Here is a 288358-nt window from a genome sequence, read left to right on the forward strand (position 1 = left end):
GACTATTCGGACTTGAGTATTTGGCAGACAATTTGTCAAAAATGAATGAAGCAATATCTCATGATTTTGATTTGCATTTCCCTAATGACTAGTGAATTGGGCATCTTTTTATGTGCCCATTGGCTTCTTTGTCTTCTTTGGAGAGATGTCTTCTTTGGAGAGATGTCTATTCAAGCCTTTAGCCCATTGTTAAATCAAGTTTTCAGTTTGTTTTTGTTGGTTTGTTTGTTTGTTTTGCTACTGAGTTTCAGGACTTCCTTATATATTTTGGAAACTAATCCCTTATCAGATATTTTACCTCATTCTGAAGGTTGCCTTTGTTTCCTTTGCTGTGTAGAAACTTTTCAGTTTGATATAGTCCCACATCTATTTTGCTTTTGTTCTCTCTGCTTTTGGTGTCATATCCATGGAATCATTGTCAAGACCAGTGTTATGTATATTTTCTGTTATGTTTTCATCTAGGAGCTTTAAAGTTTGGGGTCTTTTGTTTGAGACTTTACTCCATTTTGAGCTGATTTTTGTGTTATGGTATAAGAAAAGGGTCTAATTTTATCCCAAGTCTGTAGAATGGCTATTATCAAACCACAACAACAACAAAACAAACAAACACAAGACAACAAGTGTTGGCAAGGATGTGGAGACATTGGAACCCTTATACACTTTTGTTGAGGATACAAAATGGTACAGCCACAAGGGAAAATAGCATGGTGGTTTCTCAAAAAATTAAAAATAGAACAACCATATGACTCAGCAGTCCTACTTCTGGGTCTTTATCCAAAATAATTGAAATTGGGATCTCAAAGAGATATTAGCAATCCCATGTGCACCGCAGTGCTCTTCACAATAGCCAAGATGTGGTAACAACCTAATTGTCCATTGATGCATGACAGGATAAAGAAAATGTGGTATATACATACAATGGAATATTATTCAGCTTTAAAAAAAAAGAAATCCTGCAATATGGATAAATCTTAGGAACATTATGCTAAGTGAAATAAACCAGTCAGAGGAGAAATACTGCATCATTCCACGTTCTAAAAATAGTCAAAATCATAAAAGCAAAGAATAGAATGCTGGTTGCCAGGGGCTAGGAAGAGGTGAAAATATGGGGTTGCTAATCAAATTTCAGTTAAATGAGACGAATAACTTCTATAGATTTGCTGTACAACATTGTACCTATATATAACAATACTGCATTGTATACTTAAAAACCTATTTGAGAGTGTAGAGTTCTTACCATTGTTCTTACAATCAAAAATACAAATAAATAAATGAAGTGAACCTGTCACTTCAAGAAAAACAAAAGGTAGTATTTGTTGTCAATGATAAAATGTAAGCTCTCAAACAAGATGTAGAATTCTGGAATACTTATTGCCATCATCATGAGCATGTCAGTTTCCCAATATTTCAATACTCTTTTGATGTGATCAGTGATAATAGTAACAGATGTGATTATTTAATATAATGAAATATGTCATGTCATTGTTTAGAGGATCCACATAACTTGGTGAACCAATATTCTCCTTATGACCAATCTACAATGTTAGAAAATCCTGCAGGGCTAGAAGGTCCATTCAATGATTTTTTTATATAACACTGTACAAAACTTTTATTGATACTATTTCACACTCTATGTTGCAATCAAATTTTAAGACACTACCTCTTCTAGAGTCTTGGTATAATATCAAAGAAGAAATACCCATAATTATCTGACAAGGCTATTAAATTATTCCTCCCTTTCTAGATAGCATCTTTATGTGGCCAGATTTTCTTCCTATAATTCAACCAAAACAAAATGTAGAAAAAGAATGATCGCAGAAGCAGATGTGAGAATTCACCTGTCTTCTTTTAAGCCAGACATTAAAGAGATTTCCAAACATGTAAAACAATGCCATCTTCTTATTTGGGGAGGAAAATATAGTCATTTTTCATTAAAAATATGTTACATAGTCTGGCATATAAATATTTATTATTGCTATTGTAAATACATTAACAAATATTTATAAAGATTCTCTTTTAATTTCTAACATGATGAATATTAATTGATATTGCCCAAACAAACAAAAAGCTCTTTGGTCTCAAAGGTTTTTAAGAGTGTAAAGGGGTCCCAGGACCAGGAAGTTTGAGAAACACTACTTTAAAGCAAATGGTTTCTACTTCTTCTCTCTGTTGGTAATACTAACAGAGAGCTTAGAAGAAGACACTGGTAAATCAAAGACATACTGGAGGATGGATATCCAAGTACTCAGTCTTTGCACTAGCTCAAGGTTCACCAGGTTCATTACTGAATCAGGTTGGATCTAGTAGTAAACCATTATAATTACTGGTAATCAGCTTTCAATATCTTATTTGTACTAATTTCCCCAGTTCCCAAGGGTACATAATCCCCTTTTCTTTTCCCATTTGGCTTCTCAATGACAATTACATATTGTTTTGTAAAAGGCAGGGGATATTCCCCACAATCCATCAAAAACAAAGCCAGTTTGCCTTGACAGCTACTGAGGGCATCACTTGTTTGAAGTGCTTTCTTCTACTTCTGAATAGCTCTGGCCTTCCTTTTTGGAAGCAGTTGAATTTTCCACAAGTACACATGTGTTAATATTAAGCCTTAGAGCTTCAGGACGTCCCGAAAATATTTCTATTCATAGTGTTCCACATCCAACAAGTTGAGGATTTTTACAATCCAGCTATTAGAAATGAAATTGTTTTCATGCCTGGATCTATCTTATTTTGTGCAATTAGCTCAGAACCATAAATAATAAGCTTAGTTGAAAAGTTAAACATTCACTGAAGTGTGCCATTGTTAAACTTAATAAATAGGTATTGGAGACCTACTAAGCACAAGACCCTACATCTAAGTTTCCATTTAATCCTTTCAGCACCTCTCATTCTTCCGAAATGGGCACTGTTATTTCAGTCTTACAGATAGCAGAGCAGAACCACAGAGTAAGAAACCTGCAGAGCCAAGATTTAAAAAGGTTTGTGGGCCTTCAAATTGATAAGATCTGTAGGTAACACAGAGTGGATACAGTAGAATAGGAAAAGATTAAAAGTAGCAAACCAGTTAGGAAGACACAACATTGTCCCAATGAAAGGCATTATGATGAAATTCTATTACTGTTTTTCTTTTTTCTCTTGAAGAAAGATTCAGAAAGTTTTCATGTATTTTCCTGATACAATCTCTCAACACATGGTCAACAGAGTTGGCAGTATTAGTTCAGAAGGACTCTCAAGTTTGGTGTTTCCCATTTATTATTGATTTGTAAATAACCCTTGAACAATTGCTAGGAAAAAAACAAACAATTTATGCTAGATCAGGTGCTGTGTTTTTTGCATTTTAAAAAAGTCAACAATCAATGTATTTTCACTCGACACTAATATAACAATCAACCTAACCTTCCTGACTAAAAATCTCAATCTGTATGTTTTTGTTTTCTTCTTCCTCAGATTCATAAACTGAAGTCTGAGGAACAAAAGCCAAGCCTTTGTTTTGAACTCCATTAACAGGACATCTTGAATACTGAATCACTATCTCTCTAGGTGTAAAAAGTAGAATTTAGTATTTAGTATAGGTCTAATCTCAAGTATGGAAAGGAGATGTCGATAGAATGAAAGATCCCATTCCATTTTTCATGTTTAAAGTGTGACCTCATTTGAGTATTAAATTCCCATTTGTTGAAAAAATAATAATTTAGCAAAAATGCTTATAGAAGAGAACCCAAATGTTTCTAAGTTTCCAAATTTGGATTTTAAAATGTAGTAAATATTTTAAATCACATTTAAGTGTGTAGCAGTTTTTGAAAAATGATCAAGTTGCTCTACTGCATAAGACCTTCCTGGACTTCCCTCCAGGTTCAGGATAAAGTTGCTATTCTTGCATTTAGCCAAGAGGTGACATGCTGCTGCCCATGCTGACTCCATGGCCTCAGGTCTCCTTGAAACCCAGCTTGTCCCTTTATCTCTCTCACCATACTGGTATATTTCTAGTTGCCTAAATATGATGTATTATTTCATATTTATCTGCTAATGCTCACCCTGCTTCTCTTTTTTGGAAAGTTCTCCCTCTCCCCAGTTTTGTCTGACTGCAGAAACACACATATTTCCTGAGATTCACCTCAAGGGCCATCTGCTGACATGAAGCACCAAGGCTAGAAGCCAGGAGAGTCTAAGAAATCTTTTTTTGAGAAGCCTCCTATCTCCATCCTGCCCTCAGCCATACCTGAGCACATTTCTTCCTGTTGGCTGTAAATGTATTGAATGCTCCATCAGAGCCCTTCTTCTAACACTGACAAGTTTACATCCATGTTTCTCCCCATAAATCTATCAATCTCTCAAAGGCAGAGACCTATTTTGTTGATCTTCTTATCCTGGGCATATGTGACAAGAGTAGGCACATATTAGGGATTTGGTAAATATCTGTTGAACAAATGCAGAGATTTCTTTCAGTCCAAAAACTTTCCCCATTTGCTTAAATTTATGTAATACACATTAATCAGTATTCTGATTTAAAAAGGTAAAACAAACACTGAGATGGAACCCAGAAATTCTGACCTGTGATCACTGGGGGAACTGATTTTTTTTAAGTTAGTTGATAAAAATAGTATAATTTGAGGAATAAATGTGATTCAGAAGCTAACTGTTGATATCTTAGTTTGAATTATATTCAAAACTGAGTTGAGAGGGCAGACAGCAGAAGCAAGAAGAAATACAATTCTGCAGCCTGTGGAAGGAAAACCACATTCACAGAAAGATAGACAAAATGAAAAGGCAGAGGACTTTGTACCAGATGAAGGAACAAGATAAAACCCCAGAAAAACAACTAAATGAAGTGGAGATAGGCAACCTTCCAGAAAAAGAATTCAGAATAATGATAGTGAAGATGATCCAGGACCTCGGAAAAAGAATGAAGGCAAAGATCCAGAAGATGTAAGAAATGTTTAACAAAGACCTAGAAGAATTAAAGAACAAACAAACAGAGATGAACAATACAATAACTGAAATGAAAAATACACTAGAAGGAATCAATAGCAGAACAACTGAGGCAGAAGAACGGATAAGTGACCTAGAAGACAGAATGGTGGAATTCACTGCCATGGAACAAAATAAAGAAAAAAGAATGAAAAGAAATGAAGACAGCCTAAGAGACCTCTGGGACAACATTAAACACAACAACATTCGCATTACAGGGGTCCCAGAAGGAGAAGAGAGAGAGAGAAAGGACCCAAGAAAATATTTGAAGAGATTATAGTCTAAAACTTCCTTAACATGAGGAAAGAAATAGCCACCTAAGTCCAGGAAGCGCAGAGAGTCCCAGGCAGGATAAACCCAAGGAGAAACATGCCAAGACACATAGTAATCAAATTGACAAAAATTAGAGACAAAGAAAAATTATTCAAAGCAACAAGGGAAAAATGACAAATAACATACAAGGGAACTCCCATAAGGTTAACAGCTGATTTCTCAGAAGAAACTTTACAAGCCAGAAGGGAGTGGCATGATATACTTAAAGTGATGAAAGGGAAGAACCTACAACCAAGATTACTCTACCCAGCAAGGATCTCATTCATATTTGATGGAGAAATCAAAAGCTTCACAGACAAGCAAAACCTAAGAGAATTCACACCACCAAACCAGCTCTACAACAAATGCTAAAGGAACTTCTCTAAGTGGGAAACACAAGAGAAGCAAAGGACCTACGAAAACAAACCCATAGCAATTAAGAAAATGGTAATAGGAACATACATATCAATAATTACCTTAAAGGTGAATGGATTAAATGCTCCAACCAAAAGACACAGGCTTGCTGAATGGATACAAAAACAAGACCCATATGTATTCTATCTTCAAGAGACCCACTTCAGACCTAGGGACACATACAGACTGAAAGTGGGGGGATAGGAAAGATATTCCATGAAAATGGAAATCAAAAGAAAGCTGGAGTAGCAATACTCATATCAGATAAAATAGACTTTAAAATAAAGAATGTTATAAGAGACAAGGAAGGACACTACATAATGATCAAGGGATCAGTCCAAGAAGAAGATATAACAATTATAAATATATATGCACCCAACATAGGAGCACTTCAATACATAAGACAACTGCTAACAGCTCTAAAAGAGGAAATTGACAGTAACAAAATAATAGTGGGGGATTTTAACACCTCACTTACACCAATGGACAGATCATCCAGACAGAAAATTAGTGAGGAAAGACAAGCTTTAAAGGACACAATAGACCAAACAGATTTAATTGATATTTATAGGACATTCCATCCAGAAACAGCAGATTCCACTTCTCAAGTGCACACAGAACATTCTCCAGGCTAGATCACATCTTGGGTCACAATCAAGCCTTGGTAAATTTCAGAAAATTGAAATCATATCAAGCATCTTTTCCGACCACAATGCTATGAGATTAGAAATCAATTACAGGGAAAAAAACGTAAAATATGCCAACACGTGGAGGCTAAACAATACATTACTAATAACCAAGACAGCATTGAAGAAATCAAAGAGGAAATCAAAAAACACCTAGAGACAAATGACAATGAAAACATGACGATCCAAAACCTATGGGACGCAGCAAAAGCAGTTCTAAGAGAGAAGTTTATAGCAATACAAACCTACCTGAAGAAACAAAAAAAAATCTCAACTAAACAATCTAAACTTACACCTAAAGGAAATAGAGAAAGAAGAACAAAACAAAACCCAAAGTAAGTAGAAGGAAAGAAATCATAAAGATCAGAGCAGAAATAAATGAAATAGAAACTAAGAAAACAATAGCAGAGATCAATAAAACTAAAAGCTGGTTCTTTGAGAAGATAAACAAAATTGATAAACCTTTAGCCAGACTCATCAAGAAAAAGAGAGAGACGACTCAAATCAAAAAATTAGAAATGAAAAAGGAGAAGTTCCAACGGACACCAGAGAAATAAAAAGCATTATAAGAGACTACTACAAGCACCTCTATGCCAATAAAATGGACAACCTGGAAGAAATGGACAAATTCTTAGAAAGGTATAACCTTCCAAGACTGAACCAGGAAGAAATAGAAAATATGAACAGACCAATCACAAGTAATGAAATTGAAACTGTGATTAAAAATCTTCCGACAAACAAAAGTTCAGGACCAGATGGCTTCACAGGTGAATTCTATCAAACACTTAGAGAAAAGCTAACACCCATCCTTCTCAAACTCTTCCGAAAAATTGCAGAGGAAGGAACACTCCCAGACTCATTCCACAAGTCCACCATCACCCTGATTCTAAAACCAGACAAAGATACTACAAAAAAAGAAAATTACAGACCAATGTCACTGATGATGTAGATGCAAAAATCCTCAACAAAATACTAGCAAACAGAATCCAACAACACATTAAGAGGATCATAGACCATGATCAAGTGGGATTTATCACAGGGTTGCAAGGATTCTTCAATATACACAAATCAATCAATGTAATACATATTAACAAACTGAAGAATAAAAAACATATGATCATCTCAATAGATGCAGAAAAAGCTTTTGACAAAATTCAACACCCATTGATGATAAAAACTCTCCAGAAAATGGGCACAGATCTACCTCAACATAATAAAGGCTATATATGACAAACCCACAGCAAACATCATTCTCAATGGTAAAAAACTGAAAGCATTTCCTCTAAGATCAGGAACAAGACAAGGATGTCCATCTTGCCACTATAATTAAACAAAGTTTTGGAAGTCCCAGCCACGGCAATCAGAGAAGAAAAAGAAATAAAAGGAATACAAATCAGAAAAGAAGAAGTAAAACTGTCACTGTTTGCAGATGACATGGTAGTATACCTAGAGAATCCTAAAGATGCCACCAGAAAACTACTAGAGCTAATCAATGAGTTTGGTAATGCTGCAGGATACAAAATTTATGCACAGACATCTCTTGCATTCCTATACACTAACAATGAAAGATCAGAAAGAGAAATTAAGGAAACAGTCCCATCCACCATTGCAACGAAAAGAATAGAATACCTAGGAATAAACCTATGTAAGGAGGTAAAAGATCTGTACTCAGAAAACTGTGACACTGATGAAAGAAATCAAAGATGATGCAAACAGATGGAGAGATATACCAGGTTCTTCGACTAGAAGAATCAATATTGTGAAAATGACCATACTACCCAAAGCAATCTATAGATTCAATGCAATCCCTATCAAATTACCAACAGCATTTTTTACAGAACTAGAACAAAACACCTTAAAATTTGTATGGAGACACAAAAGACCCCGAATAGCCAAAGCAACCTTGAGAGAAAAAAACGGAGCTGAAGGAATCAGACTCCCTGACTTCAGACTATACTACAAAGCTACAGTAATCAAGACAATATGGTACGGGCACAAAAACAGAAATATAGATCAATGGAACAGGATAGAAAGCCCAGAGATAAATCTACGCACTTATGGTCAACTAATCTATGACAAAGGAGGCAAGGATATACAGTGGAGAAAAGACAGCCTCTTCAATAAGTGGTGCTGGGAAACCTGGACAGCTACATGTAAAAGAATGAAATTAGAGCACTCCCTAACACCATACACAAAAATAAACTCAAAATGGATTAGAGATCTAACTATAAGATCAGACACCATAAAACTCTTAGAGGAAAACATAGGCAGGACACTCTTTGACATAAATCAGAGCAAGATCTTTTTTGACCCACCTCCTAGAGTAATGGAAATAAAAACAAAAATAAACAAATGGGACCTAATGAAACTTAAAATCTTTTGCACAGCAAAGGAAAACATAAACAAGATAAAAAGACAACCCTCAGAATGGGAGAAAATATTTGCAAATGAATCAATGGACAAAGGATTAATCTCCAAAATATATAAACAGCTCATGCAGCTCAATATTAAAAAAGCAAAGGACCCAATCCAAAAATGGGCAGAAGACTTAAAGAGACATTTCACCAAAGAAGACATACAGATGGCCACAAAGCACATGAAAAGCTGCTCAACATCATTAATTATTAGAGAAATGCAAATCAAAACTACAATGAGGTATCACCTCACACCAGTTAGTATGGGCATCATCAGAATATCTATAAACAATGAATGCTGGAGAGGGTGTGGAGAAAAGGGAACCCTCTTGCACTGTTGGTGGGAATGTAAATTGATACAGCCACTATGGAGAACAGTATGGAGGTTCCTTAGAAAACAAAAAATGGAATTACCATATGACCCTGCAATCCCACTACTGGGCATATACCCAGAGAAAACCATAATTCAAAAAGATACATGCACCCAAATGTTCATTGCAGCACTATTTACAATAGCCAGGTCATGGAAGCAACCTAAATGCTCATCAACAGACAAATGGATAAAGAAGATGTGGTACATATATACAATGGAATATTACTCAGCCATAAAAAGGAATGAAATTGGGTCATTTGTAAAGACGTGAATGGATCTACAGAGTGAAGTAAGTCAGAAAGAGAAAAACAAATATCATATATTAACGCATATATGTGGAACCTAGAAAAATGGTACAGGTGAACCAGTTTGCAGGGCAGAAAGAGACACAGATGTAGAGAACAAACATATGGACACCAAGGGGGGAAAGTGGCGGGGTGGGGTGGTGGTGGTGTGATGAATTGGGAGATTGGGATTGACATATATACACTAATATGTATAAAATGGATAACTAATTTAAAAAAATAAAGCAGCATTGTGAAATTAACTCTACTGGTTATACAAACTTTATTTTTTTAAATTAAAGTATTTAGTGCTTTAACTAAAAAATATGGGATTTTATGCTTAAAAGATAATATATTCAAGATAAATATATCTTGAATGAATTAATACATGAGCTGATGAATCAATGAAAGCAAATAAGTCTAAACTATTCCTCTGAATTTACAGATAATAAAATTGATATCCAAGTAGTTGCAGAACAATGACAAATAATCCAACATCATGGCTCTTGGGTCAGTATCTACTGTGTGGTATGTATACTATAAATACTATAATGATTTTGGGGAGATGAAGCACAGAGTCAGGGACATAGAACCTCGGTGCAGGACAAGAAACATTTATCATAAACTTAATATGGACCTGGCATTTTGCTTTGTGCTGCAGATACAAAGAAGGAATGAATAAGCCAGAGTCTCTCATGAATACAGTCTCACAGAGGATAAATACCAAACACATATTTATAGTGCAATACGATACATAAAGTGTTAGCAAAACATGAATGAGGGAGCAATTTCACCTGTGGGTAAGAGAGGGATGAAGGGAATGCTACAGGGAATAGAAGACAATGGAGCTGCCTCTTGAAGAGTGAGTAGGTATTCTCCAAGTAGACGGGATGGGGAACCGCATTCCAGGCAGAAGACACAAATGCTAGCTCTTCTGATGCCACTGAGATAATGGAGCCACATAACAAAGTGCTGCAAGAACAGAACCAAAGCTGACCTTGGCCGGGCACTACCACCGCACAGTGGAGAGAAGCATTGTTTCCCTCTCTAGCCACTCCAGAGTGGAAAGCCAACATGCCAGGAGCTCTGAAGAATCTCAGGAGAGTACAAACAAAGGAAAGCCATCTGTGTGAAGGGGATGGGCCCTTCCCTGTGGCTAACATGTCAACGCACCTAGGTTGGAAATACCTCACCTGAGCCGAGAACAGGAGACAGCCAGTAATGCACTATAAACTCTAGGTCGACGCCATATTATTGCTTCCTTGCTAATTCACTTATTTTATTTATTTTGCTTGATTCATTTTTGCATAGGTTCTTTTTGTAATTTTTTGGACATTAATATTTTAATTCACAGAAAGCATTCTTTATTCCAAGGGGTAAAAAAAAAGAGCTGGGATTTTAATGATATCAGTACATGCCATATATCAAACTTCATGTTTCACCACAGCCTTAGATAGAAAAACACTACACTGATGTGGGTTGCTCTCTAAACTTGATCATATCCACCATTAGACGTTTAGGAATCCTGAGTTGAAAGAGGCTGCACAGAACAACTACTGTACACTGACTACAGGTAAGTCGTCTCAGTGATGCACTCATCCCTTCACTGGCAGTGGGGGCCTGTAGTCAATCACCTCACCCAACTCAGTTCCCAAATAACCACAGGAAGTAAGAGATCACGGCGTGTGAGAGGCAGGAGGAGAAAACAATAGATTAGGATAAAAACATTTCAAAATGGACATTGGGATAAAGGAAGTAGATATCTGAGACAGCAAAGAAAATGACCCAGAGAGCTAGAGGAAAGAAAGTTACATAACAAACCATACAGGAGATTAACAAAAGTTTCTCCAGGTCTATTATTGCCTTTGTCCTCTTTGTCACCACCACTACCGGCACCATTATCACCATCATCAACATCATCAGGTAGTACTGCCTAGTGGTTAAAGCCTCAAGAGTAGTTTTCCAAAGCACTTACTACTGTTAGCCTTGAAACCCTCTAATTATTAGACCCTCCAAGCCTCAATTCTCTCATCTATAAATGGCGAAAATAATAGCATTATTATTTTCAAGAGCTAACTCAAGAGCTATTTCGGAGAATTAAATAAGATCATTCACATAAAGTTTCAGCACAGTACCTGGCCACAGAATAGACTCAATAAATTCCATTGTCATCACCACCATTAAAAAAATCCCTGATTGCCAGTTTTGTGTAGCACTAGGCAATTCAAGGAGAGAGTCATATATCTCAGACCAGACATCTTGTGATGTTCACCCAAGAGATAGATGGATATGAATTATCGATTGGACTGCTTTTTCACAATGTGGAAATTGGTTTAAATAAACAGGGATATTTATATTCTCCAAAGCATTTCTTGGATTTTCTACAAAATAGCACTGAAAGGCATTTTTTTCTTCATAAAACATTATAACTCTGGGCAGTTTGAGAAATTAAAGAAGTTGGAGTTTTTTTTTTTTTTTTTTTTTTTGTCCACTCTGACTTGCTTGATTTTTGTTTTTTTTAACTCTAATACACACTTCTTCTTGGGCAAACTCCAACCAGACAGATATTTGCCATTCCATTATTGTTTTAAAGTGTTAGCCCCAGACACATAAGCATTGTTGGAATGCAATGAAAAAAAAATCTTTTAAATCTCAAATGGGGTAATAAACTGCAGCCAGAAGCTAATTGTCCTGAAACTTGAGCTTTTATAACATGTTACTACTGTAGTGGGACCACTCAGCACTCCTTTGGTGGGGTTGTTGTGTAATTGGTAGTAGATTACGTTGCAGACATATTAAAAAAAATAAAGCTGTCAAATCAGACATTTCTGCTTATTACTGTAGACCTCAGCATCATTCTCAAAGCAATCAGTGCATTTCATCCATTAAGCTATTGATCGGGGGTATTAATTCATATAAGGTTTAACTACTCACTGTGGACTTTCTCTTGCCAACTTTCTTCCCCCCAAGAAGTCCTGAAGTGTGGCCGCTCCTGTCAAAAGAAATGAAACATTAATAAGAACCAGCAAGGCCAGAGGTGAGCTAGAAGCTGGGCCATGGTGTATAAAGGCTTCACATTCTTTTAATTCGGTGCTGAATTATATGTGCAAAAGGAACAAATCACCCAGTAGGATTCTACCAAGAGTCTGAAAGAAACACAAAGAAGGGTATATCCATCAAACCTTTGTATTGAATGTTTGGATGTGAGAATACTGTTTATTTTCAGATTATATATTTGGTAGTCACTTTAGAGTCAATAGTAACAGGGACTTTCAGTAATACCCCAACCGAACTGTAAACTCACAGGAGGCCAGGGAAACGATCACACTCACCTGCCAAAGTCTTAATAAAATTAGGTCAAGACCAGGGAAGAGTATGCCTGAGCCCAAAGAAAACTCTGTGATAAGAACGTAATACCGCTTCCTCCAAGCCTTAATCTTTCTGCTGTGTTCAGTTCTCTTGTTTTGTCCTTTTGTTTCCTCCTCCACTTTTTTTGAGGCTCCCCCCCTTTTAGGGGAAATCCATATCAAAATAGAGGAGGAGACTATTACAAAAGAGAATTGCACGATCACAAAAGTTTTGAAGTGAGGTGTGAATCTAAAGGCTGATTCTGTACCTCCTTAATGGAAAATAATTTTACTCCCCCTTGAGTTCCAATTTCCTCCTTTGTAAAATAAAGATAATAATACCTACCTCATAGAGACAAGATAAAGTATAAAGGGAATAGCATACATAAGTGGCCAAGTAGAATTCTTAGCACTAAGGTGATAATCTGTAATGGGTAAGAGATGCTGACTATGATTATAAAGAAGGAAATAAAGCCCACTTGATCAGTTTGCATAGTCATTTTAGTTAACTAAAGTCCCAAAGCAGATTTGAGGCCTAGATCAACATCAATATCCCCCAAACTTTCACGCAATCCTGTATGTGTTTTGCTTTAGTCACCTGCTGGGCATTTGCCAGACTAATTTTTAAAGGTAATGGCAGAGTAAGCCTGGCCAGAGGAGGAAGAGAGTACCCTTGATGTGACTCATAGCTGAAAAACCAATCCAGCTTAGAGAATTTGGGAATAATGTTTGGAACCTGAATATTATTGAAGTATTTTCAGGCTGCCTAAAGGATTCTCTCAAACAGATTCAAACAATTCACTTAATCAGATTTTGAATGACTCTGATAGTAAAGAAAAATATGGTGGAAAGAAAAATCATAGAATTGAAGTTGCTAACTTTTACGTTTTCTCATAGCCTGAAAACAGTCCTTATCCTTATATTTTTAGCATTTTTTTTAGATTTCTTATATTTATGGCATGTTTGAGGTTTTATAAAACATGTCCAAGATCTCAGCTGATTCTTACCACACTCTTGTGAGGCCCTTTTTATTACTATCATCATCACCAATTTACAGCTTAAGCTCAAAGTGGATTAAGCAACTTGCCCAGTTATCTCATCACTGGTGTGTTGCAAAAACTCAATTACAACCCAGAACTACAGATACCAAGTCAGGGATATTTCACCAGAGGATTAGAGGTGGGTTTATAATCATACTGCTGAAGGCCACAGATCATCTTGAGCAGGCATCCTTTAATCCAAACCTCTTTGGGAGGTATCTTTTGACTCTGAAAATGTTTCCTATATAAAAGTCTCCAGGTTTTTGAGAATCTTCCAGCTCTAATATACACACACACACACACACATATATATATATATATATATATTTTTTTTTTTTTTTGGTACGCGGGCCTCTCACCGTTGTGGCCTCTCCCATTGCGGAGCACAGGCTCTGGACGCACAGGCTCAGCGGCCATGGCTCACGGGCCTAGCTGCTCCGCGGCATGTGGGATCTTCCTGGACCGGGGCACGAACCCGTGTCCCCTGCATCGGCAGGCAGACTCTCAACCACTGTGCCACCAGGGAAGCCCTATATATTTATATATATATATATATATTTATTTATTTATTTATTTTTTGTGGTACGCGGGCCTCTCACCGCTGTGACCTCTCCCGTTGCGGAGCACAGGCTCCGAACGTGCAGGCCCAGAGGCCATGGCTCACGATCCCAGCCGCCCCGCAGCATGCGGGATCCTCCCGGACTGGGGCACGAACCCATGTTCCCTGCATCGGCAGGTGGACGCTCAACCACAGTGCCACCAGGGAAGCCCAGCTCTAAAATATTTTTAAATACACAAAATGTGTATTTTTTTAGTAAGCATGCTAATTTAACTTTAAGTGAGTATTATTTATCACAAAGAAGACTTTGCAAGTATTCCAGACATATTGCCATTCATTCATACATACAAAAATATTTTAAATAAGCCTCTATTCTGTACTGGGCAGTATTCTGGGCTCTGTAGATACAACAGTGAAAAACAGACAATAATCTCTGATCTTTTGAAGCTTACATTCTAAGTAGAAGAGATGAAATATCTAAAAAGTACACTATAATATTTGTCTAATGATGTAAAGTATATAGAAAAAATCAAAGGGGGAACGGGATTAGGGATTGCTGAGATGCTATTTTAAATAGGGTTGTTTGGATGTGTGGAGATGTCTCAAAAAACTGAAAATAGAGCTACCATATGACCCAACAATTCCATTTTGGGGTATATATCCAAAAAATAAAACAAGAGCACTAATTTGAAAGGATACATGCACCCCAATGTTCAACACAGCATTATTTAAGATTGCCAAGATATGGAAGCAACCCAAGTGTCCATCAATAAGATGAATAAAGATAAAGGAATACTACCCCACCATAAAAATGAATGGAATTTTGGTACCTGCAACAACATGGATGGACTTGGAAGGTATTTTGCTAAGTAAAATAAGTCAGAGAAAGACAAATACTGTACGGTATCACTTACTTATGGAATCTGAAAAATACAACAAACTAGTGAATATAGCAAAAAATAAACAGATTCATAGACATAGAGAACAAATCAGTAGTTACCAGTGGTGAGAGGGAACGGGGCAGGGGCAAGATAGGGGTAGGGGATTACATGATACAAACTATTGTGTATAAAATGAGCTACACGGATATACTGTACAACACAGGGAAGATAGCCAATATTTTATGATAACTATAAATGGAGTAAAACCTCTAAAATTGTGAGTTATGTTGTACACCTGTAACTTATATAATATTGTACATCAACTATACTTCAATAAAATAATAAAGAAGTGAGAAATCTCAAACAATCAATCAGGCAATAGGTTGTTTGGGAAGACCTCACTGATAAGATTATATGTGATCAGAAAACTGAAAAAATAACCAAACAGGATGACCTGCTAGAAGGCTATTGAAATATTCTGGGTAAGAGATGATGGTGGCTTGGACAGAGGCAGGGATGGTGCAGACAATGAGAAATTTTAGAATCTGAATGTATTTGGAAGACAGAGCCAATGGATTTGCTAACAGTTTAAATGTACGTATGAGAAGGAGACATAATACTTGGCCTAGACTCTGATAGGTAAGCGTCCCCAGTTGAGATGGTGAAGACAGAGGTGGAAGCAGGTTCGGGAAGGAAAATCAGATGTTCAAAGTGTTAGACATAATTAAGTTTTAGGTGTCAACTGGATACTCAAGTAAGAGTCTTGTATGTAGGCAGATATTTCTGGAGTTTAGAGGAGAAATCCTGTTGGATATAAAAAATTAAGCGTTGTCTGTGTATGGGATGTACCTAAAAACCATGGAACTTAATGACTTCTAGAGAGTGTGAGTAGATACAGGCAAGCCTCAGAGATGAATCCTTGGACACCCCTGTGATTAGAAGTTGGGGAGATGCAGTGTGACCAGCAAAACAGACTGAAATGAAGATCAAGAAGGCCAATCCTCAAACAGGTAGGACATACTTCTGAATCTCCTCAGTGATGAGACATTTACCTTCTGTTTTGTTGGGGGTCAGGAGTGGAAGATGGGATGGGCCAGGGAGAGGGTGGGCATGGAGAGAGACCAGCCAAACACCATTTGGAGCCAACTCTAAAGCAACAGAAAATGGACCAAACAGAAACATGTGAAGTGTGATTAACATGGAAATCTACTGATTTCCTTATGGGGCTCATAAAATGATTCAGAAAGCAAGCACATGCAACTCTGAGAGTTTGTATTATGTATAGATCCTCATACTTCACTTCTGATCACTCATTTTCTTTGTTCTTCTCTATTGCGTCCTTTAAAAACAATGATGTAATTCTATGTTCCCTTATCTCCACCTCTTTTTAAGTAAATTCTCATGTTTTCCCAAATCTCTTGATACTGAAATAAGAATTTATTGAGGGCTTGGCACAGGTCTCAGTGAACTCCGTCTACTCTTTCCAGGTCCTGCTCATGGTGTTTGTATGAGATGTTCCCCTAAACAATTACTGAACATACAAATCAACTGCTTAAATTCGGAGAACATCTCTGCAGTATGAGTTCATGTGATCTGCCCCTAACATTAAATAGGAATAAGACTTGGCAGTTCCTCAAAAAGTTAAACATAGAATTTCCATATGACCCGGCAATTCCACTCCTAGGCATATACACCAAAGAATTAAAAAGTGGTTCTCAAACAAATACTCGTATGTTCATAGCAGCATAATTCACAATAACCAAAGGTGGAAACAACCCAGATATCTACCGGTGGATGAACGGAAAAACAAAATATGGTATATACACACAATAGAATATTATCCAGCCATAAAAAGGAATGAAGCACTGATGCACATTACAACATGGATGAACTTCAAAAACATTTCACTCAAAAAAAGTGAAAGAAGCCAGATGCAAAAGGCCACAGAGTATATGAGTCTATTTTTATGAAATATCCAGAATAGGTAAACACATAGAGATAGAAAGCAGATTGGTGGTGGTCAGGGGCTGAAAAGTGACTGTTTAATGGGAATAGGTTTTGTTTTAGGGAAGCAGAAGGGGTGATAAAAATGTTTAGAACTTGATATGTGTGGTTGTTGTATAATATTGAGAATACACTAAACACCACTGTATTGTATAATTTAAAATGGTTAATTCTGTTATATGAATTTTACCTCAGTTAAAAAAGAAGTGGACCCACTCTAGATCAGAATTACATATGTGTGTATAATATGTTTATATGAATAAATAAATACATGTTTATATATTTATATGTCTCAAAACCACAATTTTCCTCAGCACAAAGCTAAACCTTCATATGCTGATTCAATCTTCCACATATGATTTCAGCACACTTGGTAGAATGCAGCACTTCTAAGGATGTTTTAAAATGTTTTGATTTTTAAATTTTAAAGTAATTATAGACATATCGGAAAGTTTCAAAATGCTGCAAAAAATTTTTGTACATTATTCACTCAGATTCCCCAAATGTAAACATTTTTTTATAAAACATAAAAAATCTAAAACATGTTTTAGTGATTAAAAATGGGTAAAATATGCATACATATGTACCCTTATATGTACATACATGTATACTATCTATATATACATGAAATATATATTTTCACGTTTATATTCATTATGTTTTACAATGCACGTATGTATGCATGCATATAGGTGTGCATATATCTATTTATATTCATGTATATAGATGTGTACATAATCATGAACACATGTATATGTGTACATGCACATACATACATCATAAGCATATGCACATGTATATGTATGCATATGTTATGTCTGTATATATACACAGTCTTTTTTCTTAGCCATTTGAAGAGACATGCTGCCCCTTGACTCATATACTCAGTTTATTTCCTCAAACCAAGGATATTCAATTGTACTACTATAACACAAGTATTCAAATCAGGATGTTAATATTTACAGTAGTAAAATCTGATCTATAGTTCTTTTCAAATGTCACTACTTGACCTAATAATGTACTTTTTAGCAAAAGAAAAAACATACAGTTGAAATGTATGTAACGGATTGGAATGGAATTGGTAACTAGCGGTTTTTGAAGACCTTCTCTTATATTTAGCTCATTGCATTTTTAATCACCAAGATAATATATTATGCAGCATGCCTGGGGTGCACGAAGATTGGATTCAGGAATTAATTTCATTCAATTACTTAATCCCAAATGTGGGTGCTTTTACATTGTGAAACTATTAATCACTCTTTTAAAGAATAGAAGGAGGGCCAAAAACAAAAAAAAAAATCATAAGGGTCTGAATATCTTTCAGCCTAAAAGTGTTCTCTGTTTACTTTTTCTTTGATCATGAAAATCCACAGGCAGCCATAAAAATTTAACTGGAGCTATAATTACTTGAAACTTTCAGAGTGTCTCTAAAGCACTTTATAACAACCTCAAGTATCATAACGATATTATTTCTACTTTTCTACTTATAATGAAAACAAGAGTTGTGAGTCCTATTCATCATTTCCACATGAAAAAACAGTGGAAAAACCAGTGTGTTTATTCACCTAGAAAATGCCCAGATGGGGTTTATTAACCACATTTTAGTTACTCATCTTTATGACTCTCAAATAGAGATAAGATAAAATCACAAGGACCTCCCAGATGACAGGTCCAGCAAAGCCACAGGATTAGAGGGAAGCTGGGTATTCCATGACTGCCTCCATAGACAACAACAAAGTATGTTCAAGGTGTCAGTTCTCTGGAATTTTTCACTAATTTAAAACCTAGAGCCAGTTTCACACCACTACCCATGATCTAACTGGCATATCCTCTCAGTATTGAACTGTTGAGGGTACCAGTCCTGCAAATTCATGTTAACGTAAGCTATGTATATTTACATTATATATATGTAATATATGTATATGTGTTTCCTAAATAAGGCTTGCTCATTCTATCTATCTATCTATCTATCTATCTATCTATCTATCTATCATTTTTCTTTAAAAACAGTCTGCTATAAGCAACTAAAGTCAACCATACCCTCTGTTAAGACAGAGACCCAAAAGAGTATAATGCATCTTTGGGCATAAGAAGCTTACAGTCTAGATGGTATCACTGACCTGTAAAAAGATAAACCACAGGCAGCATCAATAGTTCTCTAACATATGTCTGAACTGAGGGTTGTGAGATCATGAAGAAAAGTCTGGTTGAGACTTCTTGGATTAATCTGGGAAAGTTTCACAGAGGAGGGGATATCTGAGTTGTGAAATGTTTATAGCTGGATAGTAATTTGTCAGGGGAAAGAAGGTTGAGAAGGACATTTACATATATAATAAAGAAATATCTATCTCTACATAAAAGACATCTATCTCTCTATAGATCTATAAACATGCATATAATAGATATAGATATATACATATACACATACATACAAATATGTGTATACATATATACATATGGAATACATACATATACATACTGAGAAGTGAATGGTGGTTAGTCATGAAAAAAACATACATATACTTAATATTTATATTTATAATTTGCAGTTAAACTACTTAAAAGATCAAGAAGACATAAAGGCCCAGGGTACAGGATAAGTGAAGTCAAGTGCTCTCTGATTTCATGGCTTCTTCTGGGAACCCGGGAATAATACCACAGTCCCTTCTAAAGAGTATCCTGCACCTTGGTCATCACGCTCTATCACGTGCCCTAATAGGCCAGCCAAGGTTGACTTTAACAGGAATACACACCACACCCAACAAAAAATCAATCTATAAACAGGAAGGCATTCTATTTATTAGCCTAGTATAAGGGAATCGGCCCTTACTGGATGGTGCTGCATGAGTCACGTTCCATCTTCCAGCTTCCTTTCCTCTGCTATCAGCATCTTACCTCCTCTTTATGGCATCTGGTCACAGACAAAACAAAGGAGAGGCTGTGAGATGGAGAAGGAAGTTGTGAGTCAAGCTCTGACTTCACCTCTCACGACTCTCCCCTCACGGACTCCTCTCCAGACACACCTGGCTTCCGACTCCCTCGGGGACTCCACACCTGCTGTTCCCACTGTGATATCCCTTCCCCAGCCTGGCTCATTCCCTCCTCTTATAGGTCTTTCCAACAATGCCGCCTTTCAGGGAAACTTTCTCAGGGAAGGGTGGCACTTCTGGCCACTCTCCCTAAAACCCTACCCCCACCACACTTCAAAATCCCCTTCCTGTCCTCACTATTTTCTTCCTAGTGCCTATCAGGGTGGAACGTACTGTATCTCGCCCCATCATCCATCTTTTTTCTATTTTGTCTCTATCCTGCATTAGAATGTCAGCTCTCTGAGGGCAGATGTTGTGTTCATTCCTCTATCCCCAGTGCATAGACAAGAGCCAGGCACTTGGTGGGCACTTGGACAAGTAATCCTTTATTCCCAACTCACCCCAGATCCATTTTCAGCCCTTCTGTGCCCTGCTCTGTGCCCTAGGAGGTGAACTCCTGGGGACTGCATCCATTGTTAGATGGCTTCTGGGTTCTTCCAGCCAATGGGAGGCACTGTGAAGATGGTGTAGGGATGAAGGAGATCAGAGCTGCCAGTGCTCTGATCCTCTGGTAAAAGCAATCCCTCTTCTCATTCCTTCTACTGTGGGGGTGTAATGGCTTCCAGCTGCTCCTAATCTCTGGGTACTGCATCTTCTCTAGGTTTCTACTGGTAACCCTGTCCACATAGCATTAAGTAGATCCTTCATCAAAATCTTTTCATTTGTACCATCTGTGATGAGCTCTCTTTCCTGCCAGGACTCTGCCTGACAACTCAATAAACACTCTTTGAAAGACGGTTTGAATGAATGTAAAATCTTGGAGTCCTTTGAAACTTTATTGATTGGCTTTGGCACTGGAACTGCCACTGGAGTGACAATGAAGGAGGGAAGGCTAGAAGTGAGCAATGGGAAGATGACTCCGGAATGTCCAACCAAGCCTTAAATGTGTGTACGTAACACTACAGCCACTGGTTGAGGAGTAAAGAAAACTCAGTTCACCAGCAAGCTGTTCTTACTTCAGTATGTCAATCATTTTTCTTGTTATTTTGTATGTCAGCTGAATATTTTTGTGCTGGTAAAATACGGTGTTTGAAACAGACCATAATACTCATAGAGTGTGGGGGCACAGTGTGAGGGACAATTAAATCGTCGTTGAATTCCAGTTTGCTATTTGACTAGCTTGCTTAACTTTTCTGAGCTTCACTTACTCATTGACAAAACTGACAGAAACTTCAGGGGGGAGTTAAAAGTATGAAGATATGACTTATGGAAAGTGCTTTTCACAGAATTTGCTCAATAAATGGTAGTTTCTTCCCTCCTTTTCTTCCTTGTTTCCTTTCCCCTTTTCTCTGCCTCTCTTCCTTCTTACTGAACTGCCTCAAATAAAATGGGATCAGAGAGATTTTTCTTCTGCTAAAACTTTTAAATTCTTGATTTGAAAAAAAAATCCGTTCAATAATATTTCTGGTCAGGAAAGAGAAGGAATCTATTCTTGGTGGACATTCCGACATTCAGGTACAAGAGGAGGTTACAAGAAAAAGAACGGGAGTCAGAGAAGCGACTCTGAATAGTCACCCTCCCGACATAAGGCCTCCAAAAACAAGGTCTGCCCCACGCCATACAATCAGCTCGCTATGCTTGACTGCTTGGCAAGTTAAGCAATATTCCACAAGCTTTAGAGTTACATACCACTGGATCAAAATTGAGCCCATTTCAAGATACTGAACAAGAGAAACTTGGCTGCTTTTCTTTGCCATAGGGGAAAATGGAGGGGCCTTCTTGGAAAATGATTGGTGTGAAATCGTTAGTTATAGCTTTAAAATTTACCACTTTATGTGCATGTTAGGAAATATACACGTTTCCACTCCAACATACACCTTCCCCCTTGTCTTATTCTGTTCATAAAGCAAAGGGCAGGCTACAGAGGTAGGAGAGCATTAGAGGTTTTGCTTCCAAAAAATTGGACACACCACAGGATGCAGTAACAGGACTGAACACACTTTGAAACTAAGAGCTGTGTTTAGGAATACACACATCCTGCGAGCCCACTCGCAGGCAACAGCGACCATGGGTGTGTGTTCTCTGCATCCGCCTTCTTGCGCTCCTGTGTCCTTTCTGTGACAGAGCAAAGGAAATCATCCAACAAATCATAAGACTGCAATGACTGCTAAATCTACGTAGCTGCTAAATGAAGCTATGTGATTGTAGAGAGAAAACCAGCTCTGAACTTTGAAGGCCAAGACGACAGCAGTGAAATATTTCGATCACTTGCAAAACGACAAAAAACAAAACAAAACTGGAAAATGAGCACATCCCAGATCACGAGGATGGCTTGGGTCCTGCGGAAGTGTTTGCCCCACTAACCTAATCTCTCTGTCTTTAATCACGGCCCCCACTGCCTTCAGTTATCAAATACTCACCTTGCAAGACTCAGCACAATATTACCTGCTTCGTGATACTAACCGCCAACTCCAGGGAGAATGAACACCCATCAGAGATATTTGCAGCCCCTTGTAACTTTATCATATCCATCCATTTATATTACTCTAGTTAACCAAACTATCAGCCACATGAAGGCAGGAACCACTCTGTCTTATCACTAAGCCTGCCACCCCCAACTCATGTCTCACATATAGCAGATGTTCAATAAAAGCCTGTTAAAATAAGTTCTGTGCTTTGACTCCCCCTATAATAACGTTCAGTGGCCCGTTGCCTGTTGTCCGTGTGTGCTGACTTACGGCAGGAAGTCCATCTACTGTGACTGAAACAAAAACCCTGCAGGGCTTTTGTTGTTTTGCTTTTGTTTTTGTTTTCTCCAGTAGCAGGACTGGATTTGCTCTGCTTAACCACATTTTTATTACTTACTCAACTCCTGACCCACGTTCAGATTTACTGAGTAACTGGCTGGATTTAATGCTGTAATCTGAACTGATCTCAGGAGCACACTTCAGGGTTCCAGGCAAACTTCAAGTGAATGTTTACGCCCTTCTCTGGAGGGCCTCACTCCTGTGCAAAAGGGCTCCAGTAAGACTGATAAATTGAGGTCTCATATTTTCGGGGAAACTCTTGAGCTAATTAATATACATTCTTTATCTGAGGGGAAAGTTCCTACCCACTGGAAAGGTTAAGAAAGAGTCACAACAATAACTGGCTTACTGGCTTTATTTTCACTGTAGGTATTCCAGAAGGCTGAGCACTATTTACTAATTTCCTGACATCCATACAGTCCTATTAATGAAACAAATATTCTATAAATTCAAAAAGAAATTTGAAGGTATAAACTCCATGATAATAATAAAGGAGTTATATTTTCACTGTGCCAAATTTTTGAATCTTCTGAATTTTATTTCCTAAATGTCTCTGAAGATACCTATCCACTTTTGTCTGTATTGCCTCTTGGCCCAGTTACCAACATTTCACACCCAGACAACTGGAGAGACTTAGCCGGCCTCACCACGTTCTTGACTGCCTCAGCCAGAATGATCTTCTGAAATGCAGGTTGAATCAAATAATTTCACTTCACTTCTGCTCCTGCACTCACCTCAACCCATTTCTTTAAAAACAGTTAGTGGCGGACTTCCCTGGTGGCGCAGTGGTTGAGAGTCCGCCTGCCGATGCAGGGGACACGGGTTTGTGCCCTGGTCCGGGAGGATCCCACATGCCGCAGAGCGGCTGGGTCTGTGGGCCATGGCCGCTGGGACTGTGCGTCCGGAGCCTGTGCTCCGCAACGGGAGAGGCCACAGCAGTGAGAGGCCCGTGTACCACAAAAACAACAACAACAACAACAACAAAAAACAGTGGCTTCCTATTCCATTCAGCACATAGACCCAAACCCCTGATGTGGTCTCACAGGCTCTGTCTATTTAACCTGCCTCCCCAGCCTTTTTTCCTGTGGTCCAGCCACACTGCCTAGTCAACTCCTGCTTGACCTTTATATCTGTGCTTCTCAAACTTTCACATGCAAAATCATCGTCTGGGAAACTTGTTGAAACAGAGATTCCTGGGCCTCACTCTCAAGGGAGACTCGTTCAGTAAGTCTGGGGTGGGGCCTGAGAATCTGCATTTCTAGAAAGCTCAGGGCATGTTGATACAGCTCCAGGAACCATACTTGGAGTAGTATGGCTCCAATCTCTACTCCCTCATTTTCCCAGGAAAGCCTTTCCAACTTCTCTTACAAAGATCCAGCTATATGTCATCATAGTACAACCTGTATGTCATACATGGCTTTCACCACCATTGTAATCTTGCCTTAGTGTGACATCTGACTGTTTCTGCCACCAGTAGGAAGCTTTATGATGGCATTTGTGGACATTTGCTTCCATGGTATCTAAAAAGAAGTATTTTTAAATGTATAAGTACATAAATCCTGAATTGTCCATATTATTTGTCTACTACTTCTGTTGGAAAAATTAGTTTGTTGTACTAATTGTGATATCTTAATGAATTGTAAAATGTCTTTACTATGTTCCCTACTTCTCTGAAAAGAAGTAGCGATTACTAAAACATACATATGCATAACATTCCAGAACAAAAAATGGTACCATAAAAAAAAAGAAAATTTAGGTTTGCCATTTCTCATTTCTTGTAAGCACAAATATATATCAATATCTATATACAGGTTTAGGAGACAAGTCATATGAATTGACATATGCTCTGACGTCTAGCATTGTTGACAAATGAAGGAGATGAGATGGAAAAATTCACTTATTTTGACAGGTGTCAACATTGCTTTGAAAGAAAGTGCCAGTGTGCTTTACACATACACGTTCCTTATGTGTTTCTACTATGTTTAGGGTTAGATTTATACAGTATATTGTGGAATAAAAATCATCTACTCTAGACATTAAAAATAAGTGCTCTTTAGGCAAAAGTTATATAAGATTATTATTAAAACTGTACTCATTATACAACAAATATTTGGCATCTATTATGTGTTCTTTTTAATATGACTGATAAAATGATGTCTAAGGCACATTCCTATCCTCAAGCAGTTTACAATGGGGACATGGTCAAAATCCACTACAAAAGAGCTTAATATGTAATACGTGCAAAATAAAGTTTACAAAGTGAAGAGAAGGGAATGATCACTTCCTGTAAGGGAATGGGGGAGAGCAGAATGTTTCACAGAAGAATAAAACCTAAAGAGGAATTTGGTTGTTGAGTAGAATTTTGATGGGTGAAGTGGAAATAGGGCGAAGAAAAGGGACAGCTGTTCCCAAAAAGAACATCGATATCGTAATTAAAAACCTAAAGGCCGGCATGGACTGGGACATGTTAAAAAATGCATTGTTTGAAAGGCTGGAATTTGGGGGTTCACTCATGACTGCAGCACAGCTTAGCTTGTCCTGATTTCCAAAGCGGGGTGCCTTGTATGTGAAGAGCCTGGAGCCTGAGCCAGGGCCCTGAACTCTGGCCTCCCTTGGTCCTACAAGGACGCAACCAAGTGGTGTCCTGAGTTCTATCCACATTTGTTTTAGCCTTATTTTCCCTTGACAGCCAGTCAGTCACCTCAGCCAACAATGTTATCACTTCTTTAGTTCTTTTTCCATAGTATCATGAGTAATTCATTGTGTTTAAATAAGGTTCCTTAATCGGGATCTTCTGTTGACTTTTCATATGAAACAAAATCATTTCAAATATCCGGTCATTACTGAGAAGCCATTTTTTGTCAAAAAACATTACAAACATTTTTCGTAAAACTCCTTGTCGCCAGTCTCTAACGTCTATTTATCTGTTCCTTTAGCAAAACATCACCCAGTGTCTCTCTGTGGCTGTGGAGCAGATGCTGTCCACGTCCGTATTATTTCAGTGCACGCTGCCAACTTCCAGCTGCCAAACCCTGCCTTTTTTTCCCTTATGGGCTTTCTCTTGCAGCTGGAGCATGTTTTGCCACCCAACTGGTAGGAGTAATTGACCCTAATTATCATAAAGAAATAATGTTACAAAATGGGGCCAAAAGTATGTGTAGAACTCAGGGAATTCACTGAATGCGTCTTGGTGCTTCCATGCCTGGAGATAAGACTGAACGTGTGATTTCAGAGTTGGATCAGCCACAGCTGGACAAGGGCGTAGTAAACAAGACAAACGTCTGAAGGCTCCCCTGGGCAGGCAACCAGCAGAAATGTAGGGCAAGAGTGAGGAATGTCTAGGATGTGTAGAAGACAGGGAAGAAAATATCGATGGCAGCCTTGAGACCAACTGAAGCAGAATGTAGCTCATCCCTCTGTTGTAAAGATTACATTAAATTATTTAACAAACTGCCTCTGGCCCCCACCTTGAGGAATCAGCGCACGGCACAATGAAATTAACATGGGGCACGAGGGTTCTGGATGGTGCGAGGACCCGACGGTAGCAGATGACGCGTGAGCCCGCAGTGCCCATCACCTTCACTGCTTCAGTGCAACTGCCAGCACCCACACTTCTTGGCCGAGTGCACTTTGTTGCTTCTGGGGGGTGTTTTGCTCCCAGCAAAGTGGAGTTGTCAGAGTATTAAAAAACCTACAATCAATACTATTGATTGGAGTTTGTCTCTAATTTCCCCAATGACCTCACCCTTCTTGTAGGATGGCGCTAAGCCATGTGCTTTGCACGGATTCCTAGAGTTTCCCCAGTGGGATTAAACTCCATTTACCCACCATTGTAACTGGCTTGGTAACACATTCTTTATTGGCTGCTTTCCCTTGCTTGTCTGGTCTGTCTTCCTCACTCTCCTGTGGGTGTTTTCTGTCATTCCCCAAATAAAATACTTTCACTCAAATCCTTCTGCTTCTGGGGAACCCAAACTAAGGCAGTCTGGTACTTGTCATTTGGTCATACTGTTGGCTGTTGCCGAGGAAATGGAGTAGATCTTGACTTTAGGTCAACAACCCTCCTGGAAAATGTGGACGGGAGGACAGAAGGCAAGTCATGTCACTGGCAGGAATTCCTTCTCTACTCTTTATCAAGGGCACCTGTGAGGTGGGCTGGCTGAAGCGGCCGATTTCAGGCTACTCCTGGCATATTACCTAGATCCTCATGAGAAATAACAGATTATAGAAAGCAGTCATGCTACCATCAAGTGATTGCATCACAGTTCGTGTGGCAGAGGGATGCAAGCCATAATTATTTTTCCTTTCATAGGTTTTTATCAGATACTGACCAGTTCACTTCAAAATCTCACAAAACAGCTGTATGACATCCCCTACCTGTAACCTCACCCTTGTGGTACTTTAAATGGATTGATATAGGAATTAGATCAATCAAATGTATCAGTGAACTCAGCTTACCTCATATGCTTGGAATTAAGCTAAATATTTCAGACCTTGACTCTCGTAACGAGCATCAGCCACTAAAGGTATATACCTGACCCAAGCTGGACCAGTCCAGTTCTCCCCATAAATTCTGAGCTGAGACGTACAAAAGCTAGTAATTGAGGGCTTCCCTGGTGGCGCAGTGGTTGAGAGTCCGCCTGCCGATGCAGGGGACACGGGTTCGTGCCCCGGTCCGGGAAGATCCCACGTGCCGCGGAGCGGCTGGGCCCGTGAGCCATGGCCGCTGGGCCTGCGCGTCCGGAGCCTGTGCTCCGCGACGGGAGAGGCCACAACGGTGAGAGGCCCGTGTACAGAAAAAAAAAAAAAGCTAGTAATTGAAATGGGAAGTTCCACTGGGCAACTGAAATGGAAAATTCACCTGACAAGGCCCTACTAAAATCCATGCACAGTTAAGAAAAGACAGCTAAGTCCTGGAAAGCGGAGAGCAAGAAGAATGAAGCCCATCTGTAAGAGGAAGAAGAGCTGGGCAGCTGCAGATGCCCAGAAAGTAATCCTGTTTTTAAAAGCTTTTTGGTGCCTACTTCCAGACTGTTATGTGGTCCTGCTGTATTTCTTTCTCTTGGATCTACGGATACCCCTGTACCTTAGAACAATTTTCTCCCATTGGCCTTAAGTTAACTTGAGGGATTTTTCAGTTGTTTGAAACTAAAAGAACCTTGGTTAAAATAAGCACACTTGACTCTGAGCTCAGGGAGAATGGAGACCATCCCTTCCTTGGTTTTCAGTGTCTCTAACTCAGTCCTTGGCACATAGTGGATCCTCAGTATGCACTAGTCAGGAAAAAAATGAATTAAACACATTAATAAACTTCAGGAGAAGCACTGAGAAGCATGTATACGTTTTTCACAATGTGAAAAGCCTTTCCACCAACGGAAAGTGGCTAACCAGTGTTCATCCACGTACAGGGCTGGAATGCTCATGCCTTAGGTTTTGTTTTAATCAGTAATTGCCCACTCATTTAATCCATTTGAAAAACAGTCTTAACCACTGCTCAAATTATTGGCGTGTGTTTCTCCAGGATATGTAGTAAGGTATTAATTCACCTTGAAACATTTAGTTGTCTTTATCACTCTCAGATGTTCAAAGCGTCTGAGCAGAGGAGAGGGATGAAGTGGAGTTTAAAACGGGTGAACCAAAGAAATGAGGTCTCAGTCTTTGGCAAATTCAACACTTCATCAAACCCGATGGGAAGAGTGGGGTGTTGCGGGCTGTTGTTTCTTGAGATGTGCATTAAGGAAAGACTAAATTTAGCAAATGCGAGAAAGTCCCTCTTGTAATGTTTCATGATTGTTACAGCATTTGGTAACTTCTGTTCCCCGCTGGCTGTGATGTGAGAGGCTCTCCCCCCACCATGTCCCCCCCATGACAGCAATCTCTAGTTGTAAAACGGTAAGACCGTCAGCCAGCAATAATTTGCAATCCAAACAGACTTGACGCTCCCTGACATTTATTGAAACCTCAGACCCCGTGCACTGGTTTCAGTTTTCCTCCCCTTGCTCTGTTTTTACAGACAGACAAGTGCTTAGGTTTAGGTTTAATAATGAGGAGAAATTTCTTCTTGGCCTACTCTTGCTTGTGTTGGCTGCACCAGGGCTTGCAACAGACGGGTGGTTGGAGTTAATTACGCTAAATGGTGAGAACATTATTTGACCCTACTGGTTCAGCCCCAGAGGCTGTATGCCTCCTTACAGACACGGGCAGATGGAATGCTTCACGGCTGGGCAGAGGGCAGAAGCCATGCAAAGAGAGAACCCAGCTCAAGACCAGACGTGGGTTTCTCTCCTTAGCAAAGCTTGGAACTCTGCACTGTTTTATAAATATAAACCAGTGAAGCACACAAAAACATAGTGCGACAGCAAGGACTAGGAAAACACTCCTTTACCAATGGAACTGCTCTCAAAGGGAGTGATCATCTTCATGTATGATACATCACATCCTTTTTCAAGAAAGAACAATAGGAAGACTTCATAACGAACTTGACTCTGATAAGCCAAAAGGGGAACTGTTATCACAAATGTCATTGTAGGAGACCTGGTGACATATTACAATTGTATTACAATTATATTTGACAGCCAGTGATAACTGCATATTTAGCTTAGTACATAAAACTTAGTACCTGCAAGCGTTCTTATTGCTGCCATTTCTAATGATGATGGTAACAGTGATAACAGTATACCCAAGTTCTTGTCCTAGGGATAATCTGTCATTCATGATTCTCAAAAGAAAAATTGACAGATACACCTAGGTGTAGCGGTGACTCATATATAAATAGTTTGTTGAGCCATTACAACATAGCTTCAGATGTACTAAAAGTGTGACAAGGCCAGAGAGAGACAACATTAAGTTGATGACTTAATACTGACAAGATTTTTGTTCCTAGATTTGTGTTTTTCTGTTGCATGTCAATTCTGTGCAGATCATTCAGAAGCTCTTGGAAATCTCTAAGTAGTAATGGCTTAGGTGATCTGTCTGGCAATATTGATTCCATAAAACAGCATTATACAATACCATGCTTTTAAAGGCCTGCTGGTATAATTGCTTAAAGCTGCACTGTCAAATAATTTCTGGTCTATGACACAGTTTATAAAACCCACCAGGATAACAGCTCGGAGGGAAGGGGTGAGCAGGATCCTCAAAGGTATTTCCCACTCTTATCTAACAGGAAGTGGTTCAGACAATTCTTGACCCTTATTCTATACTCTAGATAGCTTCCTTTTCTATACTATGGTGGCTACCATCTTCTCCCTTTTTGCCCATGCTCAAAAATGGTCTCTAGTAAGAGAAATGATATTATACCCCAGTACACCAAGGGTTTCTTGGTAATGTATCAGTTGGAAAATAATGAACTAGGATTGAATTTTAATTTAGGTAAGGGCCCTGATTGCATCTCTTTCAAAGCAGCATGATTCGCTCTGTTCAGTGACCACACTCCACTGCCCTAGTCCTACTCAACTAACATCAGCTTGGTTGTCACTACATTGTGTGAGCCAGCACGGGTAGTTAGTGCGACCCATCTTCTCCCATGCCGAAACTACTCAATGCATAGGTACTTGGTGAACTGGCAGCATATGGTCACAAGTATAATGTCTGTATCTGGAATGGGATGGGATACACAATTACCCTGTGGTGCTTAAACCTCATAAAATGATTACTACAATTCATATAAGGAGTTTTCTTCACAAAATGTTTATATAAGCCAAGTGTACAATGCAAATTTTCCCCAGTAAAAGATAATTAGAAGTGGTAGGGTGTGCTGTTAAAATACAGATACAATGGAATTTGAGAGTTTAAATATTGTTGTGTCACTATCAACTATAGGTAAGTAAGGAGCAAATGTAGGCATAAGCGATACTTAATAAAAGAGTTGGGGCTTCCCTGGTGGCACAGTGGTTAAGAATCTGCTGCCAATGCAGGGGACACAGGTTCGTGCCCCGGTCCGGGAAGATCCCACATGCCGCGGAGCAACTAAGCCCGTGCGCCACAACTACTGAGCCCACGCGCCTAGAGCCGTTGCTCCGCAACAAGAGAAGCCACTGCAATGAGAAGCCCACGCACCACGATGAAGAGTAGCCCCTGCTTGCCGCAACTAGAGAAAGCCTGCGTGCAGCAATGAAGACCCAACGCAGCCAAAAATAAATAAATTAAATAAATACATTTATTAAAAAATAAAAGATTTGACATGTTTTTTAAATGAAGAAATGGCATTTATTGAAGTGATTGCTTTCAGAACTAAAATGATGGCAGCTCTAGGATAGACTTTACTGCAACAGAGTCTGTGAGACAGGATCAAGGCATGAGGGAAATCCGGGATTGAACACTATGTAAGAAGCAAGGTTAAGCAAAAAGAAGATAGGAGCAAAGACAAATAAAATAAATACTATTTTAAGCCCAAGAACAAGGATTTCAGGATAAAGTGGGAGACCATTGCTTTCTGTGGTATTTCCTAATCACATATATGTATATAAATATATAAATACAGATATAAATATATGTATACATATATATATGTATCAGTGGAGAGAGGATCGGCAAAGACTCAACGCTAAATCTAAACATTCAAAGTCTTTTTGTTGATGTTTCCTTCAGTTATTTTTGTTGGCTTCTTGTTTATTTCCAAAAAGAAATCACAGGGGAGAGCTGCTGATAGCAGAGGAAGCAGTGTGGAAAAGGTGGTAGACGTGAAAGATCTCAGACCCTTCAGAAAAATACCAGTGTGGGGTTGAGCCCACCGAGCAAGGCTGAGGGCTGGCCACAGCCAGAGAGCTGTGAGGGCCGTGTGCTGAGGGCTTGACATACCTCCTGTGTGCAGCAAGATGGCCTTGAGTAGTTTACTTAGGAAGACAGCAAGTCAGATTGGTATTTCAGAGAAATCACAAGAGCAACACTACAAAGGATGGATCAACAGGTAAACTGGACTACCCGTGAGAAGGCAGTCTACAGGGCACTGAACAGGGTCTGAACTAAGAAAGAGTAGGAGGCATGGCAGCTGGGAAGTTGGCAGGATACAACTGCAGAGGAAAAGCCTGTCGTGATTTACGGGCTTCTGATTTGAGTCAGAGTGGCTGGTGGAGATAAGAACTATAAAGGAAGGAATAAGCCCTGAGAAAAAACAGATCTGAGTTCAGATTTGAATATATTAAGTTTGAAGTTCCTATGGGCAACAAAGCTCAGATATCACGCATCTAATAAATATCAAAGCCAGGATTCAATCTCAGTTATATTGGACACCAGTCTATGGTCTTCTTATGTGCCTTATATCTCCCTAGAGAAGCAACTAGGAAATATAAGTGTATAATGAGTTATTATAAAATAGGTATAAGATGTGTAGAGGCAAGAGTTATTCAATATATTCATAAAGGCAGGCTATTATATCTATCAATTTATATTTTTGCTTTTAAGAGACTTTCTCTTATCTTACAAAAATAACTACTTGTGAGGTAACATATTCACAAACACTTGGCAGTCAAGGCAGATTAATTTAGAATGTTAGCCATGTGTTAAATTTCTATCCTCTCTTTCCTTCATCTAGTACAGAGTTAAGTGCAAGAAGCTCAGGACAGGAACTCCTGAGGGTTGTATGGATGGAAATGAGGCTGCTAAGAATCAATGAAAATGGAAGGATTCACCAGATGCAAGTATTCATCCTTCCAGCAGAATTCTATTCTTAATACTCTCTCATTTTCAAGCAAGTGGATTTTATCTTTTTCAAAATGATCTGTTGTAATGCAAACTTCTTATTCTTTCAAAGATAAGATTTGATGAAGACATAAGCCTTCAACATTAGAGATTTAAATGAGATTTAAAGATTTAAATGAGGATATAGACTTCACCATTAGAGGAGAGATGTTAGTCATAATTTTAAGAAGCAAAACAGGCTGAAAGATTTATGATAGCACTTAGAAACACAAGCCTTCAGACTGCGTGCCCAAGCATGACCAAAGAGCAGGTAATAACAGATCTCACTAGACACTGTTTATTTAATTTAACATTATTCTGGCAGAGATGTTTTCCCTGCTGGATAGAGTTCATTTTTTTTTTTTTGGTAGCTCACTTTTTTATTTGGTAATGTCCAAATATACAAGAATAAGTTTGTCATAACAGAAGGCAATGAATGCAAATTCAGAAAGTCACCAAATCATCCCAACTCAGTATATGTTCTGGAGCTGTGGTTTTAAGTTTTCTGCATCTGTTCCCTTCTTCCATACGAGCAAAGAAATAAGCCATCCCTACTAACACAGAAAGGACCCTAGAGAGGAAATCCACCATTGAGGACACCAAATCTCCCCATTATTTCTCCTTATATTTGCTTTCTTTTTTTCTCTCTACTGCTAACACACATACACACACAATCAAATAATAGTAATCTTCTCTTCTCCTTTCAGTGTCTAATTAAAGTTTCCTGTGTTGGAGATTACAGCAAAGCCTGGATAGAACTGTGTAAAACAAGATATGCCAGTATTAATGATTTCATACAGAAACAATTATTCTTTTTTTAAAATTTATTTATTTATTTATGGCTGCATTGGGGCTTTGTTGCTGCGTGCGGGCTCTCTCTAGTTGTGGCGAGGGGGGGCTACTCTTTGTTGCGGTGCACAGGCTTCTCATTGCGGTGGCTTCTCTTGTTGCAAAGCACGGGCTCTAGGCACGCAGGCTTCAGTAGTTGCAGCACACGGGCTCAGTAGCTGTGGCTCATGGGCTCTAGAGTGCAGGCCCGGTAGTTGTGGCCCACGGGCTTAGTTGCTCCGTGGCATGTGGGATCTTCCCAGACCAAGGCTCGAACCTGTGTCCCCTGCATTGGCAGGTGGATTCTTAACCACTGTGCCACCTGGGAAGTCCCGAAACAATTATTCTTGAATACTCAGCTGACAAAAATAAAAGATGGCCTTGGAAAGACCACACTGCATACATGCTCACTTAATTTTCTGCTTACATCACTTTCATCTTAATGTAAAAACAGGGTGCAAAAAATTGTCATGCTACTTAGTTTTATATATACATAAAATATAATTAATTCATTTTTCATTAAGATGAGACATAATTTAAACTTAGTGAGGCTATTAGCTTTAATTAGGCATTTTAAAAACTAAAACCGTCAAGAAAAGGAATTAAGTTATCCTCTGTGGTGGTGACATTATCTCCAATATGTATACGAAATAAATAATAAAAATTATTGAACTGAAAAAATTGCTCTATGATTAAAACTTCTGAGCACAGTGCTAACAGATTGATAGTGTTCATGAAACTCTATGAATTAAGAGAATAACCTACTATAATCTACGTTCAGACATGGGTAATGCTCATGACAGATGTCTTCAGGGATCAAGGATTCACTATCATTGCTCAGGTGATTCAAAGTGATTACATCACATCCAAGGCACTGCTCAGGAATTAAGTTATCCTAACTGGAGAACCAAAGTTTAGGAAAAAGTCATCAGTGAAGACTGGAAAGTAATCAGGAAAGCCTCGAGGATGTTTAGACTACCCAGAAAAGGCGCCTACTTTGACTTGATTCAACACTAGAACTCTCCTTGATGCTCAAAATATTGTGAATAATGGCTTATACTTAGAGATGAGATAGTAATAGTTTCTAATTCTCCATTATTTTCGGGAAATTTTCACTCAGAGATGCAGATATCTACTTACTCTTCACCGCCTTTCTCTTCCCGACTCTGTGATGCCCTCTGATGCCATCGTCCTTGCAGTCAACACAGAATCACAGCTTCCACTTGTTTTTGACTTTTCCTCTGTTCCATCCTCTATGTTTTGCCAGACTTTAGGTTATGTCAACACTGGTGTCTCTGAGTTAGAACAGGGGTTTGCAAACTTTTTTTGGTGTAGTGCCAGATAGCAATGTAGTCTTTGTAAGCTGTAGTCTCTGTCTCTGTCACAACACTCAACTCTGCTGTTCTAGCACAGAAAAAAGCCACAGACAATACATAAATAAATGAATGTGGCTGTGCTCCAATAAAACTTTATTTACAAAAACAGGCAACAGGCAGATTTGGTCCAAGGGACAATACTTAGCCAACGGCTGAGCTACAGCATGTATATTATTTTTCACACCCACTGTTATACTCTAAATAAACTCACTAGTTCACACCTATATCACTCTGCTCTTTTGTCTCCTTTTATTTCTTGTCTCTTCCCAGCCAAAGCTTCCCTGCATTGTCATAGGAATCTTCTTTAAGTGTAACTCATTCATCTTGTTCTCTATTGAGAAAAGCATTCTGTGAGCCTCAATTATCTCTAAAACCAAGTTTTATAGTTTTTACAGAATCAAGCACCAACCTAGTTTTATGCCTTACCCCTAATATTTCAGGCATACCTGTCCTTCAAATAGTCCTGCTCCTTCTTGCAACTATTATTTTTCTTATACTTTCTCTTCTGCTTGGAATAGTCCTCTCCCTATTTTTACCTGTCAAAGCCCTATTTGTAATTCAAGGCCTTCACACCCTTGTCAACTATTGATGACTTAACCCTGTAAATTGTCTACAGGGGAGAGCTAAAATTACCTGTGTAGAGGGGACCATCATGGAAAAAAATTTGAGATTAAAAATGAGCCAAAAGCAGAATTTTGGAAATTCTGAACAGGAGGGGATTGGTGTAAAAGACACAAAAGAGCACTGGGAAAGACAGAGGGAGACTCGAGGAAGCATTTAATGATAAATTAGCATTTAGATAAATCACCATGTCTAACACCAAGTATCATGTCATTGAATGAATGCATCATAATACACCTAATCTAAAATATTCTTATATGATGAATGCAAATTTTTTATCTTTTACTGTTGTAAACAACAATGTGAATGGAAGTCTATTTATTTAACAAGTATTTGAATAATTGCTTAGTTACTACCATGTGTCAGACACTGTATAGTCATCTCTGTAATTGACAGTTCTTCCTAGTAATCTGTTATCCTGGAAATAACCCTTGAAGATGGGCTTTCCCTCCAATGCCTAAAGTTATAGTAACGATGGGAACATTTTACCACAGGATTGACTCATGCTGAAGAATTCAGTGGTGAGAAGATTGACAGACCTGTCCGGTGAGAAAGTGAAGAATATTAGTTGAGAAAATGACCCAGGAGATGATAATCTTTATATGTTAATCTTTTGGTTTTAGATGCTCCAGGGCAGAATTAGAGAACATATATACACATACTGTACTCAGTATTATTTGTGAAATAAAACAAGATAGCATCTTCTAGATCACAGGGAAAAATCCCAGTTCCACAGCTTTTTAAGATTAAATGCTTTGGGAAATGAAACAGGACTGATTTGCCAATGAAGATTGTTGGTTTGTCTTGGAGACATGTCCATGGCTCAATTTCTCTTATGTTACACGATATACACTGCCAGTGAAAAAGGAAAGCATTAGAGTTGAGAATCATTCTAGTAATAGAGGAGACCTTATCTAAATTGAAGAGATACATTGAACTGATATAGGCAAAAAAAGGTCTGAAGTGAGTAGAGGGAAATGAGCTGTACAACTGACAGCAAAGAGCTTTATAAATGGGAAAGTGTCTTGATTTCTCCTTGGTGGCTACATTTATCTTCTTTTTGGATTCTTTTAGACTTGGAGTTTGACTGCAAATGGATATCACTGAGGGCAGAAGTCTCAGCTCTCTAAAATTTGGAGTCAGTACAATAACTTTATATGTTGAGTCCTTTACACAGTTACCTCAACTGTCACTAGAAGAAAAGAAATGCATAATTAACTTCTATGGAAATCATGATTTTTAGCTGAGAAAGACCCTCTATTTAGACTGTGGACAAACATAAATGTTGGTTTACTGTGGGAAAAGACAGACTCCAGGCATTACAGTCTCAAGCATCTAACAAAGCAAAATATTATTTCAATGAGTGAAGGTGGTCAGGTGCAAGTAACGTAGGATGTGAGTCATAGTTGAAGGCATGGTCAGTTGAAGAGTTAGCATCTCCACATTTCCAGAAGATTGCAACCATGGAAGACTATGGTATCAACATGATAAATCTGATACTCAAAGAAAAGATGAGTTGTCAGATGTGTAATATCTGCTCTAAAGCTTGACAGTCATGAAATATGCTAGTAACTTTTCTGTTAGTGATGAAGTTGTTCACATTAAGTCAGCTGAAGTAAAGGAGCTGCCACTGATAAGTTATTTGTACTTTACATGAATAAATTACTTTGTTTTCCCAAATCTCTATATTCTTCCTGTCTGGCAGATGGCCACCTTCTTATTGTGTGGCCTTTCCTTGGTGTGTGTGGTGAAGAAAGAATTCTCTCTTCCTCTTCTTATAAGGTCAATCCTATTGGATTAAGACTCCACCCTTATGACCTCATTTAACCTTAATTACCTCCTAAGGGTGCTATCCCCAAATATAGTAACATTAGGGGTTAGGGCTTCAACATATGGATTTGGAGGGGGGCACAATTCAGTCCACTGCACTACTGAGTCCCATTGGTCCACTGGACTTGCTTCAGTCTGTGTTTCCAGTCCTGATATATCTGAGGCATAGAGACATCAAAAAAATCAGATAATGGAGTAGTGTGTTCATACATAAAAAGATGCAAAATAGGTGATTCTCCATGTATTAATGGATCCATGAGGTCAATTTCCCTTTGCAGAAAAAAAAATTGGAAAAAAACTATTAAAGATCAACCTTTCCAGAGCACTGGAAAACACCCAAAGGCAAGCAAGAACTTGAGAAGTACTTGTTCATGAAAAAGTACTACTGCATTGTGGGAAAAGAAAAGAAAAGAAAAGAAAAAACACAATGAGCTTTTGGGATTCTTGCCTAAGGGATTTCTCTGCCCCCAAGTTCCAGCATCAAACTTCTTCTGCCCAGAGGTGGTGAACTTGGTTTTGGGTAGGTGGTAAAGTGAATAGGCTTTTAATGAGGAGATTTTGGAAGCAAGAGAACCATAGAAAGGCTGATATAATCCACTCTCTGGCTGACTACTAGACTACATATGCATGTGGGAGACACCAGAGAATCTGGCAAAAATCAAAGGCCTGGGGAGACTTGTAAACTTATTATGCCTTTGTGTGCATTCCCCAGCCCCCACACACAGCTTGGGTGGCAGAAGGTGGACACCTTAGTGACCTGAGGAGTTTCAGTACAGCCTCTGCCCAAAACACTGGCTGACCAGGAAAGTGCACAGACACAGGGGAGACTCCTAGAGAACTAAGCACAAAAAACAAACAACAAACAGCGTAGCCTTCAGTAGTTGCACACCATCGCAAGAAAGACACATTTTTTACTTTGTATCTATGCATGTTAATAGCCCACTAAAACATAAAAAATGTATCTCTTAGAGGAAAAAATAAAAGCCAGACTCATTATAATGCATTATCTAAAATGCCTACCTTTAAAGCAAAAATTACTAGACCCATACCCTTGAAGAGAATGTGGAGAAAGGGAACATTAGTGCACTGTTGGTGGGAATGTAAATTGATGCAGCCACTATGGAAAATGGTATGGAGGTTCCTCAAAAAATTAAAAATAGAGTTATCATATGATCCAACAATCCCACTTCTGGGAATATATCCAAAGGAAATAAAACCAAGATATCAAAGATAATCAGCATTCCCAAGATCGTTACAGCATTATTCACAATAGCCAAGGCACGGAAACAACCTAAGCACAAAACAACAGAATAAAAAATAGGTGATATGCGTATCTATCTATATATAGATATAGACAGACAGATATATATATATATAGGAAAAAAAGAAGGAAACCCTGTCATCTGCAACAACATGATGGGCCTTGAGGGCATTATGCTAGTGAAGTAAGCCAGAGAGAGAAAAAAAAAAAATACTGCATGGTATCATGCATATGCGGAATCTAAAGAAAAAGTCAAACTCATAGAAACAAAGAGTAGAAGAGTGACTACCAGAAGCCAGGCGGTGAAGGAAATAGTGAGAGGTTGGTAAAAGAGTACAAATTTTCAGCTATAAAATGAATAAGACCTGAGGAACTATGATAAAACATGGTGACTATAATTAATAGCACTGTATTATATAATAGAAATATGCTACAGGAGTGGAACTTAAATGTTCCCACCAAAACTAACAAACAAACAAAAAGTAAATTGAAACTTATGCCTGATGGCCCAGATGCTGGATTTAGCAAAGACTTCTAAGCAATTGTTATGAATATGCTCAAAGAATTAAAAATATACTAAGAGTGAATAAACATGTAGGGACTCTCAAGAGAGAAATAAAAACTATTAAAAAGAAAAGGATCAAATGGAAATTCTAAAGCTTAAAAATGCAAAAACTAAAATGTAATAATTAACTGGATAGGCTATCCAGCATATTTGAGATGGCATAAGAAAGAATCCATGAACTTGGAAAATAGACCAATAGAAATTATCAAGTCTGAAGAAGAGAGACAAAAACTTAAGGAAAACAGCACAGATCTTAGAAATCCATGAGACAATGTCAAGTACTCCAACATATATGTAATTGGGAGTGGAAGATGGAGAGGAGAAGAAAGGGGGAAAAAAATAAAGAAATAATGACAGAGAAATCTTCCTAAATTTGGTGAAAAGTATTATCCTTCAAATCCAAGAAACTTAACAAATACAACCAGGAAAACATAAAACAAAACAAAACAAAACACACAAAGACACATTATAATCAAACTGCTGAAAGACAAAGAAAAAGAAAAAATCTTGAGAGCAATAGGAGAAAAACAATACATTATGGGAGAAAATGGTAGGATTTATGGGTGATTTTTTCAGTAGAAGCAATGAAGTACAGAAAACACTGAAATGACACAGGGTTGAAAGACAAAAAACAATCAAAAAGTGTTGACCAATAATTCTATACCTAGCAAAACTATTCTTCAAAAATGAGGGTAAAATAAAGACATGTCTGAAAAAAAAAAAAAAAAAGCCTGACAGAATTTGTTGGTAGCAGCTTTATGCTACAAGATATACTAAAGGGATTAAGACTAAAGAGAAATGATACCAGATCATATCCCAGATCCACAAGAAATGGTACATATATGCAGAAATATAAAATATTGGGGAGACTTCCCTGGCGGTCCAGCGGTTAGGACTTGGCACTTTCACTGCCAAGGGCCCAGGGTTCAGTCCCTGGTTGGGGAACTAAGATCCCGCAAGCCTCCAGGCATGGCCAAATAAATAAACTAATTAAATAAAATATTGGTATATACATACACTAATCTTTGCTTCTCTTAACTTCCTTAAAATACATATGACTTTCTAAAACAAAAATAATTTGAGAAATTAGAGCAAACATTTATTATTGGGTCTGTAATGTGTACAGATGTATGAAAACAATAGTATAATGTTGGGTTGGGGGAGCTATTCTAATACAGAGCTCCCATGCTTTACTGGAAATATTTCAGTATTGACTTGAAACCTATCGGTGTAAGTCAAAAATACATAATGCATACCATAAAGCAACTATTAAAATAATAACATGAAGAAATATAGGTGAAATTCAATAGATAAATTAATATAGTAAAAGACTGTTTATTGTATGGTTCATTCAAGAAAAGACAAAATAATTATGACAGAAAGCAAATCAGTTATTTCCCAGGGTCAGTGCTGGTGGCAGATACTGACCACAAAAGGACATGAGGGAAATATGGGAAGGGGTTAGGAGTGTTCTGAAACTTGATTTTGGTACTGGTCTCATTACTGTATATATTTACTGAAACACAGAATTGTACATTTAAAGTGGATGAGTTTCAGTTTATAAAAATTATACTTTAATGAAGTCTCAAAGAAGGAAGTAGACAGAATTGCAAAGTCATTACGGTCTTTAGTATGTATATACATATGTATGTATGTGTATGAATGTGTGTGTGTGTGTGTGTGTGTATGTATTTGTGTTTCATGACTTTCATTTCTTCTGTGAAGCAGTATTTTATTCCACTTCACAATCTCTGGACTTTTGCTTAACAATACTGATGAAAAGCTGGCTTAAAAATTATTTTCTTACCTACTTCCTAAGTAGCTCAAAGTCAGTGTGCTAGTGGAGAATTGAGGGCTACAAATTAGCATTCATGACTTTTGATGAGCACAATGTCTGCTAAACTCTTTGGTCACATAGTGAGAGAGTGTGGTATGTATTTTAATCTGAGGAAGAAATTCAGTGTTATATTGTACAATTCCTCATGGACGAGCACAGAAGAACATAGCCAGGATACTTTAATTACTGTTAGTTTTGACTGTGGTCGTGGTCATGAAAGCATTGTTGGTGGTGGTGACACTAGCAATGATGTGACTAGTGATAATAGCAGTAGTAGGAAGCACGGGAACAGTGGGAACATTATTATAAAAGGACAGCTGACCAACATATAAATACTTCACATATATTCACTGTCTTCCCTGGAATCCTTTGCCCATTCATCACCGCCATTTGCTTTTAGACTTAGTAATCCAGTCACTGTCTATGGCTTTTCTCACAACATAAATGGAAAAGATCAGTTCAGTTGGCACCTCAATGTAGCTCTCCCCTCCACCTCCCATACTGCATGGAAGTCTATTCTAATGTGTGCAGCTCTTTTAGTAAACCAGCTCATTGAGGGTTGACATTTTACTTTGTGTACAGCAAGAAGGCCATGAAAAGGAAACATTAATCTGGCCATACTGTTTCTTAATACTCAAGATTTTCAGTGGGAAATACTGCATCGACATGCTGCTTTGTGGGCTTGTGACATCTTATTGTGTTTTATTTTGTTTTCTAGGTTTGGGCACTGTGTTGCCTGGGGAAGAAAGGGAAATGTCTGTTATTGCTTGCTAAACATCTACCTTGTAACCAGCCAAACCACAGGATCTAATCCCAAGTTGGGGAGTTAACTTCTCAAGGAAGGAACCCTGTGGCTTACATTCCTTTTGAACATAGCCTCCTGAGTCTCCATGTGTTTCCACCTAACTTTTCTGTGTGCACATCAATATGTAGAGCCCAGTTCCAGATTTGGTGCTATTGTAATCTAGGTGGTTTATTTGAATTTTCTTTAAAAGGAGAGATAGCCACCAGCTGGATACGTCTATCTATAGTGCTAAGTAGACTGGGGTCAGAGCACAATTTTCAAGGTCTATTTTATAAGTTGTTTTCCCTCTTCCTCTGTGTTGTTTCTGCTTATCTCATCCTAAAAGTAGTATTCATTCATATATTCGTTCTTTCAATAAACCTTTTAAAAGACTTCCTGGAGACACTTCTGAAGGCCCTAGTCCTTTTCTAAGGCACTGAGGACACAAACATAAAATATATAAGGTATGATTCTCATCCTTCAATAACCTACAGTCCAGTGTAGGTAGACTCTCTCCATCAGAGTACCTGAAGCAAACAGATAGAACATTTAAATGAGGTGCCTGAGAAGAGTTTCACGGAGACACTATTTACAAAGGATTAATAGAAAGCAAAAAGGCATCACCCCATGGTTAGTAAGATCAAAGATTCCTTATCATTGCTAAGACTGAAGAACAAGGGTCATACATGTTTTGTACATGGAGAGACCCATATAGGAAGACAGTGATAGAAGAGGAGCAATATCCTTAGGTCGAGAAATAAAACCTCTGAAAACCTGTGGCCAGCAGACAAGGAGCTAGCAAGTTAACTCTCCCCCTCTCATGCCACCCTCCCATCTGTTGCCAGTGCCTTTCATTGGTCAAAGTCCACTGGAAGCAAGGGGCAAGGAAACTTGGTTGATGCGGTCTGTAAAAGTCAGTCTATTAAGAAAAAGGCAGGGACAAGAAAAACACAGAGTGAATCTGGAGAGACAAAGAGAAATCATCCAGAATACAGACATATCTGACAATGAAACCTTATCATTAAAGTTGCTTTAAAAAAGGACTGAAATGATTAGTTATACAATCTAATTAATTGATCCACCTATCTATGATGGATTTGTTTTATTATTTTTTTATTAGAAGAAAACAGATACCAAGCCATAGCCATGAATTTGTAAAATCAGAAATAGTAAGGCGGCTGATTATTGGATACTATTGTTTTCAGAATAATCATTTCCCTATAACGTGACACATTGCACAGTTGTTCTTTTTTTTCAACCTCTATGCACATTTCAATTTTAATTTTGTTAGACAAATACAAATGCATATTAAAAGAGTGTGGAGAAGTAGACAGGAGGTCAAAATGGGAGAGAAGAGCAAAAAGAGAGGAGAGAGATTCAGAGGAAAAATGACAGTGAGAAGGAAATACTCAGTGCAATTGTAGATGATTTTGAATAACCCTAACCATATCACTAGAAGTCATTTTCTGCTGAGAAATGCGAAGTTCAGGCAAATAGCAAACCCTTTACCTCCTTTACTTCCTCTGCCTTTTCTTTTCATGTTGCTACGACTTTGATTTCTCTCCTCTCTTTTTCTCTTCTTGCTCTACACAATATCATCAAATCATATGCTCCGAACACCATCTGTGTTTACAATGCCCATATCTATAAATATATAGATCTAACAAGATTTAACCTTTATCTTTCCCCCAAGATGAAGACCCATATAGCCAAGAAATTACTGGACATCTCCGCTTGGATTTCAAACACATACCTCAAACTCAATGTGTTTAACATCATATCAACCATCTCTATAATCAAATCTTTACCATTTATCCAAGCCAGAAATTCAGCATCATCCTCGAATAGGCTTCCACTCTCATTTTTACACATTTCCAAATGCAATCAGGTGTTGATTCCCTGCGTTTCCTACAGGCTGTCTGACCCCATGCTTTCTCCTGCCTTCCAGCATCTGTAAATACTGTTCACACTTTCTTTGTCCTTTCTGTCCTCCCTCCAACTCAAAATTCTAGAGTTCAGCCTAAACCTTCCATAACCTCAAGTCTGATTTCAGTGACCCTCTTATGTCATCTTAATATCCTGTCTTAAAATCCTCTTATTATAACATTTTCACACTATATTAAAATGACCTTGTTTCATATATGCCTCATTTACTAGATTAAATCTTCAGGAGGGACAGAGTTATATTTATTTTGTTCTCAATGGCATCCCTAGTCTCTAGCATCATGTCTGGGTCAGAGCAGACCTACAAATATTACTTGAGCGAAAGGATGTTTTACTTTGTTTTTCTTTCTTTTTCTATACAACTTAGCTATTATATCCAAACTTAGAATACTACTTTTAATGTACAAAGGGTTTTCCTAATTTAAGCTTTTATGCAAAGTAATTTCTTTCTGCCTCCCTTTCTACATGGAAATCAAGCTCCAAGTTAGTGAATCTTAGACTAATGTTTGGCATATTAGGTTAAACTGAATCAGAGCCATGTTTCTCTGCCCATTGTAAGTCTCAGACATGAATATCCATATGATATAGTTCTGTTTATCAGAGTATATATACCCTTTCCAGGTATTGGTCTCTATTTCACCAGTGTATGATCTTAAAACTTGATGAGGAGGCTTCTAAAGGGATACTATTCTGATTATTTAGTGTGCACTTCAGTTTGTTGGGGGGGTACCTCCGCTGACCTCTCTCACTTATATTCTGAGTTATCCAGGGATGCAAAGACAATTACAAACCTCTTTTGACCTTTTGAAAAACAAAACCTATCTTCTGAACTAAATACATTTAGAAATTGGACTACAGCAATATCGGGCACCTGGACTAATGAGCTTACTCTCAAAAATCTATTAAGGAATAAAATACAGCTGAACCATGCACTGTGTTAACAAGCTGGAACTTGGGTTACATTTGACTATTGATTCATTCTCTGGCATCATCACCTGTAGGAATCTTTGCCTCTCTTTAACCTTAGCTGAAGCCACAAACATTGTCTGATCTTGCTGACACCTGAGTTGCTCTCAGAATGATGAATGTGGAAGCTTTGGAGAGGTAATAAAGTCACAATATCCATAATCTGAAACCACCTCAAGGGCTAGCCATGAATAAACTTGAAGATCTGGTGAGCACAGGGCGAGCCAGCAGCCTAAGCATCTAACATCTATTGCTATTCATAAGGAATCTCAAGCTGTCTGCTCAACTGAAGAGGGGATGAAAGGACATTTAGGTCTTCAGTATACACTAAAGTAATTGCTTATGGTGTTTTGTTGGTTTGGATTTTGGTGGTGGTGGTAGAGTAGCAGAATGGGCTTCAGTCTCCCTTATATTTACTTTACGTCAATATCTTCTTAATAAGGCATTTTATAAATTAGTCAATATCTATTGGGTACCTCCTGGGGGAAAGGACAGTAGGAAAGGCTATTTTATAAAGAATTATAAAATATTCTCTCAGTCTCTTGACCTCAGCTTTTGGTCATTATCTGTTCATATCTGGTCAAAATTTAGGTAGAAGCCACTGATACTTGAGAGTAATAATCCAAGACAGTGGTTCCAATCTCCTGACTATTCAAAGGCCATCAGAATCATCCAGGAACTCTTCAGAGAACTCATTCCCGAACCCCCTGTCCCAGATTCAGCATATCTGGAGTGAGGTTCAGAAACCTCAGTTCAAAAGCCCTCCTGAAAACCTAACATAAGGCGTATGTCTATCTTCTATAGTCTAGATTCCATAAGCCTCTGTATCAAATCAGATAATAAAAAACCTTGCCTGCTCTTCTATGTTCTTTACATCTTACAGAAGTGCCCTCTTGTAGTTTGTATTAATATATAATATTAATATACATTATATATACAACTGCACATATATTTATATACATATATCTGTGTAGAGACAGATAGATATCTCTCTATATATTTGCCCACCTCATTATTCAATACCATATAATTTCTACTATGAGAAGTTCTTCATTGGTTTCGTGTCACAAAGCAGTGTCTGTCCTGGAGAGCTATCTGATCTATAACTAGCACATGCTATGCAATGCTTCTCTTTTTTGCTTTATCTGACAAAGTGATGAAATTTAAGCTCAGGAGCAATACTTTCTTTATTTGGGGGATGGCTATATGTTTCCCATTGCTACTCATTAACTGACTCTTTAATTTTATGATTCTATTGTATGCATGCTTTTAATTATACACCTTTTACACCTTCTTTGCAAACAGATGTGACACTAATTGCAAACGCATGAAATATGGGTAGAGATGATTCAGCCAGCGTGAGAGAAAAGTTGGGACAGAGAGCCAATTCAGTCATCGCCATGCCAGACTAAACTGATTTGCTATTTTGATAGTACCTTGAAATTAGTAAATAATGGAAAAATTTTATAACTTGACTTTTACCAAGTTGTCTGCCCTCCAGGGTAACATTTTCCTTTAATAAATCAATAACAAAAATCTGAGACCCCAATCTATATGACTTCAGTGTGCCCAGGGCCTTTGAAAGAATTCCAAAGCATCCCTAAAAGTTGCTTATACGTCCTAATGGTTGTTTTTCACCTCTGACTCCGGACTTCTGTCCTTGGCTTCACAGCCAATAGCCGTTTCAATACTATTCACACAACTACCACTCTCTTTGGCTGCTTCCCCACACTTTTGCTTTCCAAAGCACACTAACACAAGGCTGTCCCACATAACAGGAAATTAATAAAGCTTCCGTCTGCCATAAGAAAATCACAATGTCAAAATAGAGGAAATGTAGAAGTATTTCTCCCCAAGTCAGTTCATAGGAAGTCTCCTCCTGGCTCTCTTTCTTATTTGCCCCTGGCTGGGTCACAGCATTATGTCACCTGCCCTGTGTGACAGTGTCTCTCACATGGACCTCAAACCCCATTCCAACGCCTCTAGCTGAAATGATCAATTTATAACAATATCAGGTAAGATGTGAAATGTTCCAATGAAAGCTCCCTTTTCCGTTAATAAACAAAATAATTAGTATCACAGTCCGAAGCATCTATATTTTTATTCAGTGATTCAGTAGATACTTGTCCATGGGCAACAGAGGCGTACCTTCTGGGGAAGAATTTTTCTTAATGGAATATTCTGAGCCACACTTGGAGACTTAGGAAGGAAAAGGTCAATTTTTAACTCCGAATGTTATTTGATAACTGGTTATAGTGATTATATATGCAACTCTGAGGGTTTAAAGATGAAGGCTTAAAAATAGAGACAGCTTGAAACAGCTCTTTTCATAAAGTCCTTGAGAAAATTTTGAAACCCTAAAGTGGCTACATTGAAAACTATGTATGGAGTTAACAGTGGGGCGAGAGGGGAGTCTTTCTACTTTGCCTGTTGGAAGATGCAGAGGTTACAGATAAATTCAGGTATGTGTGTATAGCCTGTACTTCAGCAGTGCCTTGAGCTCCAAGATGGTCTTGAGCAGTGGTTAGATCTTTGTATTGGAGACGCGTGATCCATCAGAAGTATTGGCTCTATTGGCAGATAGTTTCTCTGAAGTGGCTTTAAACCTTAAGCCAACTTCAGGAAAAAGGGCATAACTGTGGGCATGGGTGCCATGTTGATGGACTGAGCTGTGAGGCAGCTTAGCAAGCCCCAGATGCCTGGGCAGCACACACGGGTCTGGGTCAGGAAGGGAGGACGCTGTGACCTAACTTCAAATAGCTAACGTCATCCATGCCCAAAAGCCAGTGAGAGCACCCTTAAGGATTCCTGGAAAGATTTAGAATTTATTGGATATTTGGACAGAGATTTGTAGAGGACAATAGGTCGCACTGTATGTAGGAGGGCATACATGATTTTTATGTAAGTGTGACCCAATTCATACCCCTAGGCTGGTGTGGTCTAAAGAAACAATGGTTACATAATTTGTACTAACTCTGACACAGTCTTAGCCATTGTTGGTTAGATACAGTCATAGATAAGGCAGCAGGAGCTGGTTAATGTTGAGTGTAGTCAAACCTGGTTGAAAAGTTATATCCTTTTTCTTTAAATTTATTTTATTTACTTATTTATTTTTGGCTGCATTGGGTCTTTGTTGCTATGCACAGGCTTTCTCTAGTTGTGGCGAGCAGGGGCTGCTCTTCGTTGTGGTGCGCAGGCTTCTCATTACGGTGGCTTCTCTTGTTGCAGACCATGGGCTCTAGGCACGCGGGCTCAGTAGTTGTGGTTTGCTGGCTCTAGAGCACAGGGAAGTCCCAGACGTTATGTCTTAAGAGCACTGATTAAGAACTTTTTACCACTCTATAAGGGATTCTTTAATAAACTGTTACAAGGCTCTTCTACTTTTGGCTTTTCAACAGATTTTGACTAAATAAATAAATAAGTGTATTGTGTGCATGCAGGTGTGTTTGCCATAGCAGCAGCATTATCTAATTTGCTGATGACACAAATCTGGACAGGGCACTTAACACCACAACTGACCCAAAGATTTAATACAAGCTCACCAATCTTAGAATGATAAGTCAAAACCTAAAAGAGGAAATCACATGGAGATAAATCCAAAGTATTTTTTCTTTTAATCAATTACACAGTCACAACATGATGGAAAGAGCACTGTGGAGGGAACCTGGTTTCCAGCCCTTGCCCGGCCATTAAGTTAGGTCAATTTAGATAAATTAGATCTTGAGAGAGAATGTAAATCTCTTTATCTGTAATATGACTAGGCTTTGAATAGGTCATCTCTGAAACTCCTTGAGACTTAATTATGAGTGTTGTCTGGCTTTGTTTACTGGAGGAAAAGCACACAATTTAAATCCAGCTGGTGTCAATCCGAGGTCTACTGTTTAGCAGCTATGTAAATGTGAACAACATACTTAAATTCTCTGAGCCTCAGTTTTCTCATCTGTAGGATGGAAATCATAAGTATTTTCCAGAGTTTGAGGAAGTATAAAGTAATGCATATGAAGCACCACAACAGAGCCCAACACAGAGTAGAAAATAATAGATGTAAGTTCATTCTCTTGTCTCATTTTCTTACTTCATAGTCTAGTAGAAAGAAACAAAGAAAGAAAGAAGGAAAAAGAGAGAGAGAGAAAGAAAGAAAAAGAAAGAAAGAGAGAAGGAAAGGAAGAAGGAAAGAAAGAGAGAAGGAAAGGAAGGAAGAAAGAAAGAAAAAGAAAGAAGGAAAGGAAGAAAGAAAGGAGGAAAGGAAGAAAGGTTCAGGGAGAATTTTCTCTGTTCAGAAATTTAAATGAACTAACGATATAATATTTACTGCCCCAAACCCTAACATCATTATCGTTCACACCATGTAAGAAGAGTTCTCTGCTGATTTTTATATCCAGGAGTGATGTCTCCAAATCAGATGCTTGTATTTTAAGATGAAACATGCCAAATTAGAACTTATTAAAAGAAACATCCTATAGAGAGAGGGGAGAGCTGTGGGAAGGTGTGACATACAAAGAAAAACACGATGTATCATGGAAGACATACAGGTTGTAGAGGAAGACTGAAAAATTCATAGAAGTATTTTTAGTACATGGTAGTCCATGACACTGAATAGAGAATAGTCTGGTTTTGTGCTCCCTTTGAGAGCCAAGTTAGAACCAAGTAATCGATCAGACAGGAGGGCAGATTTCAACTCAACATGAACTAAATATTACATCAACGCAATACGTCTAATATTGAAAGGACTCAGGACTCAGTGAATTCCCTATCGCTAGACACCTCAAGAAGATACAGATGACCTTCAATCAACATGGTAGAAAAGAATCTTGCACCGGGGTAGAGGTTGAACTACACGATATTTAGATTGTCTTATAACTCTGAGACTCTATAATGCCAAGAAGAAAGTGGGTTGACAAGGATTACATTCTGCAAACCAGTTTCATCAGAACTGCTGTGTTGTGACCTGAAATATGAAGGTGTTTTTCACAAATAAGACAGCCTTCTTCCCAGCACAAGAATTTCCCCTGAGGAATTCTCTGATGTTGGCACCTTTCAAAATAGTGCTTTGGCAACATCCATGGGCCTGGAGCAAACATTTCCAGACCCCATCTGGTTTGTTTCCTCCTCATCACCCTAACACTTTTCCTTTCGCCAACACACATTACTTGGCTTTATTAATTAGTTAGAGTTACTGTATATTTACCCAGATTCCCAAATCCTTGATCCTCATTCTCGAATCTCTTCCTTTACACTGCTGAGTGCTTGCCTGGTGTGGGTACAATCCTTTACATATAGTTTTTGGCTCTGGCTTCAACCACAGACATTGGGTTGTTTTTTTATTGTCATGCCTTTAGGAATGACAGAGGAATGTGGAGAGGGCTGAGAAATGGTCAGTGAAACACACATTTTGAGATCTCTGCTTCTATTATCACAGCTAAAGCTATAAGCATCGGGGGAAACTGAAAGTTCATGGCCTGGACCGCGATACCTTCCTCTTCGCAAAGACTGGCTTCTCTTTGCCGTCACTGCACATCTCGGGGCTTTGGCTAATAGATGTTATTCAAATGTGCCTCAGTTTTAGAAAACCTGATGCAGTGGACAGTCTTCTACGATGGCTGCTCATCACCCTCACCCTCTGTTTTTCACACCCTTGACACTCCTCTTCCCTTTGGTGGGGGCTGGGCCTAGTGACTTGCTTCTAATGAGCAGAATATGGAAAGGATGGGATGTTAGCTCTGTGATTACGTTACAAAAGCCTGCAGTGTCAGCGCATACCTCTCTCCCTCTCTGGCTCTGATGAAGCAAGCTGCCAGGACCGCGTGGCACATAACTGAGCTCGGACTCCATCCAGAAAGCCAGGAAGGAGCTGAGCCCCTCCATCCAACAACCAGTGAGGAACTGAATCCTGCCAACAACCTGTGAGCTTGGAAGTGGATCTGTCCCCAGTTTACCTCTGAGATGAGATCACAGCCCCAGCCAACACTTTTTTTTTTTTTTTAAGATGTTGGGGGTAGGAGTTTATTAACTAATTTATTTATTTTTGCTGTGTTGGGTCTTGGTTTCTGTGCGAGGGCTTTCTCTAGTTGTGGCAAGCGGGGGCCACTCTTCATCGTGGTGCGCGGGCCTCTCACTATCGCGGCCTCTCTTGTTGCGGAGCACGGGCTCCAGACACGCAGGCTCAGTAGTGGTGGCTCACGGGCCTAGCCGCTCCACAGCATGTGGGATCCTCCCAGACCAGGGCTCGAACCCGTGTCCCCTGCATTGGCAGGCAGATTCTCAACCACTGCGCCACCAGGGAAGCCCCCCAGCGAATGCTTTGATTACAGCCCATGACCAACCCTGAAGCACAGAACCCAGCTGGCCAGATCTGTATTCCTGACCCACAGTAACTGTGAGATAGTAAATGCGTATCATTTTAAGTGACTAAGTTTTGGGGTAATAAGCTATACAGAAATAGATAACTAATATACACTTGCTATAATAGATAAAAGCCCAAGACTTTGGGAATTATTTGTGTTGCTACAGAATTAGCTCTAGGGCTCTTTCTAACCTAGGTACCTTTTGAGAAATTAAGTATTGCGTATCTTTGACTATTAGGAGTGATAAATTTAGAGTTAAAAGAAAATATTCATTAACTATTAAAAATTAACCAGAAGGTACAATAGAGCATCTTTATAATTTTCATGTGTATCAGTCAGGATTCCACTAGAAAAACAGAACTCCTAGGAGGTAGATATTAAGTGACTTATTGCTAGGAATTAGCTGACATGTCTATGGGGGCTGGCCAGGCAAGTCTGGAATTCGCAGGGCAGGCCATCAGGAAGGATAGGCTGGAACTCTCAGGTACAAACTGAAGCTATAATCCACAGGCAGAATTTCTTATTCTTCTGGAAAATCTCAGTTCTGCTCTCACAGCTGTACAACTGATAGAATTAGGCCCACCCTGACTATCTAGGGTAATCTCTTTTACATAAAGTCAGCTACTTGTAGGCTTTATCACATCTAGAAAATATCTTCATTGCAACACCTAGATTAGTCTGCAACTGAATAACTGGAGTCTACCTAAAGCTGACCATCTCTTCATGAAATTCAAAGTTACCATCAATCATTTAACTCAAAGGAAAATACAGAAATGTGATTCATAAAAATTTGAAATGTTCGTACCACTCTAGTAACCTTCTCCTATGAAAATTAAAACAAATGTTTTGTTTTAATCTTAATGGAGAAGCTTATACAGTTGAAAAGTTAATATAACCAGGTCTACAATTAACTTGAAAATGTGCTCTCCCCCGCGGAATGTTATTTTATTATATTCAGAACTCTGAGAGCCATATTTGAATTAACTTCAATTATATAAAACTATTCAAATATTTAACTTGATATTTAATTATTTTCTAAATTTTCAACTGGTTACATGGTAGAAAATGTTAAATAAATATTATACACATGTTTTATATCATTCTTATTGATAAAAAGAAGGAAAATGCGATTTAAAATCTGCCGAATAGTCAAAAACATTAATAAATTTTCCTTTGACTTATTTACTAGGTCTTCAAACTTGTTCTTTATTATCCAGCAATGGAGCCATCTTAGGGGAAAATGGTACGATAAAGATTCTTTCCCACTTTCCCAGTCAATATAGACACTACTACCATAAATAAGAAGTGACTGGGACACTAAGCTATATAAACTGTGGCTAAATTACCTATTGTCACCAAAATTTAAGGTCATTTTATATATTATTCATATATTCCTTCATTTTGCAAATATTTATCAAATGCCAGTAAGGGGTTTAGGCACTGGCAATAGAAAGATTCTTCCCTTTAAGCTGAAAATAAACAAACAAGCAAATAAACAAGATCTGAGTGAACACAAAAAAGTGATTAGAGAGATAACCAGAATATTGCATTTCTATCAAATGAAATAAACCTGATTTGCCTGGATCCTGGTTCTTATAAAGATACATCTTCAAATATCCCACATGAACAAATTTTATCAGGTATTTGCACTCCCTGAGAGTAGGAGCTACCAAAGAGTGGCTAGAAAACCCAGAGGGGAAACTTGGAACATCGGGAATGAAGTGCAGCAAAAATGGTAAGTATCTCGGTAAACAGACTCTTCTTTTTGTGAATTTAAAGATATTTTAGTTAAAATCAACATCTCAAGGTGGCTTACTCCTGAAATGTGTGCACTTTCTGCTCCTGCAAAAATAGCCTTGAGAGGACAGGGACTCATGGCAACTATGTTACATCAAGTACAATAAGCAGCTGGGAACATATTCAGATACATGGTATTGAGGGCATTTTGAGATACTTTTGTTATTAAAGAGACCTTGGTTCATTGTAGAATTCATAAAGACTTTATCAGAGAGATTAACATTCCACTGAGTTTCACAGGGTGGTGTGTGGTTTCCACATTGTGTAGGATGTGGGTGGATTATACTCATACCCCACCTCCCTTTTCTCCCCCCTCCTTCTTTATTTTCCACGTCAAACTCATGATAAAAAAGCTAGTTTATGTGATACAATGCAGTCTACTCATTGTGAGCTACCTGCAGATTCTTCCGGAAGTTTGAAGCTGAAATCATTTTGTTCACTTTAAATAAAATATAGATATAAATAATATAATTTAATAAAATAAAACATATTTTTGGCAGCAGAAAATCTGAAACACATTAGAAAATACCTATTTTCTTGCAATCAAATTTGAGCCATTAAAGTATATCCACTCCTCAGTGATCCACAAGCATAGATTGGTTTTTCTAACAGATCCCCTCCAACCTCTCCTTGAAAATGGATCCCTGTTTGTTTTGTTCACTGCTTTATAGGTAATGCCTGGCACAAGGCACAAACAGAGCTAATATTCGGTGAATTAATGAGGCGTTTTCAGGCATAGGTAACAGCAAGCAGATTCCTGTAGGCTGTTGGTTTTCAGTATGACAGCAGCCAAGAGCTGATCAATTAAGGAGGGTGGATTTTGCCGGGGGAAAGGGGCCAGAACTCATTTACCCAAGTCATAATTTCTTAGACTAATAGGACCTCCTATGTAATAAATGCATATATTCAAATGCCTACCTAAGAAATGGTCATCACCATTAATAGCTTTAATAGCTCCAAGAAAAGTCAGGGAATTTGTCATTTAATCGCAGTCCTACTGCTAATTTCTGGTATCCTTAGACAGGTTTAGACCTCAGTCTCCTCACCTATTAATTGAGAAGTCTGGGCAATGATTCTTTGTAGCTCAAGATCATGCCAGCCTCAAAGAGCTCTAGAGTCAAGTGGCAATCATAGAAAAAAATATTAAGTGAAACTTTTCTCACTTCAAAGTTTTGTCTGGGGCCTGGCTACCTCCGCCTGCCTCAGCATTAATTTGCACTTCTAGAACACATAATTTTTAAGTGATGAAGCCAGACATATTTTTTAAATAAACAAAAACAAACCAGGATGCAACATCTTCTGCAGCTAATCCACAAAGTAGATAAAGCACATGCGGGTCAGCAAGGAAGTCCAGCCACCGACAAAAATATAAACAAAAGTACGAAGACCATCCTAGTTTATTCTCTTGTTCAGAGTGAAAACAAAGATTAAAGTGGCGTGAAAAAAAAAAATCCCTGAAGCAGTGACCACTGTCTAGAAATATACCCAGAGTTTGGAGTTTATTTGGCATTTGCTACTGTTTTCCATATTATCACCACCCAAGTGATGGTGTCTCTAAATAATGGAAATGCTGATAGAAATTCTAATAAAATCTGAGAGCAAAATTCTCCCAGACAGGTTCTACAACTAATCCCCCATAGTCATCCTTTTGTTTCTAGAACTGGTGTTAAAGCCACCCAGTGAGGGACAGGAAAACTATACAGACTCCTGTTCATTGTGGGCACTCAAAACCTCACCACCAAATGTAGGTTCTGACTCTCTGCCTAGCACAGCTTTGAAAGTTTTGCCATGAAGTCCTAATTACTAAGTAAATGTTCACTCAACATTTCTCCACAAAGGGGAGAAAAAAAAATAGTGAGAAAAGAGAAAGTGGGAGAGAACAAATGTTGCTTTGTTAGGGAAAATACATATTCTAGTTGTACTCTTAGGCTGAAAATTATTATTCCTGCTCATAAAATTGATAATTACTTTATTTTAAAAAATGACACTTTCTGTGTTTCTAGGACTTTTTGTACAAACACCATCCCCCTCCTATTTCACAGTCTAACCCCCTTGAAGCCTACCCCACACTTTATAAATGAGATGCCTTTCCAGGCAGTGGTATTTGCCAAAAGGCACAGTTTCCAAAATCCTCTTGACATTTCACAAACCATGACTGCTTCACCTTTGATTGGAAATCAGTTTTGTTTCCAACCAGAGGTGCTGATTACAGACAATCCGACTCTCTGTTAGACTCATGAGGGACACAAGCAAATTGAATGTTTAGGGTTTCCCTGAGGGGTTAATGGTATCTTGGGAGGCAAAGCTAACTAACAGGTATGTTGGTCCCAAGCTGTGTATACAATAAGAACATACATACAATAAGGTTTATATTCATGATGGATTTAGTATAATAAACAGCATAAGCAAGGATACAATAATAAATAAATCATCTGAAACCTCAATTTTTCTCTAGGTTTTATGCCTTGAATACCATGTAATACTTTCACTTATACCAGGGTTTCAAAAATCTCATCACTATGGACATTTGGACTGGATCATTCTTTGTTGTGGAAGGCTGTCCTGTACACTGCAGAATATTTGACAGCATCCATGGCCTCTACCCAGTAGATGTCAGCAGCTTCCCTGGCACATCTGTGACAACTCAAAATGTCTCTAGATATTGTCAAATGTCCCTGGGGGAAAGAGACAAATGCACCCCCAGCAGAGAATCACTGATTATGGAGTAATTTGATTATATAAGTTGATTAAATTGATGATGGAGTAAGTAAAAAATGTATTTTTTTTCTTGTAGAGGATGGGGAATCCGAATAATGATGTTCTTCCTAAGTATGTCACCTCATTATCTAAATGATATATGTGATTTCAGCATTTATCAGCCATTTCTTGTAGGCAGCTCCAAGGTCTGCTGATACTGTAGCAGCAGTGGGGTAGGGGAGGGGACAAGGGAGGGAGCAATTTCCCTGGGTGGTCCCAAGGATGGACAATGCCCAAGTCCAATGATTGAGAGGTTGTAATGACTTGCTTTAGAATCATCTTGCCAATACTCTCTGGTGAGCTCACCAGAGAGTTGGTAGATAGAGCTTGACTAAGTGGTGGGTCTTCTGTTCTTATTCAGAAACACCACGAAAAAGAGATGGGCCCCGATAGCAAACCCTGCAGCTGGAATGCGTACAATTAGACAAGAGGCTCTATGGACCCTGGGTGGGGAGTGGGGAGAAAGTCCCCCATCACTTGTGACTTAACTCTTGAATCTTCCTGAAATGGAGAAAACAGCAGTCCATGCAGAATCTATAAATAGTTGTATAAGTCAAAGTTCCTTTTCAGAAGAGAAAAAAAGAAATAAAACATTCTCTGGAGAAAACATGATCTTTTCTCCATGTTTTAGTTGTCAGTTTTGACAAGAATGATACAAGCTAATTAAATTTTTGTTAATTTATTTTGTCTGATTCAGTGACTGCCTGTCACACAAATCCCTCAATAAGTAAGATTTCTCTCTGCTATAAACTTTCTTCTCTTTCTCTGAAATGCCATTAGGTAAACGCACGAAAAGTGGACCTGTTTTACTCAAATAAACACTAAAAGCACTTAAACTCGATCCGCCCTCAATACTTCAACTCCTCATGTCTGTTTTGGAGAGGAACTAACTCTTTCCAGCTTATAAATCTCCAATTGGGACCATTACCCTTTAAAAAGTAAAAGCCTTTATGCAGATAAAATACAAAGATGAAGTTAAGAAATTGATGGTAGATAAAACAGAGGAATACGTTGCATTCCAGCTCCCCTTGAAATTCTCAAGAAATATTATGTCACATCATTTCTCTTTGAATTAAAATTTGAGAATGACATTGTGTAATCACTTCAATCCTAGTTATCTAGAAGGATTAAAATATTTTTTTTCTTGTCGAGAGTAACATGATAAAGTCACGGTATCATGAAAGACATGATGTTTGAATCGCCATCAACATATTTGAAAGGTATGGTTATTTAATCGACCTTTCTCTCCTGCACCATCTTCACTGAAAGCTCAGTTCTTCCTCATCTTTTCAGATTTGGCCCAAACATCACCTCCAAGGCAAATCCTGCCATAACTGCCTCTTCCCTCTGCTCCTCCTGTCGTGGCCACCTTAGAAGGACATATTGTGCTTAGTTTCTCTCACTCTACATGGCAATTTCTTGCATGTCTGTTAGATAACTACAGTTCCTTTAGAGCATGTCCTCAAATCACTCACTTAAAGGGTAAGGATGGGAAAAAACAAAAGGAGTAAGATGTAGAGCAAAGAAAGAAGATGGGTGGGAAGGAAGAGGGAAGGGAGAGAAAGAGTCTTTTTTTAAAAATATAATTTAGCTACTGGTCCATCCTTCAGACAAGAGCAAATCCCACCATCACATTTCTGTGGTTTCTTGGGGCTCATACATGACTTTGTGGGTATTCATTAGCATTATACAAAAGATCCACCAGTATATATTCCCTGGACACTACAGATTTGATAATATTCAGAATCAACCTTTAGAATCTCAACAAAGTTTTATTGGTTTTGGTTGCTGCTGTTTTCTTGTATATCCAAAGCAGAAAAGCATTCATTATACATTATGTTGAGATGATAATATTGCAGTAATAACTTATCCATTGAATACCTGTTTGTCCCAAGCACTTTCCTACACAGACTTTCCTAAAACTCAGAACAACCCTGTGGGATAGGCACTGTTTTCATTTCCATTGTAAAGATGGGAAAACTGAGGCAAAAAGAGGTAAAATAAGTTGTCCCTGGTCACACAGTAAAGAAGTGGCAGAGACCAGACTAAAACCCAATGGAGCCCATGCTCTGGACAGCCTAGTGATGGATTGCATGACTATTAGAAGTGGCTTCAGTATAATCAATCAATGAGTATTTTATTTGTTGACATTTGATAAATCAGTGTTGTGTCACACTTATAATTTAAATTTAAATAGAAAGTCAGGGCTTCCCTGGTGGCACAGTGGTTGAGAGTCTGCCTGCTGATGCAGGGGACACGGGTTCGAGCCCCGGTCTGGGACGATCCCACATGCCACAGAGCAGCTGGGCCCATGAGCCATGGCCGCTGAGCCTGCGCGTCCGGAGCCTGTGCTCTGCAACGGGAGAGGCCACAACAGTGAGAGGCCCGCATACCGCAAAAAAAGAAAAAAAAAAAAAAAGAATGTCAATAAACCATGCTCTAAACGTTCCCTTTTCTGTGCTCTCACAGTAGATAAACTCTTCTGTCACGCCTTATTGTTCTTTGTAAACATCTGTACTTCTTTCCTAGACTCTAAGCTTCCTAGGAATTTACTCATTATCACATCTTTCTCTCACAAGTTCTTTTGCTGAATAAAATAATTTTTTAAGATAGAGTAAAGCATTACCTTCTCACAACCTAGGGGCAGGACAGGAATAAAGATGCAGACGTAGAGAATGGACTTGAAGACATGGGGAGGGGGAAGGGTACGCTGGGACAAAGTGAGAGAGTGGCATGGACATATATACACTACAAAATGTAAAATAGATAGCTAGTGGGAAGCAGCCACTTAACACAGGGAGATCAGCTTGGTGCTTTGTGACCACCTAGAGGGGTGGGATAGGGAGGGTGGGAGGGAGACACAATAGGGAGTGGATATGGGGATATATGTATATATATAGCTGACGCACTCTGTTATACAGCAGAAACTAACACACCATTGTAAAGCAATTATACTCCAATAAAGATGTTAAAAAAACCAAAAACCAAACAAACAAACAAACAAACAAAATTCCCTTCTCACTGCCCACCATAAATACCATTATTAATTCATGTATGTATTTGTCTAATTCTACTGGCTCCCATGTTCAGGGATACAATATTAACTTCAATTTTTATCATTCTTATAAACCTTTTAAATTCTGTATAAGAAGGAAAACTTTGTGATGAGCTTTCTTAGCCTCTGGAAACGCCTTTAGAAAACTAGGTTGCGAATTTTAATCAAGGGAGGTAAGCAGAGGCTGTGAGGCTCACAAAATCAACAGAATTCTTCAGAAACACTTCAGAATTTTCTTCGCTTGGGATCAGTCATTTTGTAGGAACGTCATATTCAAAGAGCCTTTGACTGCCAGTACAGGAGTTTTGTTCTGCCGCCTTGCATAATGTGGTCACTTCTGCATAAAGGCACCTGCGTGTTTTAATTCTTGTTGGCAGCACAACACTCCAGTACGTGACTTTACACTCGTAGACGCTCGGGCACCTTAGCTGTTCCCTCTTCCCCACACCCCACTTCTCTTCGCCCTTCTCTGTGGCTGGAGTTCATGGACAGAACTTCCTGCCCTCTCCTTCAACTCAAACTGAATATCCGGGGGCAAAAAACTAAAGAGCAGTCCATTACCTAAGAGATGGTGTCACAGATCTGCTGACTCATCTTGCGATGCTGACGCGCTGGTAACCAGAGCCTCCATCAGTACTGTTAGCACATCTCAGGTGAAGGGCATGACACTAGGTGATGCTCTCTTTAACTGTGTTCCTTTCATTTTACCTCCCTTTAAGTCTGCAGTTGTTAATGGATATCCCCCTACCCTAGACTTTGCGAGAGACGAAAAGGGGCTATCTACAGAATCACTGAATAAGCATATACCATGCTGGCTAAGCACCTATTTGGATTACTGTAGAGCTGCCATTTGACCAAAACCACTAGTGGGGTGAGACCATATTGGCATATGAAGGTGGGTAGCAAGCACAGGGCAGGATGCCAGCCCTCTGTTCCTACTTGGTACCTCAGAGGTGGGGGTAAGGTCCACACGTCTCCAAAAAGCTTGTTGTCTGCTCCCCTCTTCCAAAGAGGGTCAGGCCCATTACTTAATGCAATAAACTTCCAGCAGAACATGAATGGTAAAAGCATTCCCTATAGCCAAGCTCCTTTCCAGGCGCAGAAAGTTTGTAGGGGAAAGAGGTGGATCAGAAAGTGAGCTCCGAAATATGAAGAGCCTCTGTGTACGGTTCGGAATTAAGATTCCCCTGATTTAGTCACTGGGTTATCCAAATTTGGGGAAATGAATATTACATTACACTTATAATCTTCATTTCCTCTCCAACCTCGAGTGTACCCCAGCGCTCTTACTACAGCTGCCCAGGGAGAAGTTAATGTCCGTTCCAGACCAGAAATACCGGGGCTTTTGCATGTCTTAGCCTAAGGCTCCTAATATGTTGGCTTTTGCCTGACCACGCAGTGATTTCCACAGTTTGATGGGAGAGGAAAAGTGGCCCCATTTCCTTGGAGAGGATGCAGGGATGAGCCAGAGCTGGGTCCTCAGTCTGGGGACATAATGGATCATATCCTAGGTTCATAGTCTCCTAATCCCCTCCCACCACACCCCAATGGCTGCAAATGTTCAGTAAATTAGCCTCCAATGTGATTAGTCACTTCATAAGTGGCCTTTTTTGGGGAAATTCGCCAGGACAACTGTTGAGTGATGTCTCAATTTATGGCCCAAGGGGGACAAGGCATCTCTGGGAATGCCATTAAGTGGAGAAAGACGAGTGTAAATGTACCATTTTCTCCTTTCGGTGGTAACTTTAAAATGTTTTTAAGTATTTTAGGTCCCATCATGATGGTATTTCTGCTGCCCATGGAAGAAGAGATGGGGGCTCCGGAGGAAAAGAGGAAAACACTTAAACAGGGCTCCTGAGATTTCTTCACTTTTACTGCATAAGATAGTTCTTTTCCTCCCTCTTTCATGGAAAAAACAAAAGCATTCTGCTCTCAAAACTTGGATTCTGCAGTAAAGGCTGCAAAGATATAATAAGGATATAATAAAATTCTGAAAGTGGCTGATAGGAGTGAATGCCTGTGCGGGACACGGCATAGCCCATGGAGACAGTGGAATCAAGGACCCGAAGTCCACAGGGCGCTCCAGGGCACAAATCAGGGAGGTCTGGTGAGCTTTCAGGCAGGATTAAATTGTGAAGAGTATCTACCGTGTTCCTGTTTCAACCCTTTTCCTTCCCTTTGGCCTCTTCAGCTCTTCACCAGTAAGACGGAAATAAGAAGCGAGCCACAGGGCCTGAGGTGGAACCTGAACATAGACTAGGCCTGTTCATTCAACAACATCCTGAAGGTTATGGCTTTTGTCACAGGCAAAAAGCAAACTCCCTACTGCCTCACAGGATAAAAACAAGGAATGCAATTTGGCAAAGCGTTCTCAGATTAGCTGGAGGAGAGAGCACAGCTGCTTCGGAAACGGCCCTGTCTCGATGTGAAACCCCAGAGGCCCTCCTGTCACTTCCGGCCCTGCCTTATGGCAGCACCCATCCTGGGCATGGAAGGGCCTGGTCCCATCGACTTGGGGGTTCTCAGCATCTCATCTCTAACAGGAGTGGATAGAGCCTTTGCCTTCTCTACCCCTCCATCAGGCTGGCTTCTCTTCACCCAGTGAAGCCCATCAGCTCTGCTAATGTATCTGCCATACTGACACGGCGAGGTGCAGAAAAATACACATAAGGGCTTTCTGTGCAAGATACGGATGGAAAGCATCACCATTCCTATTTAATAATGATATTTATTATTCTTATATATGATTTTATTTTAAAAAATATATCAGGTAACCACATACCCCCCGTTTTTTAATACTGTCCTAATGAGAGGCTAGGGACAAGATGCTTGTGCAGGAAGTTGTAGAACAATATACGTTAATTCTAAGACCCTACATGATGGAAAAAGGCAGCATTGGGTCTGTGACCCAGGCCCATGCCTACGTGGGATAAAACGGGGATAAAAATATCTGCCGTCATCTTTAGTTTAAGAAGATTCATTTTAGGGCCTCCCTGGTGGCGCAGTGGTTGAGAGTCCGCCTGCCGATGCAGGGGACGCGGGTTCGTGCCCCGGTCTGGGAGGATCCCACATGCCGCGGAGCGGCTGGGCCCGTGGGCCATGGCCGCTGAGCCTGCGCATCCGGAGCCTGTGCTCCGCAAGGGGAGAGGCCACAACAGTGAGAGGCCCACATACCGCAAAAAGAAAAAAAAAAAAAAAAAAAAAAAAAAAGAAGATTCATTTTAATTCATTATGTGTATTTGTGTGTGTATGTTGAGAGGGTGGAAATGGAGAAGTTAGAATCGTTGCACTTGGCTGTGATATATGTCCTTTATAAATAATCAATTGTTACTATTGAGCCTAATTCATTATCAAACCATTAAACCTCTTGATTATTATCTCCCAATGATCCCTTTTTAGAGCAAGTCTCTAGTAACAGACTCTGGACACATGCAATGAAGATGGTAGAAACTGGCAAGGCAGGTCCAGAGCTTGGCACACACAGGAAACTCACCCAGTTAAGAGAGGGTAAGAGATGAGCATTCCGCACCAGTCCTGAGGAGGACAGGCCAGTGTGAGGGCAAGGCACGTACGCCATAGACAACCTTCAAAAATCAGTTACTCAGATCCTGTTTCCAGTTACGCAGGTCTTATTCTTTCTAGATTATATAGAACATCTCATATATTTCTTATTTGATCCTCATATTCTATTAGATGGGCAGGGAAGACATTATTACCCACATTTTACACTAAGGAAACTAACATAGAGCCCAAGGTCACACAGCTTGTAGGTGATGAAGCTGGGACATGAATTTAGGTCTCTGGACATTGAGAAGGCTGGTGCCCTTTTCCACAATCTATTTTTAGAGCCATCTACTTGACACTGCCCAAGCTGTGGCCAGAATAGCCACCTAGAACGGAAGTACTTCCTTCGGTGATCCAAGCGTGAGTTCCTCTAGGGGCTCACAACTCCCTCCCTGAAATGTCAGGTGAGATGCTGGGGTATGAGCCTATGTGCGTTCATCTGTGGGGTAAGCCCTTAGCTTTCAACAAAAGAACTGGAATCCCAACGATGTTTAAGAACAGCTGTTTGAAGAAATGTGGGGGGTTGCCATTGCACGTAATCACCACAACTTTTCCACCCAAGAGTCCCTCAAGAGGACTTACATGACCAGTAGAAAACAGGGCAGTGCTTGTGTTTGTTCTCTATCTACCTCAAAACCACTGTGTAAACACCTCAGGGACTCAAAACCGACATGGAAGGCCCTACCCCTTCCCCAGCAGCCCTTCCTTGTGAGGAAGAATACATCCACAAATAGATGAGAAGGAAAATGGTGGCTTTGATCCCTGACATTTTAAGTTGTCTGCAGTGAGATGTTTTTCTCTCTCAAATATTGACTCCTTGGATAAAACGGGGATTGGACTTCAGCAGGATGTCAGAGTTCGAGACAGGTGGGGCAGGGGTAGAGAGGTGAATTGAGGCAGTGAGCAGAGAGAATGCTCCTTGACAGGATGTGGCAAGATGTTTATCATTCAAGCCACCAAGGGCACAAATTGGCCAGGTCTGGCAGGGGCTGGTGTGTTGCATTTCCAGCCTCAAGCTTCTGCCAAATCACCTTAATCCTGACATGTCGAACATTCGCTGCCTTAGCACAGGGCCTCCCTGGAGATCAGCGGCTGGGAAGCAGTGCTTCCTCTCCCAGGTCAGACCGTCCAGACATGGTCCATCAGGGGCCTGGTCTGTCCGTCAGACTCTTTTCCATTGTCAGTCACCAGGATTCAGAATCACGAACAAAAATACCCCGGGAGCTCTTTGGTTTTCCTCTGACCCTGCAGTCCAGGAAAAAGGATGTCTACCGCAAAATTACTCTGTTCGAGATGCAATGTGGTCTAGTCAGAAGCCTTTGGGGCTGGAAATTTGGAACCTTTTCTTCAGAATCAGGGTCTATCACTAGTTCTGTGACCTTGGGCACTTAATACAAACTGCTAATTCAAGGAGAGCTAAACTGATATAGCTGCCTGGCCTTGTGAAAGCTTTAGAAATAGTGAGAAAATACAGAGACTGGACCATAAATGAACAGAAAACTAAAAGCCAAATTATAGCTTAGCTCCAGCCAATGTACTGCATGTTCTAGTGTGTATATTGTGTATTGACTTTGTATTGGTTTTGTCTTATCTCCCCAAGATTCATATTCCCTTTGCCTCCATCTGCATTATGATTCTTTTTATTTCTTTTATATTGCTACAATATGCACATTTTTAAAGCCATCTTAAATCATTTTTAAAACATACATTAAGAAAGGGAGAGAGGAAAGGAGGAAGCGAAGAAGGCTGGATGTCGTTCAGCAATACCCACACTCATTTCATCACTATGCTCGCTGAAACCTCAGTCAATGCCTCCTTCTCTAAAGATCTGAAAGCTAAGTCATGGTTCTGCTTCACCCACAGTCCTGGCATTATCATGGATGCCAAGGACAGCCGTCAACATTCTGGCCTCTCAAATGCTTGACCTCTTGATCTCCACTGCCCTTCAATTCCACTCCACCATCTACTTCATCACCACTCCATACCACAATCTAGACTTCAACTCCTGGAACTTTTCCATGCCTGAAATTGTAAATTCAGACACACCACTGATATCAGTTAAGCCTCTGTATATTGCAGGTAACAAAAGACGGTTTAAACTGTAAAGGGAATTTATTGGTTTATGAAATAGAAAAGCCCATTTGTTGGAGAGATTTTCAGGCTAGATGGATTCAGTGACTCAATATGATCTTCTTCAACCCAGTTTCCTTCCATATCCATCCCCTGCCTTCCTCAGTAGCATCTTCAGGGTGGAAAATTATGTGTTGTTCTGGACTTCACTCTGTGCCCCACCATTAAGAAGGTAAAACGTTAAGTCCCTTTCCAGGAACATCCAGAAAAGATCTTCACTCTCACTGATGCAAACTGGGTTCCATACTCACCCGTGAACTAGAAACACTGGCTCATAATTGGATTCCTGTATACCGATTAGCAGAGGCCTAAGACATATATCTAAACTCCTAGAGCCAGTAGAATTAGCTCTGCCTATCATATACAGGCTGCATGAAGGAAGTATAAATACCAAAATAAAAGCTGAGCGACTTAAAAGAGAAGGGGAGCAGATGGCGGGTAGGTAACAACAGCGTTATGCATCACTTTCTGAAACATAGTCCCCCATTCTTCTGCTTCTCCATTAATCAATCTAATGTACTCGTCCTTTGTCTTCATCAGGACCCCTAGTCTTAACCAGCCCCAGATGGTAGCCACTAGCCACGTGTACGTATTCAGACTTCAATTAATTAAATAATAAATAGAATTTAAAATTGTTTCTCAGTCCCACTAGCCACATTCAAGTGCTCAATAGCCCCACGTGGCTCACAGCCACCGTATGGAAGCATACAGACCTACGACACTCCTGTCATTAAGGGAAGCTTTGTTGGACAACATGACAACAGCTCTAGTTCTTACTGCTCTGATCCCTCCTGCTGACCAGCACCTTCCTATTAATACCTTTCCTTCCACTTGAGACCCTTCTTACCAGTATCTTCAACTTACTTCCTCCATTTTCCTTTTCATTCACCCATCATGGAAACCCCACCTCTACATGAATCCAACTGTCAATGTTGTTTATGTATATACCTGGACTGCCAAATGCTACTGGAATCAGTCACACACACGTGCACACCGGGTGCCTCACAAATTTAGTCTCCAGCCTCACCCAGACTCTCGGTGCTGCCGAGCAGTCTGTGCTCCTGGCCTACTGTCTCTCCTCTTTCCTCACAGTCTTTGATAAACCTTTTCTATTCTCCTCAAACATGCTCAGTGATTCTAAGAACATGGCATTACTTTCTTCCAAGGAAGAAATCCAGTATGCCTTATCAACACATGAACTGCAACTGTACCTAATATTTTTTCCTTCCTTCCTATCATGTCAGCCTCTACTACCCCGTGTTCCAAATTCCTCCACTCTTGGCTAAATTAAAACCTTTGTTACCTGTAACTTAAAATCCTCCCTCTTTATCGGCTTCTTGTTATCATTCATACCTACTCACATCATTTCCATAATCTTCAAAACTTTCCATGACCTCAAATCCCTCTCCACCTAAGGCTGTGACTCTTTCTTTCCTCTCTCCCCCAACAACCAAACTTTTTTTTTTTGTTTGTTTGTTTGTTTGGCCACGCCGCACAGCATGCAAAATCTTAGTTCTCAGACCAGGGATCAAACCTGCGCCCCTTGCAGTGGAAGAGTGGAGTCCTAACCACTGGACCGCCAGGGAAGTCCCCCAAGCATCTTGAAAGATATACCTATGCCTTTTCTTCTTCCTCATTTCCCATTTAATATGCCCCAACTTTCTGTAACCTGACTATGGCCTTGAACACTATACCCAAACATCTTTTATAATACCATATCCAATCCACATTCATTAGGTCTTGACTAACTTAGCTTCCCAGCAATATTTGGCTTGGTGCCCTATCCTTTTTTTTTTTTTTTTCATGAAATTCTCTTCCTTTGACTTCCATTACAACACAGTCTTTTAGAGTGCCACTAGGGTGCTTCTCCTCCCCTCAACCCTCCAGTGTTTGAAGTCACCAAGATTCTAAGCCTCTTCTCAATCCATTCCCTCACCCTGTACTTTGATTTGATCTTAATACCTGAACCTACAAGTTTGTGCTTCAGCTCAGATCTTCTACTGGACTTCGGACCTACACACGCAGCTGCCTACAGGCACAGCTCCACGTGAATGCCGTCAGGCTCTCAGCCTGGACAGGACTAACCTGACTATGTGCCTCCCTGTCTATGTCCCCAGTTCCTGTGGCTGAAACTAGCTCTCTATTCACTCAAGCCAGGAACCTAGGCATTATCTTGACATCCTCTCACAAAATTCCGGCCATTTTCCCATCTAAAGAGCTACCAAATGTGCTTAAATGTTCTCAATGTCCACTGTCATCCCCCCAGTCATGCTAAAATAACCTAGATTACTGTATCAACCTCCTAACTGGTCTTTTGGGCTTATTCCTTCTCTAATCCGTTTAGCAAAATGCAACCAGAATGAATTTTTTAAGGACTGTCTCCTAAGTAAAATCCTTTGTCCACTTCTCTTCTCTTCTTAGAGAAACTCTAAGAAGAAAAATGACTTACACTGCTCTCCATTATCTGAACACTGCTCATTTTTGTCACTTTGACTTTTCCCTACATTTTACATATCCCAGATAAGTTATGAGAAAAAGCACTGTATGGAAGCTAAGAGTTTGGATTCTAGTCCCCATGATGTGGGTTCAAATCCCAGTTCTCTTTTCATTGGTTTCTTCCTCAGTAAAATGTTGTTAATCATAGTATTTACCCTGGAAGGTTAATTTGAAGATAAATTGAAGTAATACTATAATGTCTGGCATATAATATATATTTAATAAACATTTTTCAAATTAAAGAATGAACTATAGTTTTAAAAAATAAAATACCTTAATAACAATATATTATAGGCTAGATCTCTTCTGCATTAAGTGTAAAGAGGCATGGTATTAATATATGAAAAGAATGTATATTGGCCATGAGTTGAAAGGAGATATATTTGGAACACAGAACATTTTTTATCTTGTAACAGAAAAATACTACTTATTGAAAGGCATTAGAGAAGAAGCATTTAATTATTAAAACTAAGGTAAATCTAGTATACATGTAATAAAATACTAATAAGACCATAAACAAAACATAACTCCTTTATGGTACTTTCTTCTTTGTGGGAAAAGAAAACAGAAGAAAATATGAAAATAAAGGTGTAATAAATGTCAAGAAATAGTAAGTGCTCTGAAGAAAAAGGTTAAGGAGAAACACATTAAGGAGATAAAGCACCGTGGGCAGGCAGGGTGCTGTTGTAGTTAGGGGGTTAAGGAAAGTCCATCTGAGTCAAGGGCTGAAGAGACAGAGGGAGTGACCCCACACCATTCCAGGCAGAGGGCACAGTATGTACAAAGCCTTGGAGGTGGAGCAGGCTTGGTTTGGGCAAAGAACTTTAAGGAAATCTATGCAGCCACACAGAATGAGCAAGGGGAACTGGGAAGGAACTGGGAGGAATAGACAGGAGACAGATTACATAGGACCTTATAAGTCATGGCAAAGACTCCGATGTTATTCTACTTCCTAAAGAAAGCCATAGAACTCTATAATCATGCATGGTGAAAAAATAATAACTATCAACTGTAGTTTTCTGTTGCTTTCATTACTTGTTATTCAGTGTTTAGCTGTAACAGATACACACAACAGTAAAACAATTTCAGCTGAATTGTCTGATTGCTTCTGTGACTATTTAGAGGAGTCCATATGTGAACAATCAGAGTCTATACTCGGATTAGTTACCATATAATGTGGATACCAAACGAATTTACTCAGTGGGATGCTTGGAACATAGCATTATGATCACACGTTATCAGCCATCTTCCGCTAAAACTGTATTTTCTCCACAGAGAAACAGTAGCAGGCAGATTTGTCATAACTTGATGCCCCAAATAAAAACCATAATAATCTCATGAAGGGGTAAAATTTCTTGCAAATTTTATTTTTCTTGCAGTATCATTACTTAGTGTCACTTAACGCCACATTTTCTTCTTTGAACATAGGATGCTAATGAGATGAATGTATAAAGGTATTAAGTTTAGTACAGAAATTGTGACTCTCACCTGCAGGATTTCTCTTGTTAAAAAACCCCAACATCACACTGAGCAGGAGTGTTTGAACTCTGGATTTTTAGTATTATTATCTTGCTACTTGTCAATAAGGAAATAGCTCATTTGAATAAATATAAACGAGAACACCAGTGACATCACCTTGACAGATTTTTCATTTTTTGTAAGCAAATTTACTGAGAGAAAGAAGCAAGAAACTGCCTATCTCTACACTTCCCTTTGTTCTCATCAGATTTCAGGTGTTCTGTGGAATAACACTGGCAAGCAAGGTAGAGAGATTTAATCACATAAAAGCAGGGATCAAACAGGATCCAGAACTACTGATTGAAAAGCCTATTTACTTGCAAGGATTACATTATGTTTTCAAAGGTTGTTTTGTACTTTGAGGAAAAAAAAAAACCCTGCATACTAGTTTTCATGTCAATTACAAGGACTTAATTGTTTTGAAGCAAAGCATATGATTTATCAAGACACATTGAAAGTATCACAAAGTCAAGCTTAAAAGTAAGGTTGTAACTGGTACCCAGCTGACCTGGCCTTTCCTCAGCCTCTAAAAAAGAAAGAAGACTGTACTTGTAAATGTTTTCATGTATAATATTTACATTTAGATCAGAAAGAAACAAATGGGCAACTTGGCCCCAAATGTCTACAATATGTGGGCAGATGTCAGCTTATGGGGTCACTTGAATGGCATTTTATGGCCGAGGACACACGATTCAGCCTGTTTCAGTCCGTTTGAGCAGCATGTCAGTTCCATCACTCTTTGCTCTTGGGCATATGGTGGGATGTCATTAACCTGGGAGACCAACGGAACCATGAAAGTGGAACCATATGTGTTGTAGCAAGAAAAAGTTTATTTTCCTCACTATTCCATTGCAAGTATAAATGTATAATTTCTGCCAACCATTCCTTTACACATTAAATATTATGTTAACATGCTGATACATGTACTCTAATTAATGTAGCATTGGGGTACTCAAACTCAGCACTGGGTAGGTCAGGGATGAACCCCCTGAGTTTGAACCAGAGAACTCGGAGATGAAATATGAGGGCAGATGGACCAAAGAGCTCCAGGTGCATCTTTCATCAGCATGTTTAACTAATGCACAGCAATGAAGGAAAGGCTCTTGGTCTGTCGTTACAGGGGTCATATCTACCAGGACCCTGGATACTTGACACCATCTGGAGCCACTCCCAGCTACTATTAAACAGGGCTACTTAATGAGGAGAGTTGGAATATGCTGGTGAACGTTGCAAGTTATTATTTTGCCATTTAATTTCATGCAGGTTTCCGTTTCCACTTGGATTTATGAAGTTATCATGGTATTACTCTTGACTTTCTTCCTCCTAATTTCAACAGACTGCTTTATCTAACTGAAGGTGTATTTTATCAGAAGTGCCTTACATGTTTAACTGTTTCTTTTTAAAATATATTATTCTTTGTAAGCTTCAAGAATTACAACTTATATTTGTGAAGACACTTAGGGCTTCCCTAGAAAGTTGGCCATATGTCTCTGAGCAGTCAAAATACCTGTAAGTTTGTTACATGTTATTTCAGTGTTTGGTTTCAGATTTATGTTACATAAAAACAGGAATGGCTGATTGTTTCAAATGAGTTGAACAGTGTCATTTAAGAAGGTGAAGTCATTTAAACCTATCTGTATTGAGTCCTTGTCTATACATATATACATATATATATATATATTGCAGGTTTTCATATTTCTCCTAGAAGCTATAGGAGAGGCAAAGCCTGAATTTGAAATAAGTTTGGAAATAACTACCAGGGTGTTTTTGAACAAACACAATTTTTTTTCCTTCTGTGCTTATTTCGTGTTCCAAAGACTATGTTCCCTTTATCACATAGGACTCACAGACTGGCCCACCATAAAAAGATTATTTGGTGTTTGTCAAACTTGTGAAATGTATCTCAATGCAACTCTATATGATGTGTGTTTGTATGGATTCTGTTTAATCTTCTTTGTGTCATGAAATGGTTTAGTGCATTGTAAGTAAAGCAACAGACTTTATCCATGCTAAATTTTTCTAACAACCCTGAGTTAACCTTTTTGTAGAAATAACTTCTATGCATAATCTTAAACAACTTTTGTTAAATTTCAAAAAATCCAATCTCTGTATCATAGTGATTTCATTTTCACTCCTTTAAAAAGATGAAGTCTAGACACAAAAGAACACATATTATATGACCCAATTATATGAAATGCCCCAAAAGCAAATATGTAGAGACAGAAAGTAGATTTGCAGTTGCCTAGGGCTAGGGTAGGGATAAGAGTGACTAAATCAGCACGATATTTTTTTAAGGGGTATGAAAAGGTTCTAAAATTAGATTCTGGTGATGGTTCTGGTGAATAATTTTGAACATTTTCTCCCCCTTCACAAAATATAAAATTTACATATTTGTTCTACTTGACTAATTATACAGTCTGGTTTAATAATATGTGAAAATATATCATCTGGGGATTATGCACATTGTTCATTTTGTCCAAATAAATAATACTCCATTAGAGAGTATGTTGTTTTGCTAGTGCCATTTCTCATGCAGCTGTGGACTCCTTTAGGTCAGCTACTATAAGCTGTGCAGAGAGGAGTGAATCTGCTTCAGCTGAACCAGGTGGTAGCTAAGGTAGCTCTTCCCTTGGCAGTGGCAGAGGTGGAAGAGAGTGAATGGAAACAGGCAAGGTATCTCAAGGGGTCACCTCCTATTGATGAATGCAGGATACATGACAACCCCAATCAAGGAATGTAGAAATACACACCATCATCCTTTTTATGGGAGGAACTGAAAAGTCAAATGTCAAGGGGCATGGATGCTAGAGGAGCCATTGTCTGTCTTGCAGTATTTCCCAATGGGAAGGGATGCAAGGCAATCTACTTGAAAAACTAGAGTCAATAGGAGGGCTTGGCTCACTTCATTCACTTTTAGACTCTTGTGGAATTTCCTTCTCCTCTTTGGAGCCTGGGTTTCCCATCTATAAATGGGGGACAAATATTTTTGCTTTTTATTTTTCATCATCCAGGAACATATCAGTAAATGTGTTACTGCTACAAGGGAATCACTATGCTTCCTGTAAGCATCCACATTTTCCTCTGAGTCCACTGACTGCAAGGCAGGGAGAAAAAACTGGTTTGCAGCTTCCTTTTTGTTAGTTATAATAGTGATAGAAATTTGGATTCTTTAACTACAGATGCTCATAGAAGTTAGAAGTATCATTTTCCCCCTTAAAGAATTAAAATGACATGCTTATATGTCCTCTCGTTTTTTCTACTTCTTAAAACATTGAAATGTTTCCCCATAGTGTAAGGGGTGTTAGTTCAAAAGAAATATATCAGGCTATGGCCATTAAGCAGAGAAGTAAAGGGACAGGGAAGGAGGCCAGCTTACACTCGAATGCTTTATTTTCTGAATAGTATGGTAATTCATAATTCCTAGGATGCAAGAGTCTTGGCCTTGAAATGTGTCAAATCAACATCACAGACTTGTATTTTGTCCCCATGATAGTCTCCTGATTATTTCTAGGAGTCCCTGTCTCAAAGAGGATCACGTGGCATCCATCATTCATCCTTTCCTGATCAGTGTGTCTGATCATGTGCCTCTTGCTGAGGCCTCTGTTGCATGTGAAGGATCTGGAAAGCGTTTTATCATTGCCCCTGATGCTGACCTACGTTTGGGTCCCCTTCTTCACACACACATCAGCCACTGCTGCCTCTTCCAGGTAGTTCTGCTCTCAGGTGTGCAGTGCAGCTCTTGAGAGGCTGGTGTCGTCCAATGCTCTCTGCAGCCACATCTTGCTTCACGCAGAAATGAGAGGATGTTTTTCATCCCCTGGTAGGTAAGTGTGCCACCTGGGCACTCAAACAGTACTATTTCCAACTACATAGGGTATTTTCGATGAACTGTCTCATTTTCTGCTTTCTACAGCTCTCTCCTTAGGGTTTAAATATATCACAGACTTTGGCATTTTTTCTTTTAATGAATACTTCCAACTTATTCTTCAAAGTGGCTTCTCAATTCATACCTCACCAGCACTGACAACAGTGACCATTTCTCCACATCTTCACCAACCCTCACGTGCCTTGGCAGATTAGATGGGGTCTTAAACAGCCTGATATGGGGAAAGAGCTTCTGAGTTAAGACTGAAAGAAGTGTAAGAAGAAAGGGTCTTAGCCCATGCAGTTCCTGTCTTAGCCCATGCAGTTCCTGTTAGCCAGGTATATTAGTGAAGGTTCTCCAAAGAAACAGAACGACAAGGAAGCTCTCTCTCTCTCTCCCTCTTGGATTGGCTCATGCAGTTATGGAAGCTGGCAAGCCCAAAGTCTGCAGGGTTGGCTGGCAGGCTGGAGACCCAGAGAAGAGGCAATACTGCTATTTAAGTCCAAAGGTCGTCTGTTGGCAGAAGTGCTTTTTGCTCAGAGGAGGTCAGTCTTTTGTTCTATCCAGCCCTTCAACTGATTGGATGAGGCCCACCCACTCCATGGGGGGCAATTTGCTTTACTCAAAGTCTACTGATTCAAATGTTAATTTCATCCAAAAACACCCTCAAAGAAACATCCAGAATAACCTTTGATCAAATATCTGGGCACTGTGGTCCAGCCAAGTTGACATGTAAAATTAACCATCATACCAGGTATTGTTTGAGTGGATTCCTTGTGCCCATTAAGGGCAGAGAAGTAGTAAGAAAAAATCACTGCAGCTGAAGGGGCCTCACAACCTGGAAATTAATATTCAGCAGTGACTAGAGCAGATGGTTTACTAGGGACTAGTTAAAATGACCTTCTTCTCAGTAGATGCCTGCATGGATTGAGGAAAACTAATGAACACCCCCCACCAGCTTGCAAATACATAAGCCCTTTAAGAGTTTGTTATAACTAAAGGGCAAAGCTGGATAGAGAGTCCTTGACTTGACTGAAGTCTCTCCCACCTAAAATATGTGTGACTCAATATAGGATTGCTAAACTAGTCACTAAATAAGATCTAAAAAAGAAAAAGAAGTGATCCAAGTTAAACTGAAATCATAGGAAGAGACTGTTTATTCCTGCTGATTTTGAAGACTTTGTCATGGTCTGACCAGGTCAAGTATCCTGTCTAGGTAACGTTTGATTCTCTCTCCATTCACTTGCTGGACTGCCATTCACAGATTTACTGCCTTTATTTGAACTGTGATATCAGCTATCCAACAGCAGAGCTGATTTAATAATACTGAACATGTATTCTTCACAGAATACCTTATGGCTGTTGTTTTTGTGACTTGCCCATAGCCTAAATTGGTCAGAGATTCATTAAGACCTCCAAAGCGGCTGGCCAGGGGCCCCAAAGGAAGGTGTGGAGATTAACAGCCTCAAGTCGAGGCTGTTAGAGGATGTACTTAATTAATAGTGACAAGGGATTACTGGCTCCATCACCTTTCTGGATGTTCTTGAACCACATATACTGACACTGGTTTATTTTTGTTTGCATTATCGAGTAAACTCTAGAAACTCAGTAGATTTACAGTCTTTCCGTCCTTAATTCAGCAGGACCCAGAGGCCCCAGTTCTCCTATAAAAGTATGCCACTGATATCTCCTGTAGTAAACTGCTTCTGAGGTTTTGGGTAGGAGGCCTGCCTTGCCCATTCTATGTGTTCTTTACACTTTTTCCTTGTGCTGATGGTATATTCTTCCCCTCCTTTGCTCCTATTCCCTTATTAATATCTTATCAATGTCTTACCTATGGCACCTACAGGTCCTAATCGTGGCACTAAAACTAAGTTGGGGCTTCCCTGGTGGCAGAGTGGTTGAGAGTCCGCCTGCCGATGCAGGGGACGTGGGTTCGTGCCCCGGTCCGGGAAGATCCCACATGCCGCGGAGCGGCTGGGCCCGTGAGCCATGGCCGCTGAGCCTGCGCGTCCGGAGCCTGTGCTCCGCAACGGGAGAGGCCACAATGGTAAGAGGCCCAGTACCGCAAAAAAAAAAAAAAAAAAAAAAACTAAGTTGGCTTTAAGTTTCTAACTTAGAATCTGCAGTGCAGATCAGCCATGGTGCTAAGTCTCTGGGGTGCTCCATGTAGTGGCCTCCTTCTGGGAACCCTGAAGGTATGTGTGAACAAGACATGGGCTAATAGAGGAAAGAAGTATTAGTCACAAATAAAATATTCATTAAAGACAACTAAACTTTTCCTCTATATAGTCTTGTCATGGATTCCCAGGCACTTTCTGACTTTCATTAGCCTATGGTATATATGGAAATATGTATTTGTCCGATTACTTTTTGTTATACATGGAGTTACTCCTTCACATATGAAATTTATTTAGAAAGTGAAACTCAATCTATTTAAAATATCTATTAAATCATTTACATCCATATTACAATACAGCTTGAAGGAAGCAGAGTGAGTTTTGAATGTTAAGTTATTAAGCACTTTATAAATGACTCAATATGCTGTTAGGAGTTAGTGCTTTTTAATAGAATTTTTTTAAAAAGCTAATAACCATAATAACTTCATGTATCTTGAACCTTTGAGCTAAAGTTTAATTATTTTTTAGAATAGCTAGTAAGATAGTTAGGTCCTTAATCATTATACTCATTTTATTAGTTGGAGAACTGAAATTGGAGAAGTTATCCCTTGTTCAAGATATTTATGAATATTGCTATGGGAAAATCTTCTCTGCTATGTAACTGAGAACTCTTTTCACTAAAATAGTAGTTTGTAAATAGGGTTGCCAGATTTAGTAAGTAAAAACACAGAACACAAATTGAATTTTAATTTTTTTAGCATAAGTATATCCTATGCTCTATTTACAAACCACATTCCACAAAGTGAACGTTAGTAGGTCTTCAGAGTCCATTTATGGACACCTTTGGTGGGAGGAGGGAAGGCAGGCAAGGCCCAGGGTATGCCCATCTCCCCCCCCATTCAATCAGAAAGGTTGTTAGCTTTTATGCACGGTTTTCTTTGATGAAAGTTTTGAGTCAATAAAAAAGAAGAGTTTAAGAAATTTTTTTTTAATGCTAGAAGACTTCTTCCTTCACTGTGTGACAAGGGGTTTGATAAAAAAGAAAGAAGAGCTTCAACAGAAATGGACACATATATTTGCTGAGAATTAAATGAAACCTACATTTTACAATTTTAAAGCAATAACTTCAATCCCTGATGGTTTGAAAAGAAAAAAAAAATAATTGTAACCAGAAGGAATATAATTTATATGTTTATGTGTTTAATTGTAACCAGGAAGAAACATATTTTATAAAGCAACTCTATTAGAATCAATCAGGACATATGTGTATATACAAATACACACATGATACATGGTACTGTGTGTCACACACATTTTAGGAGATACATAGATATAGAGATAGAGATAGAGAGCGTCTGTGTATATGAATTAGGACGTACCTAAATAAGAATAAAAATTGTGTGAACATGTTGCATCCTTTATATAGAAATTTGGTCTTTCAAAAAAATCTATTTTATTTCTAGCCAAAATTTATTTATTTCTTGTATAAGAAAACCCTCAAAACAAAATATAAGTTGCCTACAGTTTTAAAAATAAATCTATTTGTTATCACCTACTGCAAATTAGCAGCAAAAGCCATACGATGACATCTATTTACTTCTCAGACTTTAAGAAATTAATTCCTAGAAAAACAGCAGAAGCAGTGAGGAGTCTACCTGAAATCAGAGCAAAGTATCCTGGTGGTTTGGACAGACCGTAAGCAGTGCTTTCCCTTTGGTCTTACCAGCTTGGCCTGTGCACCAATAGTAATACCATTTCAAAATGGACCCATTTCAGTATATGAAATATATATACAGTGATTCCTGTTTATATTACGATAGCAGCACTAATCTATTTTCATAAAATTATACTATTTCGAGTTAGAGTAGGAAACAGCAATAAAAAGGCAGTCTTGATTAGACCAAGTTCACATCCAGTATTAGAGGCAAAAATGGGATACCTGTGCTTATATTTGCACCAATATGTATAGCTGTTTATGGGGAAGAGAGATTCAAAATGAAAGAGAGTGGAGGACAGGAGACTGAGAGTGGTACTGCATCTCATAAAGAAGCATCTGTCTCCAGATGTGATGTGGGTCACACACAGTCTCTGCCCAGGACGGTGGGCAGCCACATTCCTGGGGCTGAGAATCCAAGTTCCTGAAGTTCCCGTTCTAATTCTTGATCTTAGGAAAATAACATTCTCGCTGGAGGCACAAAAATATGCATGCACACAGTTCATAAAACATCTTCCTAAAGAGTGCAGTAAGGGGAGAGGAAGAGGGTGTGGGGAAGCACCAGGAGAAATGAATGGTCCCTTAGAATCGAGGAAATGCTGTTGGTGCCAAGAGCCTGCCAGGGCCACCTCTGAACACCCATGGGGCAACTTTTGGTGAAGTGCTCTGGGTAAATATTTGAGTACCTCTCCTCCTCAGCACTTTGATCAATACACTGCTCACTGGCAAATTTTTCCATAGGTATGAGTGTACCGAATCTTTTACATCTCCCTGTGACTTTCCTGGAAAGGGAAAGGAGTAAATGATATTGTCAGCACAGATTTTAAATAAGCAAAAATGGTTTTCGCTTTTCTTCCATTATTCTCCAGGCAGTCATTTCACCAGGGAGTAAGGGGCTTTTACTATTTTCTCAACATTCCAGTGGTGAATCTATGGATCTATCTAGGAGAGAAGCACAGAGGCAGCACTGCATGGAGTCAGACCACCGGGAAGAGCTTCCTCTCAGGGAAGAAATTACCTGAATTCACAGCCACACATGAAGAGAGAGAGAGAGAGAGAGAGAGAGAGAGAGAGAGAGAGTGTGTGTGTGTGTGCGTGTGTGTGTGTGTGTGTGTTTTGGGTATTTTCCCATTTGAATGGCATCGAACATATTTTTTTTTTTGGTCATGAATTCTGACTTTTCTCTAGGCATCTAGAATGTGGGCTAGAAGGGAGAGTTCAAGCTCTAAATTATGAATTCAAAAGATGTAAAATAGAGTAAAATTCACTTCTGCATTGTGTCAGTCCTGCTTGCTTCTAATTACATGAAAGCAGAATCGACTGCTGGCTATACAGTATGTTTCAAGAAGAACTTGCTTCAACATCTCAAAATACTTGCATCAGAGCTATCTTGGGGAATAAAGAGTGCAATGCTGAAGAATAAACCTGAAAACAGGTTAAAAAATTAAAATATTACATTAACCTGTTCCCTTCCAGTTGAAACATCCTGTGATTTGATAGTGCTTTATCTAGCAGAGGACTGGAAGCCAGAGTATGTGGTTTGGATGCCTGGATTGTGTAATACACAAGACTGTAAGAAACTGCTGGCCAGCGTCCAATCCACAGCACTGAACTAAATCAAGCCCCTAAGAGGAGTTCTTCCCAAGGAAACGGAAAACAGTAAGAACCAGAACCAATTGGCTTCTACATGCCGGATACTTTTCTGAGTACCAATACAGGTATTAGCTAATTTATTCCTTATACTGATGTTATGAAGTAGGCAGTAATATTGACCCTATTTTACAGATGAGAAAACTGAGCTCCAGTAACTTGTTCAGGCTCATCTAAGAATTGACAGAACCAGAATTCTTACCCAGGCCATCAGAGGAGGAAAATGAGAGGCAACTTAGCAACAATTCTATACGTCCTCTCTCCAACCTGTGAGAGCAGGGTCAGAGGACAAGTCAGCAGTAAAGACCGGTTTTCCTAGTGAGGGCAAGTCTGAATGGGGAGGAGCAGATGGGTACCCCATGGACAGTTGAGGCCATCTGGGTTCTTTGAAGGAAGGTAGGGGTGCCAAAGATGGAATGTATTCTCTTACACACTGTCCAAAGCCCCTATCAGCCATTCCTTTAATAAACAAAACCCCCTTTATTCCTTTAGGTGGAATCCACCTTGATGCCAAAGAAGAAAGATATGTTCTCTGTGCTTGAAAGGACGTGGAAGAGATAAGCTGTGTGACACTCATGACCAGATGGAATTTTCCAAATCCCAAGTCTATTCATTAGTGCAGAAGCAAATGCACTGCCATTCCTATTGTATTATATTAAGCAATAAACCAACCCCACTGCTCTAAATCTCCAAAGACTATAAGAAAATTTACCAACCCAATGGATAATTACACATTATCAGCAGTTTCTCTGTCTTGGAGTAATGGCTCTAGTAAGGCAAGGTTTTCTTTCCAGTTAGTAGAAAATAAAAACGCTTTGTTGTCTGTAGTCTTCTGCGGTACAATTAGCAAAACACTGATTAATATGTTTTCTTTTTCAACGTTTTCAATAATTTAGGTATGGGACCTGAACAGGATTGTGACAGGCAGCCTGATAAGGACATGGGTTCTCTCAGGAAATCATCAGCCTTCCATTCATGGAAGGGGAAGTGGGAGTATCAGCAGCTAACACCCATGATGTAACCTCAAGTTTCAAAAGCTACTCAGGAAGAGAAGCCAACTCTCAACTGAAGCTGCTGTGGATTCACTCTGGAACTCCCAATTTATGAGGTCCAAGGACTTGATGATATTATATCATTTCTATTCTGCTCATTTCTTGAGATCCCACTTACTACTGAATACCAGACAGTGGGCTATATGCTTAAGGACAGTTACAACACTGGAACACTTTATTATTATGAGAATTTTTTATTTACTTGCACTTTGGGACTTAAAGCCTATTCCTGACAGAAGTTGAGATTATTCCCCTGTTTATAAGGGCCAGCAGGTCAAACTCGAGTGTTGCCAACTTTCAGCAGGAAGTTGAAATAAACGGTCATTGAATGTACCAGCATTTAGCAAATTAACACTGATATGGAAAATATCTAATGGAACCAGATAAAAATGCTAATAGAGATACAATCTGGATGATAAATGTATGGGTTATTTTTACAACGAGAATTTTGCAATAATAAGTTTCCCTTATGGGGAACTCCCATAAGGTTAACAGCTGATTTCTCAGCAGACACTCTACAAGCCTGAAGGGAGTGGCACGATATATTTAAAGTGATAAAAGGGAAGAACCTACAACCAAGATTACTCTACCCAGCAAGGAACTAATTCAGATTCGATGGAGAAATCAAAAATTTTACAGACAAGCAAAAGCTAAGAGAATTCAGCACCACCAAACCAGCTCTACAACAAATGCTAAAGGAACTTTTCTAAGTGGGAAACAAAAGAGAAGAAAAGGGCCTACAAAAACAAACCCAAAACAATCAAGAAAATGGTAATAGGAACATACATATCAATAATTACCTTAAACGTGAATGGATTAAATGCTCCAACCAAAAGACACAGGCTCACTGAATGAAAACAAAAACAAGACCCATATATATGCTGTCTACAAGAGACCCACTTCAGACCTAGGGACACATACAGACTAAAAGTGAGGGGACGGAAAAAGATATTCTATGCAAATGGAAATCAAAAGAAAGCTGGAGTAGCAATACTCACATCAGAAAAAATAGACTTTAAAATAAAAAATGTTACAAGACACAAGGATGGACACTACATAATGATCAAGGGATCAATTCAAGAAGAAGATATAACAATTATAAATATATATGCACCCAACATAAGAGCATCTCAATACATAAGGCAACTGTTAGCAGCTATAAAAGAGGAAATTGGGCTTCCCTGGTGGCGCACTGGTTGAGAGTCCCCTGCTGATGCAGGGGACATGGGTTCATGCCCTGGTCCGGGAAGATCCCACATGCCGTGGAATGGCTGGGCCCATGAGCCATGGCCACTGAGCCTGCGCGTCCGGAGCCTATGCTCCACAATGGGAGAGGCCACAACAGTGAGAGACCCGCATACCGCAAAAAAAAAAAAAGAGGAAATCGACAGTAACACAGTGATAGTGGGGGACTTTAACACCTCACTTACACCAATGGACAGATCATCCAGACAGAAAATTGATAAGGAAACACAAGCTTTAAATGACACAATAGAACAGATAAATTTAATTGATATTTATAGGACATTTCATTCAAAAACAGCAGATTACACTTACTTCTCAAGTGCACACGGAACATTCTCCAGGACAGATCACATTTGGGGTCACAAAACAAGCCTTGGTAAATTTAAGAAAACGGAAATCATATCAAGCATCTTATCTGACCACAACACTATGAGATTAGAAATCAATTACAGGGAAAAAAAACGTTAAAAAGACAAACACATGGAGGCTAAACAATATGTTACTAAATAACCAAGACATCACTGAAGAAATCAAAGAGGAAATCAGAAAATACCAAGAGACAAATGACAATGAAAACACGACAATCCAAAACCTATGAGATGCAGCAAAAGCAGTTCTAAGAGGGAAGTTTATACCAATACAATCCTACCTCAAGAAACAAGAAAAATCTCAAATAAACAATCTAACCTTACACCTAAAGGAACTAGAGAAAGAAGAACAAACAAAACCCAAAGTTAGCAGAAGGAAAGAAATCCTAAAGATCAGAGCAGAAATCAATGAAAGAGAAACGACAGCAAAGATCAATAAAACTAAAAGCTGGTTCTTTGAGAAGATAAACAAAATTGATAAACGTTTAGCCAGACTCATCAAGAAAAAGAGGGAGAGGACTCAAATCAATAAAATTAGAAATGAAAAAGGAGAAGTTCCAACGGACACCGCAGAAATACAAAGCATCATAAGAGACTACTACAAGCACCTCTATGCCAATAAAATGGACAACCTGGAAGAAATGGACAAATTCTTAGAAAGGTATAACCTTCCAAGACTGAACCAGGAAGAAATAGAAAATATGAACAGACCAATCACAAGGAATGAAATTGAAACTGTGATTAAAAATCTTCCAACAAACAAAAGTCCAGGACCAGATGGATTCACAGGTGAATTCTATCAAACATTTAGAGAAGAGCTAACACCCATCCTTCTCAAACTCTTCCAAAAAATTGCAGTGAAAGGAACACTCCCAAACTCATTCTCTGGTGCCACAATCGCCCTGGTATGAAAACCAGACAAAGATACTACAAAACAAGAAAATTACAGACCAATATCACTGATGAATATAGATGCAAAAATCCTCAACAAAATACTAGCAAACAGAATCCAACAACACATTAAGAGGATCATAGACCATGACCAAGTGGGATTTATGCCAGGGATGCAAGGATTCTTTACTATATGCAAATCAGTCAATGTGATACACCATATTAACAAACTGAAGACTAAAAACCATATGATCATCTCAATAGAGGCAGAAAAAGCTTTTGACAAAATTCAACACCCATTGATGATAAAAACTCTCCAGAAAGTGGGCATAGAGGGGACCTACCTCTACATAATAAAGGCCATACATGACAAACCCACAGCAAACATCATTCTCAATGGTGAAAAACTGAAAGCATTTCCTCTATGATCAGGAACAAGACAAGGATGGCCATCTCACCACTATTATTCAACATAGTTTTGGAAGTCCTAGTCATGGCAATCAGAGAAGAAAAATAAATAAAAGGAATACAAATTGGAAAAGAAGAAGTAAAACCATCACTGTTTGCAGATGACATGGTAGTATACCTAGAGAATCCTAGAGATGCCACCAGAAAACTACTAGAGCTAATCAATGAATTTGGTAATGTTGCAGGACACAAAATTAATGCACAGAAATCTCTTGCATTCCTATACACTGACAACGAAAGATCAGGAAGAGAAATTAAGGAAACAATCTCATTCACCATTGCAACAAAAAGAATAAAATACCTAGGATTAAACCTACTTAAGGAGGTAAAAGACCTGTACTCAGAAAACTATAAGACACTGATGAAAGAAATCAAAGATGACACAAACCAATGGAGAGATATATCATGTTCTTGGATTGGAAGAATCAATATTATGAAAATGACTATACTACCCAAAGCAATCTACAGAGTCAATGCAATCCCTATCAAATTACCAGTGGCATTTTTACAGAAGTAGACAAAAAATATTAAAATCTGTATGGAGACACAAAAGACCCCGAATAGCCAAAGCAGTCTTTTCTTTTTTTTTTTTAACATCTTTATTGGAGTATAATTGCTTTACAATGGTGTGTTAGTTTCTTCTGTATAACAAAGTGAATCAGCTATACATATACATATATCCCCATAGCGCCTCCCTCTTGTATCTCCCTCCCACGCTCCCTATCCCACCCCTCTAGGTGTTCACAAAGCACTGAGTTGATCTCCCTGTGCTATGCGGCTGCTTACCTCTAGATATCTATTTTACAGTTGGTAGTATTTATAAGTCCATGTCACTCTCTCACTTCGTCCCAGCTTACCCTTCCCCCTCCCTGTGTCCTCAAGTCCATTCTCTACATCTGTGTCTCTATTCCTGTCCTGCCCCTAGGTTCTTGAAAAACATTTTTTTTTAGATTCCATATAGTATGTGTTAGTGTATGGTATTTGTTTTTCTCTTTCTGACTTACTTCACTCTGTATGACAGACCCTAGGTCCAACCACCTGACTACAAATAACTCAATTTCATTTCTTTTCATGGCTGAGTAATATTCCATTGTACGTATGTGACACATCTTCTTTATCCATTCATCTGTTGACGGACATTTAGGTTGCTTCCATGTCCTGGCTATTGTAAATAGAGCTGCAATGAACATTGTGGTACACGACTCTTTTTGAATTATGGTTTTCTCAGGGTAGATGCCCAGTAGTGGGATTGCCGGGTAGTATAGTAATTCTACTTTTAGTTTTTTAAGGAGCCTCCATACTGTTCTCCATAGTGGCTGTATCAATTTACATTCCCACCAACAGTGCAACAGGGTTCCCTTTTCTCCACACCCTCTCCAGTGTTTACTGTTTGTTGATTTTTTGATGATGGCCATTCTGACTGGTGTGAGGTGATACCTCACTGTAGTTTTGATTTGCATTTCTCTAATGATTAGTAGTGTTGAGCATTCTTTCATGTGTTTGTTGGCAATCTGTATATCTTCTTTGGAGAAATGTCTGTTTAGGTCTTCTGCCCATTTTTGGATTGGGTTGTTTGTTCTTTTGATATTGAGCTGCATGAGCTGCTTGTAAATTTTGGAGATTAATCCTTTGTCAGTTGCTTCATTTGCAAATATTTTATCCCATTCTGAGGGTTGTCTTTTCATCTTCTTTATGGTTTCCTTTGCTGTGCAAAAGCTTTTAAGTTTCATTAGGTCCCATTTGTTTATTTTTGTTTTTATTTCCATTTCTCTAGGAGGTGGGTCAAAACGGATCTTGCTGTGATTTATGTCATAGAGTGTTCTGCCTATGTTTTCCTCTAAGAGTTTGATAGTGTCTGGCCTTATATTTAGGTCTTCAATCCATTTTGATTTATTTTTGTGTGTGGTGTTACAGAGTGTTCTAATTTTATTCTTTTACATGTAGCTGTCCAGTTTTCCCAGCACCACTTATTGAAGAGGCTGTCTTTCTCCATTGTATATTCTTGCCTCCTTCATCAAAGATAAGGTGACCATATGTGTGTGGGTTTATTTCTGGGCTTTCTATCCTGTTCTATTGCTCTGTATTTCTGTTTTTGTGCCAGTACCATACTGTCTTGATTACTGTAGCTTTGTAGTATAGTCTGAAGTCAGGGAGCCTGATTCCTCCAGCTCCATTTTTCTTTCTCAAGATTGCTTTGGCTATTCAGGGTCTTTTGTGTTTCCATACAAATTGTGAAAATTTTTGTTCTACTTCTGTGAAAAATGCCATTGGTAGTTTGATAGGGATTGCATTGAATCTGCAGATTGCTACCAAAGCAGTCTTGAAGGAAAGTCCATAAAACTCTTAAGAGGAAAAGATAGGAATACCACTCTTTGACATATATCACAGCAAGATCTTTTTTGACCCACCTCCTAGAGTAGTAGAAATAAAAATAAAAATAAACAAATGGGACCTAATGAAACTTAAAAGCTTTTGCACAGCAAAGGAAACTATAAATAAGATGAAAAGACAACCCTCAGAATGGGAGAAAATATTTGCAAATGAAGCAACGGACAAAAGATTAATCTCCAAAATATATAAACAGCTCATGTAACTCAATATTAAAAAAAAAAACAAAGAACCCAATCCAAAAATGTGCAGAAGACCTAAACAGACATTTCACCAAAGAAGACATACAGATGACCAAGAGGCACATGAAAAGCTGCTCAACATCACTAATTATTAGAGAAATGTGGATCAAAACTAGAATGAAGTATCCCCTCACAGCAGTTAGAATGGGCATCAACAGAAAATCTACAAACAACAAATGCTGGAGAGGGTGTGGAGAAAAGGGAACCCTCTTGCACTGTTGGTGGGAATGTAAATTGATATAGCCACTTTGGAGAACAGGATGGAGGTTCCTTAAAAAACTAAAAATAGAATTACTATATGACCCAGCAATCTCACTACTGGGCATATACCCAGAGAAAATCATAATTCAAAAAGACACATGCACCCCAATGTACACTGTAGCACTATTTACAATAGTCAGGTCATGGAAGCAACCTGAATGCCCATCGACAGACGAATGGATAAAGAAGATGTGGTACATATATACAATGGAATATTACTCAGCCGTAAAAAGGAACGAAATTGGGTCATTTGTAGAGATGTGGATGGACCTAGAGACTATCATACAGAGTGAAGTAAGTGAGAAAGAGAAAAACAATTATCGTATATTAATACATATATGTGGAACCTAGAAAAATGGTACAGATGAACCGGTTTGCAAGGCAGAAATAGAGACACAGTTGTAGAGAACAAGTGTATGGACACCAAAAGGAGAAAGTGGGGGGAGGTGGTGATGGGATGAGTTGGGAGACTGGGATTGATATATATACACTAATATGTATAAAATAGATAACGAATAGAACCTGCTGTATTAAAAAAAAAGTATCAGAAGAGTATAAAGAACTGCCATGTATTCATCATCTTATGGGAAATGTTTTATATTCTGACTTACACTTTTACTCTCAAAGTTTCTAAATACATATTACTCTTTTTAACATTGAAAAACAAAAATGATAAATGCCTCCAAAAAGTGGATTCAAATTAATAATACTTTTTTATTACAAGGAGGCTATACTTTATATAAAGACACCAACACATAAGGTAACATGACTGACCCATCCCCAGTTCTTTCCACCAGAGGGTCAGTCTCACAAATGAAGGACATGCAAATTGGCAGTGGGGGGAAACTGAGATTGCAATTTTCTGCTCTCCTCCTGGTTCTGGAAGGGTTAGAGCTTGGCAAGCACAGTATATACTAAACAAACAGCTGGAGTCCCCACCCCTATTCAGCAGCTCCCCTCATGACTTTGCAGAGAAAGTGACTAGGGACTCAATCCATGCGCGTGACTGTGGAGAAGCAAGAGTGCAGCACCCACTTCGAGTCCTCTGCCCACAGGGAAAACGGGGACATGAAACATAACTGTGCTCTATTTAGAAGACAGTTAATTTAGAAATGTGCAATATGTTGAACAGGCACAGAACCAAACCAAATGTTTGCAGTAATAGAAATTTCCATATGCTGTACAACATTTAAAATGTTATTTGCCAACACTAGCCTTCAACAGCAGGACCTTTCTCTAGGGCTGAAATGACAAGCTCTATCCAGCCGCCAGTACTAACACTGATGTTACAAACTGTACACTATGTGCCCTAACGGCTTGTAGGCGGGGGGCCTCCCTCCCCTCCAGAACTGCCCATAGCTTAAGCACTCCCGCGCAGCCCTCCCATACCGCAGGTCCAGGAAGGCGATCGCACAGAAAGAACTGAAAGAAAATGACTTTTCAGTGTAGAGCTGCAGATAGGGCACTTTTGAAAGTTTTGCTTGGGATCCCATCATTTCACATTAAATCAATTTTCTAGAGTTATTCATAGTAGTATAGTTTTATGTTAATAAGTACAATAGTATCAAGCATAAATAGAGCATTTTTCCTTTTTAATATGATTGTCATCCTCCCTTTACAAGTAAGAAAATTGAAGCAGAGAGAAAATTAAGGAATTTCCTAGCATCACATAGCTAACCACACAAAACAAAAAAACAACTGGCAGATACTCATTGACATTTGACTGCTAGGGATTAACAAACTAAAATAAATGAGAATTCAACCAGCATTCAAAGCATTTCCAGGTCTCCCTGGCCATGAAGAGACAGAGAAAGAGAGACAGAGAGACAAAGATGATAACGTCAGGCATCAACAAAATTGTGGTATGAGTGAAGTGCCTTTGCAAGTGACTTCCGACACTTCTTAGCAATCCTCTGCTTAAAATTCCCTCACTCCCATCCAGTGAAGCTACTCAAGGGACCAGCCATCTTGACCCCTGTGGACTTAATGCTGACCAGTGCACGTGCTTTCTTTATCACCGACTCTGAAGTTGACATCTGATGATTCATTTGTTCAGGGACATTGCTCTCAAATGAATTTTTTCATCTGCACCCCAGGCTGTCCTGCCCAACCAGGCCTCCTGGCGAGCCGAATTCCACTCCCACCCTCCTTTGCTTTCCGCCATGCTAAACTCTGGGCATTTCAAGATGCCATTGGATCAATCTACATTAACATGTAAGGTAAAGAATTAATAGAAATATCCAGTATCCTGTCCTACTCTCCAGAGCACCAGCTGTACATTTTAAAAATTTTATTGAAGAAAAAAATATGTATATATTTTATAACATATTTAGAAAGGTGCATATATCAAAAGTACACAGTGCTGTGACTTTTCACAAAGTTGAACACACTTGCGTAAGCAGCATCCAGACCAAGACACAGAAGATGTGTCCTCCTCACGCTTCTTCTAGTCACTGCCTCTCAATGAAGGACGACCACTACCTTGATTTAAAATAGCACAGATCAGTTTTGCCCATTTTGTTCCCTATATAAATAGAATCATATAATATGTTTTTTGTATGTCTGCCTTCTTTCACTCAACATTATTTTCATGAGATTCACTCATATTATTGTGTGGAGTTGGAGGTCTTTATTCCCCTTGTTTTTCTACAGTGTGCAATTGTGTGACTATAGAACAATGTATTTACCCATTCCGTTATTAAAGGGCATTTGGTTTGTTCAAACAGAGCTGCTACAAACAGAGCTGCTGCGTGAACATAACATAGTGAACATATGGACATATTTGTGATGGCTATAAACCTTGGAGCGGAATTGCTGGATTACAGAGTTTACACATATTCAGCTTTATTAGATACAGCCAGTTTTTCAAAGTGCTTTTATGAAAGTTCAGTTGGCTACGGAGCTTATCAGGTCTTAGTGTTTCCTTTCCCTTTCATTTTATCCTTTTCGCTAGGTTTACAGTGGTATCACATTTTCGTTTTTATCTGCGTTTTCCAGGTGTGCCTTGCAGGAGATGCTCATAGAGATATCTACTCTAATTCAGCATCCTTTCCCTAGAAATGACTTTCAAAGAAGGGATTATAGGTATTCTAGATCAACTTTCCTTGGCAGTGGAATTAATGACATTTGGGGCTGGATAATCTTTTATTCGGGGCGGGGGGCGTCTTGTGCATTGCAGTATGTTTAGCAGCACACCCCACAGCTGGGATGACCCAAAGCATCTCCAGACATCACCAAATGTCTGTGCTTGGAGGGGGCAGGTGGAAATATTGCTTGGTTGAAGACCATCGTTCTAGGTCTGTTTGGCACATTCTTGGAGATGTGTCAGTCCCTGCAAAACCTTAGAGGTTATGCTATGCTGGAAAATGTCTACACAGAACCAGCACAGTAACAAGGCCGCACACAGCCCAGAAGAGCGGGAGGCAAAGGAGGAAAGTCCTTTAGGCTGTCTGTGTTTGTCCCATGATTAAGGGGGCAAAAGTTCATTTGTAATACTTCAAGAATGTGCAGTTGCCCTGCCACCATCATTCCAACTGAAAGTCTCTGAGATTCTTCTGCATGCTATCCAGCCACACTGAATGGAAACACAGTCATTCAGAAAGCTCCTAGCCAGCCAGGACCTGCCATCAGCAAAAAGTGGAAAACTAAGCAGCTGAGTTGGATTCCTTTTATTTTGTAAATCTGCAATATAAAAGGAAAAGCAAGTTTCCAGAAAATGTTTTTCTTATTCAACTTCTTTAAGGCAAATATACTTTGAGGCCAGTATTTTTTTTTATCAGCAAGGATGTGTGTATGTGTGTGCGTGTGCATTAACAAGGGGGCAAATAGGTATTGAAGTCTGGAGATGAACCAGAGTGTGTGAGTCTGATTCTATTAGCAATGTTGTCCACCACTGTTTGTAATGGGCTGAGGCCTCTGGAGCCAGATTTGAATCCTGGCTCTGCCACAGAATGCTGGGTCATTTCATTTTATTTAACCTTCTTGTATCCCAGTTTCCTCATCTATAAAATAGGGTTTATGAGACTAACCTATCTCATAGGGTTCTTTGAGGAGTAATGAGTTAAGTGTTATAAGACACATAGAATAGTGCCTGACAAGGGCAACACTTAATAAGAGTTGGCTGCAGCATGTTATAAAGAGATTTCTCAACAATCCTGTGGAGTAGGTAGTGTTACCTTACCTTACAAAAAGAATTTGCTGACAAATTCTCTACGTTAACATCCTGGACTTGATGGAATCTATCCCAAACTACCTTCTAGTTTTCTCTCTCTGGACTGATATTATGAATCCTCTCAAGGGAATAATAGATATCCTGACATTCTCAAATATACCCAGAATTTCTATGCCTTTTATTGATATTATATGTTTATACTATTTCCTTTGAAAGAAAAGCTCTTCTTTCATTCTACAAAAACCCCACCTTTCTACATTCAGCTCAAAAGCTGCTGCTTCTATGAAGCTTAACCTGAGCTTCTTTTTTTAATTGAAATATATTTGACATATACATTATACAAATTTAAGGTGTACAGCATGTAGATTTGATACATTTACACATTGTAATATGATTGTCATTAATTACAGTAGCAGTTAGCACCTCTATCATGTTACATGATTATAATTTCTTTTTTGTGGTTGAAATAATTAAGTTTGCTATTATAATACAATATTGTCTAAATTCACTGTACTGTGCATTAGATATCTAGGACTTATTTACTACTTATTTGTACCCTTAAACAACATCCCTCTCATCCTCCTGCCCCCGAGCCCCTGTAAACACCATTTTACTGTTTTTATAAGTTGGATTTTTTAGATTCCATATGAAATTGATATCATTACAATATTTGCCTTTGTCTGACTTATCTCAGTTAGTATAATGTCCTCAAAGCCCATCCATGTTGTTGCAAATTGCAGGATTTCCTTCTTTCTCATGGCTGAGTAATATTCCAATGTGTGTGTGTGTAGACATGAGCTTTTTTTAGTACTAATTTCCTCCTCTTTCATTTTATTACATAGTTTCTTTTACTCTTTCACTTTAGGACCTTCTACCTTGAATACTGTTTATCAGGCATTTGCCTATCTCTCTCACTGCTTTATAAGCCTCTTGAAGTTCCGTATGTGTGCTACTCACATTTTTGTACCCTCCACAGGACCCTGCACAATGGCTTCTACCTGTTTGGCTTTTCCAAAAATATTTTTAAATTTAATTATAACATATACAGAGAAATGCATCAACTGTAAGTATTCAGTGATAAATTTTCACAAAATGGACATATCAACTAGAAGCCTCTGTTATACTACGATCCCCCAGTAAGGTAATCTTCCTGAATGCTACCCATGTATGTTTTACCTGCTTTTGAAATTTGCACGCATGGAAACATATAGTCTGTACTTTTCCTGTCTGGTTTCTTTCCTCCAACATGATATTTGTGAGATCCACCATTTTCTGTATGGTGGTACTTTGTTAACGGCTGTATATACTATTCCACTATACAAATGTGCCGCCAGGTATTCATCCATTCACCTATTGATGGACGTTTACATTGTTTCCAATTTGGGGTCATTATGAATAGTGGTGCTATCAACATTCTTGTGCATGTCTTTGCTATACACATGTAAACATTTCTTCTGGTTATATATCTAGGATTGGAATTGAGGCATATGGTATACACATGTTCAATCTTAGTAGATACTGACAAACACTTTTCCAAAGTGATTGTACTAACCTCCCAACAGTGGATGAGAGTTAAAATTGTTCAATATCTTTGTAAAATCTTGGTATTCTTAATTTTAACCATTCTTGTGGTATATAGCAGTGTCACATCATGGTTTTAATTTGCATTTCCTGGTGAACAATGAGATTGAACATTTTTTTATGGGTTCAGCTTTTTGAGGTGCCTATTCAAGTCTCTTGCCTATATTTGTATTGTGTTGTCTTTCTTTTTCTTGTCGACTTTTAGAAATTCTTTATACATTATACAACCAAACACTTTGTAAGTTTTATGTGTTGTAAATACTTTCTCCCAATCTATGGTTTAATGATGTCTTTTTATGAACCAAATTTCCTAATTTTAATGCAATTAATGTATCAATCTTTTCATTCATGGTTCATTTATGGTTTCATTTGATTCCTAAAAAAGAAATCATTGTGAACCACACAATTACAATATAGTTTTCTAATTTTCTTCTACCAGTAATCAAAGAGGGGTGAAATATATATATATATATATTTTCTTTTCCATATGCATCACCCATTGACCAAACGTCACTTACTGATATGCAGTGCTACCTTTGTCAAAAATCAAGTGTCCACATATTATGGGTCTTTTTCTCACTCTCTGTTCTGCTCAGTTAGCTTAGTTTTCCTTCTATCAATTCCATGTTCTTTTAAAGCCTGTAATTTTAGATTAAGTTTTGATGCTCACTAGTGTATGATCTCCAAATTTTCAAGATTTTTAGGACTATTCCTGAGCTGCAAAGAGAACCTATCTTCCTCAAATCTGTATTCTAGTGGAAGAAATAAATAGTAATAAAAATAAACAATGTTATTCATACAATGATAAGTACTATGGAGAAAATCAAATAAAGGAAGGGGTTAGAGAGTGATTGGTCCAGAGATTGGGCAGTTTTTCGTGGGACACTTCAAGGAATGCCCCTCTAAAGAATGATGTTGGGGCTTGTAGTCCAAGAGAAGAGGGAGAACAAAGCTCTGTGATAGGAATGGAAGGGAAGGCTGAAGGAAGGGCAAAGGCCAGTTTGCTTGCAGGAACGTTAGTAAGAGTGACAGAAAGGAAATTGGAGAGAAAGGCAAGAGAGAAATCCAGCAGGCCTGGCTCGGGTGATTCTGTCTCATTCTAATGCTGAACTAATAGTAAACCTTTTTTCGGAGGCAAAATTGGCAATGCTTATAAAAAAAACCATAAAATATCTTATATTTAACTCAGTAACCCCATTTATGGAAATATATTCCAGGAAATTTATTCTACCCTTTATCCTGCATAGATTATTTTAAACATTTCCAGTTTCCAAAAATTCCGTATCCCACCTCCCTACCCCTACGATAGTCTCTTCTTAAAGGATGAACCAACCCCCTTTGTTTCAGAAAAACTGATCTGTTAGGTCAAACTCTTTCAGGTCTGCATTTTGACCCGACATCTCTTCTTTATACCCACCCTGGCCTCACTCCTCCCTTCCCCTCTGGGGAGGTGCCCTCCTGCTGCTGAAGGCCAGTCTCTCCTGCACACTCTGATCTGTGTTCTCCTCCTTCCTCCTCTGCAATCCCGTTCAGTTATTTCTCCTCAGTTGGGATCTTCCATTTCTCCTTCTCTACCAACTCCTTCCCTTTGACAATTCAACTCACTCAGAAGCCATCCACCATTAAAGAAACAAAGCAAAAAACTTCCCCTTCCCTTTTCTCTCTTGACCCTCTTAGCCAACTTTCCTCAAAAGTGATTCTTTACTTTTACTGACTGTATTGTCTCATGTTCATTCATTCCCATAGTTTCCACCATCTCACTCTTGCTCCCATTGTTGCATTGGAAAATGCTCTGGAAAATATTTCTAATGTTCTCACTGTTACTGCATCTTTTTTTATATCCAACCTTTTTCTGTGGGTCTGCTTCAGGGGTGGCTTTGATCAGAGGGAGCACATGAAGCCACCAAGGAAGCAGGAAATGTGTGTCCTGAATGTTTTATTGTCCTCTCTGTGATGAGGCCTTTAATTACTTTGTTTTACACTCTTCTTGGTGGAGATATTATACGCCATTTATAAAAGAACAGTTGCAATACCTTAGATTGGATTAACTCCATGTGTAAGTCCTAGAAAAAACACTGGAGTCCAGGTCAACAAGCAAACCACCTGTGATTAGAAAAGGGAAGTTTCTGAGTGTCGGGCAGTATGAGGAATTGCTCATGCCAGAGTTAGAAGGTAGAAAACCTCTAGGATGTAACTCTGGACATCTGGTGGTGCACGCCAAATGGCAGGAGAGTGCGCATAAAAGAAGATAGGGAGGAACTGAGACCTACTTTTGCTGTTCATAATTTAACCTGATGATCTACTGAAAGCTGGAGTATGTGTGCCTGTGTTTTCTTGGGGGGAGGCCTGTCCTGTCTTTGTTCTTGTCTAACTGAGGACTGTATCCTTGTGAAGCTGGGCACATAGACTATTTTATGAAATGGAAAGGCAAAAAAAAAGTATTCACCCAGGCAAGAGATGCCACCTTCTATTCATTTCTGATGCATCGTTTCCTAACACAGCCACCCCAACTGCAGGATAAAGTACATAGAGTAAAATTATACAGACTTGCAAAAATTCTGATTTGAATTCAGGGTATTAATAGCAGGAGAAACATTCTTCTGGGAGTAATCTCGGTGTTATATTTACCTTTGGTTTGCGAATATTTGCAGTGAGGAATTTCAAATGCAAATATTTTAAAAGTATGGCATGTTGGTAGAGAGACACTGTGGGCACTTCTGTTTTCCTTAAAAAAAGGTTTTTCTTGACTTTTTATTGGAATCCTAATGAGACCATAATTACGACAGCAAAAGGGGGAAAATGCAGCTGTTAAAAGCTTGGTGTTACTGTATATATAGTCCTTGCATTAAATAAAAATTTTTAAAAACCTGAAGCCATTCAAAGAGAAAAAAAAGATGATTGAGCAAAATAAATCTTAAACACTGTATATCCTTGGTATGCATAGATTTTTTTTAATGTAGATTTTTTGAAATTTGGTAGTCATGTTTCCTCTTAACTTTTCTTTTCATTTTAACTGGACTATAGTATAAGAGACTAAAAGAAGACCAACGTTTGCTTTTGTCCCTTCCACATAGATCCAACCTCTCCAAACCTAGGTGTTATGATTATGAAAGTAAACATTTCCAGAGGCTAAAGGTTCAATTATTTTCTCAGCTACACCCCTATTTAGAAGTTCTGGATGTCTGTGCATGGGAGAGACTATATCTTTTAACATGTAATGTACATGAGGAAGGGTTTATCTTTCAACAGAGGACTTGTGATTACAGGGACTTTCACCTTCTGGTTCAAAGCACATGTTTGTATTTCTGCTACACTTGACCAAAGGAAGCATTATGTCTCTTGAATAGATGACCATAATAAATTGGGTACATTCAATTTAATTTTTTTAATTAAATGGTTCCAAAATGTCACCTTAATTCTTCTGGTCATGTCCTAGACCTAGACTCAAGCAAATAAATGTTTTTTAAAGAACCAAGAGGATGCCCAGAGGTGATCCTAAGCAAAAGTGTGCTCAGATGGACTGGTCATGAATGGCACTTATTAACTTGATAGACATTTTCAACCAGAAGTTGGGGTAGTGATAATCTAATCCAAATCCTCCCTCTTTTCCTTTCTCTGGTTGAGAGAACGACGCTCTGTGCATTAGCTAAACAGTGGAAGAAATACCGACTGGCAAAGAAGAGTGAGTCTTCCAAGGACTAAAATGGCGATTCACTTGAGCCCTGATTTGTTCCTGAGCTTTAACCAGCACTTCCTCAAGGGGGTCTAAAGGGCATTTCCACAGGTTTGACTCCCTTCCTTGTGAATTGGAGTCTTCAGGATACGGTTAAGATGAGCACTGAAAACCTCCTCACATCTCACTGTGCCCTAAAAGAGGAGGACACTGTTATTATGGCTAATAAAGTACATTTATGTCTCAAACTCTGATTAATGTTGAGTCTCCAATACAACCAGCCAAACAGTAACCTTTCAGATGGATATCTTAGGAGCCTAAATTTCTCAGCTCTGGAACAGCTGAACTGCCACCATTTCCAGAGTTTACAAACTTATAAAATGCTGTGTTCTTAGTTTGGTGACTGTGTCCGCTTATGTGACAGATGAATAATGCATGTCTGAACTAGCTGTTGTCAGAGAGCTGTTATCTTGTCATAAATAACACAAGAGAGGTAGGTACCTTCAAAACGAGCTAAGCTTATGTTAGAGTACTGGGATTGAACGACGAGGATGAAATCTGCTTTGCACGTATTTACTAAATGTAGACAACAGTATTTATTTTGGGATTTTTAAATAACTCTATTTGAGAAATGTAGCATATTCATTTTTAATGTGCATTATTGCCAACTTTTTTTCAGATTTGGATACACCCCACCCCTCCGCCGCTCATCCCCACAACAGCTCCCAGCACTGGTATCCGTTTCTTTCCCACTCCAAGAATCAGACATCTCACAAAAAGAATACTAGCTACTGGGCAAAAGGTATTTAAACCATCTCTCCTTTTTCTAAAAGATTTTTAAGTGATCAGACTTTCTTGAAATGGAGATTATAATTAGTGCTCTGATATAACCAGGATAATGAGAAATATGGGTATGAGAGGTGACGTTTGCCTCTGAGTGCCAGATGGAATTATATTGCTTTCCTTGCCTTGTCCTATTTGTTACTCTGTTCTTTCTGAATATGGAAAAAAGCAGTTGCATGCCACACCTGTGGAGCCACTCACTGATGAAACAAAAGGGTCACACTATCTAATTTTTCTTGGCGCGAGTGGGCCGGTAAAACACCTTCCTTTTATCCTCACTCTATATCACATTACATATGCACAGGAACTCAAAAAGCATCCAAAGAATCCAAAATAAACAGTAGTAATATTGACAGTGTCTTCTATGATAACCCTTCTACTGGCTCACTCTTCACCCCTATAAAATTTTCTTTTTTAATAGCAGAGTTTTTTTCCAATTTCAAAGTAAGATATATTTACTCTGAAAAAAACATCATAAAAAGAATAAGGCATAAAATTAGAATAACTCCCAACATCCAGAGAAAACTATTTTTTTCATTGGGGGGGTATATTTTTTCATCCTGTGCGTGTGTGTGTGTGTGTGTGTGTTATATGTGTGAATTTTTTTTTGAATTTTTGACTTTTTTATACAGCAGGTTCTTATTAGTTACCTATTTTATACATATTAGTGTATATATGTCAATCCCAATGTGTGTGAATTTTTAAAAATAATTTTGATCATAACACACTCATATCATGTTGCTATTTCTTAGGTTTTATGTCATTATCTAGCAAATATTGATATGATTTTTAATCTGATTCTTAAAAACATGAACTCCTGTACCGTCATGTATTTAGTCATTCCCCATTTGGACATTCAGTTTCTCATACCAGCACCTCTGTTGCTATCACTGTCAGAAGCAAAGTCTTATACAGCTCACTCACCTCTGAATATGCTGAGTTTCTATGGCCTAAGGCTAACCACAGCCACTGGAAGAATAACTCGCGAGGCAGAGATAAAAGGCATGGGGATTACAGTTCATCAAGCTCGCTCCTTAATGCTTTACTAGGAGAGTCTCTCCTCTCCCCATCTTTAGGTCTTTCCTTTCTCTCTAGAACCACATCCACATCTTGCTCTCTCAGCTCCCCTCCTTTACTTAAGCCTATTGTTTTCTTTGATCTGCAGCATCCGCTGAACTCCGGTTTAACTTGTCAAGTTCCAGTTCCCCCTAGCTAACCCTACTCTCCTGTGGCCCATATCCCACCACTGCATCCTGCTATAATCACACAGCTTTGCTTTATCTTCAATTATCTTTTGCTTATCTCCCATGAGCCCCTTAGTCTTAGCTCAAGTTGCCATAATAAAATACCATAGACCAGGTAGCTTAAACAACAGAAATGTATCTTCTCACAGTTCTGGAGGCTGGAACATTTGAGGTCCAGGTGGCAACAGGGTCGGTGTCTGGTGAGACTCCTCTCTTTGGGCTGTAGGTGGCTACCTCTCTCACTGTGTCCTCACATCACCTTTCCTTGGTGAATGAATTTGGAAAGAGATCTCTCTTCCTCTTCTTATAAGGCCACCAATCCTATTGAATTAGGACCCTCCCTTATGACCTCATTTAACCTTAATTACCTCCTAAATGCCCTGTCCCCCAAATCAGTCACATTTCAGGTTAGGGCTTCAACATATTAATTTGGGGGGGGGCACAATTTAGTCCACAGCATCCCCTTCAAATAATGTACAGATTTTTATCAATACCTTGACAATTGCAAATTCCTTCCAAGAAGAAATGCTCATACTCCCAAAATGATGGCAACATCACTCTGAAAGCAGGACCTAGCGCAATGCAGATGTACTGACAAATCACATTCAACTCCGACAAAGTGTGTTCTCATAAGCACTCAGAGGTACCTTCAGTTGCCTGTTGCCCCAGATCATTTCTCTGTCTTAAAAATGGCACACCTCAGATGCTACTTCTGATTACAAAGCTGTCTGGCTCCCAAGTCATAAAACAGCAGCAAATGTTAACTAATCAATGCTTTATGGCTGTAATTAAACCACGCACTTACAAATAAAATGCAACACTTAAAATCAGGTCCCAGTTTCTCAAAGCTACATTAATATTTATAAAACGATTCTTGCAGACAGGCACATTCTTTTACTGCTTATTAGGGCACACAGTATGCACACAGGGGCAGTAAATTCTTAATTACCATAGAAGTTGAAGACCAGGGTTCCACAGTCCCTCAACCTTGTCTCAACAACTTCCCACCTTCTGAGGCCTCTTTTATGGATAAGCTTCTGGTCTCTTCCACTTCCCTACCTTTCCATTCCCAAGAATGCTACCTTAAGAGTTATCCTCTGAGAGAAAGCTGGAGAACAGTGACTTTCCCTTATGACTCCATGGAATAAATGGAGCAAAATGGGTCATCCTCATCTCAGGGAGGCTCCTCTACGAATTCTGCAGCTCAGCTGGTGATAATTTCTCTCCCTCAAATCCCACCCATAGCTGTTTCCACCAGACCACCACCATCATCTATTATTAGCCAATATAAGACTTGTAATATCTCAATGGAATTTTTGTAGGGGTAAAAATCACATACTTATATAATGGAGGTGGGAATTGATTTACATTGCGATGGCATGAGCTCTAAAGCAGTACAATATTTTAGAAATAGTCATTAGCCCAAAAGGAAATTTTAAGTGGTAAAAGTGAACTAACCCCACCAGCTAGCAATATAACAGAGCAGAGAGAGCATAACACATTTGGCCAAGTTCATATCCATATGAGCTTTGAGACGTCACAATCTCAGCCCCTTTTGGGGGCTCAGGTTCCTTTTATACTTGGCAGAATGTTATTTCCCGATGCACAGAGAGCAAGAAAATGGTTTTTGGGAAGCACTCACAGGGTTCCAACAGTATCAACTAGCTTCTTATACAACTGTTTGATGATCTAACTTGAAATTCATCAGAAATATACTATTATATTTACTTCATGAAAATGTTCTTTTCATAGAATTATATACTAGGTAGGGACCTTTGGGATTATCAAGTCTAAATCCCTCATTACAGATGAAAGTACGAAGGTAAAGTGAAATTAGTTGTCTGTGGTTGATCAATTATATGCTCAGGAAAAAGTCAGCTGACTAAAAAAGTATTATTGCCTCTGTGTAGAATGGATTCAGCTATAGCTTGTATGTATGAGTACTTAATAGAAACTACTGACAATGACGGTGGAGGAAGTGAAAGAAGGGGCAATCCTGACCATTGTGGATTAAGAATTCAGAGCACAGAAATCAACATCTACTCCATAATATTCTCACAATCTGCTATGGGGGCTCAAATGCCCACCATTAGAATCCTCCCATGGAACTGAGATCTTTATCACCATAGAAACTCAGTTAATATGAAAATATTGTATATGTAGAATGAAGGCTATAATACGTTAATTAGCTCATTCTTGTATTAGCATGAATTAGATTATCAACATATATAAGAGCATATACATTGATTGGGAACAAACAAAGGGAAATTGGAGAGCTCGGGTATCTATTCCCTCTGCCTAATAAAAGCAAGATGGTACAAAGGATGGGATGTGCTGGAGAGTTAGGACATTTGAGGATTGCGTGGCAGAAATATGAGAAGGGATTTATAAAAGAGAGTCAGAGAGGTGCCACAGAAGAACCTTGCCTTCTTGGTCGTTCAGAACAAGATCATGGGCATCTGTTTGACTAATAAGAAATACTAAATTCATTCTAAGCAAGCAAACATGAGAGGAAATCAGTGGTGAATTAAACAGCAATCTGCTTAAGGAAAAGAACATGGAACTTGGGGTCAGATAGACATGGCAGTACAGCATCTATCTTCTAATATATCAATAGCTCTATGGTCTTGAGAAAACCACTTAAAATTGAGCATCGATATCGTCCTATGTAAAGCAAGGATAATGTACTCTACAGGAGTTGCTACCAGAATTGTGTCTGATGTATATATGGTAGATATTCAAGGCCTAGTACATATAAGAACAAAGGGGAAACTTTATGTTGCTGGAAACGTACAACTATAAATGGAACATTCCCCATTGCCAAAGTCCAGTCCGAATATCCCGTAAAATCCTCAAAGGATGGGGCTTCCACCCTCCTACTCCCACCCAGTTTCTATGCCAGTCTTGCCACTTTCTTCTTTGCAATATTAAAACTAAGAAACCCTCTTTCAGTCAACAAAATGCCTGATAAGCATCACTTAGGAAGACAACTGTTTGCAGAACCAATAGATCACAAAGCCTGGGGAAAGATGGGGACACAACTTAGAAGAACTTTCATTTCACTTCATTTCTTCTGCCCACAATGTTTATTTCTTTCACAGCAGCAAAGGGCTTGGTGCAGAGTAGAGAGAAACTAGAGAGTGTAGGACTCTCACTCCAGACTTTCTGGTTCCTCCTGACAAAATTCTGAGTTTCACTGATGCATCAATGCTCGCTTGATATTTATTTACCATATTGTTATTACCACAGTGACACTCATCACTCCACTACGTCATCTGTAAAATACACTCAGCTAAGGTCTTGCCACAAGTTCAAATGCCGGAAGAGAAATGCCAGGAGATCAACACCTGGCAGCACCCGGCCTTCAGAAAGGAATTATTTGGGAACTGTATGTCTACTTCCCAAAGGCTGGGAAGCACCCAGTAATTATCTAGAGGAATGTGTGCGGTTTTGGCATTGGAGTTTGGCAGATAATGTTGGCAGGAATGTGGCTGAGGACACAGACTCACTGGCTCTCATGATAAAAAAAATCAATAATGAAATTAAAAAATTTTTCTTTACCTATTTATTTTCTAGCACTATGATTTTATAGTCTTGAAGATGGTATTTTTTTAAAATCATTGATGAAATATATAATATTTACATTTTATTCAACAAAGAAAAACTCCACAGATCCCTTGATTGCCCAATCTGATCCCTGCATGTGTCTGTGGCGTCCTGACACACCTCAAATGGAATCCTTATGTAGTTGAACACTGTATATAGGTAGTGTGCTTGGGTGAGATTCTTCGTGTTGTCAGATATCACTAGCGAATACTTTTAGGTGATCATCTTTAGATACCCCAGTCCCCCACATCTATCATATGACATAAAAAATAGCTTATGGACATCCTCAGTAGTTATTGGGAGCTATGAAAGGACTAGTTTGCATATTACTAGGCTGTCCTCCATCACATTAGAGAAGTCACATGGTGAGCAGACCCCATTCAGCCTTCTCTGGTATCCCCAGTGGTCCCCTCCAAACCCACCGGAACGTCCACAGACCCCAACCCCTATGCAAGTCTTCATCAAGAACCAACCTGAATCATCTTGTTCTTCTGAGCCTTTACCAGCCATGTGGCTGCTCTCTCAGACCCAGCTTCCATCACTCAACTGGTAACAGTAAGTTTTGTTCTTATTTGAAGGTATAGCTATGTCTATATCCATCTGTCTGTCTCTCTACCTATAAACTTTTTCAATAGTAAAAGTAAATATATTGTTTGTTGTTAAAATTTAAGAAGATAAAGAGCCTAAAATTAACATAAAATTGGGCTTTCATATGTATACAATAATAGATACTTATGAAATTAAAATCATAATATAGCACCATAAATGGTGATTCTCTCTACATGCCAGTACATGCTTACATCTTTATTTTGATTGTCTAGTTCCTTTGGTTTGATGCTTATTCAGACAATTTGTTCAGCTCCTGGCTCCACCTTCCCTTGTTCAATGTTTTGCCATTTTTTTCACCTTTGGCTCCAAGTCTGCAGATTAAGGCTACCAAGGCTGGGTTCTTCCCACAGAAGAACAGATTGAAATGTGCAATGCTGGATTGGATCCAGGACTTGGAAAAATTACAGTAAATCCAGGTCTTTACTGAGGCAATAGATGAAACATGAACATGCTACATAGATAACAGTATTCATGGTAAAAAACAACAACAACAACAACTTTGGTCAGTGTTCTTTAATTATGGAACTGAATGTCCTTATTCTTAAAAAACAAAAACACGTAAGAATTTAGAGGTAAGGAGCAGGATTTCTGTAACTCACTCTCAAATAGTTGAAAAATTAGATAAAGTATATATGGTAAAATGGTGACAACTGATGTATTTCAGTAAAGAGGTATATATAATCTTTTCTTGAAACTTTTCTATGAGTTTAAATTATATCAAAATAAAAATTTAAAATTAAATGCCAATTCCCGAATGAATTTAAGCAAAACAAGCAAGCAAATCAAAACAAACAATCAGACAGAGAGGAAGGATATTTTTGTCTAATGGTCCATCTTCGCCCCTTGAAGTTAAACTGAGCACATTATATTAGGAAAAAATCCCTCAGAAGTCACCAAGTGCAATTTGTCTCACTTAAAAAAAAAAAAAAACAACATCAAAAGTAGTTGCTTTGTCTAAGACAAAACAATATATTTTCAATTTTCCATCTTACACACTACATAGGCCTTGATCTCTATTGCTGGAAAATGAATGAAATTTGGTTGCTTGAGATTTCTCTACTCCAGAATTTATACTAAAACTTACTGGAAAGATAATGAGCAAGATCTTAATTCCTTTCAGTTGAAACAAGAGAGGACAGAAAGTTCAGTTCAGGTTCCAGACATCATAAAATCCTTTCTAAAACGAATGGCAGGTAGATTGAAACACACACACACACACACACACACTCACACACACTCCTACCTTTAAATCCAAGACTACAGACAGTTTCACTTCTGTTAGGACTGGTATCATGTAGACAGTTTATGGTTTTCAGTAACATAGCAACATTTGCTGTGTATAATAACAGCATCTAAAATGACATAATAAAAAAAGAATTATCTGCGATTAGAAGTGAACTGTTAAAACTACTCTGGTCAGTGCCAAAAACCAAGGGAGTTTATTATTTCAGTAGCTGCAGTGAAAACCCCTCTGGGTTCCTAGAACCCCCCGGCCCCCCTTAAGCTTTCCACCCGTCCCCCTCACTGACACGGTAATGGGCTTTGTTAAATTCAAAGACAGTTACGTCAGCAATCTGTGGTCTCTCGTGGGTTTTCCAGGCCTAGGAAGCACACAAATTATACCCAAATATTGGCCTCAAAAATTAGTAAGCTATAGGGTTTGTGTTATTTTAGCCAAGCTTTACTGGAGTAAAAGAAACCTAGGGACCCTAAAACTCAATAGCTTCTTTGCTGCTTTATTATTTTCTATTTTGGTGGGCAGATTCTGATATGTTAATACTGGTGTTTTTTTCCTCTTCTTTCCTTTTTTCTTCATTATTACATTATTTTTATTATTTTTGTCTTATTTGGTTTCCTCTGACACCCCAGGACAATTTTGGCAGCTGTTAACTAACATTACGTTTCTGGTACCTTTATAAAACTCTGTTCTTTGGCTTTTACTTAGAAGTGAGTGATTCAAAAAATATCTAGAATTACCTTCCTTTTTTAGAATCTTCCATGAATATCCCTGAAAATTATAATGCTCTCTGTTATAAGTCGCAAATACCTGGTAGGCATTATGTCCACACAATTCCATACATCAGAGTGTGAAACAATAGTTGAATGGAGTTGTAGCTTTGGGCTGGGCCAGATAAGAACACTGCAGAGACTGAAACTACTAATGGCTACTAGAATTAACCTCTGCAATGATTTAATGAGGAAAAGCAATTTAATGAGGAAAAGAGCTTTAATGAGGAAAAACACTTGAATTCAGCACCAGATCTGCACTCACAAGCTTTGAACTACTGTGGCCAAATTCTTTTTTTAAGTTTGGTTAGCTTTTTTAATTTTACAGTAAAATGCAAATATGGAAAATCACACAAAATCTACACAGCTGAATGAGTTCTTTCAAGTTGAACATCCTTGTAAATAGCCACCCCAGGAAGCCTCCTCCATGTTTCCCATTCCCGTCACAACTCCTCCATCTCCATAAATAACCATTATTCTGACTTTTATAGCAATAAAGATACAAGGAAGTACTTGCTATAAAAGTCAGGACAGTGGTTATTTGTGGTCAAATCTGTAAGCCGCATTTTCTTCACTGGAGTACTATGAAGAGTGATAGTAGCACTAACTCACTCACAGTGGTTTTTGGAAAAACAAAACATAACAAACAAACACACAGGACAACATGTTCAAGAGCCACAAGCTATAAAGCTCTCTACCAAGATAAATGATTCCTGTTTGACTTAGAGAGTCTCAGGTAGGGGGTCTGGAGACCAACCTAACTGTAACACATGGATTTGACGAGATGTATTGCTAATAGCTCTTATCAGTCATATTTATGTGCTGTGAGCTGCAGGGAGTTAGACTCCAAAGTTTTTCATAATATTATTTATACAGTAGGAAGATAATTATAAGTAGCAATTGGGAAACATAATTGTTAATAAATATGTGTTTATTTTAGACTACTTATACTTTGATATGACATTTTCCACTAGACCTTCACATATTTTCCATACTTCTGATATTTAATGCTCATAATTTAATTTCCACAAACATTAGTAGGGAGCTCCAAAGGTCAGAATCCAAGAGGGAAAAGGAGACTTTGTTGAATAAAGTTATTTACATAGTTAATCAGGAGCTAAAACCCAGGAGAAATGCAAATCACCATGTTTCCAGAGAGGGAACAGTAGTAGAGTCTTTGGCCAGCATTCACACCCTAGAGACAAACAAAAGCTTTGACTTTCTTCCCTTGAACTTCTTTTGTGTATGTGATCTTACTCGGTTTCAGTTTTCAAGTTTATAGAAATAATCTTCTGGGTGAACCAAGGTCAAAACAGCAACCTGGGGTTTAACTGCTGATCAAGCAAACAGGATGTCCAAATATTTCCCCGCAGCAATAAACCATCAGTTAATGGTGTCATTCCCACCCATAATGCCCTCTTAGACCAACAGGAAATGTACCTTCATTTGCTGCCCATGTGTAGTAGGAGCCATTTTAAACACTATATAAAAATGATCACATCAAGATTTCTAGCTCCATCCAAGGAAGGAAACTTTCAGTGAATACAGGGTCAGTGTCTTCCCAAAGGCCTAACTCTCTTTTACTCAATTGTTACATGATCCAGGTGGTTCCTTTATTTTAAAATGATAATAGGAAGCACTAGAGAAGGATACTTGGCTAGAATTTAGACCTTGATTCTAATCCAATTTCTGCCTCTACGTGGTATTTTACAGGTCACTTTAAAATAATGAACAAAATTCTAAGAGGTTTGATTTATAACCTCCTCACTTGAAAAAGGCTTTATTGTAGGTTATAAGGGGTATATCATCAAAATAAACCATGGTGAGGATGGGGAAAGTGAAAAACAACAGCCAAAAGAGGGTTTGAGGGGATGGATAAAATCTTAGTGGGTTTGCACTAAGGGACATCTAAGAAATGTCCAACAATCCTTTAAGGGCTGACACTCCCATAGTGCTTTGCTAATGCCTTGGACAATATCATTTACCTCACTAAGCTTTAGAGGATATTTTGTCAAAAGTTATCTTTGGTTCATATTAGATCACAAAGTTGAAGCTTGTCTTTTCAGATCTCCACACCTGATAAAACTACTTAATTTGTACTCAGCTCTTGTTATGATGTTAAGTCTGGAATCATCTGATATTCCTGGACCAAATTCCCTCTTCCTCAGATCCCGGGTTTGTTTTGTTTTGTTTTTAAACTCCTTACCTAGCCTCAAACCCATAGTTACCTCTTGTGATGTTTTCTTCTCTAGCAATTCTGGAATTCATCACTCCTTTGTTTTTCTTTGATGCAAATTTCCACCTAGACAACATTTTTCCCCCTGTATTTAAGCTAGCAGGCATCCAAAGAGTGTTAAGAAAAGTCAAGAAACAGTGCTGAGTATACTGCCAATGTGAGAAATCCCAACTTAGTCCACCCTTTATTCCTTCAACCTTCTCCTATCACATTTTTATAGTGACTGTTCTAAAATTACTGTGTATTTTTTAATGCCTAATATTGTTTCTTCCAGCTGATTATCTACTCAGGTCACTCAGTTTCTTAATTCAGCATTTTATTCTCTATCATGTGTATGACTGCTTTGTGCTTTTCCATATTCTTTATGTCCTTAACGTCATCATCTCTCCATCACTCACAGCTCAAACCTCCTCTTTACAAAAGTTCAAGTTTCTGGCCTAAGCATCCTAGTTTTATCTGTTTTCAATTATCACAATATCTACTTCATTGATTCAGTATGTTACTGACTCTTCACACAAACTTCTTTTCTTCCTCCCCTTTTAAACATTTTCTATTATAAAATTTCCAAATGTACTGATACGTATGTTATGATTAAAAAAAAAAGAAAAAATTATGTCTTCTCTTCTTTTGTTTGCTTTCACTTAACCTAATCAAGTCCTAGCATTTTTACAGTTTATTTCAAATACATTTTTAAAAAAGTAAATAATAGAGAAAAATTAGGCTCTCTCTGAAATTTTTCCCAATCCAATCCCCTGTTTCTCAATCTAGAGGTACGTCAATTTGGTACCAACTTCTCCATGCATGTTTTTATAACTTTAGTTCATATGTATTTGTCTATGAAAAATACATAATGTGGACCAGAGAAAAATGGTCCCCTAAGATATCCATGTCCCAATCCTCAGAAACTATGAATATCTATCTTACATGGAAAGAGGGACTTAGCAGGTGTGATTATTGGTAAGGACTTAATAGATGTAATTAAGTTGAAGGACCTTGAAGTGGGAAGATTATTACAAATTATACGGGTTGGCCCAAAACAATAACATCAGCCTTTAAAGTGGAAGAGGAAAGCAGAAGACTGGATCAGAGAGAGAAGACATAAGAAGGACTCAATCTACTATTGCTGGCTTTGAAGGTGGAGCAAGGGATTCAAGAGCCAAGGAAGGAAGTGGCATCTAGAAGTTGAGAACAACCCTCAGTTTACAGCCAACAAGCAAACAGCACCTCGGTCCTACAAACTCAAGAAACAGAATGCTAAATGAGCAAGGAAACAGATTCTCCACTAAAGCCATGAGAAAAAAGCCCAGCTTGCCAACACCTGGATTTTAGTCCAGTAAGACCTGTACTGAACTTCTGACTTTCACTATTAAAATAATTAAGTTGTGTTGTCTTAAGCCACTAAGCTTGCAGTAATTTGTGAAGGTAGCACAGAAAATTAATACATATAGTACTGTTTTGTGTGCTAAAGCTATAAAAAAGTATGCATTCTTCTGCTTTCTTTTTTAACCACATTATTATGTTTTGGGGATTAACCCATGTTGATATATGTAGCTCTAGTTAATTCATTGTATGTTCTATGATGTTTTATAAATATTCTGCAACTTATTCATTATCTTTATTGACATTTAATTGTTTTTCTGAATTTTTTGACTGTTAGTATTTTTTTAGGTTTTTTTCCCCAGCTTTTTTGAGGTATGATTGACAAATAAAAATTATATATATTTATCTTGTACAGCATGACTTTTTTAGGTATACAACATGGTGATTTAATATACATATACACTGTGAAATGCTTACCACAACCAGGGTAATTGATGCATCTGTCACCTCACATAGTTACTATTTTTATTTTTGTGGTGAGAACACTTAAGATCTATTCTCTTAGCTAATTTCAAGTATGTAGCGCAGCATTATTAATTACAGTCATTATGCTGTATATTAGGTCCCCAGAACTTATTCATTCCCTACCTCCTGCCCCTGGTAACCACTGTTCTACTCTCTGGTTCTGAAATTGTCTTTTTTAGATTACACATTTGAGTGAGATCATACAGTACTTGTCTTTCTGCGTCTGGCTTATTCCACTTAGCAAAATAGCCTCTAGGTTCAACCATGTTGTCATAAATGACAGAATTTCCTTATTTTTATGGCTGAATAATATATTTCACTGTATGTATATACCACATCTTCTTTATCCATTCATCCATCAATGGATACCTAGGTTGTTCCCATATCTTGGCTATTGTGAATAATGCTTCAGTGAACGTGGAGTGCAGGTGTCTCTTCCAGATACTGATTTTGTTTCCTTCATATATATACCCAGAAGGGGGACTGCTGGATATGTCTGTTCTATTTTAAGTTTTTGAGGAATCTCCATACTGTTCTCATTTTTTACTATGAATAATTTTGAAATGAACTTTTAAAATCTATTTGTCCTTGTTATTTATGAATGATTTTCTCTTAATTCTGTCGACAAGTAGAATATGAGTCACAAAGTATATGTGGATCAAGAACTTCACTGGTTATTACTGCACTGCTCTCCAAAGTGACTGTACCAATTTATACTCCTGCTGTTGGTGGAGGACAGTTCATGTTAGCCTTCCTCTTTTGCTGATAATTGATTTTTATCAGACCTCTTAATTATTGACCATCTGATCAACATGAAAAGGAATCTGCTTGTGTTTTTAATTTGAAATACTCTGATTACTGGTGAGATTAAGTTAAGACTTTTGGGTTCTTTTTCAGTGAATTTCTTGTTCACATGCTCATTTTTCTATTGGGTCATTTTCAAATTTCTTATTGATTTGTAGTTATTTATAAATTCTTGATATTAATTTATTGCTATTTATAACTTCTAATCATACTGATTTTCTTTTTATTTTGTTAATGGTTATCTTTTATTGAAATTATGTTTTATATTTAAAATAGTAAAAGAGTTTAAAATCTGTAAAAATATTTATCAATCTTTTAAAAGTATGGTTTGTTTATTTTTTTCTGGTTTAAGTATTCCTAACCTGAGATCATAAATATTTTCTTTTAATTTTATGTTTTTTAATGTTTTACACATACACATGTTTAATCTATCTGGAAGTGACTCTTGTATTGTGTTAAGTATACATGTTTTTTCCCAGATCAATGAACCTAGCACCACTTACTAAATAGTATATTTCCCCCCAACTAATTTTTAATGTGATATATCAAGTTTCCACATATGTGGTTGGATCTTCTTCTGCACCCTTATTCTGCTTCACTGGTTTATTTGTTTTTACTCATGTGCAAATATCAAAAAATTTTAATTACTATAGTGTTAAAATATCTTGATGTCTATTGTGTGCTACAATTTTGCTATTCTTTTTCAAAATTATCTTTGCTAATTTTGGTCCTTTGGGGGTTTATTATGAATTCTAGGAACTGCTTGTCAAGTTCCATAATAAATCTGTTGGAATTTTAATTGGAATTGTAGTTAACTTATTAGCTAATTTGGAGAAAAGCCAAACTTTCATTACATTGCTATGTCTTCCCATCCATGAACATGGTACATTTTGTCATTTATTTATTTATTTATTTATTTTGCTACATTTATTCCTTGATACATTATGCATCTATTTTCTCACTGTTTATTGCAGGTGTATAAAAATGCTAATTATTTCTTTTTGTTGAGCATTCATCTGGCAACCTTCTTGAATTTTTATGAATTCCAACAGTGTATTAAGTTTCTGGATTTTTTCTAGTAGACAATCATATTTAATAAAAGCTTTCATAATCCTTATGTCTTTTTCTTTTCCAATGTTATTACTTTGTTTTAGACCATTAATTCAATTTCGAACAGAAGGAGTGCTAACAGGGATCGTTGTTATGGTCCTGAGTTGAAATTTACAGATTTTCCTTTGTTGTGTAGTTATTAATATATGTTTTTCTTTTGTTTCCACTGTCCATGGAAAAGGTACATAAGTCACAGATAACTATTTCCTTAAAATGTGGTAAAATTTGCCTGCAAAACTGTCTGAGCCAAGTTTTATTTAGGAGAAGGGTGGTGGTGGTGGTGAATATTTTCATTTGCTGATTTAATTTCCCAATTTAATATTAATTTGTGTCTCTATTTTGAAATGAGTCCAGTTGTGAATCTTATGTGGTTTTTTTCCAAATATTATTCACACCATCCAAGCTTTAAATTATATGGGCATCATCTTGTTCATTGTGCTCTCCTATGGGTTTTTTTTTTAAGATTTCTAATTCATCTTCAATAAATCTATTGCATGCTGCAAGTATAGGCATTATATTCTTGGGGCATTTACCCCTCTCCCTCTCAAGTCTCATTCATTGCTCTAAATCATCATTTCATTTGTATTTCTCTCCTGAGCTTCTGAGCAGTGTTTTCAATGTATCACATATACATTCAACCTGACTAGGTTTCCATTACCTAAACACAGCATCTCTAACATTAAACTTATTACCACCACCAGCACCCCAAGGGCACCTACTCCTCAGCCAGGTCATTGATCGTAGTAAGACCATACTTGTAGTCATTCACACTCAATATTTAACTTCTTCAGCTCACTACTTAACTTCTTCTCTCTCCAAAATTGCAGAATCATCACAGTGTCTCTCACGTTTGTCTGTTCCTTTCCTTCCCATTCCACAAGCCCCAAAATAGACATCTTAGCACCTCATTTTTGAACTACTCTGGTAGCCTTCGACCTTACAATACTACTTCCATACAGTCCCCTTTTCTAATACATCCTGCTCATCATCACCACATTAATCTTGTATATGTTTGTAAATATACATTTTTAGAGTTGTATAGTATTTTATGGTTTACAGAGCACATGTGAAATAGATAGAAAAGGCACTACTGGATCCATCTTTTTCAAATGCAGAACTGAAGATTCAGATTCCTATTACCTAAGACAATTACAAATCCAACCAAGGTTTAAGTGAAATAAGTCAGAAAGAAAAAGGCAAATATCACATGATATCACTTATATGTGGAATCTAAAAAAAAAACAACGATACAAATGAACTTATTTACAAAACAGAAGCAGACTCACAGATATTAGGAATTTGGGATTAACAGATACACACTACTATATATCCAATAGATAAACAACAAGGACCTACTGTATAGCACAGGGAACTATATTCAATATCTTGTAGTAACCTATAATGGAAAAGAATCCAAAAAGAATATATATATATACGTATATATATATATATAAACCAAATCATTTTGCTGTACACCTAAAGCTAACACAACATTGTAAACCAACCATACTTCAATAAAATTAAAAACAAACAAACAAACCAAGGTTGAATTTCTTTCCCTCACAATTCAGAATTCCAACCCCATATATGAAATTCTAAGTTCTTTTATGGAAAGAGCTATGATTTTTGCTATTGTCTCACATAATCTCTAACCCTGTGCTTTGATGTAAAATGAGTTCAGATTAAAAAAATGCTGAGCTATTACTGACAGAGAAATATAGCAGTGATTATTCTTGATTTGGGAGGAATGCTTAGGTGCTTCTGTTGTATTATCTCACTGAGAAGGAAGTCACGTCCTGAACAAACTATTCTTCCATCTATTAGTCATGAAAAATATGTGTCCACTTAAAAAGTTAACATAGGGTTAACTTGAGAGAAACTTTAGCACCAGTGATTTTAATAGAGAGATAAACCAAAAATAAAGAGATTCAATCTTGTCTACTCCTACTGTTCAATTATGAAAAGAGAGGAAAGAAAAATAATGGAAACACCTACTCCTGGTGAATTTACCCTCACCCCCAACACACACGTATACTTAATTGGTTCCATGATTTATATGGTGTGCTTTATGCTCCTTTTCTACCCACTCACAATATTACAAATATTAATCATTTTTCCATGGTCAGTTATAGGGATTATAGCCTAGTACTGTGTATGATCATAAGAAATATGACATCAAATGGAAATGTGTTCTGCTTTTTGTTTCCCCCACCCCCCACCCCCAGCTGTTCATAGATCATATTTTGATCTCTTAGAGAAAGGAATACGAGTATCTCAGTAAAGAGCTATGCTAGAAAAGCAAACAACAAACAAAATCAAAAGATAAAAATCCTTTTGGGAAAGATCAAATCACATAAAAAGCTCCCAGAGAATGAATATTTTTCATGCGTGGACCCTGGGTTCAAGACATCAGAGGGTAATGTCCATACTCAATTAACTGAGATCAAGGAAGCAATAGCTGAGAACCTACTGAGGTGGGCCAAAGGGCCAATTGTTGGCAACTCTCCATATGGGTCACATTGTGGTCCTGAGGTCAAAGACACTGCACATAACTGAGCTTCTCTAAGTTCAAACACTTGTACCAGCCTTTCTTTAATGTGAACCAAGAGGGTGCCTCTGCTCTCCAAATGAACTCTGGTAGGAGAATGAATCAGACAAAGGCAACAGATGAATGAAGCTGCAAAGCAAGCAGGTGTGCGCTATTTAAAGAAGTAGCTTATGTCCTTTTGTACACAGTCAATGAAAAAATTCCTACACTTTTCCTCAGTGTACAAGCCAGACGTGTAAATTATATTCCTTTTTCTTCAGCAGAATCAGAAATTCAGAACCATCTCAGATGTAAGTATATAGACCAACATCTTACGTGTTAGCAGTTCAGGGAAGCCTGTCTGGAACACCCTACATCAGTCAGGATAAACTAGGTTAATCTGCAATAATGAATAATCCCAACACTCAGTGGGTGAATACAATGAAACTGTATTTTTTGCTCATCCTACATATTGTATAGAGAAATGATTAGCAGGGAAATTTGCACATCAAAGTTAAACAGAGACGTAGGTTGAAGGACGCTCCATCTTAACATGTACTTGTAGGACCACCCAGACAGGGGAAGGAAATACCGCACACCACGCCCCAGCTCTCAAAGCTTATCCCTGCAAGTGACACACATCACATGCATTCCTATTTCATGGCTTAAACTCAGAAGGAGCAAGGATGTGTGATCTTATCATGTGCCAAGAAATGAGAAGAACTGGAATAAATGTGAGCAGCCTTAATGACCTCATTCCACTTCATAAAAATTGTCTAGGTCATATCCTTCACTATTATCCTCTCCCAAAATATAAATACTATGTATAGAAGCCATTCTAGAGAGAAAAGACAGAAAGGAAGATGCTGTGAGTCCCACATACCACAAAAGTATCTCCTAGAGCAATTCAGGAAATTAGAAACACGTATGGCATCCAATTCTATTTTATTAAGTCTTCTGTTTGGATTTTGTTTCTTCCTTCTTTTCCAATCTATCAACAAACCTCTTTCTGGTCTATACTCTTGATATTTTCTTTCTCAGATTTTTTTTGAATATTTCACTTTCCATCTCCTACTGTTACCTTATGAATCTTTTGGAACAAAGTGATATATTCAGTAAATTCCCTTGTGATATTTTCAAAGATTTAAACGCCTTAATGACATTAATTCATTCATTTTTTTCCACTCAAAATCATTCCAGAGCTTATCAGTGTTGAGCCTTGACTATATCAGGGCAAAGAAAATAAAGATTTGATCCCTGCCTTTGTAGAATTACAACTCCTCCTAGTGAAATAGCACATAAACAATGAACTACCAGAAGAAAAAAATAATAAGGGAAAACATCCCCAAAAATATTGTTTCAAGTCCCTATTACTAAAATTATCTACTGGCATAGTCTTCAACCCCCATTGATCATATATGAACAGAAACAATTTTGCAAGAGGTGATGAAAGGAGCTCTTCTGAAGCTTCTTGCCTACGTTTAGCTAATGAAGAGTGTAAAAGACTTTAGTTATGTCAGCAAATGTAGAGTGAAGTGAAGAATTTAAGAAGTGGGGAAATAAGTACTTTGCTCAGAGGCAGAAAAAAATGATTTTTTTCCAATTATCTACATAGAAACAAAACTGAGTTGAGTTTTTGTGTCTGCCTGTTTTACCTAGTTATCACAGATAATTATTGAAACTAAGGAATCAAGCTAAATATACTAAATCAATCAGACTTGTCCTGCCCCACCCTTTTGTACATGTACCAAAACACCTGGACCGTGGCTCTTTTTTTGGTTCCCAATACACCTACAAGTTGTTGCCTTCAGTCCTTACCTGTATCAAGTTACAAAACTCTGTGTGTGTGTGTGTGTGTGTGTGATTTTTTGAAATTCCTCCTCCACCCTCCAGAGTCCCCTGCAGTGACTGGCTGCCTAGGTTGTTATTATTGCTTTACTAAAGGCTCAGAGAACCGTGTGATTTGGCTGCTTCCAGAAAAATGAATTTGCTGCAAAAACAATTCTTTCTTTTTATTCTGACATGGGTAAGAGAGATTGTCTGAGTAGCCGAGGGAATTGTCTACTATATCTCTCTGGCATTTGTCAGTGATGAGGAAAAACCTGAAGCTTCAATTCCACAAAATTTTCAAGCAAAGAACCCTTGGGTGAAGATGATACTAGCTCATGTTAGTGCATACAGTCACAATCACACTGTGAGAATTACTTCAATTCTTCAGAGCATGCTTTCATGGAACAAGAAGTAAGAAATCACAAGGTCCAAGTTATGGAATTAGAAACAGACGTTTCTAATTGGAATGTAAGAGAAAATGTAAATAGGAATTCCCTGGCGGTCCAGTGGTTAGGACCTCCACACTTTCGCTGCCGAGGGCCTGGGTTCGATCCAGGGTTGGGGAACTAAGATCCCACAAGCCACGCAGTGTGGCAGAAAAAAAGAGAAAATATAAACTACAAGAGGCCAGTCAGCTAGGCCCTCCAGTTTCAAGGTCCATTCTATCATTCTGCATATCTATTGAGAATATTAACAGAGGCCATTAGATTACAATAGCCTCTTGAGTTTCCATAGTTTATAGTGGTGTGCATCCACCATCTGCCATGGTAGTGGATAAAAGTAACACTAGATTGCAAAGAAACCTAAATCAACGTGTTTCCATTAAGATCCAAAATGAAATCTGGGATATATTATATTAGTGAATATCTCTTTTTGTTCTTTTAAAATTGGGAGGTACTATTTCTTTTGGAAGTAAGAAAAAATATTGTTACTAAAAAATAGAGGTATTTCTGTGCTGCTTCTTTCTACGTTATTCTATTCCATTCCAAGTAGGTAATATTTCCGTGATCACCATCATTCTTATATGTACATTTAAGACTATTTCAAAATGTCATGGCAGCAGAGAAAGCACTGGCTTAACAAGCTGGCCTGCAAGAACCACTGCCCCTTGGGAGCTTAGTCTGACATCAAGTCCCAGGTGTGAAGAAAACTGGGAAGGGTAAAGCCTAGTGTTTAAGTAGTGATGGAGTTTCTTGAGCTTATCAGTTTCATTTGTCTGCTTCCAGACACAACCATCCCTGGGCACTGCCTTTTCACCTAACCTTCAAAATGCTTCAGTTATTAAGTACACGCCAGCTTATGTTCAGGTCATTCATCCTCATTTTCTGCAACCTTTTAAAAATCCTCCTCTGTAAATAGAAGTGGAAGTGAGGAGAAAAGGTTTTTACTTGTGTCAGTAAACTAGCTATAATAGAACTGTCCATCCTTTGAACTGTCCTTCATTAAAAAAAAAAAAAAAAGTAGAAGAGCAAAAAGCACATCTTTAAAACAGCTTTTTCGCTCCATGTTCTCACCACTTCACATCTGATCTGAAAAGCCCTTTTACAAATCATTTCACTGATCCTGGCTTTTTGACAACACAAGATCAAAGTCTCTCCCGCTTTGGATTAACTTCTCTGCATAAATAAGTACAGCACTGGTACACTTTGGGGCTGTATGAAGAACCTTTGGTTTAAGCAGTAAAACTGACTTATTTTTACAGAAGCTGACTTGGAATATTACAATAGGAAAAAAAAAACAGCCAAGGATTTTGTGATATTTATGCTTTAAGACTGTACCAGCAGGACAACATTTATGAGGCTTTTCCAAGTGAAGTCCACCAATCATCAGTAGAAGGCTCAGCTCAGCCTAACATTCTATATTTCTCATAACTTATGGGATACCTGTTGGGCTTGGAGTGTTTTGTCTGAGGATTGGAAATGTGACATAAGTCTTTGCTGGTCCTTTTAAATGAGACTCCAGTTGTCTCAAGGGAGAATGGCACGGGGTCAGTTCCATGCAGGAACCTCAGGGAATAATGGAATAGAGAATATAGGTCATAGTTATCCTTCTTCTAAGCCTGATTCTTCTTTACGGGGGTACAAATATTTCCTTTCTAATTGCTAAGTCTGATTAGCTTTACTCTTGAAGGAACCAGATTTTTAGTGAAATGGAAGTCAATAGCATGGCAGGTCTTTCTTCTTTCCCTTCCTTCTCTCTGTCATACAAATCTCCATTGTCCTGTGTCTCTGTAGCTCATGTACATAAAGTTCATATTATATCATCTTACACATGGTATTTCCTAGTTGTTGTTTTAATGTATTATTTTCCCCACAAAAGAGTATATTTTCTAAATATCTGAGTCATATTTATACTCTATGCATCTATTATTTTCCAAAATTCCTGCCAATAATAAGTACATCATAAATAATCAGAATCATTGACTATATATGTGAATAATGTTGGCTTCTTAAAATAGTTCATTGACATTCCTTAAAAAAAAACCCATGAGAACTTAAAAGAAAAATTAGTTATAATATTAAGCAACAAATATATGAGAGTTTATTGGTCTCTTTTCAAATATTTTAACAATAAATAAAAACATATTTTACAAATATGACTCTTCTGGTGTATTTCATTGGGCAGGATGCCTACAGTGAGGGCAAAGCATCAAAGGAATATTCCTAAGATAAAAGTATCCTAAGTGTGAGAGGAGCTTGAAAAAGTTTCCCATACGATGATTTTTTTTTTTTTTTTTTGCCACAGTATGTTGTCACCACTGCTATGGCATGTTTTAAAGAGGAAAAGAGGAGTGGGGCTTTCCAGAGAGCCAAATTCCATTAACCAAAGCAATTTCTGAATCAATTGTCATACCTACATCAAAGCCATTGAAAATAAATGAGGTCTCATGCACAAACTTTTTTTTTTTTTTTTTTTTTTTGCGGTACGTGGGCCTCTTACTGTTGTGGCCTCTTATGCGGGCCTCTCACCGTTGTGGCCTCTTTCGTTGTGGAGCACAGGCTCCGAACGCGCAGGCCCAGCAGCCATGGCTCATGGGCCCAGCCGCTCCGCGGCATGTGGGATCCTCCCGGACCGGGGCACGAACCCCCGTCCCTTGCATCGGCAGGCGGACTCCCAACCACTGCACCACCAGGGAAGCCCTCATGCACAAACTTTAACCTGGATTATCAAGGGGATTTCAGTGTGAGGGTGGAGAGTGTTCAGGGTTCATACCCCAGGGAAAAGTGCAGAGGAAAGAGAGGATTCTCCTTTAAACTTGCAAATAAGCATTTTCCCCAAATAAGTGGGACTTCCTCAAATGTGAGCTAGGTGTCTCCAGCAGTACCTAGAGGCACCTCCCTAGATATCAGGTCATCTTTTGCTACTAACCAAATAAATGTGGGGAAAAAGGAGTCAGCATAAATCCTTCCTAAACTGCCGCTCCCATACTTATATATTTGTCATTACAATATAAAGCATTCTTATTGCTCAGAAGGTTCTGAACCGAACTTATCTACAAACACAAACACAGATGCATGCACACACACGTCCATACACAAAATAAAGGAAAATTTCTCCCATATTGTCTCTACTCCCCCAAATCTTTGATAAACAAATACTAGTGGTGCCAATGATTCTGGAATATAAATATCATTAAGTCACTTTACTGTCATAGGGGCTCAGGAGCGGAAACATGATGGAGGGACAAGAGGTTTTAAACTTTTTAATGGCCTCTAAGTTATCTGTTTATCTCAAGAAGTGTTCCAAATGGGAAAAAGAAAGTTCTTTAGCTGAAATTATGTTTCCAAAGTATTCTTCCGTACAGAATGAAACAAATTATGAATTTAATTTTAAAAGCTGCTGTGCATACATGTGTGTGCACATAACCTTCATATATGCAACAGGCCTGTAGCAACATATATATACACACATATATATGTTTTACATATATGTGTGTGTGTATATAGATAGATATAGATAGAAATATGTTCCTTGGAAGTCAGTATAATATCTATTATCATTTTCACCACATTATGCGCAAACAAGTGATTTGTACATAGTAGAGGTTCAATAACGTTTTCTTTTTAATGTACCTGAGCTGCAACCAGAGTGGGTATATGTACCCACATACATACAGTTATTGATATCACTATAAAAGTGATAATTAATATGTCCTCAGAGATCTTTCAGTTTCCAAAGTATACGCCAAAATGAGTGGGCTCTGAGAATACTGGGGAACTGAGGGTCAGAAAAGCTCCAGTTTCCATCTCCTGTCATAGCCCCAAATGCTATTATTATTTACTGAAGGCCAATGATTTGTTTGGCAATGCACAGCTCACAGGGGAAAGCTCTGTCTCTGCCCAGTGGGGTTTGAGGAACAAGGCTTATAAGACATAAAAGACAAGTAAGAACTGGCAAGAGTAAGAAGCACTCTAAGCTTGTGGCTTAAAATGCCATTAAAATAATCATTAAAAACAGGCGCCTAACACGCTCCATGATCTAGGCCAAAAACAGAGGAAAATGTAAGATTTTTCACCCTGTAACCACAGGCTCCTTTTGTAATTGGTAAGCATCAGGGAAGGGAGTGATAAAATCCTTCCTAGATATTCTAGGAGAGAACTGTGAGTTTTCGTTGTGAAGGCTGTTATTATGTATCATACGCCCACAGCTTCATGGCTTTTGTTGGGATATATACAAGAGTGATACATGATTGGGATAGTTTCAACAGGAAAAAAAGAATATTCTCCATGTTACCTAGGATGTAACTTGTAAAAACGAATATCTTCTCTAAAAACATTGAAGCCCAGGCTGGTATCTGTAGTGTGCCATGTAAGGGCCATAGATAACGTGATTCCAAAGAAAGGCATATCCTTCAAACGCTAATTCCCCAAATAAAGAAGGCATGGAAAGTTTCCTGTGAATAGATGTTAGGATGCGTGGTAGGCAGAATGACATCTCCCACAATGTCCATGGCTTGCTCCCAAGAAACTGGGCAAATGCTACCTAATTTGGCAAAAGGGTCTTTGCAGCCATGATTAAGAATCTTGATCTGGGAAGATTATCTGCAATCACAATGACCCTGATAATTGGGAGTCAGGAGGGTCCGGGTCAGAATGGGAGATGTGATGGTGACGGAAGCAGACACTGCGGTGATGGGGTCACAGGCAAGGAGTGCAGGAGGCCTCTAACAGCTAGGAAAGACAGGGAAAGGAATTCTCCCTAGAGCCTTCAGAAGAAACGCAGTCCTTCTGAAACCTTGACTTTAGGACTTCTGGCTTCCAGATAACTAGGAAATATATTAAGCCACTAAGGTTATGCTAATTTTTCATAGCAGCAATAGGAAACTAATATAGAGGGAAATAAAAGAAAAAAATCATTCTTTCAAAATAGTCCTGGTGATGGGCATTTCCAAGATTTATCTGCATATTCTGACCCCTTCAGAAAGCATCCGGAGACACTTTCATGGCAAATGGGCCTTGCACATTTTCCAAGGACATAGCAGCATGTGGGTAGAAGGTATATTAACAGTATCTCTATGTTTAAGACACCACCCACAGAATTTCTGGAGAAGTAGAACTTCCCTCTCCCAAATAGCTCTGTACTAGTTCAGAACGCTCCAGGAAATGTACTACATGTGACAGAAGTTTAACACTCGAAAAACTAGTCATTCAAGTTGGCCATATTAACAGAATAAAGCAGAAACGCCATACAATCACAATAGATGCAGAAAATAAAACTGACAAAATTTTATATCTATTCATGATGTAAAACAAGCAAAAACCTAATATATGAATTTACCTAGAATAGCAATTCAAGGGGAGAAAGGATAGTCTTTTACACAAATGGCGTTGGAACAAGTGTTTATTCATATGAAAAGGTAAACCTTAATCCTTAACCTTCCATCATGTAAATATTAACTTGAAATGTATCATAGAGCTAAACATGAAAATCCAAAATATAAAACCTCCAGAAGAAAACACAGAAGAAGTCTTTAAAACTTTGGAATCTGTTAGGCTTTCTTAGTTTAGTCACCAAGACCACAATTCTTTGAAAGATACTAATAAGAGAATGAAATAGCAAACAGCCTGGAAAAAGTATTTGCAAAATATATATCTGACATAGGAATTGTATGTGGAATAGGAGTAACCATGAAACTCAATAATAGATCACATTATTCTATAAAAATAGGCAAACACTACCAGACACTTCACAAACGAAGATATACAAATAGCCAGCACATAAAAATAGGCTGAGCATCATTATTTATCAAGGCAATGAAAGTTAAAACTATAAATAGATATCACTATATACTGGAATGGCTAAAATTGAAAAGAATCTCAATACCAAGAGTTGGCAAGTACTGGAATAACTTCTCTCACACACTGCTGGTGGGAACGCAAAATGGTACAACTGCTTGGAAAATAGCTTGTCGGTTACTTATAAGCTAAACATACATTTCCCATAGGACACGGCCATCCACTACTAGGCACTCAGCCTAAATAAGGGTAAACGTGTATCTACAAAAAGACTTGTACATGAATGTTCATAGTTTTATTTGTCATAGTCACCTATTAGAAGTCCATCAATGGGTGACTGGATGAACAAACTGTTGTACTTCCATGCAAAGAAATACTAATCAGCAATTAAAAGGAACAGACTAAAGGCTCATGATGATGTGGATGACTCTCAAAAACATTATCTGAATGGTAAAAGCTTTATACAAAAAAGTACACAACTCTGAGATTTTAATTACATGAAACTCCGGAAAAGACAAATCTAATCCATGTCTGACTGTGGTCAGAGATTAGGGAGGAACTGTCTGGAAAGGGACTTAATCTTTGAGGGTAATAGAATTGTTCTATACCTTGGTTGTCGAAGTGATTATTAGAAAGACAAATTTCTCAAAACGTATCAAAGAGTACACTCAAAAATGGCTTCATTTTATGTAACTTTCACATCAGTAAGACTGATGATTTTTTTTCTCTTCCCAAAACCAAAATACATAAACATCTACCAACTCTACACATCTTCATACTCAACCTTTGTTTTTATACTAGGTCTGTGCTCTAACCCTTTCTTTTCTTGGGGAAGTTCCTTCCCATGCAGTGTTTAAACAATTCAAGCAAATAGAACCCTGAATGAAAGGGCACTTCATAAATCCTAGCAGTGTGTTCGGCCATTTAAGAGTTGTCAGATATTATATGATTCTGTTCTCATTGGGGCCTCTGTTGCAGGCATTCAACTCTGCAGAATAAGGACTAAGAACTGGTGACAAAAGGTAGGTATTTAAGGAATGACAGAAACAGGAAGAAACAAATGTCTGGGGAAAGTCATTAACCGTCCTTGCAGTGATGAGTGACTTCCAGAGACCAATATGTTGCTACATCAAAGTGTCCCTGTATGCTTTTGAAGAAGGTTATTTCTGTCTGTTCAAAGATGTTATGAAATGTTACACTTGGTGATAACAGTTACTGCTCCTCCACCCCCTCAAGGGTATAGAATTACAACACAAGGGGATAACAATTAAATATTATTAGAGCCTGTGGTTTCCATGTTTAGAATGCATATCTTAACATGTTAAAAGGACTGAAAGTGGATGGCACTGCTGAAAAATTCACCATGAAATGACAACCACAGCCTTGAAAAAATAAATGGCCATTCCATCAGGATGCTTAAAGTCAAGCCCAGTTAGAACACTGCACTATCTTGAAACTATGTTGACTTTCCAGAGCTTCACCAATTTTTAGAAAAATTTCTCTGACTTATCTCAATTTAGATCAAATAGAGTTGGAGTTGAAACAGCAGGCAAATAGCAGGTCAATAAAATTAATCTTTTCTCCAGTTAATGTATACTTTTAAAATTATTTGTATAAAGTAAGGAAAGTCATGCGGATATTCCAAAACTGATGGAATATAAAAAAGTCACTCCTATCTTTGCTTGAAATGCTATTTCGTGTATACAGCTCATTTACTGTTTTCATTCTGGTGTCATTTCATAAAATGATGTTCTCTGAGTAGCAAAAGAAAACATTAGGCAAAAAGAGAAAAAATCTGAAATTAAAGGGTTTCCAGGAAAATGTCAAAGAGGACAGCAACTATATGGATAACAGAAAGATAACTATATGAGGGTCTCTGGGGAGAGAAACTTCTAAGAAGCATCAAAACATGTTATCATGATTTCTGTTGGTAACTTGAGCCAACTTCAAAACTTTCCTTGGTGGATTACAACAAAAGGACCCATTATCAGAAAGAAGTAGTTAATTAAAGTGAATTATTAGACTGCTCAACCTGCCTTAAATGGAGTACAGCTGCTGAGTCACACTGTAAAAATGAAATTGGACTACTCATACACTTAACAATTTTTGTTTGAATTGGATATCTGATTTTTAAATCTGGAACAGAGTGATAGCAGGAAACACTGTTTAGCAGACATCATATTTATATGGCCTTTTCCTGATGAATTTTAATCATTCTATATGCTTTTCTGGACATTTTAAACATTTTAATTCCTGTTTTCTTGGAGTGTTATTTCTTCTGTCATAAAACAACCATTGTCCCCAGATGTATGTTTTAAATGTGTTGATAGTGTCTGCAGTACTTGGAATCTCACTATTTAATGCCACTGCTTCATAAAGGGGAATTGAGACTGAAGGTCACTATATAATAAAATCATTTTCTTAGTCATTCCTGAAAGGAACTTGAAAGGAACAGGTGCGCAATCTGGGCGGAAGACTGAGCTGATAGTGTGAAAGGACTTTTCTTTACTTTTGTTCTTTCTTTTTTTTCTTTTCTCCCTCAGTAGTTAATAAAAATATATATATAATGAGAAGGTAGTTTGATGCAAACAGATGCATCTTACTCTAGGAAAAACACAAACATCAACTGTGAAGAAACAGTGGCACAGATAACTGATAAAAAGAAGTGCTGCACAATTTTTTTTCCTTCACCTTTGGTGTGCACGCATCTGGGGACTTGATAAGCTGTGATAAGGTTAAGGAAGTAAACAGATGTCGGCTGTGGATAACAATCTCTGGTGAACTTTCAGAGCCTGGTGATGATTTGCCCAATGGCTCTCTCCTTATCGGAATGCCATTAAAAACTCTCACCTGGGTAAGTGCTCCAGTCTGCCCAAGCAACTTTCATCTGGCATCAATCACGCCCATAAAACAAGCCCATGAGTAATTTAACAGCCCAGGTGTCTACAATTTCCAACTTCCACAGCACCTGACAGCATGTAACCACCTTCAGATCAAGATTTCCCTATCTCCATTTAAGGACAGAGAAGAGAGCTCTAAGAGTTGTAGCACAGTCCCCGGACATGCTTATGGCTGAATGAAATACTCTTACTCATTTCCCAGAAAGTCAGTAAATACTGTGAGTGATCAAAGTGGAATGACATACTCGAGGAGTGTAAAAGCAACTGGACTAACATCAGCAACGCAGCTTGTACAACCGGCAAATGCCTGATCTTGAAAAAGATCGTCCTGACTTGCGAATGTGTTCCTCATTCAATGGCTAGGAGAGTGTGCTGGTGGTACCCAGATCTGTAAGCCTGAGATGCCTAAGAGCTTTTACATTGCTAAAGATAAGGTAGCAGTTATGACCAAAAGCATTCTAATCAAGTCTATATTTTTTCCAGGGTTTTGAAACATACCAATAATGCAGAGAAGTTCAATTTTATACTGTTTCTAAAGTTAGATAAGAAGAACTAGACAGAGGTGATGGTTGCACAACGCTGCGAATGTACTAAATGTCACTGAATTGTATACTTTAAAAAGGTTAATTTTATGTCATATGAATTCTACCTCAATAAAATTTAATTTTAAAATTTTGGGGGAAAAAGTAGCTGAGGAATTGAGCCCAAAACATTTGGAAAACAATTTTTGATTAATTCACTCCACAAACATTTTTTGCACACTTATTAAAGGCCAGGCACTTTGATATGGGGCTTAGAAAATTAAGGTACTTGTTTTCTCATATCCTTAAATCCTCAAAGGATTTACAACCAAGATTTTTTTTTCCCTTTCTTATTGTCCCTAATCAAATCTTCTGGGAAAGAGTTTTTTTTTTTTTTTTTTTTTCTGTCTTATCACACGAAGCTTCCCGGGTTAGCCAACCTGGATTCAGTCCTGGCTTGGCCCCTTTCTAACTGTGCAATTCTGAGCAAGCTGTTTAACCTAAGCCTCACTTTTTTTCATGTGAAAATGAGACTAATAAAGGCATTGACCTTATAAGGATATTTTGGAATTTCATTAGATAATGTAGGTAAAGCTTTTATCATAGTACTAGTATTAGAATTAAACTGATATCAGACTTAATGATGGATATTATTATGATGTGACTTTCTATCATCCCTAACATCAATATGGCATCTTAAAATATATTCGAGATTCCTTAATTTCTTAGCACATTCCCATGATTGTACAATATATTTTAATGATAATAAAATCAGCAGCTCTGAAACAAATTAGTTTTTAAAAGTTTATAAATTTGGACCAGAACTATAGATTCAACTGACTAGTTTTAAGCCAATTCTCTCCTTTGCCTTCAAGTCTTCCCACCCCAAAACCTTACCTAGTAAACCCTGGTCAATCTCTAGTTACCTGAGAAAATTCTGTTACCTCATAAGTTAGGCTCAACATCATATGAAATAGACTTCAAGCTAATGAAAGTTTTTCAGAAGGATAAGGTTAAAATAAATATATCTATCTCTAGCTGAAGTTTATTTTCCTTTCTCTTCGCTTTTTAAAAAATCAACTTTATTGAGGTATAATTTACATATAATAAAACGTCCCTTTTAAGTGTACAGCTGGTGAGTTTTAGCAAACATATACTTCTATGTAACCACCACTCCGAACAAGATATCAAACATTTCCATCCCCCCCCACCCCGAATTACCTTTGCACCCTTTGTAATCAACCCTATCCCATCCCTGGCCCCAAACAACTACTTATCAGCTTTCTGACATTTATTTTAGTATAGTTTATTCTATAACAAAGTGTTTGCAGACTATGGCTCACAGGACAAATCTAGCCCACTACTCTTTGTAAGACCCACAAGCTAAAAATGTTTTCCCCCCCTGTAAAATGGTTGGAACAGGCAAAAACAAAAACAATTATTTCATTATAAATGAAATGTTTATGAAATTAAAATTTCAGTATTCAAAAATAAAGTTTTATTGTAATTCAGGCATGCTCATTTGTTTACATACTGTCTATGGCTGCTTTTGTGCCAAAATGGTAGAATTAAGTAACTGCAGCTGGGACTAAAATATTTACTATTTGGTCCTTTACAGAGAATGGAATCATACAGTATGTAGTTTGCTGAATCTGGCTTATTTTGCTCAGGATAACTTTTGAAATCCATCCATGTTGTTGCATGTAACAATAACTCAGCCTTTTCATTGCTGAGTACTATTCCATTGTTTGAATATACCACCATTTGTTTACTCATTCACATGTTGATATACATTTGGGCTGTTTCTAATTGGGGGCTGTTATAAATTAAGCTGTTATAAACATTCTTATACAAAACTTTTTGTTAATATGCTTTCATTTCTCTTGGGAATGCACCTAGGCATGGATTTGCTAGCTCACATGATAAGAGTATGATTATAAGAAACTACTGTGAATAAGAATTCCACTTGTTCCACACCTTTTGCCAATAATGGAAACATCTAAAACTTTATATTCTTAGGGCTTAAAATGGCAAGCATTTCTAAGCAAAAGTATATAATTTAACTTGGGTTAACTTCTTGGGTTATTTGTATTGTGCAAACTATTAATTATGCTTGCATGTCTACCTCTCTTATCTCATTTTCACATAATGATATTGTCTTTGGATTTCTACTTAACAACTGTATGCCTCTTATAGATGACTGAAATACACTGTATTTTTCAATTCAGGTGATGATAAAATAGATTAGGGTCAGTCTACTTTTCCTGTAAAGAGCCAGATAATGTAGCTTTGCGAGCTGCAGGAGGTCTCTGCTGTGTCTTTTCCTCCTCTCCTTCTCCTTCTTCTTCTTCTTCTTCTTTTTTTTTTTTACAACCCTTTAAAAATGTAAAAATCATTCTAAACCAATGGGCTATACAAAAATAGACCATGGGCCAGATGTGACCCACAAGCTATAGTTCACTGATCTTTGACATAAGACGTTTTTCATAATTTAACAGTGCTCGGAGTTTTCTATATTGTGTCCTTAAAAATATTTCTTAAAGGCAAGTCAATCTGACATAGTAGGGAATAGGTACCTTTCAAGGAAAGTATTCTAAGACACAGAAAACACTTTCTTAGGTGGGTGACAACCAGTGTTATGCTGGAGTCAGCTTCTATCAGCTTGAAGAGCTGATTACTAAACATTCATGAATTTTGTCAGATGAGTGTTAAGCCATTGGTAGCTTGAAATCAGCCATGGCAGGAGTATTTACACCATCAAAATCATAACTGTTGTTTTCTTTGTATAGAGCAGATTTACCTGCACACCACTGGCAGCAACCTTTCTGAATACTAGTGCCTATGCAATCTGCATGCACAGACTTGACTGTACATGAACTAGTGTAAAAAATAAATCCACCAATCACATTCCCCAGATACTCTGGGAGAAAACTTGCAAACTTCTTTCCCATGATAATGTGCAAAGTGCGTATTTTTCTTGCACTTGTAATGTAACTCAAAACTTAGAAATCCTGACCATAAATTTAGAAGTTCGATCATTCTAAATCCCTCCCCCAGAAGACACAAGAAACTAGGAAACACTTGCATATCTAAATCGCCGCATATTTCTGGTCTTATTTTTTCTGTTGCTAAGCAAATGCACACTTTAATTTATCCTTGGATATAATTAGAATTATAAAGTCTCCCATATTTTTAGAGTTTACCATTTTGTTCTTACTGTATTTATAACAATTTCAGATGACAGCTTCTGTCTGGTTTTGACTTTTGTGAAATGAGTTGGATTATTATATAGGTCAAAGGTCAGTTGCATGCCAAATCTGGCCCTTGATCACTGCCTTGTCATGAGATAATATGTTTTTTACATTCTAAGGAGTCATAAAAGAAGAAGAATAAAGAAGAAAAGGAGGAGGAAAAGGAGGAGAGGGAGAAGAGGGGACAAAAAGGAGAAGATAAGACAGCAACCCTGTGGTCTGCAAAGCCTAAAATATTTACTATCTGGCCCTTTAAAGAAAAAACGTTTGCCAATCCTTGGTATAGAAAATCAACACAGCATTAATATTTCATAATCTACTTACTATTTTGTACATTATGACATAAGATATAGGACGGGGATAAATTTTCCTCCCGTATGTCCCTTTTTATCTAATGACAAATAAATAAGTGCATAGAAAAAAGAGCAACAGATTTAATGCAAATTCACTTGTTTTTCCCTCTTCAGACCTGTCTTTCTTTCAACCTTCCTCATTTTTATAGGTGAAAATATTAATTTAAAAACAGGAGAGACTGAATGAAGCAGGGAGTAATTAACGCTCCATGTCTATCATTTCACTTACCACCATGCAAGCAGTCCTCAAATATTCATAAGTTCTAGATCTTTAAAACAGGACATGAAAATATGTTTTATCCACTGTTTGTGATAGGCAGGGCACCACAAAATTGCAATATAGTTATCTACATAGAAACCCTGTGCTTCTGATGTTTACATGTTCAACTCAAGATAATTTAATTTACTGAGAATCTGCTGTACCGTAGGCACTATATTAGCAGTCTAAAAGCAGTCTGGATACACATTTACCTATAACTAAAAAATTAAACATACAACCACACTGTAAATGATCCCTTTTATTCAGGCATTTCTCCAAACATGGATGTCTTCTCATTATTCAACACTCGACCAGTTTGCACGATAATTTGCATTTACCAAGGGGATATCTGACTAACCTGTTGACAGAAGAGACCCAAGATGGAAGTGTTTCTTTAATCTTGCTACTGTTCTCTCAGCCTTCCCCCAGAAAGCAAATAAGAGCTCTCCTTAGCTCAGGTAGCTGTTGATGGATGTCTAACTATAAGTGGTAGGAGTCTTCTGGGCCAATCACGTAAGTCAAGGTCTGGTCCTGCTCTGGGTTACAAGCAGCCCAAGTCAAGTGTATGTGGCTTGTGGTAGTTAAAATATAAAGATCGAGGAGACAACAGTGGGAAGGGCAGGGAAAGGGCATTCCAGACAGAAGGGACACAAGTGCAAAGCTCTGCAGGCTGAAGGAATGGGCCAGCCCGAGGATCAGGGAGGAACAGGGGCTGCCTGCGTGGTCAGCATGCAGTGAGGAAGGGCAGTGCGGGATGAGCTGGGCCCCTGCCGGATGACGTGGGGCTTGCAGGCCACAGAAAGAGCTTACATGTCAGAAAGCAATTTGAAACCATCAGAATGCTTTAAGAAGAAATGACTGGATCCAATTATATTTTTGAAAGGGCACACAGTGGCTGCTAGGTGGTAAATGAGTGGTAAGCAGGCAGGAGAGGAATAAGGAAGACCTGTGGGAAGGTTACTTCCGACAGTCCAGAGAGCAGAGGATGCTGGCAATGGGCAAGGAGCAAGAGAGCACACTCATAATTCTCAGTGACTACTGTCAGGGTTTGGGCAATGGCGGCTGATGTTCTATTTCTGGTATGAATTAAATGAGGATTCGAATAAATCTTTTATGGGAAAGTAATGCTAGTACTCCCTGTCATTCTCCTAAACTACACTGTATGTTTTTTCAAGGAAAGATAATGTCATTGTTTTCTTGCACAACCACTGAATAGTAACTGTTATGGACTGAGTGTTTGTGTGCCCCCCGCCCCAGATTCATACGCTGAAATCTAATCTCCAGTGTGATGGTATTTGGAGGTGGGGCCTTTGGGAGGTAATCAGGTCATAAGGGTAGAGCCCCCGTTAATGGGATTAGTGCATTTTTAAGAAGAGGCCAGAGAGCTAGCTTGCTCTCTTTTGGCCATGTGAGCGTACAATGAGAAATCAGCTGTCTATACCCCAGAAGAAGATCCTCACCAGAACTTAATGCTGGTACCCTAATCTTGAACTTCCAGCCCCCAAAACCATGAGAAATAAATTTCTATTGTTTATAAGCCACCAATTCTACGGCACTTTGTTTTAGCAACCCAAACTGATGAAGACAGTAACTAATACTTTCTTCTACATAAAGTTGGTACTCAGGTGATGCTTTTTTTGAGTAGAAATGTGGTGGCCATAGGCGTGTATTGACCAGCTATTTCTTCAAGACAGACTCTGCTATGAGAAGTGTAGTTAGTTGACAGCCTCCATCTGCCACATCTTTGTGATCCATCACAATATACACATCAAGACCCCACTTCTCCCAAACAATGACTGAGGGCATGGCACAGCTACTAGACCAGACCATTCCTGCCTAGTGTGTGACGCTTCTAATGAGCAATCTTTGTATTGAGAATACACATCAGCCTGGCCAAGCTTTCTTGGAGCTCTGCTGCAGTACAAGTCTCATCCTACTCAAAGCTTCTTCCTGCGTCCTGTCTTTTCACAGTCATAAGACCTGCAACACATATGAATGTCCTTCCCTCCTACACCTGCCCCCTCTCCCCTTTGTCCTTCATAGGTTTGTCAATGAATAAATCCCTTATGCACCTAGTTCCAACTTGGCATCTGCTTCATTAGAGTCCCTGAGCTAACACCAGATGTAATGACAAATATTAATCTCATTATCATGCAACTTAGTGCTGTTATCTCCTGAAAAAAATCAATAAAACGATAACAAGGAAAATTCATTAATGACCAAAGAATCCCACAAGGAAAACGAGAACCAGTAAAAAGACAAGAGAAGTTCAGTTTTTTAAGCTGGGAAGTAGATGAATGAATGGTGCTTGATTTGGTATACCAGAGAAAGCTGAATCCTAAAGTGATCCAGCAAAAGGTCAAAGAGTAATTTTATTTTCCATAAGATGTCCTCAAAGTCTCAGGAACTGGTAGCAGCAATTACTTCTGGTATTGAGAGTGAAGGTGGGGAAAAAAGATAGATAAGAAGTCTACTTAAGGACATAATTAGAACTGTCCCCTTCCCCCAGGATTCCCCTTTCACTGAGTGAGTGGTCATGTCTCTCTCTGCAGTAAGGTAAGGTTCAGTCCCCAACCCAGTAAAAGTTGAGATTATGTTCTAGAGATAGCAAAGCAGAAAGACCCTACACTGAGACAAGTTGATGAAAAGGGACTTCTTGACTTTCCCCACCCACTTCAATTCTAGAACACGGGAAGCTGGCACCTACTGTCTATGTAGGGAATAGAAAGTATCTTTTATGGAAAATTCCACTATACCAAGAGTAAAGATTTAAAGTACTGTCTCTGGGCTTCTGTAAGGAAATCACCTCATCAGAATCATGGCACAGGAAGACCACAGTCAACAAACAGTCTAGGACCCCAGGAATTTCAAGGAAGAATATAATATTAAAAATAGATACAAAATAAGCAAGCATGAAAAATGGATATTTGGAGGAATGAAAATAAGCAAAGAAAAAATTTCTCAAAGAGATAAGAAGTCTATCAAGGAGAAAGAATGCCGGAGAAAAAGCATCTTCAGGAAATAACAAACAAGCTTTTGGAAATTAATGTAAGAGAAGGAATTTTTTTAAACTTTAATATAAAGTTTGGGAGATAAAGTTGGTGAAATGAGAAAAAGAAAACAGATAACAGTAGAAAGAGTAGCGGAATAGTAGAAAGGAAACAATCAGATAAATACTTCAAGACAATCCCACAAAGAGGGAGATATGCCCCCAGATTAAAAGGGTTCAGAGCCCACAGGACAGTGATAAAAAATGGACCTCAAAATACACCATCATGAAATGTTAGCTCTAACAACTAAAAGAGGATCCTATGATTTTGTAGTTAGAAAAAGTGGGTTTTATATAAAGGTTCTGGAATCTATGATAACAGATTTCTCAACAGTACCTCTAAACGCCTGAAGACTATGAAGAAATGTCTTCAAAATTTTTTAGGAAAAATTATTTCCAAGATAAAAATTAGACATCCTGCTAAATCCTCAATTCAGTGTTAAGGAAGAGTCAAGATATCTTCGTATGTACAAGGTTATAAGATGTCAAAGTTTTACTCACCCATATAAGCTGTCATATGTTCCTGAAGGAAAAAGAAGGCATGAGTTCTAGAAAACAGGAAACGAACTTGGAAGAGGTAAGTGAGGGAAATCAGGATCATGGTTAAGAGAAATCCCAGTAGAGCCGCTGTGTAGCCCATATAGAGAGCAATCAATCTTGATTACAGTATATTAGAATGTTATGGAAAATCATGGCAGAAGATGAAATGGACAGATTACCAAATGTCTATAAACATATTGAGAAACATACAGAGCTGAGGCAAATATGAAGCTTAACTAATGATCAATACAAAGAAAACAAAAAAGAAAGCAGACAAATATCAACAAAAACATTATAAAGGAAAAAAGACATAGTATACTTTATGGCTCGGCTGTGACTAATAATTTCATAGTTATAATATCACACAGAAATAAATACTGGACAGGAAACTGTAATTAGAATCCTGTGTTGAACCATAATGGAAAAGAATATAAAAAAGAATATGTATATGTATATGTGTGTGTGTGTGTATATCTGAATCACTTCTGTACAGCAGAAATTAACACATTATCAATCAACTATGCTTCAATTAAAAAAATGGTCTAATAATAAATACCAAATAATTATCCTGGAAAGAAGGGGTTATAGGATTCCTGTAGTCAAGGGATAAGAAATAAATTAGTCAAATTCTCATATTCCATAGTGAGAGTTCAAGAAATAATTCTTGAAATGGAAAAATTAAGAAATAGTGATATTATCAAATATTCATTAGAGATATGTATATAAATATTGAAAGAATCTGCTAAAAGCGTTGGCAGTGATTTCCATGTGGGGAGCAGACATGGGAGCAGGAAACAGCTGTCTTCAGCAATAAGACAAAAATGCAAGCAGAAAATCACCCCCCCTACACAGACACAATGGTATCTTAATATTCATACCATTATCCCTATAATTAAATTAGCCAATTAGGTCTGCCAAAGAAATTCTGCCCTGAGAAAATCTTGCTGCTATCACTGGGCTAGAAAATCCTGTAATTTTATTTTTAGCTTACTAATTTTGAATGTCATTCTCTTTTTTTTCCCAAAGGAATATTCTGCACAGAAAAAATGAATATAAATTGAAAAAAAAAATCTACAAAGATCCAAATCTTAAGCGTAACTCCTAATTAATGGAAGAGGGCAAAAGAAGGGAATAAGAGGAGGTTAATTTGACCACACTCACTTCTGGTACATAACTGCTTATTTTTTTGAGGATTTTACCTATGCCAAATAATCACACACAAACATTTTTTTTCCTTTTTAAGTATCAGGGAAACTCCATGGATAGAGCTGAGCTGCTCAGAAATTAATCATGTCTATAAATATAGATGGAAAGATGCAATAACACTAATATAAATAGAGAAGGAATTCCCAAGGCAAGGCTCGGAAGTGAAGTGCCTCTAGATGCCCCAGCAAACACGTCTCAGCAATCTTTTCAGGCTAATCTCTGACCAATCCCACTTACAAATAAAATGGCCAAAATGTTGGAATCTAAACTCCTTGTTTATATCCCAATAAGTCAAACTCTAGAAATGGAAGTAGAATTCATTTCATGTATATTTTTTTCCTCTTCAGAGAAGGAGACTTGTTTAGGCTTTGGCCTGAGAGTACCCTATTCTGTGAAGAGTTTCCAAAACCAAGACAGGGTGTGGTGAGCAATCCTGGCACTTCAAGCAGCGGAAGATAGATGCCCTGTGGGATCTTGCCATACATCACACCCACATACTCTATTGTCATTAGTACATATTAGACAACACCACCACACCCTACCATGCATTAGTATTTTCAATTACAAAACCTCCTGAGGTTTCTGTGTAAATATCTTACAAAGCGTAATATGCAGGCCATTATTTATAAGGACTCTGAACAAAGACCTTGTGCTACCTGCCATCATTTCATCTGGAAACGAAATGAAAAAAGGGAGTCCCTGAAGATGCTGCAGGAGGCCAAAAAACGGAGCCCATCTCACAAAAGAGATCTTTACAACTTCAGTTATGTATGTTTTTGGCAATACTGCATTGTTTTACATTTTGGTATCTACTAAAATTCCTTTCCATTGGACTATTTAACCCAAAAAGTAATCAATCTCGAAAGAAATATAGATTTGCACATTCAGAACAAGCCATCGGATTAGAACACAATGCTGTCCCATTTACCACGTCACCATGGGCACATCTAGAGGGAAAAAAAGAAATACCAGACAAAGTTTGTGAGCTAACATTCTGTTCATATTTATTAAAAATCTCAATTGGGAAAACTTGGAACTTTAAAGAGATTAAGAACAATTTGTCAATGTATACTTAAGTTTGTATGATGCAGAGCTCCTAAGTGGTCACAGTGCCAGACTCTCTCCCCTCCTATGAATGAGTCAAGCCCTTTTGCAGGACACTGGGAAACTGTTCCTTCTCAAATGAAATAGATCCATCTTCCACATAAGCTGTGACATTAGCCTCTACTTACTTAGGAAGAGGGTGAATGGAATACTCGGTGTAGTAATTCATTTTACTGTGAATTTTCCATGAAGGTTCCCTTATACTAAAGATTCTACTGATTGATATAATGAGGTTTGGGGTTGAAAATAATGATCAGGAAAAGATGGTTTATTCTCCTTTGACTAATTTGCCAATGAAACAAATTGTCTACTAAGCATGCATCATTTCTGCTTCCTAAAGCAATCTCTATGTTTACCTCCAGAAAAATAGTCCCTAATTATAACCCCTGCCCTCTAGAAGAGATCTGGAAACAAGTGATTCAAATCAGCAACCTTTCCATACATAACCCTTACCCTAATTAATGACCATAATGACACAAGGATTGGGACTCTTGCCAATTATTAGCTTCATCTCTGTGTTCCGTTTCTCAACAAAGATTCAATAAACAATTCAAGACTTGCTGGAGTTTGAAAGCAAAAATCGAAGCCAAAACCCTGGGTATATTAAAACCATTCCTGCAACAATAACCGCCGACTGGGAAATGAACTAATCATTCTTGTTGTTCAACTAAGCTCCTAACTGAAGAGGCTGAAATCACAGCCCCCTCAAAAAGGAAGCACCAGCTTAGCTAACAAGAGAAAAGCATTTGCTGACCTTCAGGTACCCTCTGTTTTTGAGCTCCTCTGACCTACCCTCTCCTTCTATATCACATGCCTCTCATTCCTCCACGCCAGCATCTGATAGCTGAGCTTAGGATGGTGAATGGTGATGGGTGACTCATAACCCATCGTTTATATTCCATTAGAAGAAAACAAGACAGAATGTCTAGTAACATGCTTTTTAGCTGGATAATGTTCAGCATTTTCCCTTACCTGTGCTTTTTAAAGGCACCAACTCCAACCAGAAAGTAAGAGCACTGTTTAGAAGGAGGTGAATCTATCTGTTAAAATCACTATATAACTGGCAATCTTTGAAACACAAGGAAGTCCTTGCCTCAAATTCTATCCTGTAGTTTATCATACTTCGTATACACTAAGTGATTTGAGGACATCTGTGTCCCTGAATTGTTCCTTTAACTATCTGGTCCTTTGAGTTCAGTATAAGCCTGATTAGATGCAATGGAAAACTTGGAGAGGATTACATATTCACTCAACAACTCCTTTGTAGGATTTAAAGTACATTTATGATTCTTTCTAAGTGGTAGCCCAAGAAAAGGGTTCTATGTCAAACAATTCAATTAAATGTGATGAATGACATACAGAAGGATACAACAAGGATACAGGACACTTCCTTTAGAGTCAAAATAGAGTTGGTATGTGATGCACTGATATCAGAATGCCCTTCTAATGCAAGTTCTGTGAGTGGACGGGTTATCTACAAGAGGATGGTAACTAAGGCAACTTCACACTGAACACTTGACTTCATAGAGGATAAGTGTCCAGTCTCATTTAACGTGACTCGATCACAGAAAATGAATAAATGCTGTGATCTGAAAACTTTCTCCAGATGAAATCTATGTCTTAATCTACCAGTAACATCTGGATGCACTGATTTTTTTTCTGCCTTTCAGAAATATCTCTTTGTCCACTGGTAAAGGAATACTAAATATCCATGCCTTCAATTGCCTCGTTAATTCAAGTGCTGGAATTCCAATTAATTAGGGTTGTGTAGACCTTTATTTGAAAGTTGTGAGATACACAAAATTTTGCATACACAACAGCTATTTTTTGTCCCTTCCTTCATACTGAAATCGTTTTCCTCCCACAAGGGAGAGAAATGCAGATGTTCATTTTTCCAGCTTCCCTTGCAGCCAGGAGAAGCAGTGTGGCCAATTAGACATACTGGAAATCTGCTCAGGGACTGCTGAGATAGAACTTCCTACTTATTATAAAGAGAGAAAGCATGAGGCTAGCTCTCTTCCCACATTCTTTCTTCTAATACTTGGGTGTTGAGTTAGGTCATGCTGCTTGGAGCATGAGGGGAGAAAAATGTTAGCACTTAGGGTGACAGAGGACACGGGAGGAGTCTGACTTCACAACGATATTATTAACCCGATGAACCTATCCCAGGACTGCTGAGACTCCAGTCCTCTTCACATATGAGAGAACTCTAGACTTTTTTCTAAACGAGGTATGAATAACCTGAGTTATTTAAGCCACTCTTGATCTGGAAGTTTCTTACTGCACCAAAGAAGTGACAGCTTAGAAATGGGGAGACATAAGCCAATTTGAACCAATGCAACACAAGAAGAGAATTTTTCAGGGCTCCTGCGTAAAAGAACCTATCACATGTGAACAATGAAGCATATTTCTTCAATTACTGCTGATAGTTGTTTGAAACCTTGAAATGAGCCAGCCTGAGAATGAGCCAACAGACTGAGAATGGCTGAGAGGAAAGAGGAAAAGTATCTGTGTCATTGATGACATTACTGAGTTATTTAGTCAACCAATTCTATAGTCTACACAGAATCTTGGCTCCCCATTATGTGAAATAATTAATCTGTGTAAGGTTTAAGGAAATTTTACTTTTTGTACTGTGGCAGGTTAATTGCATTGATAGCCTCAATTAATGACATCCCTGGGTCCATGTTCTTTGTCTTGTAGTTTTATAGGATCTGCCCACTCTGTTAGAATGGCTTTATTCAATAGAAAGTGACAAAAGTGATGGTATGCTGGTTCTGAGCCTGGACCACAAGAGGCCTTGAGTGTCTCTGCTCTATCTTGGAATTCTTCCACCATCATGACTACCAGCCTGGTCCAGCCCGTAAAGAATGAAAGACCACATGGAAGAGAGCCTGGTCATCTCAGTTAAGGTCATCCTAGACTAGTCTACAACTAGCCGACACCCAAACATGAGAGAAAGCCAAGCCAAGGTTAGCAGAGCTGCCTACCCAACCACCAGCTGACCACGGACATATGAGTGAGCCTGGCCAAGCCTGGAAAATCTTCCCAGCTGACCCATAGACTCATGAGCAATAATAAATGTCCACTGTTTTAAGGCACAGAGATTTGGGATGCTGTATCATGCACCAAGAGCTAACTGATTCAGTTACCCATGTTACTTGTGAATGAACGCATCCTGGCCGATGAAGCCAGGCAGCTGAAGAGATAGGCAGGAGGATGTCCTTAAACATAGTTTGATCAGCTGGGACATCTTTGAAAAGTTTTGATTAGGGAAATGCTCATATTTGTATTTTAGACAAAACATTCTGGCATGGCCGTGGAGGATGATATTGAGTAACAGCAGGTGACTAAACGTTTATTGAAAATAACCGAGCCCATGAAGGAAGAAAAATTTAATGTGTAAGACAACATGATCTAAAAAGAGGTATCTGAGCAGAAAAAAAGGAAGAGAAGGTGAAGCATATAGGTTGGAGGTTGGAGGGATGTCCTGAGTCCCCACCACTGCAGGCAAGTGGATCTGTAGCGCAGATCAGATGCTCAAAGTGAGGCCTCCAGACCAACAGCATCGTCATCACCTGAGACTTATTAGAAATTCAAATTCTCAGCTCCACCCCAGACCTACAGAATCAGAAACTGGGGATGGGTCCCAGCAACCTGTTTTCACAAGCCCTCCAGGTACTTCTTAAAGTTTGAGAACCACTGACCTCTAGGCCATGGGTAAGAAGCTATTAAGGATGCCAAATTATTAAGGACACCAACACTGATTTCAGGTCATCTTTACCATAAGGACTGGAGCTGAGATGTCACCAGTTTTGTCTGGTTGAACATCTTAGTCTGCTGATATGAGGCTTGTTCCCAGGGTTATTCCTCTGGGTTCTAACTTCTCTGTGGACATGTTCTAACAATAGCCATAATGTCCCCCATTGGTTCTGAGCTTCCTTTGTAACATGGCTCAGAGGAGCGACTTCTTGAGCCACAAGAAGAGATTGAGGTTTTCCTGAACCATAGCAGAGATTGGAGTGCAAAATGAATGTATATGCACAGAGAAACTGAATTTACAACATCAGCAAATTGATGATTCTGCTACCTCAAAGGGACCCAGGTCTGGTCCTCCACCTTCTGGCTGGGGAGGGGTCAATCATGTGCTGAATGGTCCTATCACTGAGATACCCTCCAGGAAGGGCCTGTGATGACCTCCATAATTAACATACTATCTCTTACCCTATCAGAAATTATTTGGAGATGTGTTCACTTCCCAGTTTTCCTTAATTCTAGGGGCTGAAGACACATTAGTGACGTAAGTCTATGAGAGAATTTCCAAGACTTAAAGTCTTAAATGTTAAAAAACACAATGATTTCAGTCAAAAAAATGGAAGGAGTTGTGAGGAAATTCTATTGGTGAAAGAGAAGCAACTGTTTTTTAAGTTATCCCAGGCATTACATTCTATGGAAGAGAACTCAGGGATCCTTCTCTACAGGAGGAATTAAGGATTGTGTTAGGAAAATAAGGGATGCACAATTGATAGGCAAACTTTAACTCAGCAAAACATCTACCATGGAGGTCAAGACAAATCCTCTCTCTCAGCTCTTAAACCTAATGACCCATTGTTTTAGCCTGACACCACAATAGAACAGAATTTAAAGAAAACTTGAACTATCGACAAAACTGGGCAGCAGCCTCAAGGATCTAGACAAGTCTCAAACTCTCTCCACTCACAGAAACATACACATGATCTCATCCTTTTTGAGAAAGTTGGTTATTTTGTATATCTGAAAATAGAACTGGAAAAATTGTTGGTTGATCTATTACAGTCCAGAAGTGGTCAGATGCCTTTCACCAAAGGGCTTCCACTGCAATCAGTGACCTAACAGGTCTAGAATAGTCTATCTTCTGTGGATAGACTATACCAAGACTATAGGAGGGGACAATTAGTCTGGTAGAAACTCTAATATTATTATGATAAAGACTGAACTAAGGTTCTACTTCTGAAATTTCAGTTTCCTCATCTATAAAATGAGGATTTTAATAATACTATCAGTAACAACATTAAATGAGCTAAAAAATACAAAACACTTAGAATATTGCCATAAGAAACACTTGACAGAAATTAGGCTATTACTAGTGTGGTGTATTGATGACATCATTGTTATTATTACTTAGTTTTGTTAGTGAAAGTATAATAGATAATTATGAAAAGTATTAGGAAGAAAAATTCAATAGGACACTGTGTCTAGATGGCTCTGTTATTTTGAGCACAGCTGAGCTTCACCAAGCAATTTACTGTAGTGGGAAGCTGGGGCTCAGTCCCACTAGGCGACTCTGGGAGACATCGTAAGAGACGATTCAGAGTTACCCCAAACGAGAGATGGAGCTACGTCACTGCTCACCTACTCCCTTCCATGACTGGGTGAGGGCTACTCCCAGGCCTTTTCATTCCTGGCATTTCTAGCCTATCCTGCATGTGAGCTGCTCAAGTTCCAGTGTCCAGGGACATCCTTGAAACAAAGAGTCACAGAGGCGTTGTGATAGGAAGCTGTTAGCATGTCACATTTTCCAAAGTGGATGCACTAATATCTCCAACACACATTCTCTTCTGCATCATGAATGTAGAATGTGTTTGTAGCTGGAAGGGGGTCTACATTAGCCCAGTCCACCATGTTCCTAAACTGCAGCCAAGATAATTTGGTAGATAATTAAATACATTCTTCTTTGATCTGTTGCACCCACTCTAGAGGCCTGAGAAAAAGTTCTTTCCCGTGTAGACATACAAATTTAAGAACAAACTGCTCTCAAAAGAAATCACTGTCTCACTTGACTCCAGAATCCAGGAAGTAGGTTAATGACACAGAACATACTTCTAAGAATTTCACAGCTAGAACAACAAGTGACTACCTCAAGAATATCTTGGCTTGCTTAAGAAGACTGTATAATAGTTTCTTATTATATGCTCTAGGGATTACCAAATCTCTGATTAAGATTCAGTAGAGTCCCTTGAATAAAGCAGCCACACAAATGTCGAGGTGTATGGGCTACCATGTAATACGCTAATACCCGCCATGTTCCAAGGAAAGAATCATCACATTTCTGCAAAATAAGCAACCCAGATTCACCATTCGAAAGAAAGTCTTCAAGTTAGAGGAGAGGAAGTGATGAATAGGTGGGACACAGAGGATTTTTAGGTCAGTGAAACTACTCTGCATGATACTATAATGGTGGATACATGTCATTATACATTTGTCAGCCACCCCTCCCCTCCTTCAAAAAGAAAGTCTCCAAGGCTTACATTCAGTGGGACCAACAAATGTGTGTAGATATGTGTGTGATATGTGTGTAAGGGTGGCAGGGGGAACATAAGGCTATGTGTACGAGAGACAAAGAGAGTGAAACAGAAGTTCCCACCCACAAGGCAAAGAGCTGTGGCTTAGACATGCTTCTATTTCCAGCAGCTCCATTTCAAGACAAGTGGATAGAAATGCTCAAATCTCTAGTTTTGAAGGAGGAAAAAAATTAGTATTTCATCTTGAACAGACCAAAGTACAAATAGTGCTTCCAACCCGAAAAGAAGTAACCCAGAGAGATCTTACATAGAAAACCAGGAAGATATAGCCTAAAATAAAGTAGGGAACTATGAACTATCCACCTTGGGAGAAGCCAGTCCAGATAACTCAGATTCAAGATCTCACATGTTTTTATTCAACAGGCTGGACAATGAGGGGGGGATGACATGCAAAGCAGATTCTTACGAAGTCTTGAGAAGCTGGGAACTACGATTAAAACCCTAAAGTTCTAGAACTCAGCTTTAATTGACTTTGAATTTTTTTTATGATTTTCAAAAGACACTATCATTATTATTCTTTACATGTTTAAATTAAACAGCAAGCCATGTTAATTACAGAAGAATGAGAAAAAAATATTTAAAAAGTAGATAATTATAATCTCCTATAATCCCACCACCCAGATATGACCCTGGTAGTATTTTTTTTTTTTTTTTTTTTTTTTTTTTTTTTTTTTTCCGGTACGCGGGCCTCTCACTGTTGTGGCCTCTCCCGCTGCGGAGCACAGGCTCCGGGCACGCAGGCTCAGCGGCCATGGCTCACGGGCCCAGCCGCTCCGCGGCATGTGGGATCTTCCCAAACCGGGGCACGAACCCGTGTTCCCTGCATCGGCAGGCGGACTCTCAACCACTGCGCCACCAGGGAAGCCCGACCCTGGTAGTATTTTGATGTGTAGCTGTCATGGGATTCTCTGCCTATATATGTATGTAATTTCAATGGAATTCATTGAACATAATATTTTGTAAACTGTTCTTTGCTAAAAGCAGTATGGATGCAAAGTCAGAAAAAATTTTACTGAACTTTAACTCATAATCAGAATGTTGACTTGGATTAAAGAACTTTAGGAGAAAATATAGAGCTTTAAGTTAATGTTTTTTATTCAAATGCCATCTTTGTCTAAATCTTAACAGGAAGTATAAAAAATTTATTCGGCAAAAAATAAATTGCATCGGAAAGCTAGATTCCGCAGAATTCCTCATATCTTGCTCTTTTTTGTTTCTCTCACTCAGTCCAGAGCATACTTTTGGTGCTCCACGATTCTTTCCACCCTTCTTTGCTCTTGCTCTTAGCTTTTCCCAACATTTTCTTGCTCAAAATTACAGCTTTCCAGCTAGCAGTTTGGACTGCAACCACGGGAAGGCACCATTGTCTGGCAACCTCAACGTGCGTTACCAGGAAGACTTGTTTTCCATTGTGTGTTTCCTTCTGTGTGCCATATCCACCCTGGCCGTCGTGCCAGGTGAAATACCAGTGCTCGCTGGTGTGGAAGATGGTTCATCCGGAGGCCATCATCTCCACCGAGGAAAGGGAGAAGGAAAAACATGTGTGGTTTCTGCCGCCTTCACCTTGGCAGAGAAAAATGGATGTAAAACTGGGGCTGGGGTACAGCCTTCAGAGTTCTGGAAGATCAGCAAAGCCAGCCTGAGCCAGGAAAGAACACATGGTAGTTGTGTGTGGCAGTGACACCTCAAGAAAAATCACTTTGAGCTGTGCTCCTGATCATTTAACTGCTATGGGCATGGGCCCAGCTCTCTCCCCAAGTCAAATGTAAATGGTTTAAGGAAGCTGGTCTTTTCTCCCCTCCCCTTTTCCGTACTAAATGTCTGACAGCCATTTTACTCTGTTTACAAATTATGAAAATTCTGGGCAGCTAATTATGAAAATATTGAGAAGTTGTATGAGAAGTAACTCTTGGAGCAGGTTAAGGCAGAGAACAGACCGTGAAGTCCTTGAAAAATGAGCTGCTTGGTCTCCATTTCTGCCAGTAAATTTTGGTATTCCAGCATATTGCTACACTAATCTGGAACCAAAAAGAAAGAAGTCAATAAAAAACTAAGAGTAGGGGAAAAGGCAGGTCGTCCATGCTTAGCAGATGAACAAGAGCAGATTCGTTACTAAGAGCTATACATTTCTCTTCCAATGGATCAGAAGCCAAAGAATCCAGGGAAAAATATGAAAACCGAGTTTCATAACCAAATGAGAGGTGATAAATATTAAGTCCTCTGTAAAAAGGGACAGCTTTTCTTCAAGTTTGACCTTGCTGTTTTCACACCATCTGGAGAGAAAATCTAGTTGTCTTCCCCCATTTGTTTTATGCTGAATAAAATTAATGCATGTGCAGTAATAACAAAGAATATAAGTACATTCTAGACTGATTATAAAGTTGGTTAGATTTCATGATATATCATAATAATTTAATAAATTTTGTTTTTCTACAATGGCTTTCTTTCTTGCAGCAGATTTCCTTAGCTAATTTTTTATGTTGAGCAAACCTATAAAAAAATAGACTTATTGTCATTCTCCCTGTGTAGAAAAGATGAGTCATGGCAGTCAAGTCAGTTTATGGATGGTAAAATAATTCTAGAACATAGCTATTTTATGATCCAGTCCTATAATCTTTCCATCAGAAAATGAAGTCTTCTGTTTAGAAAATGATACATAAAGTTCATTTTATAATCCATACTACAACTTTACTATAGTTGTTGTGCTACAAGACAATTTTTAAAAAAAACTTTTATTGAAGTATAGGTGATTTACAATGCTGTATTAGTTTCAGATGTACAGCAAAGTGATTCAGTTATACACCTATATATGTGTGTGTGTGTTCTTATTCAGATGCTTTTCCATTATAAGTTATTAAAAAACATTGAGTATAGTTCCCTGTTTTATACTGTAGGTCCCTGTTGGTTATCCATTTTATGTATAGTATTATGTATATGTTAATCCCAAACTTCTAATTTATCCCTCCCCTGCTTCCCTTCAGTAACCATAAATTTATTTTCTATGTCTGTGAGTCTATTTCTGTTTGGAAATAAGTTCATTTGTATCCTTTTTTTAGATTCCCCATACAAGCAATATCATATGGTATTTATCTTTCTCTGTCTTACTTACTTCATTTAGTAGGATAATCTCTAGGCCCATCCATGTTGCTGCAAATGGAATTATTTCATTCCTTTTTACGGCTGAGTAATATTCTCTCTATATATTCTGTATATATATATATATATATATATATATGTAATATTCTATAAATACATATATATACCACATCTTCTTTATCCATTCCTCTGTCGATGGACATTTAGGTTACTTCTATGTCTTGGCTACGGTAAATAGGGCTGCAATGGTCTTTTGTGTTTCAATACAAATTTTAAAATTTTTTCTCCTACTTCTGTGAAACATGCCATTAGTAATTTGATAGGGGTTGCATTAAATCTGTAGATTGCCTTGGGCAGTATATTCAATTTGACAATATTGATTCTTCCAATCTAAGAACATGGTATGTCTTTCCATCTGTTTGTGTCATCTCCAATTTCTTTCATCAGCGTCATAGTTTTTTGAGTACAGGTCTTCTGCCTCCTTAGGGAGGTTTATTCCTAGGTATTTTATTCTTTTTGATGTGATGGTAAATGGGATTGTTTCCTTAACTTCTCTTTCTGATCTTTTGTTGTTAGTGCATAGAAATACAACACATTTCTGTGTAGTAATTTTGTATCCTGCAAGTGTACTGAATTCATTGATGAACTCTAGTAGTTTTCTGGTAGCATCTTTAGAATTTTCTATGTATAGTATCATGTCATCCGCAAAGAGTGACAGTTTTACTTCTTTTCTAACTTGGATTCCTTTTAATTATAAGACAATCATTAATACTTCATAATGCACTAAAATCATAAGCGAATTCTGTGTAGCATTATTATAAGCAGTCCTGAGTTATATTATGCAAGTTAGAGTCTCATATGTGGATCTAACATAATATGCATCTTAAATTCAGAAACTTATGATAGTTATTAATATTTCTACAATAAATCCTGCTATTTTTTATTCTTCCTGACCTAGTACATTTATAAACTGTAAACAAAATAATAAGAATTTTATTAATTGATAAAATGTAAAGTATGATCACATTTTCAACTTCCCCTACCTGTTTGTTTCAAGAAATAGGATAAGGTCTGGTCCTGAGCTCCTCTTTCAATATTATAAGCCAAGAAATTTACTAAATTTTCACTGACTTTCCATTGGCACAAGGCTTTATAAAAGCTGCGATTTATTTAAAGTACGGAAAGGCAAGGAACACACACACTAATACCTGTGAAAAAGTGAAAAGAAAAAGGGTGAAAAAAGAGTGAAAATAAATGAACTCTCCATGCACATATTATCTGACTGAAATACATAGCTATGTGAATAATTTACACCTTATATTCTCTAGTTACCTTTCAACTGGGCATCTGTATAGATATGGATACATGTAATTTTAGTACCCTTTTAACTGGAACATCATAGATACACAGGCAGACCTTATAGATATTTTGGGTTTGGTTCCAGACCACTTAAAAAAAGGCAAAAATTGCAATAAAGCAAATCACAGGAAATTTTTTTGTTTCCCAGTACATATAAAAGTTAAGTTTATATTATATGATAGTCTATGAAGTGTGCAATAGCATTATGTCTTAAGGAAACAATGTACATTCCTTAATTAAAAAATACTGCTAAAAATGCTGACCATCATCTGAGCCTTCAGTGAGCTATAGTAGTAACATCAACGGCCACTGATCACAGATAACCATAACAAATATAATAATAATGAAAAAGTTTGAGATACTGTGAGAATTATCAAAATGTGACACAGAGACACGACGTGAGCAAAGGCTGTTGGAAAACTGGCGCCAATAGACTTGCTCGGTGCAGGGTTGCCACAAACCTTCAATTTGTAAAAAAATGCAATATCTGCAAAGTGCAATAAAGTGAAGTGCAATAAAATGAAGTATGACTATAAATTAAAGGTCATAATGAAGACCAATTACTTTTATGTCTGCCATACTGTCCTGTTTTAAAAGTCTAGCAACTTTTCCAGGAGAAAATTCTTAATTCTTCTTGGAGCTTAAAAATCATCCTTTTACATCAATCCTAGAGTTTATCATTTGAACGCAAGCAGTTATATAGCTTGAAGAATTCAAATTGAACATTAGAATGCTTGTCCATCTTCAGTCCTCAGGCATCCCTCCCACTCTCCTTTTTTTTTTTTTTTTTTTTTTTTACAGATACTAGTTTGTCAATTTGCTTACTTGCCAGTGCTGTCAATACACTACAGGAAATAAATCGACTGAGCCCCAAATTTTTAATTCACTCAAAACAGCCAGGGACATATCTAAAATATTATGTCAATCTTTGGCATCATGATCTCCTTAGCAAATTCAGCCTACCCCTTTCCATTCCAAGCTCATCCCTCATGATTGTGAATACAGAAATGAAATGAGACTTAAAAGAATTGTGACAGGGCTTCCCTGGTGGCACAGTGGTTGAGAGTCCGCCTGCCGATGCAGGGGACGCGGGTTCGTGCCCCGGTCCGGGAGGATCCCACATGCCGCGGAGTGGCGGGGCCCGTGAGCCATGGCTGCTGAGCCTGCGCGTCCGGAGCCTGTGCTCGGCAATGGGAGAGGCCGCAGCAGTGAGAGGCCCGCATACCGCAAAAAAAAAAAAAAAAAAAAGAATTGTGACAGAATTTGGTATATGGCCACTAATGACAGTTGATATATCAGAAGTTTTTATTTGAACAAACTATTGATTTGGAAATTGGAGTAAAAAGAGAGTCAGTCACAGAAGAAAAAAAAATACTAATTGTGCTTCCTTGATGCTGACATTCTCTCACTATTTTGTCACAAGCTGGGATATCATCTCCTGATTATTGCTTCAACTACTACTTATTTACCTGATTTTGATACATGGAGACAGTATTCAAGTATTAGAACATAATAACCATCTTTCTCCTTTGGGCTAGACATGCTAAGTTAAGCAAAATTTGCCTGCATTTAATTCCAAAGGAGAACAAGGTGAAAACAGTCCCGAGTTTTCTCTCTCTCCTTCTCCCTCTTGCTCTCTCTGAAAAGGAAGTGCTCAATGGAATGAGACAGCTAGCTGCCTCTTTTTAAATTGCCATAATTCACTTGTTTTACATTCTTTCTGCTAAGGTATAATTTAAAGATCAACAGTGCACATCTACCCACATGGAAACTTCTTGAGAATCTGGGAATTGACCAAGAATGCGTGGTATTGTATCATCTGCTATCGAGCAGCACTTGTAAAGATACAAGCTATCAGCAACCCTTTCAGCAGAGGCTCGGCTTCACGAGGGAGAAAGGATGCTGTCTAAGGACAGAGAAACCATCTGGAAAACAACATACCCATCACTCTATGGGGATAAGTCAAACCCTGAGTTTTCAAACAGGGTTTCTTTCTTTGGCTTTTACCAGCAAATCCCGATGGTTTGGAATTAGATCAATATTACCCTGCGATGCATCACATTTTGTCTGCAATTGTTCAGTACTAAAATATACAAATTTTCATCATGATTTAAAAATGAATGCCTCACTAGCTAAAACTCCATGAGTATATAAGCTGCGTACCTCAAGCATGTTGTAGGGGATTCAGCCAACTTTTCCTGTATAGGGCAACTTAATAAATAGTGTAGATTTTGTAGACCTGGTACTGTTGAAGCTACTCTACTCTGCATTTGTAGTGCAAAAATTTGCTAATCTCTGGCCTACAATATTGTCTGGCACCTAATAAGCACTTATTAGGCACCTGCTGATTACAGATTAAAACAATGCCAGTTAGTATCTCAATGAGTTTAGAATAGCCTGACATCATACTTTGATTCTCACTAGGCTCTGATAGGGCAGGATAGTCACAAGCTACTAACTAGACCAGGTAAGTAATTGCTTTAAAGTTGTCTGTACTCAATATCCATAGGTCTTAACACTATAGTATCAGTAGTTTCTGGACTAGACAGTGCAGAGTAACATATAATCAAAAATTGAAATACCAGTGAAAATGACTGGAAATAGTTACTGATTGTCCTCTACCATTTTCTCCATAGATACCTCTTCCTTCTCTTTTCTCCTCTTTATTCTGTTGTTCTCATCTTCCTTTGTCACCTCTTTTCTTTATTTCCCCCTATTATGTTCTTCTCTTCCAATAGCATTGCCTCTGTATAAAATCATCATATACAAATGTTTCCTCGGGGATCCTCTTCTATAACCCTTTTCTTCTTGTCTCCTCTCCTTTGCAAACACCAGCTACTGTAGAGATCTCCAGTCTGCCTTCCCCTTACGACACTGGAAAAATTAACAAATATGTCTGAACCCTCCTTTCTACCACTCCCAAATGTTTCTCCTATTTTCCCTCATTCTCCCTTGTCTTTAAAAAAATGCATCCCATTTTTTTAAAGACAAGGGAGAATATCCCATTCCTTTACAATTTAAGTTTTTCTCACAATTTCTGACTCCATTCTTTCGTCTCCTCTGACTTAGATCTTACCAAGTCAATCACTCTTTCATATATATATATATATATATCCATTTTTCTTAGTGCTCTAGCTTCTTTCCCCTAACCCACAACATCTTAAAGTCTCCTTTATATTTTAGAGGGTCAAGACAGTTTTGTCAAGTCTGCATCTTCTATCTCCTGCCTAAACTGCCTCCTTCCCTCCATCACAGCCAAGCTCCTCTTCTTGAGGCTCAGCTCTCCTTTCCCCCCCAGCCTCTGCCTGGCCCATCTCCTTCTCTCTCACTGTTCTCAGTATGCGCTTTAATCCAATGACCCCCAAGTCTATACCCCACTCCGATGTATCTCCACAGTTCAGATCTAAACATTCAGCTCCACAGAGTGTTTCCAAATGGAGAGCTCATCCACTGACCATACCCTAAAATTAACCAATCTCTTTTCCCCCAACGTCTTCACATCTGCTCTGTCTTCAAACCTGCTTTCATTTCCTTTCTCATGACAAAATCAATCAGAAAGACTTCCCAATAGTGTCTGTTTGTGCACTGCATGCATTCCCTTTTTCTTTAAACTCTACTACTGCTGCCCTAAACTGTATCTTCTTTTTTTCTTCTCTGGTATTTTTTCAAGAGATTTTTCACTGGTCTCTAAGTTCATAGTCTTGCTTTTCCAGGACACTGTCACACTGTTACTAGAGTCACCTGTCTTATATGAAGTTCATATCATATTGTACCTCTCTTCATAAAGCTACTTATACCTTTCTATCCTTTATAGTGTGAACCAGAATGTCCTTATTCATCAAAATTAAAGATTATTTCCAGTGTGCAACCTAATTATTCATTTTATCTAGCTTCCACTCACTCATTATTCCAATCACACTGATCCAGTCTCCAAACCTAATACTATGTAAATAATTTTTTGAATTAAAAGTATCCTTTATATTGAATATTAGTAACTATTTTGGAAAAATATGAAATATAATGGCATACCTCAAAATTTGTTATTTTCTTTCTTTGCATGTAATCTCCCTCCCCTTCTGTACATGTAAACATATTTTACCTACCATTTAATATTCTGATTTCAATTATCACAAATATTTCATGTTTCTAAATAGTCATTACCCATTACCCATTAATGCACTGGGTAAGCCAATACAGTGAGGTCATGCTTGCCCTTTTCTGCTTAGACCTGACACACAGCAATGAGCTGTTTCCATCACCATCACCATCGTCATCATTGTGTTATCATGCTTCAGATGGTTTGAAACTTTTAAACCATTATCTTCTCATTGAGCCTGTGCTCTCCCTTCAGCTGATCTGTTGTGGAAAGTGTTGTAATAATATCATATGCATATACCCAAACTGATTTTAGATTTTGTTAAAAATATTTATTCAAGATAAATCCCCAGGAGAGTTATAAGATCAAAGAAAATGAATATCTTTGTTACATCAAAAATGTTCACGCCTTGCTGACATTCACTATTCTGTTCCCTTATTTTAGAATACCACCTCCAGCCAAACACTCAAATATCTCAGACATTCTCTTTCTTTCTCTCTCTGTCTCTCTCCTGCCCATTAAAATCTTCATCTCCTGCTCTTATGCCTCTTTCTCCACATAGTTTATTATGGATTCCTAACAGGATCAATTATGCTTTACTTGAAGCAAATTACTAAGTCTCTCTTCATCTCCATTAGACTGTTAAATAAGGATAAACATAATTACTACATCATAGAGTTGTTAAATTACAGGTCACCTGAGATGATGCCTGGAAAACAGTAAACATGTATTAGGTATTAGTTATCTTTATAATTATATTATACATATATATAAAATACATATATTATATATTAAGTCTCCCCAAGTACAGCAAGCTCCTTAGAAGCAATCAGCAACAAAGCTTATGAAGGTGTCCATTTCACTCAATCGTCCACACAATAAGTGACAAAGCAACTGCCATGTTAACCACTGGGCGGGCTCTACTCTTTCCTCGGCATAAGTCTAGACTGTGGACATCTCCTCCCAGCTCTGTCCACACTTAGTGATATCATATCAGTAGCCTGAGACTGGCCATGGTGGGAGTCATTTACACCATGGAAAATGGCAAATGCTACACATCCGGACTTTTTTTCTTCCTGAAGAGCCAGTTCTTAAAATTTTACCAGCATATCTGTGCTTCTAAGCTGCATTCCATCCCTGCTTTTACATCAGTTGGTTTGGTAGGAACACTTCTCAGTAATAGGATGTGAGCAGAAGTGGCATGTGTCACCTTCTGGAAATAGCAATGAAGCACAAGTATTGCCTCTGCCATATTCAATCTCTCCCTTTCCACATCAACAGCTACAGAGGATCCAGTTGTATCTCCAAAACTATTGGAACTTAATGAAGAATCCTGGGTCCCTGAACTACTTTGTGGAACAGAGAACCTCTTCAAACCCTCATGGGGTTGTGATATAATTGAGAAAAAGCAATTGAGATATTGGGGTGGTTATTACACCAATCAGTCTACCATAATACTGTAAGCATCCCATGATGTTCAGACAAGCAAGCAGTGATTAAGTCAAATGAACACTAGTTTAGTCCTCAGATGTGACGAGCCAAAGACTCTTTAGCTTAAATAGGTGTTACCAAATTGGCTAGCATTAAAAAAATACCATAGGGCAATATATCTAAATGTATGCCTCCTTTGGCATTATGCAACCAACTGACTATCTCTGGTGTCAGGTAGCATGCTTAAATCCATTAGAACTGTAATTGAAACAGTATGTAATTAACTCTACATTTTCAAGTGGTTCAGTTTAATTCCACTAAAATTGCATCATGAAATTTGGGCATTATGAGGGATTAAAAGTATGAATATGGGTGTGAATAAGGTCTCACTTTAAAATCATATTTAAAATCATAAAATCATCCAACACTCAATGGCAAAGCACAGGCTGTAAACTTATTATTGTTAGCACTAAAAAAATATTTATTTCACATCACTCAATTTATGAATGGAAAAAAATAGACATGGACAGGTCTACTCTATGGATGTAGCATAAAATATTTCCTCTCTGGAAGAAATCCTCAAAAATATTAAGATAAAAGGATGGATTAGTAGTGCCTACATGGAAGTAAGCTTTCTCTCCTGGAGCCGTTCGGAGCACTGCTTACTCCTCACAAGGCTGATCAGCTCTACCTAGCAGGTCACCCATTGACTCCAAAGGGCTGAAGGATTCAGGACAAACAAAATTGTTGCCTTCTGGTCTAGAACACTGGGTGCTCCCATACTGATTTTCTGTGAGTGGCTTTTTGTTGTTATTCTTAATGAAAAGGTGAGAATGCTGAGTAACTATCCGGGGGACAGATATTTGAAAAGATTTCATTCTAATAAGTCATCAGCTTTCATGCTAAGGCACTGCAGAAAAAAATTTGGATAAAGGGAGGATAAATACCAGTGGTTATATCCACATGTCCTTCTGGTGATGAGAACAGTTGCAGTGAAGCCAGCCAAGCTTACAAGGAAAATACCAAGTTGATTTGAACATGGCAAAAAGTTGAGCTCCAGAAATCAATTCCTAACTCCCTAGTAATTCAAAGATTGAAGGCTGCTTATGTGTAGAGAAATATGTGTTGCCCCTCCCTCCTGAAGTGGCTGACATTCTCTTTTCTAAAACCCATGAGATAGCTGCTCTCTTGGGAAACTTTTGGAAATAGAATGTTATGCTATGAGCAGAGAGGACACATAGGCTACTATTCCTGAACATGTGGAAGAACTATATTCTATATAGTGCATGAAATATCAGTTTGGCCAGCACCATCTAAAGCTAAATTGATCCATATGATTGGAATTTTGCCCAGACCCTTTAACCAAAGGGGGTTGGGGGAAGGCATCATTTTGAAATTAGCATTATCAATATGGTAATACATTTTGAGTGCTAGTTGGGCCTGACATAGGAAGTGATGTAATAAGAGAGTGCTTACTGCTCCTGCCCCTTGAACAGGAAATATTTTCCTTGAGGAATAGAATACTTGAAAACTGCAGATTGCATTTTAATATTAACCAGATTTCTACATTAAACATGATTTCCGAGAACAATTTGATTTTTCTTTTTTTTTTCTCTTTACCCCCACTGCGCCCCTCAAGCAAGTGATCAGAACTGTGTTCAACCACGGGCAGCTCCTGGAATGGACCCAGGGCTGCCTGCAATTTAAATGTCAAACTTTGTGCCGTTGAGCAGCAGGGACTCTCACTCAGCAACACGTGTCACTCATTGCTGCCCTGTCGATCATTATTGCTTCTTGATGCATTCAGATTGCTACAAATTCTCTCCTGGTTTCTTTGATTGTCTCCAAGTGTGAAATTTCAAGGCCTGTTTCTTCTTCTTCATTATGTTTTAGACAAGTAAGTGTAATCACCTTCTAGAACAAGCAAGAAGCAACAAGAAAATGACCAAACCTGTTTTAAATTTTGAAAGAAGCAGAGAGTAGTTTTTTGAGCTCCTAGAACTAGTTTCTGCAACTAACTGCAGAGTCAAAATACTTTTTTTTTTTAAACTGGCTAAATAGATCTATCCCCAGTAGATACATACGCAAGAATTTTAAGCTACCAAAAATGGCCTCTCTCAGGGCAGATTTGACAGCAGTGACAATCCCTGATTGGTTAATGGAAGCACTTCAGGATTTATCAATTCTGATTGCTATCGTCTTTGACAGCCAGTAAAATGGTGAAATAAAGATAATTTAACCACAGTTGTGCAGGGACAGGGAAGGGTGTGGAAGGACTGCTACAAGCAATGTGCTGTCGTTCTTGATTTGTTGAAAGAAGGTGGCTACGAAATGGGGGCCACAAAGGAGGATGAATAAGGAGAAAAATAGAGTTGCAAGGTAATAAACCAGAAGCATGAGTATTTGGTGCAGGTAATGACATACATGAGGATAACTGTCACCTAATAAGATAATTAGGGATAAATGGTTATAAACAGAGTCTTTATCATTTTATATAACTAAATAGGAATTTGTACTAAAATGGGTGAAAGAAGGAATTAGGAAAACAAAAAGCAACTCTGAAGTCTCTCTGAGGATCTAGGAATACTCTATACCAACACTCACCCCTCAGAAAAAATGGTGGTGTGATGGGCAAGGGAACCCATAAGCCAAAACTGTCAGCAGTCACTGGCTCTTAGAGTTATTCTTCAACAAGGCCACAATCGAGGTGGAGAAGCAGTTGGTGGCATTTGCCTGAAAAGGGCACTACCTTCTCTCAGCAGTGGGATTTCACTTTTCTAGCAGAAAGAAGAGGTTTCATCAAGATTTTCAGACTTCAAACATTAGAGACGCCTGAGAGTAAAATGGAACTGCTTTTTTTTTTTTTTTTTTTTTTTGCGGTACGCGGGCCTCTCACTGCTGTGGCCTCTCCCGTTGCGGAGCACAGGCTCCGGACGCGCATGCTCAGCAGCCATGGCTCACGGGCCCAGCCGCTCCACGGCACGTGGGATCCTCCCAGACCGGGACACGAACCCGTGTCCCCTGCATCGGCAGGCAGACTCTCAACCACTGCGCCACCAGGGAAGCCCAGCACTGCTTTTTAAAAATTATCTATTTCAACTCGGCATTAATGCCTCAGAGCTGCCTATTCTCCTTTTCTATATTCATCCTAAATCTAGCTTTATATAAGAAGGAAGAAATCTAACCTTTGTAGACAACCTACTATGGGATGGACTGCATGTTTTATACGTTAAATTTCACGACATCCTTCATCTAAACACCTTATGAAATAGATATCATCTCAGTTTTCAAAATGAGAAAACATGCATAGAAAGGTCAATTCTCTTCAAGATAAGAAAGCACAAAATATATTTAAGGTAATAAGACAAAGAAGCAGATTTTGAACTCAAGGTTGCTTGAATCAAAGATTAGTGCCCTTTTCATTATATTACATCTACTATCCAGATTAATCTGCTCACGGTTTGATCTGATATCTGGTGTTATCAGTAACTAGTACTGGGCATCTGTGCTTTAATGCTCTCAGGCTGTCTCTCTGCACTGACACAACATCCAAAATGAACCTTTTGTATTGATATCCATTCCTGACTCTGATCAGCTGATCTGCTTACTAGTAAGCACTCCATTCTCTGTGCCTACAGTCAAAGTCCTCTGCTAATCCCCTGCTTTATTTGACTGAAGACCCTGCTTGGGCATACATCATCTTTATAAAATCATCAATCTTCCCTTTACTCTAGTGGTTTATGCAAAGTATAGGTAAACATCCATGGTAACTGCCTCTTGTGTGACTTTTCCACTGACTGATTCCACACACTGCTCCTTCCACATACATCTGCAGTTAGGAAGACTATAATTCTAGAAGCAGTTGGTACCTGTAGATAATGTTCTATCAGAGCTTCTATCAGAATTTCAGATAGAAGTTTAATTGTTTAATGTCCAACTGTCAAAACACTTGAAGCAAAAACTGACAGGAGGAAAAGGGGAAAAAAGTGCATAATTACACTTAAATATTTCAATATTCCCATCTTAATACTTGGTAGAATATATAGGTAGAAATTCAGTAGGTTGACATAACTATCCACCAATTTAGTCTATATCTATGGAAAAATAGACCCCAAATTCACAGAGTACAAACTCTTTACAAGTACACATGGACTATTCATCACTATAAAGCATATGTTTGGCTATAAAATAAGTATCAATAAATTAACAAGGATTGAAACCAAGCAGAATATGTTCTCTGACTACAACTGAATTAAATTAGAAAATAATAACAGAAATATTTCTGTAATATACTCAACTATTTGGAAATTAAAGAACATACTTCTAAATAATTCATGAAGAATTCATAATTCTTCTAAAAAAATCATAGGGTAAATATTTCTAACTGAATAAAAATGAAAACAAAACATATCAAAATCTGCAAGATATAGCTAAAGGAGTGTTGAATGAAACATGTAGTTTTAAGTGTTCATATTCATTAAAAAGTCCAAAATCAGTGATACAAGCTTCTACCTCATGAATTGAGGAAAAAGAAGGAGAGCAAATTAATCCAAAATAAGTAAAAGAAAGGAAATAATGAAGATTAAAACAGAAAACGATGACACAGAAAATACAGAAATAATAAAGAAAAAAATCAGTGAAACCATACCTAGTTTTTTTAAATGCATAAAACTGATAAGCCTCTACCTAGACTAATCACTAAAAATGATCAAAATCAGGTATAAAAAGGAATATAACTATACAGTTTTCAAGAAATTAAAGGGTAATACAGGAATATTATGAATAATTACGCTAACAAATTTGAAAACCTGGATGTAATGGACAAATTCTCTGAAAAACAAATTTGCCAAAATTGACACAAGAAGAAATCAACCATTTAAATAGCCCTCTACCCTCTATCTATTAAGTAAACTGAATTTGCAATTAAATGTCTTCCCACCCCCCCAAAAAAATTTCCAGACCCATATGGCTTTACTGGTTATTTCTATCAAAGATTTAAGAAAGAAATAAAACAAATTCCATGCAAAATATTTCAGAAAGAAAAAATAAACAACATTTTCCAACACATTAAGGCAAGTACTGCATTGATAACAAAACAATAAAAGAATATTACAAAAAAGAAAACTGTAGATCAATACTCCTCACAAACATAGAAGCGAAATTTCCAAACAAAATTTCAAGAAATTGAGTTCATAAATAAACTTGATGATACACCATTAAATGGATTTTATTCCAAGAATATAAAGTTGGTTTAACTTTCAAAAATCAGTTGATGTAATTCACAGTGTTAACAGAACAAAAGAGAAAAACCACATGACCATCTCAATAGATGCAGAAAATAAATTCAATAAAATTAAACACCTATTTATTACAAACATCCTCAGTAAATTAGGAATAAAGGGGATCTTCTTCAACTTTAAAAGGGTGTCTAAAAAAATATGCAGCTAATATCCAACTTAATGGTAAAAGACTGTATATTTTCTACCTAAAATTGGGAACAATGCAAAGTTTTCTATTCAACGTTGTATTGAAATTCCTAGCCAATGCAATAAGACAGGGGAAAAAAGGCACAATGATTGGAGAAGTAGCACTCTATTCACTGATGACATGAATCATATACATAGAACTTCCAAAGAAAAGCTACAACAAAGCTATGAGAACTTAATAAGTGAACTTACCTGGGTCACAATGAATAAGGTTAATGTAATGGATTTCTATATACTTTCAAAAAACCACTGGAAAATAAACTTTTAAAAACTGGATAATATTTCACACAGCTAATTTTCACATATTTCAAATAAACTATGAGATATGAAAAATGTATTTTGACAAGAAACAAGAGATTCAGAGGATATAAGAGAATCAAGATAATACAGATTAGGAGAGACATCCTCTCTTAAGGGCAGTTAAGCATGCCCCACAATTATCACTTGAAAACCCAACAATATAGACACTACTCTCATAGAAAAGCTGAAAATGAAATATAATGACAGGCCCATGTTTCTACCAATTAAGAAAGGTAATATCACTTTCAGTTCACTGAAACTGAATTCCAGCATGTGAGACATTAACTGCCAATCAAGAGAGAGATGCTATATATATTAAGAAGTTATGGAGAAAAGAATACTAATATGAGCCCTAAATCAGTTATGCTAAGGGATCTAACATCATTTCAGCACCTGTAATTTGTCATTATTATTAAGCCATGAAGTGAAAAGGTGAGCCAAATGGTATGTGCTTTCCAGTGGTAAGTTTTTGTTGGAATGAGATACCGGGCCACCAGAGCCGCTAAAATATTTTTTAATGAATTCATAAAGAAAATCCAGACACTTAAAAATAACAAGGCCTACAACAGTGCATTTCAACAGAGTTTGCTGAAGGGGAATCAATATTTTTCCTTGAGACTTACTTCCTCTGATTCTCTCTTGCAGATATAGACATTAGAAAGTAAAGAGATCATTAGTTTCCTCTTAATCATTAATGAGTAAAAGGCAAATGTTTCAAATTTAAGGCCTATATTTGTGATCAAGCTGCTTCTCAAACAGGCAACTTTGCTTCATATGCTTCAGGGAATGTAGCAGCAGGAATTATTTTTCATATATTCCATAAGTAAGTAGAATGACAAACATGTACAGAAATTTTATCACCAAGTTAAAATGGTCACAGCTGTGAATAAATTATTAAAATCATATTAAAATATTACAAATCCAAAGTTTTATTTTCCATTAAACCTCATGTAACAATGATTAATTATTCCTAAGAAATGCCAGGTAATACAGCTACTACTACTACTGCTACCGCTAAGAATAATAGTCAACACTTTGCTTATAATAAGTATATACTTTGCACCACATGCTATGCTGTGAAGCGTCCAATCCTCATGATACCTTCATGAAGAATGTATTATTATGATTATGATTATGATTATTACTATTCCCCATCTGGGAGGTAAAATAATTGAGGTATAGAGAGTTTAAATTATCGCCAAGTTCATCTAGCTAGTAAACAGTACGGTTGACTGAAACTAACACAACATTGTTAATCAACTATACTCCAATATAAAACAAAAAGTTAAAAAAATAGTATGGTTGAATTTCATAAACAAGTTTGTCAGGGTTGAGATTCACAAATAAGTATGTCATATGCTGAAGACTAAGTTCTTGAACACTATGGTATTCTGTATAACAGAAAAAAGGAAAATACCTAGAAATACTAAACATTCTGTAGCTTCTCCCCTATCCTTTTGTGCTTGGTGCACAAAGTGAAAGTATAAAAAGGCACTGTGGCAATTTTAAGAAGTGAGCCTCTCCTCTTTCAGAAATTAGAATCTGCTGTGTAAGAGCCAATTGCTAAGACTTTTTCAAGTTACACAATATTATTGGAATAGTCACATAAAAAGTAATTAGAATGGATCAATCCTATTAGAGTCTATCTGAAAAAGGTTTCTAGATATAAAGTTCAGAGGTTCATATTTACTTACATACACATGCACACGCACACACACACAAATATTACCCTTTCTTGCAGTTCCTTGAGTTAGTATACCGTAATTTCAAATAACCAACACTTTCTACATTCTTGGTTTCCAGTTAAGGAAAAACAGAAAAAAACAATTCAAAAAAATTGCCTTGGAGAAGTGAAAATCAAATCACTTCTAAACACATATAACAGGAGGGAAGGTGACTGTCATGGGGAAAACAGTCCTGGGGTAAGTATGGGAAAGAAACTTTGCTAATGGCTAACTAACTGCCTTAAAGGCTAATTATTCATGTAGAATTACAGAGACAAAGCTGAAAGGATCCCTGAGGAAGTCTGAATCCCTCCCTCCTACCTCCATGGTACCAGGGAGGCTTTATCGAAACAATTCTAGATAAATGGGTCTCTTCTTTGTTTTAAGGAAATCTCCAGGGTCTCAGATTTCGAAATTGCCCTCACTTGCACATTCCATATGTTTTCCCCAACTTTCATAAATCTCTCTTTTTATTAAGTAAATCTAACTTTCCCATATGAGTACTGGGTTTGGAGGAGAAATATTATACAAGCTTTCTCTGTTTCCCCAAAGTTCCAACATAAGCATAGGAAAATACTTGTGATCTTGCAGTATCTAGAGGTCAAGGGATTCCTTGACCACCATTTTTACCTACACATATCAACTCTCAAACAAAAACACTCACAGACACACAGACACACAGAGAGGTCTTCCTTGATGAGCTTTTACCTTAACATAAATTCTGGAATCACTTCATTCAGAACCAATCCTACTGTTTCCAAAGTGTGATCTTTGGAACGCAGAGCACATTTTTCATATTCACTAGTGTTATTTATTCAATACACATATTCCAAGGTTCCTTTCCAAGGTTACTGAATCAGAAATTGCATGGATTGAGCCCTTGAACCTGTAATTTTTAACAAGCTCATTTAGCTTTTCTTATATCAATTAAACACAGAGACATACTTGAGTTAGCTTAACATCAGATATCACCCAGCTCTTGTCTACAAAGCCTTCTACTTTCTTTCTGGTAGGAAATTCTAAAGTGCTTAGAAACCTCAGTTTCTCTGAAGAACAAAGATTACTGTGGTGATCGTTTCACAGTATGTGCGAGTCAAGTCATTATGCTGTACACCTTACACTTGTGCTGTCAATTATATCTCAATAAAACTGGGGAAAAATAAATTTTGAAAAAAGCAAACTGCATGATTGCCTAAATGTGCTGTCCAGAGAGAGTTTTGAGGCCCAGGGACGGGAAACCCATATCCTTGAGTAGAGGAGACAGAATTAAGAATCAGGAAAGGCTAACACAGCTAGAATTCATAAGGCAGAGTACCAGTGAGTGGTCTGGGAATCCTCAGAGGATTTCACCTGAGTCTTCAGCAGAGTACTGACAGACAAATTCCTTGTGAAGAAACTACCTGAGCCAGGAGAAGAACCACTAGCAAGAAGCAAGATGAGTCATTCTCAGAGCTCACACAGAAAGGAAAAAGAGGTCATGGATCCACCAGCAGGGATGAAGAATCCTCATAATAGATGGGGCATCGGGACAGAATCCTTAGAAGAATATTTCCTTAGCAATGGGGCAAACTCATTCCTATACTAAAGGCCAGTCTCTGGTCTCCCCTAATGAATATTAAAACCAAGCCTAAAAAGGATCAAACTGTTTTCAAGCAACCTAACTGTGTGGCAAAACAAAGTTCAAAATTTTTTATAGGCATACAAAAAAATCCAGCACCTAAAAATGTAAAATTTACATTGTCTGGCATATAATTTTTTTTAAATGCCAGGTATGCAAAGGAGCAGATGGCTTTGACCCCTCATGAGACTTAGAAATCACACAGATGATAAAACTAATAAACAAGTATATTAAAACAGCTCCTATAAACATATTATGTCACTAAATTCAACAACTTAGATGAAATGGACAAATTCCTCAAAGAATAATCTATCAAAACTCACTCAAGAAGATCTGAATGATAAAAACACTCAGAACACTAGAAATGGGAAACTTCCTAAATGTTATAGGAGTCTACAAAAGCTATAGAGTTTAAATCATACATGAGGATAAAAAATGGAATGATTTCTCCCCATGATTAGTAATGAAGCAATAACGTCTGTGCTCACTATTTGTTTAACATTTTACTGGAAGTTCTGGGGAGTTCAATAAGGCAAGAAAAGAAATAAAAGGCACACAGATTGGAAAAATGTAAAAAAAAAAAGTGAGTTTAGTGAGCTTGCAGAATACAAGGTCAACTGACAAAAATCAATTATATTTCTATACTAGGAATGAACAATCAGAAATTGAACTTTAAAAAGAAACACCATTTACAATAGCATCACAAAAATGAAATACTTAGGGGGTAAATTTGACAGAATATTTGCAAGACCTGTAAGCTGAAAACTGTAAAACATTAGTGAGAAAAAAAAGTTAAATAAGCTAAATAAATGGAGAATAAACCATGTTTATAAATGAGAAAAATCAGTATTACTAAAATAGCAATTCTCTCCAAAGTGATGTTCAGATTTTATTCAATCTCAATCAAAATCCCAGCAGACGTTTTGTGTGCATGGAAATTGACAAGCTGATTCTAACATCTATGTGAAGATGCAAAAGGTCTAGAGAATCCCCCTCCAGTAAAACATAAGAACAAAGTAGGACAACATAACACTACCTTATTTCAAAACCAGTAATAAACCTATAGAAATTCGAACTATCTGATATTGGCATAAACGTTAACATATACATCAGTGAAACAGAACAGAGTCCAGAGATAGAGCTGCACATAGTTGTCAATTGATTTTCAAGAAAGCAACCACTCCAATAAAGATGTTAAAAAAAAAAGAGAGAGAGAAAAAAGAAAACAATGGCATGGGGGGGATGGGTAAATGCTGGAAAGCCAAATTAAAAACAAATTATGAGTGAAAAAAACAACAAAAAAGGAAAGCAACCAGACAATTCAATGGGGAAGAGATAATCTTTTCAACAAATTGTGCTGGAACAATCAGACAGCCTTAAGCAATGCCATGAACCTTGATCCTTTCCTCACACTGCATAATATACTTAAGTCAAAGTTGATCACATACTTATGAAGTTAGAAAACTTTTAGAAGAAATATAGAAGAAAATCTTAATGATAGTAGGTTTGGTTAAAAATTCTTTAATTGGACACAAAAGCACAAATTAAAAAATTTTTTTAAATGTTAAAGTGGACTTCATCAAACTTGAAAATGTTTGCACTTTAAAAGATACTATTATAAAAATGAAAACACAAGCCACAGACTGGTAGAAAACATTTGCAAACACATATTTGACAAAGAACTAGTGTCGAGGATGCATAAAGAACTCTTAACGCTTAGTAAAAAGAAAGACAACACCCCAAAATGTCTAGAGTTTGAACTGACACTCCCCTAAAGAAGATATACAGATGATAAATGAGCATTTGAAAATGTGATATAAATGCAAATTAAAACCAAAATGAGATGCTACTATATACTGAGTAGACTGGTTAAAACTAAAAAGACTAATACACAAAGTATTGGTGAGAATGTGGGAAAAATTGGACTCCTTTACATTGCTATGCAAATGAAAAATTGCACAACCACTTTGGAAAATGATTTGATGGTTCTTAAAAATTTAAAGATATGCCTATCATATGACCAAGCCATTCCACTCCTAGGTATTTATGCAAGAGAAAAGAAATCATATGTCCGTACATTAAATTTGTACATAAATATTCACATCTTTACTTGTAATGATCAAAAATTGGAAAGAAGCCAAATGTCTATACAGTGAATGAATAAGCCAACTGTAGTATATCCACACAATGGAATACTACCCTGAAATAAAAAAAGAATGAGCTATTGATACACTCAACAACTTGGATAGATGAATCTCAAAATAGGTATGCTGAGTAAAAGGAGCAAGAAAAAAAAAGCACACACATAAAAAGCATTTATATAAGCATGCATATGTGAGTATTTATATAAAACTCCATAAAATGCAAACTAATCTACAGTGACAGAAAGCAGATCAGTTGAGAAGAGGGGTGAAGGGAGAACAGGTAGTTAGGTTATGATTGAGCACAAAGAAGCATAAGGTAAGTTTGGGGGTGATATATTCATTATCATGACTGTGGCAATGGTTTCACAGGTATGTAGATACGTGAAAACTCATCAAATGTGCAAATTAAACTGGAAAGTTATATACAATATTATTTATATACTAAATCAAACAAGGTTAGAGTTGATGACAAATTTGCCATTTTTGTTTATCTTTTTCCCCAATGGAATCAAAATGCTGTTCTTATGACTAATACCATGTTCCCATATTATAACTGTCAGTGTACAGTACACATTATGTAAGTCACTATACAGGAAGAATAGAAAGAAAGGGGTCCATTCAACAGATACTGGATGGAAAAAAATCTATAGAGTTTTAATCTGACTATATGGAGAGGATGATGAGAGACAGAAAATATGTTTTGAGCCTGAGTTTCTGGTAGAATGGTGATGCTAAAAATGAAAATAGGAACTTTGGGAAGCTATATTTAAAAGAAAGTTGAGTTCGGATTTGAAACATAAGTCTTCAGAGTCAGCACAACTTGTCTGAAAGTGGTTGGAAATATAGACTTCAGTAGGGGCAGCTACCCCCATTCCTGCCTCTCCATGTATAGTCTTCATGCTATTTAGAGCAGTGCTGTCCAGTAGAACTTTCTGTGGTGGTGGGAATTTTCTATATCTATATTGACCAATATGGTCAGTATTGCATGTGTCTGATGGGCACTTGAAATGTGGTTGGCTAATAAATAAATTAACTTTAATTCAAATTAGTTTAAATTTTAACATCCACATGTGGCTAGTGGCTACCGTACTGGACTTCACAGGTTTAGAGAATCATTACCCATTCAACATCCCAACCAAGAAACTCCAGATAAACCTATCTCCTTCATTTCTTATTTTTCATTCATTCATTTACTGAATAGACATTGCTTACTTTCTCTGTCTTGTTTATTATTGTATCCCCACCATTTAGCACAAACAAGGTCCTTGTCCTCATGAAGTTTATGTTCCATTTATTCCCATTAATCACCAAATCCTAATTACAGTCTCAATTGAACTTCATTCAACTTTATCCACTTCATCTCTGCTATTTTCAATATAGCCTCAAGATCATTAAATTCATCCAAAAGGAGGAAATAATTCAAACATTTTGTTTTAGTTTTTGTTGTTGCTGTTTGTTTTTGGTTCTGTGAAAACAAAATCAAAGTTGCTTTATAACCAGTTATTTTGGTGTCACATTAAGATACTCTAAAATGTTAAAATTATGAGTTTCTCAACTAGAAGGAATTAAGTGTTCAATGTATTGTTTCACATGACACCCCCGTGCGTTTTTTTTCCATTGCGAAAGATCTGCTGATAATAAATGTTGGTTGAAATACGCAGCAAACTTTCATTCAGGCATCTTATTGTTCATGCTGACGTACGTCTATACATTAACTATGTCTGTATTTAGGTATATCTATGTAATTCCATAGATTATGTATTTTTATCCAGGTTAAAAATCATCTTACAAAAAGAGAAAAACTAATCTGAAGTGGCCCTAATCTTCAAAGAGTCAGTGGAATTGTTCACTATATCTGAAGCTCTAAGCAATAACACACATGACATATGTAGTAGTTTTTCCTATGCAAAACACACAGCACAGCTTCTAAATGGTTTTTCATTAGAAATTTTCTTTAGATAATTTGATAATAAAGCCTTGGTAATCAGACTGAAACTTTTAATTAGCGAAGCATGGTTTCGAGTCATGGAGGGGAGAAGAAAAACTTGTCAAAGATTCTATCTTGTGATTGCAAATCCATCCAGGGCTGTAAATTTGTCAGAGACACCCGCTGAACGATCCTGAGGGAAACCGAGTACGTTTATGAAGGAAACACGAACCTCATGCAAGTGTCACAAGGATAGGAAATCAATGTCTGTGAAGTCTTTAGACTGTCAAAAAGACATGCTTTTGGCTGCTTTGGCTCTGCCTCTTTGGGGCACCCAAAGGAATTATTAGAGCCCTGGAACAGCAAGCTTCATGACCATAGATGTAATAAAGCTTAATTTTTCTGCAGAAGTTTTGGTTATCACTATTTAAAAGTGGTGAAATGCTGATATCCCCAATACTCTCATGAAAGATAGGGTAACTAAATCTAATTTCTGAGTCTAAAATTGCTAACTTCCTAGCAGAGTCAACAAGAAGGACACGAACGACTGTACTTTTACCCTCATAATGAAAAATGACTTGTTATATCAAAAGCTTGTTCTAGTTTAAAGAACACCACCATTGAAGCAGAATCAAAATTATGTATCCTGTTGGGTCACAAACAAAAAGTACCACAACGTTCTGTAGCTGTGAATTAGCTCAACATATGGCTACGTGTATAGTACATTAACCAGCATTTGGCTGTGCCTTTTGTAACACAGAGAACAAAGTAAGAAAGAATACCAGTCATCTAGAAGGAATATGGGAACCTCAGGAAACGTTGAGAGGGAAGGGCTCTCGACGCCCATCTGCAGACATCAAGCCTCAGGTTCAGTCTCACACAGGCAGGCGTTAAAGTTGCTTTATCATCATCTATCCCAAATCCTGGACACAGAGGAAAGGCACCAAGCAATCTGCCTTTCCAGCCTCAAAGGGATTCTATTGCTCTATCATCAGGGTGCTTTAATTTCCATCATGAACAAACGGTGCTTTGAAAAAATGCACATCTAATTTGTTTACTATCTTTATTAGTGTGGTTTTCTTCGTAACTAATATGGGAGCAGAAGAGGTAGCTGCTTGGACCTCAGAGCCTGTGAGTAAGGCAGCTGGTAACAAAAGGTGGCTCTATGCGGATAATTTGTTGCTGTTATTTCTGTGAAAATAGTTTCTCTCAATAGCAGTATCTGATAAACTTTTGGTCATAGTTTAATTCTCCCAAACTTGCCTGAATATAAGAATCTCCTGGAATGATTGGTAAATGCAGATCTCCTAGACCCTGGCCTAGGGATCCTGATCCAGTGAGGGGGGTCTTAGAACGTGAATTTTTAACACTTTTTGAGAAACACTGCCCTAAGTTATCATCCTGCTGCAACCAACTGTCAGAAAGTAGAGATTGGTGCCAATGACAGAAGTGGGGTCTGAGCAAGTCCATTAAATCCTGGTTACAACTAGTTCCTATCAGCTTCTTTACTAGTCTTACAGAGATGTTTATAGACAGTCGCCCATCTATGCAAACTATTATATATAGGATGGATAAACAACAAGGTCCTATTGTATAGCACAGGGAACTATGTTCAATATCCTGGGATAAGCCATAACGGAAAAGAATATAAAAAAGAATACATATATATGTATAACTGAATCACTTTGCTGTACATCAGAAATTAATACATTGCAAATCAACTATACTTCAATAAAATTAAAAAAAAAAGTTGCCCATCTGATTTTTTACAAAATGAGGCAAAGGAAACTTTTTACCATTATCTGTTAAAGAAGTCTTTCATGTTTAGCACTGGATTCCACACTACGACAGCTTCAAAAATAGCTTGTTCATCTTCTAAACACTCAAAAATTGATGTGGTTTAGGTTTCCAGGAACCAGACTCTGCGATGGAGATTTGTATGTCATAAGTTTACTGGAGACATTTTGGTATCAACACCTTTAAAGGAGTGAAAGAAGCAAGAGTGGTAGAGGGAACGTGTTGACCAGAAATGCATTACAACAAAGGCATCAGCAGACTCCAAGGAAATCTCTGGAGCTAGGAAGGTCCTTCAGAGTTATTCCAAACAGGACAAGATGACCAGGCCTTTATACTACTCCAATGATGTTTTATTGGATGTGAGCTGACATTGGGCTATGACCCTGAGTTATCTTCTGAGAGCAATTCGCTGGAAGAACTTAGCAGAATCCATTGGCAGTCAACATCAACTTGGAAAATGAGTTGGTCTGGAAGGTCCTGAAGGTAAAATCAGGGACAAAGACCACAGTATCCACTACAAAGACCAGCTACTAATTCCAATCTTGCTTACTTACCTTCGTTCATGTCTGGTTGTTCCACATTTCAATAAGAAAACAAATAGACTGGGGCCTATCACCACCTTTGAAAAAAGTAAGGAGCTCTAAACATTTTAAGGCTGGTGATTTAGCAGAGAGTTTATGCACATTTTCAATGTACAATAAAGGCAGAGTGGGAGAGTCAACATACTTTAGCACTAAGACGTCAGGTTTCATTAGAGTTAGTTCTTCCAGGAAAGCAAAGGGAAATAAAACACAGAGAAACACTAACAAAGACTCACGTTTCCAGCCTTTTAAATACACTGGCCATACACTGGTAGTTTATACTGAAAAAAAGGAAATGTGCATTTTACACATTTCAGTGAATCAACATTCTCATCCACTAAGGCCTCTCATCAATCATTTAGTGGTCAGACAACCCTGAAAACAAGGAGTGCATCCAAGCTCACTTCTGGATTTATTATGAATTTCAGGTGTTGTGTGATAGCCTTGCACAGTGAGCACTTTCACAGGGCATTGGGCAACATGCGGCACCAATCCACTGCTAAATGGTCTGGTTCTCAAAGTTTCAACTATGGATAATCACACTTAAGGCAAGTGTCAACAGAGGTCTTATTTAACCATGAAAATCCAGACAGTGCAGCCTATGCTCTGGCACTGCCTATAGACTAGTGTTCTCTGGGGCTGGGTTTTCTGCTATCCTTACTGAAGTGGAAGACCTTTAGAAGTAAACTACCATTTGTGGTCTGGGAGCTGCATCAAGTCTCATACATGCACATTCAATCTGAGAGCAGGCAACGTGATGAACTTAGAGCATGAATCATCACGGTTTTGATCAATGGTAGTTGTCTGGTGAGCCAGAAAATCCTAGAACCTAAATCTAAGCCAACATGCCCCCCAAAGAGAACAAAGGTCACTTGACCTTGCTGCTCATTAACTCATACTGATCGCAAATATAATTCTAGATTTTGGTATTTTTGTTTTAATTGGGATTTGCCACATTCTCTTTATCCTTTTTTATAGGAGTTTTATTTTTATTTATTTTTTATTGAAGTATAGTTGATTTATAATGTTGGGTTAGTTTCATGTGTACAGCAAAGTGATTCAGTTATACACACACACACACACACACACACACACACACACACACACGTTCTTTTTCAGATTCTTTTCCATTATAGGTTATTACAAGGTATTAAGAATAGTTCTGGGCTTCCCTGGTGGCGCAGTGGTTGAGAGTCCACCGGCCGATGCAGGAGACGTGGGTTTGTGCCCCGGTCCGGGAGGATCCCACATGCCACGGAGCGGCTGGGCCCGTGAGCCATGGCCGCTGAGCCTGCGCGTCCAGAGCCTGTGCTCTGCAACGGGAGAGGCCACAGCAGTGAGAGGCCCGCGTACCGCAAAAAAAAAAAAAGAATAGTTCCCTGTGCTATACAGTAGGTCCTTATTGGTTGTCTCTTTCATATATAGTAGTGTGTATCTGTTAATCCCAAACTCCTATTTTATCCTCCCCACCTTTCCTCTTTGGTAACCATAAGTTTGTTTTCTATGTCTGTGGGTCTATTTCTGTTCTGTATATAAGTTCATTTGTCTCCTTTTTTTAGATTCCACATACAAGTGACATCATATGATATTTGTCTTGCTTTGCCTGGCTTATTTTACTTAGTATGATATTCTCTAGGTCCATCCATGTTGCTACACATAGCATTATTTCATTCTTTTTATGGCTGAGTAATATTCCATTGTATATATATATACCACATCTTCTTTATCCATTCATCTGTTGATAGATATTTAGGTTGCTTCCATGGCTTGGCCATTATAAATAGTGCTGCAATGAACACTGGAGTGCATGTATCTTTTCGAATTATGGTTTTCTCTGGATATATGCCCAGGAGTGAAATTTCTGGGTCATATGGTAGTTCTATTTTTAGTTTTTTGAGGAACCTCCATACTGTTCTCCACAGTGGCTGTACCAATTTACCTTCCCCCCAACAGTGTAGGAGGGTTTCTTTTTCTCCACATCCTCTCCAGCATTTATTATTTGTAGACTTTTTGATGATGGCCATTCTGACCGGTGTGAGGTGGTACCTCACTGTAGTTTTGATTTGCATTTCTCTAATAATTAGTGATGTTGAGCATCTTTTCACGTGCCTGTTGGCCTGTATGTCTTCTTTGGAGTGGGTAAGAAGGGAGGGAATGTTCAGAATCAGGCTTCTGTCATATTCACGTAGAATTTGCTCCTCAACAAAGCACGCTCCTCTTTCCTCCAGGCCAACACATTTGTTTCTGACAACTAGCCTTTCTGCTGACTATTCTCACTTGATCTGGCATGAATGGAGGATGAAGGAAGAGAAGACTGCAGCCTATTCACTGTACCAGAGCTGTATTTCTTTACTACTTCTGCAATGGCATATGTTACAGGTGGTTTCACCAACTTTAATAACTAGTTACAATGAACAGGAATTACAGCTGAGGCTAAGTTTCCCTTGCTATGTTATAAATAAAATTTTTCTATAGAATAAGGAAAATGTAACCAAAAAGTCACACATTTTACAGGGATTTAGCCCTGTTTCCAACCTTGCATACCCATTCATAGGGTCTGAGCATTCCTCTGAAAAAAATCATGTCTAAACTCTGCTGTGGGTCTCTGTGACCACCTTTCAAAAGTTTCACCCCTTATGGACATGAATTGATTTTCTTCCAGTATCCACTTTTTTTTCCTCCATAGAACTATTTTTTACCAAGGTTAAGCCATTTGACTGGAACAAAAACCAAGAGTAATTTTTGTATCAGAATTGGGGTCAGGAAGGAAGGTCAAAGTAGAGAAGAAAAAATCTGTTGGCCTTTGGTCTTCTAAGGTGTTAAAAGAGCTGAGGCATGTAGAGGGGCCTGGCCTTCCAAATCTAGTACAGGCCAGATCCCCTGAGAATGAGCTGCAGATGCACTTTCCTATTCTTCCTAGGAAATATGAACTAAAGTATCCATATATATGATTGGGTACATGCCTACACATACATCTTATAAGGAAGCATATTAAGAAAACATATAATTTTTTCTAATTACTCTATAATTTGCAAGGCATTTTCACAATGGACTTAGGACTTCACCATATTTGGTGCACTTTTCAAGCCACAGCTCTATTTTCCTGCACCTTTTCAGAAGAAAACTCATTAAGCTGCTGTATGTATGTGCTATTTCCACCTCTTCGCCTTTTATTCTTCCCTCAGACAACTGCAATCACACTTTTATCAACATCACTCCACTAAAAGAGCTCTTACTGCGGTCAAGAATAAGCTTCATGCTGCCAGATCCAGTGGGCAAAGCCCTGTCTTCATCTTACTCAACCTTTCAAAAGGACTTGGTACAGCTGAATGGTCTCTCTAATGTCTAGCATGCCTGGTTTTTTCTTTCTCTTTCATCCACAGTTGTCTTTACTTACTTCTCCTCCTCCTTCCTCAACCTAAATGTTGTCCTCAGTTTTTTAATTTTCTCTATACCTTCTTTCACTAGGTGATTTTATACTGTCCTCTGGCTTAAATACCATCCACGTACTATGACTTCCACATTCCTGTTCCCGGGACTGAGCTGTACGTCCTCTGTGCAATCAACGTCAATACCTGGATGTACAATATGCATCCAGTAAGCTTCTTACTTTACTTGACCCAAATTATGATTTTTCCCTCCAAATATGCCTTTTCCTCCATCATTCCCATCAATAGCACACAGCACCATCCACCCAATTTGATCAAGTCAAAGATTTGCATGTTAACCTCCATTCTTTTCTTACTCTCTAACTCATGTCAAATCCATCATCCATCGTGTTTCCTTAAGTTCAAAATACAGTCCTAACTCAGTTCACCAGATCTAGGAGTTGAATTCTCAAGATTCTCTCTTACCTGCACCACAAGCAAAAGCTTCCACCTTAACTCCTGTTCTCATGCTTACCAAGAGTCTTTTCTCCACAAAAAGCCCAAACTGTACTTTAAGAACGTGAATCAGATGGGGTCCAAAAGCTTCCATACTACACAGAATAAAATCTAAATGCCCTACATACACTGGCCACTAAGACCACACATGGCCAATCTCATTTATTTTCACTCCTCTCCTGCCTTACTCTGCATCAGGCAAGACTGTTTTCTGGCTCTTTCTCAAACATGCCAATGTGTTGTTCAGGGTTCAGGTCTTCTGAACTTTCTGTGCATTCAGCCTGGAACATTCTTCCTAGATCTTCACATGACTGGTTCCCTCAATAAATCAAGTCTGAGTTCAAACAGCCCTTTGTCAGAGAGTCTTTCTTCCTTTGTCATCCTACCTAGGTAGTCACCCATCCCCACCATAACTCCCAGTCACCCTACTGCACCTTATTATCATAGCACTTAGAGTATCTGAAATTACCTTCTTTATTTTTTATAAGACTTATTAAGGCAAGGTTCCTGTGGGTAATGTGTAAACCCAGAACACAGATCAGGGCCTGGCATGGAATAGACACTCAATACATATTTGTTGAATGAAAGAATCAATTTCCTTCTTTGATTTCTCCCTTTTTTTTCCTTATCACTTCTTTGTAGTTCTCCCTTCTAAATTGTTCCCTTTCATTGGTAACAAGAATCAGACTTTTAGTTAAGCCATGTTCCTTTTGAAATCTCTATTCCAAGTTACATGAAGATCTGACTCCCCCCCGCCCCCCACTTTGAAATCACCCATTGGTTGGATTTATTACTGGATAAACCACCTTGTCTAACAAGCAATTGGGAGGGTCATACTGCATTCTTCTAATCACAGAGCTATGTTATGATCCATTATGGTGGGGAACATATAGGTACTATAATAAATAGTTATATTATTTGGAGAAAAAAGTTTTAAGCAAGACTCACTTTCTCTAGATTCCATCCTTGATGACTCAATCATATCTTGCCCACTGAATATGCTTTTTATGTTTAATATTCTGCTGTTCAATTAAAACTAAATTACTATGAATTTAGTAGCCGCCCCTACATTCTCTTGTATATTATTGTAAAAATCCAATTTAATTCCAAAATCTAATTTTATTCTGAAATACCAAAGTTATTTTGTAAGTTTATAACAAACTTTGTTGGCAAAACGTGGCCTAAACAGATATAAAGTTATTTATAGTCTTATGTATTTTACTTCACGTGAATATTCATATGTTATGCTACAGAATTATTGAGGTGTTTGATTACAGGGTATGGTCTCAGAACCCGGTGAGTGTGTGATGTAGTATTCAAGGAAGGCACTCTATTATCTTTGTAAAATTTAAAACCTTCTGTTTCAAATGGGGGATGTCTCTTGCACACACTGTCAGTTCTGAGGGGGTAGGCAGAGCATCATCTCTAGGTTTGAGTTGCCTGTTTTCAAAATAAAATCCTCCAGTTTCACATAATCCATTCTTAACAATCCTTTCTTTCAACATACTACTACACTGAACGCTACAGAGGAATGCCAAGCTAAGCTTTTGCTTAATAATTTAATTATTAACCACCAACACCACCACCACTGTAGGTCTATTAATTGGCCAATTTCTATATTATTGTGTCTCAGGGAATAGGGAGGTCTGAAGAGAGGGAGAGAAACGGGTAAACAGCAGGTCAGTGGAGCAGTCATAACACTCATAATATTTATCAATTAAGTTTGCCATCTTATATGGGAGTGGTTCATGGCGCCCCAAAACAATTACAATAGTAACATTAAAGACCACTGATCACAGATCACCAAAACAAATATAATAATAATGAGAAAATTTGAAACATTGTGAGAACTACTAAACTATAACACAGAGACAGGAAGTGGGCAAATACTGTTGGAGAAATGACACTGATAGACTCCCACGAGGCAGGGTTGCCACAGTTCATTAAAAAAAAAAAAAAGCCCTATCTGCAAAGCACAATAAAGTGAAGTACAATAAAACAAGTTATGCCTGTAGTCATATCTTTTTCACTTATTGTGACTACTCATCTGTTTAGCTGCAAAATTATTAAGGTGTTTGATTATGGGTACAGTCTCATTTAACTGCCGCCACACAGCTAGTTCACTTAACGGAGAGCAAAATTGTTACTACTCTTTTCTGTTTGTTTTTTTTTTCAGAGATATATGCATTTAGAAGCAAACATGAATAAGTATTTTTTACACAAATGTAGCACACTGGAAATACTAGATACATATTTCTGCAACTTGTTTTTTCCCATTTAGTATCTCATAGATATCAATTTATATCAATAAAAAATGGTCTGCCTAATTCTTTTCCAAACGGTATTTTGCTATATGAATCTCATAATTTCTTTAGCTAATCTCCTATTTATACATATTTCAATTATTTCCAATATTTTGTTATCATAAATTATATACCAGTGTTCATATGTCCAGGCATAGCTGTCAAATAAATGCTTATTTTTAAGAAACTAGTAAAATGGACAACGGGGGTTTCCCTGGTGGTGCAGTGGTTAAGAATCTGCCTGTCAATGCAGGGGACACGGGTTCGAGCCCTGGTCTGGGACGATCTCACATGCCGTGGAGCAACCAAGCCCGCGAGAGCCACAACTACTGAGCCTGTGCTCTAGAGCCCGCGAACCACAACTACTGAAGCCTGCACACCTAGAGCCTGTGCTCCGCAACAAGAGAAGCCACCACAATGAGAAGCCCGTGCAATGCAACAAAGAGTAGCGCCCGCTCGCCGCAACTAGAGAAAACCTGAGTGCAGCAGTGAAGACCCAATGCAGCCAAAAATTAAATAAATGAATAAATAAATAAATTTTTTAAATGGACAAAGGATATGAATGTATAATGTAATAAAGGAAAATCCAAATACCTCTTTTTTAATGAATATTATTAGGGAAATTAAACCTTTGTCTCTGACATGTTTTATAAATATATATTTCCCAATTTATTACTTGACTTTTCACTTTTTTTATGGTATTTTTCTAAGAATTTGTTAGAATTTTTATGTAACCAAATGGTTGGCTTTTTTATGCTTTTTAAAATTTTACAGAATTTATATAATATTTCCACTCTAAGATAACTGATATAGTGCTCCTATGTTATTTTCTATGCTGATATATACGTATTTATATTCAGATTTTGATCTCTCTGGTTATATTTGGCGGTAAGGTGCCTGGTCTGATCCCTTTATTGCCACCACCCTCACTCCACCCCTCACCAGTGGCTACCCAGTATTCCTGATACCATTTATTGAGTAAACCTTTTATTTTTCTCCAGTTTTTTCAATTTTCTTTTCACTACACAAAGTACCCCAGAGTACAGAATGGTAAGCAGTAAACAAAATTTTATTTATTTTCTTTTTCATACTGACCAACCCACAGTACCATTTCTGTTAAGGCTGGCAACTTTTCTGCTCTGCTCTGGGTCTGGGGATTCATATTAGCTTGCATGATGGAATGAGAGGGGCAAGGCCATGGGTCTGTGTCCTTACTCATTTGCATTTGAGACAAGTTGACATTTGAGTACAGGCCAAGTGGTTTTTCTTTCTTCTGCTTCCTGGTACCTATTTTGGAATCTCAAATATAGAAAACAGCTGAAGTGGTAAAACAAATTTTGTTAGGAAGTTATTCTTCCTTTTCATTGCAGTTAAAAAAAAATTTGACTATCAGGGTGTCTATAATGAGAGCTAATAAACATTTTTTATTATATATATCATATTTTACAAAATGAGCTGTGTTTCAGTCTTTACCCAGACATATTGAATTATTTGATCAAAACTCTCTTTGTTGACAAATTCTACCAGAAATTTATTCATTCGTTTAATAAAATTCTTGCGTATTTTTATGTGCAATTTATTCTTCTAAGGGATGTGAAGGACTCATAAATGAAGAAGACAAGTTCCTGTCCCGTCACCATTTTTCCTGGCAGGGTTTATACCGATGAGACAGTAGCAGAGAAGTAGATACTTGAAACACAGGGGAGAAGGTTATGAGAATTGCCAGGAAGATTCAAAGAACATCTCTGGCATGCAGATCGTGAGAGATGGGATGGTACAACATCTTTCTTTCTCAATGAATTTCTCTTTAAAAGACTTCAGGGGGGCTTCCCTGGTGGCGCAGTGGTTGAGAGTCTGCCTGCCGATGCAGGGGACACGGGTTCGTGCCCCGGTCCGGGAGGATCCCACATGCTGCGGAGCCGCTAGGCCTGTGAGCCATGGCCCCTGAGCCTGTGCGTCCGGAGCCTGTGATCCGCAACGGGAGAGGCCACAACAGTGAGAGGCCCGCGTACCACAAAAAAAAAAAAAAAAAAAAAAAGACTTCAGGGGATTATGTGAAAGGTCATCCTTCAAAGAGCCAGGCAGATTTTACCAAATGTCTGATTATTAAAGGCATTATATACAATAGAAGACCAGGGAGTTGTAAATCCTACTGTGAAGATGTTCTTCTTTATCCATATCAATTCTTCGATGACTTAGTCCAAATATCATTTGCCCATTACATTTGAAACATGAATTTGTAATGAAATTGCAAAAGGTACTTTGAAAGAGAGTAAATTTAATATCACATACCACACACAATTTTCAGGACTACTTTACAGTGCCTTAAAACTTGTATCAGGTGATATGTGTGGAACTACCCAGTCTCTTTATTTCTTGCTCACTAACACATCCTGATTTTAGTCTGAACAGCAAGTGCCCAAAGCCAGGCATTTTGGTCTAAACCAGTTCTTTTAGTCTTGTTTCTATTTACTACCTCCCTTTTAGCTGGGGTGGCCATGTGGCCCAGGGTAGTCAATAACACATAAGGGCACTAGTGTGGAAGGGCACTTATGAGAAAGCTTGTGATGAACTAATAAACGGGGTTGACCAACTTGCCCTTTTTCTCTTCACCTATATCTCAGAGCCATGTTACGACCAAGAGGCAAAATGAAGGATGTTTAATATAGTAGAGCAGAGAGACATCATGTAGGAGTTTGGCAATTTTCATTGAACCAATAGATCAGCCCCATCTTCTTGCTATGTGAGAAGAACAAAGCCGCTCTTGGTAGGGTATACTGTTAATTGCCGCCAAACACATTTCCACAGATATAGTGTGTTGGGTTGTTGAGAAGAAAAGTCTTTCATTAAAGTCTTCCTTCTGTGCCGAGCCTTCAGAAATGTTATGCAGGACAATCTATAAACAAGGGCTTATTGATTTCTAAGCAGATAGACATGCAGAAGGTCCCCTACATGTATGGTAAGACATCATACACTAAAGAAATGGAGAGCAGTTGTTCATGATAAATTCAAAGCAGTAACAAAAAATATACTTTCAATAATCTCTGTGAATTCTAAAAATTCCCAGAAACTTAAAACTAAGAGGTTGGTCTTAAGGTCTCATGTCTGCACTTAGAAACACTAAAATCTATCCGTTGAATATAAAAGTAGCAATGCATGGCCATGTTTGATTGTATACAGCTAATAGAGGTAATCTCACAAAGAGAAGGCTTTGCTTCTCATTAGAAAAGTAGAGCTGTTGGCTGGTAAATGTTTGGTCAGCCGGCCTTCTAACCCATGAATTAAAAGCAATTACTTTTCAAGTTTCAAACTTTTTTCTTGCTCTACAGGCTTTGCCTTCAAGTTATTTTCATCTTAAATAGAGTTTTGGGGCCTTGAGCCCCAAAATATTTTGATATTTTTGATACCCTGATATTTTGATACCCTGATAATTTGTGGTCTTGCTAAAGACTAACTCTTTGCACAGCCTCCCTGACTTGATTTGTTATTTCAAAGTTCCAATTATTTCACACCTTGCTTTGAGACTTTTTCTAATTGGGTTGTATTTTCCCAATTGAAATGAGAACTGGTCCAACTCTTGCCTTAAAATCTGAGCCCCCTTCTAAAGATTAAAATTCTACAATGTTTTTTAATAGATGTTATTTTTACAATCTTCCTAATTTCATTCTGTGGGACAAACTAGGACCTTAAAATACTGAGAAAATATTTTCTTACTCAATCCCCAAGCCCCATCTTTACTTACATAAATTTCCCATAAATAAACACTTTGGACAATATTTATAACTTTTAAATATTTAGCAGCCCTTGTGATAATTATCTATGAACCAGTAAATGAATTTTATGATTTCTGACTAAGATTCTTTTTAACTTCATCCTTTCCCCAGGTAGAAAAAGTCATATTACTGCCATGCAGCATATGTCCAAATAGCCATTCAAAACCAAATTAGTCTAAACCCAGATAGCACTTTCTCATTAGAAGGAAAATAATAAGGAAAAGTTGAGCTGTTCTTACAAGACCAGAGCAGCTAAATGTCATTCCAAGAATAAAAGATCTTGTTTTAGTCCCTTGTAGACTGAGAATAAATGTTTTGAGTTACTGGAACTTGATGTGTGCGATTTGCCATTATTTTCCATTACCTGAAAAATCTTAATAAAATCAAAGCTCATATGTTCCACTGCCATTCCCTAAACTGTTAAGTGTTTAAGCTGCTTTCTAAAATACTCCTTAATTTTCATGCACATACCTGTCCATTCATGTGTATGTTTGATGTTTGCTAGTGTTAACTGTTTCTGTATATGTCTAATCAATGAAATCATGTTTCCAGAATTGAAAGTTGCTTGGTTTAATAAGTGATTTCACAACAGTTTATCACACCCCAATCAACAAATTTTCAGCTAAAGAAAATTCAAAAGCAGGTTCATAGTTTCAAGGGAATAGTCTCATGAGGAATACAAGAATTGTTCTATTATATCTTATGTGAGCTCTCCCACCATTATCATTTATTATTATCATTGTTTTTTTAAAAAGTTAAAGTCTTCTTAGACTTTAACACCTCTCAGACAAGAAATATTTTAAGGGTCCTGGCCTGCTAATACATTGTCTAGAAAACAAAAGCCAAAGATTCAACAAAATAAAAGATCAAGAGACCTCTGGCCATCTAAAATCAATATCACAAAGTTTCAAACACTTTACTCTTACTAGAGTTTCATCTTCACTCAGTGCTTAGTTCTTCTTATTAAAATACAAAGGTCCAAACAGCTTTGTTTTTAGGTTATATGACACATGGAAGGTTTATAACAATTAGAAAAGAGATAATTTCAAGAGAGGTTTGCCTTGAAAAAAACCAGGGTTAATATGCTAAAATAGAAAAATTACAAAAAAACTAAACAGAAACAAATGCCAGCTACAAATGTCAGCCACATACATATTTAAAAATTTTTAATGGCCTCATTCAAAATAGTTCAAAAAAAGAAAAGAAATAGGTGAAATTAATTTCAACAATATCTTTTAAATAGCCTAGTATATATAAAATTTTATAATTTCAACATAATCTGAAAATATTAATATGGTATTTTACATGATTTTATGTTTGTTAAGTCTCCAAAACCTGTTGTGTATTTTATATTTACATCTCAGTTTGGACTAGCCACATTTCAAGAGCTCAATAGCCATTTGGGGCTAATAGCTACGGTATCAGATAGGACAGTTCTGGATGCTGGGAATAAAGCAGCAAACAACAGAGACAAGGTCTCTGTTTTTGTGGAGTTTACATTCCATTTCAGGGAAGATAGAGAAAATTACAAAAATAACAAACAAGAAAAAAACTATGTGATTTTAAATGTCTTCAAGAAACCAAAAAGGTGACGAGTGAGAAAATGCAGAGGGGCGGAGTGCTCTGCAGATGCGACATTTAAACTGTGACCTGAATGAGTGGGACTCAGGCACCCTCTGATGGAAAGCACGGGGGCAAAACAGAGAGCTTTTACCACAAGTCTAAGGCACAAATGAGCCTGTTTGTTTAAGCAACAACAACAGAATGGTAATACAAGAGCTCAAGGAGCAGAGAGGGAGAACAGGATAAGAAACAGTGAGCTGGGTAGGCTGAGCCAGATCATTTAGGACTTCGGAAAGCAGGATAAAGAGCTCAGGGGTGGCCAAGGGAGGAGGGACCCTGGAAACATTCTAAGTGTGCAGTTGCAGACCCTGCAGGGTTATGCCCTACACATAGGGGCAACAGGAGATGGTCTTCACAAAACTAAAACAAAGTCTCAGGTAGTCTCAATACCTAAGTGCATAAAGGTGATCTTCTTAGATCAATTTTTTCTTACAATTAGACAATCAAATCTATTTTGGGAGAATTAATCTACAGCTTCTACACTTTTTTATGTAAAATACCTAGCACTTAATCTCAAATCACCAAGAATACCAGCAAATAAGAGCAAACAGCCATAAGGAAAGGGAAGAGGAAAAAAAAGCAGGGGGATTTTGGTGATCCAGACTTTGAGTTGTCAGATTCCTGCTTTATAATAACTATGATTAGTATGTCCAAGAAAATAGATAGTAAGATAAAGAATTTCACTGGAGAACTAAAATATATGAAAAATGAACCAAATTCTCCTAGAATTAGAGGGAGAGAAAAAGCAACAATAAATATATAATTCAATGGAAGGATTCAAAAGCTGATGTGATAGAGCAGAAGCGGAAATTAGTAAAACGAAATAGATCAGCAAAAAAGAAGAAAAAAAAAAAAAAAGCCAAGATCGAAGAAGACAGAGAAGGAACAATCACTGACAGGAAGACACTGGAAATCACCAAAAGAGATACCCCACAACCAAAGACAAAGAAGAAACCACAACGATACAGTAGGAAGGGTGCAATCACAATAAAATCAACCCCATAACTGCTGGGTGGGTGACTCACAAACTGGAGGACAATTATACCACAGAAGTCCATCCACTGGAGTGAAGGCTCTGAGAGCCACGTTAGGCTTCCCAACCTGGGGGTCCAGCAACAGGAGGGGGAATTCCCAGATAATTAGACTTGGAAGGCTAGCAGGATTTGATTGCACGACTTTGACAGAACTGGGGGAAACAGAGACTCCACTCTTGGAGGCACACACACAAAGTAGTGTGTGCATCAGGATCCAGAGGGAAGGAGCGCTGATGCCATAGAAGACTGAACCAGACCTACAGCTAGTGTTGGAGGGTATCGTGCAGAAGCAGGGGGTGGCTGTAGCTCACCACATGGACAAGGACGCTGGCAGCAAAAGTTCTGGGAAGTATTCCTTGGCATGACCCCTCCTGGAGTCCACTCTTAGTCCCACCAAAGAGCCTGTATCCTCCAGGGCTGGGTTGCCTCAGGCTAAATTACCAACAGGGAGGGAACCAGCCCCACCCATCAGCAGACAAGTGGATTAAAGTTTTACTGAGCTCTGCCCACCAGAGCAAAACCCAGCTCCACCCACCACCAGTGCCTTCCATCAGGAAGCCTGCACAAGCCTCTTAGATAGCCTCATCCACCAGAGGGCAGACAGCAGAAACAAGAACTACAAGCCTGCAGTCTGTGGAAGGAAAACCATACTCACAGAAAGATAGACGAAACGAAAAGGCAGAGGAATATGTACCAGAAGAAGGATAAAGATAAAAACCCAGAAAAAGAACTAAATGAAATGGAGATAGGCAACCTTCCAGAAAAAAAAAATCATAATAAGGATAGTGAAGATGATCCAGGACCTTGGAAAAAGAATGGAGGCAAAGATCAAGAAGATGCAAGAAATGTTTAATGAAGACCTAGAAGAATTAAAGAACAAACACCTAGAAGAATTAGAGAACAAACTAACGGAGATGAACAATACAATAACTGAAATGAAAAATACACTAGAAGGAATCAATAGCAGAATAACTGAGGCAGAAGAACGGATAAGTGACCTGAAAGACAGAATGGTGGAATTCATTGACACAGAACAGCATAAAGAAAAAAGAATGAAAAGAAATGAAGACATGCAAAGAGACCTCTGGGACAACATTAAATACACCAACATTCACATTATAGGGGTTCCAGAAGGAGAAGAGAGAGAGAAAGGACCCAAGAAAATATCTGAAGAGATTATAGTTGAAAACTTCCCTAACATGGGAAAGGAAATAGCCACCAAAGTCCAGGAAGCACAGACAGTCCCAGGCAGGATAAACCCAAGGAGAAAAATGCTGAGACATGTAGCAATCAAACTGACAAAAATTAAAGACAAAGAAAAATTACTGAAAGCAACAAGGGAAAAACGACAACTAACATACAAGGGAACTCCCAGAAGGTTAACAGCTGATTTCTCAGCAGAAACTCTGCAAGCCAGAAGGGAGTGGTACGACACACTTAAAGTAATGAAAGGGAAAAACTGACAACCAAGATTACTCTACCCAGCAAGTATCTCACTGAGGTTCAACAGAGAAATCAAAAGCTTTACAGACAAGCAAAAGCTAAGAGAATTCAGCACCACCAAACCAGCTCCACAACAAATGCCAAAGTAACTTCTCTAAGTGGGAAACACAACAGAAGAAGCAGACCTATAAAAACAAACCCAAAACAACTAAGAAGATGATAATAGGGACATACATATCGATAATTACCTTAAATGTGAATGGATTAAATGCTCCAAACAAAAGACAGAGGCTCGCTGAATGGATACAAAAACAAGACCCATATATAGGCTGTCTACAAGAGACCCAACTCAGACCTAGGGACACATACAGGCTGAAAGTGAGGGGATGGAAAAAGATATTCCATGCAAATGGAAATCAAAAGAAAGCTGGAGTAGCAATACTCACATCAGATAAAATAGACTTTAAAATAATGTTACAAGAGACAAGAAAGGACACAACATAATGATCAAGGAATCAAGCCAAGAAGAAGGTATAACAGTTATAAATATATAGGCGCCCAAAATAGGAGCACCTCAAAAATAAGGAAAATGCTAACAGCTATAAAAGAGGAAATGGATAGTAACACAATAATAGTTGGGGACTTTAACACCCCACTTAACAGCAATGGACAGCTCATCCAGACAGAAAATAAATAAGGAAACATAATAGACACAATAGACCAGATAGATTTAATTGATATTTATAGGACATTCTATCCGAAAACAGCAAATTACACTTTCTTCTCAAATGCACATGGAACATTCTCCAGGACAGATCACATTCTGGGTCACAAATGAAGCCTTGGTAAATTCAAGAAAATTGCAAACATACCAAGCATCTTTTCCAACCACAATGCTGTGAGATTACAAATAAATTACAGGGAAAAAGTGTAAAAAACACAAACACATGGAGGCTAAGTAAGAGGTTACTAAATAACCAAGACATCACTGAAGAAATCAAAGAGGAAATCAAAAAATACCTAAAGACAAAGAACAACGAAAACTCGACAAATCCAAAACCTACAGGATGCAGCAAAAGCAGTTCTAAGAGGGAAGTTTATAGCAATACAATCCTACCTCAAGAAACAAGAAAAATCTCAAATAAACAATCTAACCTTACACCTAAAGGAACTAGAGAAAGAACAAACAAAACACAAAGTTAGGAGAAGGAAAGAAATCATAAAGATCAGAGCAAAAATAAATGAAATAGAAACAAAGAAAACAATAGCAAAGATCAATAAAACTAAAAGCTGGTTCTTTGAGAAGATAAACAAAATTGATAAACCTTTAGCCAGACTCATAAAGAAAAAGAGGGAGAGGACTCAAATCAATAAAATTGGAAATGAAAAAGGAGAAGTTACAATGGACACCGCAGAAATACAAAGCATCGTAAGACACTACTACAGGCACCTCTATGCTAATAAAATGGACAACCTGGAAGAAATGGACAAATTCTTAGAAAGGTATAACCTTCCAAGACCGAACCAAGAAGAAATAGAAAATATGAACAGACCAATCACAAGGAATGAAATAGAAAATCTTCCAAAAAACAAAAGTCCAGGACCAGGTGGCTTCACAGGTGAATTCTATCAAACATTTAGAGAAGAACTAATACCCATCCTTCTTAAACTCTTCCGAAAAATTGCAGAGGAAGGAACACTCTCAAACTCATTCTATGAGGCCACCATATCACCCTGATACCAAAACCAGACAAAGATATTACAAAAAAAACAAAAACAAAATTACAGACCAATATCACTGATGAATATAGATGCAAAAATCTGCAACAAAATACTAGCAAACAGAATCCAACAACACATTAAGAGGATCATACACCATGATCAAGTGGGATTTATCCCAGGGATGCAAGGATTCTTCGATATACACAAATCAATCAATGTGATACACCATATTAACAAGTTGAAGAATAAAAACCATGCGATGGTCTCAATAGATGCAGAAAAAGCTTTTGACAAAATTCATCACTCATTTATGATAAAAACTCTCCAGAGAGTGGGCATAGAGGGGACCTACCTCAACATAATAAAGGCCATGTACAACAAACCCACAGCAAACATCATTCTCAATGGTGAAAAACTGAAAGCATTTCCTCTAAGATCAGGAACAAGCCAAGGATGTCCACTCTTGCCACTATTATTCAACACAGATTTGGAATAGTTTTGGAAGTCCTAGCTTCAGCAATCCCAGAAGAAAAAGAAACAAAAGCAATACAAATTGGAAAAGAATTAAAACTGTCACTGCTTGCAGATGACATGACACTATACATAGGGAATCCTAAAGATGCCACCAGGTAACTACTAGAGCTGATCAATGAATTTGGTCAAATTGCAGGATACAAAATTAATGCACAGAAATGTCTTGCATTCCTATACACTAACAACGAAAGATCAGGAAGAGAAATTAAGTAAACAATCCCATTCACCATTGCAACAAAAAGAATGAAATACCTAGGAATAAACCTACCTAAGGAGGTAAAACACCTGTATTCAGAAAACTATAAGACACTGATAAAAGAAATCAAAGATGACACAAACAGATGGAGATATATACCATGTTCTTGGATTGGAAGAATCAATATTGTGAAAATGACTATACTATCCAAAGCAATTTACAGATTCAGTGCAATCCCTATCAAATTACCAATGGCATTTTTAACAGAACTGGAACAAAAAATCTTAAAATTTGTATGGAGACACAAAAGACCCCAAATAGCCAAAGCAGTCTTGAAGGAAAAATATGGAGCTGGAGGAATCAGACACCCTGACTTCAGACTATACTACAAAGCTACAGTAATCAGGAAAGTATGGTACTGGCATAAAAACAGAAATATAGATCAGTGGAACAGGACAGAAAGCCCAGATATAAACCCAGGCACCTACGGTCAACTAATCTATGACAAAGGAGGCAAGGATACACAATGGAGGAAAGATAGTCTCTTCAGTAAGTGGTGTTGGAAAAACTGGACAGCTATATGTAAAAGAATGAAATTAGAACACTCCCTAACACCATACACAAAAATAAACTCAAAATGGATTAAAGACCTAAATGTAAGACTGGACACTATAAAACTCTTAGAGGAAAACATAGGAAGAACACTCTGACATAAATCACAGCAAGATCTTTTTTGACCCACACCCTAGAGTAATGGAAATAAAAACAAAAATAAACAAATGGCACCTAATGAAACTTAAAAGCTTTTGCACAGCAAAGGAAACTATAAATAAGACAAAAAGACAACCCTCAGAATGGGAGAAAATATTTGCAAACGAATCAACAGACAAAGGATTAATCTCCAAAATATATAAACAGCTCATGCAGCTCAATCTTAAAAAATCAAACAACTGAATCCAAAAATGGGCAGAAGACCTAAACAGACATTTCTCCAAGGAAGACATACAGATGGCCAACAGGCACATGAAAAGCTGCTCAACATCACTAATTATTAGAGAAATGCAAATCAAAACTACAGTGAGGTATCACCGCACACAAGTCAGAATGGGCATCATCAGAAAATCTACAAACAACAAATGCTGGAGAGGGTGTGGAGGAAAGGAACGCTCTTGCACTGTTGGTGGGAATGTAAATTGATACAGCCACTATGGAGAACAGTATGGAGGTTCCTTAGAAAACTAGAAATAGAATTACCATATGACCCAGCAATCCCACTACTGGCTATATACCAGAGAAAACCATAATTCAAAAGGACACATGCACCCCAATGTTCATTGTAGCACTATTTACAATAGTACTATTGTCATGGAAGCCACCTAATGCCCATCAACAGACAGATGGATAAAGAAGATGTGGTACATATATACAATGGAATGTTAGTCAGCCATAAAAAGGAATGGAATTAGGTCATTTGTTGAGACGTGGATGGACCTAGAGACTATCATACAGAGTGAAGTATGTCAGAAAGAGAAAAACAAATATCATGTATTAACACATATATGTGTAATCTAGAAAATGGTAGAGTTGAACCGGTCTGCAAGGCAAAAATAGAGACACAGATGTAGAAAACAAACATATGGACACCAAGGGGGAAAAGCAGGGGCCAGGGGCAGTGGTGGTGGGCTGAACTGGGAGATTGGGATTGACATATACACACTAATATGTATAAAATAGATAACTAATATGAACTTGCTGTATTAAGAAAAATAAAATGAAATTCAAAAAAAAAATACCATGTCCTACTTCTAAACAAACTAATATGGTAAACAGCTAGTTTTCTTTCTAAAAATATTAAAGGAAACTATCATTAGATCAATGTTGTATTGAACAAAGAAAATCTTTCCAGCTAATACTGTCATGAACAAATGCCTGAATATAAAAATACAAAATCTACATACCACCCCCCTCCCCCCTTTTAGAACAACTTCAGAACACTTAGCAGAGTGTCTTTCACATATTAAATCTTTTCTACATGTTTGGGGATTTTTATGTTTGTGTATGCTCAAAATTATAAAACAAATCATTTTTAACTGAAATTTGACATTAAAATAAAACACTGGAAAGGAGGTGTTTATAAATAAATAAATAAATAAATAAAAGAAGAGAGAGAAAGAGAAAATTACAAAAAAAAGAAAAAAAGATAAGGAGCATAAAAGACATGTGGGCAATAAGGAAAAATGACCTAAAATGTATGCTACTGGAGTTCCAGAAGGAAAGGACAGGAAAAAAAAAAAGGGAATTGGGTGTGGTTTTTATCTTCTTAATGCTCCTTTCTGTATTTTCATGATTTTATTAATTTGAAAATATATATAGAGAGAACATTACCTCACATCATATATGAAAATAAATCCCAGGTGGATTAATGAATTTAATGTAAAAAATAAAATCACAAAACCAACCAGAATAATAAGGAACAGGCAAATATTTATCTGGCCTTTGTCATCACAAACACAAAAGCTGAAACCATTACATAAAGACTGTTATGTCTACATATGAATTTTTGCTTACATAAAACACTGTAACCAAAGTTCAAAGGCTAAGGACCAGATAAGAAAACAGTTGAGCCAAGTGTATGATGGAAATATATGTGGTAAGTAAAATCATATTTCATAAGAATATTTAATGACATGGGAAGTGCTCATAATTTGTATTTATATTTAAAATAGTTTATTGACTTTCCCTCCTGGTGAATATGGAGTAACAAGGGCTGGATTTACTCTTTCACAATAAGCAACAAGAAAATCAGACAAAAAAGGTTTTCAGTTATTTAACAACTGGCATCAGAGTACCACACTCCTTGAGAGACTGGGAATAAACACAGTAAGTCCTGAAATGGTCCCAGTTTACTACTTGGAGGCAGTTTCCAAACTGCATTGCAGGGAGGGGAAACCTAAAGAGGGCCAATGACCTCGCTGAGTAGAGGGAACAGAGAAAAGCAGTCAAGGTAGCCAAGGAAGGGAGGAGAGAGCTTTGGAGAAAGACCCCTGGAGTTCTGCAGAAGGGTCCCCTCAGGGTTTTGACTGATTACTAATCTGTGCATATGTGAGAGAAAGCTACCAAAGCCTACCAAAGAAGAAACATTGGAATAGAGTGTGCAGAGCAATTCCCAGAGTCCACACTTGCTAGGGAACAGTATGTATTCCCACAAGCCAGAGTAGAGAGACTTCATAATACATGGGATAAAACAGCTGTTATATAGATATTTTACCAGTTCAAGAATGTAGAGGAAAACATGATCATTATGAGGGGAAAAAAAAAGTGAATTATAAAAAGAACCCAGGGCTTCCCTGGTGGCGCAGTGGTTGACAGTCCACCTGCGGATGCAGGGGACACGGGTTCGTGCCCCGGTCCAGGAAGATCCCACATGCCGTGGAGCGGCTGGGCCCGTTAGCCATGGCCGCTGGGCCTGCGCATCCGGAGCCTGTGCTCCACAATGGGAGAGGCCACAACAGTGAGAGGCCCACGTACCGCAAAAAAAAAAAAAAAAACCCAAAGGAAACTCCTAGAGATTAAAAAATACAATATATGAAGTAAAAACACTTTGGATGTTTTAAATCCAAAGCACCCAGATCTTGTTTCTAATATCATTCTTCAATAAAAGAAACTAAGGATCCTTGGAGAAATGGCTGGTTCAATGAGTGGGGTGGGAAATATACAAGATGCACCTGGAGCATCCTGTAATAGCAGAAAAAGTAAAAAAGTGCAAAGAAAACCAGCAACAACAACATTGATGGGGGTATGTCAAAGAGACACAGGAGTCAACTAAAAGAGCTCCCAGTGGCTAAAACAGGAATAATTTGAGCAAAAAAGTTAGCAGTGTTGATTATAACACAAAGAATAAATGAATATCCATGATATAAATAAATGATTGAATAAATAAATGAATGAATGAATGGGGCGGGTAGAATAGAAAAATCTCCCACATGCACAAAAATTCCAAATAACTTTTATAAATAATCTATCTCAAGGAGGGGGGAGCACAACTCCCCACTGCCTAATCATGGGCTGCACATAATGACATCACTCTATAGAAATACAGTATGGAAAAAGGGGGGAAAGGAGTAACTTTACAATGAAGAAACCTGACAAATACTATTTCACTGAGGTGGCCAAGGTCAACATGAACAGTGATAAATCATGTTATAGGATATACCATTGATGTGATAAAAATGACACTTTATCTCTGTGGGTTTCCTTCCAAAAACCCATATCCCCAGTGTAATCATGAGAACAACATCAGAAAAATTTCAAGATAAGGGAACTGAATAAAATATCTGACCAGCAGTCCATAAAGCCATTAAGTTCATCAAAAAACAAGAGAAGTCTGAGAAATTGTCACAGTCAAGAGGAGTCTAAGGATACATGACAACTAAACATAATGTGGTATCCTGGATTGGATCCAGAAACAGAAAGGAGACATTAGGTAAAAACAGAGAAACCCTGAATAAAGAATGGACTTCAGTTAATGAGAATATAGCAGTATTGGTTCATTAATCATAACGAACATGCCATACAAATATAAGATGCTAATAATAGAGGAAACTGGATTTGGCGGTATGCGGAAACTTTCAGTACTAGCTTTACAAATTTTCTGTATAGCTAAAACTATTCTGAAGAAGCTAAGTCTATTTTAAAATGCATCAGATAGGATTAACAGCATATTAAACACTGAAGATTAAAAAAAGTGAACATAAAGTCACAGCAACAAAAACAACCAAAATCAGAGACAAAAAAGAAATGGTATCACACGTGTAACTAGAATCACAAGAAAGTGAGAAGGTGGCAAAAGGCAAAAACAGAAAAAAAAATTTTCTTTGAAGGAATAATGGTCAGAATTTTTAAAAATTTGATGAAAATTATAAACACACAGATCCAAAAAACTCAGTGAACCCATGTGACCACACAGTAGTGGCACTTCATAATCAAATCGCTAAAAACCAGTGATAAGGAATAAACTCTTAAAAGAACCTAGGGTAAAAACACATTACATGCAGAAGAACAAAAATAAGAATTACCGTGTATCTCTTGGCCAAAAACTAAGCATGCCAGAAGACAATAGAGAGACATCTTTAAAATATTCAAAGTTTAAGAAAAATAAAAGGCCAACTTAGAATTCTATATCCAGTGAGTATAACTTTCATGAATAAAGGTGAAAAAAACAGAAATTACAATAGTAACAAAAATAACGAAATATTTAGGCATATATCTAACAAAATATAATTGATGAAAACACTAAAGAAGATCTAAGTAAATAAAGAATTACTTCAAATTCATGGTATGGAAGTCTTAATATTGTTAATATATCAATTATCTCCAAATTGATATATAGACTCAATACAATCCCAATCAAAATCCTTTTGTGGAATTTGACAAAACTACTTTAAAATTTACGAGTAGATGCAAAGGATGTAGGATAGACAAAGCAGTTTGAAAAAAAAATAAAGTATTGGATAATTTACACTACTTGATTATATTTACTATCAGGTTATAGTAATCAAGACAATGTGATATAGGCCTAAGGATAGAAATATATAGTGGTGGAATAGACAGTCAAGATATAGATCCACAAATAAATGGCTGTGTGATTTTTTGTAAAATAGTTGAGATAAAATTCACATACCATACAACATGCACAAAGTATACAATTCAATTGTATTTTCTATATGTACACAATTGTCACCATAATCAATTTCAGTCATTTCTATTACTGACAAAAGAAACACTACACTCATTCGAAATCTTTTCCCATTTACCCTCAATCTCCCAGTCCTAGCCAACCACTACTCTACTTCCTGTGTTTATGGATTTGCCTACTCTGGACATTGCACATAAATGGAATCAGATAATATGGAGCCTTTTGTAAATGCCTTTTTGCTGTCAGCATAATATTTTCAAGTTTCACCCATGTTGTAGTATGTGTATTAGTCTGGGTTCTCTAGAGAAACAGAGCCAATAAAAGACCCAGATATATGACTATATATATCCATATATATTGGCTTTGCTTCTTTCTCTATATTAAGAGACTCACTATAAGGAATTGGAGGCTGAGAAGTCCAAGATCTAAAATTAGCAAGCTATAGAACCAAGAGGTACAAATAGTCTAGTTCTAGTCTGAGTCTGAGAGCCTAAGAAACAGAAGAGCCAATAGTGTACGTTCCAGTTCAAGTCTGAGTCCAAGGGCAGGAGAAGATTGATATCCCAGATCAAATACAGGCAGAGAGAAAGAATTGTTTCTTATTCAACATTTAATTCTATTCAGGCCTTCAGTGGTTTGGATGAAGCCCACCCATATTTGGGAGGGTAATCTGCTTTACTCAGTCTACAAATCCAAATGTTAATCTCATCCACAAACACCCTCACAGACACACCCAGAAATAATGCTTAACCAGATATCTGAGCATCTAGTTGAAACATAAGATTAAACACCACAAGTCCACCTCGTGTCAACTTGACACCTATATACATCTCCTTACATCATACTTAATCTCCAAATAAAGACAATAAGAAGGTCATAATTCCTCCTAACTTGATACAACTATCCTGCACACAGCTGAAACACACTAACCACTTCCACAGAAAAGAAAACTTCCTTAAGTGATGCTTACTCTTCTCCTTGAAATCCTGTAACTTAGGTACTATGATATAAAATGAACAGTACTTAAATACTATGATATAAAGTGAATGCATCTTATGTTACATAATAAGGGAATAAGACAGGAAAGAAAATAAAGATATTTGATATATACATATGCAAACATATATGTAAGAAAGTAAGAAGGAATACGGAATACTCGTGACAATTACAGTTCTCATCTCTGTAACCAGTCGTCTGGTTTTTATAACTATCTTTTTTTTTCCACCACGCATTCTGTATTTCTTTTGCCTTCAGTAAATCCTCAGATGATCATGGTTCTTTACCTGGTGGAGGGACTCAAACCTTCATTTCTGAAGGTTCTGGGACATGATGAGTAGTCCTGACTGGATTGGACTGTTGTCTATTTCCATTGACCTTAAACACAAGCCTCGTAATAGTAATAGTAAGTGAGGCCCTAAGGGGTCTTTTGTATTCCAGACATACTCTTCCTTACCTCCAGTGTAGAGCAGTAGTCTAATTTCCCCTTGGTAGTCAGGATCAGTCACCCCAGCCGGTACAGTAACTCCCTTTGCTGCATTGATTCAGTGGCATAAGGAGTCCAAAGTGGTTGAGCATTAGTCTTAATTTCCAGTTCAATTTATCCACTGTGGTGTCTCCTGGTGGAAACATTCCTCCTTTTAGAACTAAGACCTCTAGGCCAGAACAGCACAAGGTCATGAGAAACACAATCTCTGCTAGCTAGCAACTAGTGTTAAAAGCGATGGGTACCACCCCCATTTCTACCCCTTGATTCCTGAACCCATGAATTCTGGCTATGGGAGAAACAGACCATATACTGGATGCTGATTCAGAGCATATACAGCTTTCTGGAGAACCCTCTCCCAACCTTGCAAGGTACTGCAGCCTACCTTACACTGTAAGTCTTCACAAGGCCATTCCATCATCCTATCATGCCAGCTGCTTCAAGCTGGTGGGAAACATAGTAAAACCAATGAATTCCATGAGCATGGGTCCATTGCCACTATTCTTTTGCTGTGAAGTGAGTGAGTTCCTGATCTGAAGCAGTGCTGTGTAGAATGCCATGATGGCAGAGCAGGCATCCTGTAAGTCTATGGCTGGTAGTTTTGGCAGAAGCATGGCAGGCAAGAAAGGCAAATAAATACGCAGAGTGTCTGTTCCAGTAACAACAAAATACTGCCCCCTCCATGACAGAAACAATCCAATATAATCAACCTGCCACCAGAAGCTTGTCCATCACCCTGGGGACTGGTGCCATACTGGGGGCTCAGTGTTGGTCTTTGCTGCTAGTAGACTGGGCACTCAGGGCTGGCTAGAGCTAGGTCAACTGCGGTGAGTAAAAGTCCATGTTGCTGAGCCCTTGCATAACCTCAATCCTTGCCACCATGGCCACTTTGTTCATAAGCCCTGGGCAAAGACTGGGTGCCTGAGAAAGAGGCTGACTGATATCCACAAAACACAGCAACCTATATACTTGATTATTAAAATCCCTTTCTGCTGAGATCATACTTTAGTGAGCATTCACTTGGAACATAAGTATCTTTAGTTTTTGCTCATTCAGAAAGATTTATCTACATAACTCTTCCTCAAATTTCCTTATTGCCAGTTTCCTAATCATGTTCCTTCCAAATCCCTGACCATCCAGCCAAACCATTGGCCATAACCCACGAGTCAGATTACAGTCACACACCTAGCCATTGTTCCTTCCAATCAAAGTGAATAACCAGGAGCACTGCTCAAAGTTCTACCCACTGGGAGGCTTTCCCTTCATGACTGCCCTTCAGGGATGACCCAGAAAGTACTGCACCCACCACATTCAGACAGTGCGTGCATATCATGCACAACCATATGTAAATCAGGCTTGAGTTTTTTCATCCTCTATCAGTTGATCAGAGCTACCCTGAGAAGCTAAAAAAAAGAAGAGCAAAAGAAGGGAGAAAACAATTAAGAGTAGAGCAGAGATTAATGAAGTGGAGAATATCAAATAACAGACTCCAAAAACCAAAAGTTGGTTCTTTGAAAAGATCAACAAAATTGACACACCTCTAGCTAGAATAAGAAAAAATAAGAGAAGATACAAATAACTAAAATCAGAAATGAAAGTGAAAATATTACTAATGTTAAGGCAATAAAAATAATTAGAACACTATGAATAATTGTGTGCCAACAGGTTAGATAACCTAAATTAAATAGAAAAATTTTCAGAAACACACAAATTACCAATAATGACTCAAAAAGAAATAACAAACCTGAATGACCTATATAACAGAGACTGAATCAGTAATCAAAAACCTCCCAACAGAGAAAAGATGGCTTCTCCGGTGAATTCTTCCAAACCCTCAAAGAATTAACACTAGTCCTCAAGCTCTTCCAATCAGTGAAAGAGGATGGAACAGTTCCTGACTCAAGATATAAGGCTAGCATTACACTGGTACCAAAGCCAGACAAAGAAAACGAGAGACCAATATCCCTTATGACTATCAATGAAAAAATCTTTAACAAAATATTAGCAATGTAAACCCAAAATCATATTATACAACATTACCAAGTGGGATTTATCCCAGGGATGCAAAGATAGTTCAACACAAGAAAATCAATCAATGTAAGACATCATATTAATAGAATGAATGAAACAAAACACATGATCATCTCAATTGATGCAGAAAAAGCATTTTGACAAAATCCAACACCATTTCATAACAAAAAAATTCAGAAAACTAGGAGTAGAAGGGAAATTGCTCAACATAATAAATGGCATTTATGAAAAACCCATAGGTAACATCATATTTAACAGTAAAAGACTAAAAGCTTTCCTCCTAAGATCAGGGATAAGGCAAGGATGCCTGCTTTCGCCACTGCTTTTCAACAGTGTACTTCCAGTTCTAGTCAGAGCAATTAGGTAAGGAAAAAAAAGGTATCCAAATTGAAAAAAAGAAGTAAAACTATCTTTATTCACAGATGACAGAATCCTATAGAAAGAAAATCCCAAAGAATCCATCAAAAAAAAAAAAGAAAATATCAAAGCTAATAAATGAATTCAGCAAAGTTGCAGGGTACAAGATCAATGTGCAAAGATCGGTTGTGTTTCTATATACCAGCCATGAACAATCCAAAAAGGAAATAAAGAAAACAGATCATTTGTTGTCAGGGGCCAGGGGTGGGGGAGGGAATTTACTGCAAATGGATATGAGGAATACTTTGGCATATTTGGGGATGATGAAAATGTTCTATATCATGACTACAGTGGTGGTTACAAGAATGTGCATTTGCTAAAACTCAGTGAACTGTACATTTAAAAATTGATAATTTTATTGTATGTAAGTTATATGTCAAAAGCTGATAAGACAGATTTTAAACAAAATGTGTATTTAGATCCTCTTTTTAAAATACTTGAATGCATAGAAAAATAGTAGGGAATGATGGACAGTACAAAATATCCAAAAGGTGGGTTATGAGTGACTTTTACTTTTGTTTATGCTTCTTTTCACTTTAAATTGTTTATAATGTATATCCATTAGTTATATAATCAGAAAAAGAGTTGTTTAAAAATATATAAGAGCATTATACGCTTTAGATTTATTTCCACTTGAGAGTTAATATTTTAAAGTATTGGCACTCACCACATGAAACAAATCAACTTTTGACTATGACAGATAAAGGGAGGTGTTATAATATGCCGAGTTGACATCAAGTACTTAATGCCCATTTTCACGTTATATCTCATAAAAGTCTGTGTACTAGAACTCCATTTTTATATGGGTACAACTGAAAAGACTCCAGAAACCTAGATCATAACTGAAGATTCAAAGGCCATTTTCCAATAAAATTGTCCTGGTATGTTGAAGTAGAAATCTGGAAAGCTGTTTGGTTACCACAAGCCCATCTAAATTTTAAAGCAAGTCAAACAGTAACAAGAGAGTTTTAAGAAAGCCAGTAAACAAACTTCAGGTGATGGAGACATGGAGAAGCAAAAGTTGGCATGGATGTTAATAATCAAATCCCATGTTGTCCTTGATCTCATAAAGAAAGATCTTCCGGCAGAAGAGGACAAGGCACCCTGAGAAGTATTCTTGAGAACAGACTAAATATTAGGGAGAAGGAGAGATGAAAGTTGAAAGGACAGCATTACAAAACTAGACTAGCTCAAACACAGATTTGGCATCTAACCCTTAAACTCTAGTATTAGTAGTCTAATTCTGGAGGGGTAAGAGGAAGCCCATCTAACAGATTAGGTGAAAATACAAAAACTGATTACCCCAGGTGCAGATACTGGCTGAAGGATGAACAGAAGTTGAGTCCAGAAATTCATGAATAAATTTATAGACTATTGATCCATAAAGAATGGTTAAAGCAAATGCATTTAATTCTACCATAATGGACAATAAAGCCCTTTGGGAAACTTCCACAACTAAAATAAAACTAAACAAAAATATTTTAAAAACTAAAATAAAACTTTTTAAAAAAGCTTTTACATGTAGAGTGCTTACTATGTAAGAAGCACTTGGTATACATTATCTCCAATCTAAATTAAATACACAAATTTACATGTGAGTTTATAATGGTTGAAACAACTGGTAACAGTCTTTACATTAAGTAAGTATTAGTGCAGGGCTTAAATCTCAGGACTGTTTCAGTAAAAACCTCAGGTTTTTTCCAGGCTCATGCTTCTTCCCTCTACACTAGGCTGAGAAAATGATAAGTCTGACTCTGCTTAGAAAGAAGAGTAGAGAGAGCCCGCTATGTCCCTTACATCTACCATGGAAAACATACTGACTCCAGGGTGTTCTGTGGAAGAACTCAGTCTTCATTTTCATGTAGGAACAGTCTTGTCTAAGTTCACATTCAAAAAAATTCTCCTTCCATAAATGTACAATGTGTGTCTTCTTCTCTTACATTCCACGTCAGGCAAAAGATAAAGATGAGTCTTAGTTTTTCTAGCAATGTAAGTGAAACTCGTTCTCTTTCAATTATACCAAGTAGAAAGGAAAAAGTCATTTCATCTAGTTCATTAGTCATCTACCCGTGAAGCAGGAATAATGATATTTGCTCCACAGGGTGGTAAGAATTCAGTTACACAATATTTTTAAAGTGCTTAGAATGAGGCTGGCAAATAATAGGTCCTCAGGTTATGGTAGCTACTATTGACATCACTTTTAGTCCTCAGTGTCTGATAGGGCCATCGATGGACAGTCCTTTGAGGAGTCAATGTGGAAGAAACTACCTAAAAGTAACAATCAGATGAGCCTGGCGTAGTGGACCCGAGGCTCCTGCTGTTCTTATTCCTATCTCTCCCAGTGTCATGTTTCATCTCATTGGAAGATGGTTCTTTGAGTTACATCACTAAGTGTTGTTTCAACAAAATATTTCCTGAATCCAACTCTCAAGCCCTCTCTCCTTTCCTTTCGCATTTCATAGCTTGAACTGTACCTCCGCAAACAGGTTATACTTCACTTATGAGAAGGACATTAAGTGTCAAAGTAATAATTTTAAAAAATTAATTTTTTTAAATTTGTGTTTGCACAAGGCAAGGAGAGGCAAGGAGGTAGATACATTTCTGTCTGCAAGAACTCTTTGCTCACAACATCAGAACAGTCAATCAGTCCATAGCAATTCAGGACACCTTTGAAACATGCAATTTCTCCGTGTGTGTGTGTGTGTGTGTGTGTGTGTGTGTTAGAGAGAGCAGGCGCAAAAGCAAGAGAGAGAAAGACATCAAGAAGTCATTGCTTAGTTGCCCTGAACATAGTTTTTCAAATCCAATGTGGATATATTAGACCTTTCACTTTGAGTTTTTACTGGCAATGGTACTAGAACAACCTTCTGAATAGCAACTACTGCTGAATTTTAAAATCTTCCTGGCCTTTCCCTGAGCCAGATTTTAAAGGTACATCAAGCTTGGCTCATTCGATACTCAGGAACCTTATCTTTTTTAAAATAGAAATTAATTTTACTACTACCAAATAGCATATCCAAGTACTACTGTAAGACGATAAGATGTATGCCACTCTATAGTGTGAAGAAAAAGGAAAAGACACAAATTTCTTTAAATTTCTAAAGAAAGACTTATCAACCTAAGCCAAGTTTTATTTCATTTCATCCCCTTCTTCTTTTGAGGAACTCCTTGTAGCTAAGTAAAATGAAATGTGTAATCGTTTTTGACTGGCAAACCAAGTGATTAGATGAACTGTATAATTTTAAGGGTCTTATAAAGTAATCTCCTCAATAAATTAATTGACCATGCTCAACAGTATCTCACAGAAGACTTCTCTAGTATTTTAATCAAGTTTTCTACTAGACTTACCTATCCTGGTGTCATTAGTCCCTGTGAGATAACTACAGATTTTAGTCTTCACAAACACACATCCTTTTCATTTACCACTGAGATTTCGGCATAGGAATGTTTCCAATAAAAGAATTTCTTCAGTCTCATCAACTGGCACACTGGAATTGTACATTCCAAGGAAGAAGGCGATATTTATTTTTTCAAACCCTATTCCAGCCAACTACCATAAACTTAGTTATTCTGAGGGCTCCTTGTTTCACTTTTATTTGGAGTCTGCCAACAGGTGACTGGATACTAGAGCACATTTGTCTACTCCTCAGGGATCCTTCTAATGGGACTATAACTTGGAACCAGTATTCCAAGTGGAAAACCCTCAGTCCAGAATCAGCAGCCCCTTCAAGTGCCTCTTCCCACATTCACACCAGGAGGTGGTGTTCCAAGGTGGTCTCAGCATTGCACTGGCCAGCTTATTATTGGATCAGCAGGAAGCTTATTAAAAGGAAAGAAAACTCAATGAGCATCAGGTATTCTGCTTGGGCAAACTAAAGTTGTAATGAAATGTCACCTAAGGTCACCCAATCCTTTGAGATTTAAATAAAATTGGCTAGATCCCCTATTCCACATCCTGTGGGATATGCCTAGCCTTCCCCAAGATTTCTGCAAAAGACCAAAGTCTCATGTTCTCATGGTCATATCTAGATTCAAATTCTTTTTTATCCTGCTGAACTTTTGATCTGAGTTCATTTTGCTAGTATCTCATCTCCTGTGGGCATTTTCTTTCCTCTGCTCCAGACATTGAACTCAGTTGTTTTATTTTTTCTTTTCTTCCCCCCAAACACATGGCATTTCTGTGGTAAGTAGATTTTCATGAAGGTTTGGCTGTGAGGGAGGTTAAGGCACATAATTTAAAATAGCGGCAAACACTGATCATTCTTCATCTTAAAGTCATTCAGACATCCTGGCCTTTGAAATGTTTCCCTCGTCACATTTCTCCATTGGCTCCTGTCCTGACCTATCTTTCACTTTTCTTCATTTCAGTTCTCTTCTGTCTTTATATTCATGTTTATTCTTATGTTTATTTTGTCTTATTTTATCTTAGTCCATTCAGGCTGCTATAGCAAAAAGTACCATAGACTGGATAGCTTAAACAACAAATAGTTGATTCTCATAGTTCTGGAGGCTGGCGAGTTCAAGATCAAGGTTTCAGCATATTTGAAGCCTCTGATAGAGAGCCTGCTTCCTGGTTCACAGATGGCTATCTTCTCGCTGTGTCCTTATGTAGCAGAAGGGGAAAGGGATCTCTCCTGAGTCTCTTTTATAAGGGCGCTAATCTCTTTCATGAGGGCTCTGCCCTTATGACCTAATCACCTCCCAAAGGCCCCACCTCCCAATACCATTAATTGGAGGTTAGGATTCCAACATATGAATTTCGGGAGGATACAAACATTTAGTCCCTATCACCTTTGTTTTACTCTCTGAACACATGATACTCTCAGAACCTCACTTTCCACATTACAATTACTTTCCTAAAGAAAAATAGTCTTCCACTTAAATAAAGGCCATTTGTTATAATTATTAAAATACACTAATTCAATTTTTTAAATTCTGCTCCATATCAAATTTTTAAAATCCCATAAATACCATGCACCAACACCACTTACAGTATTTGACTGTGAGGTCTTTCATACCAAAACTATTTCTCTTGGGGTCATATCTTCTTCCAGCAATGCCATCCCCAACAATTCCTCTCAAATGCTATAAACTGGAAATACTAATATTCTATAAGCAGTTCTGTCTTTGGACAAACCCCATAGTTTGTTTTCATTTGAATAGTTTTACAGAGAGCACACCCTCATTTGCCACAGGTCAGATGTCTCCCTACAGACACATAGCTGGAATGATTCAACCATTTATCCTGTAGTGATGTGAGCACCTAACTCATGAGCCATGACATTTTTTTCCCAAACCTATATTCTGGACTGTTTTGTGATTATCCACCTAATACAAACTATGAGGTTAATGATTTCTGGGCCTGCCAAGAGCATCTTTTGTTCACCCAAAGCTGGCCCCCATTTCACCTGGCAGAGGAGGCTAAATTTACCCCATGACATCCTTCCTTCAATATATCATCTAGCCCAGGTCTGGTCTGTACTCTTATTTGAGATTTAAATAAAATTGGCTTGAGATTTAAATAAAATCCTCTTATCTGCCAGCTCCCTTAGGTGTGTCTCATTTTGTCTATATCTTGCCTTTAAACAGATGTTACAACCCGAAATGTCTGCAGAGACCAAGTGGGTGACCTAAAAGCGGAAAACAGGGCAAGGGGAGACATTACCTGGAGAGAAAAATCCCCACCTGGAATGACTTCCTTGTTGGGCTCCAGCTGACTGCAGCCCCATGAGGTGTCAGGCCTGGGGATGCCAGAGTGTCTATCCCTGGGATGTTTTATTCAGTTTTATTTGAAACCTCCATTTTCTTATTTTACAGTTCATATATATTTCTGGGTCCAATGTAGCCCAAAGACAGCCAGTTTGGGACTTCTGGCTTAGACTCACACACTCTAAGCCCCAAGAGCATGTTTCCTTGCAGGACGGACTGTGCCTGCTGCCCCATTTGAATAACCTGGTCCTCTTCAAGCTCATCTAATAGTGCCAGCAGGACTGATCCTGGTCCTCCCAGCCATGTCCTCTCAAATTTGTCCATCTTTTTTCTAAGTAGCTCTTGCAGTCTGTAAGGATTGGCTCATAATTTGCTTCTTTTATTAAATCCCTGGTTTTATTTTTAAGGTGGACTTTCCATAATTTCTAGATCCGATTTTTCTCTGAGGAAGTCATTTGTTTGCTTACTAAGTTTTGCCTTTTGTCATTTGTTCCATGCCCTTGGGCCACAGCTCTTGTTGTTATCATTCCTAATACAAGCATAACTAAAATATTCCTTTCTCCTGGTCTCATTTTTTAAAGCATTCACAGGTAAGTTTTTGCTTTTGAATATCTCCTTAGTCTGACCTCTATGATCCAAAGTTTCCACAAAGTAAAATTTACTCCTTCCAATTCAATCCACTCTTCCTTCATTTAAAAAATTCTCCTACTCATACTTTCCCTAGTGTATGACCCAAATCTTTAATTGATTTTGTTTCTTCCAAGGTTTCTGAGGAAATCTGATGCCCTAGAGATAGTGCTGTGGTTCAGTCCTTTTTAAAAATACCCTTTTTATCTTTGAAGCTTATAATATTACATTGAGCTGTTTCTGTACTTCAAGCCCAGATGGTGGCATAGCCTCCATAATAAGAGCCTCTGGGGTCTTACACGGTCCTTCCACCATCCTGATTAGGTTCATCCTAGAAATCTACCACCAGGACCAAAGCACTCATGATTAATAATCCAAAGACAATTAGAAACACACACAGTATTTAGAGGAAGGTGAAAGTGTGCATGGAGAGTGGTAACTTCAAGAATCTGCAGAAGAGACAAGGAAGCCAGCAGTTGTTCACTCAGCAGTGTCTTTCTTGATGTAAGATGTAAGATGAAGTTAAAATACAGCGGAACAGAATTAGGAACACTTACCTTATCATTACCAATCAACGGCAGGACAAGCATTCATAGAGCAAAATGCCAAACACACGTGGTCTGTATCCCACATGGAATTTAGTTGATTTTTATAGCTCAAATCTAATCATCTAATTCCAGAGTCAATGCCTAAAATGCCAGCTATGACTATAATATTAATTCCTGCAACACACAGGTACAGGGTGGCCATGGTGGCTTCCCCAGGACCTGCCTCCCTGAAGTTGTACTTCTGCCTCAATGTCACTTTGAATTTCTACCCAAGGGGGCTTCCTGAGTCATGCATACTGGGTTGGCCAAAAAGTTCGTTCGGATTTTTCCATAAGATGTTACAGAAAAACTCCAATGAACTTTTTGGCCAACCCAATATATGGGAGGTTTGGACAAATCGAAGACTCTTCTCTGAGTTTATCTGACAGAAAAAAGAGGTGCAGTGATTACTAGACCAAATAAGAGCAAAGGGTGAGATTTACTCAGGGCTCTCTGATTGCAAACAGAATGGAAGAGGAGAACTGACCTAATTTATGCCTCTGCCTTCGTTTCCAGGGGGAGAAACGGAGGACAGGACACCCCATGTGGAGAGAAGCAACTTCCCTGGCCTGCTGATCACACTGGAGCAGGCAGCAGAAGAAAAAGAAAGTGGAGTGTTTTCAAAGACAGAGACCATCTCATGTATCATTTTTATTAACTGCCTGTGGCTCTTAGTCCAGCATTAAGGGTACAGCAGAAACTGAAAAACAAATTTTAAACTAAGTTGAGAAAATGCAGATCTATTGTAAGTCTTATAAATTCTGTACTGCAATTTCCAAAAACTTTACTGTTTATAATGCACTTTGATAGCAGTGACATGAGACAAGGAGCTATTATTTACTTTATACTCATCTCCTCTGGAGATGTAGAAAAGACCAAGTTCATTACTGTAGGTCTAAGAACTAGACCTTCTCAAATTCAATTTATTCTCTCAGCATGTAAATGGTTAACTGGGTTAAAAATGAATTCCTATAAAGCCAATGCCATTCTCTTTCTATATAGAGCCAATACCATTCTCTTTCTCCTCTTGACTGTTATCTCATTTTACTACATTTCACTTCAAAGGCCTCTTTACATGAGCCACGTCATGCATAAATCATGTTTCTGATATGATGCAAGAGAGAAGTTATAAAGATCAGGGGTATTGTCTCAGACAGAAACAACCACCATTTAAACTCGGTATCACTATGAAGTACATGTCTTTTCCTGTAATAGCATGGAAATGTGTTATAAATCTGTGGACTTGAAATCCAAATCTGGCATCAAGCTTTAAATTGGTCTGGATTTTCCAACATCACCTTTTGGCTCCCAGACAGGCCTGCTTTCCTCAGATATCAATTCCTGCAGTCCCACAAACAAGCTAGAAATTTCCAGTGTATCAAAGCAAGAAGATGGTTTTATGATGACAAAATTAAGGATAAAATAGACTTCTTTCCCTCTTGTTCATTGAGGTGGGAGGGCCACTTCACTCTTGGCCTCAAGAATCTAGAAAGAACTGAAATCTTGATCTCAAGTAGTTGTGTGACTGAGACGGGCAGTCTTCCTCCCTGTGTGTTGGCTCTCTCCTCTATAAAATGATGGCTTTGGACTAAACAGTATTGAAGAGACCTGTCTGATCAACACTCAGGAGACGGTAGTTACCAGTGAGCTCTGTGAGAGCACCAGGAAGGAAGTGTTCCACCTAGGTTCATCAAGGGAGGTTTCACAGGAGAAATAGCATTGGTGGTGAACTTCAGAGAATGAGACTGTAAAGAGTGCAAAAACATTCCAAACAAAGGGACAAGGTAAACAAAGGTTGAGAAGAGGAAACATACTGCACTTTCCTGGAACTGCAAAGAATCGTACATGCCTGATGGCTGTAAAAGAACTTTTCCGTAGGCTCAACCTCTTAATAGAATGAAGAAATATAAAATTTCCTTTTAAAGCAAGTAAAGATCACATTATGGTTTTTGTTACAGCCTTCTTGAGATATAATTCATAACCATACAATTCACCCATTTAAAGTATGCAATTTAATGTCTTCCTGGTATTTTAACAGATATGCGCAACCGTCACCACAGTCAATTTTTGAATGTATTTATCACCCCAAACCCTTTGGCCATCACCCCCAAATTCTATCATCTACTTTCCCACCAATCGATCTTCTGTCTTTATAGACTTGCCTGTTCTGGGCATTTCATATGAATGGAATCATACAACCTGGGTTGTGACTGGCTTCTTTCACTTAGCATAATATTTTCAAAATTATGCTGACCATTGGGGAGCCTCTAGAAGCTGTAAGAGGCCAGACTTGCTGACACCTTGATTTTAGCTCTTTAAGACTCATTTTGGACTTCTCACTTCCAGAATTGTAAGGAAATAAATTTGTGCTGTTTTAAACCACTAAAACAAATTTTAAAAAAATTAATCTATGCTGTATATCAGTGCTTCATTCCCTTTATGGCTGAATACTATTCCACTGTAGGAATATACAACATTCATCAGTTGATGGATATCTGCATTGTTTCCACCTTTGGGCTATAATGAGTAATGCTGTTAATAAACATTCATGTACAAGTTTTTGTGGGAACATATGTTTTCATTTTCTTGAGTATATACCTAGGGGTGGAATTTCCGGGTCATATGGTAATTCTATGTTTAACTTCTTGAGAAACTGCCAGTGGCTGTACCATGTTACATTCCCACCAGCAGAGTATGAGTTCCAATTTCTGTACATCCTCACCCATACTTGCTATTATCTGTCTTTTGATTATGGCAAACCCAGTCAGTGTGAAGTGGTTTTAATTTTTTGTGGTTTTAATTTTCTCTAGTTACTAATGATGTTGAGCATCTTTTTCTGATCTGACTGGGTATTTGTATATATTTTTTGCAGAAATATTCAGATTGTTTCCCTATTTTCAATTCAGTTATTTGTCTTTTTATTCTTGAGTTGTAAGAATTCTTTACATATTTTAGGTACCAGTACCTTACCAGATGTATGATTTTCTACCATTCAGAAGGAAAAGTCAGATTATTAATATTGCCACATTTTAAAGAACAGAAACAAACAGACAAAAGTTTTCCAGTACATGATTATAAATACTGCACTATTTTCTGCAAAAACACATTTTCATTTTTATATATTAATCATCAAATATTTTACACCCAGTTTTTTCTTAACTCTCATTAAGCTAATCCCCAGCTTTAGTTGGTGAGAAAATAAGTACACAGAGACATGTATGTCGGTGCCTCTACAGAGAAGAATGTCTGATTCTGCAGTAAAACCGTTGCAGCTTTTATAAATCATGTTTTACAAATTCACATACTAGAATTACATCCCAAAATAAGCCTTGGAAGGCATCTGGCTACATGTTGTAACCATTAAAACGATGTTCTGTGCTACAGAAAATGTGCTGGAGATACCCTCTACATGAAGTATGACTAGATAGTTCAAATCGCATATGACTGACCAATAAGTTGCTTCCCAAGAATGAATGCCACAAATCCAGAAGCTATGGAAACTCTGGCTCATTAAAGCAAGCCATGTTCTTGTTAGACTGAAGTCTCTATTATGTACTGAATAGTAAACTGTAATTCACTGGTTACTTTACTGTGAACACCAAAAGATTCCACTTCCGAGAATATACCCAGGCAGGAAAAGGTGTTTTCAGATCCCAGAACTCAGAAAACATAACTCTCTATGTGAAGTAGAGTTCAAAGTTGGACAGAAGTTCCTCACTACGCCTGTGCGCTTCATCTTCTGCTCTGACGATTCTAGCTGGGCGCCTCGCTCCAATCTTGCCGTGAATCCCCTTTCCTGGAGCAATGGAGGTTGAAGCACATTTGAAATAGTTGAGTTTTACTCCACTGCACTGAGCCACAAGCCCTGCTTAGAAAGACCTGGGAAACATTAGCTTGCTTCAGGTCTGGCCGTAATGAAAATAAATGAGGGCTTCAATTTAAAGTCGTTACTAAAAATTTGTTCTTTCCTCCATTCTAATTCTGAGACCCACTTGCAGCTAATTAGGACGGTTCCCAGCGTGATCTCCCAGCACACTGCTAGTGTAAACACCAGCCATCTGAGTTTCATTACAATAAAGAAATCAAATAAACAGTGGTCCAGAAAACAGTAGTTTGGGCACGGCTCATGACAGCACAATGCAGTTAGCATTCCTCACTCGGGAAGGAAAAGGAGGCACCAGGGGAGCAAGGCTGATGCCCAGTGCTTTCCTTTCTTATTAACGATGTTAGTGGGACTGGGGATTATTTCTTACTGTTAAAATTTTCTGGAGAAAGAAGAGGGATTTTTTTTTTAATGAAAATGAAAAAGAAGTGCTCTCTGAACCTCATTGTAAACAGAAAGAAAAGGTAATTATTTGCTTTGGACTACTCACTGCTTCTCCAGTTCCTCATAGGATATACTGTTTACAATTTAAATTGGAAAAAGAAGAAGAAAGAAAGAGGAATAGAGTGTCCATTAATCTGCTTAAACTTTTTATTACTTGTCCTAGGTACAAACGAATCTCTGCCAACAGACGCTGGACATGATTCTGTGATTCCTAATATTCAGATATTAAAAAAATAAAATACATAAACATATAAATAAGTAAAAGAGCCACTCATGTGTTCAGATATTTTACTCATCTCATTCCCATCAACTAATATTTGGAAAACTTCCATAAACAAATAATCATTTTAAAGGTTCAACTGCATCGTTTAGCATGACCTTGGAATCATTAAAATGAAAAGAAAAAAAAAATCCAAGCATTTCTGTCTCTAAAATTTAACCCCACTCTTAAGTAACTGTCAAAGTCTAAAGACATTTATTGAATTTGGTTCACAAATTCAACAATGGAATGAGTTTTCCAGTTACAGCATATTCTATGAAGAAAACATTAATGAACTCCAGCACCTCCTGAGATACAACTTGTATGTCTATGAGGATCAGAATTCACATTTGGCTTCTGGATCAGGCCCTGGTTTCATTGCACATGACAGAAGTTACCTAGCACCTCAGTGATAATGCAGCTTCAGCGAAGTGAGGGAAAAAAACACCGTTTCTTCCTCTCTTACACAGTCTAGGTCTAGGTGTGTAAGTATCCCATGGCTGGTATTTACTTTTTTTTTTCCATTTAAATGGTTACATAAAAACTATGACACTTGTGGGAACGTACTCACTCAGAAGGTTCTAGACGCTTTGGGCTAAGAGTAAAATGTGTCTAAAATAGCCCCTTTATGTTCCCACTTAGACCACTCTAAAAAGCTGTTGCATGAAAAGACCCAAAGCAAGATCCTAAACCAGATGAATCAATAATTTAAGAAAAGTCACCAAAAAATGCAAATTATACTGAGATGGACCATGTTAGGAAAAAAACTGCTAAATCAATGGAACTAAGAGCTAAAATGTATGCTTTAACCTTGAGATTGATTTTTAATCTGTGGAAGGAAAAAACTACTCACCCATGGGGCGGGGTGGTGGGGGCCTGGGGGAGAAACAGGGCGGCATTTGTCTGCGGCAGTTCTGTTGGTAAGGGACGAACAAAAAAGATCTGCCATTGTTTTGGAATTGTCTATCTATCATCTACATGTTGAAAGAAAATTAAAGTCAAGGAAAATAAAGGTGCATGCCCAGAGAAATTAAAACTAAAGACAGGAATTTTTAAAAATCTGAACACATTGTCATTTCACATTTTTTGATAATTTGCTTAACCTGCTTCACTTCAAAACAATCTACTTAGGTCCAAAGACATACACTTTCTTTAATTGGGCAAATATTTATTCAACATCTATCTGCTAGATCCCAAATCTATTCACTGACTTCTCAAGTGGAATTTGTATACGCTCATGTCCATCTCTGTAAAATGAGAGATTTAGATTGAATCATTGAGAGGGCTGACCAACTCTTACGATTTAGAGCCCTTCCCTCACTGATACCGACAGGCAATGAATGTGCCTCAAGCTCTGAAAGGCAACTATGGTCCTCTGTGCAGTCAAGACGTGCTGTGACAGAGCATCAGAACTGACCAGCCTACGTTAAAGCCATGAGGTTAAGGATTGAAATGTTTAACGGAGTTAAATGGGGAAACTACGATTCCTTAGAAGTTCCCTTCGCATCCATGTTCTCTCCAGACTGGAATAATGTTGAAAAACAATCTAAATATTTCGTGAATGCCAAAAGGATGACAATCACTACCTCATTTAATTTTACTTTATATTAGACAGTATTTTTCCTTTCAAAGCACTTTTATTATTAATTTCTCACACAGCATGACTTAACCCAAATGTAGCTCTTAGAACTGTGATGGAATATTAAACCAAGCAAAGGAATGAACTGCTTAAATGGCTGTATTATTATTCCTCTTACCAACTGCCTACAATGTGTGAGTCCTTCAAATGCCTTATTTTATTTCATCTTTACAACATGCTATGGGGTCCACATCCTGAGATGTGGATTTGCCTGCTCATTTTCTCAACGTTGGGAAGCAGAGAAGCCAGGATTTGAAACTGGGTTTATCCTTATCCAAAAACCCATGTTCTTTCTTTCTACCTCGTGTGTATTTATTTTATTTTTGTGTATTTTGCCATAAACTAGGTTTTAGAAAATAAATATACTTAATGCATTTTAGAAATAAATATACTTAAGGAAAATTTTATGATGGAAAGAACACAGTTCTGAGGTACAATGACCCTCCTTCAAACATGCATATTCTAACGTTAAAGCTTGCATATTCTAGCAAATAAAACAGAAAAGCAATTGTGTTTAATCCCAGATAACTAAACCACTGAACTCCACAGGTAGAAATTCATTTTTAAGACCCTGGATGGCTTTTCCTCTGTCACATGGTATGCTTGTAGAACACGGATTACTTTGCTTAATCCAAAGTAAGCAAAACCTGGCATAAAACTTTTATAGGGAAAACAAAGGGAATGAAGAAATAACTCCCAAATTATTCTCTGTCTGGGATTATTTATACCATTTTTTCAGGTCATCATTAAGAAGAAATGAAAAGGAGATAACACAATATGATAAAATGCACACAGAAAGGACATAGGAAGACTTGTTTTAATCTGTGCTCTGCCACTAAGCAGTTGCCTGAGCTTGGGAGTGATAAGTCACGTATACCTCCTGCTACTTTACGTCTGCAAACTTGAGGGTTTGCTCTCAGATTTCCCTTCTGATTCTGATGTTCTCTTAGACTGTGAACCATTAAAAACAAAACAAACAAACAAAAAACCCTCAATGTTGTCTATCATGATTTTAATGTCGAAATTATTCTCCCTCTGGCAGAAGGAAATTCTTCTGTCTCTTCAAATCACCTATGTAGCCTGGAATGCAATTTAATTGTCCAAAGTCCAATCAAGGCAGGAAAGCAACAGATGCTATTAGAAGCTTAAAACACCAAATTTAAAAGTGTGTGTGTGTGTGTGTGTGTGTGTGTCTCCAGGAAAGGTCACAAATTTGACCTCCTGGAAGCAGCAAAGGTTCCATCCTTGGAGCCTGCTGTGCCAGCATCTGGAAATTCCTCACTTGGGTCAGTGGGGAGACATTCCCTGTTTGCTTTGCTTTTGTTTTATACCCATGTGGTGTTCAGCATATCAATAATATATTCCAATCTCATCATGAAACCCTTTAATGATTTACTTTTCAAACCTCCCAGGCCCATCTAACCACAGGAAAACCCACTCCTTTTGTTACAAGCTGAAAGGATGACAGTCAAAACACAGACAGAAGAAAAAGCACTCAATGGAATCTTATGTTGTTCCTACTGTTTGCCCCCAGTCTGAGCCACAGCTGAGCTTTCAACGTCTGGAGAGACATGGGGAAGGCTGCTAACATCCTGTAGTAACTTTTTCTATAAGTGACACGTGTCAAAACGCATGGAGTTTTTACATGATTGGCAGTATTCATAGAAAAATTTTCTGTGAAACAGAATATGGCCATAATTGGTTCTGGAACACCTTAGTGCATTATTGTCTAAAAATTCTATAGACCTTTCATATATTGCACATTCTCTTGTACAGATTACATCAAACATTCATCTAGTTCTACACCATTCATTGTTAGAAATACTCTGAATTTACACGGAGGGTGTCACTGATGTTTTGTCCTGCTCAACATACAACTTTGTCAGAACAGTCGCCAGTCAAGATGATTCTCAGTGAGTGACACTACTTGCTCATCCCTCCAGGTGCCCCAGTCAAAACTTTTAGCATCATCTTTGTCTTATTCTTTCCATTTACCCACTGGTCCTAGTTAGTCTCCATGTCTGTCCACTCTCCCATATAAAATTTCCCAAATCAATTCACCTCCCTCTTCTCCACAAGAATCCTCATCCACAGGATACTATCCTATGTAGCCTAGATCACTGCATATGTTCCTACACTCTCTCTTATATAGCTTTTTCCCCCCACAATTGAAATGCAGTAATTGTATTTAAATATAAATCTGACTGTGTCACTTCCATGTTTGAACCACACATGCAAAGTTTCTCTTTGTTCATACAGATGCTCAATAAATATTGTTTATTGTCTGGATAACCAGTGTTCTTGCAAAGGTGGCTGTGTACAGAACAAAATATTAATAATATCTTCATATACATTTGAAATTAAATAGGGTAAGTAAAATGGGGCAAGAAAGGAAGGAAATACTGATTAACACTTATGCACCTATTGATGGATATACACAATTTCATCTGTCATGGGAAATTTTCAGAGTAGGTTTACTAACTCTCATCTCAGGAAACCGAGGCACATGGAAATTAAATGTCTTGCTTACAGAGAGTCACACAGGTAACAAATGTCAGGGCCAGGATACCTGTCTAGTTCCAATATGTTTTACTCTGTGCTCACCCCATGCACAGTAGATGAATTAGTCTTTAATACCCTCAGCCCTTCTTGGGATGAACTTTCTCTCCACAGTAAGACCTAATTCCTCATTCCTTCAGTTCCTTCCTGCTCTCTAAACGTCTCCCCTGAGTTCAGAAGGAAGAGGAGTTTGTATCAGCCACCTCTTGCCTACACCTGCCTATCCTACCAAGTCAACTCCCATTCATTCCTCAACCTTCTGTAATAAAAGTCTTCCCCGTCCCTCACACAGACAATTCCTACCAAAGTCACCAAGTACTTCCATGCCACACAATCAGATGGTCCTTTTCAGGCCTCTTCTATCATAACTTCTCAATTGCAAATCGTACTTTTGACCACTTTCCTCATGTAAAATACTATCTTACCCCAGAACCTCCTGAAATTCTTTCTTCCATCTCCATTTCTCAATTTCCTTGTGGGCTCATCTTCTTCACCACAGCTTTTAATTCCTGGGAATATCTAGTTTATTCTCCCCCCTCCCTCCCTCCCTCCCTTTCTCTCTATTCTGTCCATAGGATATTTAATATACTGTTGCACAATCCTATAACTCTGAGTCATTCTTGACACACCCCCATTCCTCATCTCCCTCCATATCCATTTCATTACAGGGTCCTAAATATCTTCATAATCCACTGATTTATTTCCATTTCTATCAATTGTGTGATATTTAGTTATTGGGGAGGATGGCAGCACTAAAAAGAATATATTTTATATATTCCTTTGGTCCCTAGAGAGGAAAGAGGCCAGACCTGGAACAGATCTGTGGTGCGCTTGGGCCAGCGACTTTAAACTGCTTCTCAGTAGATTCCTTTTAATGCACCCCCTCCTCCAACACATTACTGAACAACTTCCCTACAGACAGTCCCGAGTTGCCCCTTCACTATCTGAGCACAGTCAAGAAATAAAGTAACATAGACACTGTACAGACAGAAGCCTGGAGAAAGTCAGGGAAGCTATTTGCTTGGAAAATACTGTAGTACAAGCCTAGTGATAGGGATTCTGCTTATGGCATGTTTCTCTGGGTAATAGTAAGCATTTCCTGTTTAAGCCTTTAAGAGCTTGAGTAGAGAAACCTCACCCCTCCGTCAGGCAGGAAGGTCCTCAGATCTATAGAGCTAACGCACAGTGCTGTGATTACCTTCAGCATTCTTATTCTCACAGCACATGCTCAAGTGTTCCCACAGTCAAAAGAAAATTAGACCTGGCAAAGGGCAATTAGTGGCATCAAGTCAAAAAGAAATTACGTTGATGTAAGAAAAAGAATACGAGAGGGTTAGGACTTCTAGAATGGCAGTGTGAAGAGCTGGCAGGCTCTCTCCCCAGAGAAACAAACATTTTAATTGGTGAAAATTGTTTTTTAATGTAAAATCTCTAAAAGTTGAAAACAATTTACTCAAAAATTTACTAAATCTCAGCAAAACAGTGAAAACTTGTGGCATCTGAGCCATGACACTCCCCTCCCCCGCATTTTAGTGTGACAGAAGCATACTCTGGACAGTGGTAGCCATGAAGATGGAATTTCCTCTCCCCTTCAGTTCCCAGTCTATTGCTGCAGTTTTACCCCAGAAGAGGCAGGTCACTGGCATCTCTCAAACTCCCTAGCACCATATTTCAGAACTATTGCAGGAAGACAGAGTTGAAAGAACAGGGGTGCAACAGGTGGAAGACCTGGTAGACTAAGAATACTGGGCTCTGATCTTCCCTCTCATCACCTGCTCATGGAGCAGAGGCTCCATACAGGAAGGAGTTAGTCAATATGACCAGGGGCTACCACACCTGGCAACTGCAGAAGCGGAAGAAGTGGGCTGCTTTTCCTTTTCCCAACTCCAGAGCAGGCATGCAAAGATTCTGCCCAGGGGGTGGGGGGTGGGTGGAGGGGTAGGCAGTTCATAAGAATAGAGAGCTCTGTAAATCTTCTAAGGGGATTGACATTATATGGAACAGACTATGGAGAAGTTTATGCCTAAGGACTCCATCTAAAACAATGGAGAGGGCTTCCCTGGTGGCACAGTGGTTGAGAGTCCGCCTGCCGATGCAGGGGACATGCCCCAGTCCGGGAAGATCCCACATGCCGCAGAGCGGCTGGGCCCATGAGCCATGGCCGCTGAGCCTGTGCATCCGGAGCCTGTGCTCCGCAATGGGAGAGGCCACAACAGTGAGAGGCCCACACACCACAAAATAAATAAATAAATAAATAAATAAATGAAACAATGGAGATGTTAGCAGTGAGCAATAAAGAGGACACTGATAGATGGATGATAGCAGAAAGTGAAGCAGTAGAACCCTAGAAGCTTAACAGAGAGAACCAGGGTAAAAATAGTTCAGAAGACTTCTCCTCCAGTTGGAGCAAGCCTCAAAGACTGGCAACACACTAACCTGGAAGAAACACCTGAATTTATTGGATTAGACTTTGGATCAATTTAAGGCAGAGCATGTCGTTCAAAACAATAAAACAATCAACCAGTTAGGGGAAGCTAACAGCTGGGTGTGATATCAATAGAGGCAGACCAGCCAGAAGCTTAAGGGACAGGTCAGGGAAAGGGATAGCCTGCGTAAAACCATAGTTAACCCTGTTGGTCAGGGAGATTATGCCATAATCTCCCAAAGCTGCCCTCTCTGAGAAGTAACATCAGTGGTTGCATGCTGGGGAGGAAACAAGACTTTCCTGAACTAGTCTAGAAATAATTATAACAATGCATAGTAACATATATAAGGATACTATATGTGAAATAACAGCACAAAAAAGGAAAGAAGATTACAGAGAAATAAAGCTACGTAGAAGTAAAGTTTCTATATCTCACTGGAATTAAATGATTATAAATCTGGAGTAAATTCTGATACATTAAGATACATAAATTTTTAAATAGTTTAAAATTTCTAAAGCGATTAAAAATTTTACTAGAAAATATCCACTTAATGCAAAAGAAGGCAATAAAGGAGAAACAGAGAAACAAAAGCTTCTTGAGACATACAGAAAACAAAAAGCAAAGGAAGTAATTTATCACATCATTAATATCAATAAATGTAAGTAGATTAAAGAGTCCAAGCAAGAGGCAAAGATTATCACATTGGAACAAAAATCCAACAAGATTCAACTATATGCTGTATATAGGAGATACGCTTTAGATTCAAAAATATAAGTAAAAGAATGGGGGGAAAAAGAGATATACTATGCAAATAGCAGCCATAAGAGAGCTGAAGTGATATATTAATATACACTGGTATACAAATATCAGACAAAAATTAATTTAAAAGTGAAAACATTACTAGATATAAAGAGGGAGATTTTATAATGAAAAAAGTTTAATCTATCAGGAAGATATAACAATCATAAACATATATGCACCTAACGACAGAGCCTCAAAATGCATAAAGCAAGGGAAAAAAAGACAGCATTGACAGGAAAATAAACAATTCAACAATAATAGTTGGAGACGTCAACACCCTCTTCAAATAATGGATAGAACCATGAGCCAGAAAATCAACAATGGTATAGAAGACCTGAACAACAACATTAAGCAAATAAACCTAGGAGACCTAATAGAACACTGCACTCAAGAACAGCAGAAAACACATCACTTTCAAGCCAGTATGGAATATTCTGCAGGATATGCTAGGTCATAAAACAAACCTCAATGAATTTAAAAGGACTTAAATCATAAAAAGTATGTTCTTTGACCACACAGAATTAAATGAGAAATCAATAACGGATGGAAATTAGGAAACTCACAAATATGTAGAAAGTAACAAACATAAATAACCCATGTGTCAAAGAAGAAGTCAAAAGAGAAATTATAAAATACTTTGAGGTGAATGCAAATGTTACAACATATTATAGCATATAGGGAAATTTTAAAGCAGAAAGACATTTATAGCTGTATATGCTTATATTTAAAAAAGAACAATCTCAATTAATAACTGAATCTTCCACTTTAAGTAACTGGAAAAAGAGGAATAAACTCAACCCACAGTAAACAAAACAAAGGGAAAAATAATAAGGAGTAGCACAGAAATAAGTAAAATATTGATAAAAATAGAAAAGCAGTCAAGAAAATCAATAAGGCTAATAGTTGGACACACAAGATTGACAGAACTTTAGGTAGACTGATTAAGTTAAAAAAAAAAGTAGACTCAAAATACTAAAATCATAAAATGTAGACAAAACATGAAGCCAGTGGATGTGAGAGCAGATAATGGTCAAATATTCAGGCAGACATAGGTTGAGGACTCCACCCGAGGGTGGGGTACAGGAAAGAGCACTGGAAATTTGAAAACCAAATTGTGGCAAATCTATAGGCTCTGGGGCAGGAAAACTAAGACAAGGATTCAAACAGGGAAACGGAGACAGGAATCCCTATTCCGGAGCTGTCACCGAAGGAAGAGAAAAGGCAGAACCTAGTAATCAGAAACAGTGCAGAAATTCTGAGCCAGAGAGCCACAAAAGGGACATGATGCTAATACTTCAAATATTAAGCTGGAGTTTCATTAATCCCTAATGCAAAGGTCAGGACATGTCCTAAAAACTAGTGCAACTGACATTTGGGTTAAGTGGCCTCTGCCATTAGGGAAAATCAACTTTTGAATTCTGCAAAGTGTATAATGCTGAACTTGTAACCTGAAATATATCACTGTTTCTCCTCATTCTTCTTTCTTTTTAAGGAGGTCATTTCAATATAATTAAATAAAGGACAGAACTACATATGGATAAATAATTCTGCAAATAGAAAAGTTTACACACATACACACACACACACACATATATATATATATTTCAAACTACATATATAATTTAACTTTCCTCAAGACAACGGGATCTCTCATTCTCTCAATTTCAAACACCTCAATTTTCTTTAGACCTCAGAAAGGGCAAAGAATTTAAGAAGTTATAGTTTGAAGTATAATATTTTTATCCAGAATACCATATTACATTCTGTCTCTAGGTCAGTGTTTCTCAAACAAGGCTGAATCCCAGACCTGTCAGACAAGTTTGTTTTGTTTTCAATACAGACTCATGCCTCCTAATGAAAGCAAGCATTTTTTGAGTCCTTCCTATGTACCAGGCAAATATAAGTGTTATTCTATGCTACAGATGGGAAAACTCAGGCAGGAAAATTAAACTAACTCCACAAAGTGACCTAGCTAGTAAAGGAAGAGTTGAAATCCACATCTAGGCACTCTGGCTCAAGAGCTGGGCACCTCGCTGGCATATCCATCAATATTTCAGGGAAGGTGCCCAGAATGTTGTATGTTTTTAAAAATTCTAGAGGATGCTCACACTCACCTGGGCTTGGGAACCACTGTTCCAGCATATTTCTGTTCAAAAAGTACACTTACAAACAGTTTGTGGTTCTTCTAACATCTGTGCTAATATCACATTAAGTGTTAGGCCATTTAGGGAAAAGGCTGTTCATGCACCTGCTTTATTTTGTTTTAGGAAGTTTCTGCAAAGCTTAATAAGCACATTGCTCTAATGATATAAAATACATCAATGTGTCAGGAATATACCTTACTTCAATAATAATAATAGTAATAAAGATGGCTAAAATTCAGTGATTTCCACTCACTGTAAGATATCGGGCTGTTTTATATATACTATCTCTAATTCTTACAACTTTGTCACCATTATAAAGATGACAAAATTGAGGTTGTGCAAAGGTGAAAGGTGCAAAACCTGGATTTGGACACCCCTATATTGATTTCAAAATTATTGCTATTTCCATTAAGCCTATTGGCATCCTCTTCATACACTGAATTTGTAAGAAGCAGCATCTCAGAAGTCTGTACCTGTGCCCATTTTAAATTATCTTCTTCTTTGTGTGGTTCTTTCTATGGTTAAAGCCAGTTAAAGTCCTATTTGTGATTTTCTTCACAGTCCTACAGGTTCTGGAAAAGATAAGTGAAAACAATTCTGTTCCTATAAGTTTTCTGGAGCAGTGAAAATAGGATTAACACAACTGGACTGTGGAAGCAAACCAAGAAGAGATTAGTAGCATGTCAAATCACGGACCTGAAGAGAATGGTAGCAATCAGCATGGAAAAGTCCCGATACAACTTCTTATATTTTCAACTATCTGCATACATTACCCCAGCATATGAAAATAAAAGAAGAAACTTTCCTGAGTTAATAACTGTGTGATCCCTTGGATCATACACGAGAAGACTCAAGTAGATGAAACACACGCACATTTAAGTTTAAAAGCCACCTAGCTACACTCGAGACTTCTAGCCCCAGTTCAGTCACTGACACATGTTAGCTGACCTTAGGCAACATATTTGTCTTCTCTGGATCTCAGACTCCCTAGTTATAAACCATTAATGCACCAATATATTTTATGTCCCTTCTTCCCAGGTCCAAATAAAAATGAGTCATCTATATTTAAATTAAAAGTCACAAAGGTGAAGAAAAAGGATATCCCAAGCTTCCAAGAACCTTAAATCCCAGGAAATCGGGTAAGTCATGCAGTGATGTGAGAGAGTTATATAAGTTTGCAAAAGACCAACTAGACTCAAGATCCAGAAGCTGTGTTAGGCATCCTCTCCATTTAAAAATAAAAAAAATTATCTTAAGAGAAAGATTTTCTTTGGTGGACTTTTCATAGATCTTGATAAGATTTTTAGACATCAAGGAAAGAATAAAAGAAACACTTATAAGATTCCTCTCCTGAATGTTGCACAAGTGGAACTCATACCTTGATGTGGGAGTATAAATTGGTACAGTCTCTTTGGTATCCTGTTTAGTCTTATCTGCTGAGGCTAAACGTAGGCATAGCTTATGGCCCATGGATATGTCCTGTCAATGTCTTACTTCTTGATCTGGGTGCTATTTACATGGTTGTACTCAGTTTGAAAATCTGCTGAGGTTATACTTAAACTCTGAACATGTTTCTGTGTGTTTGTTATACTTCATAAAACTTGTTTTTTTAATCCTCTTCTATTCTAACATCGCAAGTTGTGAATGTCTGGCTTGGGAACTCAGCTAGTAATGGTGGTTAAATGCATCATCTCATGAAATAATTACAGTAACCCTATGTTATGGGTTAAATTATTTCTTCCAAAATTGTTGAAGCTTTAACCCCCAGTACCTGTGAATGTGACCTTATTTGGAAATAGGGTGTTTGCAAAGATAATCAAATTAAAATGAGGTCATACAGTATTGGTCTTTGTCTGACTTAGCTCACTTAGCATAATGCCCTCAGGGTCCATTCCTGTGGTCCCAAATGGCAAGATTTCCTTCTTTCTCATGGCTGAATAACATCCATTATGAGTGTGCATGTGTATGTGTGTGTATATACACACACACACACACACACACATATATATACATATACATATATCTCTTCTCTATCCATTCATTTGTTGACACTTAGGTTGTTTGCATATCTTGGCTACTGTGAATAATACTGCAATAAACATGGAAGTGAAGATATCTTCTCAATATCCTGTTTTCATTTCCTTTGGATATACAGCCAGAAGTTCAGTATCATTTACATGTGGAATCTAAAAAAGCGAAACTCATAAAAATAAGGAGTAGAAGGGTGGTTACTAGGGGCTGGGGGATGGGGGAATTGGGGAGATACTGTTTAAGAGTATAAACTCAAAACTAGTAGGTAAGTCCTAGAGATCTAATGCATAGCATAGTGATTACGGTCAACAATACTGTATTATATGCTTCAAAGTTGCTAAGAGATTACATCTTAGTTGTTCTCAGCACAAAAAGAGAAATAATAATTATGTGACATGATAGTGGTATTAGTTAATGCTAAGCTATGGTGGTAATTATATCACAATATATAAATTTATCATATCAATACATTGTATACCTTAAACTTACCCAATGGCATATGTCAATTATGTCTCAATATAAAAAAATGAGGTCATTCTGAATTAGAGTAGAACCTAATCCAATATAACTGGTACCCTTGTAAGAAGAGAAGAGACACAAACACACAGGGAGAATACCAGGTGACAACAGAGACAGAGATTGGAGTGATGTGTGTACAAGCCGAGGAACACCAAGGATTGCTGGCACCAGAAGCTAAGAGAAAGGCATGGAGCAGTTAATTCCCTACAGCCTTCAGGTAGAATGGCTGTGCCAGTACCTTGATTTTGGGACCTCTAGTCTACAGAACTATGAGAGAATAAATTTCTGTTGTTTTAAACCAATCAATTTGTTGTAATTTGTTACAGCAGCCCTAGGAAACTAACCCACCCTACAAGGTAGGTAGTGCTGTCCTCACTTTACAAGTGATGTAACCAAGATCAGAGAGGTTACATAACTTGACCAAGATTGTGCATCTAGATAGAGTGTTGGGCTGATACGCAAACCCAGGCCTGCTTGGCTCTAAATCAGAGGCTGGTGACCACATCACAAAGCCAGCTCCCAGCAACTTCCCTACAATAACCATCCTTCCACATTGTGTTTGCTGATGGGAGTTTGTTGCCTCCATCCCTAACTCTCTGAACTTGTTGTGAAAAAATTCTTGGTAATTTAAAACATGTAATGATGCCTAAGGTCACTTAGAAGGCAAGCATTTTTATTTTTGCCACTCCTAATATTACCTCTATCTTGTAGTAATCAGTCAAGGCAAACTCTCTCCCCCCAGGCACTTCTGATGAAGCCAATTCTGCTCCAAGCTTCTGAAACATATGACACAGGTAATCCTCTGTGTCCATCTCATGTCCCTGGACACAGTGAAAAATTTATAAGTGGTTACATGCCCCAAGTTAGACCAGTCAAGGTCAGCAAAATTTCCAAAGCTTCTCTTTGATATCTCAAAAACAACTTCTTTCTTACTAGACTTACAGGAGGGAAGATAAAGCTCCACAATGAGAAAGAACTGCCAAAAATAGGAAGTGAAGACTCCAGTCAACACCACATATAGCTAAGTATTGAATTTAATCATGGTTGAAGCCAGATCTTTGGTAGATCTTTCAACTTATCAAAGACAACAAACTACTTTTTGTCTCAAGACCATCTGTCATGTCTGTTGCACCCAAGAGAGTCCAACCTAAAACAGCCTTCTCTTCAACAATCTCCATAAATACTATATTTGTTTTGGAAGGCGTCTCCTTCTGATAGCTACTTCCACCTACTATATCGGGAAAAGCTCTGGGATGTTGAGAAATAAGATGGAGTTCCCAGGAGCCTTATCTCTGATATCCTCTTCCAAGCTGAAGAAGGACAATAAAAGACCAGGTGGCACAATCCGCTTGGCACACGATTCTGTTGTCCTCTGGGTGTATCCTTTTCTAGCCAAAGACCTTTCATCCCGTCTCTTAGCCTTTACCAGAGACTAATATAGAAACATGGCAATGCCAGACTGTCCTTACCTGCCAAATGGCAGGGCCCAAGTTGAATGGTCCAGAGGGTAGGGACTGCTGATGCGGAGAGAATCCATCTGGCTGCTGACAACATGTAAGGCAAGCAAGTGAAGTGTGGAGACCCATGCATAATAAAGGAAGAACACCTTTAACAAATCTCAGATTCAGAAACATATACTAAGCCTCTCTTCCTGAGAGCTTAGAAGCAGACTGAGACTTCTTAAGTTTTCCTTAAGTTTGGAAAATTTACCATTGGCAGAGGCAGTAAATAAGTTCTCCTAGATGCCGCGTTAAGGAGTTAAGGAACTCCCTGGCTTTTTTTCTTTCTTTCTCCTTGGTATTAAGATAATAAAAGGCACACATTTTAAAACTAATTTACCTTCTAAAAAATTAAAGCATTTTTACCACTGTTTGCTTTTCCAGCTTCTTTAATTTGGGTAATTGCTTAGTCAACTTTCAAAAATATATATTCTGTCTTAAAAAAACAGCCAAATATGACGGATCACCTTCATTTTCATTTCAGATTTGGCATGCTGGACCCAGATTGTGTATTCTTTCCATGGCGCCATACTAGCGTCGGATACTTAATTAATTTCCTTTCGTTTGTGCAGACTTGCACTTAAAGAGACAGTGTCCCATTTTGATGGCTTACTTTTGGCTGAAGTTCAAAAGTATCACTTCTTAAATCTCTTTTTTTTCCCCTTCAAAACTTCCCAGAGTGCTAAATAGAAAAAATAAAATGAAATAAAAACACCCTGGTGTTTTTCTCCACCCTTACCCTTCTCTTTACTACCATTTCTTTCACTCTTATTTATTCTTCCTTTAAACCAATCTTTACTTAAAAAAAAAAAAAGAAGACGGAGAAAGAGGGAGAGAGAAAGGAAGTAATGAAAGAAAGCATAAGATGCGTGCACTCTTGTTTCCCTCCTCCTGACACTTGTTTTCAAAGCTGGGAGCGAGGCTGCATCTCATGATTATGTCAACTGGTCAGAACAACCGGGGATAATCAAAGACTTTTTGAACATTAAGATAATATCTTCTCACTGCAAATGAAGACCTACAGCTTTCTCATCAGATATTCCACACCAACCTTAGAGTAAAACAAAATGTTTTTAGAGACAGGTGATAAGTAGGTGGGAGTAGGCTTGCAGTTTGACATTTGAGAGGAAGTGAGGGAGTGTTTGCAATGGAGACTGGCAACACCGAGAACATGACTGCACCAGGCAAGTCTTTTTCCTATTGGAAACTCCTTGATCATTCAGCATACCAAGTTATTCTAGAACAGAATTTCCTGGTTCTTATGTACGATGCACAGTGGCATTCAGTATCACATTATATCCAGCAATATATATGCTATGTCCTGAACAAAAAGAACATATTTTTTAACAATGGATTGTTGCACAGTGATTTTTTTTTTTCCCTGCCTAAACCCAGCTCTCTACCCATGGAAGGGAGGTAGGGATGAAATATTTAATCCCAACGTGCAAAAACACTAAACAAAAAGAATTTTCTCTGGGGAATTTGGCTTTAGCCTGGTTCTGGACCTCATGTTCCTGTTCCATTGTCTCTATGACTAAACATTTTCTGGTTTAGGACATTTTTCTTTCCCTTCCTTCCTTCCTTCCTTCCTCTCTCTCTCTCTCCCCCACTCCTCCTTCTCTCTTTCCTTCTCTCTCTCTTATTTGCTTTCATTGTGGGTATATATATATATGTAACATAAAATTTATCTTTTTACCCATTTTTAAGTGTACACTTCATTGGCACTAAGTATATTCACATTTTGGGGCAATCATCAACACCACCCATCTCCAGAACTCTTTTCTTCTTCCCATACTGAAACTATGTACCCATTAAAAAAGAACTCTCCACCTTATTCTCCCCTCAGCCCCTGGCAACCACCAATCTACTTTCTGTCTCTTGGAATTTGACTACTTACTCGTGGTACCTCATATAAGTTAAATCATAAAGTATTTGTCCTTTTATTACTGGTTTATTTCAATTAGTATATGTCTTCCAGGTCCATCCATGTTGCAGCATGTGTCAGAATTTCCTTCCTTCTTAAGGTTGAATAATATTCCATTGTATGTATATAACACATTTTGTTTATTCATTTACCCACTGATGGAAATGTGGGTTTCTTCCACCTTTCGGCGATTGTGAATAATGCTGCTATGAATACAGGTGTACAAATATCTGAGTCCCTACTATCAAGTCTTTTGGATATACACCGAGAAATGGAATTGCTGGATCATATGGCAATTCTGTTTCGTTTTTTGAGAAACAGCCATCCTGGTTTTGCATAGCAACAGCACCATTTTATATGCTCACCAGCTATGCACAGGAGTTCCTATTTTTCCACGTCCTCACCAACATTTATTATTTTCTGGACTATTTTTCTTTTATCATAACACTACTCTTTTGTTTGCTAACTTTCAAGCAACTCCATTTTTTATTCTTCTTCTTCTTTTTTTACAACTTTATGGGAGTATAATTGCTTCACAATGGTGTATTAGTTTCTGCTTTATAACAAAGTGAATCAGTTATACATATACATCTGTTCCCATATCCCTTCTTATTATTCTTGAGAGTTTTTTCCCAACACTACCTAGATAGGACTCTCAGTTGATTCTTCTTTCCCAAGTTGAACTGGAAGTTTGATACAGAACACAAGGAAGCTTGCAAATGTAACCTCCAAATTACTAAACCTGAAACAGCCTTCCATGATCTGAGAGTAGAGGTTCAGCATTTATAGGCTTGGTGAAAGTAATTCTTAACGATAATCCAGCCATCAGTGGGCAGGAATCTACTCGAAAACCACTTCTACAGCAAAAAGAAATGATCAACCTTGGAAGGAACGTTGAAGTAAAGCAATTCCTTGTTGGTGGCCATAAAACAGCAGTCCCTAGTACCACCTCCTCACTCATCTTTATTGCCTCAGGCCCCTGGAGAGTAGGGAGCCCACACTTAATATTTTATGTTACCCCTTGGTATTGGCTTTACTGTCTATTCTGTATAATATATATATATATATATATTTATATATACATATTTATAATATATTTACATTTAACATAACAAAGATAAAGTATTTGGGGTTTTTGTTATTTTTTTCTTATATTAAAAATTATACATATAGAAATTATATGCATAATAGACATATAGATAATAGATATATATATACATATACACACACACGCAGTAGAACCACAGCTGTTATAGCTGCACCCCACCTGCAAAAGTGAGTGATAAAAAGCAAGCTCCACTTTGTCTCCTCTTAGGCAGATGTCACTGTCTTTGAGATCTTCAGACTTTCCTACTTTGCAGTCTACCTGTAGGTTCCTGCATGAGCTCTATTTTCCACAGTTGCTCTCATCATCCTGCTGTGAAACTGACTGTTATGCTCCACCATTTACTCATTTTCTGTCTCCAATCTAGGATAGAGTTCTCCATGAAGTTTTTCTACCTATTTAAAAATGTATAAAAGTGACCTAACATATTCAAGGAAGAGGAAAAGAAAAGTGTCAGGGAAGAAACAGCCCTTCAAACTGTGCCCTTTATAATTTAATGATAACAAACAGCAACCAAAAGTTCAGAAGGCCTTGTGATTGGTAAAAGAGAACTAAGTGGTCCCCTGTTGAAGAGAAATTGGCTGCCTGATAAATTGGCTAGTAAAATTAGGAGGTCTCCCATGCAGCTGGGACCTAAATCAAGCATGGCAAGTTAAAACATCCATCGACAGCAAAGGCCACCTCATACTGCTAGATCCATGGCCAAGTCATGAATAGCCAGAAATACTCAAAAGGGGCAAATTTTCTGGAAGCAGCAACAGAGAGAAAGAAACAACCCAAAACAAAAAGAAGGAAGATGGTGTTGGCTACAAATCATCCTCATATTTGTAAGCCACATACCTGCTAACCCTCAGTGTCATCTCCAAGAGCAGCACATTTTTCCAACGAGAGGGGAAATTAGCAGATATTACTTTTTATTAAGCATATACTATCATACACTGAATTTTAATTTACTGAGGGATTACTATGTATAAGAACTGTGTTGCCTGCTTTATGACATCAGGTAATTTAATCTTCCTACCACTGACTTGAGGCAAGTTTCATCCTTGCCATTTAATAGGTGAAGAAACTGAGTCAGATACTACCCAAAGCAATCTACAGATTCAATGCAATCAAACTACTAATGGCATTTTCACAGAACTAGAACAAAATATTTCACAATTTGTAGGGAAACACAAAAGACCCCAAATAGGCAAAGTGATCTTGAGAAAGAAAAACAGAGCTGGAGGGATCAGGCTCCCAGACTTCAGACTATACTACAAAGCTACAGTAATCAAGACAGTATGGTACTGGCACAAAACAGAAATATAAATCAATGGACCAGGAGAGAAAGCCCAGAGATAAACCCACGCACATATGGTCACCTTATATTTGATAAAGGAGGCAAAGATACACAATGGAGAAAAGACAGCCTCTTCAATAAGTCATGCTGGAAAAACTGGACAGCTACATATAAAGGAATGAAATTAGAACACTCCGTAACACAATACACAAAAATAAACTCAAAATGGATTAAAGACCTAAATGTAAGGCCAGACACTATCAAACTCTCAGAGGAAAACACAGGCAGACCACTCTATGACATAAATCACAGCAAGATCCTTTTTGACCCACCTCCTAGAGTAATGGAACTAAAAACAAAAATAAACAAATGGGACCTAATGAAACTTAAAAGCTTTTGCACAGCAAAGGAAACCATAAATGAGACAAAAAGACAACCCTCAGAATGGGGGGAAATGTTTGCAAATGAAGCAACTGACAAAGGATTGATCTCCAAAATCTACAAGCAGATCATGCAGCTCAATATCAAAAACACAAACAACCCAATCCAAAAATGGGCAGAAGACCTAAATAGACATTTCTCCAAAGAAGATATACAGATTGCCAACAAACAGATGAAAAGATGCTCAACATCACTAATCATTAGAGAAATGCAAATCAAAACTACAGTGAGGTATCACCACACACCAGTCAGAATGGCCATCATCAAAAAATCTACAAACAATAAATGCTGGAGAGGATGTGGAGAAAAGGGAACCCTCTTGCACTGTTGGTGGGAATGTAAATTGATACAGCCACTGTGTAGAAGAGTATGGAGGTTCCTTAAAAAACTAAAAATAGAACTACCATACGACCCAGCAATCCCACTACTGGGCATATACCCTGAGAAAACCATAATTCAAAAAGAGTCATGTACCACAATGTTCACTGCAGCTATGTTAACAATAGCCAGGACATGGAAGCAACCTAAGTGTCCGTCGACAGATGAATGGATAAAGAAGATGTTTCACATATATACAATGGAGTATTACTCAGCCATAAAAAGAAATGAAATTGAGTTATTTGTAGTGAGGTGGATGGACCTAGAGTTAGTCATACAGAGTGAAGTAAGTCAGAAAGAGAAAAACAAATACCATATGCTAACACATATATACGGAATCTAAAAAAGAAAAAATGGTTCTGATGAACCTAGGGGCAGAACAGGATTAAAGACACAGATGTAGAGAATGGACTTGAGGACACGCGGAGTGGGAAGGGTAAGCTGGGACGACGTTGAGAGAGTAGCATTGACATATATACACTACCATGTCTAAAATAGATAGCTATTGGGAAGCAGCTGCGTCACACAGGGAGATGAGCTTGGTGCTTTGTGATCACCTATTGGGGAGGGATAGGGAGGGTGGGAGGGAGATATAAGAGGGAGGGGATATGGGGATATATGTATACATACAGCTGATTAACTTTGTTTACATCAGAAACTAACAGAACACTGTAAAGCAATTATACTTCAATAAAGATGTTAAAAAAAAAAGAAATTATATGATGTCTGGCTAAAAAAAATAAAAACAATGCCCCAAACCTCCATTCAACAAAATCATGTAAACCTGGAGAAAATGATGTGTGAGCAGCACCCTGAATAACATTACATTCCAGCTCAAGATTTGGCAAATTATATCCTATGGGCCAAATCCAGTTCACCATCTGTTTTTGTATGCCCCGCAAAGTAAGAATATGCTTTATATTGTTAAATGGTTGAAAGGAAAAAAAACAGAAGAAGAAGAATATTTCGTGATATCTGAAAATTACATGAAATTCAAATTTCTGTATCCATAAATAAAGTTTTATTGAAACACAGCCATGCTGATTCATTTGTATAGTGCAAGAGCTGAGTGGTTGCAACAGATACCCTATGACCTGCAAATAGTAAGTAGAAATATTTACTATTAGGTTTTGTGTTTTTTTTTTGCGGTATGCGGACCTCTCACTGCTGCAGCCTCTCCCGTTGCGGAGCACAGGCTTTGGACGCACAGGCTCAACGGCCATGGCTCACGGGCCCAGCCACCCCGCAGCATGCGGGATCCTCCCGGACCGGGGCACGAACCCGTGTCCCCTGCATCGGCAAGCGGACTCTCAACCACTGCACCACCAGGGAAGCCCCTACTATTAGGTTTTTTACATTAGATTTTTGCTGACCCCGGTTCTAGCCAACAACCCTGTTCTAGGAAACATCTCATGCAATAAAGCCTTAACTATCACATTGATCAGTGCACGATTTGGGTGCTCCCAAATTTTTCATTAGAGATATAACACTAACAGACATACTCCGAATGCACAAATCTGTGTCTTGTACGAATATAAATTTGAAGTTTATTATTCAGTTTCCAAAAGGATTCACTCAGTGCTTTTCATTAGATCATTTCAGATGGGGTTTGAGTTGCCAAACTTCATTTCATTCACTATTTCATGAACGTACACGACAGGTAAAATGAGGTACACCTGTATTGTCAAACTTGGTCCAATACAAATCTGTCTTGAATCCCATCCAAGGGAGGCTAATTTTCAAAGGTCCAGAGGGACCTCATAATAACTATTGCTCCTTCTGCCCCAGACACCCCATAGCACAGACTCCCATCAGCGGCTTTCCAGCCAGGTCCCAGGATACTCAGGCACAGTGAAGCCCACACATTAGGATTTGGTTTCAGACAGCTCTCATCCAGGAAAATAACCAGGCTCTGGGAGAATATTATCAGCAGGGGAAATAAAATTGCCAGTGGGCCTTTTTTCAAAAATAAAAGGATGCAAGATGGGTGAGAGACAGTACAGAGGGTAAAATTTAAGATATTCAAAATATCCCATTTCAAAGCCACGGGAGACCTAAGACTGTTTTAGGGACACTTCTAATGTTCCGTTTGCTCAACACATGGCAGCTTGATGATAGGCATTAATTCTGGAACACAGAGCAAAGAGAGGTTTAGCCATTAACTAATACAAATACAAAATAAGCTCATGGACTCATGGGCCAAAATTGGGATATAAAATCAGGCCCTAGAGCATTCTTATATAAGTTCCTTTGGGAAAGGAACAATGCATTGGCTTTTCACGTGAGTTACTGGTTGAGTTTGGTCATTATGACTCAGGAGACCTCCCTGTTATCATTTAGTATGTGTTGGAGTTGCCCTGACCGCACTATTTTAAATTGCAGGTTCTCCCCAGCCACTCTTTCTCTCCTGCTTTAGCTTTTTCCATAGCACTCATCATCATCTGACATCCCATACGTTGTAGTTATTCATTTCCTTATAGTCTATCTCTCAGCTCTAGAATGTGAGTTCCATAAGGGCAAGGATTTTGTCTGTTTTGTCTACTGAATTCTCAGCCCACTGTCTGGCCCATAATATGCACTCAAGTTTTCCTGAAGGAATAAAGAACCCTTTCAAGGGGCTTCTCAACAAGATGCCAGAAAGAATCCCCTTGATCTCTGGGAATTGCCTCATGAGTACATCTGGACTTTCCTCCAAATAATAGGAATACTAAGGTGATATGTAAATCTTTAAATCAACAAGAACTGATTTGCCCTCTCGCTTGCTGCAATGTTCATTTCTTCTATGCTATAAGCCAGAACAAAATGAATAAGTAATGTTCAAAAAGTCCAGCACCTGACACTTCACAGGGGCTTGATACATGCATGTGACTATCTGAATGATAAAGGAATGAATAAATGAGTGACATAGATGATAAGCAAATGAACTGACATGCTTTGGTAACTGATCACCAGCAAGAAGGTTCGTTCTGAAAATTTAAACATCTAGTTTCCTTGATATTACTCTCTCCAGGTTCTCCTTGACCCTCCCTCCCTGATCTTTCCCTCTTGTCTCCTTCTAAAGATTATTTGCATTTACCTTCCCCTCAAATGAAGACATACTCAGTGGTTGTGAAATACACTAATATTTCACTTGTTTTCCATATCAGGAAACACTTTAGAAGATGATAACATTTGTACAGTACATGAAGGAAAGGGGAATGATAAAGCTGCTAGTGGCCCTAGGATATTGGGCCTGGGGTTCTGCTGGCCCAAGCCCTGCTTTGTGGTTTTAGGACACTCAGTGGCAGCCTCAGGACTAAAGGAATCAATATGTCTGTAAACTTGTAACCCATCCAAGGCACCCCAGGATACTACAGCACAGTAGCTGGGAAGCTGTGTTCTACTCTTCTTCTGTACCTCTCTAATGAATTCTACCCACTCATGCTTTTAATCAGCACTTAGAGAATGGTAACTCCCATATCCATGCTTCTTCTCCAGACATCCACGCCTTTCTTAGTTCCCAGGACTCAGGATGGTATGCACCACCACTGACATTGAACATGTTATATATCCTCCACTTAAAGCATGCTTTCCACCAGATTCTGCTCTTCTGGGTGGCAATTAAGCCTGTGATCCAAACTAAAAACACAGGAGTCATCTTTCTTTATTCATTTCACATCCTCCATAACTCAAACAATCCCCGAGGCTAGCCAAGCCATGCTCTCTCCTCTACATCAGCTACTTCACCGTTAGTTCGGGCCCATGTTATCTTTTGCCTGAACTATATAAGCCTCCTAACAGGTTTTACTTCTTCCAATCTATTCCCTCCAATCTGTGGTGGGCTGGAGTTGGCTGTATTGCCTCATGAGAGTCAACTGTGCTCTTCTCTTCCCAACTCCTGGTTCAGTGGCTTCAAGTTGGTGGCTTAAAATCTGCCATGGGCCATGGTGGGAGTATTTACACCATGGAAATTGGCGAATGCTATAATCAAGACTTTTTATTTTCAGACAGGCAGTTGTTAAACATTTACAAGCATTTCACTGCTCAAATCTATCTTCTACAGAGAATAATATATTAAAAACAAACATTTAGTCATGCCATGATTTAAGCCATTCTGCTCCTAATTTCCCATAAGATTAACCCAAGCTCTTAAAATGTCATAGGAAGGCTCTCTGAGATCTACTCCCATCTCCTCCTATAAACCTTATCTGCTAACATTTCCCCTCATTGATGGATGCTTTTTGGCAACATGGAACTTCTTGTAATTGCCCATATATTAGGCTATTCTTGACTCCGTGATTTTGCATAAACTATCCCAGGATCTTGGAGTCTCTTACCTTAGATTTGCCTCTTTTGCACAACTGTCTCTTTACCCATAGTTCACTGTAGAGTTGAGACAGCATTTTCTGCAGAAATTCTTTTCTGATCACCCCTAGGCTATGGTGACTACTCACCCTCTCCTAGTCACTGAGAGCTCCCTCGTCGTGTTTCTATCACTGAATTTATTATTTTCTGTTATGACTGTGAGTCTATATCTCCCCTTCTGTATCCCCTAGAAAGAAACTGGGAGATACTTGGGAGCAGAGTGCATATATCATCTTTGCATCCCCAGTTCTTGAACAGTAACTTAGAGATACTTTAAATTCAATCTACATTTACTGTATATATATATATAGGTAAGTGAATAAATAAATAAATGAACGGGTAAATACTGGCTGTGACTATAGTAATTTATAACATTTTAAATGATACTGGAATTCATACTTTCTAATTGACTAACTGGGATTCCTAATTACATGGGGATGAAGGGCTGCTTAGATTTTGGCCACCCTCACACTGAGGGTCCTTGCTGGAGGCTATTATGAATATGCCCTGCAAAGATCATTCTCTTTTCTACAAAGCTCTATTTTCTATGTGTCTGGCTGACCGTAGCAGGCCTCCAAATAAACTGGCCACTCATTTACAATTAGAAAATGTGTGTGAGGGTGTGTGTGTTTGGGGAAGTAGGGGAAGCAAGGGAGGAGGCTCTGAAATAGACAGAATGGTATTGATAGACTTTTGGTCACCAAAGTCAACAATATCTGTTTTCTTTCTTCCTAATAGTCCAACTACCAAGAGGACTCTGTTTTAATGATGTACACATGGAACTTATATAATATTATAAACCAATGTTAGCTCAATAAAAAAAATCTAAAATAGATAAATAGCATTATACAATGTTGGCTTGAACAGATTTTTAGAATAATTTTTCTCTTGGTTTTTTTTTCTTTACATTGAAATACAGTGGGACTCCTATACATTAAATACTCCTGTGAGTTCTGAAATGCAGTACTGCGGTTAAGAAAGGAAGCAAAACATTCATTTCTAAAAGACAACACGTCTTGACTAACTTTGTCAAAAAGGAGGGATAAGTGCTTCCTGGGCTGTAGCAACCAGCAGCAGCTAAGACACAACAATATTCCTTTCCTTCATGGCAAAAAAAAAAAAGTTTAAGGTTTTTAAGAGACTTTGTAATAACAAAAGGAGCTGCCTTTTCTATATCTCTATTTTTTTCTTTTAAGGTCCCAAAGAAAGCACTGAAAGCAGTAATTCCGTGAGTATGTATTAGATATATTTATTTTATTAATATGGTATTTAAATATTAGAAAGAGTATCAATACATAATTATGCAACTAAGCTCAAGGCCATAAAGAGAAGCCACTAATTAAATTTAGAATCAACAGGAGTTTGCTGATGTTAAGGAGTAGTTATTGAAAGTATTCTGAAAAAGTCTGATGAAAGATTTTCTCCATACCACTCCCACAGTATCATCACCCCCAGCAGCAGGACCACGAACCATCTGTCTACCCACAGCACTACCAAAAAGGTGACATTTATTGCAAGCTTGGCATTTTCTGAATCTGTCTTGAACCACAAAAATTATGCTGAACTCCCCAAAAGAAATGAAGTTGGTTTTACTTTTTCATCTCTCTCTTTTTGCCTGGCTAGTAACAGGAAGTTCTTGGAAACCTCCCAGAGAATGGCTGGCCTTGTAAGAGTCCCAGACCCATCTTGTAGGCGCCAGAGTCTTAGCACATTTGAGGTAAGGGTTTTAGAAGCACCTGCACTGCCCCTTTCAACCAAACTTCCCATCATTAAGCCTGAGAAATTCCCCTCGTTATTTATTAGCCGTGATCCTGAGTGGAGGGAGGTCATGAAAAAACTACAAGGCTTGCCCCAACCAACCTTGCACATGGTTTGTATGAGAAAATGTAGAAAATGCCTATCAAGTATCTTAGAGCTTGCAGTCGAATGAGGACCCTTACTTAAACCCTGAGGTCAGACTATAACCTGTTTCCTATTCAGAACTTATCCTCTTAACAAATAAAACATACAGTAGGAGGGAAAACTCATGACATCTCATTAGTCTAATGAACAGATCCTTTTTTTCACCTCAGAGCTTTGTGAGGGAATGATTTGTGAGGGAGCTCACTTATAGTCCTGCTTCAGTCCACACCAAGCGATCTTAGACCCTCGGTCCTATTCCTTCTCTTTCTCTAATATGTGGTTAGATTTCTGCAAGAGTTGTAGATGATGCAAGAACAGCAGTAATTATGTGCAGAAATACCTCCCCACTGCCTGGAGCTGAATGTGTGCTACCTGATGTTGTTCTGAACCTGGCAGTTACATCAGGGAAATCAAGGGATAGCAGGAGAGTATGAGGGTTGCTAGGAGAAACCTTAGAGGTCTTTGGGCTGGAAGTGCCACAAAGATCAGATAATTTACTATGCTAAGAGGAAGAGAAGGGGCTATGGCCAAGCTGTGGTTGAGAAATTTTGTTCTGCTCTTATTTTTCTTCTTCCTGGTAGTTTCATTAACTTCCCAGTCCCAACAGTAGATGAAACTCTAAGGATGTAACTTCTCTATTTACACAAATGTATGCATTTCTATAAAAGTACCCCAAGCCCACAAAACAGATTCCTAATTCAGCTCACTGATGTCTACAAATCCACCATTAAATATTTATTATTTTCATTTAAAGTCTCATGGCTCATTAGAACAAAAATGTTCCTAGAGAAGTAGTATCTGTACTTTCATATTAGTACAAATTAGTAAACTGACCAATAACTAATAATAGATAACAATTCACTGAGAGGTTGTGTTTGTTTGTTTTTGTGCCTGGGATTGTATGAAGTGTTTTATGTGCAGTATCTCATTGAATAATTAACAAAATCCTTTGTGTAGCAGTCATGGTGGTTGCTCTCTGAAATCTATTCTAACTGATTATCTTAAGATAACCATTGTAATATCATTCTTCTTTTCAGTGTTGATTTAGGCATGAGCATGTGACCAAATCCTAGCCAATAAGATATGAAAGGAAATCTGGTGAGGGACATTTAGGAAAGGTTTTCTTACTCCTAAAAAGGATATACAAGAATGAGACAATCTCTCTTCTCACATTACATCAATATTCCTGGGTATGACATGTGGAGATAATGCAACCACACTGCCACCATTAAATGGCCGAGGGGATAAATAGAAAACATTTGAGTCCTGAGCGGCACTATGATTACACTTCACCCTGACTTCCACTTGTGCAAGATCATAAATTTCGTTACTAGGCAGGCCAGTTTGAATTGGGGTTTCCCGTTACTTTCAGCAGAGGTCATCCCAACTAATATACAATGTGCTTAATAAATAACATTGTTTTCCCCATTCCACAGGTGAAGAAATTGAGGCTTATGAAGGTAAAATAAGTTTCTATGTCTCCTAAGCTAGTCGGTTATGAAGCAGTGATTTGAACTAAACAATCAGACTTCCAAACTCATTACTCAAACCACCATGCCATGCTTTAATAATGTTAAAGGAAACAGCCTGAGATTGGTTCCATGGGTAAATTAGAGCAATATCAGGAGACGACAGGGCACTGTGAGCCACTGAGCCTCTCGAGTGATTAAGGTGGTTGGTGCTCTCTGGAGAGCCCTACATAATTGTTTCAATAATTCAACTCGGTAGTCAGTCATTGAACACATGGGGCACTGTTTCCCAAGGCTTCTAGGCTCCCTGCTTCATAGTAGAGCAGAGAGACATTAGAGAATTGACTATTAAAGAGGCATTTTAAGATAATGGCTGTATAATTGCTTTCCTTTAGGGGCACAGCAAAGAGTAATTAATTCCAACAGAGGATGAATCTCTTTATCCATTTTCCCCTTTCATGGCTCAGGCTGGTCATGAACCTCTCTCTGTACCACCTCCTTCTGTGTCCCTTAATTGCAAATGCAATTAAGCCTTCTGATCTTTTATTTCTTCTCCATAATCTTTGTTCAAGCCAATCATCTCCAAGGATGAGGAATCATGGCGTCTTATCAAGGCTCCTGGGGAAGGAATGGAGTGTATTTCCTTCAATCAACTGATGAGCTTGTCTAATATCTTTGGCTGTGAAACTGCAAGCAGATTGGAGCTGAAAGCAATATCTTTACCTCATTCATTAATCAGCCATTTAAACAAATTTTTAATCCTGGTATTCAAGGTCTTCTATACACATGCAAATATCTTTTAAGGTCATGAACTTGATATTGAATTTTTATCTAAAAATGCTACAGATATGTCACGAATTATTTACTCATGGTGCAAAGTAACCAAGCTGCTCATAGCTACCAGATAGCAGAGACCTGGTAGGACCCTGGAAGCAGCAATGCAATTATCTCCCTGATAAAGTAATATAAGAATAACCCCAACCATAACATCATTATTAAATAAATTAATTAATTAATTAATAGGGAATTATCTTATTTTTGTGGAACGATGTGTGCCAATGGCTAATTGATAAACTCTCTCCCACCCCATTTATGATTATTTTCTGTTAATTCTCAGTATGCTAGAAATACTCATTTCCCAAAATACCCAGTTAGACATAGAAGGGAAAAACAGAGTTTTAGAGATGTTTGTTCCAAAGAAAGGTTTAAATAAAACTGCTTTAAAAATTATACTCTCAATTTAGAAGCATCCCTGCCTGAAGAGAATGAGCTGGCCACATTTTAGCCCTAGGACCTAAGTCTACAAGCAACTTTTCTCATAAACAGTCACTGAGGAACATTTCTTACCACGTTATACGTCAAAGAACTTTTAAAAGAACTGCTCCCAGTGAGAACATTTAGAAATACACATGCCCATGTCATAGGAAAGCCATCAACACTCTTGTGGAGCCATATGCCTCCCCTCAAGGGACCCAAACTATTCCGTTATACAAGAAAGTCTGTGGAATGTAAATCCAGGGGCCTGAAATGCTGTATATTTTTCAAGAAGTACAAAGTAGAAGCCATTGACTCCATGGATTCGCCAAATGAATGGATTGTTTCATCTGCATAAATGAACCATCAGAAACAATGGCCTCGTAACACATTTGCTCCTGTTCCCCAAAGAGGAAAAACCCATATCCCAAATAAAGCTACATCTTTTTATAAAACTTAAGCAAAGAAGCATGGGGAACAGAAAGCTTGATTTATACTCTAAAATCTAGATGCCGGAATTCAGACAGCATGGGCCAGAAATATGCAGCTCAATTCTCTCTGAATACACAGAAAGGTGTCAACTATCTGACTTCAAAATACAAATGGGTGACCCTCTATTCTACAGTCAAGGTTATTTGACAAAACTTGCAAAAGCACTTCTTGTATTATGTCTAGTTTTATTTTCTTATCACTCTTTTTCTTAAGGACCTTTTTCCAAGTTTTTATTCCTAGCACTTTAGGACAATTTCATCCTCCACTTTTACACACTCTCTTGTCTTGGGATGTAGTCCTTCATTATAAAATATTCAGAATACTCAAAAAGTTGTAATTAATAACATAAGAAACACCACTTTTTCTCTTTCTACCATTATTATCAAATCTTACCATTTTTATAAACTGGTCCAAGTTTAAGAAATTATTCTAAAGTTGCTGTTTCTTGTCTATTAGTCTCCAAAATTATCACACTTCTCCCATTTCTTTTTTTTTTTTTTTTTTTTTTGCGGTATGCGGGCCTCTCACTGCTGTGGCCTCTCCCGCTGCGGAGCACAGGCTCCAGACGCACAGGCCCAGTGGCCACGGCCCACGGGCCCAGCCGCTCCACGGCACGTGGGATCCTCCTGGATCAGGGCACGAACCCGCATCCCCTGCACCGGCAGGCGGACCCTCAACCACTGCGCCACCAGGGAAGCCCCCCTCCCTTTTCTTTATTACCTCTTCTTCCTGAGATAACTACTGTCTAAATTTTGGTATTTACTATTATTCTCCTTCATATGTATTATGTTTTTAGATAGTATTTTTTTTATTTTTTTTAATTCAGCAGGTTCTTATCAGTCAGCTATTTTATACATATTAGTGTATACATGTCAATCCCAATCTCCCAATTCATCCCACCACCACGACCTCCTCACCCCTACTTTACCCCGTCTGTGTCAATATGTTTGTTCTCTATATCTGTGTCTCTGTTTCAGCCTTGCGAACTGGTTCATCTGTACCATTTTTCTAGATTCCATATGTGTGCGTTAATATATGATATTTGTTTTCTCTTTCTGACTTACTTCACTCTGTATGACAGTCTCTAGGTCCATCCATGTCTCCACAAATGACCCAATTTCGTTCCTTTTTATGGCTGAGTAATATTCCATTGTGTATACGCACCACTTCTTTATCCATTCGTCTGTCGATGGACATATACATTGCTTCCATGACCTGGCTTTGTAAATAGTGCTGCAATGAACACTGGGGTACATGTGTCTTTTTTTTTTTTTTTTTTTTTTTGCGGTACGCGGGCCTCTCATTGTTGTGGCCTCTCCTGTTGCGGAGCACAGGCTCCGGACGTGCAGGCTCAGCGGCCATGGCTCACAGGCCCAGCCGCTCCACGGCATGTGGGATCTTCCCAGACTGGGGCACGAACCCATGTCCCCTGCAGCTGCAGGCGGACTCTCAACCACTGCACCACCAGGGAAGCCCACATGTGTCTTTTTGAATTACGGTTTTCTCTGCGTATATGCCCAGTAGTTGGATTGCTGGGTCATATGGTAGCTCTATTTTTAGTTTTTTAAGGAACCTCCATACTGTTCTCCATAGTGGCTACATCAATTTACCTTCCGACTACCAGTGCAAGAGGGTTCCCTTTTCTCCACACCGTCACCAGCATTTGTTGTTTGTAGATTTTCTGATGGCCATTCTGACTGGTGTGAGGTTGATTGTAGTTTTGATTTGCATTTCTCTAATAATCGGTGATGTTGAGCAGCTTTTCATGTGCTTCTTGGCCATCTATATGTCTTCTTTGGAAAAATGTCTGTTTAGGTCTTCTGCCCATTTTTGGATTGGGTTGTTTGTTTTTTTAATTTTGAGCTGCATGGGCTGCTATATATTTTGGAGATTAATCCTTTGTTTGTTGTTTCATTTGCAAATATTTTCTCCCATTCTGAGGGTTGTCTTTTTGTCTTGTTTATAGTTTCCTTTGTTGTGCAAATGATTTTCAGTTTCATTAGGTCAATTTATTTATTTTTGTTTTTATTCCCATTACTCTAGGAGGAAAGATCAAAAAAGATCTTGCTGTGATTTATGTCAAAGAGTATTCTTCCTATGTTTTCCTCTAAGGGTTTTATAGTGTTTTGTCTTACATTTAGGTCTTTCATCCATTTTGAGTTTATTTTTGTGTATGGTGTTAGGGAGTGTTCTAATTTCATTCCTTTACATGTAGCTGTCCAGTTTTCCCAGCACCATTTATTGAAAAGACTGTCTTTCTCCATTGTATATCCTTGCCTCCTTTGTCATGGATTAGTTGACCATAGGTACATGAGTTTATCTCTGGGCTTTCTATTCTGTTCCATTGATCTATATTTCTGATTTTGTGCCAGTATCATATTGTCTTGATTACTGTAGCTTTGTAGTATAGTCTGAAGTCAGGGAGTCTGATTCCTCCAGCTCTGTTTTTTTGCCTTAAGATTGCTTTGGCTATTCAGGGTGTTTTGCGTCTCCATACAAATTTTAAGGTTTTTCATTCTAGTTCTGTTAAAAATGCCATTGGTAATTTGATAGGGATTGCACTGAATCTGTAGATTGCTTTGGATAGTATAGTCATTTTCACAACATTGATTCTTCCAATTCAAGAACATGGTATCCCTCTCCAGATGTTTGTGTCATCTTTGATTTCTTTCATCAGTGTCTTATGGTTTTCTGAGTACAGGTCTTTTACCTCCTTAGGTAGGTTTATTCCTAGATATTTTATTCTTTTTGTTGCAGTGGTGAATGGGATTGTTTCCTTAATTTCTCTTCCTGATCTTTCATTGTTAGTGTATAAGAATGTGAGTGATTTCTGTGCATTAATTTTGTATCCTGCAAATTTACCAAATTCATTGATTAGCTCTAATAGTTTTCCGGTGGCATCTTTAGGATTTTCTATGTATAGTATCATGTCATCTGCAAACAGTGACAGTTTTACTTCTGTTCCAATTTGTATTCCTTTTCTTTCTTTTTCTTCTCTAATTGCCGTGGCTAGGATTTCCAAAACTATGTTGAATAATAGTGGCGAGAGTGGACATCCTTGGCTTGTTCCTGATCTTAGAGGAAATGCTTTCAGTTTTTCACTATTGACAATGATGTTTGCTGTGGGTTTGTTGTACATGGCCTTTATTATGTTGAGGTAGGTTCTCTCTATGTCCCCTTTCTGGAGAGTTTTTATCATAAATTGGTGTTGAATTTTGTCAAAAGCTTTTTCTGCATCTACTGAGATGATCATATGGTTTTTAGTCTTCAATTTGTTAATATGGTATATCACATTGATTGATTTGTGTATATTGAAAAATCCTTGCATCCCTGGGATAAATCCCACTTGATCATGGTATATGATCCTTTTAATGTGTTGTTGGATTCTGTTTGATAGTATTTTGTTGAGGATTTTTGCATCTATATTCATCAGTGATATTGGTCTGTAATTTTTTTTTATAGTATCTTTGCCAGGTTTTGGTATCAGGGTGATATAGTAGCCTCGTAAAATGAATTTGGGAGTCTGCAATTTTTTGGTAGCATTTGGGAAGCATGGTGTTAGCTCTTCTCTAAGTGTTTGTTAGAATTCACCTGTGAAGCCATCGAGTCCTGGACTTTTGTTTGTTGGAAGATTTTTAATCACAGTTTCAATTTCATTCCTTGTGATTGGTCTGTTTATATTTTCTATTTCTTCCTGGTTCAGTCTTGGAAGGTTATACCTTTCTAAGAATTTGTCCATTTCTTCCAGGTTGTTCATTTTATTGGCACAGAGGTGCTTGTAGTAGTCTCTTATGATGCTTTGTATTTCTGCAGTGTCCATTGTAACTTCTCCTTTTTCATTTCTAATTTTATTGATGTGGGTCCTCTCCCTCTTTTTCTTGATGACTCTGGCTAAAGGTTTATCAATTTTGTTTATCTTCGCAAAGAACCAGCTTTTAGTTTTACTGGTCTTTGCTATTGTTTCCTTTATTTCTATTTCATTTATTTCTGCTCTGATCTTTATGATTTCTTTCCTTCTCCTAACTTTGTGTTTTGTTTGTTCTTCTTTCTCTAGTTCCTTCGGTGTAAGATTAAATTGTTTGAGATTTTTCTTGTTTCTTGAGGTAGAATTGTATTGCTATAAACTTCCCTCTTAGAACTGCTTCTGCTGCATCTCATAGGTTTTGGATCATCATGTTTTCATTGTCATTTGCCTCTAGGTATTTTATGATTTCCTCTTTGATTTCTTCAGTGACGTCTTGGTTATTTAGTAATGTATTGTTTACCCTCCATGTGTTTGTGTTTTTTACATTTTTCCCCCTGTAATTTATTTCTAATTTCATAGCATTGTGGTTGGAAAATATGCTTGATATGATTGCAATTTTCCTAAATTTACTGAGGCTCGATTTGTGACCCAAGATGTGATACACCCTGGAGAATGTTCCATGTGCACTTGGGAAGTAAGTGTAATCTGCTGTTTTCGGATGGAATGTCCTATAAATATCAATTAAATCTATCTGGTCTATTGTGTCATTGAAAGCTTGTGTTTCCTTATTTATTTTCTGTTTGGGTGATCTGTCCATTGGTGTAAGTGGGGTGTTAAAGTCCCCTACTATTATTGTGTTACTGTCTATTTGCCCTTTCATCATTGTTAGCATTTGCCTTATGTACTGAGGTGCTCCTATGTTGGGTGCATAAACATTAATAATTGTTATATCTTCTTCTTGGATTGATTCCTTGATCATCATGTAGTGTCCCTCCTTATCTCTTGTAACATTCTTTATTTTAAAAGTCTATTTTGTCTGATATGAGATTTGCTACTCCAGCGTCCTTTTGATTTCCATTTCCACGGAAAATCATGTTCCATCCCCTCACTTTCAGTCTGTATGTGTCCCTAGGTCTGAAGTGGGTCTCTTGTAGATAGCATATATATGGTTCTTGTTTTTGTATCCATTCAGCGAGCCTGTGTCTTTTGGTTAGAGCATTTAATCCATTCACATATAAGGTAATTGTCGATATGTATGTTCCTATTACCATTTTCTTAATTGTTTTCAGTTTGTTTTGGGTTCCTTTTCTTCTCTTGTGTTTCCCACTTAGAGAAGTTCTTTTAGTATTTGTTGCAGAGCTGGTTTGGTGGTGCTGAATTCTCTTATTAGCTTTTGCTCCTCTGTAAAGTTTTTGATTTTTCTGTTGAATCTGAATGAGATCCTTGCTGGGTAGAGTAATCTTGGTTGTAGGTTCTTCCCTTTCATCACTTTAAATATATGGTGCTACTCCCTTCTGGCTTGTAGAGTTTCTGCTGAGAAATCAGCTGTTAACCTTATGGGAGTTCTCTTGTATGTTATTTGCCATTTTTCCCTTGTTGCTTTGAATAATTTTTCTTTGTCTTTAATTTTTGTCAATTTGATTACTACGTGTCTCAGCATGTTTCTCCTTGGGTTTATCCTGCCTGGGACTCTCTGCACTTCTTGGACTTGGGTGGCTATTTCCTTTCCCATGTTAGGGGAGTTTTTGACTATAAGCTCTTCAAATATTTTCTCAGGTCCTTTCTCTCTCTCTTCTCCTTCTGGGTCCCCTACAATGTGAATGTTGGTGTGTTTAATGTCGTCCCAGAGGTCTCTTAGGCTGTCTTCATTTCTTTGCATTCTTTTTTCTTTTTTCTGTGGCAATGAATTTTACCACTCTGTCTTCCAGGTCACTTATCTGTTATTCTACTATTGATTCCTTCTAGTGTATTTTTCATTTCAGTTATTGTATTGTTCATCTGTGTTTGTTTGTTCTTTAATTCTTCTAGGTCTTTGTTAAACATTGCTTGTATCTTCTAGATCTTTTCCTACATTCTTTTTCTGAGGTCCTGGATCATCTTCACTATCATTCTTCTGAATTCTTTTTCTGCAATGTTGCCTATCTCCACTTCATTTAGTTGTTTTTCTGGGGTTTTATCTTGTTCCTTCTCTCTACACTCTTTGGAAACATGGAAAAAGCACATAGTCCTCTGCCTTTTTGTTTTGTCTATCTTTCTGTGAATGTGGTTTTCATTCCACAGGCTGCAGGATTGTAGTTCTTCTTGCTTCTGCTCTCTGCCCTCTGATGGATGAGGCTATCTCTAGATAGTATTTTAAAATAGTATGACACAGTACATATCCTTATGTAACTTGTTTCATTGTTTGGTTGTTTATGCAAAACAGTCTTTTGGGCCTCATCAGTATACATGTAGACTGAAGTTATTCATTGTAATGACTGTATAGTGTTCCAATGTATTTATGACAGTTTGTCTAATTTATTTCTGATGAACATTTGCACTCCTTTCTCATCATTGTTTTTCATTCTTTTCATCTGTGATCACTTAAGACTTTTATGGGCTGGTTCCAGTGCTTTCTCTTTGATGATATGTCCCTTTCATCTTAGGCAGCAACAGAATGCCATTTGCAGCTGTCTGCTTTGGCTAATAATTCATGTTTTTATTTCCTTTTAGTTTATTTCCATACTGTGTTATGAATGAGTGTTCTGCTATTATCTTTCTGCATTGCATGTTTAAGCACAGAGCTTTAGGACTAGCAGAACCTTATAAGTCATATACTCCAGTCTTCTTTTTATAAACTATGACACTACCAAGAGGAGGTGAATGACTTGGCCAGGGGCCTAGAATTGCTTAGTGAAGAGCAAAGTTGAGGACCTGGGTTTCCTGGCTCCCAGTCCTTTGTTCTTTCCACTACAAACTGCTGCTCACCCATTCAACTGAACAATATTTTTTGCTGTCAGTGGTTTCTCAGCAGGTCTACAACGTTTTACAGCAGAACTAACTAGTCAGTGTGGAAACACCGAAAATGGTTCATGTCCTTAAGCACATTAAACTAAAGACAAATGACAACATTACAGGCAAATATATCAATGCAGATATGATAAAATTCCAATAGCAAAAGCAGCAATTTCTCTACTGGTACATCTATATAATTTTTATGTACCTTTGAGAATACATATATACCTTTGGAGACATCACACCACTTTATTATATGTGTTTTTCTTTAGAACAAGGATATTCTCTTACATAGCTACAGAACTATCAAAATCCATTTTAGCACTGATACAATACTAATATCTAACTCACAGTCCATATTAAAATTTTATCAATGTTCCCAGTAATGTTTTTTATAGCTTTTCTCCTCTCTATCCCAGTACAAATCCAACTCAGGATCATACATAAAACTGTATAACTTATAAGAAAAACATTTTGCTTTGAGCTGTATTTGATGTATCTATTCACTTAACAGTTATTGGAGATCTGTAGAGAGAGTTAAGGAGACCATCTCTACTCTCCAGACACTCATGCCACAAGGTGGAGAGTGGATGAAGTAACATTTAATTTTAATAGACTATGGTCAATACTGTGATAGAGATAATCACTGAATATTCTGCCATGAGAAAGTTCCTAGGAAGAGGTTACACAGACATTGAGATTTTGAGTGGAAAAGAGTGGTAACAGCTTTCCTGCCCAAAGCAGCATGCACTTTTCATAGTGTGTTTAAAGAACTGAAGGTAGCTCAGCAGTTCAAAATAGTAGGGACTATATGTGTATACACGTGTGTGGACACATGTACATGTATGTGGTTTTGGCAAGATTTTGTGCCTGATGGAAGTGGAACTAGGTATGAGCTAGATCACAAAAGACTTTATATGTCATGAAGGAGAATCTGATCCTGAAAGTAATGGGGAATTGTTGGGGAAATTTAAGTCGGAGGCCAATAAGATTTAATTTGATTTGCCTTGTCTAAAAGATTAGTCTGGCTGCAGCATTACATGTGAGAATTGCACCAATACGGGTGATAAATAATAAAAGCTTGAATAAGAGCAGTAACACTGCTCAGTGAATCTGAAATATTTTAAAGAAGGAAAGTGGAAAGGACTTATAAACTGCTGGTGGAGGGTGGCAGGTAGTGGTAAGAGGGAAGAAACTGTCTAGAAAAATTGCCCTGGATCCAGGATGGGCCTGGACCTATTCTACAAAGGAAAACAAGACAAAGTCTATGATTTCAAGCCACTGGAGCTTATTCTCCTAATATTCTCTCTACACTCTTTGGAAACATGGAAAAAGCACATACTCCTGAGTCCTGCCCACACAGTTCCCTGACTTGCACACAAGCGTCCTTGTCTTCTAGAGGAGACTTGGTCTGGTCTTGGTCCATGCTCCCTGGGTGATCTGGCCATCTTCCTTCTTGCAGTTATTTCACCATTTCTCTTAAAGTAAGTAAGTACTCTTAAAGTAAGTAAGTAGCACGCCATCTTCCTTTCATTGCTGCTTGAGTCTCATGCATCATTCTGCCACCTACTGCTGCTAGACTTTATAATAATATTCCCACAAATATTTCATATTTGGTGTTCAATATGGCTTAGGGTGTTTATCCTTCCCCTTCTTCAAACCAATAGCCCCTGTTTCATAAACCTGAATATAATTCTCAGCCAACAGCTTATTTTAAAATCTTCAAGTTCCTTATTAAGTTCAGCAATGAGCTCATCTACTCAAGAACACTCCTATACCATTAAAGCCATTAAGGCTTTAATGATGCATCTGCAGGTGGTTTTGCTTTTAAATCTTCAAATTTTCTATCAACTTGGGTAAATTTATCTCATTCTCTCCTGTTTATCATCTGTCTATAATTTCAAAACACTTATGAGTTAACACTATGTTATGGGGGTGGGAAGGGAAAGGCCAAGGTGTTCCAAGGAAATGAAATGAAATGAAAGAAAGAAAAGGGAGAGGCAAGAAGGCGACATTCCTTTGACTTTATTCTTAGGGTAACGACTCTTAGAGTCTAACTTCAACCTCTTCTCCTAATATATATATATGCATGCCTCTTCTTTAAAGCTCAGCAGACTTTCTGCTTCTTTTTCATTTTCACTTTCATGTAGGCTATATCCCTAGATTTCTTTCTTGTTCTTAATATCGTTAACATCTAGCACTTCTAACTTCTGATTGGGCTTCTGATAAAACCATTTATCTTTGTTCTACCAAATGCCCAGTTCTACTGATTATTTTAAATCATCTGCAGTGTTTTTCTTAAATTCCATGCACATCTTTCTGATATATTTGCTTCTATTTACTTCTTCCCTTTTGATGAAGAGAAGTTGAAATGGTAGGAATGCTTATATGAAGGAATTTTTTCAGAAAATGAAGGTGATACCTTTCTCTTTACCTTCTGCATCAGTCAGTCTTCCTAGGAGCTATATTCCACTGTACCATTTCCAGAAGTAGAAGTTTAGCGTTACTGAAATGCATTCAATATGGTTCTTCTTTCCTTTACATCCCACTGTGCCACTTTCAGCTAGACATAGGGCCTCTCTGAACTCAGGATCACCATCTTTAAACAGAAAGCTATAAAAGATGAATAACTGAGGTTCTTTCTATACTCAGTTGTAAGATGCTGTGGGTTGAGTTTCTTTCTATCTTTTCAATTTTAGTTTTATTTGTGTTCCAGTTTTTATAGCTCCTCTTAGTTTCATTGCCCCTTCTATCTATTCCAAAACACTTTCCTCACAGTATTTTTTGGGTCTTCCTAGATGTCTTTCTTGAGGGCAAAGCAAGCAAAGTTCTGGCGGTTACACTTGCTACTTCTTTCTCCATATCCTTTCTATTTCATATGATAATAGAGGCAAGGATAAATAGACCTCTACACCAAAGAGCGCTGAGCTACTCTTCTTGCTTCCTCACAGTTTCATCCTTGTTGACTGTTATGATGTGTGCCTTGGGAAAAAACTGGCTGTGACTGTCACCATATTGCACCAGCCCTGGATCCTCAGCCAAACCAAGGAAATGTAAAGATAACAGAATCATCTAACTGAAAAGTAGCCTCAATAATGAGCATGACTTGTAGCCCTACAATAAAACAGTTCTGGATGTACATAAAGACATATAAAGAAATGCTCGTCAAAGGGTTGACTGTAACAGTAAAAAAATAGAATAAAATGTCCAACATTAAGAGACCGATTGATTCAACAAATTGTGTAAAGGAGTTTGGACTTTAACATGAGGAATTTGGGAAGTCATCAAAATGTTCAGGTGGGGTTCTCAGATCAGACTTTTGTTTTAGAAAGATTAGCTTTTGCTAATGAAGAGAACAGTTTGGAGAGAGATGATATTTAGAAAAGTGAGTAATATTAGTGACCTGGATTATGGTGATGAGGGTGAATATGAAGAGATGTATTTGAGAACTTCAAGGAGAAAGAGTCACTAGGAAGGATTTAGTGACTGATTGGATATGGAAGTTGGGAGAAAGTTCTCACTAGTCAGACATTAATCATACCACTTTAAGGTCTTTCTATAACTTTTCTCTTCAGGGCCCTTTCTGTGTGAACCTATGTCATTCACAGCACAGTTTTAGGAAATGTTATCAAACAGAAAAGTCTGTCTTCAGTGTCACCAGTCTGTCTTTACTATGACCTAGCTTCCATCCTCCTTCAAGTTCTTTGCCTCTTTTACATTTAGACACCACTGCTCTCTGGAGCTGGTGAAGTCTTACAAACCATAACCAAACCTGTTTTTATTTGTGTAAACTAGGATAAAAGTGCATATTCCATAGGGATACAAGGAGTAAAGTATATACGTCACTTATTTTTTTTCCTAAATGTTTTATAGTTTTAGGTTTCATTTCTAGGTCTACCATCCATTTTAGTTAGTTTTTATATATTTGTATAAGGATACCCAATTGTTCTTGCAATATTTGTTGAAAATAATTACTTTTTCTCCACTAAATTACATTTGTACTTTTGTCAAAAATTGTCTAAAACTGGTAAAAACTGAATAAGGTCTATGTTCTAATTAACAGTATTGAATCAATGTCAATTTTGTGGTTATGACATTGTACTACAGTTGTGTAAGATGTCACCATTGTGGGGAGCTAGGTGAAGGATCCGAGGTACTCTATTTTTGCAATTTATTTTAAGTCCATAATAAAGTCTAAATGAAAGGTTAAAAAATGTATATATACTTAAACATAAAGTATTTATGTCTAGCAGTGTGTCTGGCACAGAACAAGCTCTCAAAAAGTAACTGTTATTAATGTAATTCCATCCAGGAAAAAAATATTTTATATCGTTAAAGTCAGATGATTTCCTCTCCCAGAAATATTTGTTTTTCACTCTTACCTCTAAGGATGAAATGACAGATTTTGCCACTGAATATTAGAGAAATTTGTGGCAAAAAAAAAAAAAACCTAAGGTGGAAGAGGCATTCTTTTTGGAAAGTGGGCCCACCCAATAGCTGCAATCATTCCCTCCCCAGTAACTGCCTCCTTCGCCTTTATAGACACAATTGGTCAGCACAGTCCTAATAACAAAAGAAATCCACTCTTGCTGTTTACACTTTTAGTTTGTGTTCTGACCAAGCTTCTGCAACAGTGTGATGCTTAAAAGAATCAACTTCTTCCTGGCGATGGGACCATGGGAGAAATACTTACATTTTCTAAGCCTCAGGGTTTTTTTTAATCTGTATTTATCTGAGAAAAAATAACAGTACCCAAGAGGTTAAATTAAATAATAAATAATTGGATAAGTAAAGGACCTAGCATGGGGCATGGAATGCAGCAAACATTACATAAATGTTTGCATTGTTATTATTAGTAGTAGTAGTACCCTTACTTTGTTCTATCAATTTACTTTTCTTGCCTCTTTCTCTGCTGCTACACATGTCCTGACAACAGACATTACACATTACTGAGTACCCACCTTGTGTAAACATTTACAAATATATATTAAAATGCCATAAGTTCACAAATAGCTTCTTGTTGGAGACACTTGAGATTTACTCCCAGTTTTTCTCCTTTTATTACAATATTTTCTTTTTATATGGCTTTTAATTTGATATCGTTTCTCTTCTAAGATCTGCTACCTCCTTATTCATCATGAGTATGTTTTCCTTTAAGTCCTTTATCGTAAGTATAACAGCTGCTTTAAAATTCTTGTCTGATTATTCCCATTTCTGGATTATCTTGGGATCAGTCTCCATTGATTTTTTTTTTTTATCCTCCTTGGGAAGGGCTTATGCTTTCCTGATTATTCATATGTAATTTTGATTTGTACCCTAGATATTGAAAATATGTTACAGAGACTCTAGATTCAGTTATGTTTCTCTGAAGCATACTGACTTTAAAAAGAAAATACAAGCATTATTATGGCAAAATATTGTGGGACAGAACGGATTTTTTCCTTCTCCCTTCATCACCTTCCTCATCATGATACATACTCAACTCCATTTGGGGCCTGGGATAGGCCAAGCTAGGGTAAAAAAAAATTAAAGCAGGCATTGTTTAACTAAATTCAAACTTCAACTCTGAAATACAAATTCAGTTTGTTGGTGTTGTGTCTTCTTCTGTTTTGCCTTAGTTGGGCCACTTGGGGTCTTCCCTGAGCATGTGTAGTCCACGGGTCAACCAGAGATGTGGAAAGAGTTTCAACATAGAATTTAAAGCTTCCCCTTCTGGAATTCTCCCTTCCAACTTCCCAGATACTGTGATCACCCAAGACTCTCTCCTTTGGTTTTGCAAGCTAATATGACTAAGGTTTTGTGTCTAATCTTCAGCTGCTCCACATAATGTAGACTCACTGGGGCCGGCCCTCAGGCTAAAAGCTCTGAAAAGTGGCAAATTCACCCATGCTGTTACCATCTTTCCAACATCAACTTCCTTTCATTATTTACCTATCTTTGCTTACTCTTGGTGCCTTCATATATTTGCATTTTATATTATGTCCAGAATTCACTGTTTTTACCTATTTGAGGATTGGTCTGGCAGGAACTACTCAGCCTTGCTGGAAATAGAATTCCATAGTATTATTTACATCTTTCAAATAGAATAAAAATCTATAGTGGAGTTTTTAAAAAGTGATAAAAATTATCTAAATATTACCACTCTAAATATTCACATATTCATGATTTCCCCACCTGTGGTTCTTTCCACTTCTTGTCCATGAATAGATTTTTAATTAGTTCATAAAATTCCTATACTATTGGCCCAAGTCTGTCATTCTGACTTCCATGTTCCACTCTCTATAACACAGGTTATAATGGACATTTTTGCTCCTGTTTTACAAATAGAGAAATATAGGTCTGCATAGTATAAGTAATGTCTCCAAGATTACACAGCAAATCAGGAATTAGAATGAAGATATTCTGATCTTACATTGGCTATTCTAAAAATAAATTTTAAACACCACCAACCCCAAAAATTCTCCTTTTCTGACACTTACAGAGGAGGTTAGAATTCTGTGCTTATTTCATTTCAAAATTTATGGGCACGTTTATGGCTTTCTCGAGGAATGGAGATAACAGAAATCAAACAGGGCAAGCTTTACTCTAGTTCTAAGTACTTAAAATTCAGTTTCAAAAAGCAAAACAATACAAAATAGAAAACAATCCTTAACTTTCCCAAACATGCACAAAGTCACTTCTTTATAAAGTTTAACTTGACTGGTGTTTCCTTACCTGTCTATGTCTGGTATCAAATTTCCAAAAACTAATATACTTCATGCTTCCTACACACAAGCAAATCCCAGACAGAGTAGTCAGTGCCCACACATAGGGGATGGATTCCCAGCAGGGTGTATGTGTCTTGGAGTTGTGCTTTTTTTTTAATGTGTGGGATTTGGAAAAAGAATGTTGAAAATGTCTTTTCCCCCATAACAGTTTAGGATTCTAAGTCATGTAGAACTGAGACAGCTATTTGCCGTGCAATATAAACACTAGTACCACACAGCCCATACCCTTTGCCAATCTTAGCATGCCTTGAAAAACTCACCCATTTGGGGATGCTGGTTCAAGGTTTTATTATCCTCTGAGATATTTCTTGTAGAGAAACACACCCTTGGCTTCCCTAGGTCGTTTGGTAGACCACCTCTATCGGGGAAGTTAGGCTATCGAATATTTAGCTACCAAGGAGATGAGAAGTCCTTTCCAGGTCTTTCTTCTTATATTTAACCTACTCTCATCTGATACATCTTACAGGAAATTTGGCACTTGGCAGGTAATAGCTTCTACTGATCCTGTTCTTTTTCTCCTCCTCCCCCTCCCCCTCCTCCACTTCCTCTTCTTCTCCTTCTTCATTTGCTATCATTATTTTTCCCACATGAACAGACTTACTTTGGTTTAACACATCATCAGTGATTGCTGATTGCTGATCATCAACCTATCAACCTTTGCTTGCCAAAAGATAACCGTGAATCCCAACTCTTACATATATTTCCATGAAGTTTAACAAGAGGCAAATTTAGAAGCTCGTTCTCATCCCCTCTTGACTGTTAAGCTAACAACGGTCAAGAACTAATATGAAAGGGACATCCAACTATGTTTCAATTACTCTAGCATACCAGCACACATTCTCTCTTGATTAAATGCCGTGCTTTGATATAGCTCATTGGCTATTAATGCCTGTAAATATTCTTACCTTCAGAATGGTAAATGTCTTAGGGGCAGGGGCCATTCATTCATTTTATTAATGCATATTGATTGCCTACTGGATTGCAAAGCGGTATGGGTGCACTTATGTGTTGTACCAATGAACAGGGCAGGGTGCGCAGCAATGCTTGTGAACTAAATCAATACTCATAATTTATAATACTATTTACTGGATACCTACCATCTGCTAAGTCGTGTGCTAAGGGTTTCATTTGCATTTTCTCATTTACTCCTGAAGGTGGGGTAAGAGAAGACAGATTGGTCAAACAACTGGTAAATTGGAAAACCCACAGTGAAGCCATTCAGACATATCATTTCTTTGGGAAAAAAAAAATCCACAAAATAACTGGATTTGATAGGTTTTCAAAATCTATTTCCTGAAGTGAAATTCAGCAAGTTTAGCCCAGTCTTGTCAGGCACTGATCAATTCAGTTCTTTTCTAGTCATACTTTAAGCACCTACTATGTATAGGCACTATATGCACATTTTTTGCCTGACCTAGAAATATGAAATTAAAAGAATCTAGCTTTCCACATTTGACAAGCCTGATTTTGAGAAGCAGAGAGGCATGCAAGTGCTATGGCAGAGAGAGGGATCAGGTGTCCTGGTTGCAGAGAGCTTCTGTTTGCTTTTGGCTTCTCATACTATTGGACATTATTTTGACCTCCCATATCAGTTCTATGAAATCAAAGCAAGACAAAGCAAAACAAACAAACAAAAACCACAAGTACCAGAATATCTTCTATCAGGAAATACATCTGTGTTTAACTATTTCATATCACAAAAGTAGATATAAGATTATGTGTTCAAAATTATTTAAGATAAATGTTCAGTGTATAATGTGTAGTAATCATTATTGATTCAAGTTGCTATGAAGTGTCTTCTATTGTGCTGTTATGGTCTCAGACCTGTCCAGGACTCAAATATAGCAAAGATACAGACTTGACATGAAAAATCCTACCCACGTACAAAAGAAAAGAAGGTGCACAAAAGATGCGGAATAGGAGCTTTCTATTGTCATCCCCCGACAGAACATTGATTTTGACAACCACTCATGGATAACAGTGTATTTGTGGGAAGCCAGAAGTCCAACGAAAGAGTTCCAGCATACTTTTAGCAAAATTTCTGAGCATAGACTCATTGAAGAAAGTAAGAAGAACAGTTTCATTTTACCTGTGTCACTTCTCCTGCAATATGGCACAGTGTCAAGACAGACCCCCTTCAGCCTGTAACTTCCCCCATGGGAGAAAATGAGAGCACAGTGAGTGCGCACTTAGCTTCTCCAGCTGTGCAGAATGCTGCCCAAAAGGACCACTTCTTTCTTGCTCCAGAGAGAATACTAAGGTGGTCTGAACAGGTGAGGAGTTGGGAGAAGCTGGGATCACAGCAACCAGGGCCTGGAACTCAACAAAGTTCTGAGGATCTTTCTAACCTCTGTTTGGACTCCATCAGGAAGCATGTCCATGAATGAGCCTTGAGGATAGACTAGTATGATCAGACCTAAGATTTAAGTAATCAGTTTAGCAGCACAGCATACGATGGTTTGTAGTGGGGAAGAGGAGGTAGGGAAGCAAGTTAAAAAGCTATAGTAAAAAATACAGAAAAGAGGTCAAGGGAATCTAAGTGACAACAAGAATTAACATGAAGAGACAGAGACAAAGAAATATTATGGAAATGGCAGTAATAGAACTTGACGTGAAAAAAAATTCCCGAAACTATCCAATTGGCTGAATTTAACTTTAAAGCATATAATTTTTTTTCTTTTAAAATTACACAAATCCTTAAAACATGGGATTGGTTTCAACCTGTTGTAGTTAAGTCCTCTTGCAGGGTCATTACTTGGGTGTAATTTTCCCTCCTCGATTTGTTTTTGAGGAGGAACAAAAGAGAAAGGGCGTCTGAGTCCTAGGCTCCATATTTCTGACTGCTTTCTCCATGCAAAGTTAAACATCTGCTTCCCATCAGTCACAGCTGTGAGGGGATCTGCAGCAGGGCCCAGGGATGAAATGCAGCAGATGAAATCTAGCATCTCATTCATCAGGAGCTTCCGGACAATCTTCCAACCATGGACAAGGTACCTCAAATGACACCTCCCACTCTCCCTCCCCTCAATGTGGGCCTGACAGTGACTGGGTTCTGAGACTTGGAATATTATTCTTGTCCACCTTCCAAGTGGTTCCTTGGAGACCTCATCAACTTCCAGGCCCTCTCTTCAAAACAGAGGAGTAAATCTTAACGGTGAGAAAGGAGAAGAATTCCATTTGCAATGCAACTTAAGAGCATCTCTAGCTAGCCTCTTCCACTCCATGAGCAGTTAGTATAAATTTGCTGTGCAAAATAAAGGAGTGATAACATAAGAAAGAAAAATTAAACTTTAATGAGAAATTTAGTATCATAAAGTGAAATTTATCCATTTTCTTAGCAGCAATGAGCAGTCACAAAGTTGAAAGGTCATTTAATCCCTATCATTCTCATCAAAGTATTTCAGATTTGAGGGTAATATTGACCCATTAGCACTGAACCACTGGGGATAGACAGCTACTTTTATCTAACACAAACCTAAAGAATCACTCCCATAGGCCACTCTCTGCTTAATAGCTAACCTGGGAGAAAAGCAGTTTTCCCTGAAACTGCTTGGCTGAATAAGTGATTATTTAATCAATTAAAACGGCAAATATTTACTGAGCACCTACTATGAACTATTTTACTTAGTAAGGATACAGTGGGAAAAAATATAAAAATCCTAGCCATCTTGGCACTTATATTTCAGAGGGTGATACTGACAAAAATTAAAGGAAACATGAAATATACAGTATGTTAAACATGGAAAGATAAAGCACAAGATAGGGTTAAGCATTGAGGGAAGAGGTTGCATTTTTACGTGGGGTGTTCAGAGAAGTCCTCACTGAGAAGATAAAGGGCTCAATGACTGAGCAAAGCAAGTATCTTGCAGAAGAGGATTCCAAGGAGATGCAGGAGCAGAGGTAAAAGCCAGGTGCATACCTGGCAGTGTCAAGAACAGCAAAGGCCTCTGCTGTAGCTGCAGTCACGTGAGAGAGAGGCTGAGGGTGGGTGGTAAGGTACTGGGAGACCACATTACGAGGATGTTATCAGACACTGGGCTTTTATACTGAAGGAGATGGAGAGCCTTCAAAGGGTTTGAGTACCCTAGTGGCATAATATCACTGAAGTTTTAACAGGATTAAGCTGACTGCTGTCTTGAGGACAGACTTAAGGATGGACTAATATTGGTAAAAATCTCCTAAATTCATGACAGATGTATAAGGCAGATGCACCAAAAGCAATGCAAAAGAAATAAGATTTGGAGGAAGAACAAAACCCATTTTGAGCCAAAGTATAACTTGAAGGCAACTACACAGAAATTTCCTCCAAGTATAACTCTCAAAGTACGAAAATGAGACATACCTTTGCACTTCGGCATTTCTTCTTACTGTTCCACTTTCTAAGTGCAGTGAGCCACATTCTGCTCGTCTCTCCTTTAACAGATGGTTTACTCCCCTTTTCATTTTGCTTAGGTTTTGGAAAGGAGTTTGCATTTCTTGAAAGTCGATAGCCTTATTTTTTTTCCCACAGTAAATGCTTAGTCATGGGTTTCAGACCATCTGGGCAACCCTAATCACACTATGACTGCATACCCCACAGGCCTGTTGTGATGAGGGAAGGCAGAGGGAAACTGGTGTGTCCCAAACACGGGCTATACCTAACTTTGAAGAAAAAAGTGTTCTATCATCACGCGGAACATTTGGTGGAAACCAAAATTATGTTACAAATGGTTTAAAAAGTCAATTATTAGGCAAATGATGCCCACTGAAACTAGGCTGTGCTTTTTACTACCTGGTAAAATTTTACTGATTGCTCTAAAACTTACTTATCATGAGATTCTTAGTATGTATTATGTTTACATTGAACTAAAAGGGCAGAAGGTGGTTTCTTATTTAGAGTGAAATGGAAATACAAAGTGTAGAAAAAATTATAGAATGGGAATCATTACTTCCTATACCTATGTTGATTTCCCATCAGGGAAATGTAAAAAAATTTGAAATATTAATAACAACAGTAGTAATGGTAATGGATCTTATTAGCATTTTATGAGCATTATCTCATTAATTCCTTGGGTACTATTATTATTCCCATTTATCAAATGAGTAAACTGAGGCTGAGGGGTTTAAATAACTTGCTGAGGTTCAAACAAACTAAGCTGTGGAGCCAAAAGGCAAATCAAAACATCCTGCTCCCTAGCTCTCACTTTTAAACTCTATGTTGTGCTGAATTAATTTGCATTTCACTGCAATGTGCATATCTCTACGTATGACAAAGAAATCCCAATAGGATAGAAAACTCGTAACCTTACCAACGTACTCCTCTCTTCCTTGACATTACATTTCTAACATTTTCCAGCTACAGTTTGGCACAAACAACTCTCCCATATCCTCACACTTGGACGTACTACATGGGGACTCTAGACTCAAAGATAACTTTCCACTACTGAACTGGCCTTTATCGAAAAATGTACTTTTACGTAAGGAATTTTCAAGAATAGCAATTCATCTCTACCCAGCCACTTACATTTTATGAGAGTGGAACATATACCCAAAATGAAGAGAAAACATAAAAGTTACATATTTACTTTGCATTCCTTTTTAGTAATGACTATTATCTTCAAGAAGACATGAATCAATGAGAGGATAGGGATGTAACAATAATTCTTCTGCTTCCTGGTATTTGTAGATTTGAATTTAGTGGTATAGTTTATTGAATATGAATGACTTCCAAAATCTGTTAGATTCTGTTATTCCATATTTCAGCCCATAGCCATCAAAGTTAAAGGTCGAAGTATTTTTTTCTTGGCTTTGGGGTCCTTTAAGAGGTAATAAAACTTTTTTTTTAATATAATAGTCTCAGTCCTTAAAAATTATGGCAAATCAACTCTGATTCAGAAGCTATTTAAGAGGTCTTAATGCTCAAGAAACTCAATGAAAAGTGTTTTTTTTTTAAGTATAGAGCTTTTGCAAGAAACAACCATTTCTGAGAGAAAAATGAACATATTTTACAATTTGCATATTTAGCCAAAATGCTAGATTTGACTTCTGACTCTACATGTACATCTTGTCTGGGGGAATGTCACAGACATATCTCTATCACCTGGCTACCGTAAGGGTGATATGAAGCAATGGATCTCAAAAGACTTTCGGAGCTCTAAAGCTCATTTCAAATGTCGGTTACTCTAATCATTTAGATCTCAACCTCCGTTGTCCCTTGGAAATATACATATATTTGAAGTGAAGTCTCCTTAAAGTGAGCACAGTCAGCATGAAGTCTCCAGCAAAGTAGAAAGCACTTGGCTGAGAAGTAAACCACACTCATTTCTACTGACATCCACTTTCCTCACAATAAAGTTCTCATTTCTTGTCACTATCATGTTGTTATACTGTGATTTATAATAAGAAATATATATTTGGTGTTTGTCCCTGTTTCTGGCACAGACCTCCTAAAACCCTTGGAAGTGATAAGAGCAATGAAGTTATCATGTTATTCATACCAAGCCCCTTTCAACCACACCCGAGTTCATGTTAACCAGGTGACTTCTGGAAAGCTCCTAAGGATGAGAGCCAGTTGCCAGGGGAACCCAGCATGGTTAGAGGACTGGAACTTTTAGTCCTACGCCCTCACCTCCAGGAAGGAAAGAGGGGCTAGAAGTCGAATCGGTCACCAGTGGCCAACGATTTAATCAACCGTGCCTATGTACTGAAACCTCCATAAAACCGAAAAGGATGGGGATGAGAGCTCCTGGGTTGGTGAATGCATCCAAATGCCAGGAGAGTGGTACACCCCAGTTCAGGGGGACAGAAGCCCCTGTGCCCAGGACCCTTATGGACTCCACCCTATGTACCTCATTATCTGACTGTTCATCTATATCCTTTATAATACCCTTTAAAATAAACTAGTAAATGTAAATAAATGTTTTTCTGAGTTCTTTGATCCACTGTAGCAAATTAATCAAATCTGAGGAGGGGGTCATGGGAACTTCCTATTTATAGCCAGGATTAGTCAGAAGCACAGGTAACAACCTGGACTTCAGACTGGTGACTGAAGTGGGTACAGTCTGTGGGGCTGAGCCCTTACCTGTGAGATGTGATGTTAATCCCAGGTAGTGTCAGAAGTGAGTTGAATTGTAAGACACCCAGTCAGTAGGGCACACAATTCTTCTGAGAATTGGAGAACTGCTTGGTGGTACTGGAAAATACACATTGCCCATATCATTATCATAATCAAAATTCTTTTTAAGTAATTATAAACAGTGTTCACTGTTATTTAATTTTGTTCTTTACCATTAGAAGCACACAAAATTTTTTAAAAAGGAAAACAAATTAGAAACTCCAATGCATAAGACATTTAACAACTCATAAAATGAAGATCACAAATTAAATAAAAATGAAATAACTAATTTACATAATAAATTTACATGTCCTCCTGATGTTCTATATTACTAGGGTAGAGTTGACCTAGAATCTTACTTTAAAGCAATTATCAAAAACTCTCAAAATAGCCCTACAGAAAAATAGAAATTTCTTTCCAAGCCAATATTTGCAGTTCCTATCATGATATATAGCTCTTCATTCATTAACCCACTCATAATTTTATCTGGCACCCATTTATTAATGGCCTTGCTGAGTTCTGAGAATACAGATTTGAAGAAGCAGTGGTCTCTGCAACAAAAGCTCACAGTTTCCAGGGGAGACAAATGGTGATACGACTCAACAATATTAAATGTCGTAAGTATAATGAACTGAGCATATGCAAATCTCCCTGCATATAAAAGAGCTAATCTGCTTTATACCTTGGTATCTTTAGTGTGTCTGTGCCGTTAGTAATACTGTAATGTTTTCATCATTTTGTACCTTTTGGAAAGACTGTGATGGTTGGACAGAGGTTAGGAACATCCACAATTACAACTCTATTTAGGGTTTGAGTTATGCTTAATCATTATTACACTCAAATGTAGTTATAATTTTCCTTACTAAATTATTGATATCATTGATTTTGCATGTTATTAGCATGGACAACAGCCTCTTCTGTCCGTCAAAAAAGTTATTTGTCCAACATATGCAAAGAAAAGAAAGAATGTAGATTAATGATTACTAGAGTGTGAGTCATGGTTTCTGTACGTGTGACTCTAGTGTGGTCAGATGTCTTTGATAAAGATCACCACCTCCTGAACCCCAAATCCATCTAATCACCAGGAAGACCATATTTCCTATGATGACTTTCATGGTAACTATGACACAACTTAATTACTGCCCTTTGAACAGTGCTATGGTAAAACAGTGGAGTTTGTGACACTTAATTGAGAAATAATTTAATGATTCACGTGGTTACAAATGTCTCTAATCTTTCACCGTTGCCAGACTTCCCAGGTAAACTATATAGGTATAAGTACATTTCAGTAGTAGAGTAAAAGTAATGAAAGTAAATTCAAATTGGGTTTAGGTCTCCCTTAAAATACTAAAATCATTCTCAGTTTTCAGCATCACTGAGTAGCAACCTTTTTTTCTTCCACAGACGACTTGGGGTCTGAGAAGGACTCTAGATAGTGGGTATGTTAACACTGGTAGGTGACTTCTCACTGTTTCTACTCTGAATGTAGAAACTAGACACAAATTCTTGAGTTCCATTAGGACCTCTGTGATTCACCCCAGTGAATTCAAAGTTACGGTGTGTCACAAATTCATTCACATGGTATTATGTCTTAAGGAGCTAGATCATTACTCTGCAAAAATCCCAAGAAGAAAGAAACGAACAGATAACAAGGATTACCACAGCTAAACGTACTCCTACTTTTTAATATGCACCATGAAAATGGAAGTGTTTGGTTTAACTCGGGCTTTCTTGGACAGCAGCAGAAATGTAGTTTTCTGTATGCAGGTTAAAAAAGAGAAGAGATGCTTCTCTTTCTAGTCTTGTTCCTAGTTTTCTGTTGCTTTAAAATCCCAGCTGTATTCTACATAAAGAACATCATTATTTTCCTTAACCTGTTTGCCACCAGCAACATAAACTATTTTGGGAGAAGGAGTTATAATCATTATATAGAACTTCATATTTTAATTTCTGGATAACCTACTTTTTGTGAATGAAGTAACCACAAGATTCTTCTTTTATTTTCTACATATTTTCTACACACACACACACACACACACACACACACACACACACACACGGCTTAAGTAAGTTTCATTCGTCCAATCAGTTAGAATGCTTCCAATTTCCATAAAATAAAACTCTAAACTTAAGCCAAAAAACTTCATTATTTTACATGTCAAGAAGTTCTCAGGGCAGATCTAGGACTGGACCATTAAGGGATTCAAAGATGCTATCAAAGATCTGTCACCTTCCATCTTGCTGCTCTACCATCCTTATCATGTTGGCTCTGTTCTCAGCTTGTACCCCTTAGTGTTACAAGACGGCTGCTGAGGTTCCAACCATCACAAGCAGACACAGCAATGACCAAGAGTGGAAGGCGAGGCTTCTCTTGCTTATGTCTTCTCTTAATTAGCCACAAAACTCTTCCTACAAGCTCCTTAGGCATACTTCCTCTCACTTCTCTTTGGCCACAATGGTACCACATGTCCTTTCCTAAACAGTCCACACAAAACAAAAATGTAACTACTTTTGCTTGAAAGGAGTAGGGAAGAGGTGGAAATCGTTGTTATAGTTAACCAACAATATCTGCTACATTCTCTAAGTTTCTTATATAGCTGGTGTATTGTTTATATTAATCACTATGAAAGGGCTAAAAGGGGGGTTAATTAGAGTAAGATTCACACCTGGAACTTAAAACTTAAATGGTAGTACAAGACAGAGAGCTATTAAGAATACAGTTAATCCAGGGTTTCCCTGGTGGCGCAGTGGTTGAGCGTCCGCCTGCCAATGCAGGGGACACGGTTTCATGCCCCGGTCTGGGAGGATCCCACATGCTGAGGAGCAGCTGGGCCCGTGAGCCGTGGCCTGTGAGCTTGCGCGTCCGGAGCCTGTGCTCCAAAACGGGAGAGGCCACAGCAGTGAGAGGCCCACGTACCACAAAAAAAAAGAACACAGTTAATCCATATGTGTGTGTGTGTGTGTGTGTGTGTGTGTATATGTATATATATACACACACACACATATATCCATCCACATATGTGCATTTGTCTATTAAATATACAATCAAAGATAATATTTTAAAAGCACGAATAAAACATGCTTAATATTTAACTACTACAAGTATTGGGGTGACTTGAAGTTTAAAACAAAGTGTTTTCCAGTGGATACAAATGGTGGGGAAAAAATGGTAGAAAGGTTGGGGTTTTTTCTGTTTTTGTCTTGTTTTTGTTTTGTTCGTGTGTGTGTGTGTGTTGTTTTATATTTGGACCATCTTCTAAAATATTTCTTGAGACCCTTACTAACTAGAACTTTCAAAGGCCCAGGAACATGAAAAACAAATTTTGATGTCCAGGTGCACTGTTATATCTCTCCATTATGTTCTCTTTACCAATATTCATCATATCAATTCAGAACACAAGAGGACATTGGGAGATGCCCTCAAAATCACAGGCAGTGAAGAACAGAGAAAGAGAAAGTAAGGAGCTGGCTTCCAAAAACAAAAAGGGGGGGTTCCCTGGTGGCGCAGTGGTTGAGAATCTGCCTGCCAATGCAGGGGACACGAGTTCAAGCCCTGGTTTGGGAAGATCCCACAGACCGTGGAGCAACTAGGCCCGTGAGCCACAATTACTGAGCCTGCGCATCTGGAGCCTGTGCTCCGCAACAAGAGAGGCCACAATAGTGAGAGGCCCGCGCACCGCGATGAAGAGTGGCTCCCACTTGCAGCAACTAGAGAAAGCCCTCGCACAGAAACGAAGACCCAACACAGCCATAAATAAATAAATAAATAAATAAATAAATAAAATTAAAAACAAGCAAAAAAAAAACTATATAAAAAAAAAAGGGAAGATTTATAGCCACTATACAGCCAGAATGACTCAAGGTCATTCAGCAGCCAGCCCCACTTGCTCATGTCACAGAAGATTGAGCTGAAAACCACTCTTGCCAGCAGGCTCAGCTGCAATATATAGAAGAAGCCCCTGTCAGTCCTGGTAAGAATTCTGAGAAGCACCCTCCTTTTCCAAGAAGCAGATCCCTGAGCATAATAAAACCAATTCCATTGGGTTACACATGAGCTGCTCTTGTCTGCAAATGAGCTGCCTCACTAGTGATTTACAAGGTGCTGATTCTTCCTGCCCCAGTGACAGATCTCTGCAGGACATTCCTCATCTTACCTCCACCTCACCTGAAGAATGTGGGTGATTCCTCAAATTCCTCCTAAAAATGTTGATACTTAGTGCACTATACCTGGTCTTGGAAATTAATATCCCACTTTGACTTGCCTGCAGAAAAGCTGTCACCAACCACTACCAATATCACCACTATCAAAATCTCTTCCTGGGCTTCCCTGGTGGCACAGTGGTTGAGAGTCCACCTGCCGATGCAGGGGACACAGGTTCGTGCCCCGGTCCGGGAAGATCCCACATGCCGTGGAGCGGCTGGGCCTGTAAGCCATGCCCGCTGAGCCTGCGCGTCCGGAGCCTGTGCTCCGCAATGGGAGAGGCCACAATGGTGAGAGGCCCACGTACCGCAAAAAAAAAAAAAAAAAAAAAAAATCTCTTCCTAAACTCCAAAAAGTTCACGTACACACAAGCAAATAGTTTTATGCTATTGGGTCAGCCAAAATCATTTCTCCCTCTGAGAAAATGGGAAAACAGGGTTGGTTTAAATGGATTATATGGGATCTTCAGTTAGAAAACGTAAAACATACATACACAAGCACTACCTAGATATATAATATATATATGGGGATATAAAATTATCTCCTTCAGTTATTAATGTAGCCTATCTTTTCATAGATCCTTGCAAGCCTTCTTTAAAGTGTGGAGAAAAATGAAAAGCCATGTTTACTAAAGTACTAGAAACTCTGTTAGTGTAAATGAAATCTTTGTACTTGGGTATTATCCCAAGGCCAGATTCTCAGACCTTGGTTAGGCTGGGTTGATGAGGCCTGTGAGCCTGTGGGTAAATCCCCCATTATTCCTAAAAGCACTGGGGCCTTTCTCAGGAGCGCCCTGTACAAAAGCCCAGGTCTTATTACAGGTTGCTCAGGACCCAGGCCATTGAAAGACAAGGGGATTAGCAGAGTTAATGGTCTGCTATGGGTGGAGTGGGAAGGTTGGAGCCCTCAAGTGCCTCCAGGCTTGCGGGGGACAGGCCTCCCTGCATTTGGATCTACATGTGCTACCCCAGAGAGCATGGGCCTCATCTCCATCTAACCATGGGTTGCAGACCTAGACCAAGCCCTGGGAAGAAATGGGATGTGGGAGATGGAGCAGCTGCCCGGGAGAAAGTCAGTCATTTTGGTGTCCTCGATTTTATAGAGATATCCATAAGGCAACTTAGGGCAAGTTGTTCCAGGAACGTGGAAGATGGATGTGATCATCTCTGGAGCAACCAAAATTTTGATGATTCCAATGAGCAGCTCTTATAGTAGAAACCATAATCTATTTTAGAGAAGTGTCTAATGTGATTGGAAACATATTGGATTTTAGTTTCTAAATGACATGTATCCATCTTGATACTGCCTCTGCCAACTTTCTTGTAAAAATACATAAAAAGACTCTCTATCCCCTCCCACCTAAAAGGTAGTGAGCTTACAATTAACATAGAAATCCCAAATTGCTGGACAAAAAATTTCTGAATTTGAAAGGAAATGTTATCAAAAACAAGGTGAACAGAGACAAAATAGGGGGAAATTGGCTCTTTACACATAATAAAAGATTCCTTGCCTGAATACAAGAAGGAATGGATGGATATACTTTGTATTTCTGCCATTTTGGCTACTCTCTCAGAGAGGAAAAATAGCTACCAATTTCAAAATTAGGAAGTCATAATTTCACTATGTAATCCTACTTTTTGAAATATTAAGAAATCTGTTTGTGTCCCCTTTTCCTCTTTCCCACAAACTCTTCCATTACTGCATCCATTTGGGACTGTATTTCCAAGGAAATGAGGCCAGGATGGGGCAAGGAGTACATGGAGCAGTGACTGACTTCTTCACTGCATTCTACAAAATATGTTCATAGTTAAGGCACCATAGGTATTGATGGAAAAGGTGCCTATTTCAAAGACATTAAATTTATATGTGTTCTGGAGACTCAGGCAGAGAAGAATCTCTTATCTCTGCGTAGCAGAGCTTCTAGATGAAAGTTCACTTAGGGCAGGGTCCTAGGCCGGAAGTCCTCTTTTTAATATCAGAGAGAATAGACTCTAGAGCACTGCACACACCTCGTGTGTTTACAAACTCTAAATGAGAACAGATTCTCTTCATTTAAGGATGGGAGAGAATAAAAAGGAAAACAACTAACCGGGACCTAAGGACAGGGGGACCTTAGAATAAGATAAAAGAAAAGCTCATGAAAACTCAGAAGATACATACTTCTGAAAAAGATACAGTCCAGAAATTAATACTCAGTAGTATAAATGAATTGTCTTCTATGAGGCAAAGATTAAAATCCATAAATAGCAGACAGAATAATATTAAAGGATAGGATTAATCAGAAAGACCAAAAAAATTAGCTATAAAGGCAATAAGCTGAAACAAAATAAAACAAAAAACACATGCACAAAAAACAAGAGATACAAGGAAGGAAAACACAGCAACTAAAATCACAATGGCAAAACGAAAGTCTTCATGACAGAAGATTTAAAAGCAAAGATTTCCAATCAGTTATTTCAAAACAAACTTGGTAACCTCTTCCACAATAAAGAGGTAAAGGACAAAGGACCAAATCTGGTGAAAGGACAGATGACAAATATAGAAGCTAAGAATTACAGTTATTTCCAAGAACGGAAAAAATGCACAATTTCAACATTAGCAGAAGAGACAGTAATCAAATTCATAGTTAAGAAAAACTTACTGGAACTCAAAACTAAACACCCTAAAATGGAGATTAAACAGATTCAACTTATTTTCAATGCTATTAATGGAAATAAACCCACAGATGGATAAATTCTGACAAAATTTTGAATTATGAAGAAAAATATAATTTCACAAAAGATTCTGTCCTAATAGCAATCAAAACCTCAGATAAGGTGCCTGGAAAGAAATAAAAATCCTCAAGAAGATGTTGCCAAACCATTCTTATTAGGAGCTCTCAAGTGTCACAAAGGACCAACACTTCCACTTGTTCTTCTTGGATTAATACTGATTAGTTATCGCTTTGAGCACAATAGCCAATTCTCTATTTCCTTTCAACTCTATAGACTTGACATTGGGTCCATGACAAATCTTTCTCCAACAATTTTGAGCTGATAAGCAGACTAGCTGATGGCTAACCTCCAGATAATAATTCTCCACTTCAGTTTTATTTTATTTGGATTTGGTTTTCATACATCAAAACATCACAGGTCCAAAGTTTCCCTTGTGGGTCACAGGTCACAAGATCCAGGATGCAGTGGTGGGATTGTCCTCAGACTGTTACGAATTAGCTGAAGACCACATGTTTCAGGGAAATAAAAAACAGAAAAGGCAGGAATTTCTATTTAGCTCCAGGCAGTGAAGCATTGGATACCTTTCAGAGTATCCTCTACGAAACACACAGTTTGAAATACAGCCCAGTATGGATAATGACTCTGTAAAATTTCAATCTATCTGAGAGAAATAGAGTTCAGAGTCACTGGCATTATTTTAGTAGGAGAAAGGAGGGAAGCAATTAGATAATCCAAAAAAAACTACAAATAGAATTCATCACTAAAGCAGAAGGGGAGATATGCATACACAGTGTGACAAAAGCTAGGGAAAGAGGGAATAATAGAATAATCAAAAGTATTGGGCTTCCCTGGTGGCGCAGTGGTTGAGAATCTGCCTGCCAATGCAGAGGACAAGGGTTCAAGCCCTGGTCTGGGAAGATCCCACATGCCGTGGAGCAACTAGACCCGTGAGCCACAACTACTGAGCCTGCACGTCTGAAGCCTGCGCTCCGCAACAAGAGGCCGCAATAGTGAGAGGCCCGCGCACCGCGATGAAGAGTGGCCCCCACTCGCCGCAACTAGAGAAAGCCCTCGCACAGAAACGAAGACCCAACACAGCCAAAGATAATAACTAAATAAATATTTTTTTTAAAAAGTATTAAACTTTGCTAAAGCTTGAATTATATCAAGAATGGTGAAACACTGTTGGATTTGGTGATTAGGAGGCCACTAATAACCATCTGAATGTGTAGTTTTCACATAAGGGAGGTGTTGGCAACTAGAGGTAAAGCTATTTTGCAAGAGTACCAGGTACAGACTTCTCTATTATAAAGTTTGACACTGGTAAAGAGGTGACAGACACGGCACTAGCTAAGAGGGATACAGAAGTAAAAAGTAAAGAAAAATATCAAGACTAAGCAAACATTCAGCATGTGTGCAGCTAGAGAAGTCCATGGAAAGAAAAAGCTTAAACAATTAACACAGTCTGAATATGAAGAGAACAAGGCATCATAGGATTAGTAAAGGTATGGAAGTTGATCAAAAGGACAAAGGAAGGAACATGTTTTAGCAAGGAAAGAGGAATATTTCTTATATGATAGGGACAGAAGAAGAGAAGATGGACAGAGATACAGAAAATGTTGAGAATACAAGGGTTGAGGAAGAGCACATCAAATTGGCCACAGGCCTTTTGCCTTTCGTTAACACTGGATACTAATCCATAGGCTAAAGTTAAAGAGACATGGATCAGAGAGCAGCTTAAAGATAGGAAGAAGGTCTACATGGTCACAGAATAAAGTAGTCAACTAGATATGAATAATGAACAGTTGTGAACTACCTGAAATTGTGTGGAATTAATTTCCCTTGGATCAAATCAACATGATTTCATTACATTGCCCCCACTTGGAAGATCACAGAAGGAAGAGGAGACAGTGCACTCTGGAGGCTGCTTGGAGATGTGGGACATGGGATTGATAAGGCAAAAACAGGGAAATTTGTGATGAAAGTTCTGATGAATTCTGAAGAGTTAGCTTTTTCATGACACAATGGGCCTCAGGAGTCCAACTGATAAAGGAGGTATGTGGAGCTAAAATGAAGGAGACATTCAGGGAAAACCTCAAGAGACTGGAAAGCATAGTGGGAGCAGCAGAGACAGCCAGTGCCCACCAAATACCCACCCAGGCTCAGTGCACCTCTCAGCCTCCACCACAGCTTTTTGGAGGCCAGGTGATCAGCTCAACTCAATGGGCTTTGAGCTGAGATGAGGTGCATCTCTTACAGGGTGAGGCAGCGAAAAAGTTGCTGTGTCTCCTCCATCGCATTCTACCACTACTGAGGTGACCTTAGAAGCCATGTATTGAGAGAGAAGACAATGTCACAAGGTGAACGGAGCCTGGATCCCAGATGGAAGCCCTGCTGACCCACATTAGGTTTGTGCGAATGAGAAATGAGCTTCTGCTGTGTTAAGCCACTGAGATTTCATTATTCTAAGCATAAATAGATGGCCTAGCATGAGTGATGGGGTGGAAAATACAAATGGAAAGGAGGTCATGCTCTGAGAGGGGATTTTCATATTCGGAGATATTTTAAGTGGGGCAGTTCTGACAATGATGGGATCTAAGATGCAGCCGCACTTGGGAATGGTTCATGGAGAAAGCACTGGGCCTGAAGAAATAAAGTAACAGTGAGCCCAGAATGCTATAAAGGCACCAAGGATGATTTTAGTGGTTCTAATTAAGAGGACTGACCTGTTCTGAAGTTACAAAGGAAGGTATGATAACGTCTTCAAGGTTGGAAGAATGCTGTGTCAATAGTGGCAGAATCTTCAAAAAAAGAAAGGTAGGATGGTTGTCTGGAAGTTGCCGTGGAGCCTGAATGCACCAATTCCTAGTCTTGCCCAGTGGTTCAAGGTGGGAGTGAAAGGGACAGTAATGAAAGAAAGGAATAGAAGTATTAGTAGCCTTAATTTTGGAAGCTTTTTAGCATTCTGACACACTCCAGAGATCTGTGCCCCAAGTCTCCACAGATCACAACCTACTTGGGTCATAGGTGACTCAGGAAGATGAAGTGAGTAACTTCCAATGTCCAGGAAAGACCTGCACAGCTCTGAAAATTCCCTGGACTAACTGGATCCCCACAAGTGGCCCATCTTTGCTTTTCTAGACATAACTACCTGGGATCCTAAGCTGTATTTTAGTCCCTATTTCTAGAGAAGGCCTTTCCACTTGTCTTGTTGCAGCCCTAATTGCCAGAGCCACCCAGCCACGTTTTGCTTTTGTTTTTGTTTTTTTGGCTGTGCGCAGGCTTTCTCTAGTTGCGGCAAGCAGGGGCTACTCTTCATTGTGGTGTGCGGGCTTCTCGTTGCTGTGGCTTCTCTTGTTATGGAGCACGGGCTCTAGGCACGCAGGCTCAGTAGTTGTGACGCACGGGCTCAGTTGCTCCGCGGCATGCGGGATCTTCCCGGACCAGGGCTCGAAGCCGTGTCCCCGGCATTAGCAGGCGGATTCTTAACCACTGCACCACCAGGAAAGTCCCCCAGCCACGTTTTGTGAGTGTTTTAATATTTTGTGATGAGAACAAGTTAGCACTGCTCAAAAAAAAAAAAAAAGAAAAGAAAAAGATACACTCACAAATAGCACACACAGTAATATATTCTACATTTTCCCCTCAATCAGAAACCTATTCCTACATTGGGAAGGTCCCATTGACCTTAATGCAATTTGGTTAGTGAATAAACAAAGAAGAGAACAGGCAAAGCCAAATGTTTAAAACAGGAATTCTTAACCTGAGGTCTGTAAACCGTTTAAACGTGACTCAGTGGCTCAGGACTCTGTGAACGGGTGCTCCTTCACCCCACCTGTCAATCAGGAGAATTCCTATATCGTTCATCGAGAGTTCAAGGGGTCTGAGACCTAAAATAGTTAAAAATAACCCGTCCAAAAAAAGAGCATAGGTGATGAGCACTTAAAAGTTGTCAAATAAAGATATCTACGATGAAGTCATTGATTAATTTTCCCATCTCCCAAAGTTAAAATAATTAATTTGAGAGATGTCTAAGATGTAATTAATGATCAGTTTTCTTATTTCACAAAGTAAACATAATTAACTCATCGGTAATGGAGAAAGAAGCCCCACAGAGTCTCTTTGGGCTGAGATTTCTCCCTGCATGTACAACCCACTGCCTGACCTCACTCTTCCATGATACCCTCTTTTATGCTTAGATAGCTGTTTTCTTGTTCTGGAATATCCTTCCCCATCCTGGAAACCTCTCTGGCTGCTCCTCTGACTGAGAGAATTTTGGTGGCATACAGAATAAATGCCGTAAACCCTGACAAAAATGCTATAGACCACAAAAATGGGGAGGCAACAGGAACCGTGGGAAACAGTGTAAGAGCGTTAAACTCCTTGTACTACCTAGCACTACCTCAACTGATTAAGTTCAAAAAATTTTTAAAGATGCACAGAGTTTAAGTCTGAAATATTTCATTTTTTTCTTAATCTTAGAGCAACGGTTCACAGCCTTGGCTGCCCACTGGAATCACCTGAGAGCTTTAAGAAGCACTAAATGCTTGCATCTCATCCCCTGAGATTCTGATTTAATTGCTTTTTAAAAAAAGTCTTGGGGCTTCCCTGGTGGCGCGGTGGTTGGGAGTCCGCCTGCCAGTGCAGGGGACCTGGGTTCGTGCCCCGGTCCGGGAAGATCCCACATGCCGCGGAGCGGCTGGCCCCGTGAGCTATGGCCGCTGAGCCTGCGCGTCCGGAGCCTGTGCTCCGCAATGGGAGAGGCCACAACAGTGAGAGGCCCATGTACAGCAAAAAAAAATAAATAAATAAATAAAAATAAAAAATAAAAAAAAGTCTTTAGATTTTTGGGGGGTACATGTATTTAGATTTTTAAAGGCTTCTCTAATTATCCCAGTGTACAGTCAAAGTTGAAAACTTCTGTCTTAGAGAAATATTCTAAGAACTCATCTCATCAGTGTTTATGAAATATTTACCTGTAGCTTAGAAATTCATTCAGCTTTATTTCAGTTTTTCTTCTATTAAAGTCAAGGAAAATTAAAGGTAATCCACAAAGATGTCTCCTGTATAGTAACATTCCTTCTTTCCTTGTATCTATACATTATCTGTCCATCTCTTTGTATATAAGTCGAGAGAACAGTCAGGAACACATGTGAAATGGTTAATTTGGGGAAAATCAGTTTTTGTTTGTTTTGACTTCTCTTTTTGTCTGAAATTTGGTAATGAATGTGTCACATTTTTAAAACAATAAAATAATTTTAAAATACATTTTTGAGGGACTTCCCTGGTGGCACAGTGGTTAAGAATCCGCCTGCCAATGCAGGGGACACGGGTTTGAGCCCTTTTCCGGGAAGATCCCACATGCCGCAGAGCAACTAAGCCCCTGTGCCACAACTACTGAGTCTGTGCTCTACAGCCTGCGAGCCACAACTACTGAGCCCACGTGCCACAACTACTGAAGCCCTCACGCCTATTGCCCGTGCTCCGCAACAAGAGAAGCCACCGCAACGAGAAGCCCGTGCACCGCAGTGAAGAGTAGTCCCCGCTCACCACAACTAGAGAAAGCCCATGTGCAGCAACAAAGACCCAGTGCAGCCAAAATAAATAAATAAGTTAATTAATTTTTAAAAAAGTACATTTTTGAAAATAAAGCTTAAGAACATGAAAGGAAGTTAGGCAAATAATGTCAAAGTAAAATTGGACTTTCTGTGCATATTTCTAGTTCCTAGTACGAACAGCTGATTTAATTCTTGAAAGTGTAAATGGAAATCTCAGCCTGTCAGGACTTACTTTATGGCTATTGGCAAGTCTGTCTCTTAACCTTTCACTGGAGGGTGAGGGTGACAGGATAAACGTTAAGCTTACCCTGTCAGAGAAGGAATAATGTTGTTTTTCACATGTATGGACAGGATATCCAGGAGTACTAATTAAAACAACAATAAAAAATAGGATTTCAGGCTTCCCTGGTGGCGCGGTGGTTGAGAGTCCGCCTGCTGATGCAGGGGACCCGGGTTCGTGCCCCGGTCCGGGAGGATCCTACATGCCGCGGAGCGGCTGGGCCCGTGAGCCATGGCCGTTGAGCCTGCGCGTCCAGAGCCTGTGCTCTGCAACGGGAGAGGCCACAACAATGAGAGGCCCGCGTACCACAAAAAAAAAAAAAAAAAAAAAATTGGGTTTCATAATGACTAGAAGACTATCCAGGGAAGATATGCCATATGATGAGAGAATGAAGGCTGTCATTGTCCAGTTAATGCTCAAGTGTGTTTCTGAAATAACTGATTCATCTCTACTTCCCCTTCCCCAAGTATAAAGTTGGTATACCCTTTTAGAAAGAAAAATACATCCATTTCACAGTACTGACCTGATAAATTAGTCAAATATACTCTCTTACATATACACACATATATTTACATATCCATGTATATGTATGTATCAATGGATATTTATTTATATTATGTCCAAGCAAATATATGGAGTTATGAATAAAAAGAATGACCAGAGATTTATCTATGAGAGATATTGATCCAAACTGGCCATAGTGGAGAGATTATTTCACAGGCTAAAAATCAGGGGTTTTAACCTCAGTACTATTGACATTTTAAGCCAAATAATTCTTTGTTATGAAGACTGTCCTGTACATTGTAAAATGTGGAGCAACATCCCTGCCCTGGACCCACTAGATGCCAGTAGCAATACCCCCTTAACACATACACACAGTTGTGACAACCCAAAAATGTCATTAACATCCTCAAATGTCTCCGGGGGGACAAACTCTCCTCTATTGGGAACCTCTAGGCTAAATTATAATATGGAAAATCTTAAAGGATAAAGAGTGGCTACTAGGGAGTTAGAAAGAATGAGAAAAATTAAGAGAGACTTCCCAGAATCAAAGTACAGCTTGTGAGAAATTTAAGAAATTTCATTTAACTTTTTATGTTTTGTCTTTCATGTTTGTCTCTTATGATAAACTATCAACACCCTGTGGGTAAGTATCATTCTTTCTATTTTCAAATATTTTTCACAGGGCTAATCATATTGTATATAATTATATATATATATATATGTGTGTGTGTGTGTATATATATACATATATATATATATATATGTATATATGCTAAATAGACAAGAAAATTAGTCAGTGGTCACATCCAGCACATTTTCTGAGGAACCATGTCATACAGACTTCCAGAGAATGAGACTCTCAAGATTTTACTCTCTCCCTATCCCCTCGGAGAAGAGAATTTACTATGACTTAGATTCCACGGGATTAACTGAGCCCAAACGTCTAGCTATCTAGTCACTACTGTATAAATGGTCACACAAACTGATGTAATTCTCTCTTGGGGCACGGGGGCTCTCCTCTTTCTTGTGCACAGATGACCTAGAAGTACTGCCTGTATCTCTTATCTCTCCACTTGAGACTGGCTCGTCCAGCCTACGTTCTGTCTCATCACGTAATCTGCAGTGAACAGATTTGAGTTTGAGCTTAGGAATATGGAAAATATCCCTTAGCTCACATTCTACAATCCAGTTTAGCAGAGTATTGTGAGCTGGAGTTCAGATGTGAGATGGTCTAACAGTGAAGTAGTACTCTTCTAGTTACTAGTGTCCTTCATGTGTATACCTGTATTAGAAAATGCACGGTGAATGGTGGCTGTGGTTTAGGATGGATTCCGGCATACCTATGACCCTTGCCAAAACGCCATGCTAATACCACTGTAAGAACTCCACAGCTTCCATTTAACCCTTAACCCTTGGCAAGGAGAAGTAACCATTTCTTGGACAATAGGTTGAAATTACATTGACATATTTATTTAAAAAACAAATATGTCACTTAAAAAGTATCATCTGTTGATTGTGGCAACAGGTATGTAAACCTTGAATACATTATATTATTTCACTGAAAAGATCACACAATCAATTTTCACTGGAAGAAAGAGGCCAACAGGCTCAACTGGGCATTGTATCAGGCATCGCTCTTTGTGTGATGAGTTCTTAGGGCCAGAGCACTCCTCCTGCAGTCAGTTAACCCAGACTGACTGACGATCCAAATAAAGCAAGTCAGATTCAAATCTAAACCTGCAGACAGCCTTTTTCAATGATAACGTGGGCAATGATGGGGCCAGGCACCTCCACACAGACACTCGCCCCTACTCACGCCGGCAGGGAGAGGAAGACTAAGCAAGCCTGTGGGTAGTGAGGATGCCGCCGCCGCCCCCCCCGCCCCCCCGCCAGCCACCTGCCTGTGGGTCGCAAAGAGACACAAAGTCGAGGGCTGAGGGGGAGTCCGGCTTTTCTCTCCAGTTCCCTCTCCACCTTTACTCCCACTTCTTCTGTTTTCCCTTGCTTCCTTTCCACAAAGACTGAGGTCAAGTTCTAGTTTATCGAGACTTCCTCACCTTCATTCTCTCAATTCCTTATTGCATGAAGGCTCTGACCACAGACACTACCCCATGTCAAAGTGAAACTACAGAGATGCATAAGCGCAAAACCCTGTAAAACCAATTCAGTTAAAACTTGCAATCACTTCTTTGCCAGACTTCAAAGGTGGTTTCTATTAGTTTATTACATTTTCTTTATTCATAATCCATTGCTATCAGTTTCAGGTGTGATTTTGTTTTGCTTCTTCCTTTCGATTCTTTGACAGCCAACCTGATGGGGAAAATGCAACTCTGACAGATCATACAATGTTCTAATTAAAACAACAGAATTCACCTTTCAGAAGTACCTTAATGCTTCCTTCTTGCATAAACAAATTAAAGGGAATACAATGCTTTTAACTGCCTACACTGGCTTTTTAAAAACCTCTTATTAATTAAAACATGTAAATAGTGATATAATCAAGGTCGAGAAATCCAACCTTGCCAAGAAGGTGTATTTGTGCTACTTGACTCTGGGGAATTTAAAGTAAGGATTCTCTCCAAACCCAAGGTTCAGGTTCTAAGAACAGAAGCAGAAAGAATGGGAAAAGTGAGGCCAAATGGACAACTGGATGCCTGAACACGGAAAGCTGAAAATTTGCAAACTCACCTCTTGGGTCATCTTTCTTTCCACACAAGAGCCATTGTCTGCCCCCATTAAGGTTTGCATGATTTCCCAATTTCAGTCAAGTTAAATGTAAGTTCACATCATGTTTATGAGGGGAGGGAGAAAGATCAAAACAAAAACAAAAACAAAAAAGTATGTTATGGTGGAATCACCTAGGCTTTTCCCTAACTCTTGGAAATAAAGCGTTTTTCTGGAAAGTCTCTGGATGAATAACTCATGCCGTCATCAACAGAAAAATGTGTCTTTAAGAAAGAGGGTTCTGTAAGAAAGAAAAATATTGTGGTCCAGCAAATGATGTACAGGTCTACAGGGTAATTACAGCACCCGGTGTTAATAGCTAATCATATGGAAAAGGGATACTTTCTGATTTCTTTGGAAATGAAGGTAGCTTTGTGGGTTTTATTTTCCTCCCTTTGTATATCTTTTCTTTTTCTGGAACTTTTATGTGGACTTGGCCCAGACTTCAGGAGACATCTGAAAGAAGACTACTGCAAATGTAAGTCAGCAATTGGAGGAGAGTAAAGGGTTAATGGTTAACACATACCATCACTTTAAAGTGGAAGGAACGGATCAGAGACCTCTGAATCAGAAGCAGCATTTCAGTCGTTGTTTTGTAGAGAGATAAATAACCATAGAGTATACATGTTTTTTTTTTCACATGTTTAACAGCTGAGTCTCCTTTTAATATGTTGGATTTATGCCTCTAGTGTTAAAGTATTCATTTCCCTCAACACCATTCACATACTGTGTACCTGAATATACCAATGTCATGAGGCATATATACAAAACACCCAGGATTCCGTACCTCACATTGGTGACATGATCTGAAATGATACAGGGACCACAGGTTGCTGTGTTAAATATGGAATTGCCTTGAGGAGTGGCCATCAACCTCTATGAGTAAGCAAGGTAAATGGAACCCTGTGTATTTGTTTCCTAGTTTCTTATTTTACCTTTATGGTTCCTTTGTGACAAACATGCAAATAAGAGCATGACATAATAATTTGTCTGAAGAAAATTACAAGGAAAGACAGACTTGACAAGGTTGGCTTAATAATGCACATGATTCTGCAAAAAAAGGTAGAACTCTGACATGGTCAGTCTGCCGTTACTCCCCTTTTCCCTAACAAAAATCCTCATACCCTCAGACATACATGACACCTCAAGGTAACAGTACTCATCTTGGCATTTTAGTATGATGATTGCTAATGAAAGAGAATCATTTCTGGACACTGAGGCTGATTATGTAGAACAGAAGTACGCAATGGCCAAAGACACTTAGCAAAATCCTTGACCTGGACTTCTTTCTGAAGTTCCGATGAGAACGGTTGATTTGCTGCAAGGGACTGGCTTTACCCCGATTGTCAGAGCTGGCTAAGCAGTCTCTATAAATCTGCTATCTCTGGGTCTGGTGCTCGAGCTTGAAGTTGGGCAGGCAGTTGGGACAGGACAATGGGTATAAACTGGGAGAGGTCAAGGTCAGGTGCGAACTCACAAGCATGACCAGGAACCTCACCAGGATGGACTGCAACCCATGTCAGTTCAAGCTGAAGGAGGATCCAAGAAAAGGTAGAGAAGTTTCAGGTGCCCCTGCTGCTTCACACCAATGAGACAAGTCAGCAGATCAGCAAAAACATATGTGAATACAAAATGGCTGCTGCTTCCTTTCCACCCTCCAAATCTTCCCAGTGTCTTCCTTGTGGTCCAACCTAACCAGAGATATACAAGGAAGTACGGTTGCCAGATAAATACAGGACACTCAGTTAAGTTCAAATTTCAGATAAACAATAAAAAAGTTTTTAGTATGTCTCAAATATCGCACAGGACAAACTTATACAAAAAGTTATTGTTTATGTAAAATTCAAATTTAACTGAGTTCCCTGATCTTTTATTTTCTTAATCTGGCCACCCTACAAGAAAGGGAATTATAGGAAATACAGTTCAGCCTACCCAAGCTGATACGTAACAAACCTATCATATGTTGAATTAGGAGATTTGTAAACTGAAATTATATTGGCCACAGGTGTTTTCAACTCTGGACCACTTCTCTGCCAGGGGTATGAAGTGTCCTTAGGAACACCAGCATGGTGCCCCTGGCCTGACAGATATAGTCAGGGAGCTTCATGAGACAGGGGCCTCAGTCCATGCCATCCCAGGAATTAAGACATATTCAGAGGTTGTGCCTTTTACTTTCCTTACTAATTGCTGTCTCCTCATTTTCTGCAAAAAAAAAGCAAGAGCCACACAAAGACAACTTCAGAAATGGGAACTGCTAAATAGAAAACATAGACAAAGAAACCAAACAGTGAGATAGGATAGGAAAAGAGGCTGTTTAAGGAGATAAGCCAGAGGAGTCAGGAATCCCTGTCATAAATAAATTAAAGAACATTAAAAACATATATGCCCTTTAAAGAGCTAAAATGATCAGAGTGCATTTATTTTTTCAGTGTTATTTAGCCAGGTTGGAAAACAAAACCCTGAAATTAATGCCAAGATAACAGAGATGGAAGTAGAACTTTTCCCTCTAATAATTATCTTACTATCTGTCCATCTTAGGTCAACAAACATGTTATGATTGACAGGTTAAAATGTTTAGGTTAGTCTGAGCTCACATAAACCATTTTAAGTTTTCTAGGACAGGAGAATGATATAAGACAAACATATAATCTTCTCTCCAACCTCCTACTTCCAAACCTTCTTCCCACCTGCCCTCCCTATCTTTTGGAGGAGTATGTCCACAAAGCATTTCAGTTGCTACCCAGGTTATCACCAAGCTGGTGGGCACAAGTCTTGGTGAGACCTAACAAATTACTGCATTCTTCTAAATAAAGGGAGAGGAAGTGCTCAAGGAAATCTAATAGGCTTCAGTATATATGACAGAAGAAAAAATAAATGAATTTGAGTAATTATCACTATTACTCCCTTGAACTCTCCTACAGATACTGGGTCTCCCAGATGTCTTGACCCTTTGTTGTGGAGGATCGGGGAATGGATGAGGAGATAATTGAGAGGAGTGCAGACCTGCTGGGTAATTCACAGTGGGAAGAGAAAGGAACCACTCATAAAAAAGAACAGAGTCCATCTGGAAGGTCAGACGGAGGCAGAGGGAAAAAAAGAAAAAAAGAGCTTTAGGGAGAATATTTTGGGGGAATGTGAGAGGGAATTTATTTTGTGGGCAGAGAGTATGTATATGAGGTAAGAGTGGAACATTTTAGAAAATTCTGGAGTGTGTATTAAGTGGAGTAAAAAATATAGCAATTTTTGATACCATTAAAGATAAAAATGTCAGTTTTGGACTGGTGTTTATCTGAACGTGGCACAGTGTGGAAACAGAACAGGAGGCACCCAGCTCCGTGTGGATTACAGATATTTTATGGTCCGCTTCAAATGATGGCTTAGCTGTGCCCCCCTGGCCCTCCATGGCATCCTTTAGCCAAAAAAAAAAAAAAAAAAAAAAAATTCATTACAAGGATAATTATAAGTAGACTGCCTGAAGACTCCAGTATCAAATAACTTAAAATCTCAAGTTCATACATATAATAGAAAATATGCTGGTACAGCAACTAGAAAACTCAGGTCCTAGAGTTTACCACCACTGGAAAATGTGAGGTAACATCTATTTATTCATTAATTAAAGAAATAGATGTCATATGCCCTCTATTTGTATGACCCTCTTCTATGTAAAGTGATTACAGCAGTGAACAAAAGAGACAAAATCCCTTGTTTGTGGAGCTAACTTTTTAATGCGGACAGATATGCCATCAGTAAACAAATAAGTGTAACGTATAGACTGTCATTTGAGGCTAAGTGATGTAAAAAATATAGTGAGTCAACAAAGGGGTTTAGGAACTGACAAGGGTAGGTATAGTGTTCATAATTGAAATAGGACAGTCAAGGAAGACATCACTAATTTGAAGAAGTTGAGGGTATGAGCCATATGACTATCTGGAGGGAAAATATTCCTGGCACTAAGTACAAAGGCCGTGAGGCAGGAGCTTGACAGGCATTCCTGAAGAGCGTACAGCTAACAGAATATTTTTTAATGTTCTCAGTTTCATTTATTCATGTTTTACCAAATGGGATGAGTGTCAACTTCCTAGAACTCCTGTATAATAATTAGAGATAGTGTAGGAAAAGTGCTTGGATTTTTAGTAACCAATACATAGGAGTAAGTAAATAATATTCTTCTTGCCATAGCGCTGATTTGCCAAGAGATGTGTGCTGCCTTCAAAAGTCAGATCACAGGAGATCAGGCTGTAGAGCAGTCTAGCCAAAGGGCAAATAGCCACTGTAACGATGGATGCAAATTCAAACCCCAATTCCATTATTTACAAGATGCATAAACTTGTATAAATTACCCAACTTCTCTAAGTCTCTGCTTCATAATCTGTAAAATGGGCATAATAATATACATCCTTCAGTGTGGTTGTGAGGGTTAAATAAAACACTAAGAAAAACAGTAATAATAGCTAACATGTATAACATGCTCACCATGTGCAGGGCACAGTGCAAGCCATTTCCCTGCATCATTTCATTCCATTCTCATAAGACTAGGAAGTAATATTAAACTTATTTTACAGATGAAGAGACTAAGGTCTAGATAAAATGTTCATGGCTCCATAAATAGTAAACCGCGGAGTCAGGATTTGAATCCAGCAGTCTAAAGACAGAGTCCGGGTTGCTGACTACCATACTCCAAACCCCCTCATGCTGTGCCCGGCACATAATTAAAGCTCGATAGATGGCAGCAGATGTTACTGCTTTTGATGTTTTTGTTGTTTTTGTTATTATTCCATTTAGAAGATGTTACTCCTTCAGAAGGAGGCAAACGCTAAATTTAAAATAACACTGCTAATCATAAAAATAAAGAATCATTATGTTGTACACCTGAAACTAATGTAATGTTGTAAGTCAACTGTACTTCAATTTTTAAAAATTAATAAAAGTAAATAAAATAACACTGCGAGCAGGGTTAGAAACAAATATACCCATCACTAGAGATAAACAAACAAACAAAAAGGTCTGCCAACCAGACCCCCAGTTTGCAATAGTTAAAGGAACAAATCACAGATGTGAGTCATGGGATAAAAATACAAAAAGACACACAGCTTTACCCTAGTCCCAGACATTCTAAAATTGGGAACACCAAGTCTTGGAAAAATGCATTATTGAGTTGTCTTTCAACATGGCGTAAGTCTTGTTTTCTCAGCAACCCAACAGACATGTATGCAGACACCAGGCCTTCCTCCCTGGAATGTGGAATAAACGTAACCCAGACAGGCCGCTGTATTTCCCCTAATCCTGAGGATTCCTCCCCACTCCAGACCCTCCCCATACCACACACACACATACACACACACACACACACACATATACATCATGTGCTTGCTGCTTCTCTTTCTTTTCATTGCTCAAGTAAGTCTGTACAGATGGTTTTCTGAATTGACTTCACTTTACATAACTGACACTACAACATCAGTCCTTCTCCTGCCAACCCTAACTAGAACTGCTTCTGTCTTCCCCCTTAGTAACTTTTATCCCAAGTTCATCTTCCTCTCTTTCTCCCTCTCTCATGCTCTCTCTCTTGCTCTCTCACTCTCTCTCTCTCTCTCTCTCTCACACACACACACACACACACACACACTCACTTATACAAGTTTAGTCTGGTAAACTCCTACTCCTTCAGGAGATCAAGAAGAACCCACATTTTGACCTTTATATTTAAGTATCATCTCAGTACTTTAACAATCCTTAGTTTCCCCAAAAGGAAGAGAATAAAACTCTTCCCGTGGGCAAAGTTTATTTTGCAACAATGGCTTATCATGTATAATTAAATCTAGTGCCACAAAATGAGTTTCCTAATCAGAGAAACTTAGGTGGGCAGTAGCATTAGAGAGAAAGTTTTTGCAATTGGACAAAACAAAGCATTATAGGTGGGGGCTTATAGCTCTTGGGAGTTTTCTGCTGCATGGCAAGACCCCCAGAACTGTTCAGCCCATTTTGTAATAGATCCCCAGTCTCACTGGGTTACTAAACCAATAAAGATTCAATCCGTCTCAGCTGGTACTTGCTAGCGTATTATTAGCACACATCTACACACACACACACTCTCAATCCCAGGCAGAGGTATCACTGAAGACACCCAACTTCCAGTCAGGAGTCCAGCTCAGGGTGACCTCCCATCTGTGACGCCATTTTCACGTCCCCTCCTTGCAGTCAAATAAACGTATCCTTGTTAAAAAAAAAAAAAAAAAAAGTGTTTCTTCTTATAGTCAGAAAGCAAGTCTTGTTTTCAACTTAGCTTCAAATACCTCTATGTCCTCCTGTTCTTAGCCAAGAGGAGAACAAGAGAAGATGAAAGGTTCCCAAGTCTAGTGCAAACCCAGAGCACTTTAGGATTCAAGGGACCTCAAGAGAAAACGGCCTAAACTCTTAGATTAGACGTCAGGTTCAATGCACTCTTCTACGCAGCTGCCTAAGACCACTGAATTCTGTTAGTCCTGAGCACTGGACTCTCTCCTGCTTCCTCTTTCATATACAGGCACTGGCTTTTCTTTTAGTTTAGTTTCCCTCCTTACACTCGTCTTGCAAACTAAGCATTCCTAGTCCCTCCTCCCAACTGATCTTCGCAAGTTTTTGTGGGCTAGTTAATAAAGAGTTAACCAGTTATCAAAGCAAACGTAATGAGGGCTCCTCAGTGTGGGACCTTGATTCAAATAAGATTTTCTTCCTCCGAGGTAGAGTTTCTGCCAAATTTTCCTTTTCCCCTCATTTCCCTCCTACTTCAGGAAGGTGAGAAATGGAAAGAAAAGTAGTAGCAGAGCATTTAACAGTGTCAGAAGTCAAGACACATTACCCCTCAATTGTCCCGGGGCTTTCTAAATGGAGTCGGTGCTGCCCGGAATGTTTTCTCTCGCCCAGTCCCCTTTCGTCTTCTTGCTCAGTGTGTAGAGCAAGGCAGTGAGCTGTGGTTTTCTTAGCCAGGCCAAGGCAAGCGGGCTGGATGCCACTTGGAGTGCTGAAAGGCCCCTGGGTCACTTCAAGGTATGCAATGAATCAGGAACTTACTAAAGTATTGATTCACATTCGGGACATATTAAAATGTACAAGCAATCTCTGTTGTGATTTCCACTGCCAATTTTTTAAAACGCCTGTGTCTGTATCTTGTGTGTGGCCAGGATATTCAGGTGAATGTTAACCTATGACAAATAATTTCAATAAAGTCATATGTTTAGATGCAATCCTGTTTCTGAGTTCCTTTCTCATTTAGGAGAATATCCTTCCCCCCAAAATCTGCTTATTTGTTTTTCTCTCTCTTATGTTTGTTTTGCTGCTACTGTATTACTGCATTGTATGTGTGTGTGTTGGGGGAGCATTAAAAGGGAGCACAGTCGAACACAGACGGCACAGGCATGGAGCCAGAGACTCAGCTCGATGGTTAATTCTTTGTGTCAACTTGACTGGGCCATGAGGTATCCAGATACTTGGTCAAATAGTATGCTGGGTGTGTCTGTGAGGGTATTTTTGCATGAGATTAACATATAAACTGGTAGAGTGTGTAGAGCTGATTACCCTGCTAATGGAGGTGGCCCTCATCCAGGCAGCTGAGGGCCTGAACAGAACAAAAAGCCTGACCCTTCCATGAGTAAGGGGAAAGTTCTCCTGCCTGACCACTTGAACAGGGACGTCATTTCATCTCTGCCTTCGGACTCAACTAAAATATCAGCTCTTCTTGCATCTCCAGCCTGCAAGCATTCAGACTGAAACTATACCATTGGCCCTCCTGAGTCTCCAGCTTGCCAACTGCAGATCCTGGGACTTGGCAGCCTGTGAAATCACATGAGCCAATTCCAATTTACGTAGGTATGGTTGTGTATATATATATGTGTGTGTGTGTGTGTGTGTGTGTATAAAATACACACACACACACACACACACACATAAATATATAAAAGTGGTTCCTGCCTCTCTGGAGAACCCTAGCTAATGCATTCAGGTTCTAGTCAAGGACCTTCAAGATCTTGGGTGATTCAAGCTCTTCTCTCAGGCTCCTTTTCTCCTTCTGTAACTTGGGACAAAACATGATCAAATGCCTCCCATGCTAATGAGATGATAAAAAGATAAGTTGCAAGGAGATCCTAGAAAGATACACCATAGACACATCCGTGCACCAAGAAAAGCAGTCTTATGGCTTCATCTAGCAGAACCTACCAATCTTTCAGCTCTGACTGGAAATAGAAGACTTGCATTATCATCACCAAGGCAGAGGTGTGTGTTGGCTTTAGCCACTGAAATCTTTCTTATTCCTCTTGAAAACTGGCTCCTTTTGGTGGGAAGGATGGGAGGGTCACTCATAAACATATTCTGACAATAAGGAAAGCACTTGGCATGAAATAATTGAATGTGAGACTGTCTCTATTCAGAGAAAAATGGACCTAAGATATTTTTTGGAGTGCAGACTCTTTAATGTTGCACTCCAACACTCAATAATTACAAAAAGGGGCATAATTTTCCATTATAGGAAAAGTCTCCATTTTCCTAGTTCAAGATTTTGGTGGACATAAAATAAGCTCAACATTTTGAAGAAATACCATTTTACATTAGATTGGACTTATACAACTATAAATGCATTCCACTTTCTACCCTAACAAAATACCTGGTGCAGTTAATAATTTCCCATTTAATAACTATTTCCATGAGAGAGTGAGTGAGTGAGTGACTGAAAAGCAATATTGCATGGCTGTGGAGTGTGTAGACTTTGAATCAGACAGACCTAGGTAGAGTCTTGCCCGTACAAAGTGTTACGTATATGACACTGAGAAAATTGCTGAACCTCTTCAGGACTCAGTCTTACTATCTACAAAAATGGGATGATCATAGCAGTGAGCCTTAAAGAAGTCAATGCATTGCATGCAATGCACTTAGCAATATGCTTGGCACATAGTAATTCTTCAATAAATTTAGCACTAATTATTAGGATGATGGCCCATAAATTAATCAAAAGTACCAGAGGTGAGTGTTCCTGACTCTATCCACATTCCTACCAAAGGAGAAGAGTAACTTCCTTCTCAAATTAGTGCTCTTTCTTTTCCAAGCAAAGGAATGACACGCAGGACAAACTGACCATCAGGAAGAACACATTCTCCTTGCAGCTTTCCTTGGAGGTTCTCAGAGAAGACCGTTGGGGAAACTGAGTCATGGGCAACCTCAAAAATGAGTGTGGAACTCTGAAGAGGACATGGGCTTGTTCTTCTTGTATCGATTATTGAAATAAATGAGTATTCATGACTCAAGTGAATTACCTGCCAGGAAGAATAATACTTCATAAGCCAAGGAGAATAGAGGAGGGAAGGAAAGAGAAAGAAAGAGGGAAAAGCTAGAATCTGCATCTCTAGCTAGAAATATTAGCATTTCACTTGCTTGTTTTCAGCTAAACATTACTAGTCAACAGAAAAGCAGGAGTTTCCACTCTGAGAATATGCTTTATTTTCTGATTGTTCTTTGCTAATCAGTGTTTTACAGCCATGTGCCAAATAGGATCCAGAAGATCACTCTAAGAAGCTACGTCTTACGAAGTCCCTCACCCACTCAGAACCCTCCGATGGCTTCACATGCAGCTCCAAACAACCCCGCCGTCTTGGGCTTCCTCACTGCACCTCTGTTCCCTGTCAAATGCTCTTCCTCCAGAAGATCACAGGACGCTCTCCTTTACCTCCCTTCCTGGTCTCTGCTCAAATCATCCTCTATCAGACACATCTTCCCTAGCCTAGGCCCCCATCAGCCTCTATCCCATTATGCAGTGTCATATCTCACCCAGTGCTTACTGCCACCTCTACTACATACTCTTTATTTGGTTCCCTACGTCCTCACTTGCTGCACCTCCTCCCCCCACCACTGGAATATCAGCTCTGTGAGAGCAAGGACAGCACACAGTTTACTGCTTTTTTGTATAAAGTCTCAACAAACGACTGGTTCATAATTAGTACTCAAACATATTGTTGAATATATAAATGAGTGGGACAAAGGGAAGCAAGGAATGAGGGCAGTAGATAGGGTAGGAAGGGAGGTAGGAGAGACTTTCACTACTTGAGGATCAGCGATTTAAAAGGATTTCACCCAGACTCAGGCTCAGTCTTCCTCTTATGCATAGATATGGCCTCTCCAACAGAGAAATGAGCTTCCCTTTGAAACTCCCGAAAGCTACAGCAACAGAAAGCTGATGGTTCCACAAGGTCTCAAACGCATCATCTCCACAATGGAACATGGGGAAAGCAGAGCAATCACAAGCGGGTCATTGATGCCACACAGAAGATCACTGCTGCAGTTATTTCACTCCAATCCTGAAAGTCTTGCCCACTGCTTGTCATCTTCACTAGTGTTTCTCAACCTCACCAATAGCTACCAGTCATCTAACACTAACTGTTCTCATCTCTTTACCAAGCACTTGTACACATTATAATCTCAGTTAATCTTTGGGATAACTCTGAGAAGTTTTATAATCCTATTTTTACAGGAGACAGAATACACTTAGGCTAAATGACTTGCCTGATTTCACACAACTAGTACCTAACAGAGCCAGCTGGGAAAAGAGGCTGTCAGACTCCAAATGTCAAAAGCTCCAAAGCCACTTCTCTGTCCTGCCTTCCAATACCCTAGGTACCTTGCTTGATGCTGTCTTTCAAAGATTGAGTCCTATAATGATGAAACAAAAACTACTTCACTTGAGACAGCCATTACATACTGACATGAATGCTGTCATTAACTTTGTGCTTTGCAATTAATGTTAACTATGATGACAAAAAATATAGAGTGGTATTATTTTTTTGTATGTTTTTTGAATTTTATTTATTTTTTATACAGCAGGTTCTTATTAGTTATCTGTTTTATACATATCAGTGTATACATGTCAATCCCAATCTCCCAATTCATCCCACCACCACCACCACCACCCCCTCCCCGCTTTTCCCTCCTTGGTGTCCATACATTTGTTTAGAGAGTGGTATTATAAGGAAAACTTGTTCTTGCTATTTTTTAAGACACAATTAAAACTACAACTCATCAGCAGTTTGTTATAATCCTATCAAGCACTCAGTTGGCTGCCACAATACCTATAAAATACAAGCATAATAAAGTAAAAGCAACATGTATTATCCTATTGATAATGGGACCTGTAAGAGATGGTGGAGCCTTTGTATAGGGTGGGAGACACAGGGGTTGAGGGAGAGGGAATTCTCTGTCATTTTAATGAAAGCTTTTTGTGCTGCATAGAGGAAATCAGTGTTTCAGTGGATCATAAAATATCAGTGAAAAGCTACTATTTAGACCTCATAGCATTCCTGTTCAGTTAAAGACTCTAATCATTTATTGTAAACATGGTGAAATATACCAACTTAAAATAAGGAAAAAATAATCACAATGAATTTAAGGAAAACAGGCAGAATGGATAATAAAATAGGCAGAAGGGAAAGGAAAGGAGAGGAATGATAATGAATATACATTCTGTCTTGTCTCCTCCTTTGCTTTGATTTGGAGGTGGAAGGTTGCTATAAGCTAGGAGTCCATTACGTAACATAATATCATGAAGTAGTGTTCCAGAGAGAAGCTTAGATTTCCTTTTCCGAGAAATAATGAGGAGGTGGAAGGGATGAATGAGTAGAAGGGGAGGCAGATTTTGCATTTCCTTATAGATTTAAATAACCTTTCTACCATACTCTACAGTAGACACAGTGCTAAGTGATTACATATACATTATTTCATTCCGTTTTCACGACAACACTCTGAAAAAGATATTATAATAACCATTTACTGCTGAAGAAACTGAGGCTAACAGGAATTAAATGATTTACCTCAAGGTCACACTGCTGTTTAAGTGGCAGAATACTTGGGCTGGGCCCATGGCTTTCCCAGCTACTTCCTGCTTCCTCAAATGCATACAGCATATGTTACTTCTTAGACAGCGTGTCCATGAGCCTTAGACATTTGCAAACAACCTGCAAGGTTATGAAAGCCCCAAAGCTTACAAGAGACAAAATGTATAGGCAGCTTTTCTACACTAAGCATCCTTTAAAGAAACTAGCAGCCAACCCAACAAACTGAAAAGTCCGTCAGCCACTCTGAGGGTCTTCTCAGCTTTTAGGCCAGATCAGGCTCCTCTAATCCGTCACTTCCTTTCCGTTCTCTAGAGAGTTCCAAATTGGATTAATACCTTATCTGATCTGTAAGTGCTTTTCTGTCTTTTTTAGCAAACTTATCCAGTTTTTCCCAGCTTAAAGGCTGCCAATCTCTTGGTGAAGTCAAAGTAGTCGTTTTCTTATCCTGTTACCAGCTCCACTGGGTTAACTCAGATTAGGAAAAATTATCACCTTGTTTTTAAAGAACTCTGATTTCACAGGGGCCATTGTTATGCTAGTTTCAGGATCTCTGTCCTCTGAGGTCATGGAATCCAGTAGCTGCATGGAAGCAATGGATTAGAAGAGAAAACCAAGATCTCCCTCCTCTTCCTCCTCATTAATATCTCTGAAGATCTGTGAGCCTTTGCCAAAAGTGTGAGTGAGCCTTCACATGGGTTTTCAAGTCAGGTTCAATGTTTGCTTAAATTGTATGGCAATCTTATCGGTTTGACTTCATACACCCACTGGAGTTCAGCTTGATTTTAGGTTTCTGAAGCTGACTCGGTAATTGCTAATAGATGTCAAATATTACAAAGGTTCAGATGTGGAGCCAAACATATTTGGGCCACAAGTTTTTGGAAAGCTGGAACTGACTCTCTGGAGAGATTTCCAGTAGGGATGGGTTAGTGCTTTCTTGCCAAGTTTAGAACCCATTCCAAATCTAAGAGGGTTAGAACTCAGGCTTGGCTGGAATCTTCTGGAAGTCAAGGGGGAGTTGTTCTGTTTTATTTTCCCCTAATTTAGCAAAAGTCTTCTTAGGTTTCAGAATTATGTCCCAAGGGAACTGTGTATAGATATTCAGTGGCTCTGAGAAAACCTCCTTTAAATTACTAAATGTGATTTTTAATGTTTATGTTTTTGAGCCTACATAGCCAAAAGCATCTGTATTTCCTATTTTTCATTGTCTTAGTGTGATTGACAGAATTCTATTCATTGGAGAAAACTCACCTCTAAACATGCCTTAGGAAACAATTTCCTCTCCCCCCACTGAAGTTAGCAGTGAATCGCTCCTCCCAAACAAATGGTTGGGCCCAAATTTAACGCATCCCAGAAAGCGAAAGCTGTTTCCTGGCTCCAGGTGAACTTTACAAATATAATTTTTTCTGGCCTCACTCTCCTCCTGTTTATGGAGAAGATGTCATAACCAGGTCGCTGAACCTATTAATGGAATGAGTGGTAGAAAGCAGGGAGTGACCCATATGGACTGGAGAGGACATACATAGAAAATAGAGGGAGCCTATAATCAGGAGACCCAGATTAAAGTTCCCAGTTTTGACACTCACTCACTGTGATCTATCATTTGCAAGTTATTTAATCACTGACCTTGCCTGTAAAAGAGGAAGAATAATATCTGCTTTATTTACCTTGAGGGAAGATGATATATATGAAAGTACTACTTAACATAAACACACAAATACACAAAATTCTAGGAACTGTAAAAAGTGCTCATTCTAAATTTTGTAATCTGCATCCATTTTAGAGGATATGAAATAGGATCTGCTTAGATAATTCAATGTCATTATGGTTCTTTAACATGATGCAATTTTTGAGGAATAAAATAACTGATGACTGTGGAAAGCTTAATAAAATCTCCTTCCCAAGTCTAACTCTCTGAGTTTCCCCCATTAAAAAGATCTCCTTTAAAACAAAGAGTGAGTCTGGAAAAGACCAATGATGATGACTGTCCCAGACCGGCAATGAGCAAGGCCTTACTCTTCTTATTTGGGACCAATTAATATTCATGTAGTCCCAACCCTGAAGGGATTTAGCCCCAGCATTTCATAAAACTGAAGCAATCCATCATCCAAAAGGGCAAAGAGGCAAAATCTCTGAGCGCTTTTCCTCAAACTCCATCAGAGAATGTAAGCTCACATTACGTCCCCTCCCCAATCCTTTCCTTCTTTATGAAGTGAGACTATTGTGGATAACTGTGGTCTCGTAATGCATCTTTGGCTGGCCAAGGCAATACCATGGCTTCAGAAATTCTCTTTAGTAGAAGTTGGCCAGTGTTCTATTGTTTGCATCTGGGATGTGGCCAGTAGGGTTCGGACATCTGCCCATTGTGTTAGCTCCTTGGGCGCCAGTGGGCTGAGGCTCATTATTCCGCTGGGAATTATGCCTCTATTCCTTGAAAAAGTGAGTGACTCACCAACAGCCCTCTATCACATCTGACATTTGGAAGACAAAAATCCCTTTTGAGTTCCAAGTTTAATCGTGAGTGAGTTTCTTATTCTAACCAAGCTGATCCATAAAAGTACTGCCCGACCAAGCGCATGCTTGGTCATCTCAGTGGAGCTGCACTTTAGTAGGATATTTGGGAATCCCATTTCTAGACATTCTAAGACTGTGCCAATCCAAGTGGTCAGCCCCCTCTGGCTGCAAAACCAGAAGATAAAAAGAGAGAACAGGCACTAAAAGAGGCACTGTGTTAATGCTGGCATCGTACAAGAAGTTGACAAATTGCTCAGTCCTCTCAATAGTTTTGCTATTTTCTGTCCCTTCCTTTTAATCTACTATTGCAACTGCTTTCTAGCTCTTTGAGAATCTCAGTAAACATTTCTGTTCTAGTCCCCTGCTTCTGTCATTAACTAATCAAAGTATATTAAAAAAGCTAGTTAGCCTAGGGTTCAGTTCCTTTGCCTGAAAAATGAGGAATATATTAGCATTTACCTTACAGTGAAGACTGAGGTGCTTAGTACAAGAGCATGGTACATAGTAAGTGCTCAGTAAATGTCAGAGATAAAAGTGATGACGATGGTATGCACGAACAGCTGAGCTCCGGATTCAGCAATAATGACTTGAGAAGTCCTGAGAATTATTGTTAAAATCATTACATTATTATTTGCTCTAAGTAAAGAATGAACAGGGTCCACTTGGCTTCTTTGTTAAGGTCTATTTATAGATGATACCCTATGAGGGTCAACACATGGCTTTAGCCAGACCTGAAACTGAGGCTTGAGCTTAAAATACCATCATCTCCACTGTTCCATGACCTTGCTCCCCAGTAACCACTGACCAACTTTTTAGTTCTTTAAGGGCTTCCAACCTGGCCTCCATGGCTAACAATAGCCAATAACTTCCAGGAAAACAAAGAGCAGGATATTGGGGTCTTTTGGCCTCTGCATCAAAGAACAGCTGGATCTAATTCAGAGCTTTAACTGAAGAAAGAAAGAAAAATGGTCACCCTTCCACTGGTCATGTGTCAGCCATTACTGTGTCTCTACCACCTGCAGGAATAGATTCAAATGGAACATTTTTATTAAGGAAAATCTTCCAGCAGATTATAAGCAATGCCCCAGTGAGAAACCAATCCTATCGGGAATTGGTTGACAATACTCTCCTAGGATGTTGCAACAAGGCATGGCCTTTGGAATCAGAGAATTCTAGGTTCAAAGCTGGACTCTGCCCCTTACTTTGGGCAGCTTTGTTTATCGTTTCTGAGCTTCAGGTTCCTCATTTTACACAAAGGAGAGATTATAATAATTACATACTACTTACTTGGGAGGGCTGCTCTGAGATTTAAACGAGATCCTGTTACCTGAAGAGCACAGCACAGCCTGCAGGACTTAGTAAGTGTTCAGTATATGTCAACATACCCCTTCTCCCTCTCAGTGCTTCCCTGTGTGTAGAGTGAGTACAGTGGTGCCAAATATACAGCAGATGCTGAGTCAATGGTACTTCCCTAAAAGGCAGTGAGGAATCCTGGGTGCCATGCTTGCTGGAGTGGTACCCTTGTGCCGATTGCCAGTGGATAGCTGAAAGCCAGTAAGACAGCATCAGGTCTGAGCTTCTTGAAGCCCATCGTTCCTCCACTTCAGCCTGCAATTACTGTCCTGGAATCTTATTACTTCAACTCCTCCTTCCTCTTCTGCAGGTCAAGAGCTCACTTGCCTGCCCTCCAGTGTCTAGAGTAGCCCTTCCCAACCCCTCTAGGGAGTCTGCAGTGCAGCCCAGATGCTCTCAAAGATTAGGGAGGCTTTCAAGTCTAGTCTAAAAAATAGTCCTGTCCTTTGTCTCAGGCCATTACTTCTTCTCTTACCAATTCTGGAGGATGTGACGTTCCATTCTTCCTTTATAATATTTCACTGAGGGTATTTGTAGATCGTCAGCCTATACATCAAGTCTCCTGCTTGATTACACCATATAAATTCAGTTCTATTTATAAGCTGACGCAACTACTACTAGAATAGGAATTAAATATATTTCTAGTTTTGGAGACAAACATAGCTCCTTTTTCTAACTTAGTATTTCTTTAGATGAAACATTATCCTCAATCTAAAATATCAGAATTTTAGTACTGCAGGAACTGCCTCATCTGAGAGGTAAGAAAGGTGAAGAATTTGCTTTGAGTGATACTTTCTTGATAACGGCAGGATCAGGGCTTGCACACAGGTGGCCACGTTCTCAGGTCAGGTGTCTCTTCACCATCCCATGATACCTGACCTGGTAGGGACACCCACGTTTAACCTCCTGCACGTTATCTGTAAGTCCCTTGGCACATGTGCTCCTGCTGAGATGTCCTGCTTTCCCTGCCCTCTGATCAGTGTTCTGTCCATGGACTACTTCCCATCCTCCCAACACATTCAGGGGACTTTTTCCCACTCCTTGGAATGGCCTGCCTCACCTGTCTACCTGGGGAATCAACTCATCCTCTAGTATCTAATTCAAAGTTTATCTTTTCTTCTGTAACTCTCCAAAACTCCCTCAGAGAAATCAACCACTCCTTTACCAGTGTTCTAACAGAACTCTGTATGTCTCATTTATAGAATATAGTGCACTGAATTATAGCTATTTGTTTATCTTTGTCTCCCACTAGACTGTGAATTCTGCAAGGTTAGGAATTATACCTTATTCATGCTTGTATCCAAAGCTCTCCAGTGAGTTTCTGACACACACTAAGCCTTAATAACTGTCATTTTTTGTTTTTGTTTTTATGTTGTTTTGTTTGCAGATGATAACTTTCAAGTTAGTTGTATTAGAGGAATAGGAATACACCTACACGGAGTGTACCTATTTGATTCTGATCAACATCTAAATATGTCTGAACTTCTGTGGATATCTTGGATTTCCAGGAGGTAGAAGTACTAAAAATAATAATAATAATTGGAAAACTTTGCCTGAAGGGTTCAGTGACTTTGTGCAAAGAGAGAAAGTTCATGAAATCAGAGCACCAAACAGAGTATCTGGAGAGTCCCCTTTATTCTATAAGGTAACAATTTGTTAATCTTAAAAATTCCAAAATGTTCCTCCTTTGACTAAATAAATAAATACCCCACTGATAATGACATAAACTTCAACATAGTATAAAAAAGATTAGAGGGCTTCCCTGGTGGCGCAGTGGTTAAGAATCCGCCTGCCAATGCAGGGGACACGGGTTCAAGCCCTGGTCCAGGAAGATCCCACATGCCGCGGAGCAACTAAGCCCATGCGCCACGACTACTGAGCCTGCGTTCTAGAGCCCGCGAGCCACAACTACTGAAGCCTGCACTCCTAGAGCCCGTGCTCCACAGCAAGAGAAGCCACCGCAATGAGAAGCCCACACACTGCAACTAAGAGTAGCCCCCGCTCGCCGCAACTAGAGAAAGCCCGTGCGCTGCAATGAAGACCAAACGCAGCCAAAAATAAATAAATTAATTAATTTTTTAAAAAAAGATTAGAGGGCCTCCCTGGTGGCGCAGTGGTTGAGAGTCCGCCTGCGGATGCAGGGGATGCGGGTTCGTGCCCCGGTCTGGGAGGGTCCCATGTGCGGCGGAGCGGCTGGGCCCGTGGGCCGTGGCCGCTGGGCCTGCGCGTCCGGAGCCTGTGCTCCGCGGCGGGGGAGGCCACAGCAGTGAGAGGCCCGCATACCGCAAAAAGAAAAAAAAAAAAAAAAAAAAAAAAAAGATTAGAAAAATTGTAGCAAAATGAAAACTTACTGTTTTAGAAAGAAGAATAATAACTCTAGTACACAAACCTCCAGGGACTTAAAATTGGGCCTTTCATTCCAAAATGGTGATTAAGTCTCTAATATAATTAAAATATCTCAATAGGTCTTAAAGTAGAATACTTTAAAAACTAATATGAACTCTAAACTATAATCCCATCTTTGAAAGATATCATGGAATTTCTCAACTCTGTCATTTATTCTTTAATATTTTCTATTTCATTCAGTTCGTCAGCAGAAATGGACGAGCACTCACACACTTAGCAAGTAGCTTAGAAGCTGTGAAACACTAATGTTGAATAACCAAAACTGCCCTCTAAATACTACTTCTATAGGAAAATTCTTACTTAGGGGACATTGTGGGGAGTCCACTGCCCCCTGCCATGACCTTCACCATATTCCCCTTAGACTAAAAGGGCTATGAGTTCAGTTGTCTTCAGTTTCCAACTTAGCTTACCCTGGGATAACATTAGATTGGTATTTTTGAGCCTTGTTGGTTATTCTTGGCACCAGACAATCATAGTTTCTACCAGTCAGGTTGTGACGTGCTATAACTGGAAAGCATGATATATTAAGAAAGCTGAAAACCCAAAAATGTTCGAGTGCATGGAATGCACATAACTATGTCAAGTGATGAAGAAGAAGGCCTCAGGTATGTATTTTGTCTTAAGATCAGAGCATGGATACTATTCAACACAAACTAGGAGGAGATAAAGCAAGATGGAATCCCTAGATGTTGAAAGCAACCCAAGTTAGAAGCTACAAAGGCAAAAGTTATTTGACATAAATGCCACTGTTTAGATTTGTTAAAGTTCTCTGTGAACTTATCTTACCTCCAAGTCTGACGAGAGGAAAGAGAAATACCGGTTCGTGTGCAGAATCATCCCACGTGTCACAGTAATGACCCTTTCAGCTGGAAACAGAAATAAAAGTCATATCGATGATGTTTAATGTCAGAAGTTACATGGCATCTGTTCAAACTCTATGAAGAATTTCAACTAGCTTGATCCTGATTGCCAGTTCATGGCCAGAAAGACTCATTCAAACACATCCAGTCCAGTATTTTTAGCAATTTTTTCCCCTTTCTTCCCCCCATATCTCCCCTAACCTTACCAACATGAAATATTTTGTTTTGTGTTTTGTTTTTGTACTCTCCTCAGGTTCCTTCCTGTTTGGAATAATGATAAGTCACATAAATAATGACCTGTATTGGCTACTGGGCCCAATGGAGAGTTGAAAGGACAAATCAAAGAGAACAGCATGTTAAGATGACTCTTGGAAACTGCCAAGGAGTTTGGCAAAAGCGGGAGAGCACAGCTGAAGCTCATGGTTAAGTAGCTGACTGACTGGAGGCTGAATCTTAGCTTCACCTCACCTCTTCATGCCTCGGACGCCTCACCCATAAGATGAGAACCAAAAACATCGGTATTTCAGTTTATGGTAGCCAGCTCACTGCCCGACAGACAGTTGTCATATACGCACATTATTTTGTACTTTGCTGTTATACACTTGTTTATAAATACATTATTTTACTATTTTGTATGTATATCCATTTTATATATTTATACATATACTTGCTGTTATATACAATAGTTATTACTTTTGAACTCCAATTACGCATTAAGCAATAAGACGTAGCAAATTAGGAGATAAGGAGAAAACAACATACAGATGAGGCTCTTCCTTTCCTGTAAGTTATAAACGGTGGGGGAAGTATGCAATTCAACAAAAAATGCCAAAGTTGTTGACAAGATAGACCAGTTTTCCCAGGACATCCCTGATTTACCCCTGTTGTCCCAGCATACTTATGAATACCTCCCTCTTTCTGAAGAGCGTCTTGACCAATTAAATGCTCATACATTAATGGTCACATGTGGGATAAACCTTTGAGAGGCAAAACATATGCCAGGTACCTGATCCATGTAGGGAAGCAGGGTGGAAAACCTCCCTAGGGACCCAAGTGGATGACTGGAAGTAGCTGTGTGAAAAAAGATGCAGAAGCATGGTTAGGAGCACGAATTCCAAAAGGATGGAAGAGTGAGTGCAAAGATAAAAGCACAGTGGGTATGAAGAATCAGAGAGAAATTAAAATACAGTAGGATCATGTAGTTCAAAGGAGAAAACTGCAAGGGATGACACTGGATAGATCAGTAGTTTCCAGACCATGAGGGATCAAAGGATGACACAAGATAGATCAGTAGTGGCCAGATCATGAGGGTTCAGACAATTTGGACCAGTCAATTTTAAGGGCAATAAAAAGCCAAGGAAGGTGTTCCATTTACTTTAGAGTTTGCAATGGCAGAAAGTACCATGAACATATGGAGATGTAGACCTGGAGAATAAAGGGCCTGTTTTATTTGAAAGCCCTTGGGGAACTGTTGACTTTACAACAAATTAATATAGCACTTCGTTCATGGCATTCTTCTTTCAGAGCATAGATGTGAACTGGCTAAGAACCCCAAAGCATGCAACATCCATTTTGCCACTGAGTTTACGTTTCAGCAGAACAATCCCAGAATGAATTGCTGCGTGCACACATTGTTGGATATACCCGGTTTAAAGCCCATTTTCGAAGCTCCTTTCTACTTTGTGTTCAAGGCTGAATTTGCAGAGGTTTATGGGGAGATTTCTCATTCTCCTTGAAAAATATAAAATCTTTCACCGAGTATTTTTCTCACTTAGTGAGGCAGTGCTGGACCTCCTTGTTGTTATTCCCTATAAGGGTTTTCTATCTCCACTCAAATCACTATCATTCTTATTTAAGAAAGGAAGGAAGTAGGTGAAAACAGAGAACTTAGCCCCTGACAGGTTCTAAAAGATGGAATGGCAACTGGAGGCACCCTTTTGAAATCAGCAGAATGCGAGAGAGAAACCAGTAACTCAATGAGAGAAAACCGTGCTGTTTTTAGGAAATGATTTTAGGAGGATTCAATTTCTGAAAGTCCCCTAGAAGTAAGGCCAGCCTGATGTGGAGTACAGTCTGAGCAATCTGTACTTCCATCCCTACAGGGATGACAGTAACTCAATGTTGGGAAAGAAACCTTCTTAAGGAAAGATTTATATCAGGTATATATTTATATCTAAGGAAGAAAACAGTGCCTAGTTTAAAAAGAGGGGGTTTCATGAGGAAATGAATATGGGGAATGAGCAAATAGTAGCAGAAGAACACAGGGCTTGAGAACTACACTATCTGGGCTCAAAGCAGGCTCTTTCATGTGCATGCTGTGTGGCCTCAGACAAATGTCTTAAATTCTCTGAGCCTCATGTTCCTTATCTGTAAAATGGGGATAATAATAATGCTTACCTCATACGATTGTTATTGAGATTAAACATGTAAATATTTATAAAGTAAACAGAGCAATCTCTGATGCAAAGTGCTTGTTAACAACAATAGGAGCAAAAATCTATCAATAACTGCTGCTCAGGGATGCTATAACCCACTCTAAAATCTCTGTAAATTCAGTTTCCATTTCTATGAAATGATTTAATCTCTTGCTATGTTCCTTACACCTACTTCAAATCTTCCTAAAACCAAGTAGCATTTGTAACTCCTAGGGCAAAAACTTCCAGTTCAAAATTAATAAACAAAAGAATTCACAATATTCTCTGCAAACTTTGGTGACCCATCTACACATACACCAAAGTCCCTGAGTGATAAGAACATTTGCCCAGGTGGGAATGGGAAGGCCAAAGACATTACGGGGGGCTAAGC

The sequence above is a fragment of the Mesoplodon bidens genome (genome assembly GCF_964165515.1).
Source record: "Mesoplodon bidens genome assembly, chromosome: 19".
NCBI lineage: Eukaryota > Metazoa > Chordata > Mammalia > Artiodactyla > Ziphiidae > Mesoplodon > Mesoplodon bidens.